Below are 288,358 nucleotides of genomic sequence, written 5' to 3' on the forward strand. Positions count from 1 at the left end.
GAAGCTTAAGTATGTGCATGTCACAATTGACACCTATTCTCATTTCATATGGGCCACTGCACAAACCGGTGAAAAGGCATTACATGTGGAGAGACACTTAATGTCTTGTTTTGCTGTCATGGGAGTACCTGTAGAAATTAAGACAGACAATGCTCCAGCATATAGTAGTCAACGAGTCGCTAGGTTTATGACAACTTGGGGAATTAAACACGTCAAAGGGATTCCTCACTCCCCAACGGGGCAAGCAGTTGTTGAAAGGGCAAACCGTACCCTGAAGGATTATCTTCAGAGACAGAAAGTATCGCAGGACATAGATGGAACTAAACTGTTGACTAAGGTGTTGTTTACCTTAAACTATCTCTCCCTTACGGAGGATAGAGAGGGACCACCTGTTGTTATACATCACCAAACAGCACGAGGGAACCAAACAACTACAGTTCCTGGTTTGAATGTTTTGTATAAAAATATGGCTTCAGGCGTATGGGAAGGACCTAACCCGGTGTTATTTATCGATAGAGGTTATTTTTGTATCTCCACAGATAAAGGACCTATATGGGTCCCTAGCAAGTTTGTGCGACCTGTATGTCAAGATCAGAAGACAGAAGAGAAGACTCAGAGCGAGCAGACAGAATAAACTGTCTATGTTGTAAGGGATGTAACCCGCGGGTATTATGCCAATGTATGCTATGTGGGGTAAAACGGTTCTGTAAGCCAAAGCTTAAATGTAAATGGTGTAAAGAGTGTATGTGTTTGATTAGTAACCGGGCATGAAGCAAGAGAAAGCATACGGCTAGTGTAATACCATGCTGATTGGAGACAGTATACATCATCAGAATCCGTGAAAGCACAGATTTGTGGGGTGGAATGTAGGGAAAAAAAAATGTGGAAATCATAGGAGTAAACATGTTTGAGTGGTGGACTTGGTTTATGGTCTTGATGAACTTTTTACCCATTGGCCAAAGTATTTTTGACATCTTGCCTAGGACAAACATATGGGTGACATGGGCAAATATCACGGGAGTAACAGACTTTTGTTTAAGCCTGCAACAGGCAGACAACCCCTTTAGAACTTGTTTAATTGGTATTCCCCTGCAAGAGGATGAAACAAATTTTGATGGTTTTTGGAATGTTAAAGCAGTGGATCTGACTTCCAATCAGAATGGTACATGTATGAGTCCGAATGGGCAATATGTTTGGCCTTCTATGTGTAAAGCAGCGTGGCAGAAGACGGTTATTGAGAATTTAAATCAGCCACGTCATTTACCTTTGCAGGAGTTAGACCTATTGGCTAGCGTTGTACCTGTCGAATATATTAATGTTACTGCAACTGATATGGCGGACTGTACCCACATGTCATCACCACTTCAACCCATGAATGGCACTGGAGTAATTTGGTTTGGTGACCCGTGGCAGTTATGGCTAACACGTCAAGGTGAACGGGGATTTTATACAGGGTTTCAAAATCTAACCGGTTCACCTATTTGGGGTGAATTGAAAACTGGGGGTTTCCATATAGATGTATCAGGGGGTTATCAGCTGCCACCGGGAGTCTTTTTGATATGTGGGGACAGAGCGTGGCCAGGGATTCCTTTGTATCCTGTTGGTGGACCATGTTATTTAGGGCGTTTGACTTTGTTTGCTCCACATATGAAAGACTTATTAAAAAATACTCAACAATTTCATAGATCACGGAGGGCACTGCGCACCTTTGATGAAACATGTAATGATCAAGTCGATCTTCATTCCGTAACAGCAAATGTCCTAGCCTCCATATTTATGCCAGGGGCAATGGCAACATTAAATGCTAAGAATATCTGAAGGTTAGCGTGCTGGGGAGAGAAACAATTTAATCTTACGTCACAGATTTTAAGTTTGATATTGCTTGATGTAGATAGTTTTAGGCATGCTACGTTACAAAATAGAGCTGCAATAGATTTTTTGTTATTAGCACATGGACACGGTTGTGAGGATTTTGAAGGGATGTGTTGTATGAACCTTTCCGATCATTCCATATCGATGCACAAGAAGTTGTCACAACTGCAGGGATACATGAAGCATATTCTTGCTGATGATAATCCCTTCAATGAATGGTTGAGAGGATTGGGGATAACAGGTTGGTTAAAGACTTTATTGATGGAAGGAATACGCTTTTTATAATCATGTTGTAATGTTTTTAATTTTTGGCTGTTTATTTTCTTGTTTGAAGAAAGGTTTAACATCTATTGTGAAACAGACATGGGTTGTCCAAAAAGAAAAAGGGGGATATGTAGAGGGATTTTTAAAGGACCGAGGACATATGTTATCATTGTCCAGGTTGGACAACCCAGGCCTGTTAGTTGAAGCTGCAGAGCAACTTTAAATTGTCCTTGGAACAAGCAGTGTGAGAAAGAAAACAAGCTATGCACAAACAAGAAGCCAGGTCAGAGCAAGTCCTGGGAACCACGAAATTAACACACTCTCATTGGCACACTCTGATCAGGCGTCTGCAGCATGCCCACCAATTAGCGACACAGACGCCCACGTGACCAGAGACTTTTATCCAATCACCTGTGTGTAAAGTCGGGTGAGCGGTCGGTTTAAGTTATAAATATGACCTGTTTGTTTAATAAAGGGAGGGTGACATGTAGCCATATTGGTGTGATTGTTGTGACTTGGCCAACTCTCCACGGGGGACCCTCTTCGAGGCAGGTATGAAATGACACTTCTGGCAGGTTTTTTTAGCCTTCCCCATCAATGGAAATCTGATGGGTGAGTGGAAGTGAGAAGAGAGAAGCTTGATCATCTTTGTTCAGTCCTCCAGAGGACAGCTCCCTGAAGCACTGATGTGTTTTTTTTCTCCCTAGAAGCATCAGAAACAGAATGTTAACAAGCTTCATTTTCCATTCCCAAAAACCAGGAATTGACCTTTGACGTCTTCCCTGGCTGTTTGTGTTCTTGATGCTGATAGAGCCAGATTTTCATAAGACAGACCTGGATAATTTTCATGGCAGCCACACTGTTGCAAACCATTTAGCAAGCCAGCTTTATAGGGTAAGGTTGCGGAGATGCCCATGGCTACTTTAATAAAGTTTCTTGTGTATCAGTATGATACTATTGATTTTTCTCCCTTTGGACCAAAAGACTAAAGTTCAGGCTCTGTAGCAGATAAAGTGAAAACCGTGGAGATTCCATACCATGTATACTAATTTTAACCTTTTGGAAGAAAAAAAAAAAAAAAAGGAAGGTATTATGTGCAGGCTTCCTTTTGCTTTTGTACATACTATATAACATTAATGCAAATAAAACTGTGGCTGCACTGATGATTCTGCTGGCCTAAAGGTCACCATGTACTCCACACTGAGTCACCAGCAAAGAGCTAGGCACTTTGTGGAGACACATAGGAAAACACTATTCCCACACACAGAGGTACACAGGGCAGGCATCAGAGGCAAAGGGATGTTGGAAGCACAAAAGCAATGAAGCTGAGGGCCCCTGTGCAAGTTACCACTGCTTAATGAGTTACTGCCCATCAGTTAAGCCAGAATAGATGTTGTGTGGGCTTTTAGCCCACTGAGAGGTGGGTTGAAGCCACTTTGCCACCTTGTTGGCTTAAATCTCTTCCTTGGAGATACTCAGCACTTGGCTGCAAGAACGGTATTACAAGGAGAGTGATCACAGCTGGACAGGGCGGAGATACTGCATCATACTGTTGTCATTTAATGTAATTAATTGTCTGTTTTTGCTGGAAAACAACTGGAAGTTGGCACCGGCTGAGCAGGGGAGGAGAGAGCATGAGATTCAAGAGGCCTCTCCTCCGTGTGAGCCAGCAGCACCCTGAAGCACCGACAGGGTTGGCCCTTGTTTCTGGTTCTGGATTTCAGTGTCAGCTCTGTGTAGACACACTTGCTGCCTGTTCACACGCTATTCAGTCCCACCGACCGCAAACATTAAATAAGTCATGAGCCAGGCTCCACAGGTTTTGAGAAAAGGGCAGAGAACAATAATAAGGGCTTTTATTTTCTTTGCCTTCTGTGGAATTGGAGGTTTTAAGACAGCTCTTTGTCTTCATCTTTACTCTCCTTTCATGAAAATGAAATCTCTAATATAGTTTAAAGAGAGAAAGAAAGAAGAGACGGGAGCTTTGCTGTGATGTAGTATTTTCATGACAGTTTGTGGGCTCCTTCCCAAAAAAGGCTGAACCCCAAACCACATTTTCCTTCACTTTTCAGTCACAGGAATCCAAAGGAATCTAAAAAGATGATTGCTTTGGACAAACAGGAACATTTTGTTTAATGCAATCCATTTATTTTTTATCCTGCTGTCTGAAAACTCACTTGCCTGACCTCTTTTCCAAGGAAGTGAATTAATCCTGTGTTCTAATAAGTGTTCCAGTAGGTAACTGGGTGGCAAAGCACCAGCTTTACAATTTGCAATGTGCAGTATGCAATGCTTAACGCCATTAATAACAATCATGAACTCTGTGGATTTGGGTAATTCCTGTAAGATATTGGTTCCATAAACAAAAGTCAAATTGACAGCTGGTGAGTAATATTTCATTCTATTTTTTGGATGTTTGCTGTGGACTACCTTCTCAAATTTTGAGTACGAAATGCCTCTCAGTGTGAGTGAATAAACTCATGAATTTGTGTTAAACATAGTCTTGCATTTGCTTCTGCTGCTTTAAGTTCAGGACAGTCGAAAGGAATATATTGGCTTAGTTGACTTCATTTTACCTGTGTTGAGAAATACAAAGTGAGAAGCATTTTCTGGCCTGTCTCCAGTCTCTGCAGTTGATGGGAGGCTGCCATTTACAAAAGGCAGCGGAGGCCTCTTTCATTTCTTGTAGGAGACAGAGAGAAGGATTTCATAGCCTGTGGGGTTTTGGTGAAAGGATTGTGTACTGCTTGTGACATGCCACAGAGCTGTCTCTGCAACAAGGCATGCTACTCTGGGAATTCAGGAAAAAGACAGGCATCATTTATTCCACCTCCATTACTTCCATGCAGTATGAGAACTGTTTGTCCAGCTCTAATTCCTGGGAAATACAGTATTCAGCTTCTACTTATGAAACAGCAAGCCATATGCCATCTGTATGTAAATCTACATAGGCAGCACACTTTTGTACTGCACTCCTCCACTAGTACATGAACTAGGACAAAGGTAGCTTCTTTTACATTTTACTGACCACACTGGCAAGGTAGTATATGAAATGAAAAAGTATATGATTTAGCTGCATCACAAGGCAAATACTGTCTGGGCTGGCTCATTTCTCCTTGTTCTGCTACAAACATCAGCAGGTCTTTCAGAAAACATAAGAGAATGGTTTTTTATATTCCTGGATTCTCCTCTTCCATCACTATCAAATGATGGGGCAAGATAGGTAAAAAAAAAAGTCTTCCAGTAATAGGGAGAATAGGGAGTTGCTTGTGGAATCCACTAGAGATGGTGAACTTCAACATACTGGTTCCATTTATATTGTTGCCTTTTATTTTTTCAAATTTCACCAAGGCAAATAATCAAGACAGAAAGCAGTTTAACATTCCAAGTCATAAAAAGAGCATAGACATATAGATAGCTTAGTCATTTTGCCAAGGCATGAAGCCTTCTCAGTCTGAATTGAAGAGAATAATCGCTCAACATATGGACTCACGCCAGGAGGCTGAGGCTACCAGAGCTGCAATTATGTGTGGCACAGAAAGGCAGACGATGTATGAAGTTAACAGAGGTGGTCCTGGTGCTCTGCTCTGCAAGATTTAGTACAGGATGCATAGGGTTGTCCTCAGGACTTTGGGTAACCCAGCACATTGAGATCACAGTGAATGGGTTTAAACAAAAAGGCAACAGGAAGGAAAAAGTAAGAGCACCCCTTCCCTTCTCTATCCCAAAATCTGTCAAATGCCTGAGCATTTCTGGGATGGAATCATTCTGCAGATCTCAAATGTAAATTTCTTGGTGTGTCCTGGAGAACCTTTGTTCCAAGCCAAGTTTGCAGGCTACCTTTGAATTCTCCTGATTGTTCCTATGACTGAGTATGTTGGATGTGTGGACATAGGAATGACAAAGGTATCACACTGCATGGAGCAAGACAGGGCTGGTAACCCAGAAACCTCAGTTTCTTCCTTTGAAAATGCATGAGCTGAGTAAACCACTTCCTCTGTGTCTTCCTAAAATTTCCATTTTTTGTCCAGAACATGTTGAAAGTTTTTAGCGTTGTGTGCTATTGCTCACAAGATCTTCCTTGTGAATTCCCTCCTCTTCCCTTGTACACCTTAGCAGACAAGTTTCCTTGCCCCTACCAAGAGCTGATTTTACCTGTGCCCATTAATGCTGCTCAACCAGCCAGAGGAGGGTCCAGCAAATCTTTGAGAAGACATGTTCTTTCATCATATTTTGTGTTCACAGGACACCTACCTGCTGGCCCTTTTGATATAAGAATAGCAATAGTGTATTGATCTATTTTAGCATCTGCATCATGCTTTGCAATTGTACACGCTACACAGAAGGAAGCAATCCGTAGACAGGCATTACAGCCTGATGAATGGAGGAAGCACAGGCTGTTTTGTATTGAGAGCTGGAGCATGTACAAATCGTGGGTACCCGTATGAAATTAAACATCTGACCTCTGTACAGTTCAGAGACACAGTTTCCAGGCCCTGCCAATTCACCAAGATGGATTTCTGAGCCGTCACTCGAGTCCTTTGAAAGCAACCTATTTGACGGTTAAAACAAATTGGCAGAAGAGACATATAGAGAGTGTAGCTTCCAGATTGATGAGGTATTTGAAAGAGAGCAAGTTACACATATAGGTTACTTATAATGCCTTGTAACCCCATGGCTGACTCATATTTCTTCAGCTTCACAGGGTGCACAAGATTTGGGGGTTTGCTTTTTCACTTTGGAAAACCCCAAACCGAAGCATTAATTATGCAGACATGGTAATGAAGGGATGTAAGTCTGAGCTCCATAAGGGCATATTGAGGGAGAAAGCAAGTTCCCCTTTTCCCCAGAGACACTTTGCCTCATTTTGCTGTCAATGCAAATTCTATCAACTGCCTCTAAGGTGTCATTGACTCAACAAGACAAGTTTGTTGGTTTTGTTTTGTCGGGGATTTTTTTATTATTATTCTAAAGTAAAATGGGTCACTTCATACCTCCAGCAGGTTGAAACAGCTCTCAGAACTGCACATCAGGAAAAACGACCCACAATCTATAAGGATGGCAATCCTTGTATCAGCTCTGCCTTCACACATAGATTGACATGAGATTATAGCTTGTCTTCCCAGAGCTCTAAGGCAGTTTCCATTCTGATTTTGACGCTTGTAAGATTTGGAGCAGTGGGCAACCATACCCCACAGGAGAAGCAGGACCCAGTCCTGCCTCCTGCAACATACCGACAGTATGAATTTCTATTAACACTTTGGACTTCAGAAATTCTATCTCGTTGCATGCAGGAAATATAAAACTAGTCATATAAAGCCCTTCTGGGGTCAGAACAGAGCAAATGGTCTGCATAGCAACATGGCCCTGAAGTGTTCGTTGTCCTGGGGCTTTTCTCTCTTCAGGACAATTTCAAGGTAGCTCTGGTAATTTCCAAAGCCCTGCATGGGTTCAGCTCAAGCTGCTTGAGTGAAAACCTCAGCTTGAGTGATCATATCTGTGAAAAATGCAGCTGTCAACTTGAAGTATACAGCTGCATGGAAAACAATTTTCCTCTCCCATGAAAATGTGAATATAAAGCATTTTTTTCCTGAAAAAATGAAGATTAAAAGTCAATCTATGGATAGTTTCATGGAATGAAAATGTCAAAATTAGATTTTAGCGCAGGTCAGCTCAAACATTACCTTGTATTGATTTAGTTTTACCTTTTTCATTTTTGTTAATGTTGCCCCTTCTAAAAAAGTAATTATACTAATGTTCTTTCCACAAGAGAGAGAGGGAAAAAAAGCCTGAAAAAATATTGCTATCTTGAGTTGAAAGATCTTTGTGGGCTAAGGAGAAAGCATTCCTGGCAAATGCCTAAGCCCGAACTCACTTCCAGAAGGGAAGGTCAACCACAGTGTTTGGAAACTAAAGAGCAAAAAAGTTTCCTTTTGTGTGGAAACTAAAGAGCAAAAGTTCTTCTTTTCCTCTGGTTTTCCTCTGGCTATGTCTGGTCAGACATTTAATTAGTATAGCATATTGGATCTATTCTCAGTTGCTTTCTGCCGTGGCTAGCCACTTACATCTGTACACAGTGGATGTTAAACGGTGCAGCTCTGATGTGCTGTATTTTTAGTGACCTTTCACAGGTGCGAAAGATTATACAAGGTACTAGAGCAGGGGTCCTCAAACTACGGTCCGCGGGCCGGATACGGCCCCCCAGGGTCCTCAATCCGGCCCCTGGTATTTACAGAACCCCCCCGCCCCACCCCCCACCCCCCACCTCCCCCACCAGGGGTTGGGGGGAGGAAACCAAGCAGCCGCAGATGTCTTCCTGCTACTTCATCCGCGCGCCGGCCCCCTGTTTAAAAAGTTTGAGTACCCCTGTACTAGAGACTGGTAAATTGGCCCATCTTTGGACAGTAGGCAGGTTAGCAGCTGGTATGTGCTTGAGTGGCCTCCTAAAGGAAAATGTCAGTACAGCATGAAACAGGATGGAATGGAACATGGTTGTTTTGGTGTAGATACTAGCTTGATCTGGTGGCAGTTCAGGAGGTTCATTATGAGTCTCACATTGTGGTCCCAGTGCTTGTCTCCCATGACTACCTTGCATGCCACTGGGGCTTAGCAAGCTTGGAAGGGGGAGGCGTTAGTACCAGGACCAGACAATATACTTAACCATAAAGAAGCCACTTTGTATAAGCAGAGAAATCCTGCTTAAATAATTCCAGGGGGGTAATCTTGTATTTCCAAGTTATGCTAAGCTATTCCCAGCTTTTTCAGTGCTTAAACATAGACTTTGCTGCTGTAGTTGAGGATATAGATATCTGGTTTGCTCTGGTCTGTCAGGGAATGAGTCCACCTCCTGTTGGATATGCCCTGAGCTCATAGTGCCTTTCTCATCTTAGTGTTGCCAGCTACTACACCAGCTGTTCGTGGCATCTACCGTATCAAAAATATAACTGTTCATCACAACAGGTGAGCTTACAGTAGAGAGAGCTCAGAGATGGCCAGGTAAGGATGATCATAAATGAAGATTGTCTGACCATTGCCACATGCCTACAAAACTAGTAAGTGTATGATTGCCCTTGCCTCAAAGAATGGAGGTTATCCATAGGAGGGAGGGTTTTGCACATGGCTTTTTTTTTTTTTTTTTTCAGATTATGAGTTCTGCCAGAGGAAGGAATTTTCCTCCTAACAGTTCCTTAAAAGATTTCTTGACATACTGATCTCAAGCTTCAGTTTTGGGGAGAAAGCCAGAAATATGTTGCTCAGTTTGGAGTTTTCATGGAAATGTTTATATGCTCCTACTCAGCCTAACTAAGCTGATTGAAAAGATTGTTAGTAGAAAAGGCAGTAATAGAGGAATAAACTAGGAATGCTCTCTAATATCAGCTGTTTGCATCTGTAATTCAAAGTAGAAAAATACCACCAAGATTCACAAGATGCTTCTCTTCTGCTTCCTAAGCAGCTGGTCCATTTCAATAACAACTTCAAATCCATTTGGGGGGTGGTGGTGCCCTGCTTTCTATCTTTATGCTTTTCTTGTTATCACTCTTAATTGTCTTTTCTTATTTGTCCTACTTTCAGACTTACTGCTGTTGATGCAACAAGTTTGTTTTGTCAAGTCACATTCACCCTTTCCAGAATGTCCCCCTACTATTTTAGTTTTGGGTGGGTTTTTTGTTTTTTTAATCTGTTGCTTATAGATGTCATCTGGAAATGGATCAGTCATCTCTTTCTTAAATCCCTTACTGCATTAAGTAGACTGCCTCATTTTGTCATTCAGGGCACAGCTGTCACTTGTTGCTCAAAATGGTTGCCACACCTTTAATTTCTGAAGCGGTTTATAAACAGTAAGGGCTGGAAGCTGTATTCAGGTTTTGCTCTTTGTTCCTTCATGTAATGGGGGAAAGCATTGTTTGGTTTACAGAATTCTCATTTAATTTTTGTACTGATAGAAAATACTACTTAATTAATGTAACATTTCCAAATGAACTTAGAAGCATCTACCCTTGCTTGATTTCATTTTATCTGAATGAATCAATAAAAAACCCCCAGCCAAAGTAGTCTTGCAGCTGAATATGGCTTGCTTAGGCTGTTGGGGGAGATTTTTGTCACCTTCCTTTGTTTTGGTTTTTTTTGGGGGGTGTGTGGTGGTTTGTGTTTTTTGGGGGGGCATGGTGGTTTGGTGTTTGTTTTTTTTTTAGGGTGTGGTGGTTTGGTTTTTGGGCTTGGGGGGAGGGGGTTATGGGGCGTGTTATTTCAGAGGGAGGGGGGTTATTTTTTTAGGGTTTTGCCCCCAGTACCAATCATGTTTTCAGCCAGCAGATATATTTTCCAGGGTTAAACTCTTGTTTTTTTAATGACAATAACAGCTATGCTTATCCTTAGTATATGAGCTCTGAATCTTCATTCACACCATTTATCCTGGGTTTTTTAATGGCTCTTGCTTCCAGGAGGCATGTTCTGTGTGAGTCAGTCAGAGCTTATTTTACTTAGCTACTGTCAGCTATCACCAACATTATGAAAACTGTGGTTTCATTTGTATCTCACCATGGGAGGCAGAATCTTTGAAGTCCTGAAATTGTATATATTATTTACTTCTTGATTAGGTGAATAAATAACTTGATTGAAGCACTAGTTGTAAAAGAGACTGAGACTCTGGCAGGCCTCCAGGCTGAGGATGAGTCTGGGTTTCATGGCCATATTGTGGTTCCAGTAAGAGATAACCAGATACAGACTTATAGCGAGAAAAGTCTGAATGTGATTTTTTTGGGGGAGCAGGGTAAAGGCTGTGTGAAAACAGTAATTCTTTGGGAACTCTCTGAGCTGAGACATGAACAAGGTCTCACCACAAATTGTCTTCCCCATCACTACAAAGCAGTATGTGTGCCCATACAGGGGCATTTTAAAGAAAAGATATTTGAATGAATGAAACAGCATGGAAAATACTTTCCCCATTTATCAGTTTATTGTGCTTTCTTCTATCTTTGGTTTCTTCTGTACATCTGCTGTAAGGACAGACACGGCTGTGCTGTTTCCAAGCACTTATCACAAACCGTGTGCTCCCCACCTGGGCAAGTCTAGATCTCTCTTCATCCTTTTGCTGCTGATCTTATTTATGCCCAAGGGGAGGCTGTTGCAGAAGCCAGATAAGAGATATAAGGGCACTGCAAGGCTGCACTGGGCTCTTGCTCCCTAGCAGTTTCAGGGGAACTCATAGCCACAAGATGTTACGGAGGTTGAAAGAAATTGGACAAAATTCAAGGAGGAGGTTTCTCTACTGCTTGTTATCCAGCTGATAAGACTATCACTAGAAAAAATTGCACTACCCATGCTCTGTTCTTACACTGTCTCTTAAGTGCTTCTTACTGGCTCCTTATAGCAAAGGGAAGATGGATTTCAGATCTGTTCCCTCTTCAGCAGGGATGCAGAGCAGAGAAGCAGTGGAGTTTCCCTGTAAGCAGCTCTGCAGCCCTGAAGCAGCACTAAGTAGCCCTGAGGGCAGTAACTCTTTGTGACTGAGACAAAATGTTCTCTCTCCCTCTTTGCTGTCTTCAGGTCTCGCAAGAAATTGTGATTGAGAAAGTTTAATAAGTTGCTATTCGCTAACATATGGGATGCCAAGTATTTCCTATGCACTCGGAGTGGTAAATAAAGGTGTTAAGAGCTGTTTTATGAATGACATTTTAATGGAAACCATCATCATTATAGATGGTATCATAAGCTGTCAGTGTCTTTAGTTTCATAATGCAATTCATCCGTACTGATGTTACTAATGCTTCGTCTCATTCGCAGTCAAGTGTGTGAAGAAACCTCTGCTAACTGCAGGCGAGGTAGAGCTGTACTGAAGTACTGACCCAGGCTGGTCAGAGATGCTCTTGTCTGTATGTGTGCATGGGATACCAGAGAGGCAATGTCCTGAGTAACTTGCAGGTGTTAAATTCCCTCCATAGGAAGTGAGAAGATTAGTGGAAGGAGTTTGCTACTTATCCAAACACATGGGATTTAGAAGCGGACATGTCAGGTACATCCAAAGACTTAACTAGCCTACTTTGGCTAAAATATTTTGGCTGTCTGGTAGGAAACACACGCAGTCACAGAACAGCTGAGGTTGAAAAGGACCTTTGGAGATCATCTAGTCCAGCCTCCTGCTCAGGCATTGTCAGCCACAGCAGGTTGCTCAGGGCTATGTCCAGTCAGGTTTTGAGCATCTCCAAGGATGGAGTGCCTGGGGCTGTTCCTTCCCAGGGACAGTAATTGTCATTTCTCTTTGCTAAGCTTCATTGGGTTCCTGTGGACCCATTTCTCCAGCTTGTCCATGCCCTCTGAGTAGGAGCACACCCATCCGGTGTACCAGCCTCCCAGTTTTGTACCTGCTCCAGACTTGCTACGTCCCATTGTCCACTTCATCAATGAAAACACTAAATAGTATTGGCCGCAGTATAGGTACCCCTGTACTCCAGGGATGCACCAGTACTGACTGGCCTCCAGCCGGCCTCTGCTGCAACAAGCCACAGCAAAGACCTGCAGAAGGTAATTCAGAGCTGTCATCTTGCAGGACCATTTTCTGGAGCAGCAAAGCTTTCCTTGCCAAAGGGTGGCAACCTCAGCAAGGCTTCCACTTGCTGAGATTGCCATAATTTTTACCTACTTTAAGCACTATTCCATTGCAGCAAAAAGAAAACCCAAACGGTGGAAGTACCCACTTGTGAATTGGTAGCTCCTTCTCCCAGCGACTGATCCTGCAAGTGGCAGGGACCATGAGGCTGAGGGTAGGTGGTATGTCCTAAGGCAAGACCCCACACTGCGTTCCATTGACAGCAAGACCAAGAGTGAAAAATCTCGTTCTTTTCCAGCTTTTGTAAAATGTATAAGTCATACTGCATCACCTAGAAACCCAGCAAAAAACAACAGATGAAATGGTTTTGCTGCTTTAAAAACAAACAAAGAAAGAAATTAAGTAAACTTTTCATGCTAACTTGGAAACATTAGGAAAACCCCTGGTTTTTTTCATCAAAAATGTTTTATTTCTATTATTTTTTAATCAAAGGAGGTTCTTTTATTTTTAGGACATTCATTATTGCTCTCCAGGTGTCAAAAAAAAATGGAAAATAAAGTCTGGTAAAGAACCTTCCAGAACTTTTGCAGGAGGGAACAATCACAATGAGGAAAAAAGCAATTGGTGAGATTTTGGTGAAGTCATTTGTCCCGCTGCCCCTTGGGCTGTGGTGCTGAGCCCTCATCAGCAGAGGGCCAGAATGGCCAGCCACGCAGCAGCGTCTCTGTGGGCTCCCTGCATCTGCCCAGAAGGTGCGGGCTCCGTGCTGCGATGCACACTGGGACCCCTCGCTTTTCCTTCACTGCACTCAGCCAAATATAAATATTCATATGTTGCAGAATGGATGAAAGAGAACGGCCACAGTTCCATAGAAGGACTGTGTGATACAGCTTTTGACATAAGTCTGGAGTGAACCAAGCTAGGCCGCAGCGAGAAATTACCAGACTTGCTAGAAATGGAAAATTACCAGGCTTGCTAAAAATGGAAAATTACCAGGCTTGCTAATAAGGGAAGAGAGATAAGGTCATGCTGACCTTGTGCCTAATGTTGTAAATAACTTTGAGGAATTCGCGTAGACAAGAGAGGAAAAAAAATATATGTAGTTAGCTATCCGCAGAAACCGCAAGTAGGAGGACGTATGAAAGTGTAATCCTTTAGAGCTTAGCCAATCAGCAGATGATTTGTAGGCATAATTAACTGGAACTGTATATAAGACATAATTGCGCCGTAATAAATCGAAGCTTGCTTTATCACTCATATTGAGTCGGCTGCTTGCTTCCCCTCGCTCGTCATTCATATTTCATTTTTGCCTCATCTTCATTCCCCCCAGGAAGTAAATATCCCTTCCCTTATTCTCCCATGACTCATCCACCAACCCTCCCACTTCTAAACTATTTTATTTTGTCTTGTCTCAGACTTGTTTATCTTGGGTGAAATCCTAACCTCACTGAAGTAAGTCAGTGGCAAAACTCCCATCATCTCAAACAGAGCCAGGATTTCTTCTTTTGTCTTGATAAGATTGTGGGTGTGTTTGCCTTGAATATACTTAATCTTGTCCTGGTTTGATTGTAGCTTTTGGATAAGAGCCATGCTGCATCTCTGTGCATTAAGCAGCGTGTAAGCCTTTGCTGTTCTCGAAGTCTTAAAGGATAATAATGATTATGAAGGATTTACTGCAGCAGTTCAGGAAGGTGTGGACAGAGGCAAATAAAGGAAATCAAACATATGTTTCCATGTTTCAGACCTAATACTTATTTACAATGAAGGCAGAGACCACAGAGAAGAAAACATTGCTCCTGTTGTTCGAGGCTCAGGGTTTATAAAGCACAGATCCAGAGGGTTATAGTGGGCTGCGACAGCTATTGCAGGGAAATGCTGATGCCACAGAAAGCAAAAGGGACTGGGTGACTGCAATGCAATAATAACTCAGGCTTAATACGAGGGAAAAGCAGCTCCCGTGCCAACGAGCCAGCGCTTCTACTGTTCCAACAGCAGAGGAAAAAGCCTTGGTTAGCAACCACAACACAAAACAAAACTGCCCATTAAAAAGTGTGGAGACCGAGGCAGAGGGCAGGAGCTCTGTGTTCAGATCTGCCTGTGCAGCATGCCCGCCTGGAGCTGAGCAGCCTGGCAGAGGCAGCCCTGGCAGGCACCGCAGCATTGGAGGCAAGTGTGGCCAGCCCAGTGCCACATGCCATCAGTAGCCTCATCTTCCCTCCTGGCACCCTCTGCCCCTGCAATCGGGAAAGCAGCGTCTTCTCCCCATACTTTGTTTGTTTGGGATCAGGACTGCTTTTTGTAAAGTTCCTCTCTTTCAGCGTAAGGTGTGACTTCCCAAAAGATAAGTACCTCTTCCATTGCCAAGACCATCCTCGAGGAAAATGGTAGAAATTTCTTTTCTTGAGGCCTCAGAAACTTGACCAAAGAGCACATGAGGGGGAGTCCTGGGTTGGGTGGAATAGCTAAAAATATCTATTTTGTTTCTCTGTGTACAGACCTGTAAACTTCATAAAGTGACAAAGCACAAAGGGTGCTGCTGCCAACAGCTGATAATGTCTTCTGGAGTAGGTAACATCTCTAACATGTTTACCCTCTGCATGCTCCAAGGTTGCTAGAAGTGAGCAAAGCCTGTCTTGGGACTTTTTGCCCAACAGTGTCTTATGAAGAAAATCTGTTATTTATCTCCTGGGACATGGCCGTGGATTTGTGATGTGTTAAGCACGTCCTCTTGCCACAGGAATAGACTGAGTATACTTAGAGGAGTCACCACCTCAGAGTTTTGTTCTGCTTTGTGGCCAGCCTGACAGATATTTTTTTTGAAAGGTTTGTGTTTGAATTTATAATGGAATAAATGGGTGATACAGACATCTGGTGAGGTATGAAAGTGAAATTCTTCATTTATTTCTGTGAGCAAAATTACTAGTCAGTCTGGGCTGTAGTCTGTGCTTTCAAGGTGTTGCCAAAAATACCAAGACACAAGAAGGCTCTATATTAAAAAAAGCAAATCTACTGCATAGCTCACTAAGATCACTGGCCACATCGAAGTCCTCAACTGTATTCCAGCAGATGGCAAGTCCTAGAGCTGTGAAAATAAGTAATCAGTAGTAACTTATTTGATACTTTCAGATTTTAATGTTTTGCTTTGACTTTCATTGGGAAACTAACATTATTTAACTGACTTAACATAATTAATTTTTTTTTTTCATCAAAAAACTCTTGGTATTCTATAGTCTTCAAAAATCCATTATCCACTGTGAATATTTCTATTTCACAGGGCTATTTATATATATGTACACACACACACACACAGAGATATATACACACACACATATACTGCTTGGTGGCATTTCCAATCCTTATTAGATGGCTTCAGCAAATAACTACCATACAGGGAGAATTTATAACTGCATATTTGAGTGTAAAGTTTGCAAATGAAAGTTTGATCTTAAAATCCAGTAAAGCTGATTTCCAGCAATATTTATGGAAACTGAGCACAAAGACAAAAGAGATTCCACCAAGGGGTAGCCATGAAATATTTCCTGTTGAATATGCATGGAAAATCTTTTTGAGATGCACAGTCCATGCTACTCAGTGCTCTCAGTTGCTAACAGCTATGCAGCCTTCAAACCTCTCTATCAAATCTCACATCGACTTCTATTTACCTGGTAGGAAAAAACCCAAACACCAAAACAAACAAAAAACAGTTAAAAATTCCATGTAGTCTATCTAAGTGAAAATCTTTGAATAATGTTTAAAATTTAGTAAGAAAAGATATGCTTTTTAAAGAAGAATTATCAAATGTTGAACATGAAGGGAGAAGATAAGAAAAAATAAAAGATGATCTTTTGATTGAGATACCCAGGGTCGTATGTTTCTACACAGTAACTTGATATATATTTACTAAATTGTTTGGCACATTCAGCATGTCCCCAGGGAACTGTTGGAGGGAACTAGCAGTACATTTTTCACTCCTTCCCTGTGCATTAGCAGACATAAGGTCACACTAGTATAGCAAAGATGGGTGCAGCCTCAGGCTCATTAGCTCTCAGCAAGCTAGCCAGATGAGGCAGCGTGGTGTTTTCCTTTCATCATTCAAGCTTGAAAGGAAACTGTCGGCAGCCACTTGCTCTTAAAACAATGAAAATTTAGGTGACCGCAATCTCATTAGCTGAAAGGTAGCATTCAGAGGAGGTAAAGATTTCTAGGTAAAGATTTCCTTCATCTGCAACACACATGCACAAATTTATTAGCACACCATCTCCTTTGAATGCAAAAATCCGTGTATGAGAAGAGCAAATAGTGCTTGTTAAATTAGAGCAACTGTGCATCAGTGAACTATATTTTTCCAGGAAAATCAATGTCTGGATGTCTGGCTTTCTTTCAGAATAATGTATACATCTTAGATGTATATACATATTTACAGAGCAGCAGTTTAATCCGTAACCTTTGCCACAGAACTGATACTTTCCCTGCAGATGTTTCCTTTGTCTTGCACAGAACTAAAATGCACAAAATGCAAAGGGATCTAAGTGCTGTTATTTTCAGAGTTTTCCAGGCTTCAGCCATGTTGTATGGTACGCTTGAAGATTAAATACCTTTTGCATTCCAATTACTGTATGTGAAAGTCTATTGATGATGTTTTATTGGTAATATTTCATTACTGTAAGCTTTTAAGCTGAGTGAAGCTGTATGCTTACGCGAATTTCCTAAAATCCAAGAGATCTGGTACTGAAGACATATTTACTCTCTGGTTTTTATTTTTTCTGTGCTTTGGTTCAAAACTGACCTAACACAGAGATGTTTTCCTGCTTATGTTATATGAACAGTGGGAACCTGATGGTCTTAATGATCATTTCTGATTTCCCTGGTGGCTACAAGAGGTTGGTTTGAGTTTTTCTTAGTGATGGTGTTGTTCCAAGGTGTTAGCAAACACTGGGAGAAGAGTACTTGCTCTGAGTCCAGCTGTCAGATATGAAGAGGTTGATTACCAGAGGTGTAAAAAGCTACTATGTGTCAAGCCTCCTGTAAAAATCTGTAGCACTTCACTCCCTCGTGAAGTGAAAATCTTGAAAATCGTAGATGTAAAGGGTTAGATTTGCCCTTCAAGTTTACATTTCAGTTTCTAATATATTTTCTTAGACTGCCTCCCACTCACAGTATTAACTTCCCTCTAATGACTCCCCACCTCAACTGTTGCCTTCCCATCTTTTATGATATTCCTGATTGCTATCTCTCCCAGTCTCTGTAGGGCATGTTCTCTCTCCAGGAAGGAGGAATCCAGTCATCTCTGTTATTGCTATTGCAATACTGAGCTGATGAGCCCAAACTGCTTGTCAGTGTAACCAGGAGAGGGTCTCTAGAAAATACCCCCATGGCCCAGCTGCTGGTAATCTACTGCCTGGGATCTGGCAGGGAACTGCCAGGTGATGGTCTCCAAACCTCTCATAGATGACCTTCCTTCATCTCCTGGCCTTCTCTCAACATTTCAAGTTGTGGCTTGCCACAGGGCACAGAGAACTTGATTTTGTGCTCTGAGCCATCTTCTTTTCTTCAGCCCACAATGAATTCTCTCCCAGTTACTTCTTCATGTCCTATCTTATAAAATGCTGAGGACCAAACCTGCTGGTGTCACTCTCTCAATGCTCTTCTTTGCATTGGGACTTTTGGCAGAGTTCAGACAAAGTGCTGCATCCTATGGTACACTCCGTTTTTTACCTGAAATGTGTTTTTCCTATTTTTTTTGTTGCTTTGGATGCTTTTTTTCTTAGCTTATGAAATTTATCAGAAATAATATACAAGTGTATAAATTAGCCTTCACAGTCCTTTTGTATAAACAATAACCAGCTTGGATGGAGTTTGCAACTAGGGAAAGTAGGTTAAAACAATGTGGCTAAATCATTCCAAAACAATCATTGGAAAGAATCAAATTCACACCCACAGGCTTTATGTGAACAGATTCAAACCTGCCAGGGCTTTGGCATCTATCACCATCTCTGGTACTTAAGGGCAGGTTTCACCAAAGCTTTATGAGTCAAGGAAACAAAACAAAAAGTCCAAGGCTTAGAAGACAGTTTTCATCTACTCCTTAAAAAAAAAGTTTATTTGATCTCTAGAACAATTTATATTCCATTCTGCTTACCAGGTTGAACTCAGTAGCCACATCAGCTTTCTAGTGTGGATAAGCTTCAGCTCCTCGGGAGAGTGACCAGAAAAGCAGAAGAGAAATGAGAACGTGTCTTGGTCATGGATACTTTCAGTTTTTTGCAAACTAAGCAGAAGCTCAGTGGAGTTATCTGTTGAAAACCCCTGTGAGACACTCTTCCCCAGTTTATAAGTTCCTCCAGGGAAGGACTAAGCCCAGAGCTGTCAGGTCATGGTCTGGTGGCCCATGGTGGCCACACAAGGTCCAGGGCAACCAACACTGGGTCTGACGGCTGGTCCTCCACAGGGCAAGTTTCTTTCCTCATTTTCTTTTGATTAAGCCTCAAATGCAAAACAATCTCATGTTCCTAAAACTAAAGTGTCTGCAGACCAGGTAGTTGCTAGTTGTGCAAAGGCTGGTGTTTGCCTTCTCACCTGCTCCTCCTGCCACTGTGCCCACAGGCCTGCCTGTGTGTCAGCATTCTGAAAATATTAGCCAGTGCACAACACAATTTTAGCCATTTTACTTTTGATTTGCTTTCTAGTTTGAGGCCTCAAGAAGTGCAAAGTTGTCCATCTTTCAGTTATAAGTTTTTTTGTATTTATACTAGGCATGAGTCTGAACCCAAAACAAAACAAAATACAACACAAAAAAAAAAAAAAGAAAAAAGGAGAAAAAAAAGAAAAGAAAAAGAAAAGAAGCCCTAGTCCCCAATTCCTTCCACCAACTTTGAGCCATTTGTATCATCATTTGGAACCAAACTTTGTGGTTGGCACCATTTTCTGCAAAGAGACAAAATAAAATCTTGGATACAAATACTCCTACATGTAGGAAAGTCTGAATCTGGCAGTGTGTGACTTGTCCTAAATTACACAGCACCTTTCCTCAGATCTCTTTTGTTTTACTGATGGCAACTCTACAGCACCACAGTGTGGCAGCAGCCTGCAGGCAGGGAAACTGAGGCAAGATATCAGAAAACAGAATAAGGCAGGAAAAGGAGACTTTTTTTATTTGTGACCCAGATCCTACCTCACTGGAGAAGACAGAGAGAAACCAAGATCTGCTTCATTTCTTCATCAAGCTCACTGGGTTCATGGAGTTCATGCTAACAATTGACTTATGCCAATCATCATTTTCACCTTTAATAGAGCCGATGAAGACACCACTTTATAAAAAGCACTTCCCCAGACTATTCACTTTTCCCAGGTGAAATATTTTCCAACATGAAGTAACAAAAAGAAGGAAAAAAATTAAAGAAAAAGTGTATTTTTTTAAAAAGAGGAAAAAAAAAAAGCTACAAACCTTTTGTGAATCCCACGCTGTATTTCCTATTTCTCCAGTGAGTCTTGCATTCCTTTATTCAGATTCCAAAAGTAGAGATAATTTGTTCCAAATGTTTTCAAAGGCAATCAGCAGCATCGACTTACATTCTTTCCAGGGTATGGAGAAAACTCTGAAATCTAAACAGTAATGGAGGAGCAAGTGAAGGGGAGGGATGGGGAAGAAGGGGAGATGGAAGAAAGTGAGAGTGGAAAATGAGGGGAAAGAAGGAGGAGAGGAAAGGAAAAGAGGGGAAAATAAAACACAGAAAGGAATATACTGATGATCTATTTGCTTATATTGTTACAGTTATGACTCCTTGAGCAGATCTGGAGAGACTTACTACTTGCCAGAAACATATTCCATTGGCAAGGTAGCTAGCAGTTCTTAGCATGATATTATGTAGCAGAATATGATTGAGAAATCAGCCATAAAATTATATATTTATTGCAAGACTGTCAATGAGATTTTTGCAGAGAAGCTATATATCTCCCTGCATGTTGCATGTCTATTTTGTCTGCTAGAGATCTGTACTGAACTACTCATCAGTCATTGTGCAGTCTTAGAAGTCTGGACAGATGTTACTTGTGCAAATAAAGACACAAATGCTGCAATTTGTCTTCCATTTAAACATATATACAAGCCACGGGGTTGTTGAATGGCTGCCTTTAAGATGATGGTATGGTCTGCGAGCTGCCTCAGGGAGCAGAGAGGGCTCCCGGCATCCCACCTGCTTTGCTACTGACTCTCTGTGTGGCCTTTGACAACTCATTTAATCCCCAGCTTCCCAAACATATAAATTAGGAACAATAATTCTTGCCGTGTTTCCTGCACACAGACAACCGTAGGGCTTCATCCTGTGCAGCTCTGATCCTGGCCAGGTTCAAGTCACTGTCATGCTGTTGACTTACTGAGCTGAAAAGCTGGCCAGAAAAGCAGCAAGCAGCGCTGGTCCTCTGGTGGCCACTCAGAGCCATTGCCTCTCTCCACCTGCCTCCAAGCTCAAACTCAACGGAGAGGCAAGCTTACCCTCCTGGTGTTTCTCAGCTGGAGAACTTTCTCTAAGCTTCTGAAAGGTCAAACATATGCGCCTTCTTTCCCTGGCCTCTGCCTGCCACCCCCCCACCCCAGCTGGGCATGGTGCCATGCACGTGATCCTTCCTCCTAAAACAGTCCCCACTCATGCAGCCCCCATCCCACCTCGGCACCCAATGGCCGGAGCACTTGCACAGCTCCTTACAGCAAGCAAACCTACAGTAAATGATTGGTGGTTAGTGTTTAATGGGCACATATTAACTCTTAAGGTTTCAAAAGCTCTAATTAAGCCTGGCTTTCATTTGAAATCCACCTGAAGTGGAGAGTAGGCCATTTGTTTTTACACAGCTGAGGAATGTGCATTTATCTATCTCAGGAAGGAAAAAGAAATGAAAACCTCTTGGTAAGCTGGTAAACTCAACTACCTGTACTCCTTCAGCCTACTGGAAAGTTCCTCTCCCCACCATAGACCAGGGCTTTTGAACAGCTACACGAGGTAGCTGGTGTAAAACTTGAATTTCGTGCAATGCCCATGTCAAAAAGCATCAGGGTTCCGGGAGTTTTAACCACCCTTTTGTCACTGTCCACCCAGCGCCAACAAATTTCTCCCCTCTGTACCTGCATACCATAACACATCTTTGCCTCTGCATTCCTGCTTCCCAGAGGTCCAGATCCTAAATAAGACAAGAGATCTAGACAAAGCTGTGCAAACTCAGTTCCATCTGACTAACTGTTTGGACAGGTTTGCTTTAATCATAAACAGTACCATAAATTAATGCTAGCCATGCTGAATTGTTTTAATGCCTACATGTTTTCTGCTCTGTGCTCAAAACAGTGCTGTTTCATCTTCTGCCAATTATACTGACCTCTAAGACATTCTTCTACAGCCTGGAGAAATGTGTGTTTTGAGAGGTTCTAAAGGGACCCTAATTTTAGGGATCTGGAAAAGATGGGATTCTGCCTTTAGTTGCTGGACAAACCTGGGCAATTGGTGCATGTGAATGAGGCACAAGTTTGTAAGGCTTTTCTAGCACCCACACCAAAACTGTGTAATTACGTAGGAAAGTTTTAAAGTGAAAATCCAATAAAGCCTGGCAATGATATGAAAATGAAGAGATTTTCATTAAAAAAATGGATTGAAAACCAGAAGAAACTGCTTGGTTTTCAGCAGCAAGTGGAAAGATAATGTTTGGTTAAAACAAAAAAAAAAGAGTAAAGAAATTTTAAAAAATGTTTATGGCTTATTGTTGAAAAAAAACCCAGTTAAATTAAAGGAGAACAAATACTTTCAATAAAAAGAGGTCATTTAATCATGTTACAAAACAAAGTCTTGAGATTTGAAACTCCAAGCTGAAAAACATCCTTTACAGGAAGGAATTGGGAACTGGAAGGAAGAACAAAATGGATACTGAAAAGAAACTCTCCCTCACTCTGAGATGCCTCCACCTTGGCAAGAATTTGATAAGTAATTAAATGCTAGATGTACAACCTGGGGACAAAAAAAAATAAAATAAAAAGTTTGCAGATGGGAGCCTCTATACCTGTTCCAGAGCCAAACTGCACATGCAAATTTTGCCTGAACAGATTCATTTCTCACTCCTTACACCCAGCCAGGTATAAAGCATGTAAGGAAATTAATATACACTGCTGCATTTTGTCTGCTGCTTGCACACCCTGCATAGAGATATACCACAGCACTCACAAGTTATCGCTGTCATCTGGTTCTGAGGTTGTCCAGCATGTTCCAGCACAAGTCCCACCTGTGGGCAGACTGCAGGGTGTCCTAGGGAGAAATCAGAGATGATTTGGATGGGATGCAGGGGTCTTTAGGGCATCCACCCACCTGCCAGTGACTTCTTGGTAATCCAGAAAGCTGTCCTGGATTCTAGTTTTCACACACGGTTCTCCAGTGTGTTCCTTTTTGAGTGTCTCGTTTTCTGGACCTTCAGACCAGGGTGAGAGCTTGTACAAGCAAGGAGTGGCAACATGCAGGGAATACTGTGGTTCTGAATGGTCAATTCCTTCCAAATTATTTTCTAGCCACTCCATTTTGATACCAAGTTATGTTTCTGGAAGTTGTTTCCTGGAGCCCTTTCCTACAACCTTACTGTACTTTCTGAAACTAGTCAGAAAAGTAAAAAGAAGTTAAAAAATAGAAAAAAAAAAAAAGCAGCAGCATTCGACTTTTCCCAAGCAGGTGCCTTCTCTGGAGCAACTAGTTCCTCCAGCTCCTGCCTGAGACAATGTTTGCAATTAGCTTCCCAATAGCACCACCTGGAAGAGCATCAGCCTTACTATGTTTTTGCGGCGAATGAAGAGACGGGACGCAGCTTGATGCAAGCAAATGTCAATTTATTGTACAGAAGCACGAGTTTATATACACTTTCAGAAGGTGCGCGTTTTAAACAGATTGGTTCTTGAAGCTAAGCATTGCATACTAGGCAATCCCTGATTGGTGGTTAACTACCATCAATTAACAGCAAGGTGTTACCTTTCCTTGGTGCCATCCTTGGCGCCATCCGTCTCCCACTCCCCTGTGCTCTGTAAACATGTCTCATCATGTTAATTGTTGTCTAGACAAGCTCGAGCACATTCCCCTCAGCTGATTGCCACACATGGTCCTAGTTTCCAGCCCGCTCCTGCATCTCCCCCTTCCTGTTGCACAAAAAGAACCTTTGAAACCGAACGAGTAAAAACAAGGTATAAGTAATAGTGATATGGAGAAATAGTGTGAAATGGGGACAATGGACATCGATCGTGATTGTATGTGTCTGCTCAAGGAATGTGGGTATGGTGACTAGTCATGGGTGCGGTCATCGTTAGTGCCCTCCCCTCTCTCAGAGAGGAAATCAGTGGAGAGCTCTGCTGCGTTTTATTCATCGCGGTCTTACCTCCTGTGGGGGTGTGATCTGCAACTCTACACTGAACTCTGGACTCCGCTTTTTGCCTTCCAGGTTCCACCCGCCTCCAACCTCCAGCTCCCTAATCAGACAACTTCCCTTTGGGTCCAATGCACGGAGACTTCCGCATTTAAGCGAAAAGCATTTAAGCTAAACCGCATTTAAGCGAACTGCATTTAAGCAAATAAATGGGTCCCTGTTCGGGCACCAGATGAAGAGGGTCCCCCGTGGAGAGTTGGCCAAGTCACAACAATCACACCAATATGGCTACACGCCGTGCTCACTTTGTTAAACAAACAGGTCATATTTATAACTTAAACCAACCGCTCACACGACTTTACACACAGGTGATTGGATAAAAGTTTCTGGTCATGTGGAGGTCCCTGTCGCTGATTGGTGAGCATGCTGCAGGCGCCTGACCAGAGTGTGTCGATGAGAGTGTGCTGATTTCGCGGTCGCCAGGACTTGCTCTGCACCTGGCTTCTTGTTTGTGCATAGCTTGTTTTCTTTCTCACCCTGCTTGTTCCAAGGACAATTTGAAGTTGCTCTGCAGCTTCAACTAACAGGCCTGGGTTGTCCAACCCGGACAATGGTAACATAACCTCACCCTTTGTCTCTCCTTCCTCCTCTTCCCAACAGCAGATGCTCCCTTAACATGAACACATATCTTTATTCTGAGAACAATTAATAGAAAAGTAAAGTTTAGCAGCAAAATGAGAAATGTTTTTTTGGGGGGTAGAACTGCACAACAGTTTAGAGATAACTAAGCTAGTTAAAAAAAAGATTTATCTTGGGTAGTAGAAGTGACTTAGTTTTGGCAGTGCTGAACTCCAGGCATGATAATTTATTTTGCTTTTTAGACTTTATAGAGCTTGGAGCCTCTAGTAACCAAGCTAGGATGTTTACAGTAAAAGAAAGCATCTCTGCATCATGACTATGCTGAAGGTGGCTTGATTGCTTCAGCAACTGGAAGCTGGTCTCTAAACCAGAAACCAAATGCCACAAGCTCCATCCCCTGGTACCACTACCCTGTCTTCTGAGAATGATGCTGCATATATTTGCTGGCAGCCTTTCTTCCTCTTCAACTATCCACTCATACTGGAACCCAGAAGTTCATGCCAGAACTCTTGCAAAGCCACCAACGCTGTTTATTGTTAGTTTAGGCACCTACACCTTTTCTCCAACCATTAAATCTACAGGGCAAATAATGGGGTTTCTTCTTTTTTTTATTTTTTATTTTTTATTCTCAAGTGTCATAAGGAAAGATGGTATTTATACTGTTCTGAACTGACAAAAGGTTGATATAGTTGAATCCAATATGAAGTAGCTGAAAAAATTTCACACTTTTTTTTCCTGTTTTCACAATGTTTTAAGAATGTTTTGACAAATTTGACAAAAATCACTCAGAAGTCTGAAATGTTTTATTAAATGTTTTCTTATTTCAGTTTAAAGTATTTTTTCATTTCAACATTTCCATAACATTTTTTCAATTCAAAAAGATAACAATTCAAAACCTCATATGCTAACAATTTTTTTTTCCCTAAACAAATCACTGCAGACATTTTGAGAAATTGAGCTTATTTTGGTTTGTTGCTTGTTTGTTTTTTTGGTTGGTTTTTAATAATTTTAAGTTCTTAAAAACTTCTTTTTCAACTCCAAGTAGAGGAGAAAGAAAAAGAAATGAGACTGATAGGCTGTGCTGACAAATCACCTCCTTCCCAACGCATCAGTCAATTCAAAAAGAATATTGATAAAGAAGTGAAGATCTTAGAGATGCTCTCCTACAGTTTTCTAAGAAAACATGCACTTGGTTAGAGGGCTTAAGCCGAAACTACTGACTCTCTGAGAGAAAAATATCGTTGTGAGCAAATGTGTACTATTAGACATCAGAGAATTCAAATTTAGGAAACAGGGCTTTTGTAATTGGCATTCCTTGCTGAACTGCAAAAATATTTATGGTGACAAATAGCTGAATTCTTTTTTTGTTTTCTCATCCTTCCACCTCTATAAGCGATGCAGTGGGATACCAAGAGCAGAATTCTCCTCCCTGAGTCACCCTATTGTTAACCTAGGCAAGGAGGCTAAAATACACTGATTGATTTAGCAATAGAATTCATGTGACCCTGGAGTCACCACCCTGAAATCAGTGCAGTGTGTTGGTGTGAATAAGGGACAGACACCCTCTCCTGCAGCCTTGCACACTTAGCTGAGGACAAACCAGCACAATTGCAACCAACGGGTATCTGTCTGCATGAGCTGAAGATTTAGCTCCTGAAACACCCTAGGTGAAAGAGAACCACTTTCCTAAAGTGTCTTGGGATTAACATGTAGGTCAGTGTGAAAGAAAAACAGGATGGCAAAACCGAATGCTACTGTCCATCTCTTTTGGTGTTTAAAAATTCAGTTAAACCTGAGGTTATGGGCAGGTCTGGGACTGCAGAGGCATCTGCGGGTGTGTGGTGCAAGGAGAGAAAACTGGCATGACATGAAAGCAGGCAGAGCTGGCCACTCTTATTTCCTTCACTGGGCAGGGTGAAGCATAAACTGGGAGCCAGCTGCTGCGATGTCACGTGGGTTTCAAAATCCCTGCCTTCTTTTAGCAACTGGAAGATTTCAGGCAGATAGGAAGGGATGCATTTTCTTAAAATGCTTTAGATGCTGAGTGCTATCTTTATCTTGACAATGTTCTTTTAAAGTTTGAGATCTAGCATTGTGGATGTGCAAAGGAATGCATTTCAGACTTCTGCATTTCAGATTATCTCTAAACAAAAAAAGAAATCTTCCCGTCTGAATATGCATTTGTCTTACTGTGCCTCAGACACAGGGTATTAGCAGTAGCGCCAGTGATTCTGTTATCCCCTTTGGTGATGGGACATTTTTTTCTTTTTCTTTTTTTACTCTCCCCACAACTGTTTCCCAAAAAGGACGAGGGGGAGAGGGTGTATTTCCAAAACCCATGACGCAGCTTCTTTATTTTATACAGTCTCCCCTCCCCACCCAAAATACCTTGAATAGCTCTTTATGTAACTTCAATTAAATAAAAAAGAAAAAACACAGCTGCTCCTCTGAGGCCATCCAAATCTAATTAACTACAGAAGCCAAAGTTATATTAAGCTTCTCACTTTCTTCGTCTTAGCATCTCCATTCATACCTTCATTCAATGTGTTCACAAAAAAAGGAATTTCTAATAATTGTATCTATAGTTTTGGAAAAAGAAAGCCACTAATCAGGAGGCCTGTGAAAGAGGAGAGATCGGAGCCTTGCTTGAACTCGGCAGTCTGGCCCCAAAAAAACTTGCAGAAAAGGGGACGAAGGGAACTGAGGAGCTTAGCCCTACGTCTAAGGAAGCTGGTGAGAATTTGTTCACCCTCTGAATAGAGACCTGTTTCAGTCCTAAATTGTGCCCGCACCGATTCATTGAAATGCCTTCTCTGAAGGAAGAGGGGGTGGGAGGCAAGGGAGAGGGAAGGCAAGGAAAGTTTGTTGAATGTAAATGAGGTTATGTGTGGCTGAAGAGCGAGATAGAAGCTCTGCAGAGATTTATTCCTGACTGACATACAGTAACACAAAGGCAGTAAAACTTGTCCTTGGCAAGTGGCATTAACAAGCAGTAAACCTTAATCTTCAGAGAGCTGAGGTGATGCAAGCCACCCTGGTGGAAAATGCTTTCTCATTTGTGGAGGGCATTATTTAAAATATGTTTTGCCAGTTTTAAAGATGTAACTGGCTATCCTACCATGCCATGACTTTGTAACTCAGGCAGTCTGCAGAGCCGCAAGACCAGCTAGAGTGAGAACTCCTGACCATCTCTCACTGGGGAGCTCTGCGGTCTTCTTGTACGTTTTGTCTCATCTAGGGAAAAATTCCAAGTCTGGCTCTCCCTGTGGCAGGATTTGGTGGAAATGAAGGGAATTGCACCTCAGATGAGTTTTCTTCAAGAGCCTTTTATATTTTCTTAGCTAGCAAAAGATGTATTTTCAGTCCAGCAGTCTCAGGGACATGTTCTGGTGTGGTTATTCACATCAATGTCTTCACTTATATTCATATCTTCTGCTGCAAGGAGTCCTCCTGAAACTGCAACATTACTCAATAAAAGTAAAGGAACAGAAGCCTGGTCATTAAAACAATTACTACTGCACAGCAGAAAGAAGCAGCATTTGGTACATTAAAATAAGTGTAGCTAAGATACAAAAAGATGTGGATGGTGCATAAAGTCCCTTAGGGAAACACCATCAGCCCTGACTCAGGCAAAAGGAGATTCATCCAAAATTACAGAGAATTATTTTGTTTGCAGTCTTGACTGAATTTATTGTTAATTTTCTACTTGTCCACTTAATTATTAGGAAATGGGATGACCTGTTCCCACCTTCCTGGGCTTTTGCTCTAAGGCTCTGTAAAAAGGCTGAGAGTTGATTTCCAAAGGTGGGACAGGAAACATTCATTAACAAGTGCTGGTTTCTAAGGAGGAGTGAAGTCACTTCCCCACTCCCCACTGCTCTCCTGGGGCTGGGTAAGCATTATCTTGGCAAAATGAAGAGTGGTCTTGTGTTAGGTCTTCACAAGGAGTGTTTGCTGACCGAAGATCCTCTTTCCCTGCTTTTGAACTCAAAAATATCACATTTCTTGAGGCTGAGAGCAGCCTCCTACTTGGCCTCATACTGTACCGGCCCTCACATGATGAATGAAAAGTTATTCTTACTCTGCAGCTTAAAAAAAAAGTAAATATTTCATGAGGTTTATATACTGTCTGCTATCTCTTTCTCCATAAATTAAAAAGAAATTGCAACCTTCCCTCACCACTCATTTTGGAGCTGTTTTTAGCTCATCTGTATCTGGGTTTTCCACTAAGTAGCTAAGGACATTTACAACAGATCCAAATTTCATTATTGGAGTGTAAATGGTTTTGTTTTGCCCTGCTTTGACGTTAAATATAAAGAACCCCCAGGCTACTTTATCTAACGTACAATTGTTAGTGATGACTCCTGCTAAGGGAGGGCAGGGTGCTGTGTTTAGCCCAATCTGGAGTGGCGATGTTTATCAGACAGCTGGATGAGTTCCTGAAGGAATGAAGGCACCGTTCGTGGGGTTCTATATGGAACCAAATACCACGTACACCCTGCTCAGGCCCTAGGATCTCTAAGCTCTTCAAACAACTTTGCATAGGGGAAAATGAGTGCATTTCATTTCTGCAAAGGTAAATTAAATGGAAAAGCACAGCTACTATTTCTTATGATTTTAAGGGCCTTGCCCATGGAGGCAGCAAGAAAATTTTGATCTTTCCCTGTGCCATCACCTTTCTCTAGGACAATTCTGAACTTCTTGATTATGAATGTTAAATGTTCCAAATCTATATAAACATGCAAATAAGGAAAATCGTTAACCCTGTCCTCTTAAATTATAAAACAAGAAGTTTTTTCCCCTTCAAACTTACAAATAACTGGGTTATTCCCCTACGTGGGAAACAAAAAAGACTTGAATACACCTTTCAGAAGAAACACACATACAAATGCGCATCTCAAGTATCAAAGTGCCAAGGAGGGAGAAAGTATTTTTATAAGGTGTTGAAAGTAGAACAGAAGGAGCGTGAACATCAACAAAGACTTGCATAGGCCACAGAGAGGACACAGCCTCCATCTTCCTTTTCCCAGGGAGCTGGACTGGAATCAAACCTGCAGTAGTGCAGAGTAAATAAAATTATGCTCATTTTTTCCTGTTTAAAGTTTGCATGATACATTGAATTTTATGAACACTGTTCATGTAATCACAAGGACTTCCTAATCTCTAAGCACTTGATATATCTGGGCCAGACTTGTTAAATCAAATTAGGTCTGGTGATAAAATATAGTAGTGAAAACAGTGTTCTCTGTGTATTAGGTCTGGTGATAAAATATAGTAGTGAAAACAGTGTTCTCTGTGTGGGGTGTGTCTTGTTACAAGGCAGCAGAGGAAAATCGCATTATTGGGAAACACCATTAGTTCAGGGACCTTGTAGCTTCACATAAAAATGGCACAAATAAAAATTTGTGGCCATGCCGCAACAGCGCCCAGCAGTGAAGCAGTTAAAGCAGGTACCCTCTCTCTACTTCCATCCTCTTCTCCAGCATAACCACCAGACACTCTTCTTCTGTGTTTAACTAAAGCAGCTGTTTTATTATGCCCCCAGATTCCACCACATGTTTTAATGCATATACCAATAAGTATTGTGTACATCAAAAATGCTTTTTATTAGTATTACTTCCCAGTACAGAGTTTACTACCAAGCTAGTAAATATTTTGTCTCTGACCACACTATACTCGAGCCTAACTTTTGGTTTTACCACTTCAGGTGTGTGGTCTCTCCTTACTGACTCATGGAGAGAAGGGGGAATGCCCCCTGGATAGCAAAGGCATCACTGCAGCCAGAAATGTCCAGTGGCTTCATGGCCAGGTCAGCTTTGTTCCCTTTTTGCCTACATTCATGCACAAAAGCACCATGAGCACAAAAAGCACCAAATCTCCAGGTGAGAGGGGGATTCCAGTTCATGGGAGCCTTGGGGGCACAGCCTGCCCCTTACACTGGTGGTGGGTGGCAGGGCCAGGCAGTGGCACACACGATCTCCATGGCCAAGAGGCTGAGCATGCCTCTGCTCTTGCCACCTACCTTCACATCCCTCCTCTGCTACCAGACACTGCTGTTAACCCCGTTTTATAGATAAGGAAGTGAAGAGCACAGCACTTAAAGCTACATTAAGCTTCCTGCTATAGGTGCCTGGCTTAAGCATCCAGACTTCTACGGGTTCCCAGTTATTGTCTTATAATGAGCAACTGAGAGTGGCCACTGCCCACCCACCTGATTCCTGATCTGTATGCCATCAGCAGAGCAAGGCCATCACAATGCCCATCGGGATGCTTGCACGCTCCGTGATTTGCCTGATCCAAGTGTTGTGGCTGCTGTTTTCCTTGGACCATGTGACAGCAGTGGATAGTGCATCATCTGAATCACTCTTGGCTTTCTGTGAGTTAGGCACAGGGACTGCGGTGCCACCCAGCAACCTTGCCAGGCCACACAGGAGTTCTGCAGTGGCCACAGGACCTGCTGGCAGCCTGTAGGACCTGCCCTGCTGCAGCATTTCTTCTCCCTCTCTGCAAGGAGAGATTGGGTTCTGCAGCTCATTTCTGTTACCTTTCACATGCTGATAAGTTGAATAAAATATAATTTCCTCAACCAGTCGGCACGTGTTTGTCACTCTGATTTCTGAGAGGAAGTGAAAGGCTCCTGTCACCCCAGAGCAATCCTCGCTGAGGAGGAGTGTGACTCCTGTGACTGATTGTGTACAAGGTCATTTCAATCACAACCTCTGCCCAGGGACCCAGGCTCTGGGAGCACCAAGTGGTAAACTTCATTTCTGCTTCAAATGCAAGACCAGTCTGATTCTCAGCAGTGCTTAATTAGGATGTATCATTATAGCCTGAGCATGTGCTTTGGGGCTGAAATACTCAAAGCACTGGAAAAAGAGTTGTGCAAATGTTTTCCAGTTCTGACTTTTAGGATGCTTTTCTGTAGTCCTCTTAAGAAAGCACTCTCTAGGCCCCCAGTCACCATCTGATTTTACATCCCTCCATATGCAAAAGCTTTTCCTCAGGCCTCAGTACCTGGAATCAGGTTACCTGAGATTCCCAGAAGCAATTTTAAAAAGCTTAGAGTGAGGGGAAGTTTGAGACTCCAGCAGATGCAACCAGCAAAAGATAAACAGGAGCCAAATAAACTGAGTTTTTCAAGTCAGTCTCCTGATGCATTCCCCTTGGAGCGGGAGGATTTGAGCCATGACCCCTAGAAATGATCACTCAGCACTGGGAATTTGACTGTCCAAGATGATGAGAAATGCACAGCTGAGCACAGGAAGATCTGTCAGTGCTGTTTCCCTGTCTAGATACAAACCAAAGAACTGGCTAAGGCCACTGAGCACCACAGAATTGCCTTGGTGTCCCCAGGGCAGCCAGGCAGACACCAAAGCTGAAATACAGCCCAAGATGAACCCCAGGAGCTGCTCAGCACCCCCCTGCCCTTCCCAGCAATGAACATTTCAGGAGCTAACACCTCCTAAGGGGGTACACATATTATTTCCCGGGTCATTTGTAAAATACAAAGGCTTGTGTCATTGCTTTGCTTTGGGCTTCCTAGGTGACCTTGCTGAGCATCAAAGAGCCGTATTTATCTCAGCTGATTGCAGCTGTACAGGATTACATGTGTAATCCTATAAGACATCAACGACCTACCTTTATAAGACGTAGGGAGGGACAGGTATATTCAAAAGATAACTCACCTGGCCTGCCTTAGATATGTTCTGTGCCTCAGTTCCCCAATCCCCACCTGTAAGATGGGGATGGCAGCAGTGTCCCACCCTCTTGGAGGTGCTATGAGAGAGGGTGGAAATACTTGGATAATACAGTTCTGATGTTACCAAAGCATCTTCAATAGCCTGAAGTCACTGGGGAAAGAGGATATTCAGCTGTTTAGCACATCCAGAGAGAGAAATTTTTGTTGTGGTTAATTATGGTGATACTAAATTTCTGAGCACAGCATCTGGAATTTTGAAATATTCCTCCCTGAAAAACAGTGGCTGGGGTTTTTGGGGCAGTTGTTTTGTTTTTCCCCAGTGTAGCTAGAGCAATGAAGGCTTTAGATAAATTAGACATTTGGAAATAGTTGAGACAATTTGGGACTGATAGAGGTAAAGTAAATCAAGTCACCAAGATCCTCTGCTCTGTGGGAGAGGAGGCTGGGGACATCTTCCTCTCTTTTCAGTTAACAGATGCAAGAGATGGTGAAAAGGTCAAAGACAGATGTAGTGCTCGCTTCGTACCGCATATTCACAAGGGCTGGACTAAAAAGAGGCCAGAAAAACATGTGTGTACTTTTAGCCTTTCACTGCAGGCAGTAAAGAGTGTTACAGAGATGGAAACAACAGACTATTTTTGTGCTACAGAGTGGGACAAAAATAATAAAACCCCAACCAAAAAATAATTTCCCTCTCTGCTTTCATCCTCCCTGCCTCTCCCACAGCCTTTCCCCTCTCACGCCTTGCAGAAGTTATAAATCATGGCCATCAGATAGAAGCTGGAGCAGCAGTGTATTATCTTGAGAAATCACTCCCAGAAGGGAGCAGAAAGTTCACAAGTAGAGTGCCAAAAAAGGAGAAATCAAAATACTGTCATTGGATCTGGCTGCAGTTGGAAGGCGTCCAAGCTCCTTGTGCTGCTGACATCCCTGTGCATAATCAGAAATTCCTTTCAATTACGTGGGAAAAAGGAGCTTCACAATGTCAGCCCAAATGCCCCCGTGAAGAAATAGGCTGCCACAGCACCACCGTAGAAGGTCATGATGGAGCAGCATCCCTGCGCGGCAGCTCGCCGGGGAAGGGAGGGGAAGCACATGGCGGCACTCGCACCGTGTGCTTTTATAACACTTTGTTCTTCCATTAGCACATTTAATCTGAGGGCCTCTGAGTGCTTTGCAAGCACCAGTTGACTAAAGCTGATAGGAAACAAGTAGATACTGTTAGACCAGTGTTATGGATGGCGGACAAGAAAACTCAGTTGTGATGCTCAAGCTGCCCTTGGGTGCTGGGAGGTGGTTCCTGCAGCTCCAAGTGCCGGTGGCTTCTTCTAACCACAGTGGGCAAGAGGTACTGCCTTCCTCGAAGGTGTGTATGACATGGGAGAGCAGGGACTCAGCATACAGCCAGGGAAGTTCTCTGCGTGGGCATCTGCCCCACAGCCAGGGCAAAGGCACAGATCAGCTTCAAACCTAAACAGTCTAGCACTGCGGTGGTTGGGGTTTCACAGTGTCCTGCTTTAAATGTAAAGCACAGAGGTGTCTGAGAGATGTCAACTTTATTGCTGTGTGTTTTTCATTGCTGTTCTTAAGTGTGCTTAGCTGAGATGGGGAAAAATGTTCATTTTTCCTGTAAATGGATTCTCTCCTCTTTCCCTCAATTTTTTGGCCAATTTATATCCATTAATAAATTTAGTGGGCAACCTGACAAAGTTAGGCATCTGCATGCTGCTTTTCCTGCTAGGGTGTTACGAGAGGTTATTTTAGCCTAATGAACTTACTGTCCCCAGACTCCCTACTCTGTTGTCAGTAGAGAGAAATGGTTTCCATCAGGAGAGTGTGAAGCCTTTCTTCTGCTGTTGGCAATGGAGGGAGCTTAGGGAGAGTGGTCCATTGGGCAAAAGGTGGTTATTCTCCCTTTCTTTGCTCCACGTACTGACTGAGGATATTAATACTATATGACTTTTTGCCATCTACCTTAGGTGCTGAGTCACTCCCTGGAAGCATCTATTTCTTGGCCTATACAGAAGACTTAGGCTATGACTCACACCTCAAATGGAGACACCAAATAGTCTATAATAGGTGGTGTGAATGGCTGCTATTGTCTGCAGAATATCCGTGGTGAGATCCCCACGCCAGGGACCATTGTTTCAGTGTTTGCACAGCCCTTAGCACAATGGAACATTTTAATTGCCTCCCTGCTACACCCGTTTGTCTCTGAGAGCACATTTTTCATAATGTTATTGATCTATCATGATGCTTCTTTCTTACAAAAGGCTGGGAGGGAAAGGACTGAGAGAAGAGTGAGCAGTGTTCTCTGGGTGCTGGGCCAAATGGTTTAGAGGCCTCAAATCTACCCCAATGGTAATCTGGAGCTGTGAATTACATGGCCAGGTCACTCCTGAAAACTAGTCCTAGGGTGCTAAATTGTTTGGAGGTTGGAGTTTTATGCATGTTTGCCCTAGTGATTCAAGAAACAGAGCCACCTGATGAGCGTGGTTGTGCCAAGGAACCCTTTAAAAGCCTAGGAATGATGAAAGACCACTGACAGCGAGAGCAGAAATTGCACCGTTGTTGCCCATCTCATCAAAAACTAACTAGTCCTTGTGAATGCTCTGCCTTGTACTTTAACTCCGCAAGGTGCAGGCAGCCTTCAGATTAGGACCAAGGAGGGTACTGGAGGGGATGGCGTGCATTGGCTCTGCCGTTCCTATTGCACAGCTTAGTGAGGGACCTCTTCACTCCACGGAGCTGTCACTCCGGCATCTTTCACCAGCCCTGTCATTATTTTGAATGAATAAATACAGAGGAGACTAGCTGCATGCTGGAATGCTTGGAATGCCAATGCAGAACTCGGCTAATAATGGTTCTATAGTGTAAATCAGCAGCATAGCGGCACTTGGCTGTGCTCCATGAATAGCAGAAGTGACATTGAGTAACAGTGAATTGAATTGAAAATCAGTTTAAAAACAGGAAGAAGATAAACCCTGAAAATACTCTCTGTTACGGTGTAAACTATTTTTATAAGCTGAGAATTAAATCTTTAAATGATTAACCCAGGGAAAGTATCTTGTTCTGTGAAGCAGTTGCTTAATTCTGGCAAGGAATATCCCTGGAGTGAGTTGTTCCCAAGAAAAGAAGTTAGTGAAAGCGCTTTCTCTTCACTATTATGTGACCTAGGATTGACCCAAAAGAATCATATTCATTAGGGGGAACACTGGGTGCTGCTAAAAATTAATTTACATCATGACCTCTGATTGGAGTTTCTACTAGCACAAAGAGACAGCTGTTGACTCACATTAAGTGGCTGGCAGATTGATTCATTTATTTTTAACTTTGCTACATATCTGTGGCCAACAAGAACTTAGCAGAGAACGGGGGAACATCTTTTTTAATGACCATTCTGCATGCCTCTGTGAGTGCATTTATGATGGGCTACTTGCCGTGAAGACTACGCTATGAGATGCTGCTGGCATAGCTTCTTTGGCTAAAAGCACACAAAAAATCGGATGTACCCAGCCAATGTATCTTTGCCAATAAAATCCTACTGTAGACACAGCTATGCTGTTTGAGGAGTTTTTCACAACTATGTTGGCAGGATGCTGGCTTCTGAGGGCTTTCACATTGTCTCTGCTAGGAGAGGGCCCTGTAACACAGCTGCAGTTGAACAAAGCTACCCTAGTAGGATCCTTCCCAAGGCTGGCATTGTTTCACCCAACCTCAACTAGTGAGCATAGGTCTCTGTGTCAGGAGTGTATCAGTCTTGGTTTCCTTCCTAGGTAATGGACAAAGGGGAGGAATATGGCTCCTCTGTAGTGTGGGTGAGATCTAAGATGGACTGAGTTACATTTTACAAGTGTCCTTTTCTCTCCTGGGACTGTAGAGGATATGACATTGGCTAGAAGCAATTAACACGTATCCTAAAGCACCCAAGTAATTGGATCAAATTCGAGATGAAAGAAGACATACATGCTAACATAATTTGAGAGCATCCCAAAAACCATATGAATATGTCAGGGCTATCTCCATAAGGTATTCAGCCCTTTTGCCTGGAGCTAGTTATTTGGTCTTTTTTTATTATTATTTTTATTTGGGGTTATTCTATATGGGGATAGGTTTGGCCCAGACTGAGAAACTAGGATTTGTAAGAGATTTTTTAACTATGATTTAAAGAGGGGGAGGGAAATACACTGAGATAAAATTGAAGGCTGTAGCAGGAAGGTTGTAACATAGTCTCAAGGAAAACTGGGTCCCAAATCTAATATCTGACCACCTATAGGCATGAAGGGTTGTAAAATCTTATGTGCACGTTATTGTATATATACTGTCTTAATGGGTTGTGTACCTGCTTGCAAGTAAGTGCTGTTGTGCATGGAAGGTGTTCCTCCAGTGCCACTGGCTATGAAATGGCAAAAACTGAGACTACTAGGTCTGCTGGAAGGTGCTTGGGGTGGAAAGCATGAGGCAGTGAACACAAGCAGTACTACCAATTGAAAAAATAAATACGAGCTGGATCAGTCATTTCCATCTCAAAGAGGATGGGAGGGAAAAGTCTGTCTCTTGAAGTAGCTGCAAGCAAGAGGGTGGAAAGAGTCTCAGAAGAGGGAATCTTCCACAGAGATCACAGCAAACCCTATGGCTCTTGCACTGCTCTGTCCCTCAGAAATTCATTCAGCCAGGAAAAATACCTCAAATGAGGGGTAACTGAATAGTGTCAGGTAATCCTAGGAATCACCCTGGCAGGTCTTGTCTGCCCAGCAGGGATCCCCACGTTAGGAGGTCTTCCTGGGACACCAGGGAGCTGGGCTCTCTTATATTTTGGGCTGGTACTCTGTGGTAGGCAAAGCAAGTAAAATGCTGCTTATATAGATGACCAATACATTCATACATAGGAATTCTCGTCAGTTATTAGCTCGAAGAGTAAGATTTTACTACTGCTTATAAAACTGCATGGGAGGCACATCTCAAAGTGGCAAAAATGGATCGCTGCCTGGATACTCAATGTGGGCAAGGTCATAGGCTCCTGGACAGCTTTTTCCAGCTCTTACCAGAGACATTAGTCTGCCAATGAAAGACTACAGGGAGTGAAGTTGTGTATGTCCCTGGCAGCAAAAGCTCCTCACTTATAGACTTCCATCCATTTCCTTTCATTTATTAGTCAACATTGCGTGTGAACTGTGAGATGCTGGGGCAGTCGATTCAACACACAGGACCAGAATGCTCCCCACACTTCAGTGCAAAGAAACAATAAAATCTGATTCCAAATTTAAATGTTCCTAAGACTGTGGGTCAAAGGCCTCTTTTAATTTGGGTGCTAAATGAGTTGCTAGTGCTCATTTGCTCAGAATTTTGCCAAAGCTTTTATGTGACCTGAATTCTGAGTGTTTAATGTGAATCGATGACCTGCAACCACAGGAGACGTCACATTCTTTCCAGTGTGCCCTTTCCTACATCAGGTCTTCTCTAAAACTATTGTGCTGGCTCTATCCATAACAGTAGCAGACATGACACAAGGTGCCGAGCTGCCAAGAAACTATATTTTAACTTCTCTGTCCCCTAGGCTCCCTCTGACCAGGTGGTTGCAATGTCATTTTCCACCAGAAAATGAGAAGTGGGATAGCCCAGTAGTGCTGGCCCAAGACCCTCCAAACTGGGTCCTGTTCCAGGCTCCCTCCAAGAGCAGCTGTCCCAGCAGCTGCGCCAGTCACTCCACATTTATTTTCTCTCCCACCCTTTATCTGTCTCTCCTATTTAGACTATAAGCCCTTTAGGGCAGGGACTGTCTGTAAGTACATGTTTATGCCATTGTGAGCACAATGGAGCTTTGATCTCAGCTGGGGACCCCAGAAATTATTTGGACTTCAGTAATAACTGAAGTCTCCTCTATCTGGGGCTGCATCCATGCAATGGGAAACTCTGGCAGGGGGACAGGACAGTGTGGACATAGCCAAAGAGCCCCATGTCTCTAGGGGTCAGGGAATAAAACATATTCAACAATCCTGTAAGCATCCATGGCTCCTAACCCTCTGGAAGGTGCCAGACATCTTCAGCACATACAAATTGCCATTACATCCCAGAACCCACTGCCTCTTTGTTAGCAGATGTGGGAACAAAATACTGGAGCTGTGTTTTCTGTGTTGCACATGTTTAACTAGCTGACAATCACAGTGTCAGTAGAAATAAACATACATACACATTACCATTGGCTATGTTTTAAATTAGCACCATATGATTTTCAATGGTTTAAAGGCATGATGGACTTTCCATATGAGAAGCTGCAAAGACTTGGATTATTTTACTTGGAAAGAAGGATAATTACACAAGCTTAATCTTAATTGGCCTATTTAAGATGATGAATGGTATAAGAAAAGATGATCGTTCTTTCTCTTTACACTCTGCAGTAATATGAGAACTGGGGCTCATATGTTAAAATAAATGGTAGGTAAATTTAAAACAAATAAAGGAAATACCCTACAGTGCAGTCTGCCTGTGGAATTCATTGCTGCGGAGCATTAGACTTGAGGATGGATCTGAAACCAGGTGAAAAATTTAACATTTTCAGAACAAGATCAAAATCTTGTGCTTACAGGAGCACACATGCTGTCTTTAGTAGCCCTGTCCAAGCTAGGGCTGATGGCACTGCATCAGATATTTTTAGACAGTTCATAGAATCATAGGATCATAGAATGGTTTGGGTTGGAAGGGACCTTAAAGGTCACCTAGTTCCAATTCCCTGCCACAGGGACACCTCCCACTAGACCAGGTGGCTCCAAGCCCCATCCAGCCTGGCCTTGAACACTGAGCTTGCTGTGCGCCCTCCTTGCTGCCCTAAGGATCTTGAAATCCACCATTTCATGGTCAGCGCAGCCAAGGCTGCCCTTGAGCCTCACATTCCCCACCAGCCCCTCCTCATTGGTGAGAACAAAGTCCAGCACAACATCGCTCCTCTTTGGCTCCTCCAGTGTTCCATTTGTATAGCACTGCCTGAAGATGCATGGCTCAGGTTCAAGCCAGGTCTCCCAGTCAGGTTCTCCCAGTACAAATAGTCAGGGAGAAATAGTTCATGTATTTAGTCTCCCCAGCCTAATGGGGCAGGTGGTCGTGCAGTGTCTGATCAACATGGAGCCCAGGAGCTCCCTTTCCTGAGTTAAGAAGGGGGATGCTCAAATGAATCTTGCTCCATAATGCTCCTCTGTGACTCTGGCAGGATTTCCAAAAGATGCACAGGCTCATCAGTGGGGCTGTGGTAGAAGTGTGCCTTGTTGCTGTGAGAGGATATGGGCATGTGAGAGAACAGACCCCTGCAAGTTCTACTCTTGCCTCACTATTGCACTTCTCCAGTGGAGTGATATCTACCAGCACCAATGAAACACCTGCCAAAGACCGAGGAGTGAAGAGAATGGTCTGATTTCTCCTCCAGCAGAGGTAGCCTCCACTTCTGGCTGTGAGTCTTAACAAATCAGTGATTTCATCAGCTGTTTCACAATCTGCTTTCTTGACCCCAATGAAGCCTCATGCTTAGGTTCTGGTCAGCCCTGTGTTAGTTCAGGAAAACTCCGGTCATTGCCACCAAAGTCCTAAATGCTTGGTGAAAAATCAACTCCCCATATTTCATCCAGATCTTCTCCAGCCCATGTTATCAGTAAATCCCAGGGCCAAAGCAAAGCAGAAGTAATTGGATGGCAGGAACACGAGCGCATTGTAATTGTTTCTCTTTGAGATGAAAAGAGAAGCTGCAAAATATCTGCACTGCGAAATCTTTTCAGACATGTTAAACTTGCAGCATATGGGGGTGCTTGGGATAATTTATTCTTCTAATCATAAAGATCCATCCTGAAATGAGACATTATAGTATCTTTAAACTTCATTTGCATTCAAATAGTTCACCATAAAAGCTTGATTAGTGCCAACAAAATTCAAGCCATGCAGAAAAAGGATTGCTGTGTCAGGCAAGAACAGATTTTCACAGGTGAATAGACAGAACTTTTCTAACTGATAGAAATGATCTGTTTTGTTCTGTTAGTTTTGTAGACCTTATAGCCAAACAGGATTATTTGGTCACTTAGTCTTTCCTTCTGTGTATCTCAAACCGTTACATTTCTCCTCAATATTTCTGAAGTGAACCTATTAAGCTGGGCTAGACAAAAAGCATTTCATCCATCAAGAGACAAAATTATTGTGTGTGAGGAGCAGAGATCTCGAGACTAAAGCACCATTAACATTCACAACTTCAAAAGTGAATAATTCATTTGGTAGAACATGTTCAAGTGACTCGAAGTTGATCCAGTAAAGTGAGGAAATGCTATTTTTAAACATACAACTTTTGCAAACTCGAGACAAGACAGAAGCAAATACCTCTGTGATGCTGATGGCTTTGCTAGGAAATGCTGCAAAGTGATGCACAGCTGCGCCTGGCGATGTGCAGGCCACGTAAGGCAGGGCTGGAGGAGGAAGTTCGGACCTTTGGACCCGTCCCCTCTAAATTCATCCCTGTAAAGCCCCTGAATGTTATACATATTTTAGAAATGGAAATATGCGTATCTCTTTCTCCATGCGATTAGGATGGAATTTCTTATCACATGTTGGATGGATTCTGCAGATTCAAAAGACATCCTTGTCCCAATGGGGAAAAGGAGTAAAATACACAGGTGATGAAAACAGATATAAAAGCTGTGTCTGGGGTTCTCCTTTGCCTTTTACTTCATGTCTGGGCAAGATGTTTTTTAAACATGTGTTCTTAAGTGTTACTATTGTTTTTATTTGAATTGCCTGTATTTTGCCACAAACATTTGGTACTAGATTGTAGGAACAGCCAAATGTCTGATAGTGAGAATTTTGTGACACTTTAAGGTTAGTTAAGCCAAACATCTGCATTGTTAAAGAAAGCAAAATCCATAAAATAAGGGTTTGCAAGCTCAGTGACAGAGTTATTAGACTGAGTAGAATTTATTACAGATACATTTTTACCATAATTTAGTGGGGTTATAGGAGACATAAAAATTGAGGAAGATGGAGTTAGGAAAAGTTCTGTATGTTTCATAGCAGAAGATAGTGAACAAACTGCCCAGTATCCCTTCCATGGACTGGAGAACTGGGTTGTGTTTGGAGACTATTTCTTTGCCCCAGAGATGCTGAATCCCATCTCCCTTCTCTCAAAGATTTTTTGTTTCTCAATGGCTTTCCGTTTTCTGATTCACTGTGTATGTGATCTCAGAGACATGGTACCATTTCTAACGCCATTGCCTTCTAACCCCGGCATCACTTTCTCTCCTTAGTGATGGAGTTCATTCATAACCCTTTCTCCTCACGTGACCATAGCTGACTACCTGAAACCAGCAAGTCATTTGTTATGAGAACATCACAAAACACTGAATTTGGACAAGCCACTCTGTTGCTTTGTTTCTGCAGCACAGCTGGCTGATTACACCCAGGGTCCAAATACAGTATTGACCACACTACCACCTGGATGTCCCTGTCAAGACTGATTACATTCTGTGTGAGGCACAGGGAACATGGAAGAAGGAGGTGGAAATGACAAGCTCAACTTATGCAGCTGACAAGCATTGGGGGGGCAAACCCATCCCTGTTCACTGAAATCTCATGACCAATGCTCTAGCAATGGGAAAATCCAAGTTTTATCCATTTATTCCCCTTCTTCCCTCACACAAAACTGGAACTTTCTTCTTATCTCAGGTCATGCTTTAGGATGACAGAAGAGGCAGATACTATACATCCCCTTTTGTGAACAAGGTAATAGTCTGTGGGAGACAAGCCAGTGGGCTGGGCTGGGGCTGTCAGTGTAATGATTGGGGAGCAGGAGTCTATGGGATCGTGTGATTAAATATACCTGCGTCTGCAATCACCCTCCCATAACTAGCACTGTAAAACATGTCAGCATTTGATTCACCATCTATAAAGCATTTAATGATAGTTTTAAAAATAAGTTTAATCTGGGAAAAGATGTGAAAAAATTTCACAATTATCATCCTCATTTCACCGATAATTATGTTGACTTTATATGGGTTTCTCTGTTATGGGGTAACAAAATGACACTATGTATTAAAAAATATTGGTTCATTTCCATCACTATACTCTCTTTTAAACATCCTCACTTACAGTAAAAGTGTGACTTTTTCCTCTGTCTGAAAGTTTGATTTCCTACTTGTCATTCATTAGGCTTCTGAAAGATGGTGTCTTATTTGACCTTAAATCCTTTCAAAACTCTCTGCACACTTCTTTCTTGGCTTGTTTTGCTTCCCTCTTGAAGAAAATCCATTAGACTCAAAGAATTACTCATTTTGATCACTTCCATAAAGTGAGTTTCTGGTAACAATTAGTTCTGGCAGACAGAGTTACTTTTTCACACTGACAAATGAAAAAAAAATGGCAAAATTTGATGTATTTTACACACTGTGCTTCATGTTTCTTATACAGATTGAACTTGAAAAACACAAGCACTTGTAGTAGGCAATCCAAGGTCTTTGATTTAGAGATTAGCACTTTCTTTTTTTCAGGGATAAAGATAGAATGGTTAATTCACTATTTCCTCTGAAAAGCTGCTATCTTGAGTTTCAGATGGTAATCCCATAATAGTGACTGACTGATCTGACACAGATACTCTGACTTAAAGTTAGACTCTCTTTTTTATTTTTTTCAAAAGAAAGGTCATGCAAACTACTTTGGGGTTGGTGTGTTGGCATATACATACAAAACACAAAAGTAGAGTAGTTTCACCGAAGCTAGGCTGAGTTTAGACTGAGACACCTAATAAATTATGTACTATGCTTAAAAACAGGGAGGAAAAAAACAGAAAAAACAAAGTTTGGAACAAACTTAACATCTGGATAAGACTTATGGTCCAAGGTCAAGCCAAAGTCCAGAAAACAAGAAAGTCAGAAGGGATCAAAACCCATGCAGTATAGCCAGTCAGGCATCAGAGGAGGGACAAAGTCCGTCCTACAGGGAAAGATTGCTTTCCAAAGGTAACAGGGTTTATTTGCAGATAGCAGACCTCAAAGTTTGCTTACCAAGATAGACACCAAAGCCCAGTTAGATCCTGCTCCCATGGTAAATGTTAGAGCAACAGTGTCCTCTCAACTCCATTGTATCCAGAATGGTAAAACAGGATGGAGAAGGATGAATTTGGGACAGAAAAGATTAAGATTGCCTTTGGAAACAGTAATTTAAGAAGCAATGTTGCCATTGGTATCGTTGGCTGAATGAATTGCACAGTCAAATGTCCATTAGTGGACAAATGTCCAGTCTCAGGAGTGGACTGAGACCCCTACCTGCTTATAGCCTGGAAGTCCAGGTTTTATGTTGGATAAACAACCTAAATGTAATCATATTTTTCCCAAGCAAACAGTTTTTTCCACTTCAAAATTTAGGCAAGACATCTGGGCTCATATTTCCAACTTCTGTTAAGGTCCCAAATCCCACACAATCTGCTATCCTCAAGGCATCTCAGACCATTATTTTCCTGTTGCACCTGGGAAGGAAAAAGTTGCAAAAGTAAAAATGATAATATGATGGAGGAAGGGAACAAACCAAAATTTTTTACCATTCCAGAAGCCTGCATTTAATTTGCATCTTACTAACAGTCTCTGGAAATGGCTGCAATACAGGGTGTTTCATCCATAAAAGTATGCACCCCTTTAATTATAATAATGCATACTATAAAAATACTAAACTATTACAGCAGCCAACAAGAAAAAAATGAGGCATACAGGAGGGCAGTGAATAACATGGTTTCAAAATAAATATAATTTTATATCTTTCCTCATCTGATCTATATTTCTAATCTATCTTTGGGTTTTCTTATGAATTAAAACTATGTTAAGAAACAGCGGGCTACTTTAAGATACGAAAACAAATACGATCTGAAAACCACGTCTTTTCAAGCAATTGGTTTTCATTAATCGTTCCCTTCTTTAAGTTTCCAAGCAAGGAGTGAAAAAATATATATCTAGGCAGAAAGTAAAAATTCCTTTAAAATGTGGGATGGATTTTTTTAATATTTTGTTTTAATTTATTGCAAGCTAAGTCCAGGAGGTAATTACAGCCAGGTTTTTGTATTCTTTTTTACATGGAGCCGAAAGTTTAAACTGAGTCCTGTGAAGGATTTGACATCTGTACAGCACAGTCAAAATGATAGTCTTTTCCTGCAGTAGGTTATGATGCTGGAAGCTCTGTGAGAAACAAATTTTCTAAGAGAGTTTGCTGTTCAACTGAGCTGAGAATGAGACAGGACTCAGACCACAGGGCAACAGTGTTGTCCTGGAATTAGGGCAGGTGGCTGGAGGGAAATATTGGTGGGTTAAATGTTTCCGTGTGGCCATGAACTAATTTAAGAAACAATATTGACTCTGATCTTGAGTGTCTGTATGTTCAGATGTGCAGGTTGACACAGCCCAGATTAAACATTCAATAGCACAGGCCCCTCCAAAAAACCAAAAAAAACCCGTTCCCCAGATCTGTTCAGCTGAAGCTGTAAAAGGGTTCTTTTCATTAAGCTGTAAAATGGGTATATTTGCGATCAAATAATGATGATGGGTAAACAAATCTTGAAAAGGAAAGTATTATAAGAACTGTGTTGTTAATAATGATTGCTTTTCCAGATTCAGAAACTCCCTTACTCTTAGGAATACCACTAAGTCAAAAACACCTTACCCAGAGGATCATCTTTCCTCTCAAATAAATCCCACTTATAACATTTTAAAATTCAGTTAATATTAAGATTGCGATTGAGATTACACAGGAGAAAAGACTGCTAAAAGGTCGAGAAAAGCCACAGTTCCTTCCCATCGCCTGCTGGAACACGTCTTCCAGGGAAGTAATTATGGTCCCCCCAACAGGGCGCTTGGAGAGTTTGTTGCGAAAGAGTTCTGTCCACCATAGCCAGCAGGAGAGCCAGCTAGCCTGCTCCTCTCTGGCAGCTCAGCAGGAGCAAAGAGGCAAAAATATTGGTGGCTGTTTGGATCTGTGTAGTATGAAATATAGGTTACCGTTCTCAAGCCATCTGTCTGCTGACACCCTCACCACCACCTCCTGCAAGGGTGCTTGTAAGATGTGGGCTGAGCTGTAGCAGCTTATGAGCATGGGAGAATGATTCATATGCCCAATGTCAGGTGGTGAAATGTGTCCCCCCTGCCTTCAAAATACTAATTTTTCTTTATTGACTATAGGTAGAAACATGCTCAAATATCTTCAAGGTAGAGGAATGAGTTCCACCCTTTCTGTTCTCTTGTACACTTCCCTCTCTCTGCCCTACATGTTGCCACAAGCTTCAGCTTGCAATGTGGACTAGATTACCCGTCATTACTTTAAAGACTCAACTTGGATGCAACTCATTCCATAGAATTTGTTTCTAATGGTATAAAGCTTGAATGTATCCCTACTTCATCTGCTCATAGATCACATCCAGTTCATCCTAGCCTGACAGATATCTGCCTGTGCAAGGGAACTTAGCTGGGACAAAGCAAGAGACAACCAAAAATAGTCTTCACCTCACATCAGCAGGCAGTTTCATGCATCGGCTTCTCCACACTCGGCTCTTGAACATTTTCCTGCAAGTGTCTTGGCTTCTCTCCCTCTCTGATCTGTATCCCCATGCAGATTTGGGGTCTGATCCGTGGCCACAGAGAAGGTGAGAAGCTATAAAGTGCTGCTGCAATGGAAAGCGCCATCTCATCATGGGTAACCTCAAAGCAGTCTTGCTCTGCTCTTGTCCTATGCCCTCCATATGGTGCAACATACAGCCTAACAGAGAGGGACGGATCAAGAGCTCTGGTTGCCTGGGAAATCTCAGTAGGGAGGTATGGCCCTTTTAAATCAGAACAGTTTGCAGCATTTTCAGCTTCTTATATAACACACAGGAAATTGTCTGGAAATGTGTCATCAGAACAAAACACTGTGCTCAATGAGTCTTGATCTTCAATCATAGGTCACCCAGGTGAGGCTTTTAAATGATGGTTAACTATTAAAAATAAATAATTCAGCGAATTCGGGAGCTCTCTTTGTGCTGTAGCACTGAATGCATTAGATTTCTACAGTCTTGGGAGGTAAAGGGGAGGGGGGGAAGAAATCTATATTCAGTTCCCTGAGAAAAAAATGTTCCTCTTCAAAACCATCTATAAAAGATTATTGTCTTCATTTTATTTAATTATTCCATATGAAGTAATTAAAAGAGAATAATCAGCTAGTTCAGCAAAAATAAATGTTTCAAGCGAGAACACAAAGGAGACTAATAGAGGCACCACCAGTCCATATCATTGTTATTAGGATCCCTACATCATTAATTTTTCTTCTATTTTTATTGCTTGTTGAAAATCATTTGTTTCTCTTCTCAAGAAGCTTTATTGCAACTTTGTCAGTTCTTGAGACTTTGCAGCACACACCAGGCTACCACTTGAATGCTGTGAACATAAGCAATTACTGTAAAGAGGTCTGTGGAGAAGCTGAGTCAGGAGACTAATATATTAGTAACACCCATAGCAAATTCACAAGGAACTTCGCTAGGAATGTTACCGAAATCTCGGACTGAAGAACTTATCGACACCAATGTGATGTAGATAAGCAGACACTTCTTTATTGATGGCCGGGTGTGTGAGTGAGTCCTCTCACGATCAACGCACACCAGGTCCCAAAATCAGATTCCATATATAGAACTTATTCATACATATTCATTAATTATTCATACATAATCATAACATTTCCCGTAAATCATTTACATACTCTCCTCCTATATCCGATTATGCGCAGCAAAGCTTAGAAAGGTCTAGAAATGGGTCTAGGGTACGATTTGGGTAGGTGGTATATGAGTCGGTGGTCGCGATCTCCCCCTGCCGGAATTACCTTTTACTAAAGTTCACAGTTTCTTGGCAGGCACCTACAAGCTGTTCCAGTCGACTCTCCCCAGTTCCCATTAATCTCATATTCTGACATTTCAATACACCTCTGCGTACAGAAGACTGGTTAAATACAATGGAACCTTCCAACCCTAGAGTTATTACAATAGTTCCAGGCCCTTCTTCTAGCCTTGGTACAAGACGTACAAAAGATTCCATAACGTCTCTTATTGCGTAGATGCAAGTTTCCTATAATTTTTTCCTTAGCCTTCTACATTTTAATTCTATTAAATGATTTTATAAAATCAATTAATTAATCAAATAGAATCAATCGATTTTAACTTATTAACTAATCGGTAACAGGAACACATCGTTCTCCCTGTAAATGGCAACCTTGAGAAGCTACTTGATAGTGGATAGATTTGGCCTTCAGAATGGCATTTGGATGGATAAGTTGATTGGTGCTTGCTCTTTTTTATCATCAGTCCACGTTGCCAATACACTGGCCTTGCATTAGACTCTTCTTAATACTACTGTCCAACTCTGTCCATTGCCATATTAAAGCATTCAAATGCAGGAAATGAAACAAGGCCAAAACATCAACTTTGCCATGCTGTCCTTACATCTTGCAATATATATATAGCTGTCAGGGAAGGCAGGAAATATTAAGATTTACTGGTATTTAAATATATCCTTCCATTTCTTATTGTCAGTACACACAATCTACAAGGCTGGCTGGAATTTTTTAAGCATCACCAGAGAAGTCTGTAGAATAATTCAAATTTGGGTAGCTTCGTAAGGGAAAGATACGTATGGTGTGTGGTTTATACATTCTAGATGCAAGAGTCCTGGTCTGGGAGCCAGGGAGCCAAGTTGTAGCAGAGTTTGACATCTAGCGTGTGGAATGATTCTGAGCAAGCAGCTCTCCACATTGCAAATCCATTTCCTCATTTGCAAATACTAATGAATAATAGCACTGAAAATTAATTTCTAATGGCTGATGTCATTATGTAGGAGATTAGGTCTTGTTATTTGTGAATATACTGAAGGACCTTGAATCAATTTAGTTCATAAGTTGTCATAACATCCAACAAAGGCAGATAGTGTTACTATTATCCAGAAAATAGACTATCAAGGAGGAGTCATTCAGAAAAGCTGATGTTTTCCAAAAGTGGTACCTACTGCATGAGAACCCAAATGCCCAAAATCCAGTTCTTTCACGATAATTCTTGGTCTATACTGCCCCATGCAGGTCCTGCAGCACCAAGTGAGCATACAATTCATTTTTAAATCAATGGGTCCCTTGTATTCCAAGGCAGCTGCACCTGCTTCATATGCATTCCTTCCCAACTGCACTTTCTGAAAATCCGTCTTCCACCTCAAAGCCCCATTTCATTGCATTTCCATGTCATTCCATCTCGTGTTTGCTTAATAATTACAGGACACAATTTTCCAGTCATCAAATCAAACTGCATTAATATGTGCCTGTGTGCAGCTCAGTGTGAAAGAACCTTCTTTCCACCCTTTGGGAGCTCATTATTATATACACAATCTTTGTGTTTTTATTAGTCAGCCTTATGATTTGTGTGGTAAGGGGGACTGGCAATATTATTTCACATACATCAAAGGCTGAAATGCAGTTTAACAAGAGCCAGTAGGTTACGTACAAGCCCCCAAACACTTGTTATAGGCGTGACTTGCCCAAACCAAACTAGGCAGTGAGTGTTGGCAGAAATTATTCCAACTTTCTGCAGCACTCAGATCAGCAGCTGTAAAATGGGAATTATTCATATCTTTTTTTTTAAAAAAAGTACATTTCTAAAATAACACTTAATGCAAGATCTGAGTCTAACACAGTTCTTTTTTGGCTCTGCCTTATTGAGAGAAACGAGGCATGCATGATGACTTATATAGTCCCCCCACAAATTTAAATCATTTAGTCTCTTCTAGGATTAGTCTGCTCATAAAAATTCTTCCAATTTTCAAATTTGTTTTCCTAATTATTTTCAGAATATAGGAGGAAAAAGGAAAGAGGAAATGCTCTGTATGCAATTAAAAAGGAAGGGAAGGAAAAGGGAAGCTTTTCTTTTTTTCTGAGGAAGCCAGGCTTCTAAGCCCTGTTAAGCACACTAATTATAAACATTTTTATTGGGATCTCTTTCTTTTTTTTTTTTTACTTATTTGCTTTCTTAGCACCACAGAAAAAATCTCTCCCTCTTTATTCAAAGGGCAATTCACATGTAGTCTTCTTCGAAGCCTATCCCAATGGAATCCAGTTTTAAGAAAATGTGTTGTAAGTTTCCCATAATTACTAGTGAGGTCATTTTTTTCTCTGCTTTGGATAATTTATGGGGAGCAAAGACATTTGATCTGATGATTTTGCCATCCAGTGAATCAATACTGGGTTGCACAGAAGTAAAACTCCCATTGACTTCATTGCAAACAGATTCTGCAGACTGCATCTATACAGAGCACGATCTAGCACCACCACAATCTAACCCCATGGCTATGGCTGCTTTGTTAAAAAAATCATGTGAGTCTCTTAATTAATCCATTTGTACCTTCATTGGGTTCTTGATAGAGGAGCAAGGTGGCTGTGCAGCCGCAACAAGCTGGTGAAGGATGGGAGAGCCTGCGCTGGCCCTGGCCACTGGGAAGGGTAACGCTCCCTGACACCTCATCGCTGTAATTCTGCATTTGGGAGGAAGGCAGCCAAAAACATTGCTCAAGGTCAATTACTGCAATATTTGCTCAGCTTCTTCAGAAGTTAAAAAGGCGGATATTCACATATATAGGTTTTATGATGTTCAAAGAATGGCCAAAATGACCACATTTGTGTACAAAAAAGAAATATGGTATCCCAATGAAAGGAGAAAATAAATGATAATTCCTTAAAAATAACTATTTGACTCTCTTATGTCCCCTTTTAAACCCTTATTTTCCTTTCTCCCTGTTTTTTCATAAGATAAAGTCTCTCCAGGGAACTTTTTGCCCTAGATGATGATGGTGCATAGGAAGGAGAAAAAAGGTTTTCCAAAGCTTCTGCCAGCCTTCCTCAGAGCTACTGCTCCAAGCATCCTTGACTGGTGATACCAGTTCCTGATGAGTGCCAAAAGAATCAAAGCAGTGGACCACAGGTCTTGCTAGTCATACTTAATGCTATTGCCCTTGCCAGCCCACACTTCTTGAACGTGGATCAAAAGTTTGAGGACCAGGTTGCAATCCTGTTGCAACAGTGCTAACAGCATGTGCCTGAGATTGCTGACCTTCATAACTAAGGACCACCCCAAAAAACATGCAGATCAGCCTTCTCATTTGGCTTTTTAAAAAGACATTGAGAAGTTAATTTTGTACTTTTTGTAGTCTATGGTACCTTAGTCACTCTAATCAGACAATATTCCTCTGCCACAAAACTCGTCTTTGCTGAACTGTGATTCTTGCTGCTGTTCAGCTCCTCTGGAGATGCTGCAAGTCATGCTACATGGTGTGATGGCTTTAGCTAAACCACAGACGATTGGGCTTGATGCAAGAATTTCTGGGTGACATTTTATGACTCATGTTATGCAGGAGGTCAGATTAGATGATCATAATGGCTTTAAAATTCACTAATCTGTGTGCAGAAATATCTGTGAAAGGATTAAATAGAAATCTCAACATTTATTCTACATGACAAGTAAATTGGATTCAGAAAAAGGTCTTTAAAGCTGAAATGTAAACACCAAGCTGACAACTCCAAAGTTTGAAAGGTCACACTAGCAAAACTTGCCACTGAATGAGACTGACTTTAGCTAAATTGTTCTTCTTTTCCTCAAAAATGCAAGGCATTTCCTTTAGAATTTAAAACCTGAAAATATTTGCATTTGAAAGAAACTTACCTTGTAAAAATTGAATTAGGTTATAATAGATTAAGATGGCAAAATATTTCATATTTATCTAAAAGAAAATTTTTGACTGAACCAGAGAGTGATATATTTTTTTCATTTTGAAGATTTTTTTTAAGGTTTCCAAGTTTTTGTCTCTGTTCCGGATTTTTTTTTTCAATAACTTAAAAATATTCATGGGATAAGGAAATCACTTCCTTTTGAGCACTACCAACCATCCAAACTTGGCCTTGTGATTTCAAATTTCAAAATATCCATGCTGTTTGTTGTATACTGAGCTCCAGACACAGAGAAATCAATCTGTGTAACTCTGTCTACCTTGGTAGATGCAGCCAGCATACTGTAAAGTCTTTGTTAAATATTTAATAATTAGCTGTGGTTTAATAACATCTGAAGAAATGCTGAAGGCTGTGAGTGGATAATGAAAGAATGCTGTGTCCTGAAACAAATGTCTTGAGATATTATATATTGTGCTGTAGTGGTTTCCTCACTCAGCAAATTGAGTAACTTTGCCACTTGGGGGGAAATAGGCAATTGTGTCTAGCAGACATCTGCTTTTGCAACCTCCTGTTTCCCAGGGAGAATCCATTTAGAGATCTGAGCAAAACCCTGTATGGTAATCCCAGGCCCAAAAATACTTCAGTGGAAAGAGTTTCCTTTCGGCTACTCATGTTTCCACGGAATAAAAGCATCTTTTATTCTATCCAGTAACAGAATCGAGGAAGAGTTGTGTGCCATGCAGACCATCCCATTAACATACAAAAATGTGTCTTGTAGACTATGGAGGTCCAGGTAGACCCTATAGACTCTTTAGCCCAATATGTGTTTTTCTGCAGTTATAAAAGTAGTGCAGATACCTGACCTGTTTAAAACAGTGTCGCTAGTGATGGTGAAGACCTCCTCTTTGCACAACAGCACCTATTAATTTTTCTCCAGCGGGAGTGTTTCAAAGTCAGAGCCTGGATTCTGCTCCTGACTAAGGGTACAATCTCAAAATTAGAGGAGTCAGGATACACGGGGGTCTAACATCACGACTGCTATAGCTTTATAGAAAACTTTTCTCTGTGCCTGATGCTGTTACACGTAAAGCAAACCTAGCAGCTCCTCATTGTCCAAAGGGGACTGACTACGAAGCTTTCTTTGATCTTTATGAAATACTGTGTGCATCTGACATGAAAGACCTTAAGGGGATGCAAGAGATGATAAACAAATAAATAAAAACAGCTGAAACAAACACAGTGTGGGAAGTTTCCTCTGCAAATCAGCTCTGTGCTAGCTGCGGGTTGTACAGAGCTTTGTCATGAGAGAGGATATCAGAAAAGAAAACAAGGAAAAGGCAGTTGCAGGTGTCTAGGTGTTGTAATCCCTGCTTTTGTTGCAGGACTGAAATGCCTCTGGTGAGCACAGAACATTCTTTTGCTTGGTTGAATCACATGTTCAAAAGAATTCAGTCCCTTCCCCAAAGAGCTTTCAGTCTTTACAGGACAGACTCTTATTCATAAAGTTCCATAGCCCTTGTAATTTCTAAAGGGACTACAGAGTGAAAGGTATTTTTAATTGCTACTTTGCACTGTGACATATCTGCCTGCCCTTGCAGGAGTGCTCTGAAAGGTGAAGGTGCCTTTCCTTCAGTGGAAACTCTCTTTACAGGCCACAGAGGAAAGCATTTATCTGTGGGAGAGGACACAATGGTTTTCCTCAAAAGGCTGTCTGTGCAGGGGTAAAGAGGATACACAGCATCGTTCACCGCTGTGTGAACCAGATCCTGCATTGCTCTTCCCCTGCTGATTAGCTGAACCATACAGTCTTTGCTTCAGTATGGCTGGATACATTTCTTTGGTTTCTCTCTTGGAGTATTGCCCATTGTGGCTCTATTGCTTGATTAATTTCTTTAAAAAGAATGACAAGTTGATGTTTCAAATGGGCATTTTGTAATCAGGCACAGGCAAATTTGACCTTAGAAAAATAAGTTTTGCATAGGATGGAGGCATTCATTTTGTAAAGGTAGATTTATTCTAACTTTGTATTGACCAGCAAATATCTTTTGAATAGATCTGCTTTTTTTACTACTTAGTATAATGTGAATAACCTCCCTTAATTCTGTGGGACAAAGACCCTGCTCTAACCTCCACTGCGATAAGGGAATGGTGTCCTTTGACTCCACAGTGTGACCTTCTGGGTGCAGCAGGAGGGTCTGCAACTTTGCAAACCCCACAGCCTGCTCACAAAAATGCTACAGATGCAATAACAGAGCAGGGTTCTCCAACATAGGTCTAGAGAGGAGTATTTGGAAGAGTAACAAAGCCAAGGACACTTTTAACCTTCCCTTGGAAGTGAAGTCTGGTGAAACTGCTCAACAACTGAGGGCATCACAATATGAGCCTGTGTGTCCTAATGAGCATGCAGCTCCAAAAAGAAATCTCCAAGTGAATCAGTAAAAAAGAACTGGAACTGTGCACACATTCATACCCATCTAAGATATAAAGAAAATCTGTACCAATAGATATAAAAAGGTAAAATTGTAAATATGTTTATCATAAACATTAAAGACATATGCATATAAAAATAGAAATAAAGGTGTGCATCATACAGTTATTATAGATCATATAGAATTACCTAGTGCAATATATCTAAAACAAACATAAAAAACATATATCTAATACATTATAGCATTTTTTAATGGCTAGAGAAAACCTGATCACCTTTACACAGGCACAAATATGGAAAAGTCACTTCGCATCTCCATTTACACCTGTGCAGCTGGGTTCCAAATCTAATTCAGGATGCGCAAGTCCTCCTGTCCCTTGACCTCTCTCTAACACCCTCCTACACTTGCTGGGATGTGACTCCCATGAATGTTACTGGCAGCCACAGGCACGTGCACAGGGTAGAGCACATCTCTAAAAAAGCATCATCACGTAGGTGAACATATTGCTCCTATTTTACAATTTTTACACCAACTCCCTGTAAAATTCTCTATTGATTTCAAGGTTTTACTACTTATTTTTAAGGTGTTCAGCGACTATGGCCCAATATATCTGACAGATCTTTTGTGTGTGTTCCTGAGGGTCAGAATCAGCAGAGTTATTAAGTCTGTCCAAGGAACAATCTTAAGCCTTTTTGGAGCCAAGGTTTTCCAGCAACAATACGGCGTTACTGGATGAGTCATGTCAGAGCTGTTTCTGAACTGCTCTTTCTTTCATGGTATGGAAGAATAAAGCAAAGTAAATGCCTTTTGGTAGGTTTTATCCCCGTTATACACAAGTATCCTGTGATTTCAGGCTGGAATACGATTGAAAGAGGCATCATTGAGGTGGTGTTGAAATTATAGATGCTAAAAATTCATAAAGTTATTCAAGGCCAGTAATCTACAGGTTGTTTAAATATTATTCCTTTTACTGCTTTTCCCAGTGCTTTATCTAACCTAGCTTGAAGAAGGACCAATAAATGTTACCCAACTTCATGCCTGTAAGGAAAAACTGCACCCCAGGATGAACTTCTTACCCCTATGAAATTTCCCCTGATACCCGTCATATATTTTCAATTGTTTATTTCCATCCATTAAGGAATATCATTCAAACTTTTCCAACTTGCATTTGGTAGAATGGTAATAACCACACCCGAGTGAATAATTTATCGGAAATGAATTTAACCTTTCTGTTTATAGAGACACATTCACTGAGAACTGAAGCTCAGTGAGATGAATCCAGGCTAGGATGTCCAGAGGCAGACCGATTCCTTCAAAATCAAGATTCAACACAATATTATTTCAATTTTTTAATGCTTTTGAACTGGTAAGTGGCTCTGAGTGTTTAGAAATCAAGCTGAGTTGTTTAGCTTTAATGGCCCTGGAAGTTTTATGCTCCTATTTCGTTTCCCCAACTAGCTGAGGATGGCTCATTGGGATTTGGGACTTATCTAACAAACACAGATTTTAATATTTCAGAGCCAGAAATAATTTAGGAAAGACAGAAGATAAGGTGGATTATAGAAATTTTTTTTAAAAAAAATAATTCTAAAAATTCCTTTTTCTTTCTGGACTACTCATCCTTGCCCAAGGAATCATTATTTAAATAAATAAATAAATGGATACATAGATAAATTAAGCTCCTTTAAGATTTATTAGCTGGGTGCAGTTTAATTTTATTGTTACCGAAATCTCGGACTGAAGAACTTATCGACACCAATGTGATGTAGATAAGCAGACACTTCTTTATTGATGGCCGGGTGCGTGAGCGAGTCCTCTCACGATCAACGCACACCAGGTCCCAAAATCAGATTCCATATATAGAACTTATTCATACATATTCATTAATTATTCATACATAATCATAACATTTCCCGTAAATCATTTACATACTCTCCTCCTATATCCGATTATGCGCAGCAAAGCTTAGAAAGGTCTAGAAATGGGTCTAGGGTACGATTTGGGTAGGTGGTATATGAGTCGGTGGTCGCGATCTCCCCCTGCCGGAATTACCTTTTACTAAAGTTCACAGTTTCTTGGCAGGCACCTACAAGCTGTTCCAGTCGACTCTCCCCAGTTCCCATTAATCTCATATTCTGACATTTCAATACACCTCTGCGTACAGAAGACTGGTTAAATACAATGGAACCTTCCAACCCTAGAGTTATTACAATAGTTCCAGGCCCTTCTTCTAGCCTTGGTACAAGACGTACAAAAGATTCCATAACGTCTCTTATTGCGTAGATGCAAGTTTCCTATAATTTTTTTTTCCTTAGCCTTCTACATTTTAATTCTATTAAATGATTTTATAAAATCAATTAATTAATCAAATAGAATCAATCGATTTTAACTTATTAACTAATCGGTAACATTATCTTGTCAGATTCAATCTAAACAAGTGCCCTTGCTATGAAGGTGGCAGTCAGATTCATGTCTGTCTTGTTTGACCGTCACTTTGACAGAGCTTTGGTTGAGGGTTTTCCTGGTGATCCCATTCCCCTGCTGTGCTAAGCAGTGTGATCCCATGCAGCTTCCAGTGCAAAGACCAGAGTTAGCATGAGCTTAACTCTTGCTTTCTTCCTCATCTCATGCAAGAACTGGTTTGCTCATGGGAAATAGCTGTTCAAAAAGGCGCACACCCCACAGAAGCAAATGCAAATTTCAGTGGGAGTAAAGGGGCATGGAGCACTTCTGCTGGATCCTGTGTGATGGAGTGAACACTTGGGGTGAACGCAACTGCTGTTTCATGAGCTGCCCTCTGCAAAGCTCTCTCATTTTGTTTCAGTCTTATTTATGGACTTCAATTCTCTGTTGTTTTCCTGAAGAAACGCATGCACCTCATCAATCAGTCAATAGATTTTCAGTTTTACTTTGCTTGTTTGTTTTCCATTTCATGACTTTCCCTGTTGTGCCTGTAGCCTTTTTCACTTAGATAATAATCACTATCTCACAAACTGGACCTGGTTATTATATAGATGGGTAACATCAAAAAGCTGCCAAAAAAAATTAAATTACCCATATGATTCAATATTTGGATTTTTTCACCATGATGATACTGTTCAACAGGATAATGGTAACGAGTCTTGTTTTGACAGCAGTGGCATCACTCAGAAAACTCTCCTAGTTATGATCACTGATGAGCCCATGGCACTTTGTATAATGCCTCTTTTCTGCACCATTCACATAAAAATTCAATGAATGGCTGGACAAAATAATATTTTCCTGTATTTTCTGTTGCTTTTTGCTTTTTTTGTGTGTGTGTGTGCAATACTCTAATCCAACCCAGGGAAGGATGCAGTTCAGTCACAGTCAAAGCAATCCTTGAGGTTACGGACACATGAGCAGAGAGGCAAAGCTCAAGGCACAAACCTGGAGCGTGTTGCACGGTGGCAGCTGGGCGTAAACCTGTGTCTGTGTGTCCAGGAGTGTGAGAAACCAGCAGCCAGTGCGTTAAAAGTCAGGCAGCAAAAGGCATGGGAAAATTGCCCCTGACTCATCCAGGGGATAAATTGCCATTCCTGGGGCTGAGCCAAAGCTCTTCTGGAGATTGTGACATCTGTTTGCAGCTTTTTTAAGTCAGGATGTTACCGAAATCTCGGAATGAAAAACTTATCGACACCAATGTGATGTAGATAAGCAGACACTTCTTTATTGACGGCTGGGTGCGTGAGTGAGTCCTCTTATGATCAACGCACGCCAGGTCTCAAAATCAGACACCATATATAAAACTTGTTCATACATATTCATTAAATATTCATGAATAACCATGATTTTTCCCATAAATCATTAACATATTCTCCTCCTATATCCGATTCTGCGCAGTAGAGCTTAGAAAGGTCTAGAAATGGGTCTGGGGTACGATTTGGGTAGGTGGTATATGAGTTGGTGGTCGCAATCTCCCCCTGCCGGAATTACCTTTTACTAAAGTTCACGATTTCTTGGCAGGTACCTACAAGCTGTTCCAGTCGACTCTCCCCAGTTCCCATTAATCTCATATTCTGACATTTCAATACACTTCTACATACAGAAGACTGGTCAAATACAAAAAAACCTTTCAACCCTAAAGTTATTACCTAAGTTTTAACAATGGTTCCAGCCCCTTCTTCCAGCCTTGGTACAAGACATACAGATGATCTCATAGCAGCTTTTACTGTGCAACTATAAGTTTCATTAAAAATATTTCTTATCCTTCTATTTTACAATTTTATAAAATGATTTTATAAAATCAATTAATCAATCAAATAAAGTCAATCATTCTTAACTTATTAACAAATCGATAACAAGGACAGCTTGACTTGGGAGAGGTTAATCCATCCATGTGCCTGATGCTGGTGTTGAATTTGCAGAACATGCAGTGGGAGGCTTTTCAGATTAGAGGAAACATACCCAAACATAAAAAAGTAAAATAACTGGTCCTACTGAAAGTAATTCCATTTATTTGACTTCAGTACCACTAGGATATCAACCAAGATACAGCTATCCCCCCTAATAGAAAGGATTACATGGAGATGCCTGGCCTCCCGTGGGCTTCTCTTTAAGCTCACCTTTCATTTCTGCAGCTCCAGCAGAGAGAAGAAATTCAGCAAACACCAGCATCCTTGGTCATTGGGGTTTAAAGCATGAGATCTCTGCACTGAGTCTGGGGAGTGGAGCCTGACCACAGCAACTCCACTCTCAGCCCCTGTGACATGAAACAGGATCACTGGCTTGAAAACCTCCTTTCAGCTGCCTGGCAGTTTCACAGCAGAGCTGTTTTCGAAACAAATTCCCTCTGGTCACACAACTGGGTTGTTCCTCCCTTTTGCCATGCAGAAATAAAAGATGTGAGAAACCACAGAGCTTCCTTCTTGCTTCCCCTTGCTTCAAGGGTCCCCATTGCCACATACTAAGCATTTATTTTTCCCTCAAGAGGCAGGAGAAGACAGAATAATAAAATAGCCACTACTTGTTTCAGCAGAAACCCTTCAGAAGATGCAGCAGCCCAAGTCCTATCGGTTCTGGGCAGGAAGCATGGCCCCACACTATGTCTTTTCAGCTTCTCAGGAAAGAAAAAAACAGAAGAGCTTGACCACTGTACTCTGATCCTGCATTCCGCATAAAACCTATCTGGAAGTGAGCAAGTGCTGTGTCATTAGTCTATAAGGACAGACACAAATCATGTTCATCTTCCATGAGGTTGCTATAGCACTCTATGCATCAAAGCTATTGTCTCTGTGTCTGCCACGTAGGTGTTTACTTCTGCATTAGTCACTCTGGCCTCCCTATAGAGATCTTTCAGGACATGATTCATTTCATCCTGAAATAGAGCTAAAGTCAGTCAGATGAATCGTACCCCAAAAGTGTTCCCCCCCACTTCCCTCCTCCTCCCATCAACTACAAAGGGAGCGCCCAGGATGGCCAGCTTGGGTTTTGCCATTTTATGTGGTGGATGTATGAAGTTAACCAAAGCTGGATTGCACTCCTGGGGACACATTTTATTACACTCTGTGAGACCACACACACTGAGATTTTGTGGCTCTTTCCCTAAAAGCGGTTGGTAGTGGCAAAGTAGCAGTTTTTCTCAGTATAAGCTGACAGTCCCTGTGGGAACACCCTGTTTCACTAAAAACATGGTACCACAGCAGCTTGGCATTTTAATGGGTAATGTTGCAAAATGAGGTTTTTTTGAAGAAGAAATCCTTGAGAAAGGAGATACCTGGAGGAAAGAATATGGGAGGCACAGATGTCACCGAGGCTTCAATGCTGGGTGAGAAAAGAAAGGATTTCCATGAGAGGTCAATTTTACCTCACTTTAGGGATCCACATTGAAGGGGACTACACATGAACTAGCAATCTAGGCTACTATTATCAACAAAAATCTAGTCAAAGCAGTAAATGGAAATTAGGAAGTGATTCATCAGACTGAAAGATGAGAGTCAACTAAAGGTTGAAATGGATTTTGCCCTAATGTTCATTAACTGCCTTGCCTAAGTCTCCCTGAGCATAGTGTGGTACTGGATATCTAGCTCACATATAGCTATCTGCACTGTAGACACCTATGGTTAGCTTACGCTACTCATCTTTAGATCTTTCGATATCTAAATTTGAGGTAGTCATCCCAGCAACCCTGTGTGCCAACAGACAGAAATATGCTTTTCCAGACAGTGATCTTCTGACTGTGTCAAGCACCCCTATGAGGCTGGGATATGTCTGTGTCAGGACACCCTGTTTCTCACCAGGAAGATTGTGCTTTTATTTCCTCCTTTTGTAATTTACACTATACAATTGAGTTTCTCTATATACGTAGATAGTTATTTCTACAAGGAGAACTCATAGAACAGCAGTTCTAGATTAAAATAGTTGCAGTCTTCCCTGGAAGATAAATGACATGTTATGTCATGTCATCCTTACATGCTAGAAAACTTTGGGGAAGTCTTTTGCGTATTTAGAAGTATCTCCTGTCTTTACTGAAGTCGTTCCTTGCAAAAGGCCTGGCCATTGGAGCAGGCAGGTGATCCTGAAAAGTATGCCTTCTTGTTCTGCGCCTGGGAATGTCTTGGTTTGGTTATGCCCAGGACCCTTGACTCATTAAAATTGATGCATCTGAAAGTAATAATAAATATCTGCATCCTCCCAGAGGAGAGTCCCAAATGCTTTGGAGGCATTTGGCACTAATCACACCCCATTACACACGTGTGTAGTTTGCAGCAGTGTAGGTGTAGATGCAAGATGAAGTTGCTGTTGCTGCGTGGCACCCATGTATTTCATGTAGGTGCAGCCTTGTATGGGTTAGAAGGGCATGAGCAGCAGAGGGTTTCCACCAGGGCTCTCTCCAGTGCTGCTGGGGATGGTCCAGAGCTCCTCACTTACTCTTTGCAAGTGGATTTATGTTGGGGTCTGCAGCAGGTCTGCAGATAAGTTAGTTGACCTCAAAGACTTAGCCGTGTACCTTTAAGACAGCCACAAATTGTCAGGTATGTAAACAGGATGTGATGTGAAGAATCGGAACTTAGAACCGCAGCATACGGGCACCTACAGCAACAGCAAATAGCAAGCAAGAAGAAAGACACAAAAACCTATCGGGGTCTAATAGCTGCACTGTCTAAGATATATAAATAGTTTGTATAAACAATAAAGGCCATTTTGTTCGAACCCAGCCATGCCGACATAGTGTTTCTTTTAAGTCCACCTCGACTTGCATCACCACATTTGGTGACCCCGACTTGCCTATATGATCCCAGTAAAGGGTTTCAAAAAGAGATTCTGAGACTGTGCCGATCTGACCCCGGTAAGGGGTGTCAGGAGCGATCCTGAAACTGTGACCAGCGGGTTGCTGTGGAGGTGGAGCCTGGTGAAGCGGAGTAGCGCAGCAAACGGCTGCCAGATCCCGGGAGAACGTAACACCAGTAAGGTGAGCCACCAGGGACAACATGGGGAGTAAGTTATCTAAAGAAGATACCATGGTGCTATCTATGTGGAAATTAGTATTAAAGAAGCGTGGAATTACTTTACGTGGGCTTCAGTTAAAAGATATATTATTGTGGGCCAAAACACATGGAGTGGAAATGTCCCCCGCGACTGCTTTTAGTGTGTCGACCTGGGACAATTTAGGATCAACACTGTCAGAAGCCCTGGAAAAAGGGGACAAAGAGGTGTCCGGGTTTTTGCCTACATGGGGACTGCTTAGACATGTTGTAGGGGGCTTCAAGAATCCGCAAGACGCAAATGGGGGCTTGCAAAATCAGCAAAATGCGATTGGGGGCTTGCCAAATCAGCAAAATGCGAGTGGAGATTTGCAGAGTTCACAAGACATGAGTGGGAGCTTAAAAAGTCAGCAAAATATGAGTGGGGGCTTGCAAAGTCCGCAAGAAGCAAGTGGGGGATTAAAAAGTCAGCAAAATGCGAATGAGGGTACATCGTTCAAATCTCCTCTGTATCCCCCTCCAGAATACAGACAAGAGGATGAGGGGGTGGGGGAGGGGGAGAGTCTGTGTCCCTTACCAGATGCCACTCGCCAATGCCCTGAATCCCCTAAATCTCTCCAACTGCATCGACTTATACTTGATACCGATTCCGATTCCGAGGACGACAAGCAGAAGCCTCGGTGGACCGATCCCAGCCCCCCTGACTCCCCCCAGCAAGCACGCCTTCCCCCCTTGGCTCCGCCCCCCCCGCTCGCGTCCTCGGCACCGCCCGTCCCGCCCACCCCCTCGGCTCCAGCCCTTCCTGTGCAGGATGGAAATGCCGAAAGCCCGGCTTCGGGTCCAGCTACGACAACGTTATCAGTCACAGGCAATGAAGAAGGTGGAGGTGGTAAAAATCCAGTTTCCAGTGGTACAGTAATAACGCGCGACCCTCGGCAATTTTGGCAGGCTATAAGAGATGGGGCATTAAAAGACAGGAACTGGAATTTAGTAGAACTGATAGGCGGACCGCTCATTGATCTTCCTACTCCTTCCACCGATGCACCGCACGCATATCCTATTGTATTGGGAGATGCAGCTGCTGGTAATCCTCACATTTACACACCATTTGCTTGGAAAGTAGTACAGGACTTGCAAAAAACTGTTTTGCAGTACAGGGTGACTGTGTTCTGTCATGCAGAAAAGCTGTCTATAATCTACTGTATTACAGTGCTTGAAATGTATTTTGCTGTTAAAAAAAAAAAAGGAATTGTAGAATTGTACGGAACAGAGACAGTGGATTGTTTTGACATTGATAATGTGCAGGTTTGGCCTTGCTTTGAATGATGTGCAGCTGAGATCCTGCAGTAAAGAGTTAAATAACTTTAAGGGAGTATGAGTAGAAACTAGGATGACATAGAAGCATGTGAATGAGTAGTTTTAACCTATCACCTTTTAAATAACAAAGTCTGTGTAGCGTGTGTATTTTTAGCTGGGGGTACACATTGGTGTGAGTCTATTAATAAAGTGGCACTAACTTAAAAAAAAAACAAAACAAAACCAAAAAGGGGGAATGAAGGGAATGACCCCAGAGGCACGATTACAGAAAGCATGAGGGTGTCTTAGTAAGCATGAAAGACCCTCATACCGGGCATTGGTCAGGACCGCATGAATTGTTAACTTGGGGGAGAGGTTATGCTTGTGTTTCTACAGATGAAGGTCTGCAATGGATACCTGCTCGCTGTGTGCGGCCTGAGCTTAGCGTGCCGAATCGTCGGAGCGCTGCTGCCGGCAGTCAACCCAACAACTACTGTGTGGCCTCCTTACTGAACCAGTCCTTGTTTGGTGTGCCCTTCCTTGAAACTGACTTGCAGACATTGTTGCAAAAAAGTGAATGTATGCAGGGAATGAAGAATCTTACTGAAAGTCTTGATATTTTTGATAATTGACTACCTCTGTATAATGTTAACCCAAAAGAAGTCAATATTGTTTGCACTTTGAATGTTGATACCTTGTTTGTTAGGCAGTTAAGAATGTGAGTCAAATTTGCCACCATTATATACAAAACAGAGCAACTATTGGTTTTTGTTGTTGGATCAAGAACATGGCTGTGAGGATTTTGATGGTATGTGCTGCATGGATTTTAGGCCCCCCATTGCAGCAACATGTTACCAAAATCTGAGAAAATGTCAGCCTTTTTGGCATCCATTCACTCAATTGGCAGTACTGTTTGTTTGCTATTACCTTGGTTGCCATCATGTTTGCAAGGGCCCTGCAGAACATGACAAACCTGGTACTAGCTGTTCAAAAAACAAAAAGGGGGAATTGTTGGGATCTGCAGTGGGTCTGCAGATAAGTTAGTTGACCTCAAAGACTTAGCCATGTACCTTTAAGACAGCCACAGATTGTCAGGTATGTAAACAGGATGTGAAGAATCGGAACTTAGAACCGCAGCATACGGGCACCTACAGCAACAGCAAATAGCAAGCAAGAAGAAAGACACAAAAACCTATCAGGGTCTAACACCTGCACTGTCTAAGATATATAAATAGTTTGTATAAACAATAAAGGCCATTTTGTCCGAACCCAGCCACGCAGACATAGTGTTTCTTTTAAGTCCGCCTCGACTTGCGTCACCACAGATTTACTATAAAATATTCATTCTTCCAGACACTATTTCTTTCTAAAGGGGGGGTGATAAGTTATTCCTGAGAATGGAAAAAAGGCATCCTTGCTATACAGATAGGGAGACCAAGGTACATAATTTAAGCAACTTGGCCAAACAGGATTTGATGAGTTGGTTCCTAAAAATCCCTGGTCTCCTGCTTCTTCATCTACTGTCTTTATCATCTCCAAACAACCTTTTTTACCCATCAGAAATGAATGGTATTTTTACCTTTCTCTTTTTTTTTATCTTGCACTTGAATGAGACAGAACTGTAGAGAAAGATGCTTCTATGCTGGTGTCATTTTATAGAAAGGAGGGCATTTTGTCATGGCCTACTTGACAGGTGATTCAAGGTTTCTTCTCATCATTTCTGGAAAACAAAAGCAAAATTAAAAAGAGGGTGTTTGGGTTTTTTTTTCCATTTACAGTCAGCTGTTTGCGTGAGTAACAGAAAACAATCAATACACTTGAGCAGAGATTTTCAAGAGAGCTCTTTTTTTTCTTTCTCAGTATTAATGATGACCTGCACTTCCTACCATAATGATTATCTTAAAAGTCTTTTTGGCTTTGAAGAGGTTGTCTCAGCTCTTGGAGTACTCACCTTGTGAAGGAATATAATCCAGGGAAGTCTATTACTTTTTTTTGCATATGCAGCAAGGATAACTACACATCAGATTTATGGGCATCATGCACGGGTTGCTATGACAACTCCTCTAGCCGCTGTACACCAAATAACCCTGTCATGTGAACATTTATCACAAGCACATCAAGTACAGGATTGCTCAGTACGGTCTTTGGCTAAACAGCAGGCCTTTTTTCTGCCCTTTTATACTATGAGTCAAAGTTAATAAACTTCTTGAATTGAAATTAACCATCGATACGACATAATCCAAGCACCATTCTTCATGGCTGCAGTGCTCGGTGAGAGGAAACTTTGCAAGGAGCACTGCTCCCTTTTCAGAAAAACTGTGGGTTTTTTCTTTATTGCCATTGTAACCTCACAAAACCCATATGTAAAATGACAAGCTGTGTCTGTGTGTGCATATAACATATTGTGCTGTAAATGAAATGTGAATTTTAACTATCAAGTCATTTGTGGGAAATAAAGCTGACTTTTCTTTTTTTTTTAAAAAAAAAAAAAAAAACCAACACAAAAAACTTCTAAAGCCAGGGCCACATTCTAATTCTTAACACTCACTTTTAGCTATATTTTTAGGAGAAATTTGCAGGCTGCACACCTGGTCCTTCAATAGACCGGTTGAAAGGCTTTCTTATGCATTTAAACTCCTCCCTGTGCACTCACATTTCAAAGAAAATACTATGTTTCTAATTTATAGTTTCAGAGGGAAAGATTAGTATGTGTGAGGGATTAGTGATCTGTGTAAATTACTCCAGTAATTTTTATACAATAGTTACATCATAGGTAAACTCCAGCTCATATATATGAGTAGGAATATTATTATTTTTGTTCCAGAAGAAATAATATATTAGGCTGTAGGTATAGGAATTTTCAGAAAGCTTCCATCTCTACTGTAGCCCTCAGATTTAATGCTACTATAGGGCTTTTTTAAGCACACTGACTTAAATACCCAAATCACCAAAATGCTTTTTAAGTGGGTTTATAAAATAGAAACAGCAGAGTAAGCAAATACTGGCAATGTTCTATCTTTCTCTCTCTAATAGATAGGATTAGTCAAAATAATGTATGGTCTTGCCCTTACCTGTTTTTTTAAAATGATGGTTCATTGTACTATAGGTTCTTATAACCACCACACCCAAATCAAAACTTGCTTGACTTGTTAGAAAGACTCTGTTGGCTTGAAACAGGCACTGTTAGGAAACAGGCACCATTTCTTTAATCTGTTCCAAACATCTGCTGTAGGATGAGATGCAGTTTTCCCCATAAATACCTATTTTATCCTTAACATTCAAGGGAGAACAGGGGGCAGGCAGTAAACATACGCATGGCAGATGGCAATATTCAGTCAGAGGTATTCTCGCTGGATGACTTCAAATCTAGATCAAATGCTTTGCAGAAAATGCTTTGGTCAAGCACAAGTTATTTGTCTTAATCTAGGCATAACGAGGTGGTATTTTCCAACTTTCATTATGCAAAATGTCAGATTAGATTATTTAATCTCACAGATTTACTGCATAGGCTTCTTTATATTTTACATCTCCTGAGATGTGGGTTTCTGGATATAATTTGTGAATGTGAAATGCTAACTTTGTGATTTCCTTATGAAGAGTGCCTTGCTCTTCACCACTACTCACAAAGCACTGGCTGAATAAATAGACTGGCATTCATGCACAAAGGCATGGATCTTTTGGAGTAGTTTTATTTTGTTTCTACAACCTACATGAGTTTCTGCTAATTTTTTCAGTTTATGATTTGCACAGACCTTAGGGGAATTAGATACACAAACACAACTTATTTTATTTTGGGACCTTCACCCTTCATTCCTTCCTTTGCAATACTGAAAATTGTCTTTATTAGTAACCAGATTTGGAGGAAGAACAAGTATCAGCTAATGTCACTGAAGATAAGCTCTATTTATTAAGCAAATCAATAAGTGTAGGGAAAAAATGACAATTTTTTTCCCCCAACCCTTAGGAATCCTTTGTGCCTGGAACAAAAATGGCCATTTACTGTCAGAAGCTTTCCTAGTGGAAAGCATTCACACTTTCTTCATCTAATTATTTGATTTCATAAGGATGCTGATTTCTGAGTTCCCACTCCTATATTGTGTGTAGCAGTCATATAGATACAATTAACATACACAACACTCGATGTTGAAGATGAATCCACCTGGGGTCAGCTATGCCTCAGACACCTTTGGTTTGTTGTACTGTTGTAGCTTCTGGTAGAAGAGATGAATCACCTGCAGTAGGTTTGCATTTTTCTTTGCCTTTTCATCACCCTTTGGTTCTAACAACAGGCAAAGGAGCTTGTAGGAAGTACACAGGAGTGAAGTTCTTTATCTGTTGAATGCATTCACCAGAGATGATGGAGGAGTGTTTCTGATGCAGCAGTCATTGCTCATGCATCTTGTTTCTTCAGAAACTGTGTCTAAGAGGACTGCAAGGTACAGGTGGCTTAAACAGCTGGGAAAGAGGGTGTCTGCTGTGTGGAAAACTGAAGGGAAAACTACATTTTATATGATTCAGCTATAAAATGCTCATATGGAACTTCAGGCTGTATCATATGGGAATGACAGCAGAATGCAGTTCTACTTCTCTGCCTCCTCAGTTATGCCTATAGCAGTTACTGCAATTCCAAAACCAGTAAATCATACAATAATATATTTTTCCTAAAGATATTTTTTTTCTTTAAATATTAGGAAACAACCCTAACAATTTTATCTGGCAACAGAATTCCTACCTATCCCCTCTGATCAAGTATATTTCAGAAAGAAATAAGGAAAGTGTACATTTTGTGCACAAGTGGCAAGACAAACTACTAGCAGCAATCTTGTCCCTGTGGCCTTTTGGATGAGAATAGCAATTAGGCTAATTCTGATGATATTTTTCTGATAGTGATGAATCTCATCTGGACGTGAAAGATATCCACTTTCTATTCCCAGTACAAATGAAAGAAATGTCATATCAGGCAGCTGCAATGCTTCCCTCTATTGTCAGATTAAAAACTCCTAAAATGCATGTGTGAAATTCCAATACTACCAAATCCAGGCCCTAGTCTAAGTGTGGAAAGTCAGTTCTTTCTGAAGGAGATGGTTTGAGGTATTTTTTAGACTCAGATGACTCATTACTTTGCTGATATTACTGAGGTGATTTTCAGATAGCGACAAGACTCTTGGGTTAACTACAGAATGATACTGGTTTTATGACTGGTCGATGCATGTCAGGTACAGGTTTTTCTATGGTACTTTCGCAAAGGCTTTGAAACTTCTTGAGCATCATGAGCCAAGATTGGACTCTGTAGGTCAACCTGTTGAAACATACTCTTTGGGCCTCCTACATGACCTACCTGGCATGACCCATCACCAGCCCACAGGGTTACAAAGATGTCAGCAGCCTTTGGAGAGTTGTGCAGAACTTCAGAGCTCAAAAACTCCCAGAATTTTCAAATTTTTCTACAGTTGTCACTGCAAAGATTATTAAAAGTGCTGACCACAGGAGTGTGAATAGAGAGGAAATTATATCTATTTTCTTCTGTAATGGGAAAAGCATTTATATTTTTCCAGGAAAAATTATGCTGCAATTCTTAACTATGTTTAAAAATTACTGGATTTTTACCATGTAACTTTTTTCTGGATTATTTTACAGTTCATGTGTTCCCTCATCACATCCTTCTTGAAAAGCAGTTGCTTGCATTGATGACTGAAACTCTAAAGGAAATGTATGAAAAATAGTTCTCTGCAGTTTCTGACAGTTTCTCTTTAGAAAATGGATTTGAATAGATGCTATGACTGGAAGAAAAGCTAAAAATGAATAGTTAAAATTGTACAGATGGCTCAAAATCAAGAAATGTTAATAAGTAGAATGCACCATATTGAAATGCTTAGACAGTGACTGAATGTTAAGGAAAAGTTTTATATTGAGAAAGCAAGCTGAGATTTAGGAGCAAGAAGTATTTATTTGAAGTTATTCCTCTGCACTGAAGTAATTTATCCTATGCCTTATTTCTAGAATTTTGGTTTATGGTAAGATTTATCAATAACTATGAGTTTCTAGTTAAATTAACAAATTTAATTAAGAGACTTTAAAAAAGCATATTACTTTCCAATCTGAGCTAATAGCTGGACTTAGACTTTCTCAAATAACCCCAAATCCTTGGAAGACACAAACATTTTCTAGTTTATTACTAGATTCTTTCTCCATCTGCTCTTGTGAAGGGATAGCTTAGTTAGGAGCTATTTCAGATAGGAAAGATGCCACATGGAGTTGAAGGGAGATAATGAAGAAGAAATCACAGCTCTGACATGAGCTTATGCTGAACTTTAAAAAAAGCATTATGGTCACCCTGTGATACTAGTTATGTTGGTATAAATCTGGTGTCATCTCACCGACTAGAGAAGAACCTGGCCCTTTCATGACTAAGTGAAAGTACTGCAGAAACAGATAATCGCCTAGAAAAGCATGTAGAAGAGAACAACAGGGGGAAAAAAAATCAAAACACCAGGGCTGGGGAAAGAAGGATAGGGAGAAAAGAAGGATGCTGAGCCTGAGCTGGTGACTTTATCTTCAGAGTTCAGTTGCTTGATGGAAAACTGATTTTACAGGAGGTCACACTGTGCGTATTCTCAATTTAAGCATGTAAAAGAGTCATTAGTTCTTCTGCCAAAATTATCAAAGAATCTATGTAAAGTATTGGAATTTTCCTTGTGTTAGATGCAAGATGTTTTCCAGTAAAAAGGACAAGGCTGGAAGCAAAAGCCTCTGGAAAAGTACGTACTAGAGTCTGAACTGAGAAAATATCCGTCTGGGTATTGCAAGGGCAAAGCATAGCTGATGGGGAGATAACTGATATATTGCTGCTCTTCTGCTGAGCAGTAGCAGATGTGAGAGCCTTGCAGGTCAGCTTCCTAGCCATGGAGAAGTCAGTGCTGCAAAAGCTTGCTATATGGATGCATCATGTTGGGCGAGCTTGGTTGTTTATTTTCTGTCCAACAGCCTAGTATAGAGGTGGGTAAGTGGAATGTGGGAAATCCTCTCTCTAAAGATCCTCAATCCAAGCAACAAGATTTAGTTCTCAATTATGTCTCAAATCCAGCTATCATTAGAGTAATTAAGGTAGAAAACAAACTCTTTTGCTGCTTTCCCCATAAAGCGCCATATGATGATACTGAAACCAAACAAGTTCTTCAGCCCAAACTGTGTTTCTGCAATGAAAGTTGTAGGACTAGCTAAGAGCATAAGTGGTTAGGTCACTTTATATCCTAGCATTCACCATACCCCATGGCCACCAGGTCCACAATCTGTTGGCATGCTCTGTAAAATCTCCTTCCTTATGTTTCATTTTAGTATCTGACAGATTGTCATCTGGTATTTCCCACAGTGTGCAACACATATATATGCATGGACACATCCAGATTTTATAGTATAAACGATCTCTTTCCTCCCCTTAATGACTACAATTTTCTCTCTGACATTCCTAACCTCATCAACGAATCAGCTTCCTAGTTTCCCCTCATAAACAAGAAAGAATAATCATGTCCACAAGCATCTCAAAGACCAGGGAAAATTTCAAAAGGATGAATAAAAATTAGTGTCTGGCTTCCATCAGATTTCAGTGGAAATTTGTCACTTCACCATCTGCTGCGGGCATTTCGGGCGAGCGGGAGTCAGATTCAAATACTCACAGAGTTCAAGATCTGATCCATTTATTGTACAAACCAGGTAGACTTTTATAAGGCATTCTATAAGCGTGCAATAATGTGATTGGCTATTTTACAAGCGTATAATAATATGATTGGTTAACAATTGTTTACTGGGAAGATTTCTGTTTCTGCTTGTTCTGGCATGTAGGCTCCTTTCTGCGGTTTCCCAGCTCCTCTTATCACGTCCCGTTGGCCTTGGTTTTGTGCCAACATCTGCAATTTGCTCCTTTTTCTTCATCCCACTGTTCTGGCCGTAACCTCGTCTTATTTCTTCAGTATTTTTCCACTTGCTTCAGAGTTCAGTATAATCATTCAATACAGCAAGAGCCCCAACACCTCCCCCTTTCTTTTTAAATACAGCATTAATACTGCGTTCCACACAGCTCTGAAAACATTGTAAAAGGCAAGGCACTAAAAGTAACAAAAGAATAACAAACGACAATATAGACAGACCTTGTTTCAATAAATCCCTCAACCACCCTCAATTCTTGTTGAGGTAAATAAATTGATACATTTAAACGGTAAATCAACTGCTGCAAAAAATACGTATTTTTAACAAGTGTAGTACTCCACCAGGTACAGTTATCTCCAAGGCCATGATTCGTGTCATTATACTGCCGATCTCACCAACCCCAATATGATTGATTTATAGCCGTATAGTTTACTCCCAAAGGCTCAAAAGCTAGTTCAAAGCAGAAACGCATTTCTTGTAGGTGACATCTGAAGCACTTTTTTTTCCTTTTTTTTTTTCCTTTTTTTTTTCTTTTTTCTTTTTTTTTCTTTTTTTTCTTTTTTCTTTTTTTCTTTCTTTTTTTTTTCTTTTTTCTTTTTTTTTCTTTCTTTTTTTTCTTTTTTCTTTTTTCTTTTTTTTCTTTCTTTTTTTTTTCTTTTTTCTTTTTTCTTTTTTCTTTTTTTTCTTTTTTTTTCTTTTTTCTTTTTTCTTTTTTTTCTTTTTTCTTTTTTCTTTTTTTTTCTTTTTTTTTCTTTCTTTTTTTTTTTCTTTCTTTTTTTTTTCTTTTTTTTTTTCTTTTTTTTTTTCTTTTTTTTTTTCTTTCTTTTTTTTTTTTTTTTCTTTTTTTTTTTGGGGGGGGGGGGGTTGTAATCAAGTCCGTATTTTTCCTTGAGAAGCTTAAGCTGTTCCTCTTGTTTCAGGAGAGTTTCCAACTCTGATTTGTCGAATAGGTCCGTATTTCCCAAAAATATCATACATTTCCTCCGCTGTGATTTTATACGGCAGGTTCCGAATATAAAGGATCCGATTGACCTCTGGGGGCAGCCAGATGTTAGCTCGCTTGGCCGCTTGCATCGCCATGGCGCCGATCGGAGGGGGGGGGGTGGAGGGGGGGGGTGTGTGAAGGCGGGGGGGTGCCGCCTTGGAGAGAAACCGCGGCCGGGACGGGGCCTGCCGGGCCGCACGCCGCCGCTCTCCGCTTGTTCCTTTTCAGGACACCAGGGTGGTAATTCATCATCTAATCCCCACGCTATTCGTTCAGCAGTGGTCAGTACTGGATAAGCTTTGGATGTATAATCGGGGGGATTTTCACACGGAGGTTGTCCCTCTAGCTCTTCCTCCGACTGAGCAGTAGGATCGCCGGGAGACCGCACTGCAGCTTTAACAGCTGCAGCGACTTGCGCCTCACCGTGTAACTGCGCGACCATACCCCGTACAGCTCGATACGTGCGAGCCAAAGTCTTTACCCCCTTAGTCCCAACTTGCACAGATTCCCATAAGTCCTCTCCTACTTTCTTCCATGTTTCATTATTATATACATCTTGCGTAGAAGCAAGGTAACCACGGCGGCGACTCCAACATAGCAGATCAACTACTGCCTGCCGTGAGACTGGCGTTTCAGTTTTTTCTGCCAGTTTCATCAAACTGTCTACGATTGCTTTTTCCACCACTGATGCAGTGATTCCCATCCTGCTTAAATTTCCTGACTCACCGGTCAGCCGTGCACGTTCCGCCTTTCTTCGGGCGCCCAGCTCTCTCTCCGCTGGCAGCAGGATCCTCGCCAGCTCCGCAGCTCGTAACACGATCCTTAATGAATCCTCCTGACCTTTTAACCGATCCTGTCGACCCTCATCGGATCACGTCGGGGTCACCAGATGCTGCGGGCATTTCGGGTGAGCGGGAGTCAGATTCAAATACTCACAGAGTTCAAGATCTGATCCATTTATTGTACAAACCAGGTAGACTTTTATAAGGCATTCTATAAGCGTGCAATAATGTGATTGGCTATTTTACAAGCGTATAATAATATGATTGGTTAACAATTGTTTACTGGGAAGATTTCTGTTTCTGCTTGTTCTGGCACGTAGGCTCCTTTCTGCGGTTTCCCAGCTCCTCTTATCACGTCCCGTTGGCCTTGGTTTTGTGCCAACATCTGCAATTTGCTCCTTTTTCTTCATCCCACTGTTCTGGCCGTAACCTCGTCTTATTTCTTCAGTATTTTTCCACTTGCTTCAGAGTTCAGTATAATCATTCAATACAGCAAGAGCCCCAACAACCATCCTTTCTGCCTTTGAGAAACTTGGTAACTATTTCTGGGGTTGCACCTGTTAATCTTGACCATCGTTAACTACATTACTGGAACAGACTGTGTCATCCTGTACCTACATGGATACACTGCATAGCACAAGAATGAGCTGATTTTGTGGTGGTTCCTTATGAAAGAAACCAGGCTGATGGATGTGTTCACTGTGTGACTCACTTCCTTGCTAATTTCCTTGCATCCCTTACAGATGCCTCTTAGGTGAAGTTTAGTTTTTACTCCTGGCAGCTACAGATCAGCTGCAAAATGTCTAACTCAGGCCAGGGGCTTTGTCTTCCAAGACCTTGGCCTCAGAGCAGGGCAAGGGAAGGAAGAGAAAGTCCAAAACTGATGAAAAGACCTCAGATCTCCTTCCCTCTTCAAACTCCATGAGAAATTTCTCACTGCCTTTCCCAGCTCAGGCAGGTGTTTCCTTAGGGGAGGTTTTGATGTCAGCAGGTGGAAGAACGACTGGAAGGCAAGAATAGGCATCCAGAGATACCTCAGTGGAAGGGGAAATGCTTTAACAGAAAGCAAGTTTTCATCATATTGTGACCTTTTCCAGTTCTTGTTAGAACTAGTTGGGAACTTGTCAAGTAACCAATTTATTTCCCATTGGAAGTACTGATTTATCAAGACTGAATCATGTGGACTGGAAGACTGGTTTCCTTGAGGGTTTGTGGGTTGGGGGTGGAGGGAGGGAGAATATAATCTATTTTTTTACATTATCTTGAAAATGAAAGACTTTCTCAGAGGAGCTGTACCAGAAGAACGTGAAAAGGGCTGACATTAAGGAGGGCAAATAACAGTGTTACCATAAAGCTTCAAGCTGTAGGTTGGTTTCACTCCTGGATAAGGAGATCTATTGTCATCTGAGGATGGTTTAGGTTTATATGCCTCTATCCTACCAACCTTACAGAGGGCAGAGTATGAGACTCACATCTCAGAGCCAGAGGATACCTCCGGAGTCTATGGGTCACCCATAACTCTTTTGGCCAGCTGTAGTTTTGTGACTGAGTTACTCAATTTAGGATGATTACCTGTCTTAGGAAAATCAAGTGTGGTTTATTTGCTCTCAGTTGCCCAATGGGGATCAAGAACATGTCACAGTTTTTTCAAAGACCTCAAGGGAATCTGTTTTTGATACACTCATGGGGAAAAAAGTTGTCTTCACCCCAAGTACAGTGATAAGCAGAGCTTTGGGTACTGAGTCATTTAGCCACACAAGCCCCAAAAGGTTTGGCACGTTGGTTTTGTGGCACATTGACTCTGTTCCAGACAGAAGTTCAACCCACTGCAGGAGGTCAAAAGCACAATTAAAACAAACAGCTCAGAGACAATGGTTTGTAAAGCTGCCTAGGGGGAAAAAAAGAATGCCTGCATATTATTTTAGAGATCAAACTACCTAAAGCAAATCCCCTAAACCAAGGGAAATTATAAACTACATGAATCTGAAAGCACCAGATTGTTTCCACTGTGGTGTAGAGACGTTCTCCCTAAGGCTTCTCTTTATGAAACACAAACTTTATAAGTGTATTTCACCTTCTAAAGCAAAAACCACATTGAACATATCAGCCTTCCTTTCATCATTGTTTTCTTCATTTGTCTGCTTCTCATCCCACTTCTTAACTGCTCACAATTGGAGCATGCAGGTTGATTTTAAAATATTGCTGACCCAAACAGCTTCACTTTTAGTACAGGGAATCTGGTTTTTGGATCTGTAATAACCTTTTCAAAGTCTGTACATTTCTGTATATAGATTCCTTCATTTTCTTAAAACACATTATCTCACTTTAATTCAATATTTTTTTGATAGTTCCAAATAATTTCAGCAGGTTTGAAAGCAGCTTGTCACACTTGTCTTTTCACACAGACCTTTCAGGTTTCACAGTCTGCTGTGAGTTCTGCGTTATAATCATTTGACACATGTTGGGGTTGCGATTGTGAAAGTTGCCCGTTTACAATTTTCATTGACATTATCACAGCTAGTTGTTTTAAAAGCAACCCTTGAGCTTCCTCATGCTCGACTTGTTGCAAAATACTCTGAAGCCAATCAACAAAGTTAGTATATAGTCCCTGCAAGACTGTGGCAAGACTCCCACATCCTGACTGCCTTAATAGCCATCTCCTTCATTTGCAAATAGTTGTCCCTGGGATACCTTGCCTGAGTCACAGAATCGGCACAATTATTTTCTCCAGCCAACTGCTCATAGTTAACAGCAATTCCCCAATTAAGGTTTTCAATCAAGGCCACTACACATAGCTCACAAAAATCAGATAACCACATCATATACTGCGTCAGAGTTAGTACCATACAAAGCAATGACTTCCAATCATGCAGTGTGAGTGTATAAGGCTCTGCCATCACTTCAAGAAGGGACATAGCAAATGTATTATGAATCCTCCCTTCCCGCACTGCTTTTCTTAACTCTTTAACAGCCTCGTATTGCACAGGCTACCACTTTCAAGGTTGATTTGTCTGACAAAATACTGAACATGTCATAGCAACTCCCAAATCCCCTTGCTTAAGCACTTCCCACTTGCATTCCTGCCACCAATCCCTCAGACCCCCTTTCACCCTCCCTGAAAATACAGTCAATGCATCGGGGGAGGCAGGGGGAGGGGGGGGGAAGGTCTTGCTCCTTTTCCAGATCTATAGGACCTGGATCAAAAGGTTTATCAGTGTCAATGGAAACATTGTCCGAGGTGTCCTGTTCCTGCGCTTGGTCCTGTGTTGTGAGGGTTGCTGCAAGCAGTGACAGAAGCTTTGGGGGTAGAGGAGGTGTGGACGGAATCACCATCGTTGACAGTGTGTTGAGAAGAGTCGCGCTGTCAGTGGATTTTACAGCCTCCTCTGGTTTAGCACTCGTGCTGTTGATGGAATTTACAGCTTAATCTGGTTTAGCACCATTAGTAGAATTAGTTCATACTTGGTGAAGAGTAGTCAGAATTTGCCACCAAGGTGCTAAATGCATTCCCGACGCAGAGTCCCCCTCTGCGGCAGCATCATACAATTGTCTGCTGACCACTTTCATTACTTTCAAAGTCTCTAAAATCAACCTCCACATTGTGGAGAATTTTGCACTTTCTTTAGAGCCTGAACTAATGTCCTCCCACAGTGCCGTGCCGATCTTATCCCAAGTCATTAACTCAAAAGCCGCGCTCACTGAGGAGATCAGTCCTCACTGCCGAGTCCATGACAGCAACTTTCTCAGGCTTCCCTCATCGTAAGATAACCCTCTCTTAGAGAGGATATGTTGGAGGAGCTTCACCACTGCCACTTCTTTGCTTAGTGTGGACCCCATCTCCTCCCCGACTGCTCACCTGATCAGGGCGAGATTCCGACGGTTGCGCACGTGCGTCTTCCAGGCACTGGGGCAGCGCCTGCTATGGCTGGCTTCTTCCACCCCGTCTGAGCCATCTCTGTGCTCCTGGAAGCATGGACAAGAGGGTCCCTGTTTTGGCGCCACTTGTTGACGTGGAAGGTTCTAACACAATTTATACGATCAATATGATCAAGTTAGTGCCACTTTATTAAGGGATACACAGCAATGTATACACTAGCACAAAGCACACACATTGCTTCTAGATTGCTAATAGGCTAAAGCTGCTTGTCTATTCACTCTCCTGTACTCTATGATAGGTCATGGCATGGTATCCATGCTCCTCGCCTACATTTTGTTTCGACATTCTATTTTCTTATTTTTCAGTCCAACTCCTTTATCTCTTTCCCACGTGCAGTTCCTTAATAGTCCAACTCTCTTATCTCTCTGCCAGTACACAGTTTCTTTGTCTCCCTTGGCCTTGCATATGTCCTTCACAACAGCTGCAGCTTGTTACAGCTTTGGCCTGCTCGACCTGCTATTGCAACAAATAATATGTCCATTGTCTTCCAGCCACTCCACATCCTTATATCCTTACCATCCAGGATACAGTTATCCTAGTACAAATTTCACAGAAAATTTGCAGAAACATGCAATCAAATGCACCCTGAGGAATTCTCTCTTCTTTCTCCATGTTGGGGGCTCTCTACCAGGGAAGCCAGCAATGCCCTGAGCCACATCATCCTGACACATTTCTCAGTCAGTGGCTCTAGAGTCTCGGCCAGGCTCCGGGGCAGGCTCGAGGGTTTGCAAATCCTGATCTCCCATCCTTTGAGGCCACCTCTCATCTCCAGCACTGCTACAAGGAGTGTGCCTACAGAGCACACCACAGTGCTGTGTTACTCTACCTAGTTTTCAAAACCTTCCAATTCACTGCAGACGCTGATTGTAAAGCAGCAGTAGGAGGTAAATTCAGTAACATAAATTTACCTTCTGATTTCTTCTTTCTCTCCCTGAAGAGATTATTCTCGCCGAGAAAAGTACTTTGTGAGAGCTAAGTATTTACTGCTCTTTCAAGATCCAATTCTACTTTGGCTGACCCTGTTTACATGTCCCCCCTCACCCCCATTTATCTGGAAAATTTCCCAAATTCTGTTGCAGGAGAATAAAAGCACCTGTTCCTCTTGAATGAACAATTGTTGAAATTCTGCAAAAAATGCAAGAAGCAGTGGACAAAAGAAAGGGTGAGAAAAGAGCTGAGGTTCAGAACATTTCATGAAAGTCTTCTACTATTTAGTGTCATTACTAACTCTACAACCTGAGGCAATTTATTAAGAGTTTGAATAAGTGGTTTAAAGAGGAGGATGTGAAGATTTCCATTGGAAATAGATGACTACTTTAAAGGTTGCAATTGGTTTTTAAAGAACAGGCGAGATGAAAATTGTGAGAGGTGAATAGCTTCTGAAATCTGTGGGCTGGGGAAGGGGAAGAAAATTGCCACCTACTTGAAATAAATAGCTCTTCTAAAATAATGGGGTTTAAACTTTAAAATTGTTTTGTTCTGTGACATATAGGGTGTATTTAGAATTGTTTTCAACTTCTCCAAGCAGGTGACATTTGCCTGGAAAATAATTTCCATATAAAAATATGGTAATGTAATTATTCTAACTGGTATTTTCTGTCATTTGATGCCTTATTCTTAATAATCTTTCCTATTTTGCAGCAATGTTAGCTACCCATATGAACTCCATCTGTGCTACAAGACAAAGAGGACTTTAATAGAAACTGAGCCATTGCTCTACCTTTCCACTAATTTCTGCTTTAAATTGATACAATGTACCCTTGCCAGAAATACCAGAAATCAAAAAGGTTATGGTTGCTAATATTACTAATAGCAATTCAGTTGATATTGATTCATCCCAACAGCAGGATTTTTGAAGTGTCCTATCTGGAGATGGTACAGTGGTTTTTGCTCTCTTGTAGACCATTATATGGTATTTAGTCCTGTTGGGTGTAGAGGACATTTTTGCTGTACCTTATACCTGGGACTAACAGACCTCGGTTGCTTGCAGGGTCAGTGACTTAGTAATTCCCTGGAGCCCACATTTCCCCTTCAGTCCCCTCTGATGCAAGTGAAAATGCCCAGTGAAAGCAAAACCTTGTCAAGGCCCATTTCATGATCTTAAATCAACATTTTCCAGTAGAGAACTCTTCTTCTAAAAAATACTTCAAAGCTTAAGTACACAGCTTTTCCTCCTGTTTCATATCTGTGGTGACGCAGGTCGAGGCGGACTGAAAAAAACACTATGTCTGCGTAGCTGGGTTCGGACAAAATGGCCTTTATTGTTTATACAAATTATTTATATATCTTAGACAGTACAGGTGTCAGACCCTGATAGGTTTTTGTGTTCTTCTTGCTTGCTATTTGCTGTTGCTGTAGGTGACCGTATGCTGTGGTTCTAAGTTCAGGTTCTTCACATCCTGTTTACATATCTGACAATTTGTGGCTGTCTTAAAGATACACGACTAAGTCTTTGAAGTCAACTAACTTGTCTGCAGACCCACTGCAGGCCCCAACACATATCCTGCCCCCTCTGGGTTGGGAAAATCTCCCCAGGTTACTGAGTAGTTCCCAAGTCTCTTTCCTTTTCAAGTGGCATAAATCCTATCAGCCCAGACCTATGGTTTCAGCAGTGAAATATTAATATCCTAATTACTGAAAGTATGCAGGTCTGTGTCAAAGTGGTTGAACATGAGATTTTGGGCTGTGAGATACAAGTGCAGGAGACAGTCTCCCCCTGGGAGGCAGATAATTGCTTAGAAAGAATAAGGGATGGGCTAAAGGAAGGGTATTTGGTATAGGCCAATTTTTTTTTTTTCACATCTTTGAGCAAAACCTCACCCTCAATATCGATTTCCAGTCAGTTTGAAGGCTGAGGACATGGTGTAATTAGCTCTGTGTTACCTATTGGAGTTCCTAATGACAATGATGTTTGACAGGACTCTTACTATGTCCCTGTTACACCCCATTTTCAGCACATTTAAGTCATTCGTGCTCCTGCTTGTACAGTTGCAGGAGCTATGTTCATTTAAGTACAAAAGGAAGAAAATGGAAAAGAGAACATAATCTGGGATGACTTCCAGGCAGCTGTAGCCACTAAGCTGAGGAGCCAAAACTAGGCGTGTAGCCACTGTAGGCTCCTCTTAGTCAATGGAGACAGGGAGAGAACAGGCACTCCAGCTCTGATGATGATTCAGAAATTAGATGGGCTGCCTCACTCTTCTTACTTCTCCCACTCAGAAAGTGAATTCTGGCTAAACACCTTCAAATAGCTGCTATTCAAAACAAAGAAATACCAGAGAAAGCAGCTGGTGGCATGCACTTGGAAGTATTCTCTCATGAAAAATATGGTTCCTGACTTTTCTCTGATCCTTCCTCATACCCCAACAATTCCTCCAAAACAGTTTAATCCACACGTTCATGTTTTCACTTTTCCTTTCCTTCTGTCACCCTAGAACAGATCCATCAAACATAAGGCACAATTTTAACAGCAAAACAAATAAAAATATCATGCAAATCCAGACATTCTGGTGGATGTACTATTAATTTAGCTAAATCAATAGACAAGGAGGCCAAAAAAAGCACTACTCAGAAGGATACATCCAGCTGAAGACAGAGACAGGCAGTGAAGAAGTCAAAGCAAGCCAAAATATCATTGATTGGTGACAACAGAGCCTTATACCTCCATAAAGCATTCTTGTTTTTCTGAGGTTTATTTTCCCGGAAGGCTTAGCAAAATATAATCCTCCGCCCTAAGCATATGAACAGTGCCATGCAATCATTGTTGCCTTTCTTTTTCCACACAGTCCTACCAAAATAGATTGAACGTCATGAGTGGAAAGTACAATTTTTAAACCTCTTTTTCTTTTTTAACATGCTCAGCGATACAAGGATGCTGGGGAGGTAATCTGTGTGTCTGAAGTTATAAAAAGTGGAAATAATATCTATAGCAGGACTTGCATGATCTGGATATTGCAGAAGGAAAAGGATAAAGCTGTAGAGCTGCAGTGGGAGAAGGAGAAAGAGCAAACCCTACCTCTGTTACCACGTGCCCTTTACAATGTGGACTGCCTTTTTGTGTTTGAGCTAAATAGTTGATCCCCACTTTAACCACCCATCTTATTAGTCATGATTTTCATCAAACTATTTCTTTTCCTAACTGAAGCTATAAGGAGAATCATTGCTGGCTGAAATATGAAAGCCACAGCTTCGGAGTTTGCTTTCTGAAAACCCAAACTCTTGGTCTGCTTTTGCAACTTTTCCTTTAGAAAGAAAGAAGGAACAGTGAGTACCATGCTTGCAGTGCCAAGCTTAGCTCCTGCTGGCCCTGGCAGCCTGACTGTATATTGAAAACTGGTTGGGTATTTTGTGACTTCCAAAGAAAAAGGGTACTTTCTAAAACTGAGGCTATTCAGTTTTCAAAATTTCTTCAGCCCCCAAATGGATTTTCTGTTGTGAAAGGAAAAACCTGATCAAGACCACTAGACAGGAACTATGTGATCAACTGGAAGAAGCCACTGCTTCAACATCTGGAGTCTGTTTCTGGTCCACAAAATAAGTATTGAATCAAAAGTGAAGCAAGGGAAGCAAAAAAATTTGGACAACTGGGGAGTGATGGAGAACTGGGAGTAAACATCATCTCTCCAGCTGTGTCACTCTGAAAGTTGCTGACCTTGACAGGGCTGTTCCCAGTCTTTGCTGCTCCATTTTCAGAATGTCCTCCATCAAAAACTGGAGAACTGGAGAGGACAGTGATGTTACACCCAGGTCCTATCTCCAAAATCACTCTGCAAAGTGGAGATATATCCTCATTTACTGCAGGCATGAGCCTGTTCTGCAGTGGTCTTAGCATAGCTTTTGCTTTTGTCTTCCTTAAAAAAACTTGGAAGGTCCCTGTATGAAAAAAAAAACAGGAATTATCTGATTTCTAGTGAAAGAAATGATTTTTTTCCCCATTTTGGTCTGTTTGAAAACTGATTATACCCCATGAGGTATTACTCACCACATCTGAACTTTTCCCAAAGTAGGAGGTTCATCTCCCCAGATTCTATGTAAACTCTGAGCGAAAAGTGAGAGAAGGGAATTCCTCAGAAGGGAATTCAGAGCAGAAGTCTATAATCAGACCAGATAAATGTTCATTAGAGGTGTATTCCCCTCAGAGCCTAGAAACCAGGAGGAATAGTGAGAAGGGAAGAAGCTAAGTAGGTAGGTGGCAAGTTCTGGTTTTGCCATACAGATTTAATACTGGTGGTGGCATATCACAGAGAAAGGTCTAAGTAGGACGTGCCACCAGGGAATGAACAGGGTTGAAAAGGCCAGAGGACAAGGATTAATCCTAGGAGTTCAACTCTCCATGGCAATTGAGGCCCTTAAGATCAAAAAGGGTAATAAGACAGGTCAAGGAAAAGAAAGCCAAAGTAGGTGTGGAGAGGCAACAAGCAGGAAAATAAATCCTGCTGATTTCTGCAGTGCGCAATTCACAGCCTGATGTAAACACATGCTAACAACTCCTGCCCCTCAGAGAATGTTAAGCAGACAGTAAAGAAAAAAAATATATGGTCAGCTGCGACGAGCAAGGGGAAGCACACGGCCGACTCAATATGAGTGATAAAGCAAGCTTCGATTTATTACGGCGCAATTATGTCTTATATACAGTTCCAGTTAATTATGCCTACAAATCATCTGCTGATTGGCTAAGCTCTAAAGGATTACACTTTCATACGTCCTCCTATTTGCGGTTTCTGCGGATAGCTAGCTACATATTTTTTTTTCCTCTCTTGTCTATGCGAATTCCTCAAAGTTATTTACAACATTAGGCACAAGGTCAGTGTTTTTCTCAGCTTCCTTATCAGCATGCCTCAGCATAGCTGCAAGGCCTGCTTCAGCTAACTTACGCTAACTTTGTTTCACAAAGATCTTTAAGGGAGTCATGGCCATGATCACACAGCCATTCTGCAACATTTCCCCCTTTTTCTCTTTGCGCAAGCAAAACTTGTGCAGTTACACGCTCGAGTAATTTTTGAATACAAGAGAGAGCACAGCTTAAACATGTGAGTGCAATGATAACAATTATTACTATAAGCAACACACTTTACAACAGCCCTTTCAAACTACCAGAAGACCGCCCTAATAATAGAGCACCATAACTTTGTCCATTAATTATCAGAGGTCCTCGGACACGAGTTGCGATTTTTTGTGGTCGGTTGTCAATTAATGTTGTATCTACTGCTGTTGCCAGGTCCAGGCCGAGGCTCCTTCGGGTGGCGGGTTGTAACACGGTGTCTGCCGATAAGTGTTGGTCATGTCTCCTGGAGGGGGTGTCATGAAGGTGACAGGAGTCGCGATTGGGGTCGACGCGCTGCGGCTCCTCGCGCTTGGTTTCTCGTTTCCCGTCTGCCGACAGACGTTGGTGCTGTGGGTCCCTCGCTGACAATTTTGGCACCACACTTGACGTTGTCGACATCGGTCACGGGTATGTCCTGGCTTCCCGCATCGATAGCAGGGGAAGTCTCGGCGCGTGGTGGTCGCTGGCTTTGGGGGTGCGGTAGCCCCAGGGGGGCGCAGAGGCGCAAGCGCTGCAAAAGCCTGACTTTGGGCTTGCACTAAATCTCTCCCTACTGCTTGGATTGCTTCCACTAGCAAGGCTTGCTGACCTACTGGCACCCAACTCATTCGCTCTAGCATTGTTTCTACAGAAGAATCTAAGGGCAGGGTTACTAAAATGCCTTTGGTGTAACTGTTACTATTCTCCAGAATACACTGGCACAATAACGGCCCTTTCATAAAGTTAGGTATATCTGGTGGGCTCACTGTGGAGGCCTGACTCATTCACTGTACTACGTAACTGACTTAATATTTTCCAATCAAAGCCTCCCAGGTTCCCTGTCTTTGGTTAGCGGCATTCATCTGATACGTTACAGGGAAAGCTTGTGGGGGGTTGACTTGCTCAGCAATATCAAATATTCCCTGAGCAGCTGCTTCTTGTGCTATTTTTTGCCAATTAATGTATTAATGTGCGTAGAACGCACCAGTTTGTTTACTGTATTTTTTTGTTCCTTTTTTTTTTTTTTTTTTTTTTTTTAGAATTTTGTAATGACTGCCCACTGCTATTTTCTTCCTCAGCAGCACATTCGTCAGATGTGTCCCTGCCCTCTGGCCCCCCCGAGGCTACTTCGCTGGAGGGGGTGGCGGAGGACACGAAGGGTCTGGAGGTGGTGCAGTGGGCTCTATAGGTGGTACAGAGGGCACTGTTTGTGATAAAGGGGGTATTGGAATGTAATTTTCACATGGCATAATTTTTCCTGCATTAGGATCTGCGCTTGCAAGTCGGCTTGTTACTGCTGCAGCAAGGCGCTTTTCTGCTTGATATCTTTTTATACAATTAATAACTTCATGCCATGATTTCATCAATTTTTTTGCTGCCTTATCATCATCTATTACTAAATCCCATAAACAATCCCCATAATTACGCCATTCTTCTACTTCAAACATATGCTCAGGATCTGCAAAATATCCTTTTGCTTTACCTAATGCAATTAATCTGGCCAGATCTTTTAAAGGGCCTACTCCCCGCTTTTCTAAAAAGCATTGTAAAAGTGCTAGCGCTACCTCTTTTTCCATTGTGCACTCGTTAAAGTCCTCTTTGTTGCAGCCTTTTCCCTTGGGTAGCAGCTCACGGACGGCGAACCCCTTCTTGAATTATCCTGGGCTCAAGCACGGATCGGGTACAATGCCAGCATCAGCCGATCTTCTGCTCCCTGGTCGCTGCTACCAGTGCTTCTCTGTCCTCGCTGTCCGGTGAAGAACAAGGTTAGGGGTCCCTTGTTCGGGCACCACTTGCGACGAGCGAGGGGAATCAAGCAGCCGACTCAATGTGAGTGATAAAGCAAGCTTCGATTTATTACGGCGCGATTATGTCTTATATACAGTTCCACTTAATTATGCCTACAAATCATCTGCTGATTGGCTAAGCTCTAAAGGATTACACTTTCATACGTCCTCCTATTTGCGGTTTCTGCGGATAGCTAGCTACATTTTTTTTTTTTTTCCTCTCTTGTCTATGCGAATTCCTCAAAGTTATTTACAACATTAGGCACAAGGTCAGTGTTTTTCTCAGCTTCCTTATCAGCATGCCTCAGCATAGCTGCAAGGCCTGCTTCAGCTAACTTACGCTAACTTTGTTTCACAAAGATCTTTAAGGGAGTCATGGCCATGATCACACAGCCATTCTGCAACAGTCAGCAGTATTTTAAAGATAGAAAGTCCTTACTCAGAGGTACATAGTAAATGTGTGGAAGAACAATTTGAATCCACAGCTTTGAACAGAAGCATGTCTAAGGTATGTAACATCTCTAAAAAGCACATTTCAGTCAGACTTAAAGTCAGGCATTAGGAGGATCCTTTTACCAGTGCTCAAGACCTGCTACTAAAGACCTCATTTATTACAGATCTGCAAAACCAAGCTGGTTAGCTATTAAAATTCAGTAATTCAAGAAACTAGGATGCTGAGAAAAGGATCGTTCTCCTTAAAACCAAAGAGATCATTGTGGCTTTTGAATAGACATAAAAGTTTATCTGGATGATGTGATAAATACTGTACATTTTTTTCAAGACAGAAAAATTGACTACAGATTCCTGTATGAAGCTGTTACTGTCAGCCACATAACCTGCCATCCAATTCTTAAACCAACACCACTCCAAACCTGATTCTTTTCTCTTTAATAGTAAAACCACTGTTGTAGAAAAGGAATCCACTGTGGGGCAATTTGTTCTCTCGCCACACATATTTCAGCTACAAAATAGTCAGCAGCACTTAGACATTAGAAGAACTCCAGAGAAAGCTAACACAGATGATTAGCCCTAAAGGAGCTGTAAGATGATGAGAAGCTGAGTGAATTAAATTTATTTCCCATAGTGTGAATCAGTGGAGTTATGTTGAGGTTTACAATATTAGTGTTTGGAGATCTCACTGCATCTGTATAATGGAGGGATGTAGGGGGATTATTTTGGATGGACAGCAAAATGCGGGTGGGGGACACAAGAGGATATATGAGGCCTTTTTATTCCATTTTTCTTTTTCTCTTCTAGCTGATTAAGGAAAAAAGGGCATCTAGGATTCTGCATTTGAAAGGCTGCTAGATGACTGCAAGAAACATTAGGCTGCTTGAAAATGTCAGCATTTTACACTTTATGTAGGACTGAGCTGATTGCTACGGTGAAGAGAACATAAGTGATTCAAAGGTGAACCAGAGGTCTCCATGTTAGAGATGTGAATACAAGAAGGATGGAGAAAGGGAGCCTGGCTCCATAAAATGATGAATTCATTCTTATCTCAAAGCAGGGTTTATAGAGATTTGATATATATTGTATTTTTGTATGAATTAGTGAATAACTTGTCAATGAAGATACCTTTAAATTGGAATGAGATCTGGAAAGGGAGATAACAGAGTCTGTCAGCTTCTTTCTGCAGTCTCCAAATCTGGGACAAAAAAAAAAAATCTGACTAAAGAGCAAAAGAGGTCTTGCTTCTTGAGAAGAGAAGGGGAGCTGCATCTTAGCTAACTCATGGCAACTAACACAGGGTAAAATGCTAATGTAGGACAAGATGGTTTTCTGTCCTGGACATTAACAGGTTAATAATCATCCTGATGCTTTCCCATCATTTGCCTTGATCTGGTAAAGCACAACAAGCTACTATATATATATATATATATATATATATAATTGCTTGGATTTTACAATGGACAGGACTTATGCTGGTTAACTTCAGATGCTCCACTGTAAAGTGCTGGGGTCCCTCTACAGACCTTGGTCACTGCAATGGGAAAACTATCCTCCTTGTCCCAGCTATACACCTTAGGAAACATTGCATTGCCTTTTGGAGGTGCTTTTCTTTACTGACCACAGACAAATAAAACCCAAAACTTTTCCACTTGACATTTGGTGGGAAAAATCCCACCTGACCTCTTAGTTAGCCTATGGGAAACTACATGCTTTCCTTGTGTGGATTTACTCAATACAGAGTAGCATCTTTAAAATAATGTGCTTCCAATTGGGATGCATTAGGTTATTTTATTTTTCAGAAATCTTACTTCCAAATGCCTGGCAGTTGAAAGAACCTGTGCTTAGCCTGTACTGGCAGCTAGATAAAGAAAAGGCAAGAGACACACTCTGAAGAAAAAAAGTCTTTTCACCTGGCACGTTGCTAAAAGGTGCCTGTGGTCAATTTAATATTTCGCTTCACTTCTGTCTTTCTGGAGACTACCTGTTTTTTTTAAGCACCTTAAAAGCAGAGGGCTAAAGCAAAGCATTATGTTGAGAATATCCATTAAAAAAACTATGCTTGAGACTATAGACTTGTAGGAGAGGAAACATGGTCATAATTTAATACTTGTGATTAGTATCTCATTTTTGGATCATTGGCTCTCCCAGGACTCAAAGCTTTTTGACGACCTGTATGCAGGCTAGATTTCCATCATCCAGAGCAGCAGACCAGTTAATGAAAACTCTAGCTTCAGGGGTTGGAAGGGGTGCTCAATGCCTTTGTTTATCCCAGGGATGGATTGTGCTCTCTACTTTTGCCTATGTTCCTCATTGCTCACCACGTGCTTGGGTGGTGTTACCTGCACTGATTACATGTCTGGCTGACATCTAAGCATTGGTCGTGGCATTACACTATGAAATGGAATCTCTGAAAAGAAAACATCTCTGTGCGGGATCAGGCCAGGGTTTTCCTGCAAAATGGGCCAGTCCCAGAGTATACACATATCCCAGGTCCCAGCAGTCAGGCCTTAGAAGGGTCCATGGGTGAAGGACTGATGGACCAAGACCTGCAGAATTCAGCCTGTGAATCGGTGGTGATTATTGCTCAGCTACCACCAGATTGCCAGCTCTGCTCCAGGACCATATTGCAGGAAAAGGGCTTATTCATGGGATAGGTCTTCCCAGTTGTGAGCAGGTAATCTTCACAGCACTGAACCAGTTCCTCTGGACTCACTAATCTGGATAATTTCTGCTTTAAGGATTTCTGTGAAGAAGAATAAGACAGACTGAGAAAGAGGGGGGGAAGAAAAAAAGAGAATCTGCTATAGTTTCTCTCACTGAAAGTCAGTGGGATGTCCCTCCCTAGCAAGTCCCTCCTCACCTTGCCAGGGAGGTTAGGGCAGGTACATGAGGACGGCGTTGCAAACGCTTTATATTAGTGTTGAGAGTTGTTCAAGACAGAAAAAAAATCTTCCACCTGGGGAATTGAGCCCTGCCGAAAAAAATGGCTAACTCCCAGAGGCTCTTCTGTGTAGCAGGCAAGGATAGCAGTGAGTACAGGGTAGCTCAGCGCATGGGAGACCATCAAAGAGAGGGCTTTTAAAAAATCTTTTTGAGATGAATTTACTATGCAGACCTCTAGGGCATTAATCAGTTCCACTTTTACTATTTCCCATCAACTAACCATTTGCGGGCAACACCTTTTAAAAATGTGCTGTAATACATTTACTGGACATTTTGTCATTGTAGTATATTTGAGATATCAAAAAACAGCTGTTAGAAGGCCATAAACAAAGATTTTATTATATATTGTTTATTGTCGCTTTAGTTATGGAAGGCTAACCAAGACCATTAATGCACAGCAACATTGAGATGCATCTTTATTGTTGCTAGGAAGGATAAACGTTACTTCAATAATAATATGCAAATGGAGCCTTTACTGCACATAAAGAATAATCACTTTAGATTAAAGGCAAAAATTTCCTTTAGTAGTACTTGCAATAAAACCTTTTGCATGAATGTAATGAAAAATTTAAAGAATTACCACTTCACTGAGCATGAATAAATTATTTATTAAATGTAATTGAAGTATTTATTAGGCAAGTAATAAATGATGGACAAATGCAATGGGTGGTCTCGCTGTTTTATAAAATAACCTCAGCCTGTATTTATAAGATGGATGGTAGCCTTCCTGTATGATTATAACAGATTAATTGTAGAGAAATGAAGCTGGGTTAATTAACATTGATAGTATACAGCTGTGGGATGGCTTCAGGTGCAGTGGGTTGGCTGATTTAGATAAGGAGCTGTAAAGTTGTTAAATAGCTCTAAAGGGGAGTAGCAAATGAAGAGAGCCCTGGAAAGGGAGGAGAGTAAGTGAGAACCCTGGAAAGGGAGGAGAGAGAGTGCAAGAGCCCCTGGAAAAGGGGGGAAAGGGAGGGCATGGGCCCATGGAAAAGGATGGAGAGGGGGGGGTGAGGGTGTGGGCACCTGGATTGGGAGGGAGGTTGAGCACCCAAGCCCCGGAAAAGGGAGAGGGGGTGAGTGCCCGAGCCCTGGAAAAGGGATGGGGGGGTGAGTGCCCGGGGAAAGGGAGGGGGGTCGTGAGCGCCCCGGGAAAGGGAGGAGGGTGAGAACCGGGGCGAGCGCCCTGGGAAAGAGAAGGAGCCTGAGCACCCTGGAAAAGGAAAGAGGGCGAGAACCTGGGCCCTGGCAAAGGGAGGGGGGCGAGAGCCCAAGCCCTAACATGAGAGTGTAGTGAGGGCGAGTGCCCTGGAAAGGGAGGAGGGCGAGAGCCCGAGCCCTAACATGAGAGAGTAGTGAGAGCCCGAGCCCTGGAAAGGGAGGAGAGCGAGAGTTCTTAAAAGGGAGGAGAGCGAGAGATCTTAAAAGGGAGAAGAGTGAAAGCCCAAGCCCTAACACGGGAGTGTAGGTGTTACCGAAATCTCAGAATGAAGAACTTATCGACACCAATGTGATGTAGATAAGCAGACACTTCTTTATTAACGGCCGGGTGCGTGAGCGAGTCCTCTCACGATCAACGCACACCAGGTCTCAAAATTAGACACCATATATAGAACTTATTCATACATATTCATTAAGTATTCATACATATCCATGATATTTCCCATAAATCATTAACATATTCTCCTCCTATATCCGATTCTGCGCAGTAGAGCTTAGAAAGGTCTAGAAATGGGTCTGGGGTACGATTTGGGTAGGTGGTATATGAGTCAGTGGTCGCGATCTCCCCCTGCCGGAATTACCTTTTACTAAAGTTCACGATTTCTTGGCAGGTAACTACAAGCTGTTCCAGTCAATTCTCCCCGGTTTCCATTAATCTCATATTCTGACATTTCAATACACTTCTACATACAGAAGACTGGTCAAATACAAAGAAACCTTTCAAACCCTAAAGTTATTACCTAAGTTTTAACAATGGTTCTAGCCCCTTCTTCTAGCCTTGGTACAGGATGTACAGATGATCTCATAACAGCTTTTATTGTGCAGCTACAAGTTTCATTTAAAATATTTCTTATCCTTCTATATTTCAATTTTATAAAACGATTTTATAAAATCAATTAATCAATCAAATAAAGTCAATCATTCTTAACTTATTAACAAATCAATAACTTAGGGAGAGCCTGAGCCTGGAACGGGAGGAGGGCGAGTGCGGTGAATGAAGAGACGGGACGCAGCTTGATGCAAGCAAATATCAATTTATTGTACAGAAGCATGAGTTTATATACACTTTCAGAAGCTGCGCGTTTTAAACAGATTGGTTCTTGAAGCTAAGCATTGCATACTAGGCAATCCCTGATTGGTGGTTAACTACCATCAATTAACCGCAAGATGTTACCTTTCCTTGGCGCCATCCTTGGCGCCATCCGTCTCCCACTCCCCTGTGCTCTGTAAACATGCCTCATCATGTTAATTGTTGTCTAGACAAGCTCGAGCACATTCCCCTCAGCAAACTGATTGCCACGCATGGTCCTAGTTTCCAGCCCGCTCCTGCAGGCGAGGGTGAGTGCCCTGCAAAAGAGAGGAGGGCGAGGGACCTGGAACGAGAAAGAGCGAGACCCCGAGCGCCCTGGAAGAGAGAGGAGGGCAAGAGCGCGCGCGCCCTGGAAGAGGGAGGAGGACGAGAGCACGAGCGCCCTGGAAGAGGGAGGAGGTCGAGAGAGCGAGCTCTTGAAAAAAAGAGGAGAGCTCCAGCCTGAGGCCTGCAATGGGAGGAGAGCTCGAGACCGAGGCCTGGAAAAGGTAAACAGCGAGAGATCTTAAAAGGGAGGAGGGCGAGAGCCCGAGCCCTGGAAGGGGAGGAGGGCGAGAGCCCGAGCCCTGGAAAAGGGAGAACTCGAGTCCGCGCCCTTGAAAAAAGAGGAAAGCTCAAGCCTGAGGCCAGGAATGGGAGGAGAGCTCAAGACAAAGGACTGGAAAGGGAGAAGGGCGTGAGCCCCAGCCACGGAAAGGGAGGAGTGCGAGAGCGAGAGCCCTGGAAAGGGAGGAGGGCGATGGTGAGGACCCTGCAAAAGGGAGGAGGGCGAGGGCCCTGCAAAAGGGAAGAGAACTCGAGCCGGAGGCCTGGAAAAGGTAGTAAGCGAGAGCTAGAGAACTTAAAACGGAGGAGAGGGAGAGCCCGAGCCCTGGAAAGGGAGGAAAGGGAGGAATGCTCTCTCTCTCTCTCTCTCTCTCTCTCTCTCGCTCTCGCTTACTCTCTCTCTCGCTTACTCTCTCTCTCGCTTACTTTCTCTCTCGCTTTCTCTCTCTCTCGCTTACTCTCTCTCTCGCTTTCTCTCTCTTTCTCGCTTACTCTCTCTCGCTTACTCTCTCGATCTCTCTCGCATTCTCTCTCTCGCTTTCTCTCTCGCTTTCTCGCTCTCTCTCGCTCTCTCTCGCTCTCTCTCGCTTTCTCTCTCTCTCACTTTCTCTCTCTCCTGCTCTCTCTCGCTTTCTCTCTCTCTCACGCTCTCTCTCGCTTTCTCTCTCTCTCGCTCCTGCTTGCTTTCTCTCTCTCGCTCGCTTACTCTCTCTCTTGCTCACTCACACTTTCGCTCGCTTACGCGCTCTCTCGCTCGCTTACTCTCTCTCTCGCTCTCTCTCCCTCGCTCTCTCTCTTGCTCTCTCGCGCTCTCTCGCTCTCTCGCTCACGCTGTCTCTCTCGCTCGCTCGCTTACTCTCTCGCTCGCTCGCTCACACTCTCTCTCGCTCTCTCGCTCTCTCTCCCTCGCTCTCTCTCCCTCGCTCTCTCTCTCGCTCTCTCTCGCTCTCTCGCTCACGCTCTCTCTCTCGCTCTCTCACTCACGCTCTTGCTCTCGCTCTCCCTCTCGCTCACGCTCTCTCTCGCTCTCGCTCACGCTCTCTCGCTCTCACTCTCGCTCTCGCTCTCTCGCTCACGTGCTCTCGCCCTCGCTCACGCTCACGCTCTCGCTCTCGCTCTCTCGCTCATGCTCTCTCGCTCTCTCTCACTCTCCCACTCTCTCGCCCTCTCGCTCTCTTGCTCTCTCGCTCTCTCGCCCTCGCTCTCTCACTCTCTTGTTCTCGCTCTCACTCACACACGCTCTCTCACTCTCTCGCTCTCTCGCTCTCTCGCTCTCTTGCTCTCGCTCTCACGATCTCTCGCTCATGCTCTCTCGCTCTCGCTCACGCTCTCTCACTCTCGCTCTTGTTCACGCTCTCTCGCTCTTGCTCACGCACTGTCACTCTCGCTCTCGCTCATGCCCTCTCAATGTCGCTCTCTCTCTCGTGCGCGCTTTTTCACTCTCTCTCTCGCTGGCTCGCTCTCTCTCTCGCTCACTCTCTCTCTCGCTTGCTCTCTCTCTAGCTCGCACTCTCTCTGACTCGCACTCTCTCTCTCGTTTGCTCGCACTCTCTCTCTCTCTTGCACTCTCTCTCTATCGCTCGCACTCTCTCTCTTTCTCGCTCGCACTCTCTCTTTCTCTCTCGCTCGCACTCTCTCTCTCTCGCTCGTGCTCTCTCTCTCTCGCTTGCGCTCTCTCTCTCTTGCTTGCGCGCTCCCTCTCTCTCTCGCTCGCGCGATCTCTCTCGCTCGCGCGCTCTTTCTATCTCTCATTCGCGCGCTCTCTCTCTCGCTCGCGCGCTCGCTCTCTCATTTGCGCGCTCTCTCTCGCTCGCTCGCGCTCTCTCTCACGCTCTCTGTCTCGCTCTCGCGCGCTCTCTCTCTCTCGCTCACGCTGTCTCTATCTCTCTATCACGCTCTATCTCTCTCGAGTGCGCTTTTTCTCTCTCGCTCAAGCGCGCTCTCTCTCTATCGCTCTCTCACTCGCGCTCTCTCTCGCACTCTCTCTCGCATACTCTCTCTCTATCTATCTCGCTTACACTCTCTCTCGCATACTCTCTCTCTTTTTCTCCTACTCTCTCTTTTCTCTCACTTACTCTATCTCTCTCTCTCGCTTACTCTCTGTCTCATTTTGCTTTCTCTCTCTCTCTCCCTTACTCTCGCTCTCTGGCTTTCTCTCTCTCTGGCTTACTCTCTCTCTCGCTTACTCTCTCTCTCTCGCTTGCTTACTCTCTCTCTCGCTTACTCTCTCTCTCTCGCTTACTTTCTCTCTCGCTTACTCTCTCTCTCGCTCGCTTACTCTCTCTCTCGCTTTCTCTCTCTCTCTCGCTTACTTTCTCTCTCTCTCTCTTACTCTCTCTCTCTTTCTCTCTCTCTCTGGCTAACTCTCTCTCTATCGCTTACTCTCTCTCTCTCGCTTGCTCTCTGTCTCTCTCGCTTACTCTCTCTCTCCTCGTGCGCTTTCTCTCTCTCGCTTACTCTCTCTATCTTGCTTACTCTCTCTCGCACGTGCTTACTCTCGTACGCGCTCTCTATCTCTCTCGCGTGCGATCCTCTCGCACGTGCTCTTACTCTCTGGCACTCGCTCTCTCTCACTTACTCTCTCTCTCACTCTCTCTCTTACTCTCTCTCTCTCTCGCTTACACTCTCTCTCTCACTGTCTCGTTTACACTCTTTCTCTCTCTGTCTCGCTTACTCTCTCTCTCTGTCTCGCTTACTCTCTCTCTCTGTCTCGTTTACTCTGTCTCTCTCTCGCTTACTCTCTCTCTATCTCTCTCGCTTTCTCTCTCTCACTTACTCTCTCTCTCTCGCTTACTCTCTCTGTCTCTCGCTTACTCTTTCCCTCTCGCTTACCCTCTCTCTCACTTACTTTCTCTCTCTCTCGCTTACTCTCTCTCTCTCTCGCTTACTTTCTCTCTCTCTCTTGCTTTCTCTCGCTGATGCTCTCTCTCGCTTACTCTCTCTGTCTCGCTTTCTCTCTCTCTGTCTCGCTTTCTCTCTCTGTCTCGTTTACTCTGTCTCTCTCTCGCTTACTCTCTATCTCTCTCGCTTACTCTCTCTCTTTCTCTCTCTCGCTTACTCTCTCGCTCTCTCGCACGTTTACTCTCTCTCTCTCGCTTACTCTCTCTCTCTCTGGCTTACTTTCTCTCTCTCGCTTACTCTCTCTCTCTCGCTTACTCTCTCTGTCTATCGCTTACTCTTTCCCTCTCGCTTACCCTCTCTCTCACTTACTTTCTCTCTCTCTGGCTTACTCTCTCTCTCTCGCTTACTCTCTCTCTCTCGCTTTCTCGCTTACGCTCTCTCTCCCCCTTACTTTCTCCCTCTGGCTTACTATCTCTCTCTCTGGCTTAATCTCTCTCTCTCTCGCTTACTCTCTCTCTCGCTTACTCTCTCTCTCGCTTACTCTCTCTCTCGCTCACTCTCTCTCTCATTTGCCCTCTCTCGCTCGCTTACTCTCTCTCGCTTATTCTCTCTCTATCGCTTACTCTCTCTCTCTTGCTTTCTCTCTCTTTATCGCGCGTACTCCTCTCTCGCTTACTCTCTCTCTCTTGCTTACTCTTGCTTACGCTCTCTCTCGCTTACTCTCTCTCTGTCTCGCTTACTATCTCTCTCTCTTTCTCGCGTACGCTCTCTCTCCCCCTTACTCTCTCTCTCTGGCTTACTCTCTCTCTCTCTGGCTTAATCTCTCTCTCTCGCTTACTCTCTCTCACTCACTCTCTCTCTCACTTACTCTCTCTCTCTCGCTCTCTTTCTCGCTTACTTTCTCTCTCTCGCTTACTCTCTCTCTCTCTCCCCCCTTTCTCTCTTTCTCTCTCTTTCTGGCTTACTCTCTCTCTCTCTCGCTTACTTTCTCTCGCTCGCTTTCTCTCTCGCTCGCTTACTCTCTCTCTCGCTTACTCTCTCTATCTGTCTCTCTCAATTACTCTCTCTCTCTCGCTTACTCTCTCTCTCTTTATCTCTCTCTCTCTCTCGCTCTTGCTCTCTCTCTCGCTTACTCTCTCTCACTTACTCTCTCTGTTTCTCCCTTACTCTTTCCCTCTCTTGCTTTCTCTCTCCCTCTTTGGCTTCCTCTCTCTCTCTCTCGCTTACTCTCTCTCTCTCACTTACTCTCTCAAACTCTCTCTCGCTTACTCTCTGTCTCGCTTACTCTCTTTCTCTCTCGCTTACTCTCTCTCTCTTGCTTACTTTCTCTCTCGCTCTCTTGCTTTCTCTCTCTCTCTCGCTTACTGTCACTCTCTTGCTTACTCTCGCTTATGCTCTCTCTCGCTTACTCTCTCACTCTCACTTGCTCTCTCTCGCTTACTCTCTCTCTCGGTTTCTCGCTTACGCTCTCTCTCCCCCTTACTTTCTCCCTCTGGCTTACTATCTCTCTCTCTGGCTTAATCTCTCTCTCTCTCGCTTACACTCTCTCTCTCACTGTCTCGTTTACACTCTTTCTCTCTCTCTCTTGCTTTCTCTCTCTCTGTCTCGCTGAATCTCTCTGTCTCGTTTACTCTGTCTCTCTCTCGCTTACTCTCTCTCTATCTCTCTCGCTTACTCTCTCTCTCTTACTCTCTCTCGCTTACTCTCTCGCTCTCTCGCACGTTTACTCTCTCTCTCTATGGCTTACATTCTCTCTCTCGCTTACTCTCTCTCGCTTACTCTCTCTGTCTCTCGCTTACTCTTTCCCTCTCTTGCTTTCTCTCTCTCTCTTTGGCTTTCTCTCTCTCGCTTACTCTCTCTCTCTCACTCTCTCAAACTCTCTCTCGCTTACTCTCTCTCTCTCGCTTACTCCCTCTCGCTTACTCTCTCTCTCGCTTACTCTCTCTCTAGCTTGCTTTATCACATACTCTCACTCTCTCTCGCTTTATCTCTCTCGCGTGCGCTTACACTCTCTCACGCGCTTACTCTCTCTCGCTTACTCTCTCTCTCTCTCGCTTACTCTCTCTCTCTATGGCTTACATTCTCTCTCTCGCTTACTCTCTCTCTCGCGCTTACTCTTTCCCTCTCTTGCTTTCTCTCTCTCTCTTTGGCTTTCTCTCTCTCGCTTACTCTCTCTCTCTCACTTACTCTCTCAAACTCTCTCTCGCTTACTCTCTCTCTCTCGCTTACTCCCTCTTGCTTACTCTCTCTCTCGCTTACTCTCTCTCTAGCTTGCTTTATCACATACTCTCACTCTCTCTCGCTTTATCTCTCTCGCGTGCGCTTACACTCTCACGCGCTTACTCTCTCTCTCTCGCTTACTCTCTCTCTCGCTTACTCTCTCTCTCTCGCTTACTCTCTCTATCTATCTCTCTCACTCACTCTCTCGCTTGCTCTCTCTCTCTCGCTTGCTCTCTCTCTCATGATTTCTCTCTCTCTATCTGGCTTACTCTCTCTCTCGCTTACGCTCTCTCTCTTGCTTTATCTCTTTCTCTCGCTTGCTCTCTCTCTCTGTGTCACGCTTTCTCTCTCTCTCTCACTTTCTCTCTCGCTTACTCTCTCTCTGTCTCGCTTTCTCTCTGTCTCTATTACTCTCTCTCTTTCTCTCTCTCTCTTACTCTTTAACTCTATCGCCTGCTCTCTGTCTCGCTTACTCTCTCTCTCTCTCGCTTGCTCTCTCGCTCTCTCTTATTCTCTCTCTCTCGCTTACTCTCTCTCTCTCACTTACTATCTCTGTCTCTCACTTGCTCTCTCCCTCTCTCTTGCTTTCTCTCTCTCTCTCTTGCTTTCTCTCTCTCTCTCTGGCTTTCTCTCTCTCTCTCGCTTACTCTCTCTCTCTCTCTCGCTTACTCTCTCAAACTCTCTCTTGCTTACTCTCTCTCTGTCTCGCTTACTCTCTTTCTCTCTCGCTTACTCTCTCTCTATCTCGTTTAAACTCTCTCTCCCTCTCGCTTACTCTCCCTGGTCTACTTTCTCTCTCAATCTCTCTTGCTTTCTCTCTTTCTCTCTCTCGCTTACTCTCTCTCGCTTATTCTCTCTCTCTCGCTTACTCTCTCACTTTCTCTCTCTCGCAGGCTTACTCTCTCTCTCTCGCTGACTCTCTCTCTCTTGCTTTCTCTGTCTCTCTCGCTTGCTCTCTCTCTCGCTCACTCTCTCACTTTCTCTCTCTCGCTCGCTTACTCTTTCTCTCACTCGCTTACTCCCACTCTCTCGCTTACACTCTCTCTCCATCTATCTCTCTCAGTTACTCTCTCTCTCTCGCTTACTCTCTCTCTTTATCTCTCGCTTCTCTCTCTCTCTTACTCTCTCTCTCTTTCTCTCTCTCTCTGGCTTACTCTCTCTCTCTATCGCTTACTCTCTCGCTTGCTCTCTGTCTCTCTCGCTTTCTCTCTCTCTCGCTTCCTCTTTCTCGCTTACTCTCTCTCTCGCTTACTCTCTCTCTCTTGCTTTCTCTCTCTCTCTCTCGCTTACCCTCTCTCTTGCGCGCGCGATTACTACTCTCTCTTTCTCGCTTTCTCTCTCTCTCTGTCTCGCTTACTCTCTCTCTCTGTCTCGCTTTCTCTCTCTCTCTGTCTCGTTTACTCTGTCTCTCTCTCGCTTACTCTCTCTCTATCTCTCTCGTTTACTCTCTCTCGCTTTCTCTCTCTCTCGCTTACTCTATCTCACTTACTTTCTCTCTCTCTCTTTCTTGCTTTCTCTCGCTTACTTTCTCTCGCTCGCTCGCTTACTCTCTCGCTCTCTCTTACTCTCTCGCTTACTATCTCTCTCTCTCGCACGTTTACTCTCTCTCTCTCGCTTTCTCTCTCTCTGGCTTACTTTCGCTCGCTTACTCTCTCTCTCTAGCATACTCTCTCTCTCTGACTTACTTTCGCTTAATCACTCTCTCGCTTACTCTCTCTCTCTCTCGCTTACTCTCTCACATTCTCTCTCTCTCTCTCTGGCTTACTTTCTCTCGCTTTCTCTCTCTCTCTGGCTTACTCTCTCTCTCTCTCGCTTTCTCTCTCCCTTCTCTCTCACTTGCTTACTCTCTCTCTGTCTCGCTTTCTCTCTCTCCCTTTGTCTCGCTTACTCTCTCTCTCTCTCGTCTACACTCTCTCTCCCTCTCGCTTAGTCTCTGTCTCGCATACAGTTTCTTTCTCTCGCTTACTCTCTCTCTCGCTTACTCTCTCTCTCTTGCTTACTCTCTCTCGCGCTTACTCTCTCTTTCTTTCTCTCTCCCTTTCGCGTATTCTCTCACTCTCTCTCTCTCACTTTCTCTCTCTGTCTCGCTTAGTCTCTCTCTCTCTCTAGCATACTCTCTCTCTCGCTCGCTTACTCTCTCTCTCGCTTACTCTTTCTCTCTTTCTCGCTTACGCTCTCTCTCTCGCTTACTCTCGGTCTCGCTTACTGTCTCTCGCACTCTTAATCTCATACTCTGCCGCGCTTACTCTCTCTTTCTCTCGCACGCTTACTCTCTGTCTCTCTTTATAGCGCTTACTCTCTTTCTCTCTCTGTCTCTCTCTCTCGCTTACTCTCTCTCTCTTGCTTTCTCTCTCTTTCTCACTTACTCTCTATAACTCTCTCTCTCTCTTACTCCCTGTCCCTCTCTCTGTCTCGCTTTATCTCTCTCATTCTCTTACTATCTCTCTCTTGCTTGCTTTCTCTCTCTCTCTCGCTTACTCTCGCTCTCTCTCGCTTACTCTCTCTATCCATCTCTCTCACTCACTCTCTCGCTTGCTCTCTCTCTCTCGCTTACTCTCTCTCTCATGATTTCTCTCTCTCTATCTGGCTTACTCTCTCTCTCTCGCTTACTCTCTCTCTCTTACTTTCTCTCTCTCACTCCCTCTGGCTTACTATCTCTCTCGCTTACTCTCTCTCTCTCTCGCTTACTTTATCGCTTACTCTCACTCTCTCTCGCTTTCTCTCTCGTGCATGCACTTTCTCTCTGTCTCTCTCTCGCTTACTCTCTCTCCCGCTTTCTTTCTCTCGCTTACTCTTTCTCTCTTGCTTACTCTCTCTCTTTCTCGCTTGCGCTCTCGCTCGCTCGCTTACTCTCTCCCTTTGCTTTCTCTCTCTCTCTCCCCCTTACTCTCTCTCTCTGGCTTACTCTCTCTCTCGCTTAATCTCTCTCTCTCTCTGGCTTACTCTCTCTCTCACTCTCTTTCTCTCTCTCGATTTCTCTCTCTCTCGCTTACACTCTCTCACTCTCTTGTTTATACTCTTTCTCTTTCTCTCTCTTTCTTTCTCTCTTTCTCTCTCCCTTTCGCTTACTCTCTCTGTCTCGCTTACTCTCTCTCTCTCGCTTTCTCTCTCTCTCTTACTCTCTCTCTCGCTTACTCTCTCTCTCTCGCTTACACTCTATCACTCTCTCGTTTACACTCTCTCTCTCACTCTCTCGTTTACACACTTTCTCTCTCTCTCGCTTTCTCTCTTTCTCTCTCTCGCTTACTCTCTCTCTCTTACTTTGTCTCTCTCACTCCCTCTGGCTTACTATCTCTCTCGCTTACTCTCTCTCTCTCTCGCTTACTTTATCGCTTACTCTCGCTCTCTCTCACTCTCTCTCTCGCTTACTCTCTCGCGCGCGCTTCCTCTCTCTCGCGCGCTCTCTCTCACTCGCGTGCGCTTACTCTCTCTCGCACACGTGCACTTACTCTCTCTCTCTCTCGCTTTCTCTGTCTCGCTTTCTCTCTCGCTTACTCTCTCTCTCTCTTTCTCTCTCTCTTACTCTTTCTCTCTCTCGCCTACTCTCTCTCTCTCTCGCTTACTCTCTCTCTTGCTTACTCTCTTTCTCTTACTCTCTCTCTCTCTTGCTTTCTCTTTCTCTCTGGCTTACTCTCTCTCTGTCTCTCGCTTCTTCTCTCTCTTCTCTCTCGATTACTCTCTCTCTCTGTCCCGCTTTCTCTCTCTCTTTCGCTTACTCTCTCTCTCTCACGCTTACTTTCTCGCTTACTCTCACACTCTCTCGCTTACTCTCTCTCTCTTTCTCGCTTACGCTCTCTCTCTCACTTACTCTCTCTCTATCTTTTTCTCCTACTCTATCTCTTTCCTCTCTTACTCTATCTCTCTCTCGCTTACTCTCTCTCTCTTTTGCTTTCTCTCTCTCTCCCCTTACTCTCTCACTCGCTTACTCTCTCTCTATCTCTCTCGCTTACTGTATCCCTCTTACTGTCTCCCTCTTACTATCTCTCTGTCTTGCTTACTTTCTCTCTCTTGCTTACTCTGTCTCTCTCACTTTCTCTCTCTATCTTTCTCGCTTAGGCTCTTGCTCTCTCGCTTACTCTTTCTCTCTCACTTTCTCTCGCTCGCTTACTCTGTCTCTCGCTCGCTTACTCTGTCTCTCTCGCTTACTCTCTCTCTCTCGCTTACTCTCTCTGTCTTTTTTGCTTACGCTCTCTCTCTCGCTTACTCTTTCTCTGTCTCTCTATCTTTCTCTCCTACTCTCTATCTCTCTTTCTCTCTCTCTAGCTTACTCTCTCTCTCTGTCTGGCTTACTCTCTCTCTCTCTCCCCCTTACTCTCTCTCTCGCTTACTCTCTCTCTCTCGCTTACTCTCTCTGTCTTTTTTGCTTACGCTCTCTCTCTCGCTTACTCTTTCTCTGTCTCTCTATCTTTCTCTCCTACTCTCTATCTCTCTTTCTCTCTCTCTAGCTTACTCTCTCTCTCTGTCTGGCTTACTCTCTCTCTCTCTCCCCCTTACTCTCTCTCTCGCTTACTCTCTCTCTCTTACTCTCTCTCTCTTGCTCTATTTCTCTCTCACTTTCTCTCTCTCTCACTTACTATCTCTCTCTCTCGCACGTTTACTCTCTCTCTCGCTTACTCTCTCTCTCTCTATCTTTTTCTCCTACTCTCTCTCTTTCTCTCTCTTACTCTCTCTCTCTCGCTTACTCTCTCTCTTTTCCTCTCTCTCTCCCTTTCTCTCTCTCTCTCTGGCTTGCTCTCTCTCTCTTACTTACTCTCTCACTCTCGCTTACTCTCTCGCTGTCTCTCTCTCTGGCTTACTCTCTCTCTCTCTTACTCTCTCTCTCGCTTACTTTCTTTCTCTCTCGCTTACTCTCTCTCTCACGCTCGCTTACTCTCTTTCTCTCTCTCTGGCTTACTCTCTCTCTCTCTCACTTACTCTCTCTCTCTCTCACTTACTCTCTCTCGCTTACTCTCTCTTGCTTTCTCTCTCTCTCTTGCTTACTCTCTCTCTCGCTTACTCTCTCTCTCACTCTCGTTTACACTCTCTCTCACTCTCTTGCTTTCTCTCCCTCTCTCTCTCACTTACTCTCTCTCTCACTCTCTCTCTGTGTCTCGCTTTCTCTCTCTCTCTGTCTCGTTTACTCTGTCTTTCTCTCGCTTACTCTCTCTCTCTCTTACTCTCTCTCTCTAGCTTACTCTCTTGCTCTCTCTCTCACTCTCTCGCTTACTCTCTCTCTCTCACGCGCGCTTACTCTCGTGCGCGCTTACTCTCTCTCTCTCGCGCGCGCTTACTCTCTCTCGCACGTGCTTACTCTCGCACACTTTCTCTCTCGTGCGCTTACTCTCTCTCGCTTTCTCTCTCTCGCTTACTCTCTCTCTCTAGCTTACTCTCTGTTTTACTTACTCTGTCTCGCTTACACTATCTTGCTCGCTTACTCTCTCTCTGTCTTGCTTACTCTCACTCTCTCGCTTATTTTCTCTCTCTCTTGCTTACTATCTCTCTCTTTCTCGTTTACTATCTCTCTCTCGCTCTCGCTTACTCTCTCTCTCTCTCGCTTACTCTCTGTCGCGACGGAGGGAAGACACAGTCACTCAATATGAGTGATCAGCAGACTTCGTTTATTGTACCTTACAGTCACCTTTTATGCCTTCTTATAATTAGCTCATACATATTACAAAAGTTAAGCTCATTATTGGTTAGTTGCCTAAATATCAATCCTGCCCACCCACCGCCACGGATCCCCCCAGCTGCTGGCGAAAAGTGGAGTCCAGAGTTCAGTGTAGAGCTCCAGATCGCAGATGTTATTTAGGGCGTTTAACTTTGTTTGCTCCACGTATGAAAGGCTTACTGAAAACGACTCTACAGTTTCATAGATCACGGAGGGCACTGCGCACCTTTGATGAAACATGTAATGACTGAGTCAATCTGCAGTCTGTAACAACAAATGTCTTAGCCTCCATATTTATGCCAGGAGCAATGACTGCATTAAACGCTAAGAATATACGAAAGTTAGCGTGTTGGGGAGAGAAACAATTTAATCTTACATCACAGATTTTAAATTCGTTATCGCTTGACGTAGATAGTGTTAGGCATGCTACATTACAAAATAGAGCTGCAGTAGTTTTTTTGTTATTAGCACACGGACACGGTTGTGAGGATTTTGAAGGGATGTGTTGTGTGAACCTTTCCGATCATTCCATATCTATGCACAAGAAGTTGTCACAACTGCAGGGAAACACGAAGCATATTCTTGCTGACGATAATCCCTTTGATGAATGGTTGAGAGGATTGGGGATAACAGGTGGGTTAAAGATGTTATTGATGGAAGGAATACGCTTTGTTATAATTGTTATTGTAATGCTTTTAGTTTTTAGCTGTGCTTTTTCTTGTTTAAAGAGAGTAGTTTTTAACATAACCAATCAGGCCTGGCTTGTGCAAAAGAAAAAAGGGGGAATTGTAGAAGAATGGCTGCAGAAGCGTGGCCTTAGAATCTCTGAAGATCTGCACAATGCAGGCCCGGTATTAGAATAGGCCTGTAATTAGAATTGTGCTGAAGTTGCTGTGCTGAAGATAACAAGAAAGGTAGCCTTGAGCTATTCTTGAATCCTGAGACCAAGTAATTATGTTGTGCCAACAGGCCGTGGCTGTAACAAGCTACAGCTGCTGGGAAAGCAGGTGCAGGGCCAAGAAAGATAGGGAGCGGTATGGGACTATAGCGAGTAAGAAACTACAAGGCTGAAGCACAGCAACACAATTAGCTACATGGATAGAATGCTTATTTTAGTCATGATAATTAGGGGTGTGAGAACCGCGTGTGCTTAGAGACTACTAACCAATTATATTTTTGCTTTACGAATATGCATGTGTATCTATTCTATATAAGTAGTGTTAGAAACTAATAAAGTGGAGCAAGATGCATAACTCATATTGAGCGATTTCTTGACTCCGGCAAACCCTTCTCCCCAGCAATCACCCTCACATCTGGATGTAGGAGCCTACATCTGGGCTGGAGGTGAATTTATCAGATCTTTCTGCACAGGATCACTGAGCTATGGGCTTCTCTTGCTGCCCTGACAATAAAGTATGGGTGCACCCAACGACGCCTGCTGCGACAGCCTGCTCTTTGGCCTTGCAGAAAGCAATGCTGCCCCACACTTCAATTCAAAACACCACTGCAAAGGTCATTTCCCTAGCAGGCCCTCTCCCACCACTACTCTATGCACACAGAGCTAGCTTCTGTACTCCGACAAAACATCACAGCCATGGAGATATCCTGCCTCCACCACCCACGGGGCCAAGTCCCATCTTTCAGCCCTGCAGTGCCATTCATACTTCCCATAGGCTTTTGAAGGATCACTGCTTTCCTTCAAATTACTTCTTAAAAATGCATATTGCACTAATTCTTATTAAAAAAAATATGATACATGCATCAATGATGTAGGTGGGCTAGGATGAAGGTTGACTCACTCTACCTCATTCTCTCCTCATACCCATGCCTGGAAGCACCTTAGGATAAAAAGTAGATTTTTGCCCTATGACTGTTGAGGATTTACCACCCTGGAGACCTGGATCAAGAGCAGGGCTCCTACATGCTGTGTTAATACAAAGAGATGCTCTGACCCTGAGCTCTCCTCTGGAAGAAGCCCGAGGCAGATGCAGGGAGCTGAGCAGAAGGTGCTACCTGTTGTCTTCTGCAAAGAGGACCAGTCAGTGTTGCACAGAACAGCACAAATGGGAGCAAAAAGTATAGGGAAAAAGGCTGCAGAAAGGAAGCAATGGTAGGAGAAGATATGAAACTCGGGAAAAGGAAGCAAAAGCAACAAACAGTTATTAAGAAGCTTGAAGAGGAATAATGGCAGGACAGAGATATTCAATAAATAGTCTGAAGCCAGTATAAGAGTACACAGAGAACTGGCATGACAGCATGGGCAGCAAAAGGGGGGGGGGGGGGATTTCTCAGGAGTTCATACCTGCTGCAAGAAATAAGTAATAACAGGGCTGGTATTTGTGATAAATGAAGGATTTAATGATTTGGATTTCCCTAAGGAGTCAAGGACTTGAATGTCAGTGGCCAAAAAGCAAGAAGTGAAAGGGATGTGTGGTGGAGCAGGACCTGCAGGAAATCCCCGTTATCCTGGATCAGCTTTACTCCATCTATGGCATGCACAAGAAGAGAGGACTGTGGAGCAGGACCTAAGCAAAAAACAAAACCATTTCTGTTTCCTTACAAAGCACAAGTGTCCCTCCAAAATGGGTTTCTTACTGATAAACCCACAACCAGTTCTCAGTTTGCGTCAGATCTTTGCTAATCTGTGAAAAAGGAAACATGCTTGCACTGAAGTCACTCTTCATGGTAATTGCAAAATACAGGAACATCCTAACTTGACTTCGTACCCCCAGTTTCAAAGGAAATAAAATGGATGCAGAGAACAACTGTTGGTCGCTGCAAGCCCAGGCAGGATGGAGCGGTCAGACCCACATCGCTGCATGTCGGGGGCACCTGAAGGCTCCCGCATCCTGCTCTGCCACCTGGCACACTTGGGCTCACTGCACCAGGTAGAAAAGGCAGGGGAAAAATTGGGAGCATCCATCAAAAACGTGCACTAAGCTATTTTGTCACTTTTCCTCCTCCAGTAAAAGGATTTAATTCCAGCACGTACATATTTCCTAAGTGCCCAAGGCTGGACCAGACCTGACAGTGCAAGGTGTTACATGAAACAGGGGAGGTAGCAGGTGATGGAGGTTTCCAAAAGAGCTGCTTCCAGGCAGGAGGAGCTCCTGGCCCAGAAGGAACTGGGCAGGTTTGTATGCCATGAAACCAACCTCTGCAGCACCCTTCTGGACAGGTGTTGACACAGAAAGAATAAAAAGAACCAGCACAACTGCCTGTGGGATGTCCCAAAGGCAGGGAGCAATGAAAGAAGAAGGGCAACATGGTAAGCACAGAACCATGGGCACAAAAAATGAGATTTAAAGACAACAAAGTCAGCCAAAGACAGTTATGAAGGATGGGGAGTTGCACCAAGCCCTCCCTGACCAGAGGGGTGCAGGAGGATGACTGTCCCTCCTCCCACCCCTGAAGCATGTGGCTGTCCTGGTCCTCCCCACTGGGCAGAGCTCTGAGCCCACATGCTATTTAGAGCACAGCCCATGGAAACTACAAACATATGATTTCAAGGTGACAAAGCAGCAGCTGATGTTTCCCAAGCCTGCAGGGCTCAGCAGGACATGCCCTTCCTTCCCAGTCTGCTGCCTGGGTTTGTACCATCCTCCCAATGGACTTGAGGAGGAGAAGGAATTTGTGTGCTTGTTGTGATGTTTTGGGTTTTGTTTACACTGTGAGCCAAAAGATGGGCTAAAATGCTCTAGTGGGGATCTGAAGTCGTGTTATGGCTGTGTGTGAGTAACAGCGAAAAGGCAAGCTGCTGAGCTTGACGTTTCCCTCTTCTATCCCACTTTACATGAAAAAAACCCTCCAGGCACCCACCCTATGAAGGCAACAACATAGGAGAATCACAGAATAATTCAGATTGGAAAAGACCTTTAAGATTATAGAGTCTAGCTGTTAACCCAGCACTGCCAAGGCCACCACTAACCTATGGCCCTGAGCACCACATCTACACATCTTAAATCCCCCCAGAGCTGGTGACTCCAGCCCCCCCGGGCAGCCTGTGCCAGGGCTTGGCCACCCTTTCCGTGATGGGATTTTCCCTCATTCCCAACCGAAACCTCCCCCGGCACAACGTGAGGCCGTACCCTCTCATCCTGTCGCTTGTTCCCTGAGAGAAAAGCCCGACCCCCCTGGCTCCAGCCCCTCTCAGGGGGTTGTAGGGAGCCAGAAGGTCTCCCCTCAGCCCCCCCCTCTCCAGGCTGACCCCCCCAGCTCCCCCAGCTGCTCCCCACAGCACTTGGGCCCCAGCCCCTTCCCCAGCCCCCTGCCCGGCTCTGGACACGCTCCAGCCCCTCAGGGTCTGTTTGGAAGCGAGGGGCCCAGAGCCCACTGCACCATTCCAGGGGCGGCCTCACCAGTGCCGAGGGCAGGGGGAGGGGCACTGCCCTGGTCCCGCTGGCCACACCACTGCTGACACCAGCCAGGATGCTGCTGGCCTCCTTGGCCACCTGGGCACACAGGGGGCTCATGCCCAGCCAGCTGCTGCCCAGCCCCCTCAGGCCTTTTCCCCCCAGGCAGTTCCCAGCCCCCTGCCCCCAGCCCGCAGCGCTGCAGGGGGCTGGTGTGACCCACGAGCAGGACCCGGCACTGAGCCTGGTTGAACCCCATACAACTGGCCTTGGCCCATTGGTCCAGGCTGCCCAGATCTCCCTGCAGAGCCTCCTGCCCTCTGGCAGTCTGTTCCAACCTTCCCAAAACTGAAAGGTTTGGGGCAGCACACTGCTCATGGACCATTGCTTGAAAGATCTTTATTGATGCAGAGCTCTTAGTATCTCTCCTCAGCCTTATCTGCATAGAGAAACACAGCAGAAGCTGGATGACTGAGTAATCAGAAACACTGTGCAACAGTAAATGGCTGTGCTATTCTTGCTTACAGGTAGTACAGCCTCAGAATCACTCAGGGTCCTGCAGAGGTTGCTGAGACCAAGAAAAACGCTTCCACTGGTACCTGCAGGGAGCAGAGGGAGGAGAGCAGGAGATGCTGTAAGAGGCTGCAATTCCTCCCCATCCCATAACCAGGTGGGTACAACAGGGCAGACACAACTCATCGCAGGGAGGAAAAGGACTCACTGCAAATCCACTAACGTGAGAGCAGCATCCTGCAAAAAGCAGCTTTATGATTAATAATTTTCCATTTGATGTCTCCTTCCCCTGCATCAACACACCTACCCTGCTCCTCTCAGAAACACGGAAAGCCACAGACCATCCCACCTCAACGCAATGACTGATTCCCACAAACCCCACCTTGTTCCTTTCAAATGACAATCTGAGGATTTCATAACATTGCCAACAAACTCCGCCACGCTAGTCCCTGTTTAGAGAAGAACAAGCAGGGGTAAAAGGAAGTGAAATAGCCCTGCCAGCATCACATCGTGAGTCAGCAGCTGGGGAATGAACCCAGGAGCCCAAGGCTGGCAGCCCCTGCCATCCCCTGACAGCGGGGATTCAGGGAAGAGGAGTTTATCCCCGGCCAGCTACATGAGGTTAAAAAAAATCATGGCAATAAAGAAGTACAGCCAGGCACAGCACTGACAAAATAGCATCCATAAACCATGGCAGAGTGGGGGAATCGATGGTTCCTTTGCAGACACCAGCTCTCCCTTGCTCCTTTTCCCCACACTTTGTTTGTGCCACTGCAACAAGAGATGCAGCACCTCTTTCCTATGCATTGAGGAGGAGGAAATAATTGTTTTCAGACACTTTGCAACATGCTTTGTTAGAAAACTGAACATGCCAGTGCAGCTTTTACTGCATATGTCTTGCCTGAGCCATGGATTGTTTTAGCAGCATTGCTTTTCCTTGGCATGGCAAAGAAATATTTGAGAGTGCCTGAAAGACTGAGATACTGAAGTCTGATTTTCAAAAATCGCTTGAGCAGGCCAAGCTCATTGAGAGTCAGCAGGTCTCAGTCTTCAGCATTATTTGCTTGGTTTTTTAATGCTTTACCAAATGCTTCTTTTTAATGTACCCTGCAATACACTGCAGGGAGAAGAGCATTGGTTTTGTCTCATTAAAAGCAAAATGACCGAAAATCCAGTCTCCAAGTTGCAAGCTCCTAACAAATAGATCAGACTTAAAGTGTTTTTTAGCATTATCATCATTTCTATTTTTCCCACATAGTTTTACAGGACCAAAGTACTCTCATGATGCCCAAAGCTTTGCCGTTGGGTTACTCTGCAAGAACAGGCTTGGGGAGAACCAGGCACATACCAAAAAAATGAGTACAGTGAAAAAAGAGCCCTCATACAGTGAAAGAGCAACAGCAGGTTGCAAAAACAAATGAAAACAAAACCTCACACTTGCCTAACTTGTGACAATTGCTATAGCCAGGGCCAGATGAAACAAACACAATCTTTGCTGTATTTTATTTTTGCACAGCTCTTTTGCAGGCAGCTGCAGGCAGCGCAGGCTGCGGAAGGGAGCGTCATACTAGTGGGGGCATTCAGGGCCAACACACGTGAAGCTGCAGGCATCTCTGAACTTTGGCTCCTGGGTGAGCAGGAGCTGAAGTAGAATGCAAAAGAGCAAACCCCTTTATTTAAAGAAGTTTATCATCTTTGGCCAAGACCTAAAAGCATGAGTGAAGTCATGGTGTGCGTCCCTGATGCAGCGCATCACGAGCATCACACCATGAACTTCAGCAGGGACCAGGTTCCAGCACAGAAAAAGACAGATATATACCCCCCACCAAGGAAACCAGAACTATTCGGGTTTGAGGCTAAATCAGTCCCCACATGAGGCTTGAGGTACAGCCCCACCATCCCATGGGGCTGCAGCTTGTCCCCACAAAGAAATTTGGTAGTCACCATTTGTGGCCAGCTGCATGTCAAAGCTGGAAGGTGCAATACCAAAAACGGGTCAGCTTTTGGGGGGGTTGGTTATTTTTTTAGATTTTATCCCACCAATTGGAGCATACTTCCTCTGGATTCCTGCCAAAATCCCCCCTTTGCCATGGGGCAGTCCTGACCTCTGTGAAATTGTTTGCTTCAGCAAAGAAGGGTTCTTCCCTTTTTGGCTTGAGTAATTTAAGATGAAAAATTGCAGGAGGAAGTTTGCACTCTCTCACAGCACTTAACAGCAAACTGAAGCCGTATGAGCAGCTCTCCACACTTCCTCTAAATCTGCTTTTTTCTGCCCATCTGTGGTCCCCATCCCCCACCCCCCCCAGTCCACACAGCTGATGCACAGTCACCAGTACGTGGCATGGAGACTGACCGCTTGGTGTGGTACCTGCCTTTTCCATGGGCCAAACAACTGCAGCAGAGTCTCCATCTCTCCACTGAGTCACATCCATCATGTTCCCCTCCACCCCAGCTGCCTGCCCCGGACGTGTTTCTTTAGTCAGGGGGGGTTTGAAGCACACAGGCTTTGGACAGGAAAAAGCCAAGGAAATCCCCTGGGAGCACCGATAGTTTTAGGCTCAGCAAGAACTGGGGATTATTGTAAATGGCTGTGTTTGCAATATGGGGGGTCGAGAAGGAGGGAGCACCCCATGCAATGCCTCAGCTCCTTGTCAGCTTGGGGCTTCTGCCCCAGTATCTTCCCTGCACCCTCCTCCAAGATCCTCCATCAAAAAGCACCACGGCACAGCGGGAGAGGAACAAACCAGGCAGTGCTAAGTGAAGCCAGCCCCACAGCAAGGACCTCTTCTTCAGTGCAACGCACTGCTGAAGCACAACAAACCACATCTGCTCAGCTCCCCTGGCATCACAGTTATCCCCCCTGCCAGCCCAGGGGATGCTGCTACCACCCTTGCATCCCTCCCTTCCTGCACATTTGCAAAGCAAAAAGAGCACCGTGGAAACTTCTTGGCAACAAACAGTTGAAAAATGGTTGCCAGATGCAAAGCTGGCTTTCTTTTCCAAGCCAGGTTTGATACCTATGTGGCATTTACATATCTAACGGCGCTATGCCAGATAACGCACTAATGATGCTGGATGAGCCCATGGCTCTGCGCTTACCCCTCTCATTCCGCCACCAACCCCTCTCATTCCACCACACACAGGAACCCCAAAGCCGGCACCCGCTCCTCCTGGGACACACACACCTTTCCCCCATCCTGCAAGATGGGAACTGCTTCCCAGGCATCACCTGGGAAACCCTGAGCACCACTTACAGACAGGGGTTTTCAGCCCCCAAAGCCAAAACGTTGTAATTTATTTTCTGGTTGCTAGTACCTGGAAAAAGGCCCACACACCAAGAGGAACTGAGCAGGCACAGCGCTGAAGCTCTGCAGCAGTTAAGTGGCAGCTCAGCACTTCTCCATTCCCAAAAGCACAGTTCAGACTCAAAATAGTAAATACCGGCTTCCCCGAACCATGGCTTTTCCTCGGCAGCTCAGCAGTAGCACACCAAGGACTCGCTCCTAGTCTGGGATTAGCTCACCATTGAAGGACCCTTTTTGACCATGGTGTCTCCAAGTAGTTCACCAGCAGCCAATTAATATTATCAAACCCTCAGCCCAGCACCGACCTCCTCCAGTGTGGCAGCAGCATCTCGTTGAGGTGTATTTTGGCTGCATGGGGCAGGTGGCAAAGCCACAGCTCTCAGGGCACACACAGATGGTCAGTGCCTGCCTGGGGATACTCGGAGCCACTGAGGACCACAGAGGTGGCTTTGGAGATGACCCTGACCAGAGAGGGGTGACCGCCCCCAAGCTAGCTGTGACCCCCACGGCTCCAGCTGGCTCCAACCCGCTGCCCCCAGTCCCACTATGTCCCCACTTACCCAGAAGCGGTCCCTGAACTGTGCTTCCCACATGCTGCTGCTGCCACCACCTCGCTCTGCTGCTCCTGGTGCCACCACAGCTGCCCCACGCAGCTGGTCCCTCCCCACGACAGTGTCACCACCCAGCCCCATCCCCCCCTCCCAAACCGCACGGTTACATCCACCAAACATCCACCAAACTCGTTGTGTGCGTGGCTCGCCGGTGGATGGGGGAGCCCTGGGGCATGCTGCTGCAGATGGGCGAGAGCAGTGGGGATGCCAGGCGCGGCATCGGCGTGCCACAGGGAGAAACCCACGAGTGATGGCCAGACTTGATTCACCCACACAGTTTCATGATGGAAACGGGGAGCAGAGGGTGAAACAGGAGCATCGGGGCTGCCAGCAGCACATGCAACCTGCAGCACCCTTCCTGCCTCCTCAGCCAGGGGTTGCTGAAGTATTTGGGAAGGTTTCCACGTGCTGTTCTCATCCTCAGTTTCATAGAATCGCTGAATTGTAGAATGGTTTGGGTTGGAAGGGACCTTAAAGCCCACCCAGTCCCACCCCCCTGCCACGAGCAGGGACACCTACCCCCAGCCCAGGTGGCTCCAAGCCCCATCCAGCCTGGCCTTGGGCACTGCCAGGGATGGGGCACCCACAGCTGCTCTGGGCAGCCTGGGCCAGTGCCTCCCACCCTCACGGGGAAACAATTTCTTCCTTACAGCTGACCTAAATCTCCCCTCTCTCAGTGTGAAGCCATTCCCCCTTGTCCTATCACTACAGGCCCTGGTACAAAGCCCCCCTCCAGCTTCCCTGTCAGCCCCTTTAGGCACTGGAAGATCTCCTTGGACCCTTCTCTTCTCCAGGCTGAACCACCCCAGCTCCCAGCCTCTCCCAGGAGAGATGCTCCAGCCTCTCATCACCTCCACAGTTTTTTCTGGACTCACTCCAACAGGTCCATGTCCTCCTTCTGTTGGGGGTCCAGAGCTAGGGCCACTGGCAGAGGCAAGACACCAGGTGAGTGACCACCAAGTGGTTCTTCAGAAAGACAAAAGCAGATGAGACAGGACGCTGTGTGCTAGAAAGCCTGAATCATCACCACTGCCCAAACCTGCTATCTCTGCTGTAATGTAGGGACAGCTAAAGCAGTCCGGTAACGTAAAAAAAAAAGTGTCTTTTTCCACTTACTGAAATAAATCTGCTCAGTTGTGACCCGAGGCCACGGCCACTTGGTAAACATTTCTGAGGTTTATACTGATGGTTGCATGGATTTTGCTTTCAGTGTTCAGAGCTGCAGTTCCTGCTCCAGCAGCAGAGGCAGTGTCACATCTGTGTTTCAGCTCCAAAAGGTTTCAGTCAAAGCTTTGAAGTTTTAGCAACTTCATCTGAACACTGATCAGCTGAGGTGCAGTCTACCCCGATGCCCAGAAAACTCCATAGATAGTGCCAGTTCTGGAATAAATTTCCAAGTTTTCTCTGCCTGATCTGACTGCGCTGGAAGGGCACACTAAGACAGGCAAGTAAGCCTGAGTGGGGCTGAGACAGCACTGTGGGGCACAGCAGCTCAGGGCAGCACATGCAACCATCATCCTCCCTGCAGCAACAGCCGCTCATCAGCTTTGCCATCACAGCAGAGAGCAGGCATTACTGCAGCTGACCACTACACATCACCAAAGAGCATGTTTGTGGGACCTGACTCGTTCTTGTAAGGGGACTTTAATCCACCCAGTAGTTGTGCCTGTTGCTCAAGCAGCCCACCAGAAAGGCAATAATTTAGAACAGAATATACAAGTGGTTTTACATGGAAACCTTTATTCTCATTGAGACTGTACATTCAAGTCGCACATACTTTTAAGTCTTTGATGGAGCTGGAGCACGGGATCACAACAGCCTGGTCTGTTTCAACAGTTCTAAGAGTTTATGCCTCAAAAGTAGCCAGGAAACTTGTGACTATTTCCTTCAACTTCGCTTCTGTCTGGTCAGAGATCTTCCCTTCGGTCCTGTTGAAAGAGTTTAGTTACACTTTTGATACAGGAATAGATACATAGTCAACCCCTAAGACAAAAAAAAAAGCCATCTTAACAATGAACCTTCCGATTTCTAACAAAATTAGCAGATGAATTAACATGTTTCCATTTGATGCATAAAGCCATACACCTGATACTAACATAGCATCCCTTCTCCTAAAAAATTTCATCCTGTTTGAGAACAAAAGTTTGTCAACAAATACTTTAAGAACAGCTGTACGGATTTCAGCAACACTCTGCCTTCTACAGAGCTGTGCCTCAGGGGTGAAAGGCACATAATGTGATTCCTGACAGAAGTCAGGAGCAGTTTACAGGACTACAGAAATACTCAATCCCCAAAAGTCCATTCAGCAGCTGGGAAGGCAGTGAGCAGCACTTAATCCACATTACTGCGACAGCTTTAAGCTGTCAAAAATACAGGAACTGAGTAGATTAAGTGATTTCAGTATCAGATTAGAGGGAAGGTATGCAAGGAAGTTCATTATAAGCATCAGCTGGATTTCCTAAGTAAAAACTGGAAACATGAAGCTGAGCTCTGGATGGCAGTGCAAGGACAGCAGGAATGGCGATTTAGCCCTCAGTCCTGGTACAGGCATCTTAAGGCCTGATGTTCTAGGTCACACTAACAGTTCAGTGACCATTACCTGCACTCCAGCCATCAAGTCAATACCCTTGGGATGAAGTAAGATTGTACCTGATTGTGGAGAGGAGGGCCTGGTGCTGGCTCAGTACATGAGCTAGGAAAGCACTCTCAAATTTAGTGATTTTGCTGGGCTCCAGCTTGTCCAAGTGACCTCTTACACCAGCATAGATGACTGCAACCTGTTCCTCAATAGCCATGGGAACTGCAGGAAAGAAAGCATTCATGTCACTGGTAACTCTTGCAACAGGACACATTACTGCAGAGCCCTGCAAAGATCAATTGCACATCTGCAACACAGCTCAACTAAGTCTGCATTTACCATGTCCACAGAACAGGCATGAGAAATGCTGCCACAAACACCAGCCTCATTAGCACAAGAGACTGATGGGAAACACAGACCTGTTGCATCCGAGATACTTACCATACTGTCCTTGTTTGAGAAGCTCTGTCAGACGCACACCGCGGTTCAGCAGCTGTTGCGTGGCAGCATCCAGATCAGACCCAAACTGAGCAAAGGCAGCTACTTCACGATACTGAGCCAATTCCAGCTTCATGGTACCTGCCACCTACAACACAAGATACAGGTCTGACCAAATCCAACCACCTTTTAAATGAGTGTAGTAGTCTGCAGGTTATCTTCAGCTGACAGTTGTCACTATTCCGCTTTGCCTTGCATACCAGTCAAGCAAATCTCAAGAATGAGACAGATGAATATATGAATTTCAGCTTTTGCCTTTTAACATAGGCATGCTATTTCTCCCTCAAAATGGTGACAGTTGATAGTAAACCTCTCTAAATCCATATCTGAACTAAGAACTAAGAGCAAGTGGCTAACAATATTCTCTATTTCTAGTTAGACTAGCACCCACTTCAACAAACCTGAAACCTAACAGCCCTGCATCTTTTCCCTTCTTCCCTGCCTCTCTCAGCAGGCAATGGCATTATCAGAGATCCCCAAAGTCTGTACTAATTTTTAAGGAATCCAAAGCTTTATTCCCTCTATTTCACTCTTTAGAGTGAAACAGGTTAAAAAGCCTCAACACCACTCATCTCTAGTAAGAGAAGGAGCAGCACCTTCATGCTTACCTGCTTCATAGCCCTGGTCTGAGCAGCAGAACCTACACGGGACACAGACAGACCAACATTGATGGCTGGACGGATACCTTTGTAGAACAACTCAGTTTCCAAGAAAATCTGTGGGAGAAAATTATGTGTTATTATCTTGGTCAGAAGCCTGGAAGCCTCCTCAGAAACCTGCCAGTTAGTTACACAGAAGTACTGGCATGTGAAGAACTCCCACCTGTCCATCAGTGATGGAGATTACATTAGTTGGAATGTAAGCAGACACATCACCAGCCTGAGTTTCAATGACAGGCAAGGCGGTCAGAGAGCCACCTCCAAAGGTATCATTCATTTTGGCCGCTCTCTCCAGCAGGCGAGAATGCAGGTAGAACACATCACCTGGGTAGGCTTCACGACCAGGTGGGCGACGCAGCAACAGAGACATCTGACGATAAGCAACAGCCTGCATGGTATAAAGAAAGGTTTCAGAATTCAGTAGCTCATTTGAAATTCTGAATTTCTAAACTTGAGGTGATCTTACAACTACAAACACCAATGTTAGGTTATAAGGCCTATAAACAGTGTTTTCTGACCTGTTTGGATAAGTCATCATAGATTATTAATGCATGTTTTCCATTGTCTCTGAAGTATTCCCCCATGGAGCAGCCTGAATAGGGAGCCAGATACTGAAGGGGTGCTGCATCAGATGCTGTGGCAGACACCACAATAGTGTACTTCATGGCATCTGGAAAGAATTGGGAGACAAACACCACTGAGTACACTACCTCATCATGCCTGTAATCAACAAATACAATGCACACGTGAAGTACTAGTTGCTGGTACAAGCCCAGGCAGCATCACTACATTGTTACAGGAAATGACCCCTGTACTAGATTAACATGTCCAGTAGCTCAATTAACTCAAGAAGTTTCAAAAACAAGTTCACAGCAGCTAACGTGTAACACTTGTAGACTATTCTACCATTTAAAATTAAGTTTAAACTTCCACTAAGACACAGTCTGGTTCTGGAAGTAACTCAGCCTGGAAGTCCATAGCTTCCTGGCTGCTGCAAGGCAGTGTTGTTTTATAGCCCCAAATTATTGTAATTAAAATGTGGGGGTATATTCCTGCTAGGTATGACTCTGCTTGACCAGCAGGCAAGAGGTAAGGTGCCTTCTCCAGCAAGCTCTGCTGGATATGCAGCCTTGGTCAATGAGATCACTTTCTGAAAAGGTGCTATCATTTAATCCCTTATGTTTGGGCAGTAAAGTCTCTCCACTCAATCTGCAACTGCCATTCACACTGACTTGCATACATATGAAAGGAATGCCAAGTCCATAAATACTTGTAGATCACAGCTTGTCATCAGGCCTGCCTGACTGCCAAGAGGAAGCTCTCAACTCTGCTGAAAAAAAAAAAAAAAGAACCAAAAACACACAGGCTGACTTTTCCAGAAAAAAAATCAGCCATTTTGGGACCTCATACTAGTCTTCTAATGTGACATAGCAAAAAGAATGGGTTTTTTCCCCCCAGATACCTGAAAGATTTCTTGTCCACAAAAGCAAGTAGTTCATTCATTTAATAATAGTTCTGTCTATACTCGCAGCTAGAGAGGTCACAGTAGTATTCAGCATTATCAGAAGAACAGGATGTCACTAGTTGCCAGGCTCAACCATCTCCAGAAATCTGTACCTGCATCAGTGAGCCTCTTCACCAGCTGAGCAACAGTAGATCTCTTCTGGCCAATTGCAACATAGATACAGTACAGCTTCTTTTTCTCATCTGTTCCATCATTAAATCGTTTCTGATTGATAATTGTGTCAATTGCAATTGACGTTTTCCTGCATAACACAAGTTGGTAAGTTAAGCTGCCTGCTGTTCTCCCAACATCTACACAGTTTTGTGTTCAGCTTTGTGCATCAGCACATGCTGTGCGCAACTCTTTAAGGAAAGATGTTTAGCTTGGGCATTTAACTCACCCAGTCTGCCTGTCACCAATGATGAGCTCACGCTGGCCACGACCAATTGGCACCAAGCTGTCCACAGCCTTAATACCAGTCTGCATAGGTTCACGCACAGAGATTCTGGGAATGATCCCAGGGGCCTTTAAGCCAACTCTCCTACGCATCTTAGATGTAACAGGACCCTTCAAAGAGGGGAAAACAACTGTTGCATTCTGTATCACATAGCTATGAGCAGAGGCAGTAAACACCTAAGCTACACTTACCTTTCCATCAATCGGATTGCCCAGGGCATCTACAACACGGCCCAGCAGCTCTTCCCCAACTGGAACATCCACAATGGCACCAGTCCTCTTCACAACATCCCCTTCCTTGATCAGTCTGTCATTACCAAACACAACAACACCAACATTGTCGGGCTCCAAATTCAAGGACATACCCTAGGACAAAGATCACATTACCCTGAGAAAACCCAAACCAACATTTATGAAATTTTTGACAGTTTAATGCCAATGTGATTATGTTAAATGTTCTACACTGTAGAATAATGTACTGCAATCTTATTTGTAAGAACAGTCAACATTCTGCTTTTAGGCACACTGAGTGTATACTTTTCCATACTAGTTAGAGCACCTGCCTAAGCCTTCAGCTTAGTACAGAGACTGCAGTCTACCATTTCAGTCATTTATCTCTCTAAAAAGAATGGAAAAGATAAGCAGGGTTCAGATGCAACACTTCTCCTTTGCCTAGGAGTTGGACAAGGGAAAAGCACTGGCTTCTTCTCTGTCTAAAGCCAGTTAGATTATTAAAAATACTGGAAGAGTTGTTGCAGTACTCAGAATAGTCAGACGTTTTTTTAACTCTAGCCTACTCTTAGGGCTGTATGAAGTCAGCTAACTGCACACAGTATTGAAGCACAGAGGCTATTACTCAACAGTAATCAGAAAAGCCAGCCTGAAACCAAAGAAAACAAAATCCAATGCCAGATCAGTTCTTACACAAATAAGCTCAATGTTGGCCAAGAATCAGATACAGATACTGAAAGTGTTGTGTTACAAATTCAAAGAATATTTGCTTTTTGCAGTATTACTTCAACCAGCTGATGCATATTAAAGTTGCAATGAATCCTGTAGAAGGTACCATACAGGTACCCCCAAGCAGTCTCATGCTCTCCTTAAAAACAGTCATCTTTATTTCCAAGCTAACCAAGCTGTTTTAATGAAAGCTTACCTTCAGTCCAGAAGAGAATTCAACCATCTCTTCTGCTTGGACATTTCTTAGGCCGTACACACGGGCAATACCATCACCAATTGAGAGCACGCGGCCAGTCTCCTCAAGTTCAGCAGAGGTGTCAGCTCCCAAAATACGTTCCTCAAGAATAGAGGACACTTCAGCAGTACCTGGAAAGACAGGTTTCAAACCAGATCTAGCACATTAAGGCACAGAATTAATTTGGTAAGCTTGTCTTGAATTCACAAGCCAAGGTACCCTTTCTCAGGTATGCCACAAGGTCTAGGCAGCAACACTCTTCCTTACATAGGATGCATCAGATAAATAACAGCTTCTGTATTCAGACAGTAAAAGCAGCTTCAACTCATCATTATGAGCCAGCATCAATCAAAACACTGATGCCTGTTTAGTTACCAATTTTCTTCATTATGTCCTGTGCTATTAGCAATCTCTACCTCTAGAAAGCAATCAGATTAAGTAATTAGCCTTAGCTCAGAAAGAACAGACTTGCTAGCTCTGCTTGCTGAGCATTTACTTTACTGGAGGCATCAAAACACCCTGTCAACTGATTTGTAATCCAAAATCCAAATATGTTTAAAGGAACTCCATACACTTAAGGAACAAGTTGTTCAATATAAGCTGTAAAAGTACATTCACCATCTTCCTCAAATTTGTTTGGCAGCGTACCTCCAACAAATTTTTCTTTCCTCAGCTAGGTAACAGTAAATACTGTGAAACTATTATTTCCCAATAGTAACTTTAATCACCCTAAACCACTTCAAATTGTATGTGAACCACTACCAAAAATACAGCTGTGCAGTGCCACTGCCTCCCCTGAACACCAAGATACTGGCAGCAAAAAAGTTATCCTCAAGGACACAAGGTCAAACCCCACCAGGCCTGGCGAAGTCATCTGCTCCCTCATACTCATACAAACAAGAAAGGGAAACTGGAATTTGAGGTCTGGTTTTTCAAATAATTCTGCAGGAGTTGAAGAGGTAATCAAATCCTCATGAAGCATGTAAACTGTGTAAGCCAACTAATGTGACCACTCCTTTCTTTTGGGCATAATCAGAATATTTATTAGAGTGACATCTCCTGGATGTGACTATGTAACATATAGTTCAGTTAAATACTATCAGTAATGTCCTCAAGCATTTTGTTAACTGACACACTCACCCCCTCACACACCAAATTCCTTTTTGTCTCATGGAGCAAGTTCTTAAACCACACTTTTACATGAAGACCTTTCTCAGACTCACCAGTTTTCTGAAAGCATGTTTTGGAGGCATGGATGTTTCTTGTAGCAACAAAAGCTGCACCCAGGGTGTTTCTGGAATTCTAAAATAATTTTTTCAGTAACAGTGAGATTTTTTCAATCATTCATAAAAAAAAAGTTGAGATAACACACAAGGTTTTCATCATGAGCTTATACATTTAATGCATCTCAGTTTTGAGGCGCCTCATGCACAAGTTGTAGTTATGGACCCACATCCAGCACAACCAAAGACAGAAGGTAAAAGAGATTGCTTTACATTTACTTGCTGCATTTTTCTGCATTGCACTGATGTCACCATCACAGCACTGCAGCAGCTCCCAAAGCAGCACCTCCACTCCTTTGCCACTTTTGTACTGAACACCAAAAGCTTAAGGCATGGAAGAAATCAGTGCACCCCTCACGGTTCTGCACAAGGGAGAAATAAGATTGTGTTTTCTAAAGACTGTCCTTTCTAAGAAAAATCTAACTCCAAAATGTCTTTAGCTATGACTAGAACACACGCTTACAGAAACAAATAAAAAATCTGTGATAATGAAAGCGTTAAAGTATTATAATCCTATATCCCAAGCAAAACTGCCAGTGCAGTCTTATGCAGCGTTAACGCTACTTCTCTATCAGCCTAGGCAGGCCTCTGCTCCGTTCACCTTCACAAGGGACACCGGCCAGGAACGGATCCTGACAGAACTTTTTGCACCCTCGCTCTCCCCACAAACACAGGGGGAAAAGCGTCTCGCAGCTCAAATCCCTAACCCTAACTGAGATCTAGCGGCTTTCAGGCATTAACCTGAACCCCAACACTGCCAATCTACATCCCCGGGGAAAGACACATCGTCCCCGAGACCACCACCCAGGAGGGAGGTGACGGGACTCTCGCCCTCTCTCCAGGAGCCGGGCCCACAGTCACCCAGCGCTGAGCGAGCTCCCCTCACACACGCCGCCCCAGTCTCCCGAAAGCGGGAGGCCGCGGCCCCTCAATGTCACCGCGGCCACCAAGATGGCGGCGGCGCCCGCCCGTCCGCCCACCCCTCCCCGTTCGACCTAGGGAGGGAAAAGCACGCTCACCAGGCCAGCCTGCTGCGGCAGGGAGCGGGCGAGGGCGGCAACCACACGGGCGGAGAGCATAGCGGCAGCAGTGACGGACGGCTCCTCCAGAGAAGACTTTAAACTGAAGGGTGGCGGCTGCCAGTACCACACTCTCTCCACAAAATGGCAGCAGCGCACTCCGCCCCTTTTGGCGGCGAGAACCACGCCCGCGGGGCGGGGCGAGACCCGGAAGTGCTTCTCCCTGCTCCCCTCAGATGTTGTACCGCCTTTCCCTGCCCTACGCCCCTGAGCGAGTATGTTTCTATACATATGTACATATAATATAGTTAAAAAAAAAAACAAACTTGAAATGCGGCTTTTAGAAAAATACTCCGTTGTGGTGGGTGCCCTTGAAATGGCCCTCGCGGGCGGAAGGGGCGGAGAGCGGTGACGGGGCGTGAGGTGGAGGAAGGCAGGTGTGAGAGCCGTGGGGCAGCTTGAGGCTGGCGGGCAGGGGTTAGGGGAGCAGGGCAGGAGCGTGAGGGGCTGTGAGGCAGAGGGCAGTGGTGTGGGGCAGGTGGTGGTTGGGGGGTGTCCCTGCGGTTGTGGGAGCTGTGGGTGCTCATGCTCCGGTCTGTTAGCTGCTGCTGGTGGCAGAAGGGGGGCGCGGCGGAGAGGTGCTGGCATTTCCCCTGTGCTCTGGAAATGGGTAAAAGAGATGCTATGTGCAGCGCCTTGTTGGTTTCTGTTACTGTAGAGGAGCTTAAATTTTTTAGCCAATCTGCTGATGGTATGTGAAACTCAGGCCTCGCAGGTGCTGTCAGGTGTGACAGTGACAGGACAGCAGCACCGCAAGCTGAGGACAACCTCACTGCAAGAGGCAGTCGTGCTTAGAGGGGTCTCTCTCTTGTCATGATCTGTCTGCTAAGCCCTAACCCTGCGGGGACAGTGTGCTTTGCAACAAGACCCATACGTGAGATATAGGATTTAGTCTGTGAGAGAGACAGTGCTGCAACTCAGGCAGGCACAGTGTGATCATGTCCCCATGGTAATCCAGAGAGGTTAGTAAAGCATACAGCCCAGCAGACCCTTCTGGGAATTGAAAAGGTTACATGAAAAATCCTCAACCCTTTTGGCATGTGTTGCATCCAACATGATGCTTCAGCAACTTTTTGATACCAGTGATATCAGAAGTTCAATGTATAACCTTAGTATACATGTAACCTTAGTATAATTATTAGACTGTAATCAAGAAGCCCTTGCATCAGTGTAGAAGAATGGCTGCAGAAGCGTGGCCTTAGAATCTCTGAAGATCTGCACAATCCAGGCCTGGTATTAGAATAGGCCTGTAATCAGAATTGTGCTGAAGTTGCTGTGCTGAAGTAAACAAGAAAGGTAGCCTTGAGCTATTCTTGAATCCTGAGACCAAGTAATTATGTTGTGCCAACAGGCCGTGGCTGTAACAAGCTACAGCTGCTGGGAAAGCAGGTGCAGGGCCAAGAAAGATAGGGAGCAGTATGGGAAAATAGGGAGTAACAAACTACAAGGCTGAAGCATAGCAACACAATTAGCTACGTGGATAGAATGCTTTAGTCATGATAATTAGGGGTGTGAGAACTGCGCGCGTTTAGAGACTAATAGCCAATCATATTTCTGCTTTACGAATATGCATGTGTATCGGTTCTATATAAGTAGTGTTAGAAACTAATAAAGTGGAGCAAGATGCATAACTCATATTGAGCGTCTTCTTGACTCTGGCGAACCCTTCTTCCAACATTTGGCACCCGAACCATGGGAAAGCTGGAAATAGCTGGAAAAACTCTGCCTTTGCATTGTAACGGTGGGCTTTGCGAATTGAGAGTCGCCGAGAGGAGTTCGAGCAGGAAGGCGTCCGTAAGGAGTAAAGACGTCTGAATCCGGCAGTGAGCTCCTGCACGGACCTGCACCGGTAAGACCGTTTTTGCCTCGATAATGGAAAGGGAGGCGGCACTCATGCTATTAACTGATATTCTTGCTAAGCGAGAGGCTAGCGTGAGCACAAAGAAGCTCCATGAGCTCTGTAGGTGGGCGAATGAAAAAGGACACTTAAAAGACCTGCAATTGATGTTTAGTGTGACTGAGTGGCGAGAGATCGGGGATTCCCTTTGCGATGCGATCCTTAGCGGCAGCAAGTTGGCCAAGGACTTGGGGACTACCTGGCGGGAGGTCATGAACCATTTACGATCAATGGTTGTGGAGAAAAAAATGGCTATGGCTGCCTCAGACCTCCTCGGTTGGGAAACCGAGTCGGAGTCTACCCGATTATTTGGTCTAGGCGCTCCGTCTGCAAAAGGCATAATTGTGCCTATTAAAAAGTCTGCGACAGAGCTCTTACAGCCGACACCGTCTCCGGAGGGTGCCGCTGCAATGGGTGCTCCACGCCGACCTGAAAGCTACCGAGAGCCACCCCCCCTGCTAGATGAGGACGAGGGTACTAGAGTGGGTCCGAGCACGCATCTGAATGAGAGCGCAGAGTCCGATAAAGAAAATGAGCCCACCCCAGCTGCACCTGCCCCGATACCCCATCCCCGAACAAAACCGTCCAACCGGACTCTAAATCACTTGCAGCAGCAATTGAACAAATGTCATCTGCCAACTGCCGGTCGTGATCTTCAGATCCTGACCCAGGAAAGCGTTTTCCTCCACCCTGCCGCTCCCCAAAGTCATCGGTCTGGGGTTATAAGAGACGCTATATTGGAGAGAGAGTGGCAGGCTGCTTCTGCTGTTGCATGTCCAGTGCGGACCACCTCTTTACCAGATGGTTCAGCAGCCGCAGCGTGGAAACCTTTTGATTGGAAGTTTATGCAGCAGCTACGACAAGCCGTTACACCATATGGATTACAATCTGAACCAGCCAAGCACCTGCTGAATTATTTGTTTGACTCTGAAATCATGACACCCAGTGACTGTACTTCGCTAGCCAGATTGCTTCTTACACCAGTACGGTTCCCCGTGCCCCGCCAGCATGCTGTGCCATACCCCGCAGCTCCCCCCGCTCGCCCACCCACCCACCGCCACGGATCCCCCCAGCTGCTGGCGAAAAGTGGAGTCCAGAGTTCGGTGTAGAGCTGCAGATCGCACCCCCGCCGGTGGTAACACCGCGTGGAGTAAATCGCGGCAGGGCTCTCCGCTAAATTCCTCTCTGTGAGGGCGGGGGGGGGGGGCACTACGGAAGGCCGCGACGAGTAAATCGCGGCAGGGCTTCTCCGCGCTGATATCCTTTCTGTGAAAGGGGAGAGCTCTGAGAAGACCGCGATGGAATTAGATGCGGCAATTAAACTGTTAACTGACATCCTCCTTGGGAGAGGGGAGGGCGTTAAAGAGACAGAAGTGGAGACCTTAGTTCGCTGGGCACGGAAAAAAAAAAAAAAACAAAACAAAAAAAAAACCAGTAGCGGCGGCACCCATAGAAGCGTTGGGGAGAGATGTGGTAGAAAAGCCAGTAGAGCAGAAGGGTGATTCACCTAAGCCTTCTCTCTTGGCTACACTTTTCGGAGTTGGGCATACTCGTCCTATGAAGGGTATGTCCGCCCCTGCGTGTTCAACAGTGCCGGAGCTTTCAGGTAAGACAGCGGACAAACCGAAAGTTACTCCTCGAGAGCCTGCGGTACTGAGCCGAACCCGGAAAAGGCGGCCGAGCCCCCCCAGGAGGGCGGGGCAGCGAGTCCTGCTGCACCAATCACGTCAGGGCTGGCAGAAGCGCCGTGCGGTGACGTATCCTCCTCATCCTGAAACGTCATCGGACGGGTTTGAGGAAGAAGGCGGGGAGAAACCTTGTGATAACAATACAGAGAAATCCTTACAGGAGGTAATAGATAAATTAAGAAAACTGGAAAAGCGAGTTATAATGAACCTGCCTACTACTTCAATACCTGTAATTCCTCCAGTTAGCCCAACTACCCCACCGACGCTGAACTCGAGAAAAGATCCAATTCTACAGTGTTGGTCTGGTGTTATTCATAATGCTATTTTGGAGGGTGATTGGCAGCTGACCAGCTCGTTAGCTTGTCCAGTACTGATTAATAGCCTTGATGCACATAATTGGGACATGATTTATGGAAGGTTAATGTTCAGATGTTAGCAATGGCAGTGTTGCAACCTGCTCTTCCACCTTTTATGATGATCCCTCAGATTTGGCAAATTGTTGTGATAGACTTGAAAGACTGGTTTTTTTTCACGATTCCATTACACCCTGATGACACACAAAGAGACTCACTAACGATGATTTGCATCCGTTCCGATCCTGGTTGCATGGCACCGAAGCCAACAGTCCTCGAACTTGTTCACCAGAACAGCGGGCTGCCCTAGAAGTTGTGTCCCGCAAGATTCAGACTGGCTGGTGTGGTCGCTGTATGGCGAATTATCCGTTATCTTTTTTGGTTTGTAATGTTGCCACTTCACCTTTTGCCCTTATTTTACAATGACAAAACAAAAAGGGGGAAAATACGGTGATCGTTTTAGAGTGGTTGTTTTTGCCATTGCAACCCAGACATCGTATTTTAAGTCACCCTGAAGCAGTAGCGGCCTTGGTGAGAAAAGGAAGAGACAGGATTCTTGAAATTGATGGGACTGAACCGGCAGATATCAGTATTCCAGTCCGTGGTGATGATTATGAATGGCTTCTGAGACATTCAACAGCCATACAGGAAGCCTTGATGGGTTATACAGGTGTTGTACACAACAACCGGCCAAAAGGACCTCTCTGGAAGATGTTGGAACATTATCAGTGGATTGTGAGACTGTTACGCTCAAAAAGACCAGTTGACAGGGCAATGGTGTTTACAGATGCAGGACAAAAGATGAAGAAGGCTGCGTGTGTTTGGCAATCCAATAATCAGTGGCAGAAACAAGTGATCACCGGTGAACCACCGGACAACCTTCAAACCTTAGAACCGAAAGCAGTTGTTGAAAGGGCAAACCGTACCCTGAAGGATTATCTTCAGAGACAGAAAGTATCGCAGGACATCGATGTAACTAAACGGTTGACTAAGGTGTTGTTTACATTAAACTATCTCTCCCTTACGGAGGATAGAGAGGGACCACCTGTTGTTGTACATCACCAAACAGCGCGAGGGAACCAAACAACTACAGTTCCTGGTTTGAATGTTTTGTATAAAAATATGGCTTCAGGCGTATGGGAAGGACCTAACCCGGTGTTATTTATCGATAGAGGTTATTTTTGTATCTCCACAGATAAAGGACCTATATGGGTCCCTAGCAAGTTTGTGCGACCTGTATGTCAAGATCAGAAGACGGAAGAGAAGACTCAGAGCGAGCAGACAGAATAAACTGTCTATGTTGTAAGGGATGTAACCCGCGGGTATTGTGCCAATGTATGCTATGTGGGGTAAAACGGTTCTGTAAGCCAAAGCTTAAATGTTAATGGTGTAAAGAGTGTATGTGTTTGATTAGTAACCGGGCATGAAGCAAGAGAAAACATACGACTAGTGTAATACCATGCTGATTGGAGACAGCATACATCATCAGAATCTGTGAAAGCACAGATTTGTGGGGTGGAATGAAAAAAAAAAAAACAAAGGTGGAAATTGTAAGACTAAACATGTTTAAGTGGTGGTCTTGGTTTACGGTCTTGATGAATTTTTTACCCATTGGCCAAAGTATTTTTGACATATTGCCTAGAACAAACATATGGGTGACATGGGCAAATATCAGGGGGGTAACAGACTTTTGTTTAAGTCTGCAACAGGCAGACAACCTTTTTAGAACTTGTTTAATTGGTATTCCCCTGCAAGAGAATGAAACAAATTTTGATGGTTTTTGGAATGTTAAAGCAGTGGATCTGACTTCCAATCAGAATGGTACATGTATGACTCCAAATGGGCAATTTGTTTGGCCTTCTATGCGTAATGCAGCGTGGCAGAAGACGGTTATTGAGAATTTGAATCGACTATATCATTTGCCATTGCAGGAGTTAGAGCTGTAAGAAACTATGGACTAGGGTATTGTTTATTAAGATTTATGTTAAGCCCAATGTAAAGATTAGGCAACAAAAGATAAGATCACCGCCAGGTGTCCAGGATGCCGCTTGTGCATATGAATGAAGGGCCAACACCTCCACTACTTCATGAACACGAAAGTAAAAAAAAAGTATAAAAAGGGACTGTTTGAACTGCTCAGTACGGCAGTTGGCGGAGCGCAGACTCCCCTGTCGTCCAGCGCTGTTTTTGCTCATATTCTACTTGCTATAATTAATAAAAATTTTAATTGGATTATGTTCTATTGTGGTCTCAATTTATAACAATTCTGGTGCCGTGACTCGGATAAGGAACGGTGGGCTTTGGTCCTCCGGGGAGGCGCCCCGCGACATTTCGCGGCCCCGCGACCAACAGCTTACTCCAACCTTACCGACGAACCTAAATTCTAGAATAATGAGCAAAGGAGAAACCGGTAAAATCCCATAAAAATTCTGTGCACGGGAGTCCGGACGAAGACGCAGGACGCGTAAGTATATTGCGAATTTGTTCGCGGGTTTGCCGTTCGGGCGGGATTGGGTTTCCTGGAATATAACGAGTGAGTGTATGTTTGTGGATATTCCAGAAGATGGGGGCGAAGGGCAGCAAGCCTTCGACTCCCATGGGAAGGGTACCCACTGTACCTAAGAATACCCCTCTGGCATATATCTTAGACAATTGGAGATATTTCCCTGGAACTCTAGGGAAAGATAAGCAGAAGATGATAGAATATTGTACTAAGATATGGGGAGGGAAGAAAATTTCTAAAAATGTCTTTTGGCCAGTCTATGGGTCAGAAGAAGATTGGGTAAGACAGCAATTAAACCTCTGGGTTAATAATAAAAAAACCCCTTAACCCGGAGGAGAGTCGATATGCGGAAGTGTGGCTAGAAAGACCGGGAGCTAGACTTTACCCACTGAATGAAATAAAAACTAAACAAAAGAAAAAGCAGGAAGAGTTGGACGAAACCCTTCTAACCCCCCCTCCTTACATTCCTCCTCCTGCTCCTGCAGAGGTCCCCAGAGCGCCCACTCCCCCACCAGAGTCGGAACAAGGGTCTCCCCCTCTTCCTAGACGCGTAACTAGAAGTCAAAAAGGGGCAGCTCAGATGTACCCCCTAAAGGGAAATACCCATGGGGGGACCTCAACCTGTGATCGGATATATTTCCGTACCCCTAAACTCGGCTGACCTACGAGATTTTAAAAGAATTGAGATGGGAAACTTAATTGAGGACCCACTCGGAGTGGCAGAAAGATTAAATCAGTTTTTTTGGACCAAACCTTTATACTTGGGATGAGATGTAATCTATCCTTGGTCAATTATTTACTACCGAGGAAAGAGATATGACGAGCAGGAATGAGACTGTGGGATGCTCAGCATGCCTAGGAACCCCAAGCAGATATTAAATGGCCACTCCAAAGACCTAATTGGGATAATCAGGATCCAGTGCATAGAACTCATATGCAGGACCTGAGAACTATAGTAATTCAGGGGATTAGGGAAGCAGTACCCCGTGGCCAGAATATCAATAAAGCATTTAATGAAATGCAAAAGAAAGATGAAAGCCCTACTGAGGGGCTGGAACGACTGAGGAAAGCCCTTCAGCTGTACTCTGGGGTAAATCCAGACGACCCTTTAGGGTAAGCGCTCCTAAAAACTCAGTTTGTGGCAAATAGGAGAGTCAGGGGCTCTATATCTTAGGGGACCGGAGTCATCATGAGCCCTTGATAAAATTAAAAATAGGTCCCCATAAACAAGAGTTCACCTTTTTAGTAGACACTGGGGCTGAAAAATCAACTATTAAGCAAATACCTGAGGGATGTAAAGTTTCCCCTGAAAAAGTACAAGTAATTGGGGCAAAAGGAGAACCCTTTAAAGTAAGCAAAATCAAAAATGTGGTATTCGAAACTGAAAATAAATTTGGAATGGGTGAACTCTTGCTCGTCCCTGAAGCAGAATTTAATCTGTTAGGACGAGATTTAATTGTTGAATTGCAATTAGAAATTAAAATAAAAAAATCAAGAGCTAACAGTGATATGGAGAAATAGTGTGAAATGGCGACAATGGACATCGATTGTGATTGTATATGTCTGCTCAAGGAATGTGGGTATGGTGACTGGTCATGGGTGCGATGTCTGGTCACATAGGCACACAGCTCTGAGGAGACAACTACAGTTTTGAGGAGAAGCCTGCCCTTCTTTCTCTAACAAAGGGGCTATTTAAAAGAGAATGAGAAAAGGATGAGAGATATTCCAATGCTATCTAGAGGGAGGGAGTGCTAAGTCTCCTTGCTGGAGAAGATCGGATGGTCACAAGGACATGAATCACCTACAAACCTGCAAGACCACCACATTCCAGGCAAAGGACTGATAAGCTAATTAACATACAAAAAAAAAAAAAAGAGGAAGCTAAAAACTTCCTTTAGGTTGTTTTAAGAATTGGGGAGTTCCTGGAATGTAACAACTGAAATAGCGCTCTGTGTCTTGTTTGTTCTATGTGTTGTCTTGTTATATGTTCAAAACTCGGAGTTCTGAAATGTATGTTGAAAAATATTAATATTCTGGTAATTCGTGGCAAATAGCGGAAAACTTAACACTCTGCTTAAGACCAGGAAAAATTGGTTTTTGTTTATTGTTTGGTTTTTGACAATTGTTCATTGAAATGCATACTTTGTGAACTGTTAGTGTTCCTAAGAGTTTGTACATAAGTGCACGGTACCGTATAACATACTGCTTGTGTGACTGCGGGCTGCCCGGAGAGTGTGAATGGTGTGATTGAGATGCGCATTTTGATTTTCCATGTATAGCTTAATTATTTTGACTGAGTATGAGTGCAAGAGTGCTTGAGACAGGCGTTTGAGTGCAAAACGAGTAAGAAGCTCTATCCGCGTTTCTGACCTTGGGTGGCTAAGGCGGCCGGAAAAAAAAAAAAAAAAAAACAAAAAACAAAAAAAACCCAAAGTAATTAAAATTGCAAAATGGGAAATGGAAGGAGTAAGCCCTGTGAAAAATCGCCCTTGGGTTGTATATTAAAACATTGGAGTGATATTTTAGGACATGGTAGTACCGAAAATAGAAGGAAATTGGTTAAATATTGTAATCAGTGGTGGCCTTTGTATAAATTGGAGAGTGATGCGAAATGGCCTCAGGAGGGAGGAACGTTAGATTATAACACTCTCCTGCAATTAATGTTGTTTCTGAGGACAGAGGGAAAATGGGATGAAGTATCATATGCAGACATGTTCTTTGTCCTCCAGGACAAACCTGAGTGGCAAAAGGACTGTGGATTAGTACCCCCTCGGGATCCTATGGTACTAGCACTAGAAAGAGTGTGGGATTAACATCACCTGATCTTTGATTGTGGCTCTAGAAAAGGATAGGAAAAAACTGAGACCTAAACTAGAAAGATATTCTTGTTGAAATTTTTGTGTTAAAAAGTTCAGGTTGCGGTTCCTTCTGTGGAGCAACCAGAATGAAACACGTTGTAAGATATAAAAACTTGTACTGATGTATGTAAAACCTGAGGCGTGTGTGTGTAAGTGTTGGGGTGAGTTTGTACAAACCCCCGTACCCCCTCGAAGGTGCGACTGAATCATGCTGGGATGCATGGCAGGGTGTTTTCTGTTTGCCTGCGAAGGCCTGATATGTAATAACACAGACTTAAAGCAACAAGTAGCAGATTTGCATTCAGGGTAAGAAAGAGTTAAAACAGAAGTGCTGCTGCAGAGGCAGGTTTGTGTAACCTGCAGAGCAGGAAGAGCATCTCCTGCCCCGAACCCTTCTGCTGGGGAGGAGGAGGGGGTTGCTGTTGCTGACGATTGAGCAGAAGGACCTGAATGTCACCCCAATTGCTGCAGCATTTGCAGTACAACAGGACCGGTAACGGCCCCTCTAGGGCAGGGAATGGGTATGAGGTGGAATTTCAGTGAATACAAAACCAACTTACTTGTTAAACTTCAGTAATAAATAAATAAATAAATAAATTTGTTACAGTTGTGGGAGCTGCTGGCCACCAGGAAAACATCCTGAAACCTTTAAAGTACAAAGTAAAAAAAAAAAAAACAAACCAAAAAAAAAAAAAACAAATAAGAATGCCAAATTCACTAAAATCTTTGTTGGCATGAGATTTATTAGAACATCTAGACGTTTAAAGAAGGGGAAATGAAATTAAAAGTTAAATACGATCAAGTAATTGAAATATTGAGCTTATCTTTAATTCAACAGAAAAGAGGAAAAGAGGACCTCCCTGAAGTAAAAGAAATTTTTAACCAGGTGTATCTGAAAATAAATTCCAGGAAAGGTGAAAAATGCTTTACCTGTTACAGTAAAAATGATAAGGGGGAGGCTTGCCCAGTTCAGATAAAAACAATATCCCTTGGTCAGCAAGGCTGTGGGGATATTGGCAGAAAAAGTGAAGTGAAATAAAATACACTCTGTAGTAGTTCTACTAATGTAAATCTGTGTGTTTTGCCATGACAGTGACTTGTTATGGGATGTGCAGATGAAACTCTGCATTGACAACGAAGTACAAGGAATAAGGTTGGTCAGGTGCCTCCTACCATAGTCAAGGGCAAGACTGGGTTGGCCTCGGTGTTTGCCACCAAGAAGAATCTTGAGCTCCGCTGCTGGCTGCAACCCAGTAGGCGTTGAGCGGTGGGAACATATGCCATGCCAGACCTTGATGTGAGGAATGGCCCCCTCTGTTATAAGAGGGTCATCCAGGAAGGAAGAACATAAGGTGGCCCATAGAGGCACTGATTTGGAAATTGGAAACTGCCTGGCCGACCATGAGGCCAGACGAGTAACAGAGGAGGTAGGAAAGGAGGAATTATCCTTAATACCAGACAGTAAAATCCAAACTGTAAGTACAGATCAAGAGCCAAACTATTCTAAAGAAAACTTAAAGGTAATTCAGGACATGAATTATAAAATAAAATTAAGTAAATGGACTTATTTAAGGGATGGTTGTATAGTGGTACCATCCAATTTAATATGGACCACAGCCCTATTATTAATAAGACGCATTGGGGAGCTGATACTTTATATAAAAGTCTAAATCAGAAATTGAAAGGGCGAAACTTGTATACTGTAATAAAACAGGTGACTCAGCAATGTGAAATGTGTTTACGCAATAATCCCAATACAGCAAATAAAATAAAACTAGGGAACATTAGCAGAGGGAATGTTCTAGGGCAACATTGGCAGATCGATTTCTCGGAACTTCCTTGAAAAGGGGGGTATCGATATTTGTTGGTACTAGCAGATACCTTTTCAGGTTGGCCAGAAGCCTTCCCGTGCAGAACTGCTAAAGCCCGGGAAGTGACCAAAATACTACTCCAAGAGATAATACCTAGGTTTGGAGTCCCAGCAGTAATGTCCTTGGATAGAGGACCACATTTTGTGTCCAGAATAGTACAACAGATCAGCCACCATCTAGGAATAGATTGGCAATTACATACCCCATACCGACCACAATCGAGTGGCCAGGTGGAAAAGATGAATCATCTAATCAAACAACAGATTGTCAAGTTAGGCCAAGAAACAAATCTAACTTGGCCCCAGTCTTTGCCATTAGCTCTTACACGAATTCGAACTAGACCAGAGCAAAAGAGGGGCTTAGCCCATTTGAAATTTTATATGGACGACCCTATGGGGTACAAAAGGGGATGTCTTCACAGATTGGTGAAGAAACAATGACTTCCTATATGGTGGCACTAAACAAACAACTAATAAGAATTGAGAAGCATGTGATGGGAACACGCAGTAGGGGTCTGGATGGACCTGTTCACGATATACAACCAGGAGACTATGTATACGTTAAGTGTTTTGCAGATAAAACCCTGGAACCACAGTGGACCGGACCTTTTCAAGTCCTACTCACCACCTACATTGCAATCAAGGTTGAGGGACAGAATTCTTGGATTCACCATACCCGGATTAAGAAAGCCCCTGCAACTTCGTGGAAAGTAACCCCAGATAAAAAAGAACTGAAACTCAAATTTACTCGGACAAATGGGAACAATGTGGGTGGCAATTAAAGCTGCAAAGTGGGAAGCCTATGTAAACAGGCAGAAAGCCCGAAGCAGCCGTTCTCCTGAAGAATTCCCTTGCTGCCGAGAAGATGGTACACCCCGTGGCTCGAAGCAACCGAGTCGACAGGCAAGGCAGAGGAGGAACAAACTGTGGAGAAAAGAACCAGAACAATGGGGCACTAAAGCAACAATGGCCGAACTTCCCCAGGACTGGAGTAGTCCAGGACACCATGTCTGAACTCCGGAAAAGGTTAGATCAACGTAAGAAAGATCGTGAGGCGGGCAGGTCATGGTATGAAAACTGGTTTAATATCTCACCTTGGCTAACCACTTTGTTGTCTGCTTTAGCAGGACCACTTATTATGTTGATTCTGGGACTTATATTTGGGCCTTGTATATTACGCTACACTTTATTAGAGAACGGTTTGACATAGCTAAATTGCTTATTTTAACTACGAGGTCTAGGGCAAAATATAAGAGTGTATCTATTAATGAGGATGAAGATTGTTGCGAATGCGTTATGCCACGTGAAAACTGCCTATTGTAATTGTGAGGTATTACCTTGTGAGTGTTATGATAAATGTTGGGATTGTGGAAAAAGGTTTGTTCACAGTGCCGAGAATGAAAGCAGCGTCTAATAAACAATAATAGGATAAAAAGAAAAAGGGGGAATTGTAAGAAACTATGGACTAGGGTATTGTTTATTAAGATTTATGTTAAGCCCAATGTAAAGATTAGGCAACAAAAGATAAGATCACCGCCAGGTGTCCAGGATGCTTGTGAAAGATAAGATCACCGCCAGGTGTCCAGGATGCCGCTTGTGCATATGAATGAAGGGCCAACACCTCCACTACTTCATGAACACGAAAGTAAAAAAAAAGTATAAAAAGGGACTGTTTGAACTGCTCAGTACGGCAGTTGGCGGAGCGCAGACTCCCCTGTCGTCCAGCGCTGTTTTTGCTCATATTCTACTTGCTATAATTAATAAAAATTTTAATTGGATTATGATCTATTGTGGTCTCAATTTATAACAGAGCTATTAGGTAGCATTACGCCCGTTAAATACGTTAACGTGACTACAACAGGAATGCCAGAATGCGAGGTCACGGTACCACCACTTCAACCTGTAAATGGCACTGGAGTAATTTGGTTTGGTGAACCATGGCGACTGTGGCTAGCACGACAAGGTGAATGGGAGTTTGATACAAGGTTTCAAAATTTAACCGGTTCACCTAATTGGGGTGAACTGAAAGCTGGAGGCTTACATGTAAATGTATCAGGGGGCTATCAGTTGCCACTGGGAGTCTTTTTGATATGTGGAGATAGAGCATGGTCAGGGATTCCTTTGAATCCTGTCGGTGGACCATGTTATTTAGGGTGTTTAACTTTGTTTGCTCCACGTATGAAAGACTTATTGAAAATGACTCCACAATTTCATAGATCACGGAGGGCACTGCGCACCTTTGATGAAACATGTAATGACCGAGTTGATCTGCAGTCTGTAACAACAAATGTCTTAGCCTCCATATTTATGCCAGGAGCAATGACTGCATTAAACGCTAAGAATATACAAAGGTTAGCGTGTTGGGGAGAGAAGCAATTTAATATTGCATTGCAGATTTTAAGTTCGTTATCGCTTGACGTAGACAGTGTTAGGCATGCTACATTACAAAATAGAGCTGCAGTAGATTTTTTGTTATTAGCACATGGACACGGTTGTGAGGATTTTGAAGGGATGTGTTGTGTGAACCTTTCCGATCATTCCATATCTATGCACAAGAAGTTGTCACAACTGCAGGGAAACATGAAGCATATTCTTGCTGATGATAATCCCTTTGATGAATGGTTGAGAGGATTGGGGATAACAGGTTGGTTAAAGACATTATTGACAGAAGGAATACGCTTTGTTATAATCATTATTGTAATACTTTTAGTTTTTAGCTGTGTTTTTTCTTGTTTAAAGAGAGTAGTTTTTAACATAACCAATCAGGCCTGACTTGTGCAAAAGGAAAAAGGGGGGATTGTAGAAGAATGGCTGCAGAAGTGGCTTTAGAATCTCTGAAGATCTGCACAATCCAGGCCTGGTATTAGAATAGGCCTGTAATCAGAATTGTGCTGAAGTTGCTGTGCTGAAGTTAACAAGAAAGGTAGCCTTGAGCTATTCTTGAATCCTGAGACTGAGTAATTATGTTGTGCCAACAGGCCGTGGCTGTAACAAGCTACAGCTGCTGGGAAAGCAGGTGCAGGGCCAAGAAAGATAGGGAGCAGTATGGGAAAATAGGGAGTAACAAACTACAAGGCTGAAGCACAGCAACACAATTAGCTACATGGATAGAATGCTTATTTTAGTCATGATAATTAGGGGTGTGAGAACCGCACGTGTTTAGAGACTACTAACCAATTATATTTCTGCTTTACGAATATGCATGTGTATCGGTTCTATATAAGTAGTGTTAGAAACTAATAAAGTGGAGCAAGATGCATAACTCATATTGAGCGTCTTCTTGACTCTGGTGAACCCTTCTTCCAACATCTTCTGACCTTTTCAGTGGTAGAAATTGTGCTTTGCAAGGCTCATGCCTGTACATTGTGGTAACTCTTTCCCTCCTGCTAGCCTGTAGAGACTGTTCCCAATGGTCAGGGTTTGGGCAGTTTTATCCCATGCTGGGTTAATGCAGTTTTTATCAGCTGCCCAAATAGCCATTAACATTTCTTGGATCGTTACTGTGTCTGTAGCAAACAGGTCATATGAATAAAAAGATAAAATTTTATCACCTGGTGATAAGCAGGTGTTCAGAGAAATGTGTGGGATTAAAAGGGAAATGTTTTCCTAAACTATAGAAGGTGTTTGAAGAAGAGACAAAGGAAGTTGTCTCCCTTTTTTCTGCCCATGCTTCAACTGATGTAGTAGGAGTTACTCTTCAGGAATGCAGAGCTTGCAGTGCTTTACATTTTTCACACCTATCAGCTGTTCTGTGTCATTTCATTTGAGCGTTTACTTTTTTTTCCCTTCGCTGGCAGGTTACTGTATGGCTAAAGAAAATATATGGGAGTGAGCCTATTCCACAATACAAAGTGAATGAAAGGACAGTCAATATCTTGTACAAGCTTGTGGAATACAATGAAGCCAGAGACAGGGATGTTTCTTTGCTGATAGAGGACATGAAGCAGAAGGCTGCAGAATATGAAGCTGAAGGTGAGTTCAAAGCTCCAGTTCTCAGTTCAAAGTCAGTGTTTCTTAATGACCCTCAAGATTGTCTTTGTTAAAATCTTAAACATACCTATATATACACACACGTATATAATTGGAACGAACTCGGCTTTTGTTCTGGTACAGCTTTTACTACAATACATCCTATGCCTTCCTGTCAGCAAAGTTTACAGAGACATAAGGTTGGTCAAGAGCAATTTTGTAAGCCCTCTTGAGCAGGCTGTAAATACAGACAAGCAGATTGATTGCTGAAACCTCCTAGCCTGCTGGGCTGAATAGCACAGCATTGAAATATTGGCTGGATAGACAGGGAAGCATTAAGAGTCTAAGCTGGTGCTAAAGCACTGTTAAGAAAAGCACTTGAGGAGTCTGAAACAGTGAGGTGATTAAGTTATGCTCAAGCTGCCTGGAGTGAGTGTTTGATGTGTATTTTTTGGAGCAAGTGAGTGGTTCAGGGGACCATAATACATAACAGGTGTGCTAAAGGATTGTCCTTTCACTGACTTTTTTCAGGAAGGAATTTTACTTTTCTGTGAAAACACTGACATTGTATACATGAGGACGTTTTTTGTAAAAACCCTATGTGTTTTTTTTTCCTTTGAGTCTTCTAGCACCTTGCCATCAAACAAATAATAATGAAGATCAGATGGTTGTTTTAGCCTGTCAGAGAACGTAGGCACTACCAGGCAGGTCTGCATGTGAGCTCTGCTGCAAATCCAGACTTCCTGGGTCTGCCATGACAAGTGTGTGCTCAGGAACAGGCTTAGGCTGAGCTCTGCAGGGAGAACCTATGTGTGCTCATCACCATAGCACAAGGGTGAACTTTTGTTTGTATGAGTTCAGAGAGGCTGGTCAGGGGAGTGGAGCAGCGCTCCCTTCCTCAACATGCTGAATTTGGTTAACACGTGGGGATGTGGCAGCAGTTTGGCATGTTTCAGACTTCCTTTAAGATGTCTTTCTGTAACAGTGGGGAGATAGCCAAAGTTTCTGGAGTAGGATTGGGTTCTAGCTTTGGAGAATCCCTTAAAAGAACAGTAATATAAAAAAAGAAATTACTCTTTTGGGTTGTATTTGTTTTCCAGCTAACTATCTACAGGGCCTTCTCGCAGAAAGCCTGGGTCTTTCCCTATCCAGTCTGTCCAGCAAAGGCATCAAGTACCTTGATGTCCTGGTAAACACTGCAATAACACTTGAAACGAAGGACACTTCTCTTGCCAGGTAATTCTTTCCACTGTGCTTCAGGGGTGATGGTCTGTGCTGTTTCCCTCTGGTTTGTCAATTCAGCAGTTTCAAACTTGAATTTCACACCAGGAACCTTACTTGTCCAGCTCATTTTGCACCCCTTAGGCAGCTTTGCAGGACACAGGAACCGAGCACAAAACTAACTCTTAATTGTTCCAGCAAAGGAAGTCTCTGAAGCCTGAGAAGCAAGGCGTTAAATGCCTCCTCCTTTTTAGCACAAGCTAGACCAGCACTCATGCTGCTTAGGCAAGGACTGGAGAACTGTAACAGGTCTTTCAGCTCCTCGTTTTTCCCTCTCTTATCTGGCTTCACTTAATGTAAGGAGACTAGCTTACCCATAGAGAAATAGCAGCTGTTAGTCTGGTCTTCCTGGGCACCTCTCTATAGCTGGACTTTGACCCAGCAGGTTTCTGCAGAGCACCGGTGGTAAGGAAGGGCCAAAATCTGCCTTAGAATCCAATTTTTGCATGATGTTCAGGAGCTTGGCTCTCACAGCTCTTCTGAGCTGGAGGGGAGAGCAGCTTTGAACCATTTGGGAAGAGGAAGAGACTGAAATACTGTCGGGCATGTCTTGGGAACATGCATTTTCAGGGACTGAATACAATTTCCCTCAAAGGCAATTTGGCAAGCCAGGAGTGGAGCATCTGATGATTTCAAACCCAGTGGTTATGTTTGGTAGAGTGCCAGGTCTTGTTCACTTACTCCTACTCAGATTGCTGGGCCATTTCTGTTTCCAGATGAAATCTTTGTTAGTTAAGGGAAGCAAATACCCTTAGTGACTTACTTTAATGTCCTCCTATCATATTATGAGAACAAAACCAAGTCATTTGTGTAAAGTGGGGAGAAAATAATTCTGAGTTTCAGAAGAGCTGACTCCTGAGCATTCCCATTGAATCTCTCTCTTCACCAGCTTCTTCAGTGCCATCAATGATATGACGTCAGAGCTGTATGAAACAGAATCAAATAACAGAGAAATGGAACTGGAATTGAGCAACATCAGGGAAAATCTAACTGCAGTGCTGATGCTGGAAAAGCAGTTAGAGGAGTGAGTAATGGATGACAGAGGGGGGAGATGTAAGCGATACTGCTGATCTCTGCAGTGTGGACTTTGGTTGTAATAACTAACAAGGATAATGAATTTTCAGGGTTTCGACACATCTCTAATTCACAATATTTGGAAGTATTTCTCAAAAAGTATGTGTTATGGATGCATTCAGTAATCAAGAGAGATTTGGGGGTACCATCAAACCTGTGATTTTAAACCAAAAATGGTCTACAAGCCGTTTTCAGGTATGGGCTGTCATCTTCCACCAGTTGCCTTCCTCTGAAGGCAAACCTGATTTTCTTACCACATTTAGCGTGGGCTCTGTAGTCAGAGTCAGAAGGAGCCAGGCAAAACAAAAAAATGTTTCCAGATAAGAATTTCCTTTAACCAGTGTGTGGAAGACTTGAAAAAATAATAATAAAAAAGAAAATCAGTCTCTAGTCCATTCCCTAGAGGATGTAATCTGTAGTGCTTTGCCAAGCATAGCAGGATCAATGCCTGCCTTGAGTGAGGATTGGCTCAGATGATCTCCACAGCCTCTTTCCGGTCTAATTATTTTCTGGGTTTTGTCTTTTAACGTAGTGCTGCTTGTAGTAAAGATACCAGACCTGTGTACTTTGTGCAGGTTTGCCATGGCTTCTCTCTGTGGTCTTAAGTTTAGCTTGCTTAACAGGTCTTTAACTGAATTATGGAATTATGCAGAAGACTGTTACTCTTTGCTTTTATGCGTATGGCTTTCCCCTTGGCCTGTTTTGTTTTGGTTTTTTTTTTTTTCCCCTGGCCTTTGGGACTCTGGATGTAACAGCTGTGGATGTTTCCACTAGGAAATCTCACAGTGAAATGCAGGTTTTTCTCCATCCTCTCCCTTCTTGTGTTGGTTATATTACAGGGTTTATCTTGAGCATAGATAATTCAGCAGTATTTGTATACTGATATTTCTTTGAATGTAAAAGTTTGTTTCTTTCTGTATTTTTCTTTTTTTAAAGGATCTTAAAAAAACAGAACATCTGGAAATAGAAAAGGCCAAAGATGAAAGCAGATCCCAGTACATGGAGTTCCTGAAAAATAAATATGAGGATACAGAAGTCAAGATCAAGGCTGCTGAGGTAGATGGAAGGAATTTTCTAACAAGATGTTGTAATGGGATGACACAGTCATGGCTGGTCAGGCCCAAAATTCTAGTTACAGAAACATCCCAGGAGCTTCTTAAACTCCAGGACCGAGGACTCTTGGGCTAACAGGATAATGTGTTACTACACTTCAGTTGTTCCGGCTGTATTCCTGGTCTCTTCTCAGGATATTGTATGATAAATGCAAGGGCACTTTTGCTTCTTTCACTGAGAACTACTAGCTCAGACTGCCTTGTGCTTATTGCAAGGTGCTGTCATAAGAGTATAGAGGCAGTTAACAGTATAGCAGCTGATTCCCTGAAGTAAATTGTGTGTTAAAATTCTGAATATAGCCATTTTTTGAAATTATTGATTGAACACAGAAGACAGAAGTTGTACTATCTTCTTCTTCACCTCTCCTACATGATGAAGGATGTGTGAATGCTTTATTCAACACTTGGGTGCTGTCTGATACCTTGACAAATGTGAGATGGAAAACATTGTGTTAGAGTTGATGAGGTTTTACTGAGAAGCCTCTTCTCAGCCTGCCATGTGCTGTTCTCCCAGTAGTTCCCTGGAAAGACTTGTTAGTGATACAGATTTTAGTAGCAACTGATTTCATATACCAGCTGTAGCTGTGATTCATATAGCACGTTTCTGTTGATAAACTGCATTCCTCTTTTGTTGCAGAATGGCTGTGTGATCATGGCCATGACTCCCTTAAAGATCTTTGTGAAACAAAGTTAGCGTAAGTTAGCTGAAGCAGGCCTTGCAGCTATGCTGAGGCATGCTGATAAGGAAGCTGAGAAAAACACTGACCTTGTGCCTAATGTTGTAAATAACTTTGAGGAATTCACGTAGACAAGAGAGGAAAAAAAAATATGTAGCTAGCTATCCGCAGAAACCGCAAATAGGAGGACGTATGAAAATGTAACCCTTTAGAGCTTAGCCAATCAGCAGATGACTAGTAGGCATAATTAACTGGAACTGTATATAAGACATAATCGCGCCGTAATAAATCGAAGCTTGCTTTATCACTCACATTGAGTCGGCTGCTTGCTTTCCCTCGCTCGTCGCACTCTTTTCCTGTTTAGGACAAAACCCAAGGAAATGGTAACATTTTTTCCTCCCTGTTATATTTTTCTGGTCAGTTATGAATAAACTCTTTCCTGTTTGTAGGAGCAGCTTGCTGCCACGGGGTTGGAACAATAACTGACACACAAGTCACTCATGAGCCTGTCTGAGGTAGGTCTTCTGGTACAAGATGGTTGTTTCTACGGTGGTGTAGACCAAGCTCTTTTGTTGGGTGGTTTCAGGAAATGTAGGTTGCTATTTGGTTACCTGAACAAATGTTAATGGTAAAAAGAAGCACAAATAAAAATCTCATAGATGGATACCTCTAAACTGGGGTGTGTTGGATGGATTTGTCCATCTTGGAAACTGAGAAGCTTTTATGGGTGCTGAATTGGTACCTTCAGGATTAGATGTGGGCTTATTTTGGACTTGGGAAGAAGCTTTCCTTCTGGACTGATTGAGGGGAACAGCTGGAATCTTTATTTTTGTTGCCTTTTGGTTTTCTCTGTCTTCTCTTTCTGCCTCTGTCTGTAATTGGGAATATGTCGCGACGGAGGGAAGACACAGTCACTCAATATGAGAGATCAGCAGACTTCATTTATTGTGCCTTACAGTCATCTTTTATACCTTGTTATAATTAGCTCATACATATTACAAAAGTTAAGCTCATTATTGGTTAGTTGCCTAAATACCAAGCCCGCCCCTAGTTTCTCTTCTGTAGTTTTCTGTTCCCACCTGCAACATTCTTTTCCCACCAAAATCTTCCTGTTATTGTGTAACAAGAACAGCCAAAGACAGTGTATTTTTGCTTTACTTCAGATAAGCTGAGAGCAATGTGCATTTTTGTCCAGCCAGCTGGACTATGTCTATGTGACCCTTTTCAGCTAGCCAGTTATCCACAGGAATATAGCCTGCTAGAGAACATCCATGGAATAAATTCCCTGCCGCTGAAAGAACATTGGCAGCTCGTGAACTGCCTCTTCTCTTTGTGATCTGTGTTGCAAGCAGAGTGGATATTCTGTGGATGATATCCTGTTACATGGGTACCTGTGTATTGCAGTGACTTGATAAAATGACCCAGGTGATTCTTTCTACTTTGTGTGAAATAAACCTGCTTTCAAGGGGAGGAGATCAAGTGAAACCCAAATTCTGAACCCCTATGCTTTTTTTAAATACAGCATTTTTCAGCTGTATTGTAAGCTCAGCAGGATAATGTGTCAAAGGAAAAAGCACATTTCTTGAATTACTAGCTATAGATTCTCCAGGTTTGTTCTGAAGCATTTGTACCCATGTAACACTGTCATGGTTTAACCCCAGCTGGTAACTAAGCACCACGCAGCCATTTGCTCATTTCTACACCCTCCTGGCAGAGTGGGGAGGAGAGTTGGGGGGGGGGGGGGGAAGGTAAAACTCATGGGTTGAGATAAGAACAATTTAATAACTGAGATAAATTAAAATATAATAATAATAGTAATGAAAAGGAGAGAGAGAAAGAGAGAGGAATAAAACCTGAGGGGAAAAAAGCCACCCAAACAATAAATGATGCACAACGCAATTGCTGCCCACCCACTGACTGATGCCCAGCCAGTCCCTGAGCAGCGATCAGCTTCCCTGACCAACTCCCCCTAGTTTATACACTGAGCGTGACATTGTGTGGTATGGAATATCCCTTTGGCTAGTTTGGGTCAGCTGTCCTGGCTGTGTCCCTTCCTGGCCTCTTGTGCCCTTCCTTACTGGCAGAGCATGGGAAACTGAAAAGTTTTTGCTGCTGTGTATGCAAAACTGTTTTCACGCAGAAGCCATAGGTATGACAATGTATATCCTTGGGGCTCAGTTCCTGCTCTGGCCTACAGTGAAATTAATAGTGAAAGTTCTCTGTGGTGGATTCTCATTTGAAATCCACTCTCCTTTCAGGGAGGTGAGATCAGGTGGTAATACTGTAAGAAAAGACAGCTGAAGATGTCTTCAGAACCAAGAAAAATTAATTAATACCTCTGCATAGAAATTTGAACAGGGTTTGACTGACTGGTAACTGAATGAATAGCAGATCTTTAGTTTTTTATGGGTTTAAAGAAGGCTCGTGAAAGCGCTCAACATCTGTGAAATCTTAAATGCTGTAGATAATTGTGGATCTATTTGACTGATTTACATCACTTCTACAAGTAAGAGTATAGAATATAATCTGCCTTGCTCTCTTCACAGGAACTGGTTGGACTGCAGGAGGGAACTGTGCCTTTGAAGAAGAAACTGGAGTCCTACCTAGATTTAAATCCTGTAATTATTCCCCCCCCCCCGCTGTTCTAATGTATTTGCCATCAGATTAATTTTAATGGACTTGAGAATGTAAGCGGTATTGTGGTGGTGGTTTCAGTGGACAGGTAGATGTCCTACAGGTCTATTCATGATGTTAACAGAAGACTTTCTGTTTATTAATAAAAGCCAAGAAATTAAGTATGTTTACCAGGCAAACTTTTTTCTAACAAAATGCATAGATTTGCTGGGCGAGCTCAGTATCAAGGTGAATTAGCTAGTAATTAGACAAAGAAATGTGGAAGGAAATATCATTCCTTAGTATAGCAAAGTTTTTGAGATTTACCAATATATTAGCTATAAATGTCATTGGGCTGTCAATATGGTGGATGCACCACGTTGTGCAGAGGTTGGAGCTGTGAGTAAGACTTTAACAATTGTGAAGAAATAGTCAAAGGTAGGTGTTTTCCCCTAAACAAGTACTCTAGCTTGTGCGAGTACTAGTTGCTCCATCATTTTCTTTGATTTCTCTTGAGGGTGCTGGGTACTCAGTGCTTGGAAAATGCAGGTTTCTCATTTAGGTGACTAAATTGCAGTTGTGAAAGCCCTTGTCTGTGTATCTCTTCTTCAGTTTATCTTTTGGCTATTGTTGCTCTTGGTCCCTGTACTAGGAGTTACTGTCAGACTGCTGTGGGAAGCATCTTTTATAAAAAAGATTTTACTCTTTTTCAAACTGGAACACTTGTTACAAAAGACACTTTCAGTTAAGGGTAATTTTGTGACAACTTTATAGTGTCTTAAAAACTCGGGGGTAAAAAAGGCTTCAGTCCATGAAACAGAAGGCCTTGGCCTTGTGTGATGTCTGTACATCCCACCTGTGATATCCGGGACTACTAAAGCCAAGTATTCCCAGTATCCTTTGAAAGATTGCCATTGCTTTTACAGATGAGTATTAAGGACTTTTGACTTTGTCATTCAGGGGAGAAGTGGTAAGAACAAGTGTGAATGGTTGAATGGGTTTTGGTTTTATGAAATACAGTTTTAACTATCTAGTTTACAGTTTTGTATTTGAGTTAGCCTCATATAGCCCTTGTTACCTCCTCATCTGAGCACCCCACAGCCTTTAATAGAGCTAATGTCAGACCTTTGTAAGAGATAAGAACTGGAACAAACCTTTTTTATAAATGGGGCACAGAGGTCCAGAGAAAGAGACTTGTCCAAAATCACACAGAAACTGCAATTAATCATGACTCTTGTGTAATGAACTACGGACCTGTTGGCTGGGCCACACTTCTCTGCCTCTCAACTACTGCTGTCTCACTCCTAGAAGGAAAGGATGAAGGGAGAGGGTGGTACTGCTTCTCTTTTAAATCCATCTTAGCCCAAGAGGCAGCTGCTTCCTTAAGTGAAACAGGACATTAAATGGGATTAGGTTCTCCAATTCCCCCCTCCTGCCTGTCTTGCTGTTAGTGGAGAGAGGGAGAGCCTCAATGCCTTGCTCCTGTGGGCAGGAGGAGGGAGGAAGGTTTATCCTGGCAAGCTTATTGTGCTTTGGAAAATTCATGCATAGACATGTTTAAAATCTAGTTTCTCAACTGGTAGGTTTGCAAAATTGCTAAAAATGGGGTTTTCACAGAAGACTTTCTAAAGACTATATAGACTTTAGACCATACCAGACTTCTGAAAAATGTGTAATTGCCCAAACCAAACTAGGCTTTTAATGTCAGTACCTTTTACAAGTGAAGGCTGTACACAAAACTGATTTCATTATCCCTGAATGCCCTGAGGCACGTCATTAGACTCTTGCAATCAGGTGGGGACTCTGTTTCCAGCTGAAACGGTGATTTATTTTTTTTCATGCCATTTTCTCTCATTAGAATCCTTCACTTGTGCAAGTGAAGACTGAAGAAGTAAAATGAGAACTGGTAAGAGATTTTACCTTTCACAGATATTTAAATGAGTGCCATCTTTCCAAAACAAGCTATATCTATGTGGTGACGCAAGTCGAGGCGGACTTAAAAGAAACACTATGTCTGCATGGCTGGGTTCAGACAAAATGGCCTTTATTGTTTATACAAACTATTTATATATCTTAGACAGCACAGGTGTTAGACCCTGATAGGTTTTTGTGTCCTTCTTCTTGCTTGCTCTTTGCTGTTGCTGTAGGTGCCTGTATGCTGCGGTTCTAAGTTCCGGTTCTTCACACCCTGTTTACATACCTGACAATTTGTGACTGTCTTAAAGGTACACGGCTAAGTCTTTGAAGTCAACTAACTTGTCTGCAGACCCGCTGCAGACCTCAACATATCTATTAATTGGTTGTGGATTTATCTACCTCAGATTGTAGTCTTAATGATATCTGGAAGGAAATAATACTCTGGTAAGGTAGAAGCTGTGCATATTGGTAGGAGGAACTGGTGTAGGAATATCTAAGTGACAAAGGCAGTTGTGTATAATGGTATCAGTGGGAATTAGGTATCTGTGTCCCTCTGGATTTTGTCTGCTTCACCTGTCAGAATGTTTATTCACTCAGCTGTGTTGCAGTTTATTGGTCTCACAACCTTCCTTGCTGCTCCTGAACTGTGAGGGCTCTAGGGCTCATTTTATTTAACAGCTGCCTTGCAGATTGCAATAGGGACCTTCCCCTATAAAATATAATGCCTGTTCGTGTAATCTGCAGGTATGGTTGTTGGGAAACACATAAAGCTGTGTGGGAAATTGATATGTAGCTTTCCTGAATGAGCTGGGCTACATTTGAGCATAAAACTTGTCTTTATTTCTTTGGGCTACAGTCTGTTTGCTTATTGATAAAGCACAAGTGATAAGCCTTAAAGCTGTGATTTTTGAGCACAGATAGTTGAGAGTATTTTGTATGTTCTCAGATGGGACTGCTCAGGTTGTTAAACTACATGGTTTTGATTCAGAAGTACAAGCTCACCTTCCCAGCCTGAGGCTTTTACCAGGTCAGAATACTCACCTCTGGAGAGTACCTGTTCAGCCTGAAGGTGTCCAGTATCACACTGGGGCACAACATGAAGGCAGCTGAGCTTGTGTAGCCCTTTGTTTGGAGATCTCTCTGTAGCTGCCTATAGAGACTGCTGGCCGTTTGCAGTAATGAGACCTTCCTGCTCAATACTTGGGTTAATCAGTGCTAATAATATCTCAGGATTTGATCATTGTAGCTATGTTTATCTAACAAGAATGTAAGAAAGCTGTTTTGTGAACACTAATTCCTCTTGGTTTTCTCTCCTGCTAGGATGCCTTGGAGGCAGAGTTCTCAAAACAAATTGATGTGCTGACTCTTGAGATGCCAGCACCCAGCAAACTCCAGTTCCCCTGAAGTGGCCTGCATGGAAGATGATTTCCCTTCTATTGCATATTTATTTGCACTAATAAAACATTTTGGAATTCTCACTGTACTTCTTTAGCTTTCTGCCTTAATGTTCTTGCTGTTGGATGGCACGCTTGTGACCTTCCAGCAAGCATGCTCATTTTTAGGGGTTCATGTAGCCTTGCATTGGTAAACATCACCTATTTTTCATAAAATAAAGAAAACCAACTTTGAGTGTTATCAGCTCTTTTTCCTTATGTGATACACACCTGTAACTGGCACCTTCACCAGGACATGTTCCCGTCAGGATTTGGTTGACCATTATCACTTAGAATTGAGCTGATCAGGGAGTCTGGTTTTCTTCTTTTTCCCTGTCCAGGTTCTAGATTGTGCGTTTTCCTGGAGTCCTCTCTTTGGTGGTGCAAGTATGGTGATGACAGACTCTTTTTATGTCTACTAGATCATTGCCTTTTGCTCCTTTGTTTTCTCTTGTCACTTTGGCTGGGGAGACACAATTTTTTTTTTCTACTCGTGGCCTGTCTGATGTTTACCAAGTTTGTGAAGATGACTTCTAGGCTCGTGCCTGGTATGCTTCTTCTTTTGAGCATTTTCATCAAACAGACGTGGACAGCTAAATATCTTCAGCAGAGATTTGATATGTTAATCAAAGCGAATGATATGGAAATTGTGATCTAGGGCTCAGAACGGTGGTTCCCATTGCCTTCTAAAGCCCTACAGCATCTGAGATAACACACAAACGACATTTTCTTGCATGCGTGATGGCTGTCTCCTTCCATGGAAGCAGTCTGAGCTCTGTCTTGTTTCATGTGGGTCATAGTATTGGTTTCACAGATCAGGAAATTGTTCTGCTGATACAGGTGAGAGCTGAGCTTAGATGTAGCAGCATCAGCCTCTAGAGGTTCTGTAGTTTCATTGTCATCTGAGAAAGTGGAAGCCCATGGCACTAACCTGTAAAGTTTGCCCATGTTCAGCACTTTGAGAGATCCCAGTCTACCACTGACTACTTGTTATTTCTCCTTATGTTACAAATAGAGCTGAGCAAATGAAAGTAGATAAACAGTTTTATGGATAGTGAAGTGACAGCTTTAAAAACAAAAAAGAGCTTTATAGTAAGACCTTTCTAAGTCAGAAAATACATGAGTTTCTTAGCAGAACTACTGTGGAATGTGATAATTTTAAAGTTAGATTGTCCTTTCCAATTCTACCTCAAATGTCATCTTACAAAAGGGGTCGCTGGAGCCGCCCTCTTATTTTCATGCTACCACTGCACCAGTGTTAAACATCCCAGCTTTTACAAGTTGGTTTGTACTAAAGCCAAAAATATGAAAAATCTCCTATGAATGAGAAAAAATCAAAATCTAGAGAGGGTGGCTGAAGAGGGTCCCCCGTGGAGAGTCGGCCAAGTCACGACAATCACACCAATATGGCTACATGCCGTGCTCACTTTATTAAACAAACAGGTCATATTTATAACTTAAACCGACCGCTCACACGACTTTACACACAGGTAATTGGATAAAAGTCTCTGGCCACGTGGGGGTCCGTGTCGCTGATTGGTGGGCATGCTGCAGGTGCCTGATCAGAGTGTGCCGATGAGAGTGTGCTGATTTCGCAATTCCTAGGACTTGCTCTGCACCTGGCTTCTTGTTTGTGCATAGCTTGTCTTCTTTCTCCCACTGCTTGTTCCCAGGACAATTTAAAGTTGCTCTGCAGTTTCAACTAACAGGCCTGGGTTGTCCAACCCAGACAATGGTAACATATGTCCTCGGTCCTTTAAAAATCCCTCTACATATCCCCCTTTTTCTTTTCGGACAACCCATGTCTGTTTCACAATAGATGTTAAACCTTTCTTCAAACAAGAAAATAAACAGTTAAAAATTAAAAACATTACAACAATGATTATAACAAAGCATATTCCTTCTGTCAATAATGTCTTTAACCAACCTGTTATCCCCAAACCTCTCAATTGTTCATCGAAGGGATTATCAACGGAAGAATATGCTTCATGTTTCCCTGCAGTTGTGACAACTTCTTGTGCATCGATATGGAATGATCGGAAAGGTTCACACAACACATCCCTTCAAAATCCTCACAACCGTGTCCATGTGCTAATAACAAAAAATCTATTGCAGCTCTAATTTGTAACGTAGCATGCCTGACACTGTCTACATCAAGCAATAACAAACTTAAAATCTGTGATGTAAGATTAAATTGTTTCTCTCCCCAACATGCTAACCTTCATATATTCTTAGCATTTAATGCTGCCATTTGGACTCATACATGTACCATTCTTATTGGAAGTCAGATCCACTGCTTTAACATTCAAAAAAACCATCAAAATTTGTTTCATTCTCTTGCAGGGGAATACCAATTAAACAAGTTCTAAAGGGGTTGTTTGCCTGTTGCAGACTTAAACAAAAGTCTGTTACCCCCTGATATTTGCCCATGTCACCCATATGTTTGTCCTAGGCAAGATGTCAAAATACTTTGGCCAATGGGTAAAAAATTCATCAAGACCGTAAACCAAGTCCACCACTTAAACATGTTTACTCCTGCAATTTCCACAATTTTTTTTATTTTTTTTTTTATTTTTTTTTATTTTTTAAATTCCACCCCACAAATCTGTGCTTTCACAGATTCTGATGATGTATACTGTCTCCAATCAGCATGGTATTACACTAGTCGTATGTTTTCTCTTGCTTCATGCCCGGTTACTAATCAAACACATACACTCTTTACACCATTAACATTTAAGCTTTGGCTTACAGAACCGTTTTACCCCACATAGCATACATTGGCATAATACCCGCGGGTTACATCCCTTACAACATAGACAGTTTATTCTGTCTGCTCGCTCTGAGTCTTCTCTTCCGTCTTCTGATCTTGACATACAGGTCACACAAACTTGCTAGGGACCCATATAGGTCCTTTATCTGTGGAGATACAAAAATAACCTCTATCGATAAATAACACCGGGTTAGGTCCTTCCCATACGCCTGAAGCCATATTTTTATACAAAACATTCAAACCAGGAACTGTAGTTGTTTGGTTCCCTCGCGCTGTTTGGTGATGTATAACAACAGGTGGTCCCTCTCTGTCCTCCGTAAGGGAGAGATAGTTTAAGGTAAACAACACCTTAGTCAACCGTTTAGTTCCATCTATGTCCTGCGATACTTTCTGTCTCTGAAGATAATCCTTCAGGGTACGGTTTGCCCTTTCAACAACTGCTTGCCCCGTTGGGGAGTGAGGAATCCCTTTGATGTGTTTAATTCCCCAAGTTGTCATAAACCTAGCGACTCGTTGACTACTATATGCTGGAGCATTGTCTGTCTTTATTTCTACAGGTACTCCCATGACAGCAAAACAAGACATTAAGTGTCTCTCCACATGTAATGCCTTTTCACCGGTTTGTGCAGTGGCCCATATAAAATGAGAATAGGCGTCAATTGTGACATGCACATACTTAAGCTTCCCAAAGTCAGGTACATGTGTTACATCCATTTGCCAAACCTGAAGTGCCTTCAGACCTTTTGGGTTAGTGCCCACCCCTAAACCAGGTCCATGATGACTACACTGGGGACAGGAGCGGACAATACCATTTGCATCTGCTATGGGTATTTGATACTGTCGATGTAAAGACTTTGCATTCTGATGAAACATCTCGTGGCTGTTACGAGCTTCTTCAAACTTATTTGTTGGAGGATTTATTGCCAGACAGCTGACTGCTTCATCAGCTCTAGCATTACCTTCGCCCAACCCAATGGTCCACTGATGACTTCTAATATGCATAATACAAAATTCATGTTTTCTCTGTCGAAGAGTACTACACAGTTGTATAAACATTTCACCAAGATGTTGGTTCTTTGTCTCTCTCAACAAGGCATCTTCAATGCGCTGTACGACACCAACTACGTACAATGAGTCTGATACTATGTTTACAGGTGTATTGTTCCAGCTTCCCAATGCCCAACACACTGCTTTCAGTTCCAAGGTCTGAAGGTTGTCCCGTGGTTCACCAGTGATCACTTGTTTCTGCCACTGATTATCAGATTGCCAAACACACACAGCCTTCTTCATCTTTCGTCCTGCATCTGTAAACACCGTTGCCCTGTCAACTGGTCTTTTTGTGCATAGCAGTCTTGCAATCCACTGGTAATGTTCTAACATCTTCCAGAGTGTTCCTTTTGGCTGGTTGTTGTGTACAACACCTGTATAACCCATCAAGGCTTCCTGTATGGCTGTTGAATGTCTCAGAAGCCATTCATAATCATCACCACGGACTGGAATACTGATATCTGCCGGTTCAGTCCCATCAATTTCAAGAATCCTGTCTCTTCCTTTTCTCACCAAGGCCGCTACTGCTTCAGGGTGACTTAAAATACGATGTCTGGGTTGCAATGGCAAAAACAACCACTCTAAAACGATCACCGTATTTTCCCCCTTTTTGTTTTGTCATTGTAAAATAAGGGCAAAAGATAAAGTGGCAACACCGCAAACCAAAAACATAACGGATGATTCGCCATTTTGCGACCACACCAGCCAGTCTGAATCTTGCGGGACACAACTTCTAGGGCAGCCCGCTGTTCTGGTGAACAAGTTCAAGGACTGTTGGCTTTGGTGCCATGCAACTTGGATCGGAATGGTTGCAAATCATCGTTAGTGAGGCCAACTATGTTACGAACCCATTGTAGGTCTCCTAAAAGCCTTTGAGCATCATGCAGATTAGTTATTTGTGTAGTAAGGGTCACCTTCTGTGGTCGGATCTGAGCATTCGAGATGAGCCAGCCTAGATATTTCTATGGGGCCAAATGTTGAACCTTCTCTGGCGCCACAACCAAACCATATGATAAAAGGTGGTCAACAAGCCATTTCAGTTGATCGTCTGAAAACCTTTGTTCAGCAGCCAATAAAATATCATCCATATAACGATAGATTAGGACGTGAGGCCAACGTTGTCATATCGGAACAAGTGCCCAATCTACAAAAGTCTGACACATCGTAGGAGAGTTCTTCATTCCTTGTGGTAAGACATTCAAATTCATACAGTTTGGCTGGAGCGGCACGGTTTATTGATGGCAGAGTGAATGCAAATCTTTTCGTGTCATCAGGGTGTAAGGGAATCGTGAAGAAACAGTCTTTCAAGTCTATCACGACAATTTTGCCATTTCTGAGGGATCATTGTAGGAGTTGGAAGACCAGGTTGCAATGCTCCCATCACTAACATCTGATCATTAACCTTCCTTAAGTCATGTAAGTGTCGCCATTTCCCAGTTTTCTTTGGTATCACAAAAATAGGAGTATTCCAAGGACTTGTAGAAGGTCAAATATGACCTATTTTCAGTTGTTCCTGCACCAATTCCTCAGCAATGCGCAGCCATTCTTCTGTTATCGGCCACTGGTCTACCCAAATTGGCTTTTCTGTTAACCATGTAATCTTCAGTATGGGTGGCTGTCGGTCAGTGGCCGTAGCACAAAATGCTGATCAGTTGTCATAACTAGTCCCAATTGTGACAAAACATCCCGTCCAGTCAACCCAGATAATGTGTGTGGGAGTTGCACTACGTATGGCCGAACTACAATAGCCTGGCCATCTTCGAACTGCAATGTAATCAAGTCTTTACTCTGTTTTGGGACTTTTGCACCTCCTACTCCTACCACCTGGGTGATTGGAGATTGCAGTTCCCAATTCTGGGGCCATAGATGTTGATTAATGATGGTGACATCTGCCCCGGAGTCTAATAGAGGTTCCAGAGTAATTTGCTGACTGCCTTACTTCAATTGAATCTTCTGATATGGTCTTTGATTAAGATCTAATGTGAAACACACCTCATGTTCGGTAGATCCAAAACCGTCTTCTCCTCCCATCTTAGATGGCTGGCCTTGTTGTCTGAGTTGCTCATAAGATTGTCGATGCGCAACAAGGCTTTCATAGGGAAGTATTTGAGCAATTTTACTTCCTTTTGGAATAGTAACAGGTGGTTGTAAGGCATAGGCCATAACTTGCACGTGTCCCATAAAAACTGCATCAATTATCCCAGGTAAAACAATTCCTCCTTGCCTTCCTATTGAAGATCTCCCCAATAAAAGTCCTCCAAATGGAGAATTCACATTACACAAAGGTCCTTTTACTTCAGTTGGAATTAAAGTCACTTCTTTATTATTCAAAGTTACTTCTACTGTGGTTGCCACGTCCACCCTGAGGCTCCCCTGGGTGGGTGGGACGCGCTGGTATAAGAAACCACATTTCTCATCTGCATTGTTGGGGCCTGTACTTGTGTCTTCGCGCGTAGACCCGTCGCGCTGCGCTGCATGTTTCCCGACCTGTTATATTTACAAACAGCAGTAGCATGTGTACCTAAGTTACATTTGTGAGCCCAAACAGTCTTTGAACAAGTACGCCTCATGTGCCCAGATTCACCACATCGATAACAAATACCAAATCCTGATTTACCATCGTTCCCTTTTCGATGTCCACCTATATGATTTGTTAAGGCTGCTGCGATTATATGCCCTTGCTCCCTCAACGCAGCAGTAAAGGCAGCCGCTTGGTTATTTTGTTCGGCTCGAGTAGCTCTAATCAACATTTCATCTACGGGACTTCCTTGGGGTAGTGTTGCTAAGATCGCCCTTGTTCTTGGGTTAGCCCCTTCAAAAGCGAGGGTGCAGAACAAATGTTCCTGCAGGTCCACAGGTAAATCAGAATTGTCCTTTAATGCTGCAGACAAACGGTCTACAAATTGTCCATAGGACTCCGTTGTCCCTTGACGAACAGTGGTATAAGAAGCAGGTTTCTTCTTGTCTGGCACAGACAAAAGGGCTCAATGTGCTAAAGTTTGAGCAAGTTGATGCATTTGTATGGGATACTGCAATTGAACCTGCGTAGTAAAGTCCCTGCCCAGTTAACATATCTGCCCATAGACCATAAAGCGGACCTCCTATATCTGGATCTTGATGTCTATTTGCTTCCTCTACAGCTAGTCTCTTCCACTCCCTCTCAAACATTAAATATTGAGAAGGAGTCAAAAATAGGGAAGCAAGTCCCACACAATCAGCAGGTGAAAGAATGTCTGCTGTGAAAATAAACTGTATGATCTGTTGTGCAGCCTCTGAACGCAGGCCATGAGTAGTAACCGTTTGCTTTGCTTGTTGCAATATTTTCCAATCATGCGGCTCCCATTGTGCACCAAGGCTATTAATCAGTACTGGACAAGCTAATGAGCTGGTCACCTGCCAATCACCCTCCAAAATAGCAACACGAATAACACCAGACCAACACTGTAGAATTGGATCTTTTCTCAAGTTCTGCATCGGAGGGGTAGTTGGGCTAACTGGAGGAACTACAGGTATTGAAGTAGTAGGCAGGTTCATTTCAACTTGCTTTTCCAGATTTGTTAATTTATCTATTACCTCCTGTAAGGATTTCTCTGTATTGTTATCACAAAGCTTCTCCCCGCCTTCCTCCTCAAATTCGTCCAATGATGTTTCAGGAAGAGGAGGATACGACATTGGATGGCCCTTTTGCGCCCCCCCCCCCCCCCCCCCCCCCCCCGATTTGACCTACGAGCTGTCGCCACCCTCCGTTTTGGTCTTGCTCCACCCACAGCTCCAATTGGTGCAGCATGACTCGCTGCTCCTCCTTCCTGGGGAGGCTCAACAGCCTCTTCTGGTTTCGGCTCAGTTACAACAGACCCCCGAGGAGTAACTTCCGGTTTGTCCGCTGTCTTATCTAAAAACTCCTGCACTGTTGAACACGCAGAGGCTGACATACCCTTCATAGGACGAGTATGCCCAACGCCAAAAAATGTAGCCAAGAGAGAAGGCTTAGGTGAATCACCCTTCTGCTCTATTGGCTTTTCTACCACATCTCCTCCCAACTCTTCTATAGCTGCTGCCGCTACTTTTTTTTCTGCCTTCATAGTTTCCAGAGTGTTAATTATAGACTGCCATGTAGCTCCTAACGCTTTAGCTTCTTTTCCTTCTTTACCTCCCTCGATCGTAGTATCCCAGAGGCAATTTCCCACTTATCTCCATTCCGTAATACTAAAAACAATAACGCGGGCTCGGGAATCTTATCCATTTTTCGTGCCCAGCAAACTAAAGCCTCCACTTCTGTTTCTTTAGTGCTCTCCCCTCTCTTAAAGAGGATATTAGTTAAAAGTTTAATTGCTGTATCTAATTCCATCGCGGTCTTCCTGAGAGCTCCCCCCTCTCACAGAAAGGATATCAGCAGAGAGCCCTGCCACATTCATTGCGGTCTTCGTTAGTGCCCTCCCCTCTCTCAGAGAGGAAATCAGCGGAGAGCCCTGCCGCGTTTTATTCATCGCAGTCTTACCTCCGGTGGAGGTGCGATCTGCAGCTCTGCACCGAACTCTGGACTCCGCTTTTCGCCTTCCAGATTCCGCCCGCCTCCGACCTCCAGCTCCCTAATCGGACAACTTCCCTTCGGGTCCGATGCACGGAGACTTCCGCATTTAAGAAAACAGCATTTAAACTAAACCGCATTGAAGCGAACCGTATTTAAGTGAATAAATGGGTCCCTGTTCGGGCGCCAGACGAAGAGGGTCCCCCGTGGAGAGTCGGCCAAGTCACGACAATCACACCAATATGGCTACATGCCGTGCTCACTTTATTAAACAAACAGGTCATATTTATAACTTAAACCGACCGCTCACACGACTTTACACACAGGTGATTGGATAAAAGTTTCTGTTCATGCGGGCGTCCATGTCGCTGATTGGTGAGCATGCTGCAGGCGCCTGATCAGAGTGTGCCGATGAGAGTGTGCTGATTCCGTGGTTCCCAGGACTTGCTCTGCACCTGGCTTCTTGTTTGTGCATAGCTTGTCTTCTTTCTCCCACTGCTTGTTCCAAGGACAATTTGAAGTTGCTCTGCAGTTTCAACTAACAGGCCTGGGTTGTCCAACCCGGACAATGGTAACATATGTCCTCGGTCCTTTAAAAATCCCTCTACAGGTGGCAGCACCTGAAAACATCAAGCAGGGACTAGGGCCTGTTAGTACCATGCAGCATGCAGACAAATAGCAGTTGTGCTCTAGATGGCAATTTGTAGCTACGTCTGTTTGCAATTAAGAGTTACAAAAGATTATGGTCATATTTTAGCGTGGTGTGCCTTTCCCCAGGAGCTGTTACATCATTGCAGAAATGGATTTCAGTGGTCCACAGGAAAAGAGATTCTTTTTTTTGCTTCATGTTCCCCCCCCCTTGAAGCAATAGGATTATGAGATCTGTGATTCTGCTTAGGGAGTAGCTGTGATTTCTAAAAGCTGCAAGCTCAGGATGATACTGACATTGGTAAAGTCCACAGCCTCCTCACCTTGTGACCTTCTTCACCATTTCTTCTGATGGGGAAGAATGGAAGGATGTTCAGACAGCCATGCTCATGACAATCTTCAGCCTCATCTTCCATACAGAATCACAGAACGGTCAGGGTTGGAAGAGCCCTCTGGAGATCATCTAGTCCATCCCCCTTCTAAGGCAGGTTCTCCTAGAGCAGGTTGCCAGTTGCGTCCAGGTGGGGTTTGGGTGTCTCCATAGAAGGAGACTCCACAGCCTCTCTGGGCAGCCTGTTCCAGGTTCCAGCTCTGCTGCCCTCAAAGTAAAAAAGTTCTTGTATTAGAAGGAACTTCATGTGTTTCAGTTTGTACCTGTTGCTTCTTATCCTGTCGCTGGGCACCACTGAACAGAGCTCGGCCCTGTCCTCTTGGCACTTGCCCTTAAGATATTTGTACATATTGATGAGATCCCCTCTCAGTCTTCTGCTCTCCAGAATAAACAGTCCCAGATCCCTCAGCCTTTCCTCATCAGGGAGATGCCCCAGTCCCCTCATCTTGGTAGCCTCTATTGGCCCCTCTCCAGTAGTTCCCCATCTCTCTTGAACTGGGGAGCTCAGAGGAAGGAGCCCGTATGCAAGAGGGAGTTGCTGTTTAGTTTCTAGTTTTTAAATCAAGACTCTAGGAAAGGGTTAGTTGCCTTAGTTTCATGGTTTTTTTATCTTCAGTTCCTTCTGGGCTAGAAATCAAGATGGCAAAAGTGAGTAGACAAGCCATCTTTGGTACATGTGGGCTGAACTGGCTAAGGGGAAAATACCACAGAGGTAACAGATGTGAAATCTGGAAGAGGTGTAGTAGTGCAAGGATGACTACAGGTAGAGCTACTGCTTACCACAAAAAGCACGGAAAGAAGGCAAGGGAGTGATCTTTGAATCTGGAAGGGGCAAGAGCATAACCTGATCTTTCCTGTTGTAGAAAGGGGAGAGAAGTCATGATCTTGGAAGGCGTCAGAACATAGCTGGGTAGACATCAGAGAATGATTTAACAAAGCCATTGTAAGGCACTGGAGGTCATAGCCTGACAATTAAGGAATCTTAATCACTAAAGGCTTTTAAGAGCAGATCAAAAATGCTTTGCTTAAGTGTTTATAATGCAAGGGAGTGGTGATCATGCTTTGGAATAGAAGGATGGATTAGATGCGGTGCTTGAGGATGCTACCAGCCCTGCTTTTCAATGAGAGCCTCAAGACTCAGCTAACATTAGCTGAAGGCTTTCTATTGCACACATGTAACCGTGACTCAAGGCTTGGGAGGATTTCCCAGGACTATGGCACTCCCTTAGCACTGCTTCACCACATAATGCTGCACCAGTTGTGAAACCTGGAGGTTGTTCTCCTGTGCCTGCAGGGCAGCTGCACCACTTCCTAGCAGCTGCTATTTCACAGTGTGTGCTGTGTTCCATTCATGGGCAAAGAGCCTGAATATCCACAGCGGCAGCACCAGGCTCTGACTGAAGAGCTGTCCAAAGATAGCCACACATTGCTTCCTAGCTTTGGAAACATAAGGAGAAAAAAATAGCCAGCAGCTGCATTCAAGCTGTGTGCCACAGCTGAGCTATCTGCAGCACATGCAACATAAATCAGCAGCTGGTTGTCAGATCCAGCAGTTCAGTTTTTGATGGAAATGGGGAAAGTCAAGTAAATGAAATTTATGCAGCCAGCAGACTGTCAGTAAGATTTCTCTGCTCTCCAGTTACACGTTTGCACAAGCAGAGTGCCTTGCAGGGCAAGAAGAGGTGTCCTTCTGTGCTGTTGGTGTTTTGGGGTGGCACAGCTTTTCTGTGGTGAAGGGATGCCAGCACAGGAACACCTCACAGAGGTCCTGCTGAGACAGCAGCATGCTAACCCGAGTGCTCAGTTGAGAAAATGTTTGCTGTTGGGCTTCACCCCCTGCCCTGGCAGCTGCTGAGTTTCCATGGAGGTCACAGCAGGAGGTGAGGAGCTGTGGCAGCCTGGAGGGAGGCTGCCAGCTGGACCCCTCGGCTGTTGTATATTATGAAATAATCACCCAACTGAGAATGGCTCAAATGCCTGGAGAGGCCTTTGCTGCTTCAGCCTCACTTCAGATTACATCAGCTGCTCAGCTCTGAACTCCCAGCCTGATTTTTGGAGGCACCAGTCAATTAACACCTGCAAGCTGAGAGCAGTTGTGCTCACTGGGAGCTTCATGTGGGGCTCTCACAGCTCCGGGGCCAGAGCTGGAGCCAGGCTGAGCTGCAGACCCCTCAGTTTTACAGACAAAATGCAAAAGATGTGTGCACTTGATCAATGTGCACTCAATTCCTCCTCCTGGAAAATGCAAGGATCCAAATCCACCTGGGAAAAAAAAAAAAGAATTAAAATTATGCACTAGACCTGAAAACCAGTGGTCAGCCTCAAGTGTAAACTTGTGTATATTTTACTGCAAAGTGACATACATGCAAAATAATCATTGCTTTAGAAAAAAAAATATGGAAATTCATCCGCAAACTATCTAAGTGATAATGATTTATTTAAAAGAAAACATTTAGGTACTAAAACCAGAATAATAAAAATAAAATGCTAGAGAAATGCAAAATGTACAAGGTAAATTTATGGCTACTGAGCTGAAATATGTACCTATTTACTCAAAATGCATTGAATCAAAAGATGTGGATGGAATCTCTTTTGGCTATACATTTTTGGCTAGTACTATAGAAATACTCTGTTGCAAACATTTCATTGTGGTTGCTTTTCAATCTTCCTTAGACTGAAATTATTCAGAATTTTTTTTTTCATTCCTATCAATCCTTTAGTAGATACATAATAATAATATGGTACTTTGTAATTAAATACAGTTTTTAAAAATAGCTTCAAGATTTATTTTAAAAGGAAGTTGGTAGCATTTTGTAACATCTCCAGTAAAACACTCAAGACGTTCTTTGATACTCAATTCTGTTTTAGGTACTTCCAAGCAAAAACTGTGATGTGCTAAATTATAAGCGTTCTTAAGATTTTTTTAATTACACCTAGTACTGAATAGGTCTTGCAGGTCTGGGAAAAAATTTGTATTTCTGAGCTATTCTTTGAATTTTTAAATTACAGGGTCATCTGTGAAACAATAGCAGTCCTGCTCTGTGCAGCCTTGCATGCTGCAGGAAATACTTCACTTTGTCTCTGAGTATGCAGTTGCTGTTAGTAACTTCAAGCAGCTTTAGAAACATTTTTCATTTTCTTATATGTTCACTTCATTAAAAAAAATTCAGTACTAGGCTGGATAGATTTCTGCTTCTCTAATTGAGAAATATTACTTCTCTAAAAAAACCCCAAACAACCCACAAGCAAGTAAGCAGAGGCTTTACCAATAAGCATGTGTTTGAAGTAAAACTTGCAGTTCCTTCTTTCTTCGCTGGGTACCACCTATATGGGAGGATACAGCACTACCTCCATCTGCCTTGAAATCATTCAGCATTACACCATCCTTCCTGAAGCATGTAATCTCCAGTTAAAAAACAAACACCAACCAACAACTCCAAAAACTACAACCAAATCTAATAAATGCTTGCCCTAGCCCCTTGCTAAATATGCCTTTAATGCTAATTAAGTAGCACAGCACAGGTGATTAATTGGCCAAGATTGGCTGGTAAAACCCAGCAGCAAGGAAAGGTTTTATCTCTTTTCCTTCCCCAGGAGATGTGGGTGGTAACTTGGGGATGGGTGAACTTCTCAGTGTCCTGGGCACTTTTCCTGTGGTCCCCATCTGGCCACCGCAGGTGGCTGCAGAGGAGCCTGGGTGACTTTGCGAAGGAGCAGGAGTGCAGCGAGGGGATGGCTTGGCTGTGTTTCAGTGGTGCATTTGTGATTTCAGATGCTTGGCAGCCTGCAGCCCAGCTTGGAAAATGGGCGTTGTTTAAATGTTACTCGGAAGGTGAAGTTTCTATATATTCCCTCTGCAGAGGATGCTTAGTAATGTGCCTATGGATGCTGCCGTCAGATGCATGAGGATGGGCTCTTGAAAAGTCATTCTCCTAGTCTGGAACTGGAGGGAACCTTTTGGCCTGGGGCTGAGGAAGGGATGGGAGCCTGGCCAGAGGAGCTGCGCTCCCCCTGTCAAAAGCTGGGTGAGGGAAGCCAGCCTGGAAGGCCTGATGAGCCAAAGTCCTCTCACAACCAGCTTTTACTTTGACGTGGGAGTGTGGCTCGCCATTGCTCCTGCAGTCTGCTCCAGCACTGAGCTAATTTCCTCCCATTGTCTTTGGGGAAGCACAAGTGCCCAGAGGGGAGGTGGCAGTGGTGGTGATGGTCCCCTGGAAGCTGAGGCATAGGGCTGCACCATCGGGCCCCTCCACAGCTGAAGGAACCTCTGCTGCTCCCTTCCCAGGTGATCCTTTCTAGAGATGTTCCACCGAGACTCCCGTTTCTCAACTGCATTTCTTCATGGTAGAGGAGTTCCTACCGCTTCCTCGTGGAGGTAACATACTGAAATCATTGCACTCTTGGTAGAGGTGGTCAAAGAACAATAAAACAAAGCCAGAGGAGACTAGAAGAGGTGCTGGGCTGTACACCCTAAATTCCTGGAGCCAGCACCACCTCCTGCTTTTCCTCTTCCCTTCCTAATCTTTCATCCCATCTCCCTGAAAACTCAGAGTAAATAGCCTGGTATTTCTCCTAATCTGGCATTTAAAATCTTAGACAATAAAGCTTTCACCACTTCCCTTAGGGAGACAATTTTCCAGGCTGTCCTGCATTCAAAAGCTTTCCACCCTGATTCTCAGCTTAAACATGCCCTTCCTTCATTTCACCTCATTAAAATCATTAAAGTATCACCAGTCTTCTCCCTTCATGCCACTTACTTCATTCAAATATTTACAGATCCCTAATGTCTCCCTGCTTAGTTTACTAATTCCATGGTACCTATGATAGTCCGTAATTCTTTTTTTTTTTTTTTTTTTTGTAATGCCTCCAGCCTGCCGATTCCTTCAGTTGTGGCTCTTTGAGCTCCTTTCCATTTATCACTCTTCTTGCAAATGCGAGGCAGATGCTCACTGCCCTCGCCTGTGTCATGCTTTTCTGTACGCTGTCCAAAACTACATTGCCTGTGCCTCACTGCTGTGTCCTAACGCCTGTGCAACAGTGTGCCGTCCTCCGGGTGTCTTTCAGGAGTCATGCCTCCAAAGCAGATCCTTCCCTGTAAATACAGATTCCAGATTTTTTTCCCAGAAGTAGCCAGCCAGGTTGTGGAGGTTGATTTTAGTTGGTGGCAGGGCATGGCTAGAGCTGCGTAGGAAATCAGAGCATCCTACAGATTAGAGCCCACAGCAGCCCCATGCAGAGGAGGTTTTATCCTTTCCTGAGTGTGGATTTTGTTAACACCCTACTTGTTCCTTCTTATGCTGACACCGTCGATATTGAATGCACCGATGAGGCTGGTGCTCTTGCAAAGGAAGTTTTTTACCTGTTTGGTGAGAAGCATCTTGCAAAGTAGTTCTAAAAGGGAATTGTGAATTCCTGAATACGTATCTCTGCTTCTACCTGAATCTCTCTCTTATCCTTATTTCTCCTCAATGTGGTACATTCTTCTGAGGTGGTATGTGATGTCTTTGTTTCTCAAGTCCATGTACTTGATTTGGGTGGTGGTGCGGGTAGATGCATACACACAATTCTATACCATCAACCCTAAAACTGATTCTGTGCCGTAAGCAGTGGCTGTGGAGGAGTGGGATCCTCCAGGAGTGCCTCTGCTGCACGCTGCATGTTTGACACGAATTTCCCAGGCGTTTGTAGGCCCCCATTGGGATTCAGGGACTATGCTGAAATGATTGCTGCCACATGTTTTCAAACTGCAGAGCACCGCCTACAATGTATTGTGCAGTTGTGCAGCATATATACCCCAGGGCTGCAAAGCTGAAGACTCTGATTAAGAAACATCAGAACGATGTTTAATGTACTCATTACAATGTTTCCCTAATTGCACACCATGCTTCCCCCACCCAGCCCCCAGGTCTCTGATCTCAGGGAGCGCAGGGGCAGGATCACCAGGATCCGGTTGGAGGGAGAACAAGTGCTGGCTGACAGGGCTGGTGAGAGGTGTTTGCTGGGCTCCTGCCGCCTTCACCTGCATCCCCCCTGGCTCGGCCCTCCTCATTGCCCAGCCCCTGCGCTGGGGGAAGACGTTTCGTTCTCCTCCTTTCCTTCTTCCTCCTCTGCTCTTTTCCTCTGGTGAGTCAGCTCCAGCCACCGTGCTTTGCACACTTGGGCTTCGTCGCCAGGGAAGCGCACCAGCGGTGTGCTGGCAGCCCGCAGCAGGCCCCCCTCCTGGCTAACCCACCGGCCATCGGCTGCCCCCGCTTTCCCCTGCGGTGGGCGACCGCAGTGCGACCAACCCTCGCCACGGCTGCCTGCCTCTCACGCGGGCGCAGCCCCTCACACCTCGGCCCAGGCACCTCGGCGGGGGCCCAGCCTCAGGCCGCGGCCCCTCAGGCGACGCCCACTGGGGCCGGGGGGGGCTCTGCCTGTGTGTGTCAGGGAAGGCACACCGCGGGGAGGTGCGACAGTCAGTGGGCGGGTGCGAGCCCGAGCTCGCCGCTCCCTCAGGCGGGGGGAGAGCAGCGGGTCGGGTCGGGGCCTGGCGGGCGCGGTTCTGCGCCGCGCGGGGGCGCTGGCGGGCGGTAACCGCTCTGCGCGGCGCTCGGCTGCTCCGGCGGCGGCGGAGGGAGGAAGTGACGCCGCGCAGCGGAGTCCCGTGGCCTTCGGTGACATTCTCTCTGGCGGCGGGGGCGCGGAGCAGCGGCGGGGGGGGCGGTGGCGAGGCTGAGACAAAGCTCCTTCCGGTTGCCTGTGCTCCAGCTCCTGCTCCTTGGGGGGGAGGGAGGCCAGGAGGGGCCCTGCGTTGCCCAGGTGAGTGGGGCCGAGGCTGACCCGCTGCGGTAGGGCCGGCCCGGGCAGCCGCGGGGGCGGCGGGAGTGTTGCCGTTAGCCGCCGCTGTTCGCGGGAGGGAGGGGTACCGGCCTCACCGCCCTTCTACTGGTCGTGCTGGGAGCGGGCGGCCCGGTGCTGCCCCGGTGCGGGCGAGCCCGGCCCGGTGGGGGTCTGGTCTCACCAGGGCCGGTGTGTGTGTGTGGGCAGGCCTGCCTGCCCGCCCGCCCCCGGTGGCTGAGGGGAGCGTCGGGTGGCTGGTGGGTGGCTGAGCGCTGCCCGGCTCGGCGTGGCGGCAGTGACCTCTACCACGGCCAGACAAGGTGCTCGGCAGGCGGGAGCCGCCGTTGTGTGTCCCCCGTCCCGTCCGTCCCCGTACCCACCCCCCCCCCCCCCCCCCCCCCGCCCGGGATCGGCGGAGGAAAGCCTTGTTACAGCTCCTGGGGGCAACCTCGGACCCTTTTGGTGTTTTCTAACACTCCTGCAACGTGCTGTGGGATCGTATTTGCTGTTGGGAGAAAACCCCTTTGAAAAACGAGGCGTGTAACTCCTCCGGGTTTATGCTTCTCGAGGTTTTTTTGCCCGTTTACCTTGGATGATGTGCTAATACGTATTTGATGTCGAAAAAAAGTTCAAGTTGTTCGCTGCTTATCTAGCCTGAGTTCCCCTTGAGCTCCTAAAGGCTTGCAGATGTGGCTTTGAGCAGCACAGCCATCCGAGGAGAATATAAAATTGAACTGCGCTACTTGTTCTTTTTAAAAAGAAAAAAGGCAGCCTGAGCAGACTTGTAATGTTTTAACTATTTCCCCAATTCCTGTATTGTAACTTTCTTTGCACTGAGGTTATTGGACAACTACTAAGAGGCCACGTTTTGAAAGGCTTGCGTTGTGGATTTTTGTAGGTTTAGGTTGTGTGGCTGGTAGGGAGAGCTTCCACCCTTGTTAAGCAGCATCTGATTGTATTTATGTCTTAGTTTGTTAATAGTGGAACAAGGCAACTTGTCTTAAAGTTTGTAGGTACCTTTGTGAAACTATAACAGCACTTAGTAGAACAAGGTATTGGTTGTAACTAGTTATGCACTTTAAACCAGCACAAAGTACCCAACAGCACTTCAAAAGCTGAAAAAAAAAAAATCTGATGTGTAGAGATGTTATGGTATAAGTCAATCCTGTTTCTTTTTTTTTTTTCTTGGGCAAGTAAGTTTAGCTTATAAAAATGAATGAGCAGTAAATCTTGGAACCCTTTAGCATCTCTTTAAAAATGTAAAATTTCTCTTAATCCCCCCCCCAATTTTTATTTGGTTTTAAATCTTGTCTGGTACTTGCCAAGTATAAGACCAAATAATAGTTTTACTTATAGGCAAGTGCTGGCCTATTTCCAGTTTTCAAGCTAAAACTTTAAGAACAAACGGTAATAGCTCTCCCCTTAAAACAGCAAACAAATTTAAAATGTTTCTCTTAAAGTCTCTTATGTTGCTCAAGACCTTGAGGTGGAAAACTGGATATAGTGTGCCCTTTTGAGGTCTTCATCTTGTGGTTCTCCTGCCCTAGTTAACACCTGTAATTGCTGTTTCTGTGATATAAGAGCTGAAAGTTGGGCAGTTACAACAGTGCAGCTTCCCCTGTTGCCCTGGAGGAGGGAAATATCGCCTTTGGAGAGCAAATAGGTTTGTAACAAGCTCTAAGGAGGACAGCAGGTTGCTTGTCTCGTGTTTGCTAAACTCAAACACTCCCCACTCCCCCGTTATACATGTATGATACAAAAGCAGTGAGATGAAGTACAGAGGACTCGGCTGTTCAACAGCAATCATTTATAAGCATCATTTTCTGAGTATTTCTCACATCTAGTGATGTAGAGCAGTCTGGTGCTGGCAAAAGAAGCTCCAAAGGGGGTGGTTATGTTGCTACTTAAAGCCGGTAAAATACTCCTTTCTGTGGTTCTGGTGTACCAATAACATTAGTGTTTTGTCTGAGGGGTTAGGAGGAACAGTGGGGGTGATGGAAGGTAGTACGTGAGTTTGGGCAGCTGGTATTATGGTCAAGTATGAGGATAACAGTTGTGACTCATTTTTAAACACTTGATTTTCTAATTGTGTGGACTATTTCTGTTTGCTCTTCAGCCTAATTGCTAGTCGGCATCATGAAGAGGTACGATGAGAAATTCCTGAGATATTCAGGAAGAGGAAAGGTCTGTGGTCTTACACATGCAAGTGTGTGGTGTGTATTGCTGCGCAGCCTGGCCATCTATGCTTGCACTCGTGCACGAAGGCTGCTTGCTTGGTAGAAATTGAAGTGCACAAACAAGTTGGGAACGGAGTGGATACATTAAACAGGGGACTGTGAAGGGAGGGGAAAAAGAAAGGAACCTTAAGTCAACCACAAGGCAGTTGAGAACGGTCGATACAGAGTGGTCACAGCATACAAACGAAGCAACGCTCTAACTGATAAAGGGGAGGTTGGAAGGATGTTTGTAAGCATTTGACAAATGGGCAGATGAAGCTGGCCGCTGACTGTGGAGGAGGTGGGGATTAATGAGGTAAGATAAGATCGAATGAACAAAGAGTAAATATAGGGAGTCATGAGGGTCTTTGAACACTAAACATTGGGGAGATAAGTTGGTGTAACTTGATCAGAGAAAAATTGCCTTGGTTGTCCTGACACACACACCTACCCCATCTACTTGCTGTTTATTTACCTTTGAAATGCAGGCTTCTTTGCCTTGCCTTGATTTGGTTCACTTTCTTCAGTTTCTCTTGTATATTATCACCTTTACTCCCTGCTCCACCAAGGATGTATATGCCATCTGTGACCCACCTGTATATCAACATCTCACTTAAACATCTGTTAATGAGATGGGAGTCTCCATCTACCACATGGTGAAAGTGGCTGCAGACCAAGCATTCACAACTGTGTCTGCCCTCCGACCAAAATGTCACCAGGAGATATGTTAAAGCTTTGAAAGCTTTTCAAATGAGTAAATAGTTTCAAGCAACCTGTATTTAATTTTCTATAACGTTTCAAAGTTAGTGTGTTGATGGTACTTTTTGACAGAATTGGGTCTATGGTCAATCTCAGCTTCTGTGTTTTTATCTGCAGTTGACTAAATGATTTAGAAAACTGTAAACATTGACAGAAACTGAGCAGCAGATTTAATAACACATTTACTAGCTCAGAGTGAAAGATTTAAATACCATACTTGCAAGCATATAACTTGCACCTCAGGATAAGCATTCTTGAAAAGAAGTACTAAAACTTGGAAGTCTTTGTGGGCTTCAACATTTCCGGTACCAATGGGGAACTGAAAATGAAGCACCAGTGGGAGAGGGGAACAGACAGTGCTGGGAAAGAGCTCTGGGATAAAGTTGTGTGGTACGGTTTGTGTTGCTGCAGTTATAGCTCTGAGATAACCTGAGGCTTACGTGACAAGGAAACCACTTTTGTCTTGGTTTGCCAGTATATGAATTGAAGCTAAGCAGAGAACCGACACTCGCAGCTGAACTGTTACAACACCGAGATCCGTGGCAGCAAATATTATTGCAGGGAACTTAGTATGATTTTCATTGTGATTTGTGTTGTCTGTCTTTTGCATCTTTGTTCCAGGTTTTTAATGCATAATGCAATTCTCAAGCTGCAACTTCAGGTCTAGAATGCAATGTCTACAAATGTGCAATTCAGAGCAAAAAGAAAACTGGATGCAAGAGACTAAATGAAAATGTGCATGTAGTGTAAATATTAGCCTCTGCTGTTGCTTTCTCATAACATAACTCATTTCTGTGAGCTAGACTGGAGACACTGATGCTTTGTCACTCAGTGTTACTGCTAAGGGTTAGAATTTAAATTTGTGGTTGCTCATTCCAACTTGTTAATGTTTCCTCTTCACCTGTCTGGTCAGCATGAATAGAGCCTGTACAGTATAGCAATTTCTCCACAGATATGACTGACTTTCTGGAGTTCAGGCACACATTGATTACTCATTCAGGACTGAAAATGATGTGGCTCACTCACTGAGGTGTTGCCATTACACTGTTGCAGATGCATTACTGAATGTGCAGGGAGGTCAAGTAACATCCCTGTGGTCACGTGATGAGTCAGCTTTAGATTCAGAATGATCCAACCTAATATCCCTTTTTATTTAAGAAGGCATTTAGGGTTTTATATCAATTAGACCATGTAGTCTGTCTCTTGAATGCTCAGAAATTGATTGTAATAGCAGAATAGTGTACAGGCTTCAGCTGTATCACACCTTGCGATACTGGTCTCCGAGAAGACAGTTTTAAAGCTGTTAGGACTCAGTCTGACAGCTTTTTAATCATAAGCAGAACAGGTAAATGTAAGTATTTAAGACTCTGTCAAGCTAACATTTTTGTTTCAGTGTACATGGATTTGCCTTTATAGTGAGACTTCTGCAGCATCCTGCACAGAGCTTTTCTGCTCTGATGCTTCAGAATTTCCTGGAAATGAGCAGGAAGAGCCAGGCCATGACTGGATAACTGCTTGTCTTGCTAAGTTTCTGCTGTAGTGTCTTGCTTTGTTGTGCTTGGTCATCAGCCTTTCAAGACTTAGTTTAGAGAAGGCAGATTTCACTTCCATTCTTCCAAAACAGGTAGAGACTAAGTGACTCAGAGTAGCAGAGCTGGGAGTAGCTAAGATCCAGACTTCATAATACCAGTTGTCTATGGGATGGTGCAGTTATTTCAGCAATTTGTTTTCCATTAAGAATATTACATTTGCCTGATACCAGTTTGAGGTTAGTGCTGTATGCTCCAATAGCATTGTCAAACTTTCTGAAGTAAAAGAAACAACATGCTAGCCAGGTATGGTTAAGACAGTACTGTTCTCTTGTACCGTGGCTTTCTTGTTAGCTGGTAATCTCCTGACTCCTGCGCTTTTTTTTTTTCCTCCCAATTCTTGCTAGAGAAACAGTTCTAAATAATCTGGCAAAAGAAAAATTTTAGGGAAAAGGTTGGTAAAGAGTAGGTCAGGAAGCTGTCTGCTAGTTCCCTGTGCTTGTGGTTGGAAATACCATGTAAGATAGGGGGGAGGTTTAGAGGCTGGCTGCTAATGAAGTTGGATGAAATGCTGGTAGCCTCAGGCCTCATTGTGTTTAATAAGATGTCTTTTGGAAATGAAATTGTCATTGTGGGGAAAAATGGGCTTGCGGGTAGCAGTGCCCATGAGCTGCATTACCAATAAATACCATTTCAGTTGTCAGTAGCTATGGTTCCTCCAGAGCTTATATTTACCTTTTGATCTGCACTACACTGAATCTGTGAGGAGTTATAAAAATAAACATTTCATTGAGTATTGTTTTTTAAAGAGCCTTTAAGGTGAAGTTTTATTTTCCATGGTTCCAGTTACTCATATTAATAAGTCACTTTAAAAGCAATTCACAGGCTTTGGATCCACTCACTGTAATAAAGAAAATCCAGAAATTGTTGAATAATGTAAAACTAAGCTAGGGAAATTTAGTGAGTATCTTGCCAGAGTTAGCCAATTATTGAGGGCTTCTGAAGTTATAGAACTCACCCCAATTTAAAGTTAGTTTGATAACAGCCACTTGATCTCCCTTTTTTGTTTTACAAGATCAATATGTTTTTTCTGCTTTTTAACACCTGTAGTGCATTTCACTGTATGGAACTCGGCAAGGTGCAGCAGTAATAAGACTGTGTTGAATTAACAGAATGGGATTGAATTAATGCTCCAGACTTGATGCTCTTTTTTTCTTCTATCTCCTCTTTTGCTGGGAAGTTGTATATATTGTTTGTCTCCTGTTGCTAACCATTAGCTTTATTCTTCAAAAAGCTCTGTCAGTTGAGCTTCTTTTTCTTAAATCAAGAACAGTAATGCAACAAATCATTTTGGATTAAATGGTGCTTTTATTTAAAAGGTGGTTTTTTTGGTGTGTTTTTTTGTTTAATTCCTGTCAGGACTTACTTGCATGGTACTGATGAATACTACCTTTTAATTTTCTTTTGTTCCTTTTATAGCTGGTAACTTGGTATCTTCTTACATGCTGTTACTTAATTTCTGTAGTCAAATATATGCAAAGTCTCCTGTACATTGTGAGAAAGAAATGTGTTTCCTGGTCTGTCTGTTATCCTCTGAAAGTAGAGGTCAAATTTCTTCACCTCTGCCAACTGGGAGTAAATACTGTAGGAAGTATCCGATAGTAAAGCCCATGTTAGAGGCATTATTCATAGCGCAGATATAACTGGCTTTTGACCCAGTCAGTTCTGGTTTTTGAAATACCCAAAGTAGCTTTTACTCATTTGCAGAACCAACCTGTGCTTACTTCATACTGTTTTTTTCTTCTGTTCTTTGTCAAAAGTTTATTCTAAATTAACCCTCTCCTGCACTGTTCTTTTTCCTTACCACCCTTCATTCTCCTTCCATAACAGACCATGTCACAGTCCCTCTAATTCTGCCAGTGCCCACAGATGTTTGTCTATGGCTGGTGGCATCCTACAAGGATTTAACTTTTGTTGCATTAGTTTCTTGGGAAAGCTCAACTAAGGATTTGTAAAGATACAGACTCAGAGGTTAGCTGCCTTGAGTTAACTGTGCTCTTGAGTATGGTTCAGTGGCATGGGTGAGCTTTCTTGATGAGAAGGTAGTGGGCTGTTTCCAGTGAAGCTGTACCTGCTGCTTACTGAGTCCTAATTAGGTTATGACAGACCAGTGTCACGAGTGCTTTCTTCTTTAAGAGCACTTTGGACATGTGAAGACTATGGTATTGATTGTTAGCAATCTGGTGGATGCAGAAATCAATTGGTACCTCTTATTACTGGTCTAAAAACCATCAAGGGTTTGGTGTCAAGAACAGCACAAGAGCAGCTAGTATCCTACTGCTAGTAAAATTTCCATAATGTGAATGTGATGTGGCTTTGCCTTTAGTGTATTGATACAGTTTTTCAGGAATATACCTACTGCAAATTCATGTTGCAATATTTAGATTTTATACTACTAGCTTAATAATTAAAGAAACAAATGAATAATTTTAGTGGGTTGTGTATGAGAAAATGACTTGATCAGGGTTTGGTTGGCTTACAGCTTCTTTCCAGCCTTTCTGTAGAATTTGGGGATATAGCCTGATCTCTTTTCTTCACTTGGCCAGACCATAAAATGGGCATGTTACTGACCTATGCTGGGAAGATACTGACCTAAAACCAACTCTTCAAATGCCTTGACAGCAGTACTGCATCTTTGCTCTATTTCCTGTAGGAAAGATGTGTAAAAAGATCTGATCATAAAATACTTACAGACTGTAGAGACACTTAATATCTCTTGACTCATCTTTGTTAAATGGCTGTCATAAACCTGTACCACTTGTGGTGGTACGCTCGGTGTACCAGGAGGTACTCCACTCAGTGACTTGAGCTCTTCGATAGCTGTAAGAGATGGGGAGATGCTGGTGAGTTGCTGCGTGGGCTACCGAAGTACCCTCAAGAACAGCCCAGGCGGTTGTGGCATCGGTTAGGTAGGCAGCACTGTTACTGGAAAGGAATGTTACACAGAACTTGACAAAACAGCTCTTATATCTGCTGAGAGTATCTCTCCTCCTGATTTCAAAGGTTGTGCAATTTTGGAGTGGTGTTTTGCAAGATCGGATGAGTTGTCCAATGCTCTCCCTTGCTTCAGGCCTGTTGCTGCTGTCTGTTGTGTAAGATGCTCGCCTTGCTGTTATTCTGGACCCTGACTCTCATCTCATTCAGCTTAGTAGCCTGATGGTAAGGTGCACAGCTTTCCTCTGGGAAGTTAATTACAAAAGGACTTGATGGGTGCTATCTGGCCAAGCCAGTAGGCACTTCTGCCTCTTTACAATGGCAGTGGGTTGCGGGGTGGACTTCAGGGCTCCTGGAACTGTGACCCCTGTCCCATGGCACACACTGCTGCTTCAAGATTTCCAAAACATGACAATAGCAAGGTATGTTTGTGCCTGTCCATGCTGGACTGGCTCTGATTTTTGCAGGTGACGGCACAAGCCCTTCTCAAATTAATACTGCAGTGCTGAGATAACTTTACTACTTCAAAGCTATGTTGCAGTTGTCCTGATCTGCCAGTTCTAGCTATTAGCGAGTAACACAATGATTGATTACTTTCAGGATATTTCAGATAAATGGCCTTAATAGGAAGAAAATCAGTGCTCTGAAAATCATGATTAATTTGTTATGGTTATGCTCTAGCAATTTAAAGTGATGTGAGCATTACTTTATTGACCATGGTAGAACAACAGACCAATGCTGCTTGAGAAGAGGCTGTCTGTTTATATAGAATGGCATGAACCAGCAGAGGAAGCACAAAATAAAATTCCTTTGACTAACAGAAATAGATAGGTAAAGTGAGAAATTTTTTTAAACTCAAAATCTTAGAAAAAGATGGTACATCTGTGTGACTGCCCTCAGTAGGGTGATCTTCTGAAAGCTAATATATGGCAGAGAGAAAAAGAAATGAAGCATGGCTATCCTAGCATTGATTTCTGTCACTAGTTTTGTTGAAAGAATAATGAAAAATCTTAGAGCAAGTTCCTTTAATTTTTAGGAACAGATAGTAATAAAAATATGCCCCCTCTAATTTTTAGAGTAGAGAGCATTGTAGTCTTTAAATCACTGCATGCTTGAGAAAAATGGTTTCACTGTGAGAAAGAAATGAGAATTTTAGAAGGCTAAGTGCAGCCAACCCTGTGTGCCTTTATTTGTATGCTAATGATTTAAAGAATCAGTCACCAATATTCGAGTGAGCGGAGGTTATCTTTATTCAGAGGTTATCTTTATTTGGCAGCACTGGGTGCATGGGGGATCGCTCCACCAAAGTCATGCACACCAAGGGAACCTTTCAGCCCCCTCTTTATACAAGTCACTCGTGTCTATTCATTAACTTTCCGGGAACTTATTAACATATCTCGCACCTGGACAACTAGCACACTCCCATTCAAGGATTTAGTATATCTTCAAGTTAATAATAAGGGTCTCCTCAGATAAACATGAGCACACTGTTCTTTAAATCATATATGGCCCCTTATTCATTCCCCCCTTTTCTAACAACTATTGTAATTTTTTACAACTATAAAAAATCACTATGCCCTATGATCATTCTTTGACAGCACCAAACAAAACATTGAAGTAATGCACATATTAATACTCATTGTAATAGTTTTAGGAATACTATAACAAAAGCATGGTTTAACAGTTACAGGTTAGGTAACCACAAAGTTAATTTGTCCCATATAGCCTTAAAATTCCATGATAAATCATCTTTAGTAATTTCATGTAAAATCTGAAACCTGTTCCATATCTTCTGAAAATCTCTTTCAATTTGATTACTTTGGTCTACATATACATCCAGTAATCATTCCATCCATCAGATTGGGAACAAGTGTTTTGCCCTGGGTTGCCAGGACATGCTCCCCCTGTCTTGCTTCGAGCTTTCCAACGACAGTTATTATCACTTTTCATAAATATTGTGGTGGTTAGGCTTAATATTTGTAAATCAAATCTGGAACCCAACTCATATGTTTTATTATCAAATAGGCAATATCCTCCACCATTGTCTGACTTGTTCCAAAAGTCTGGCCAGGTAGGCCATTTGTCATCAAGATATTTCCAGTTTTGAGAGGCCACACCATACAGGGGTGTTACCAAGCCTCCTTTAGGAAGAGAGGTACATATCCAGCATTCCTTAGCTTTCATAGCATTAACAATTATTTGCAATGTTTGAAGACTGGTATTGTCTACCCATGCTTCAGTTCCTAAAATCCTTACAACTGTTACAATCAAGATCAGAGTAACTTTACACAAATATCCCTTGATCCTTTTGACAGTCCATTGTGTCTCCAGAGATTTCTTTACCCGTCAATATCAGGTTCCTCCTTTATCTTAATTGGAGTAAAGATGACCAACAATACTCAATAGGGTCCATTCCACTTCTCTTGTAGAGGATCACCCTATTATAATTAGGGTCTAAAGAACTGTAGTCCCATGGGTCCTGCCAGGGTGATGGCCCATGATTTCTCAGGAGCCTTCTTTATCCTAGAGTAGTGAATCTAGGCTGGTTGTTCTCTTAACAGCAGTGAAGGTTGTCAGCAGCACCTGATAGGGTCCTTCCCACTTCTCTTTTAAAGGTTTCCCTGAAAAAGTCTTTATATATGCATAGTCACCAGATTTAAAGGAGTGGATTGGTTGATCTAATCCTCTGGCCCTTGTTCCCAATACTTGCTTATTTATAATTTTTAATTGTCCCTGGAGGGCCTTCACACATTCACACAAATATCCCTCCCCTAACTGCCTTAAATCTTCTCCAGCAAATTGTAACTGGTGCGGTCTCCTGTATAATATTTCAAAAGGGCTCAAATTCTCCTTTGTTCTTGGTTTAGTTTGTATTCTTAATAATGCCAAGGGAAGAGATTGGGCCAAGTTAGACTTGTCTCTTGTCCTATTTTTGCTATCTGTTGTTTAATTAAATGGTTCATTTTTTTCACTTGCCCACTTGCTTGAGGCCTATAAGGAGTGTGTAATTGCCAGTCTATTCCTAATACTGTACTCGCTTGTATTATTTTGGCACAAAAGTGTGAACCTCTATCAGAAGAGATTGTTGCCGGAACCCCAAAGCAGGGGATAATTTCATTTAACAATCCCTTCGTTACCTCTCTTGCTTTATTTGTTTGACAAGGGAAAGTTTCTGGCCAACCTGAAAATGTATCAGTCATAACTAATAAATATCGGTACACACACCACACACCCCCCCCCCCTTTTCTTGGGATTTTGGAAAAATCAACTTGCCACTGTTGTCCTGGATAATTTCCTCTACTAATGTTCCCTAGTTTTATTCTATTTGCTACATTGGGATTATTACGCTGTTTTATTACAGTATATAAGTTTTGCCCTATCAATTTCTGATTTAGACTTTTATATAACTTATCAGCTCCCCATTGAGTCTTATTATGTTCTGTTAGGGCTGTGGTCCATATTAAATTGGATGGTACCACTATACGGCCATCTGCCAAATAAGCCCACTTATTTAATTTTATTTTACCATTCATGTCCTGAATTAGCTTTAGGTCTTCTTTAGAATAGTTTGGCTCCTGATCTGTACTTACAGTTTGGATTTTATCGTCTGGCATTAAGGATAATTCCTCCTTTCCTACCTCCTCTGCTACTCGTCTGGCCTCATGGTTGGCCAGGCGGTTTCCAATTTCCAAATCAGTGCCCCAGTGTGTCATCTTATGTTCTTCCTTCCTGGATGACCCTCTTATAACAGAGGGGCCATTCCTCACATCAAGGTCTGGCATGGCATTTGTTCCCACTGCTCAACGCCTACTGGGTTGCAGCCAACAGCTCAAGATTCTTCTTGGTGGCAAACACAGAGGCCAACCCAGTCTTGCCCTTGACTATGGTAGGAGGCACCTGACCAACCTTATTCCTTGTACTTCGTTGTCAATGCAGAGTTTCATCTGCACATCCCATAACAAGTCACTGTCATGGCAAAACACACAGATTTACATTAGTAGATCTACTACAGAGTGTATTTTATTTCACTTTTTCTGCCAATATCCCCACAGCCTTGCTGACCAAGGGATATTGTTTTACCTGAACTAGGCAGGCCTCCCCCTTATCATTTTTACTGTAACAGGTAAAGCATTTTTCGCCTTTCCTGGAATTTATTCCCAGATATACCTGGTTAAAGATTTCTTCAGGGAGGTCCTCTTTTCCTCTTTTCTGTTTAATTAAATATAAGCTCAGTATTTCAATTAATTGATTATTTTTGACTTTTGGTTTCATTTCCCCTTCTTTAAACATCTAGGTGTTCTAATAAATCTCATCCCAACAAAGATTTTGGTGATCTTGGCATTCTTATTTGTTTTCTTAGTTTGTACTTTAAAGGTTTCAGGATGTTTTCCTGGTGGCCCGCAGCTCCCACAACTGTAACAAATTATTTTTTTTTTTACTGAAGTTTAACACCAAATAAGTTGGGTTTGTATTCACTAAAATTCCACCTCATTTTTCCTAGTCCCTAGTTCACCAGAACCCCTTGCTGGTTCTTTAGCTTAGGGCAATCTCGCTTCCAGTGCCCACTTCCCCTACAATATGCGCAGTGATCCGGTCCCATAGGAGAGGGATTCACTCTTTCACTTCTGCCTGACATTCCTCCTGTCTCTGCCTCATCTCCTCTACCAGTTTAGCACGACCCAGCTCTTCTTCTCTTACCTTCTGTACACGTTCCCTGTTCCTTCTATCAACTTTTCTGTATCATGCTTACCTAGTAACTCGAACCTTTATCTAGTCCTATTAGATCATCCTGACAAGTCTTTCATAACCAACTTTCAAACATCTAAATTTCCCATCAAAGATTCACCTTTATTCTCCTCAGACCCATTGCCTGCCCTAAAGGGGCCGTTACCGGTCCTGTTGTACTGCAAATGCTGCAGCAATCGGGGTGACATTGTCAGGTCCTTCTGCTCAATTGTCAGCAACAGCAACCCCCTCCTCCTTACCAGCAGAAGGGTTGGGGCAGGAGATGCTGTTCCTGCTCTGCAGGTTACACAAGCCTGCCTCTGCAACAGCACTTCTGTTTTGACTCTTTCTTACCCTGAATGCAAATCTGCTCCTTGTTGCTTTAAGTCTGTGTTCTTACATATCATGCCTTCGCAGGCAAACAGCAAACACCCTGCCATGCATCCCAGCATGACTCAGTTGCACCTTCGAGGGGGTACGGGGGTTTGTACAAACTCACCCCAATACTTTAACACTTTCACAAGGTCTTTGATTCTCCACCCCCACCCACCCCTGCCGCCTCAGGTTTTACATACATCAGTACAAATTTTTATCTTACGACGTGTTTCATTCTGGTTGCTCCACAGAAGGAACCACAACCTGAGCTTTTTAACACAAAAATTTCAACAAGATCATCCTTCTAGTTTAGGTCTCAGTTTTTTTTTCCCTATCCTTTTCTAGAGCCATAATCAAAGATCAGGTGATGTTAATCCCGCACTCTTTCTGCCACACAAACATATCTGCACACATGCACACATTATTTCATCCCACTTTTGTTTTCTATGAAGAAACAACATAAGCTGTAAAATTGTGTTGTAATATAAGACTTCCTTCAGGTGGCCATCTTTCACCATCACCTAATGTATACAAAGGCCACCAATTCTGACTATTTTAAAAATGTCGTCTTTGTTCAAATTTCCTCCGGGAATTCTGCCAAATTTCTGCCAAATTCTTTCCAATGCTTCAAAATACATCCCAGGGGTATTTTGGTATTTATTTCTTGGCTCGGTTTGCCCCCCATCTTCCTAATAAGTCTGATATATTTGCCTACAATGTATTAGTTATTTAGCCTTATTTCTTGGTCTCTTTTTTTTTTTTTTCTTTTGAAAGGAGATAATATATTTTAGACACTTGCCACCCTTTGTTCGAGTATACAGACAGCACCTATGACACTAAGGGCAGAGGTTAATTCGTGCTTTTTCCACATGATGTTAGCTCTAATGTTTTGCCCACAGCCTCCCGCTCTAATTCTAATTACGCATTCCAACACTTCATAAATTGATTTTTCAATCGCTCCGTCCCTCTCTGGCCGGCCCCTCGTGGGGAACACGGACACACAGATTGGGACTCCCCACTTGCTTCGCAGTGACACTCACACACTTCACACTCTCCGGGCAGCCCTCAGTCACACAGGCAGTATGTTACAAGGTACCGTGCGCTTACGTACAGCTCTAGTAACGCTGACAGTTCGCGTTATCACACAAAGTATGCATTTCAATGAACAATTGCCAAAAAAACAGATTCTAATTTTTTTCTGGCCTTAAGCAGAGTGTTAAGTTTTCAGTTATTTGCCTAGAATTACCAGAATATTTTTCATAGAACAAACAAGACACAGAGCGCTATTTCAGTTGTTACATTCTAGGAATTCCCCAATTCGTAAGACAACCTAAAGGAAGTTTTTAGCTTTCCAGGTCTTTATGAAGTATTTAAGGTTTTGTTACTCCCATGGTTTCCTCCCCCCCCCCCCCCCCCCCCCCCCAACACACACACACACACACACACACACACACACACAAGTTTCCCTTTTGCTGTGAGGTCCCTCTTGTTCCTGTGAGATTCCGCCTTATTCCGTCCCGCCCCCCGCTTTCCGTCACGAGGCCTCTGGGCTTTTAGGAATGGCAGTCACCTCGGGTTTGCTCGATCTGCCCTCAAGATCGCTAGCGGCCACCCCTTGGTCAGCAAACCCCCTCCCAAGGTACCTTTCCTCCTGGGGACTACGCTGCGCGCCGGACGTCTCCGTGCGTCTCACCAGCCGCCCCGTTACTAAACATACCGTTTTATCCGTGGATCCAGGGGTTTCTCTTCTGCTCCCGGGTGAACAGCTGAGAAGAGGAGGCTCCTCCGAGGAAATCTCCCGGGGCGCGCCTAGGAGCGTCCGCTCCGCAGCTGGTCCCTCGGCCGAGCAGAAATCCTCCTGCCTGGCTCGCCAAACTGACGTACGGAATTAAACTCTATAACTCGAAAGTTATAAAGTAGGTATGTTTATTGCGCGCAGATGCACGGGGATCGCTCCTCCACAAGCCTGCATGCCCGAAGTTATGAACCATCTCACATTTGTACAATAAAACAAATGAATATTCAATTAACGCCTATACATATTCGTTACCTAAACCTGCTTACTCTCGCTTTGTATGTTAATTAGCTTATCAGTCCTTTGCCTGCAATGTGGTGGTCTTGCAGGTTTGTAGGTGATTCATGTCCTTGTGACCATCTGATCTTCTCCAGCAAGACTTAGCACTCCCTTCCTCTAGATAACACTGGAATGTCTCTCATCCTTTTCTCATCCTTTTTATAAATAGCCCCTTTGTTAGAGGAAGAAGGGTAGGTGTCTCCTCAAAGCTGTGTGCCTATGTGACCAGACACCACACCCATGACCAGTCACCATACCCACATTCCTTGAGCAGACATATACAATCTCGATCGATGTCCATTGTCCCCATTTCACACTATTTCTCCATATCATAGGAACGCTGACAGTTCTCGTTATCACACAAAGTACGCATTTCAATGAACAATTGCCAAAAAACAGATTCTAATTTTTTTCTGGCCTTAAGCAGAGTGTTAAGTTTTCAGCTATTTGCCTAGAATTTCCAGAATATTTTTTTTTTTAACATACGTTTCATAACTCCAATTTTGAACGTGTAACAAGACAACACATAGAACAAACAAGACACAGAGCGCTATTTCAGTTGTTATATTCTAGGAATTCTTCAAATCTTAAGACAACCTAAAGGAAGTTTTTAGCTTCCTAAATCTTAAGACAATTATATAGGGCTATTACCCTTTTCAGAAGGTGTCACTTCTCAACCCTGCGAGACGGCATCCCGTCTTTCGTCTCATGGGGTAAAATCAAATCTTAAGACAATCAAATATTCAAAACAAAGAATAAATATAAATACCTTTTATGTTGTGCAGAAGTCCTTGTTCACCTGTGTGAGAAGCCAAGGGGTAGGGGAGTCTTGCCGACAGAAGATGCAGTTGGGGGCCCTGAGGGTCCCCAGGCCCCTGGATTCTAGCACTGGTGGAGAGTTCTCCTGGCTGGCTTGCCAAATTGATGCCAAAACAGCACAGAGTAACTGCTCAGAGATTAATTTTGTTTTTAAGCAGCAACCCCCACCATATACTCAATAATTCTTTATACTATATGCACTTTAAAACATATAGAGGTTTACACTCACCCCTCGGATGCTCAAGACAGTACTCACACACCGACATTCACACCTTATACAGAAATGTTCTTATATTTACAACATAAAGTACAACAATTAATATTAGTCCTATAATTATCAATCCTATGTATATGGATTGACTCCAAATCACTGAATGTTTTTAGTCTCCAGACTGATATTACCTTAATATTGAAACAAATAGTAAAACAGAATCAGAGTTCCAATATTACCTTAATATCGAAACAAATACCAGAACAGAATCAAATATCAATCCTATGTATATGGATTGACTCCAAATTACCCGACGTTTTAGTCTTCAGACTAAAACATAAATTACCAGATCAAAATCAGCTGTATGCCTGCGGTGCTAGCTACCCAGCATATGCCATCCTGCATAAGCACACAGAAATCTTATGACTTACGGATAGCTTTACAGATGGACCGGTCCCCAGAACCAGAAATATCCAGAACAAAACAGTACTGTTCTAAATATAAATAAATATAATATTTTAAATTAATATAATATTTGAATAAAGATAGTACCTTTGCTCCGCAAGATGGAGTCCTTGTCTGCTCCTGCGGTGATCCAGATGAGACGAGGAGCCCCTCCAGGAAAATCCCCGGGGGTACCCTAGGGACTCCCCACTCTCAATGGGTCCTGCAGCGGAGCAGAGGAGCTCCCATCTGCGTCGCCAAATTGATTTAAAGAATCAGTCACCAATATTGGAGTGAGCGGAGGTTATCTTTATTCAGCAGCGCTGGGTGCATGGGGGATCACTCCACCAAAGTCATGCACACCAAGGGAACCTTTCAGCCCCCTCTTTATACAAGTCACTCATGTCTATTCATTAACTTTCCGGGAACTTATTAACATATCTCGCACCTGGACAACTAGCACACTCCCATTCAAGGATTTAGTATATCTTCAAGTTAACAACATTAACATATCTTGTGCCTGGACAATTAGCACACTCCCTATGTCACCCATTCAAATATTTAGTACATCCTCAAGTCAACAATAAGGGTCTCCTCAGGTAAACATGAGCACACGTTCTTTAAATGAATCATATATGGCCCATTATTCACTAACGAATTTATTTTTATGAGGACTCTGATTTATTTTTTTTTTTTTGTGGGATTCCAGTGGAGCTGGTGAATGTTTCTGGAAGCCTGTGTGCAGGCTTGTTAGCTAACCCGTAGCTGGTAGTTACTTTTCATTTGAAAGAGGTGGAATATGTGCATTAATCATTACAACGAAAAAAACTGTATTTAAATGTAAAGTCTTGTTTCTTAGCTATGGTGAAGAACCCTTGCTTTTAAGGGTTGTAAAGGATGCTCTGCAAACCTTTGTTTTAACACTTGTAATTTTTATTCAGTCTTTGATAATTTGTATATCCAGCCTGTTGAGCACTCAGTAGGAGCAGCCTGTTTTTAACCTTTGCTTGTTTATGCAAAACCAGTTGAAACACAGCATTAGTTTAATCCTTTCTTTTGTTTTGCACCGAAATTATCTTACCATGTTGGTTGTGAAGGGTCCTATTCTTTAGGATTGCTACATTGCTACCGGGCCTGATTTATGAATCATCTGATAAAGAGCCAGCTCCACTCCCAGAAACGTGCCTTAGGTAGAACTGTATGCCAGTAGAGTCAGCTTTAGGGCAGCGTTTTCAAAGGAACACTATATAAATTGCATGGTATCTGTGTGTGGGTGGCTTAGTGTTATGAAAAATCTGCTCTAGAGCATCGTGCACACACATCCACACAGAGCTGAGTCAACCGTCTTGAGTTAAATTGAGTGCTGGCCACACTTCTGTTGTTCTAAGTGCATGGATGTGTGTGACACTTACAGGAAAATAAAAAAGAATGTATGGTGTCTTGGGGAGGTGATGAGTCCAAAAGACAGCAGTTGGAAAGCCCAGAAAGCATCAGTACTTCTGTATTTGTCTGGGTGCAGAATAATCTTTTCTGATAGAGGTCTAATTATTTGGGTTGATAAGTTTTTAAGTTACTTAGACATTTTGCTCTTGGGCATATCTGTAAGTGTTATTCGTACTAGAATGCCACTGGTGTGTTTGCTGAATTAACTGTGTTGGCTTTTAATGGAAAGGAAGGCAATTTGAGTAGAAAAAAAGTGCAACCAACACGCAGATACAGCTACAAAGGGTTTTGGTGAAGCTTCAGAAGTGGACAATCATTGAGACTTCACATGCTCAGAGGTATGTGGCGCTCCATCAGAAGAGGGCATAACTTTGGTCTTTGCCAAAAGTTTCTCCTGTATTATGAAGTGGACTTGTGCATTATTATCAACTCTTCAGTATCTAGTTCATGTGCTGCTTCTGTCCTTTCCCAACCCACCATCCTTAGACACATAGTCTATCAAGTGTTTGAATCAGTGTTCTTGATGAGCTTTGCCTGAGGGTTTACATTTTTTAAAAAAATCAGTAGTTTTACCTAATTTTATTAGCCTCTCACACCTCTTGATTTATTCCATCTGTGCTCAGTTATGTTAGTAAATGTGAGATAATTTAATCCACTGGTGATGGAAATAATTGTTTATGTAAGTATGAGCCACTATAGTCTTTAGTTCTGTATAAATACGAAAACATTCAGATTTAGATGAAAATACTGACTTCTGTGATGCTGGAGCAGTAAGGTAGTAGATGCTCTGGAAGGATCTTGGGAGTTAGCTGTGTATTCTGAACAGCTAACTGCTGTGCAGCAGTGCAGTTTGACTTAATCTTTTCATTTTCATAGTCACAAAAGCTTAAGGAATGTACTTGATATTATTTTCTGAAGAGGGTCCCTCGTGGAGAGTCGGCCAAGTCACGACAATCACACCAATATGGCTACATGCCGTGCTCACTTTATTAAACAAACAGGTCATATTTATAACTTAAACCGACCGCTCACACGACTTTACACACAGGTGATTGGATAAAAGTCTCTGGCCACGTGGGCGTCCGTGTCGCTGATTGGTGAGCATGCTGCAGGCGCCTGATCAGAGTGTGCCGATGAGAGTGTGCTGATTCCGTGGTTCCCAGGACTTGCTCTGCACCTGGCTTCTTGTTTGTGCATAGCTTGTCTTCCTTCTCCCACTGCTTGTTCCCAGGACAATTTAAAGTTGCTCTGCAGTTTCAACTAACAGGCCTGGGTTGTCCAACCCGGACAATGGTAACATATGTCCTCAGTTCTTTTAAAAATCCCTCTACAATTTTCTGCAAAAATGTAGGTGCCACTTCTCTCTCTTATTTTTTTTTTTTTTTTTAAATTACAGCTTGTGAATGAATGGCTAGTGATGTGTGGAAGTAAGTGGTTCAAAATTTTCTTTCAGCGCTAGCTAAAATGGCATTGTAAGTTCTGCTAGATAATTTTTTTCATTTAAACAGTTGCTAGAACTGGCATAAGAATGTGTTACAGTTGAAAGCAAGGAAAAAAGTGGTCTCTCGGACTCTGAATAAGAGGAAATGTGTCAGTAATAAACTAAAGTAACTTTTAACAGCAAGCTGCTGTGAAAAAGTTAGCACTTCTGAAGTAAGAATCTGTCATATCCACAGCTGCTGAAAAGAGCAACTGGTTTGCTTCATATAAGCTAGGCATTCTTTATCATTAATCAGTTCAATAACACCTAAAAGGACAACATACAATTAAGGTTAGGGTGTCATGGTGTTTATTAAGTAATTCAGGCCTTTTCATGTGTTTGGGTGAAACTCATTTCCTTCTGACGTTGCAAAATATATGGGTATAAAGAAGAACATCTACGGAGAACAAACCAAACAAAAATATTATGAAGGATGAGGTATGAGGGGCCAGTTATTGACTGATAAAGAGCATGCATGCCACTTTTGATATAACTCTGTGCAGTAGTATATTAGTAGCATATGTTCTATGATAGTTGTTCTCTAGGAAACTGTTAACGCCTCTGCATTTAATTTTTTTTAGTAACTTTTTTATCTTCAAAAGTTTCTTCTCAGAGCAAACAGTGCTGTCAAAAGAAACACTCTGTACCCTCTCCTGTGGCTAGTCAGAGCCTGTGAGTTCAGGGTGTGATAAGACCAAACAGCAGGTAGTTTTTAATCAGATTTGGTTTTTTTTCTAAAGAGATGGTTTGCGCTTGCCCTCCTTTTCCTCCTTCCTGCCAGCACTGGCAGAAAATTTTACTTTTTTTCTGGGTTTTTTTTCTGCTGGCTTAGTGAAGTAAATCTACCCAAGAAAGGATGAGCCAGTTTTGGTGCAAAGGAGGGAATATGATTGTGCACTCACCATTAGGTGGTAAAAAAGTAGGGGGTAAACCCCATTCCTGTTAGTGGCAGCAAACTCTTAGACTGGCTGGGCTGCCTATGCTAATCTGACCTTCAAAAGCCTTCTGGATTTCTTCACTAAAGCGTGGGTTTCATAGTGTGCAAATTCTGTGCCTTTACAAATGAGTCCACAATTTGAAAATATTTTCCAGGTAATGGTACAGTTAGATATTTAATAGCTTCTGCATACTGGTGTATTCTGTGTGTGACTGGAAAATAAAATAATTTCTGTTGAAAAAATCTAGCACAGAAGTTTTTACAGAACTTCCTTTTAAAATCATCAGTGCAGTATCTGTGCTTCAGAAAAAGGAGAATGATGTTTCTGAGCAATGTCTAATTAAGTATCCATCTGTGTCTTGTAAGCATCACAACTTATTTTTCAGTACCATGTTATCATTTAAGTAAAAAACTAGTCTTTCTATAGCATCACCTTGAGAGTGCCTTTTCTAGTATTGTTACTAGAAAAATGAGTGGCAAGAGAGGAATGGGAGTTTTTCAGCACAGTCTCTTCTTCCCTCTGATGTATACTATACATTTCTCAAGTAAAACTGAATAAGTAAATTTTTTCTTTCTTTGAGACAAGGCTTTCCTGATGTCGATATTTCCCCCTGAACTGTTTGTGTTCTTCCCTGCAGTGAAGTCTGAGTAACAATAAACTTTTTTTTCCACTAAGATAAATATGAAGTTTTTTTAATATACATACTAATACTGGAATTGTTGACATTTAAATAGCCAGTTCAAGGGACCTGGAGAGTACAAACCTTTCAGAGCAATTATTTTTTCCACACACGCAGAAACACATTTCAATGTTGACCAGATCACTTCTGTGAAGTTACTAGTCCCTGTGCTGCCTTCTCACTGCAAATACAATTCACTGATCACTGTGTGGGAGATCAAACCAGCATGGTTTGAGTAGTAAAAGTAAGATCCTACTTAATAATAAAAAAAATAATCTTAAGTCATTGTAATTAGACTGTTAGCAAGGTGGCAACATGTAGATGAAACATTTTTTTCTGGATGATAGACTAGGGCAGGGGTCCTCAAACTTTTTAACCAGGGGGCCGGCGCGCGGATGCAGTGGCAGGCAGTCATCTGCAGCTGCTTGGTTTCTCCCCCCAACCCCCGGCGGGGGGGGTCTGTAAATACCGGGGGCCAGATTGAGGACCCTGGGGGGCCGTATCCGGCCCGCGAGCTGTAGTTTGAGGACCCCTGGACTAGAGGGATGGAAAGGTAAAGTACAGGTGTTCTTAATCCCTTTGGAAGCTGTGAAGTAGATGATGTTCCCAAGTAGAATGTTTGTGGAAAAAAAATAATAATCCCTAGTTCACTTTGGCAGCCCTTTAGCTTTGTTTTGAGCTGTGTTCTTTGTGTTCCCCAGGCTAAAATGATGAATAGTGCAGAAGCTGTTCTGCAGTTATTAGTGTGAATACTTAAATACATTTCTTCCGGCCCAGCTAATGTTCTTTTGGTATGTGAGCGGCCAAATATTTTCTTGCATGTACATTTCAAAACTCTTAGAAAATTTATTTTTCTTTTCAAAGTGCGTGACCCAAGTGAAGCTGGGAGCTGCATTAGCAGGTACAATACATATCCCACTGTGTAAAACTCTTGGCCAGTCATTCAGTAGTCAAAGCTGTGTTTTACTTACCTGTGTAATAGGAGAGTTATTTGATACTGTAAATTTGCAGATGAAATATGTAGAAATACTGATTTTATTACAGTATTGAGATGCATTTATGTCTCAGAACTTGTGTATTCATCTAGGTTTGATGCTGTGCTATGGCCTTGGAAAAAAATTGGTTCTTACATGTTATTTATTGCCTACATTAAATTGCCATCTCCAGAAATTCTTCTTTTAAGTTACTTTCAAGAGGGTTTTACCCAGTATTGGCAAACATTTTTCTTTATATGTTCCTGTATTTTTCAATATGTATCTTATTCTTTCTTTCTTTTTTTTTTTTTTTGGAAGTAAAATACTGGGCTTATTGCTTTGGGGTTTGGGGTTTTGATTTGGTGTGGGTTTTTTTTTCATGTTTAGCAGACCTAGAGTTGTCATCTCAGTCTTTCTTGTGTTGTCTGGTACTAACTAAGCTTTTTTCCTTAACTGGTGTTTCTCTCCCATAAATATTTGTACCTTGTACCATACAGCATTTCATTCATTAGCCTGAAAGAAGCATGAACTCTATTTTAGTATTCTTTAAAAATGAAGTTTCAAAGTGGGTTAGGGCAGACAGAACAACACTGAGCCTTTCACAGCACTTTTTAGAAGGAGGGAGGTAACCTTCTGTGCTGTAGCTGGAGCTGGGGGAAGCAGCATATGATTACATATATATAATTACAGGCAGATTGGGGGTGGTTCAGGAGACTGAGGAAGGTTTATCAGAGTACAGAAAAATCTTTGAACCATCTTTGCTTTCTCGTGCTGCTCAAGTACTAATTGCCCTTGTCTGCAGAAATGCATTTTTTTAAACAGTAGATTAAATCTCACTACTGCTTCTTGTTTACGCTTTTTTTGAAGTGCCATAAATTTGTTTACAATACTTCTCAACCCATAAACTATTTGTTCCATATCATTCACCTATAAGCGACTGTGGTAATGAAAGATCTTTATTCTATGTGGAATTTGAGGTGAAAATTGAGATGGAAGGCAAAGTGTGAATAATGAAGATAAAATGATAAATATTGATCTCAAACAAAATTTCCCTGAAGTTCATTCTGGTAGTTCTGGGTTGATAACGTACAAGTTATCAATCAGATAAATAGCTTGGGTTTTGTATTTGCACTGAAGCAATGCAATTTATTAAATTATAACTTGAAGTAAAATGTAGGATACTGGTGTGGGTGGATACTGTTTCTTGCTTGCAGCCCATACTATTTGGTGCTGTTTTCCTGGCAGATTTGAGAGAAACTAGGTCAGCCTGTAGGTTCTCATGTAACCAGGACTTGTATGGGAGACACTCGGGGAGCACTTGAATGGTGAATTAGATGCTCCTAAAAAGACTTTACATGACTCACCAGCATAGTGGTTCTCTGCTGAGAACAAATCTGTGTTACATGTAGCTAATGCATCTAAAGACATTGCCCATAGATGTCGTAAACCCCCTCTCTACAACAATTTAGTATTGCTTCATGGCATTTCTTGTAAATACGTCTTTGGTACATAAAAGCTACTGGCAGAGGTGTTCCACTGGCAAAGGAAGGTATGTGTAGTCTTGCTCTATAATGTTCAGCAGCTGCTCGGTGTCTGCTCAAAGTGACTGTATTTCTCCTGTGTCATGTTGGTACTGTGAGTCTGCAAATACCATAAATCCATTGTAATTTTATAAGGTTGAGGTCCTGTTCAACTGAAAGTAGATTTCTCATAGATATGGAAACTGAACTATATTCTGGTCTGTTCAGGTGGATGACTACGAAGTCTGGGAATTTTCAGGCTGGCATTGTTCATGCAGACTACAATTCTCCATTAAAATAGGTTTTAAAGTTCTAGGTAAAGAAGTGTAGCGTATGTTGCTTAAATGTATTGATTTACATTTTATAAAGTAAGAGTTTAGAAAGATTTTTCTTATTTTCTGATCTGGTTTGATTATTCTAGTGAGGTGAACCATGTTTAACGTGATTCCAGTACTGTCTTTCATGGGTGTGTAAAAGGAAGAGTAGTTTGGTGTAACTGGATGAGTTCACCAGGAAAAAGTAAATGAAGAAAACCAGTATGATACTGAACCATACTGTCTGTAATTGAAAGCAGTGAGTTGTTTAGGTAATACTGTGAAGAACAGGATTGAGTTATCTGGGTAAATTATTCTTGCTGTTTTGTTCTCGTGCAGGCTGCTGTATTGTTGAAGTCCATATCTGTTTCACCCGGTCTTCCAGACCACGTGCTCCATGCTTTGAGACCAGGAGGACTTTAGTGTTCTGAAATGAAGATGGAGGCAGTGGGAAAAGCAGAAGAACTTGTTGATTCAGAAGTTCCACCAAAGACTTCTGAAAAGCAAGAGACTGCTCCTGATGAAGATGGACTTATAGAACTGGAGACGCAAACTCAGAAAGATAACGTGCCCACTGCAGCAGACTCTGCAGTGGTCTCTTCGATGCCTTGCTTACTGATGGAACTGAGGCGAGACTCCTCTGAGTCTCAGCTAGCATCTACGGAGAGTGATAAGCCACCGGGTGGTCGAGTTTACGAGAGTGACTCTTCTAATCATTGTATGCTTTCCCCTTCTTCCAGTGGGCATTTGGCTGACTCAGATACATTGTCTTCCACAGAAGACAATGAGCCCTGTCACGCTGAAGCTGCTGTAGAGGGAGACCCTTCTGCGGTGTCTGGGGCTGCAGCTGGGAGGAAATCCAGGCGATCCAGGTCCGAAAGTGAAACTTCAACAATGGCTGCCAAGAAAAACCGACAGTCTAGTGATAAGCAGAATGGTCGAGTTACCAAGGCAAAAGGTCATCGAAGCCAAAAGCACAAAGAAAGAATCCGGCTCTTAAGACAGAAACGGGAAGCAGCTGCTCGCAAGAAGTACAACCTGCTGCAGGACAGCAGTACCAGTGATAGTGACCTGACGTGTGACTCAAGCACGAGTTCCTCAGATGATGATGAAGAGGTTTCAGGGAGCAGCAAGACAATCACTGCAGAGATACCAGGTAGAGGATGTTTTTTAAACTGAACTGTAACGCATCTGACATCGTTTCTCAGCTGTCATGCTAAATTAGATGAGTGACGCTTGAGAAAAACCAGGAGAACTGCAGCTCTGTGTAAATTTGAAGACTGCAGTATATTAACAAGACATGGGCAAATTTAAAAATCAGTTCTGTGGTTTCAGTGCACTTTTGCACACCAACAAAACATAGAAATGGTAAATTGGAGGAAGGACCATCTTTGAATTCTGGAATTTTCAGATCTTTTCCTTTGTAAGCCTATATTAACTCCTATCAGTGCTGTCAAATCCCATTAGATGGTGATGATTCTTAAGATAAGTGGCCATCTTTGCTTTAATATATTAAGACCACAGCTTGGCAGCTGTGTTGGAAATAACGTGGCATACCTCTTGCCTGTGTTACAGTAAGGCCCTGTTCATTATTGCACTTCTGCTGTGCTTTCAGCTCTCTGTTTCAGTGCATGACAAACCTACTTAGCCTTATTGTAAATCCTTGCAGATTGCAGCTGGTTACCTATTTTAGGACATAAATATGAATTTGTTTACACAGGTGCCCTGGCTATATCCACGCCTAAATTTTCAGCATTTCAGACAAAGCTGTTACCATTTTCTTATGTCGTAAGGATCTATAATTTCTATATTTTTAATTTTCTGACACATCCATGTTAAGATTGGAGGCAGCAAATTATAGGGGTCTTGTCATGATTTTATTAGCAAAAGAAAGACGAATTCTTCAAGTTCTTTGTCTGCTGAGTCTTTGTTACTTTATCAGCCCAAGTGCCGCGGACAGGATTTTGTGTGAATTATTTTTGCAGCATATTATACCATAGAACCATCATCATATGGCAATCAAAAATAAACTCGCATCAAAATAAAGGTTTTGGCTTGCCAATTTTTACTGGGTTACATGCCTTTTTGCCTTCTGTGCTAGAAGTCTTTTTGAGGATTTTTTTTGATAAATCTCAGTTTACACAGGGCAAGAACATTTAAAGGAAAACTGCAATAATTAGTCTGAAGTTGCTGAACTAATGTTTGCTTGATGAATTATTTAAAATATTTGCAGCAGATTTTACAAATAACTGTTTTAACTGACTTGATTATGGTGAATGATTCTGTCACCATGAGAACTGGCTTTTTTCCCCCCACATATTGCCAGGAAGCAGGTTGCACAAAGGAAGTTTATGTTTACTATTGGAAGGTCTGGGAAAGGTATAGTTCTCCTATAATTATTGTGTATTAAACTTTTAATAGAGATCTAAAATTATTTTTACCCATTTTGTAGTTAGTCAAACTTCTAGCTTTCATAAATTTGTGCCTTTTTATTTACTATATTTACACTTTGCTGGGCAATTAAAGCCTGGTTTAGAGCCTGTCAAAGAAGGCTGTTTCATTGAGTTTTGGGACAGGTTCCTCCCCACCCCCCAAAAAACCCCAAAACACACATAATCAATCCCCCAGGTTATATTCTTTTTTTAAGTCATAAAAGTACCTTGTGACCCAGAAAGGCACCACAGGGTATTTTCAGATCTGCTTAGATTTCTGACTTCCATTGCAGAGACCTGAAACCGCTCTAGGGTACTTTTTCTGTGTCACTAGACTCTTCTGCATTTGAGCTCTCTGTCTTAACTGTGAGATGCCTGCAGTGAAAACATCCCATTGCAGTGCACAAAATAACTTGATTATTTAGTGATGATCACACCAAGGCCAAATTTTACCTGCAATGCAAGATATGGGAGTGCAAAAACCGTTCTGAGGAACAATGACTTTTATTCTTATTTCATAGCTCATGTATCATCTGCTTGATACTAAATTACATTTAAGACATTAAAAATTCTTATCTGTCCTTTTGGAATTAGATGCAATGCGTACCTGCCACATTGCGGTTTTCCTTTAAATAGAAACAACTTGGTTTGTGGGAAATGGTCTTCAAGTACAAGAGAAAAATATTCTCTAGAGAGGTAAGGACGAGGTTGGCCAAAAATGTATCCTGTGCTACTTGTGGGTTAATGAAGAAGCATTGTGGTCTTAACAGATGCAGCGGATCTGTGAGTCTGAGCAGGACTCCCAGCTCTCCATCACAGCAGTAGGTTCACATGCCATCTGCAATCCCTCTTCTTGGAACTGGCAAAGTACTTAGTTTATTTTTTTGGACTAGAAAGCCATTTTAGTGCACTTAGCATTACACTGTGAATATCCTAAAAACTTAGGGAACATGTGGGTAGCAAGTAATACAGGGTATCAAAAAGCATTACTGGAAACTCAGGCTGTGAGTGTCCTCTGTGCACGGTTAAAAGCTAAGAGGCTTAACTTGAATGTGAACATCAAGAAACTACAGTGCATCTGTCAGGAAGACAAAAGCATGAAAAAAACCTCTTGCCTTTACTTTTGAAAAGAGTCTGTACACATTGATGCAGAAGAATTTTACAGGTAGCCTGTAGTTCCCCCTGGTCTTACTGTATTTGGGCGCTTCAACTGTGTTGTTGGTAAACTGTCTCAACGCCGCCTATTATTGGGACTGATTTTCAAATGTCTGTTGCCTGAAAAGTAGCTTTGCCAACAGAGATACTCTAAAATTTTTAGTGACAAGTTAATGTGGCTTTCATGTATGAAGGTTATACCTAGTCTGGCCCTTAACCTTCTGTCGACGTGTGCAGCGTTACAGGAGGCAGTTCACTTGCACATGGTCTGCAAATTGAGGTGCCACGTTTGAGAACACAGTAGTTTTTCATGTTGTGTAACTAAACCTTTTCCATTTTAATAGTGCAGTTACTTTTTTTAAAGCATCCACATCACTGGCTCTGAAATGTTTGGCTAAATTAGTAAGGTAAGGAAAATCTTCAGTGAAATACATAATGCCATGAAGTTGGGAACTGAGCAGTTGTGCAGTAGTCAGGTCTCTCTGCTGAACACAAATGTAATGTGGATTAAAATACTGGCAGGCTTGTTTTTCTTCTCAAGGAATATTGAAGAGCAAAGAATTGAGGTCTTACAGGTGATACTTCAATACAAATATTGTGAGCTTAGTAGGAGCTAAGCACAATATATGTTAAGTTATTCTGAATGTATTATATGGTGTTAATTTACACCTGAAAATACAGGTTCAGTCTAAACTTCATGGGTGCTACTGAGAATCTTTTCAATGACCTAAGCAGCCATAATCTTGGGCTCCTTAATTCAGGGAATGCCATGATTTTTTAAATTATTGCAGATGAAGACCAATTTCTTATCTTTTAATGATTGAGCCTCTCTGTTGGCATTTAGGATTTTACCATTCTTAAATACCAGGTAGCATTCATGGCATAAGAGGATGGTCTTTGAGTCCTGAAATAGGTTCTACTAGACCTGCTGCTGTTGAAAGTTTTTCCTTTATAAACAATCTGAAATTTGACCATGCAAATTACTCTGAATGAAACTGGCATGAGAGCAAGGCTGGAAATCAATATTTATTTCTGTCTAAACACTTCCTTGTAAGGAAGAGTTTTTACAAATTCAAATATAATATGAAAATACTGGCATTTCACTGCCATTGTGCTTTCTGCAACTCAGAAAAATCTGAATTGAAATAGGGGGTTTTAGACTTTCCAAAAATCTGTTTAAAAATTTGAGTACTGATGTTGAAAAGGTGTTGTAGCACACTTTGTTAAAAGAAAAAAATAAATGTTAATATGCAGAAATCCAAAGAGTGTGTGTGAGGGACTCTCAGCCAGGTTACTTCCTCCGAAGAATTATGCATAGATCTTGGATGAAGCATCTTGCAAGGAATTAATTTACTTGAAATAATTCAGGATGACAATAATACAGGGGTCCTCAAACTTTTTAAACAGGGGGCTGGCGCGGATGAAGTGGCAGGAATTCATCTGTGGCTGCTTGGTTTCCCCCCCCAACCCCTGGCAGGGGGGGCGGGGGAGTCTGTAAATACTGGGGCTGGATTGAGGACCCTGGGGGGCCGTATCCGGCCCGCGGGCCATAGCTTGAGGACCCCTGCAATAATATAACGGGGTGGGGGGAAATACTAGGAGCAATTTGCAGAAAGATACTAATTTGGAAATGACATAACTCAGAGGACTCCACCGTTGCTAATTAGAATGTAGATACACCGTATTGTCTTAAATTGTTAAGCTGTCAGACTTCCTAAATCAAATAACTTTGGATTTGGTTATTATTTAGATACTACTTAATAGTTCCCATGAAGAGATGGTGTTGGAGCACTTCTTAGGTGCTGTTTTGCAGGAGGTATTGTCTTGAAAATAAGTCTTGGATTTTGATGCCTTTGTGATTGCAAATTTTTTTACTTTTTAACTTGGTGTAACTTCAAAAACTATAGAGCTGTAAGCTTACAGATAGCAAAGGGGCCAATCAGATAAATGATAGCATTTTGAATATAATAAAAATGTGGGTTTAGGCTTGTTGTTCTTTAACCCTGAAGGCCACCAGTAAAGAAAAGATTGAGTAAGGCTTATTTTAAGGACTGCGAGGGAAGCACTTGAAACATTGATTTGCTGCAACTGTAAATTGTACTTATACTATGAATGATGCCTTTTAAAAATAGTGTTTCAGGGTAATATATGTTTCAATAAATAGTTTCTTCAGTTTACAAAACAATTTTGTCAGCTTTCACCATGCTAGTTCATTCTTGACTTTCAAAGCCTAATTAGGTTGTCTCGTGTATCACCATCGATAGTTTTTATTTAAATTGCAATTAAAACTTACTCAACATGTCTTAAAGCTGTCTAGGCTGTGGAAATCAGAAAGACTGCCATTTAGTGACTTGAACTTAGGATAAGATCCCTGACTAAAGACAAATAAACAGTATCATACTGGATGTTCAACATCAGGAGTATATGAACAGAAGAAATATTTTTTTCAGGGAGGAAAAAGATTGACTATACAAAAGGAACCACATTTTAGGAAAAAGGTATCATTTTACTTAATTACTTTTAGTTAAAGTGCAGTTGGAGGGATGTAAATTTGTTGCTGTAAAGGAATTTATTTTTGAGCAGAGGACCTGAATGCTGAATTTCCAGTCTGTCTGATAGGTAAAGAGATGGGAGAGAAGACTTTAAAAAGTAGAGGTTTATAGAACATTTTTGACCCCTGATGTATTGCTACTGCACAGAAATAAGAGAATAATCCTGGGCTTTGTTTAGCTGTCACTGAAGGATTTATGTATACCTCATTTAAATATCTCCTAAAAAGAACGTAGTGTTCAAGTAATACTGTAATTTCATGTACCCAGTGAAATCCCAATACAGATTTAGTGCCTTATGTTTTTGTTAGTAAATATTTGCTTAGGTTGTGCAATGATTTCACTTATTCTTAGGATATTTTCTATTATTCTTAAGCTAGAGGATGCCACAGGTTTCACATTTACATATTGTAAGGTTCTGTAGCTGTTTTGTGTAGTTTAATGTGTTGCTTGTCTTGTTTTGGAATTACCTTAGGTAACCTTTATGTGTTTGGACAGCAATGCACATATTGTTTATTATTCCTCAAACAGGTATGGTGCCTCATTTTCTTGGGGTTTTATTGCTTCCTAGAGGATTCCTGAGTGAACTCTAAACTTAAAAATATAGATATCACTGCCTTTTCTTATTGATATGTAGAGTAAGATAATGAGGATGGCCTTCTCTTGCTGCTAAAGTTCTTCCTGATAATCCCAAAGCTAGTCATTTTAACCACCTTTTTGATGGATAGAAGGAAAGAGAAAATTTCCTTCCAATTTACACCCTATTTTCTGCCTTGCCTAGAATTAATGCTAGAAATACTGCCCAGCCGGTGGATCACGCGATGAAGGGCAGGCTTCTAGTTGGTGTGAGGTTGATCATTCCTGCATGTCCTGTGGATGACCATTGTGATGTAGCTGTGTCTGTCAGACCCAACAGAGGTTGCTTTCGCCCCCTGTATTAGCATAGCAGTCACCTATCTCTTCCCACGTTTGCGTGTCTGTGATGAGTATTCTCTTCATTGGTGTTCAGTGTATTTTCCAAAATTAGACAAAGAGCTTTGGGCTTGGCTACTTTAAATGCTGCAGTCACTGTATTAGCCTTTATCTCTGTTACCTTGTGTACAATTTTGTGTTTAACAGTCCATTATAAAAGGGTTCAAGTTTGTAAAATAACGCATAATTATTCAGGTTTATCAGTTAATAGTATTCTGAATCGCAGCTTAACAGAACTAAACATGTTATTGTATAATGTTTTGACACCTTCAATTGAATTTGAAACAAATTACAAGGGAACTGGTCTAATTTGGTTTATTTATCAAAAAAAGACCTATGTGACAGAACTGTTCTGAGAATTCTAGAATAAAAATAATTTTGAAGCCAAAATTTCTACTATAACCTCCAGCAAGTGTAAAATGTTTTGGTTGTTGTTGTTTTTTTGATGGTAATACTGTTGATTAATATTTGCTAATTACTCCCCCATTGTCATATCCAAGAGACACAATTAGAAAAGTTGTTTTCCTGAGTTAACATGCCTTAATAAACAGTGTTATGTGCTTACTTAATGATGTCTTATCAAATGGCCTCAATGTCTTTAAAGCTGGCTTCAGTCGTGCTGGGGGATCTGGAGGAGCGACCAGGGAAATTCCAGGATTGCTTGACAGGGGCACCGTGTGGGATAGGAACTACATAGGCAATATCCTGGAAGAGGCCATGAACTGCTTTGCCGAGATGCAGAGGCAGACAGAGGAGAAATTTCGCATGTGGATAGAAAAGCTAACCCGTCTTGACACGGATGAAGAAAGCAAGCAACAACTGGAGCCCAGGGAACCTAAAATTCAACTACTTGGCCAAAGAATCCCCCCTACCACACAGTCAGGGGCTTTCATACAGATGCCTGATAGCCAAATACTTTCACAGCAGTCGTTTAATTCTTACGTGGGCTATCAAAATATCGATGCTACGCTAGAGTTTCCAGCGACTTTTAATAACAATTTTCCACCTATCTTTCCAGAGAATGGGAATATTGCAGAACCTGATCTGAATCAATCATAAAGAAATCCATTCTTTGCAATCTTGATGTTACTTTGGATTATGCTAAAAACAAGGTTTGCTTTTCTCTTCGTATATGTTTGTTTTGTTATCTTCTTTTGGGTTTTATTACCATGGTATCATTTTTTTTTAAATTTATAGAGAATATATATGTAGTTTAAAAAACCCCACAGTATACCCACATGCATGTGCCAGCACACACATACAAACACCTTTAAAGGTGCAGGGGGAAAGCACCCTAAGCTTTCATCACCAAACTTTGGAAAATATAACTTAGAATCCTTGTTTAGCTACCCCAAAATCAGTAGAGCTATGTTTGTTACAATAGGAGCATTCAGAGTATTCATCCAAATGCTCTTTTTGCATGTTAAAACATTTATATAAGGAAGTAAGTTTTTTATTTAAACATGTAAAGTACCCTAGAGAACCAGTCTAAATACAGAGCCGTAACATTTCCTTAACTATCTGTTTACTCCCAAGTTTTGCAGCTTGAATGTGTCGCACATTAGTTTTTTCTTCTTCCTTTTCAGGCAGAAGTAATAAATAAGCTTACCCTAAAGATTTATCTATATGTAACAAATGTGCACAGCTGATTATTTTGTCTCCCATTTAATAGTTCATTTCTGTCCCGAGTTTTTATTAATGTCACTGCTGTGTTGCACATGGCGTATTTATGGAAGCATCTGTCTTACACTGTGTGCTCAAATACGCCCATGTATACATATATATGTGTTGGGTTTGGGTGGAAGTCATCTCCTCTAATTTTAGGTGTCTAGTTTGCTGTTGTGTGGGCCTCCTCTGAGTCAAATGGAAAGAGATAAGCACCTACAGAGGGTACCTCCTGGGCAATGTCTTTCTCTTCCATTAGTTGTCTAAACCTCCCTTATATACAGTTTAGAATAGCCAGATTTTGGCTGAAGTTAGGTGAGATGAAGCACACCCAACTGCGTGTGCATGCATGACCTGCGCACACAAAGCACTGCTGCTTCCTTTTCTGTATATACAATCCAACTGCATCCTTCGTGCTGGAATAAAAATAGTTGTGTCAGTCCTAAGATAAGCAGCTGTCAGCAGATGGACGGAGCCTTGGCACAGGAATTAAAAGGAAGGCTTGACAGTCAGATTACTAAACACTGGGGTGGTCTGAGGGTGTGGGTTTCTGGTCTGGGTCAGACAGCAAGAGCTTCTTCTGAACCGTGTTTGAATACCACTGAAATCGTTATTGTGGGGGGGAATGCCAGTACATTAATTTCATTTAAATAATACAATAACTTGCTATTGTGTGGATTTGTTTATACTGATAGCTATCCTGAATAGGCAGGCTTGAAACTGTGATGTTTAAAGTAGGATTAATTTAAACTATATATTAGAAATCTCTATTTAATTCTTACTATTATTACTACACACAGGGATTTTTTGGTCACCTTTCCATTAAGGCCTTTCTTCATGTGAAGTAACTTCTCTGTAGCTACCAAAAATGTATATTTATCATCAGTTAGAACTTACTAAAAGTTTCTAATGTAAATGAAATCAGAATTCTAATGATGGAAATTGGAAATCTGCATAGACATAGTTTAAGTAAAGAGAACACTATAGGTCTCCTTTAGTGCTGTTATTTTGCTTTTTAAACCACAGTCCCTTTTTTTCCAATTATTTTAATGTAATTCCTTTTCTTCCTGTTGGAGGTAACCACTGTATCTTCTGTAGGTCTGATGTTTTTTTGGTTTTTTTTCTTCTCCCTGACGTCAGTGGGAGTTTTTCCATCAATTTACATGGCAGTTTGGATCAAACCTGTAACAGGAACTCAAGAAATGCTTTTTGTTATCAGTATAATACTAACACTTGTGTGCTAATGTTATTCTTGGCCCAGTCCTACTTTTTTTTTTTAAAGTACGTGATGCCTTCATTTAAAAAATTAGGTTAGAGAGCTGTGTTATTTTCAGAGTAACTGTTTGAAAGACTATGCAGGAGATAATTTTTAAGTACTGGAATTAATTCTTTACAGATCACCTTCATGCATAATTTTTATACAAAGTTTTTGATATGAACTTTTAAGAAAACTCCCTCGTCTGAATTTGTGTGCATTTCAGGTAAAAATGCAATGAGTTACTTTGATTGCAGTTTAATAAACTTCTTTATTAAATCTAAGATCCTTCAGGGAAGATTATTTGCTGATATAAAAAAGATCTGATCCTTCTGGTGTTCATAGATTTGATATATATATCCACACACACCTTTATGGCAATGATAGAGCAGCATATTTTAAAGCATGACAACGTTACAAGTCTTCCCATGCATGCAGAAGCGGCATTTTTCTGTGACTGGTTTCTTTTAATGTGTTGAGTCACTTAACTCAGTATGTCTGTAAGCATGCCCTTAACCTTTTTTATAAAATAGTATATATGGAGCAATTAGTTATTTTGAAACAAATTGTGCAAGGAGATCAGTTGAACTTATTTATCTCTCAGGCTTAAACACATTTATGTATGGATCTTGTAAATGGATACTAGCTTTAAGAATGTAGTCAGTAAAATTTCTGCCAATCTTCAATGTCTTGGTTAGGTAATATTTAAAAAATATTTTAAAATACTGAAATCATTCAATGTATTAATGGATAAAAATTTGGATTTGGTTACTACAGGCAAAAATTAAAAACTTTCAAACATTTTTATCCATTATTGTTAACTGTTATTTTCAATGCAAGCAGCTGTGAAAGAACAAGCAGAGGGTTACAGCAGTTGAGAGCATACAGAGTTTAAAGCTGTACTCTTTCTAGGATAAAATTATTCCAAGGCACCCAGAAGATTGAGGGGGAATAGTTCATATTAGATATAATTTTAACTTAAATTCCCCATAAAAGCTACCTAGTGTTAAGAACACCTGTGCAAGACCAATGGTTGTAAATGGTTTTGTAAATGGTAAACTTTTATTTTCTTTGGTTGCTTTTTTCACTTGCCTCAGCTGGAACCAGATCTTCAGCTGTCATGGATCAGCTGCTTTAAAATGAATAGCATTTGTTGATTTACACAGTTGAATACCTGGGTCCACTAGCTTGTTTTCCATGTGAAGTAGTATCTTTCTCCTTCTAGGAACTGAGAGGGGAATCCCACCTTTCTGTTGTTCAGGTGTAGTATAACCTACCTGATGAAGGATTTTGCAGGCTGTGCAATTAAACAGGAACATCTCTCTTCCTGCTTTGTATTGTGAATTTGAAAGATGCAGAGCACTGAAGAAATCAACCTTCAGACACTGATAATGGTAATGTGTCTGTATTTCAAACTGGTGTGCAGCAGCCTTTAGCATCTCTTTGAGAAAACAGATTCCCGGTATATAATTTCAGATTTATTTTAAATTTTTTTTTCCTCCTGGAAATATTTTTGCTATATTATGTAGCTGCATTGAAGTTTGTTGTGATTTCCATTATAAGCTCTTATTTTCAAAGGGCTTTGACTAGAAACTTTTCAGGGAGTTAAAATTTCTTCAGCTGAAATTTTAACATAAATTTTAATCTCATGCATTCCGTATTTCATTTAAGCAGTCTGGCCTTATGTAAGACTATTTTAAGATTATCAGAAGGAAACCCTTCTACTTTCCAACCTGAAGATACATTTTTGAATGTACATTTATGCTCACATCTCAACAAATTACTTCAAAAGCACCAAAATTAACAAGTAGAGGAGAGATCAATAGTTTTGCACAGACATGGAGAATCACAGATGATAAAGTTTCTCTAATTGCCCTAGGTCTTATACTTCAGAATGAAGTAAATAAGTGTTCTAGTTTCTTTAAAGAATTTTACATTATGCTTTGAAAGATTAAATGTATGAAGTCTAATCAGCTGATGTAGACTGGTGTAATTCCAGGGAAGATGGTGCCAGTTGAAACCCAACTGGCCTGTTCAAAATTTCCTATATTGCCATTTTTAATATTGAATTATATGTTTTTAATGTGGCAGCTGTTTCTGCACAGGAGTAATTGAACACCCATATGACTGCAGAATTGGGATTTAGTAGCAGGTGAAACACAGCTACTTTGTAAGCATTTTCCATGCCAGTGCAAAAGAAATAAGTCTTTATACAAAGGCTGAATTTAAATGTCACTAAATGTCAAACTGACAGTTCAGTAAATGAAAAATTAAAGGATCTGCTCTTCGAATTTGACCCTATGTAGCAGTCCTTGGAAGTCCAGGGGCTTCAGTGTGCGGTGTTTTTGCAAACCTGGCTGCAGGTTCTTCCCCAGGCATTTGTGCTGCTTCCCTCCCTCAAGTGGGCTTTGGAGAGAAAGGTCTTTAGGAAATCCCACCCTTTGCACATTTTATCCGAGGGTTTGGGGGTTTGCTTCACGTGCTTCTGATACATTTGAATTTTCAAGTTTTATTTAGAAAAAAAAAATTAAGGTAACATACAGCATAAATCAAATTCAAGTAAAGGTAGTGAAACTTTATTCAGTGTTTCTACTGCAAAACAAACCTGAGCAGGGATTAAAAAAAAGAATGAATCATAAACCTTTCAGATATACTGCTCTTCAGTGTTATTTTTAACAGTATTAGGACAAAATAATTCAGGCAGAAATATACATATCTATTTTTTTAAGTTCACAGTGTCTTTTAGTATTTTTGCTGGTTTGCTAGGTTATTTTATCTGAGCTGCTAGGGTTAAGGCTGGAGGACCAATCTTAACTTCAATGAAATAGAATTATATTTGGTGGTTGTTTTACAAATTGAAAGGTATTTATTATCACTGATTTCTCTCATTAATATATTTTTGTCTCTTCCTATGTCCACATACTGTAAATCTTTTAAGTAATATTTCAAGGGCATTAAGAAATTAAATCTAGCCCTGTTAAAACCAGTAGAAAATTTCTGCTAATCTCAATGGAGCTACCATTTCACCTGATTTGAAATTGAACTTATTCTGCAGTTTTTAGTCAGAGGATGCTTCAGCTGACCTTAAGGAGAGTCTTTGTCTGATGAGTGTGTGTAAATCAGGCGAGTTGAGTAGACGTTTTTAAAATAATCGGGGTCTGCACTGTGACCGCTGCAGTTACATTTGGAAGCATTAGAACAAATGCGCTGTGTAATTTGTACTGTAGAAGCTAAAATATTCAGGCTGACTGAGAGAGATGGACAACATTACCTTGCAAAACATGAAGCCAGAAATCAGTCTTTCTCACAAATTTTATTAGTCTCGTAGTGTTAGGTCAGCAAAATGAAGGCACGTGGAAAATGGGCTGATTAAATTAGAAGCGATTTTAAGCGCTCTGTTAAATCTCGCAGGCTGATTGAGCCAGGGGTCTGGTCTGGGTCTGGACCATCAAAAGTTCTGCATCAATGCTGTATCACTCCTCCCATGGGAAGATGCAGTTTGTACTTGCAAAAATGTGATGTTTTCTGGAGGGGTGCATATGGGGTGTGTGTTTGCCTGCCTTTTCCTAATGTAAGTTGTATTTATGTCAAGATCTTTTCTTCTTTTAACTGTCATAGCTATGTAAGAGTTGGGTGTGATGGTTTCCAAAGCCCTCCTGATATGCTTTTGCAAGTAAAACTGGCGGAGAGATCTGGCTAATATATCTGCTTCCATAATCAATGAATCATTAGGTGGCATCAGGGAAGATAAATCCTATCTGAGATACAAAGTGCATGCTGCTTCCTGATGTTTTCAGTACACAGCCACGATCCATGTGCCTTTGCTTAACGCACAATGAAAAAGACTTTATTTAGTTCTTTTATATAATTTGGTAAAACAAATCCAAGATATTTTCCATCTAGTCATCAAAAAGCCTGAAAGAATGAATGTTGATCAGCAAGACTTGAATTTTTGAGATCTTTTTGATGCGATATATTAAAAATGATCCAGTCTGAGAACTAATTTGATGATGTTGTTTTGATTGTATTATTTTATTATGGTAAAACAAACAAACACAAAAGCTTTACTGTGTGAAATGAAGGAAAATGTGAGGAAAGTGGATTCATTGATAACATTTTGTTCACTTTATGGGTTTAGAGAGAATGTTGTTACACTACTATTGTGGGGGTTTTTTTATTGTATTTACAATGTATTCTTTGCCTAACCCTGTAAATTTTGAAATCTAACTACTGTAACCTGGAATAAATAAATATAAATAGTAATTGTTTCATGTTGCTAAACAACATAAAAAAGCACAGATCTTCTGCCCCCCATCCTTCTTTGGGAATTGTTTTAGGGTTCAGCTAGTTTACACCATTTTGAACTGCACATACTTTATGAAACCACATCTCTGGATCATGTATTAAATAATACCAGGTTTGTATGGTTTATCTAAAAAAACCCCAAAGTGTTGCTTCAGCCTGTAGTCTTGTATGTGAAGCCTTTCTGTTTGGATCAAAGTTACTGACGAGTCTACTGTAAAAATATTTTGGAAAGTCACTTAAGATGAACATTCTAGTTTTTGGCACACAAAGTAAGATTATTTCAATGACTGTAATGACGTGCTGCTCTTAAAATTTATATGGGTATTGAAGTCTGTTCTATGTTTTGCTTGAAGTAAATGGGAGTTATCTCTTAAATTTAAGTGTCAAGTGTAAATGAGGGCATTCTTTGATCTTTTATTATTTTTAAATGTCTCTGTATTCTCTTGTACTGGGACTGAGAGAAAGCAGTGCCTGCATTCACAGTAGAGGTGTCAAGGTGAGGCTGGAAGAAGCCGTGTCTCCTTGGGCTTGCAATTACCTGGGAGCCTCTGTGTGTTGCCTTTTTAGTTTTTGCACGTTTCACAAAAGTATTCCTAAACACTATTTATAAATTTATTAATAATTTACTACTTATATATGGCTTAGTAATTTGAGGGGAGTGTGTTGGGTTTCTGTTTTGGGTGTGGGGTTTTTTTTGGTTTTTTTTAGCAAAGCAGAGCTCCTCTGCTTGTTAGCTTTGAGCCATCTGCAAATCTCTGCTTGCCTCAGTTTCCCCCGTAGGCAAAAGGGAGGTTAATGACCACCTGAGAGCACTTGGAGATCCACTAATGGAAAGCTTTTTGTAAGAATAAAGCACTGTAATTATTATTGCTATTATTATTATTGTACCTGTTCTGTGTGTTTTAAAGCTTAGGGTGACTAACACCTAAATAAGGCTGTGTCTCCTCATTGCAAAGACACTGATGACTCCAGAGGGCAATTCAGACCACCAAAATTAGGCTTTTAATTTTGAAATTATTTCAGTCAGGATAGTTCTCTGGAGATTACAGTCTTTTTCCACTACTTGGAGAGAAAATATAGTGAAGTTTAAATCCTATCCTTGAGGCTAGAATTCATCTTACTGAACTTCAGCAGTGTCAAAGTTAGGTGCCTTGGCTAAGGTAGTTGTCGAAGCCCTTTGTTTCGTGGGGAAGGAGGGGAGATAATGATGCTCCAGTCTGAGATTACATGACCCTGAAGTTCCCCTCTCTGGCTACAGTGGGAGGGAGTTTAGGTGATGAGTTTGGCACTACATGCCTGGATTTAAGAAAGCTAAAGAGAAATAATTACTTTAAAGGACTAAATTCCCATTCAGGTTCTGCTATATAATATTTTTTGTATTTCCTATGATAAAGTACTACTGTGTGTTTATACACGGCTGTTGCAGTGTAAAGGTATGGTGCTTCTTACAGGATTATTGCTTTTAACCTACAGCTGAAATTTTACAGTTGATTCCCCCTTTTTGCTTATCTTGCCATTATAATGAATTAAGGGATAATAGGAGCGTGGATCTTACAGCACAGTTTAGACCGCTGAATGTTGAGATGTGGCTCTATGAAAAGCATGGGAGCGACATTATTGAATTTTCTACTACACTGCAAGCTTCAAATGAAAGTTGATATGTGTAGACATGGATTTTTGTGCATGTGGTTTCTGTTCTCCTGAGGTCTCCTGAACTCAGGAGAATTCAGTTCTGAGCGGAATTAGTTTTGCTGAGCTGTGTAAATTAAGGGAGAATTGGACACTTGGAAGTGCTGTCCCCATGATGACCTCTGCCTCTGAATTCTTTTCTTAAAAAAAAAAAAAAAAAAAAAAGGCAGTCTTTCCCTCCCCTTGTTAACATTAAATGTGGACAGCTGTATTTTGCTGCTGGTACTTATTAACTTTCAGCCTTGTCTTTTTCAAGCATTTATTGCTTTAGAAATGAATTAAAGCTTATCACCAGGGAAATGTAAGTCTTCCAGCTACCTTGCCTTCTCAAAAGATGCAATTTTTCTTAAATAGATTGTTTAAATTACTGACCAGGGAACCTCCTAATTGTCCTACATTAAATTTTGATTCTGGCATGGTTTGTTTTGATGTCTGTTTTTCTATCTGTTGAAATCCTGTTACAGTCAGTAATTAGGAGTGGTTCTATTGTAATTTATCATCTTTTCTTTACAACTATGGTTGTAGTTAATCCTTTTAATTTTTCAACCTGAAAGCATTTTTTTCACTTATTCCCTAGCTGAAGCCAGTTGTCTTTATTTCTTGGTACTACGCATTCACTTTGCATCACATCATTGGATGATCATGTCGTTGGCTAGGGAAGTAGTATTATATCCAAATTTAACCCCTCCAGTCCCATCCTCCTAGCACTGAAAAGGAAACAGGCTTTTGGGAATGGGGGATTTGTTAATATGTCTTTGCTGCAACTGTCATCTACTTGTAGTTGTTTACAATTTATTTATTGGTTTATTTATTGTTTGATATTTTTATTTAACACACACAGGCATTTATTGCTTATTTCTTGTATACAAGCTGAGCATCCTAGAATTTGTTACAGTGTCATGGCTGTTGTTTTGGCCTCGTTGGTCATTTACTGGTGATAGGTATGGGTGACCCTGGTGTCAGGGGCCTTTAATTTCCAAATCTGATCCTGAAAGGCAAGGCTGAGAAAAGGAAAAATAGATCTCTGCTGTTATTGCTTTGTAAATAGGCAGCTTTTTTTTTTCCAGATTGTTAAATTGGTGGCTATTACACTGAGAAATATAATTACAGTATGTTAACTATATTGAAAATATTTTTGTCTGATGTATACTAAATTTAAGCTAAGTTATAAGGTGTGCTGTTTGGAAGTGTGGAAGATACAAGAGTGGAGCTACAGATAACAAGTTTATGCTTGTATTTCCTACTGATGAAGACTTTCACACAAGTTATTTCTATGGGTAGGTGATGAGAATATCACTCTGCATGTATATACAATTATTATCCATTTTGCATGATTATACATGTAGGAGTGGTACAATTTTGACTTGAGACTTGGTACCTTTTGTCCTAATACAATTTTATTTGTGTAGACACGTCTAAAATCAAAAATTGCTTCTGCTTTTGGAGATCTTAGTAAAAAGCGAGAGAAACAAAGAGCTGAAGGAACAGCACCTAGCTCCTGAAATTTTAGATAACACTGAAAAAATGGTCAAATAGTCAATATTGTACTTGACCCTCGTATCTTCTGCACTCGACTGTTTATTTTTATAGATCACATTATATGTGTTCATGCTGAACTCTGATGATAAGACTGAAAGAAAATATACCTCTCCTGATTCAGTCCAGTTGTAACCTCTGCATGTAATTTAATCATCGGCTTTCACAGATAATTAACTGAACATCAGCCAGCTTAATTTTGAACTGGTTTTCCATTATTTTGTAATCACCTTTTACAAAGACAAAGATTGCCTTTCAGTTAATTATCAGGACTTCTTTTCCAGTCACAATCATCATTCCATGTTGTGAACAGTTTGGTCTTTAATACATTGGCATTTAACTACCCATTTATTTTTGTCAGGTCTGTTTTAAGTTTGTAATATAACATTGTTTTATGAAATTGTTGTTTTGGAAGCAGGTCTGATCAGAAATATTTTGTGAATTTCTTCATACCTTGTTGCAAACCTGCTCTTTAGTATGACTTAAGCAATATGGTCATGCTTTAATAAAGTGTGTTGCTAATCACAGAATAGGTGTTTCTTAAAATAGTGGGTTGAATTATGTATCAGAGACCAAGTGAAAAAAAATATCCCAAACCCACCCTAAAAACCTCAGTATAAACAGCTTTTCAGAGAACTAAATTTGAAACTTCTAGTTCATCATGTTATTTTTCTTTAACACTCCTAAAAGAAACCTGTCTTTCCTGAAAAGGCTTTTCATTTTTTTCTTTGTGACTTTTAAAGGTTTCTTTAGTCATTTTGTAACTCTGAAGGTCCTATCTTCCTAAACATAATATTAGTTTATGATTTATTTTATATTATCCCATACAAATTACACCCTCTATGTATCATATCCCTAACAGAAAAGTCCTGTGACCACTCACCTGCCAGAACTTCCTTGGAGTTAAAGAATAAAGCTGCTGAGCTTTGGCCCAACTTTTTCTATTTCGTGTTTGTTTTTGTGGATGAAGTCTTGGCCCAAAGAAAGTTTTGATTTTCTCATTTGGGAAGTGGGAACTCCAGCCACTTTGATCCACTCTGAGTCAATAAGCTGTGGCTGAGAGGAGGCACTTGAGTTAAAATGTGCATCCTTTCAGAATTGCAATATTTACCCGTTCTCTCTGCTTCTACATTAATCTTTGTCTTGAATTTGATTTTTTTTCTGAGCCTCTTCTGTTTCTAGCATGATTTCCAATCATTCCTCACAAAGAAAATAGTCTGTTCTAACAAAATAGACCAAAAATAGCTTTTTCTTATTCCTCAAGAACAGATACCAGAATCTTGTAAGCAACTTTCTTTCCCTCTTCCCCCCCCTTTGCTTTGGTGGCCAAAAATGCATATGGTAATCATAGTGAATTAGAAGTATATTTATCACTGGACATTATAGTTTTGTTTCTTGTCGATTATAAAAAAGAAAAAAAACAAACCAAAAACATTGCTATTTTGAAAATCTCCCCTGCCCTTGACAGTTAAATGTTATGAAAGGAAAGTTGCCTAATGTTAAATTTATTGTCATTGGATCATTTATATAAAAAAGTTAGTTTTAATCATTCAACCCTAAAGTAATGTAAGCTGCCACTTGACTTTTGTAAAATTCTCTAGATAAGTATCTTGTCTTGCCAAATTTAATGTCCTGTAATGTTTTTTATTTTATTTTAAACTGAAGGCTTTATCCTTTTAAGATTGTAAATGTAATGTTGTCAGATATGGAGATGTTTGTGTTAATGTAAAAGATAATACACGAATAACTGATACTTTGATAAATGTGTTTTTCTTACATTTGTGTTTTCTGTGTATGCAAAGGTTAAAATGTCTCTGTAATCTCAGACTTTGTTCGTTAACTGAAGTTTAATCATATAATTTATAGTTCTTTAAGAGAGATTGCATTAACCCTTAAACAAATTAGTTGTACTTTTAAGTCTCTTTCACAGTATGTTGACTTTTAATCCACATTGCTTTTCTCTCCTGCAGATGGACCTCCAGTTGTAGCTCATTATGATATATCAGACACAAATTCAGACCCAGAGGTGGTAAACGTCGACAATCTGTTGGCGGCTGCAGTAGTTCAAGAGCACAGTAATTCTTTAGGAAATCAAGATTTGGGATCTACCTGGAGAACCAGAGGGCTGCTAGATGAACTGAGTGCTGATACAGGTTTGTTTAAATTCTCTTCCTCTGACATTTGTTCCAGCGTCTCAGTTGGTGTCTCTCCCTTTCTTGCTTTCAGTATTTTTGTAGTTTATACAGCTTTAAAAGCTCCCTGTGTAGATTTTGCAATAAAACAGTACAGGTGCGTATTAAAAAGGTCTGACATTTATTCCAAAAGATGACTGATAAAAATTGACAAAGATTCCTGCAGTATATTTCTGACACTAATTTTCTTAATTATTTTTCTTCTTCCTTTTCCTTTAATTGTTACTCAGAACTTAGGTCTGGAGTTTTGGTGGTAGTGTTCTTAAAAATAAAATGAGCTAAGCTTGTTACTGAATGGTTGATTATGATGACCTGTGCCACCAGCTAGTAAACTGATTGTAATCGCATTTCAGTAATTGTAATTGTATGTGCATGTCTTTTTTTGTTTGTCTCTTTATTTCTTTAAAATACAAGTATTAATTATTCCTGTACTCTTATCTACATTTCTAACATACTTTAGAAAATTGGACAGACCAGCATCAGATAAAGATGAAGGGTGAAAAGGTGCTGGTAAGTGGGCTTAGCATCAAGGTACAACAAAGAGATTTCCTTCAAGGAAGCAGGAGCAGGAATACTTGGAAGAATTTAGAGAGGATCACGTAGATCATAAAAATTGTTCAGCTTCACTAAGTGCTTGCAAGTCTTCGCTAACGGAAGAGTTAAAATGTGAAATGCTACTGTGTTTTGGATACAGAGAGCTAACAGAATATTTTCTATTTTCTTCATCCCATAGCCTTATATGCTAACATATTGCCTTCCTTTCCACTCATTTCTTTAATACCCATGTTAAGACTTTTAGCTGCGTAAGACACAAGAGCCTTGCCTGCAGTGGTGGAACACAGCAGTTTTTTGTTTTGTGCTGTTTCCTAAACATAAGCCTGCCAAAGGGCACCTACATTGGAAGTATCCAGGTCACTCTGAGCTACTTTTCAGTGTCTATAAGGCTTAAAGAAACACAAGTATGTGGCTGATTTTGAAACAGGTGTTCCATTATTACAGAGTGGACAAGTCCGTTATTTCAATATGAGAATCTCTGTTGCATTATTTGCACTGTGCTCTCTGGCTGGCTGATGTTCCAGCCTTTTTGCAGCTAGCCAGTGTTTTCCAAGCTCACTGGTATTGCTTGCAGGATAGCAGCTGGCTCATAGCTATTTGACCCCTAACAAGCCCACTCCTTTATTAAGTGATTTATTGAACGATTAGAATAGCTGAAATTATCTTTATTATATAGCACTAATGGATTGACACTTCAAAGGAGTGTAAGGAGACAAAAAGTAATAATTCAAGCTTTCTTCTACTCTTCGTTTATGGAAATGCTGCAGTGCAGGCAGAAATTTGTCCTCCTCCACCTATATCCAAGGGGACTTGCAAGGAAGAGATTGCCAGGTAAAAGAAAACTAGAAAACTTCAGGAAACTTCTTCATCTCTGACCCTATGGGAATGTGTCCATATGCATCTCCTCCTGGTGCTGCAGCCACGTCAGTGCTAAAAAGATGAATCTTTTTCACTTCATACATACACCTTGCCCCAGAGCCCTGTAGCCTCAGTACACTTCTGACTGCGCATTTGTCAGTACTGGCTTCTCCTTACCATGTCTAGGATTGCACATTTGGAAAGCTGAATTTTCACATCTTGCGCCGTGTTCACAAATGTAATCTTCAGCCAGTATCTAGTTTAACAGATGTTAAATGATGTGTTCCCATGGGAAAACAGCACCATAAGCTTTATCTAAATGAAAAATCTTATTAGAACACACTATCACATCTTTGTGCATGGGCAAATATTTTGGGCTGTTTTGCAAACCCTGATGTTGTAGGGCAAACAAAACATTTTCTTTGGGAGTCATCCTAGTGTTTGTGCAAAGAAATTAGCAGCATAGGCATGTTATTAGGCATTAAATTTGTATGGCCCGAGGCTGTAAATCTATCTGTATGCTATAATCCTGATTTACACTCAGCTACTCTTGCAATATTTACTCTGCTGATCATGGTTTCTTTACTTCTTTTTTTTTTGGTCTAAACTTAAAGCTGTGGTAATACAGAGTAGCTCTTTTGGGGCTCCCATTTATACCTCTAGGGGTTCATTTTGGGGCTGTTTAAGAGCTGGGCTGCTTTACCTCTCTGCCAGATGTTACCCTGTGTAGCAAAGGGTGCAGAATAATGGTATGTCATGAATACATTAATACAACATACTAAGGCAGGTTGATGTGCATACCAGTTTGCGTGAATCGATAACCGAGGATTGTGTTACTCTTCCCCTGCCTGTGCCGTAGCAGCAGCGATGGTCAGGAGCGGGGCGATGCAAATCACAGGGGTGGTGATCATGTAAAGCTCCCAGTTTGCATCACCAGCACATGAACCGAAGCCCCTGGGCACTTCAATTTCATGTTTCACAGTGTGCCCAGCCACTTCTATTAAGAAATATGCATGACCCATTTTGGGACTTTCTGGCAGTCAGTGATATTTGCCAAGATATGTTCAGCTGAACTGTAACGTTAGGAAAAGTCTAACTGGGCTGTTAATTCGTTTTAAGTCCAGCTGACAAATCTTTTTTGTCTTGTGAGGTGGAAACCTCTCCTTCGGGTACATGTCAGCACACAGATTTCCTTCCTTTGCTGACTCTGATCAGATGTTGCACCAAGGGTCTTCACTTTCCAAAAGCTGAATGTACAGTATGGTCTCTTGTCCCTCCATTTGCTTGCATCTTTTCCAAGTCCTTTAAGCAGTTATGAGAAGGTTTCCCTGGTGCTTGTTGATTTCATCTCTCTGTGTCCTCTTGATCCACCTGGAGGTATAATCAATTCTGCATGTTCAAACACCTTTGAAATTCTATGGATTGTTATTGCATCCTCCTCCTCCTCTCATCTTTGAAGAGGTGTCCAGTCAAACTAGATATGCATAATATATTCAACTAATCTCAATTTTCCTGCTCAACAAGTGGTTCTTCCCCTGTGTAACAGAGCTGAGTGAGTGGTTTCCAAGAAGTAGGTAGTGTCATCTGCTTCAGGGCTGCCCCGTGTCCCCCACATTACTGCTAAAGAGAGACGCTAGAGTGAATTATTTTTTTTTAAAGGAAAAAAAGAAGTTACCTCTTTTTATTGAAGTCTTATTTTTAATTTTTTTAAAATTTATTTTCTGTAAAACAAATAATAATTTTGGCTGGTTTGTGTTTTCCATGCAAGTATTATTTAGTATGTCACAACACAGCTTCACTAATTGTGGGGAAGAACCTTCTTATCTGTACTTGACAGAAAAGACAAAACCTGCCACGCTCATTGTGAGTGTTTAGAGAGGACTTGTTTGACAGACTGAGGAACTGGATAGCATTGAGGAACAGTAATAAAAAAACATCTCTGCTGTAGATGGAATTTATGAAAAACAGGGTTGTTCTCCCCCCCCCAAGTATTTGTAATAATGTTAGAACAGATGTTTGAAGCAGCATGACCAGAAACTGATGGGTTTGTTGGTTTTTTTTTTTTTATTTACCAGCTTCACCTATTTAAAAAACAAAAAAAGAAAGGAAAATTAATTTTCCTTGGTGCGTGTGATGTTTCTGTCCAGCCTATAGGTTTTGTTTGCCACAGTATCGTTGAGTTTGATTTATTGACAATAGATTATCTTGTTTCTTTATTTTGAAGAGGTTTGGGCACAGTCTTAACTTGTAGCATTGCCATAAAATAACAGCTGGAAAGCCTAATTACATAGTGTTCTTGATGCAGTAGTTGGGCTTTGTTCACATTTGTGTAGGAACACCATCCCTAGAGCTGTTGAGACTGGATAAATCCAGTGGTCATCCAGTATCAAGTGATGAACTGAAAGTTGGGTAACTTAATCTAATAAGATTTTCCACTCTCAGTGTTTTGTTCTTTTTTTTTTTATTAGCTTGGGAAATTCCTTTTCCAGCTGATTTCTGAGTTGTGTGAGCTGTTAAACATCAGCTGTGTTTGCATCTTCCCCACCTGTAGGTCATTTGGATCGAGGCTTCCTTGCAAGTGACAAAACCTCTTCTGGTAATGTCCAGATCAATGAAGAAATTAATATCGCCTCTTCTGATAGCGAAGTAGAGATTGTTGGAGTTCAGGAACATGCCAGGTATGAATTCCTTTTTTCTTGCTCTAATATTTCATTGATTTTTATCAGAATATCTCTATTGCCAAAATCAATAAGAAAAAACCTGCTGACTTCCACTTCTGTAGTTATCCATCCATGACTGATGCCCAAAAGGTATCTGATGACTGATGCCCAAGGTTGCACTTGTTTTCTCTATTCCGCTGATTATGATGCTGTCTCGATGTGTTTTTCTTTAGAATGTTATCAAATTGATAAGTATCTGGCTTGAGCTTGTGTTTTGATATCAAACATTAACAGTCTAAACATACGTAGTATTAAAACACCCAATATTGAGATACCAGATTCATATACATCAGGGATTTGGATTTTAAAGGCATAGTGTTAATATGCAAATCTATAAATGAAAATATTTATGTGGTTTCTTGTTTCCTTTCAATGTTTCACATTAAAGACCCCAGTAAATTCTTGTCATCGCTTTGTTATACAATAAAATTAGTGTATCTTTCGTGGGTTTTTTCTAATTATTATTATTATTCAGTTGTTACATATCTATTATGAATATAATAGGTAAAAATAGTGTGCAAATAAATAGATGCGTACCTCACTTCAGCAAGGCACTTGTTTGTGTGCTTATCTTTAAATATATGATTTGGTCTCATCGACTATAATCACTGAAAGCTTAAATGTTTTGCTGAAGTGGGGCTGTACTGTTAGCAGTGAGCATTTCCCAGCGTGTTTGTAGTTTTTAGTTAAGACCACCAAAGAAAAATCAAATGTAATGGCGGTAATAATGTAATTACATCTCTTTTGTAAGTATTGTAATGAAAGTATCATTATGTCCTTACTTTAACATGGTTTCAATCTCATGTAGAAAGATAGCTTTTCTCTTTGTCTCATCAAGCCTTACTTAAAATTTTTCTCTTTTTAAAAGTCCAGTGGGTAAAACTGCTAGTAGGAAACTACAGTTCTGAATAATGTGTGGTACTACACGTGATGGGGCAGACCTCTTCAGGATCCTTGGGACCCATGCACATATTTTGTAAGGAATATCACTTTACACCCACTGGCAGAATTCAGTTCTTAAAAATAATTTAATCACCACCACCCCCTCCCAAGTTTAAGTTTAGTCTCAGCTTTGTTTACATATTTAAATGGACTTAGATGTCATATTAAGATGTCATGGACTCTACAAATGGAAAATCCACAAGGACATTTTGGAGAGAGTCATGTTAACAAGATGCTAAGTGATAAAACACTGCAGCTGAGAATCTTGTGTGTGAATTCAATAGTAGCTTTAATCCTTTGTGGTTTTTGCCTTGCTACAGGTGTGTGCATCCCAGGGGAGGCGTGATTCAGAGTGTGTCTTCCTGGAAGCATGGCTCAGGCTCACAGTACATAAACACTCAGCAAACACAGTCATGGACAGCTGTGACTCCCCAGCAGAATTGGTCTTCACCCCCAGAAGTAGTAGACCTCACTTTGGATGAGGATACCAGACACAAATATCTACTGTAATGCAGTGTCACTGTGTTTCTGTCCCCACCCCTTCTCCCCTTTGTGGCACAGAAGTTCATTGTTAAAGCTTCAGCAGCCCTGTTCCTGGCATTATAAAATTCAAACTCGTGAAGCTTTTCATTTCTGTAAGAATGTAGTATAATTTCAGGATCATTTAAAACGGTATTGCCTTCTCGAAGGGGGATTCCTCCCAGAATTCAAACCCAATAGCACCCAATTTAAAACACATCTACAGTTACTAACCTGTGTGTGGTCATCTGAAGAAATAACTGTGTGCAAACTTACATCCTCCCACGCTTTCCCACCTCCAGCTTCAGAACATTTTTAATTTATTGGTATATTGAGTTTGTTAGTAAAGTTAGTGTTTGCTGTGTGAGCATCAATGATTTTGAGAAATGCTGTGTCCTCACTGATTTCAGTGGAACTGGGGGTATTGAACACTTCCGAAAATTGGGCCAAGAGTATTTATACCCAAGCTGATTTGGTTATGTTACCAGCAGGAGGGACTGTCTTTAATACAAACGGCCCATAACATGCACTGAACAGCTTTAAATTAAAGGATTTTTATTTTCAATGTAATATATAGTTTACACTCTTTTCAGTGCTGAGTCTTCTGTCTACTTGACTACTGCTGTGTTTCACTGATCATTTCCCACAGCTTGTTACGGTTTAACATAGGAATAGTAGTGACTTAGTAGCAGCTGATTATTGCAAAAGCACAGGGAAAAGAAAAGTAATAAAAAGGCCCAGCATCCCTCCCCTTCTTAAATATAGCTGAATTTTTTTACCTATATCAGAGTCTTGCCTGGAGTAGGAGAGTAATGGAACATTTTGTAGTCCTCATTTCTACTGTTGCTTATTTGCTTTGGTGACCATCTAAAAAAAACCCCCAAAACCCCAACAACAACAAAAAAAACCCACAAAAAAACCCCAATTTCCAAAGCTCCAGTCTGGCAAAGCACTTTAGTAGCTGCCTGGTGTTTAGCTTGGCCAGTTTGCTGAAATTTGTGGGGCCATTCGAGTGCTTAAAGCTCTGTCCTAAAAGATGTTGCAGGATCAGGTCTTAAGGTTGTGATTTTTTTCCTTTTTAAAACTGGATCTGCACAGTTTTCCTGGCTTTAGGACATATCCTTTATCCTGGTTTTAGAAGTGGTTTTAGGGTATGATCCAGGAAACACTTTCTACCAGAATATTCACCAAAATCCATGGAACTACTTTAGCAGGCTGTAGTTTCTGTAGCGTATATGGAAATTCCTGCTCCTCATCTCTCATTTTGAGCCTTTCTCAAGGCAAAAAACAAAGATTAGACTTTAACAAGATGATATTCACTTTAAAATCTATTGTGCAATTAAAATGTTCCTTTGTATTCCAATTGTTTCTAGTGGGAATTTTGTACAACAGTATTGTCAGATGTTTTTTGCCGTGTAAGGCTGAACAGGCAGTAGTCAGGACATGGGAAGTTCTGTTTTCTTTTTGCATTGGCTGGTTTCTAAATTTATTTGGCTTCCAATAATTTTATCTGCGGGGGAAAAAAAAATACTTATCTTGTCATATAACTTAAAGAAAAAAAAAACAAACCAAAAACCACAACAACCCAGCAGTGTTAACAAACAGCTTTTTCTTTAATAAGCAGAATGGTTCTAACTGCACTTTAGAGAACAGCTAGGTAAAGGATTGATACTCCAGTTTCAGGCTTTCTAAAACATTGAACTTAAGTGTGTTTTATGGCCAGAAAAATGTATGTGGTGCTTCTAGTGACCGATTTCTTTCTCTGAGGGTGGGAGGGAGGGAGCAAAGTGTGGATGGAGCCCATTTGCATTGTGGTAGGGAAAAGCCCTGTACTGTTGGGGTACTCTATCAGTAGTGGCTGTCCATCTTTTTCTCCTTGTATTTTAGTCATGCGACTCGGCCGTCATTTTAGTGGGCTAGCACACATGCTGTGTAAAGGTAACTTTGGAACAGTGACTTCATGTGGCTGCTTTTTCCTGTTTCACAGTCTTTAAAATATCAGTTTTGAAGAAAGATGCAGGGACCCATTTGTAGTTCTTCCATGAAAAATGCAAACTCAGTCTCTTGTTTTTCAGTTTGTATATGATGTGACTTCCATGTATATATAAAAATGACTGCGTCCTAACCAAACTTCTTCCAATTGTGCACTGTGTTTGTTTAAACAATTCATGTATTATAGTCTGATGCAGGTTTTTATTTAAAACACTACATGTTTTCTCTTATTCCTAACAAATTTGAAAGGGTAGTGATCTCAAAACCACAATCACTGGATAGTTAGGAAGCGGTTATGTTTTGGGGTTGGGTTTTTTTTGTTTGTTTTTTAAGAGAGCAAAAGGTGCCTGGATGGTTTTGCTCTTCTCAGCAGGAAAGAGAAACATTAGCCCGTTGTATGGCTAAGAACCAATGCACTTGAGGCCTGATCCAGAACCCATTGGAGTTGGTGCGGGGCTTTCCGTCGACTTTAGTGTGCATTGGCTCAAGCCCTTCATGGTTTAGCAGTTACTGAATTGCTGAAACTTGGAATCTTCTGTAGTGAAGACAAATCATTGCTTAGAATATAAATGTTTAAAACGTGCGACTCTAGTTAAAAAATTTGATTCTTCTCGACACTCATTATTTAGTTCTCATTTTCCATCTAGTATTTAATGGTCTTTGGAGAAAATAATAATAATAAAACAGAGTGTTATATATATATAAATATATATATTTTTGGTGCAAGATGAGACCTTCTGTTTTTTGAAACAAGTCTGTAGCATAAAGGTTAAACTATTTTAAGATAAAATAAAATAGAATGCATTATTTAAGCAATATAAATTTGTTTGGGATTTCTTTTCCACTTTCATTAATTGTGCTGCTGTTTGTCACATTTCCAAAGTAAAACCTTAAGCTCTGTGAATGAGATACAGTTGCCTGAATTCAGCAGTTTTCCCTGCTGTAACGTGTTTCATTTTGAACATCCAGAATGTAAACGTGATTTCCTGACTGCAAAAGCTTGCTTTTATCTCCTGGACCAGGGCAGGACCACTTCTGCTACCTGCTGCTGGTGGGGGATGCCAGGGGATGCACAGGTAGCAGTAATGATGAGGTGCTGCCCGTTGTGCTCCACAGAATCCCTTCTAGGGATGCAGTTTCTGCACAGCTTCCATCTCCCTAACACGCCACTGTCCTTTAGGTGTCTGAGCAACCTTCATACCAGTATTTCTCCAACTGACATCCTCACAGCTGTCTTCTGCTGGTCAGTGAGGCCAGTGTTATACTCAGATGTTCTCACACAGATGGAAAAAAGCTGACAAGCTCATATTTGCTGCTGTTTGAGATGGTCTGCACATCAGACCACCTATGAAGTAATGGGCAGGTCCTCGTAGAGCACGAGAGATGGTGCCAGGCTGAACAGCGTTCAAAGAACCACTAAAGTCTGCTGGGGAATTGGCAGCCGCAAGGCAAGAGAGGGATGGTGAGCGTAAGTACGCACTGTGCTAAACTTAGGGACCCACTGCCAGTCTTCTCCATAGCCAATATGAAAATAGGAATAATCATAAAATCCTTTACATTTCCAGCCAAATATAAGGGAGTTGGCTTTAGTTCTGATGGTTTTTATCATGTGAGAAGGCTCTCAGTGGTGCGAATAAGGAGAGCTATTTATCAGTGTAATTTAAATGTCAGGATGGATACCAAGAGTGAAGTGAGTCTGTTCTTCAGCCCCACTGAGTTCTTGGCTTTTGTGAAGCTTGAAAATACAAATTCTGGGTCTGGTGGTGGCTGTGGAAGTGGACTCTAGACTTGGATTTTTTCATGTATTATCTACCAGCTGAGGGAGAACAGTGCTGTGGAATTTGGTGTAGGTGTAGGAAGAGGAGAGCTGAGGTATGCCCTGAATCTTTTTTTTCCCCTCCCTTCCATCAGCAAGAGATGCCCAGAGTCTTTAGACTTTAGGATACACCACATGGAAAGTCTGAAATTCCTTCTGCAGCACTCGGCACATCCCTCATGGCTCGGGATGCTTTGCTTTTATGTAGGAGCCACTTGGCTTTGTGGGAATTGTCATTTCCGGGGTGATACATGAACTGACAAGAAGTAGCCAAACAGGTTAGATTTTGTATTGCTTTCCCCAGTGAATTTGTTGCAACGCAGAGTAATTTTGTGGCTGAAAATTTAGTTTGTCTGCCTTGAAATGAGGAATGCAAGGGTTTTGCTAAGTGGATTAGTTCCCCGGTTCCCTGGAGAATCTGTAAGTGGTGTCCTTCACTGAGTGTATCACCTCCATTTGCTGAAATACTACTTGTTTTTCCCTCTCCTTTTTAGGGCCATCATCTGTGCACGTCAACTGCTGTGGCTTTCTCTCCAGAGCATCACAGGGATACAGTTTCCCTTCTGTCTGCAGAGGAAAGGAGAAGCACGCCTGCAAAAGGCAAACTCCCAACAGACAAACCCTGCATTTATTTTTGTCTTTGGTGCAAGTAAGGTGAGCATCCTCCTTTTACTGAAACTGAACAGCCGATGAGGATCCAACCGCCCCCGCCAACAGGTCTTTATCTTGATACCAGGGAATTTATGAAAAATAAATGTGTTTCTGAAAGTCCTTACACCTACTGATTCATAAATGCCCCTTAAAAGTTTTCTCCTGGAGCTGGTTAGTCATCTGGATTTGCAATTCAGTTTAAAATTAGAATTGAGTGCCAACTACTGAGAAGGAAGGATCTTTCAGACAGTAAATCTTGGGGCAAAGCTGGAGTGGGCAGGGGAAAACTCTCTGAAAGTTTAATTTCAGATAATTTTCTACATTTACTAGCTGCATCAGCAGTTTGGGGTGAATCCAGGGCAACCACTTCAGAGCTGGAAAAAGAAGCAAGAGTCCCCTGTCAAATCCAGTTTTCATTGTTGTAGGTGATGCAAATTGGTTGCAGAACTCCTGGAGCCTGACTTGCTTTTCCAGGGGGGTTCCTAAGTGTGTGTGCCTCTGACAAAATGCCACCTCGCACAGCTGAGGATCGCATTTGCTTTGTCCATGGTTTCATAGCATTGACAGCTTTTGGCTGGCCCGTGACCAAGGACATCCAAACCCTTCCCGTTTTCTTTCTGCCAGGCCCTTGTGTGTCTACCTTAAACTTGACATTGCTGAACTCCAATGTCACATCCATCACTCTGGCTCATCTGACCTCATCCACGCCTTCCAGTATTGACAGTGCTGCTGCACAACTCTGTGATCAGCAGGTTTTAGTCAAAATCTCCAACCTGACATGTCAAAGTCACTCATAAAAATGACTGTCCGTTGCTTCCTTGGAAATGCATTTTTTCTAATGTTTCCACCAGCAGATTTAATTATCTGCATCCTAAAATACACTTGTTTTTTCCTCCATCGTTACGATAGCCCTCTGGATGCCTCAGCGTTTGGCAGCGTGGACCTCCAGGGGAGGCTGTCATTTTGAAGCAGGGCATGTTCAAATCCCCCGCTCTGGGGTTGTAGATGCATAGGAGATGTTTATCTATGGTGTTATGAGCTGGCAGTGGTCCTGTAAACCCAAAGAGGAGCTTTCAAGTCAGAGATGGTTGGGCTGAAGTGATTCTTTTAAGATTCTAATGGGAAACGTGTCACTCATGTTATGTGTTCTCACTCAAAGCTCATCTCACCTGACACAGGATATGACAGAGATTCACGAAAGAGTAATTTTCTTGCTTTCCCCCATGGTTATGCTTCCCATTTGGGTCCATTTATTCACACTCTGCCTGGACTGTGTGTGACAAAACCACCAAATAAAAATACCCCTCACAAGAGCTCTGCCAGTTGCTGGCCAAGCACCTCAGATCTATTTTCTGACATCTCACTAACATCTCCCTTCTGCTAACGTTTTACAGCTCTAATGGGATCCATCATCTGCACGAAGAGCCAAGGCGAAGCTCTCTGCGACGTGGCAACATGCTGGAAACCACCTCTTGGCTGGGCTTCCCTTCTCCTGGTCAGCAGCACATTCCCGAGAGGAGGATACCCCTACGCATCTCTCTTGCTCAGAGCAGCAAGAGGGAAGGACACCCTAAGGAAGTCATTTTGCACTTAAATAAAGTGGTGATGTGGGTTAATGAATAGATTTGAGCAAAGCAGTGTTTTTTTCTGAGCATTTGGGGTTAACTCTTGCAGGGGAGGGACTGCACTTGCTCAGCTTCCCATCTCCGTTGCATGGGAGTGGGGAATGATGGAGGCATCCTCACAACATGGGGTACCAACAAGGATGGGACCCATGGGAGTGGGATGTCATCAATGGCGGCGGGTGGGTGACTCCTGAACTGCTCCTCCAGCTTTGCCTCTTGCTTCTGCAGGAGATCCCCAACCCCTGGGCAGGAGGGTCAGCACGGTAAAGTGATGTGGCCAAAACCTTGGCTTGTAAACCCATCCCTGGTAGGGATAGTCTCTGATTTCCTCAGCAAAGGTGGGAGATGGGTCCTACCTGTCTGAGATGCATCCCAAGGAGGAAAAAACGCAGGTTTTGGGTATTTTGTCAACTCATTTTTGTTTTTAATGGTTCTTTATGCGTGCTGGGTCTTTTCTTGGATTGTTAGTGTCATGTTTCCAATCCCATGCTGGACAGGCAGTGACGGGAGCTCACCCCCGGTCTGTGGAAGGACCAGAGCTCATCAGAGAACTGAGTTTAGCTCCTGACAGGTAAGAGAGATTATCTGGACAAAATCCTGGTGGACAAACAGATGTGGGAGCAGCAGCTTGCAGAAACACCCTCATTTCTGTGCTTGGCCCAACCAGCCACCCTAATACTTCTCATTAAAAAAATGTTCCTGAAACAATGAAAAATCCAATCATTGGGAGTTGCTGTGTGTCCACAGAGCAGGTCTGGCCTAGGAAAAGCCAGACGTGGGAGCCAGGAGCATGTCAGGGTGGCGGTGTACGTACAGTGCAACCTTCCCCAGGGACTCGGGTCCAGGTGGAGGTTTGCACCAACAACCCCAGGATGTACTAACCAGACACTCAACCCGTCCCTCAACACTTTACACAATCTTGGGGCTTTTTGGTGTCTGTCGGCTGCAGGGGAGGTGAGAAGCTGCTGAAATGACCATGCATTACTTAGGCTGGAGCAAGTAAGCAGATGCCTTCCCTTGAATAATTGAAGACTCGGTGTTTACCTGTGCTAATGTACTCACCATGGGTGTGTTGTAGATGTATTCTTGACAGCAAGCATCAGACAGCCCCAATACAGCCCTTGGACTCCTCTTGTGCACCCAAGCCCATGCCACCACCTCAGACCCTGACATATGATGCTTGGGACATGAGTAAGAGACCAGAGAGCAGCATGCTGCCCTTCTGCTGCCGCAGGGACATACAGAACTGGTCTCAATATTATTCTTCATTCAGTTAGGTTTTTTTTTTTCCATCTTATTTCCATCAGTCAGGGTGGGTTCCCCCATGGTTTGAAGACCACTGTCCCCTGCAGAGGTGGGGAGATGGGTGCAGGTGGCCTTGGAGGTAACCCAGGGCAGACTCAAGCCATTCAGTCAACAGCAGGAAGGTGAAGAGCAGGCTGGAGGATTAAGACACCCGCAGCAGAAGACAAAAGGGTGAGTAAATCCTAATGAAAAGAGGGATAACTTCAAAAGGCAGCTCACAGCATGCCTCAACATGCCTTGGCGAGTTGAAAAATTCTTAATTCAACTCCTCCATTGCAAAAAGAGGATGAGCCCCTGGTGCACACCTGACAGTCCTTCCACACCACCTGAGAGCATGTGAGGACCTCTTCTGTGGCTGGGATACTACTAAAACATAGTCTCAGGCCATTAAAAACCCCAACCCACTTGGAGCTGCAGAACCACTGGCTCCTTCTGTGATATCTCCTTCCTCCAGCTGCTTGATAAGAGGAAGAATTAGGGCAATTTTTAAAGCAGTCCCACCTGGGCATGGCAAAAGGTAGGGAGCATGCTTTCCAGGATGGTATGAGCTCTCTGCCAGCCAAAGAAGTGGTGTTGCAATGCTTTTTATAGCCTGGTAACCAGCAGCATTGCATGCTACAGCTGAGTTTTTGGAGGGGCGATGCTGAGCTCCCCCATCTTTTGATGGCCAGTGTGAGGTATTGCCCTGGACCAGCACTCTCAGCTTGTGCAGGGTATAGCAAAACTCAAAAATGCTCAGAAAAGTTATCCAAAATACTTCAAAATTAGCTTTACACTCTCATCTTCCCCTTCCTCGTGTCCCAGGGAAGAATCTCATTGATTCCTGATGCTCCAGGCTCGGCCTGACCTGCCCCTACCCCCATGGATAGGCTTGCAGGGGGGCTGTGTGGGTGGAGGTGAGGGCTTTCAGCAGCATCCAGTCTGCAAAAGAGATAATATTAATGATTTTTAAGGCAATTCCCGACATTTTAGCTCAGAAAGGCTGGGCTGGAAGCAGCCCGTGGGAAGGCACTAGATGGCACCAAAGCCGGAGGATACAGGCTCCGGGCTGCCATCGCATCCTCCCCTGTGTCCCCCAGAACGGGGGAAAGTGCCCCCCAAAAAAGGCAAAAAGGCTTGTGGATGTGAAAAGACCGATCTTTTTTGTTTTCCTAAGCATGCCAGACTCGGTCGACTTGCCCAGACCCTGCCCACGCAGCCAGCATCCATCCCATGGCAGGGAAACGGGCCCTGGGAAGAGTAAAAGAAATCAAATCATCTGGACGTAATGCTGAAATTAAATTGCCCAGCTGTGATTTCAAGGTAATTAACTACTGATGAGTCTGACTGAGGGTTGTTTCTCCAGGTGTTGAGCCTTGGAGCTGGGAATGTGGACAGGGACTGTCGACCTTGCCTTATTTTCGGTTAGTGCAAAGCCACCTTGAGAGCAAGGAGTGGATTTCATAAATAAAATATTGCAAAATCCTTGATTAGTGACAGAAATTGGGTTTGGCAGCAAGGCTGCTGCTGAGCATGTTGCCAGAAGGGGGCTTTCCTTCCACCCTGACTCTTATACCGGCCAGGGTTGCATCCCAAAGCCACTGCTGTGGGGAGCTGACGGGATGCCGGGATGGCAAGAGCATCCGGGATCACCAAGGAAATTACACCAAAACCTCTGCTCCCCAAAAATATGGGTAGGACAGAAGAGAAAGGATAAATGTAGGGCCATTCTTGAAATAGGGTGATGTGAAATAGCCTAAAGCCCAATCTCTGCCCTCTCTGTAGGGGGTCAGAGGGTCGATGTCAAGGATGTGTGCTTAAAAGTGTAATTCGAAGGAAGTATTTCATCAGCCCCAATATCTTGCTCTGAACTCAATGCAGCAAAACATCACAGCTCATGTTTTGCAACAACTATCACACGTCAGGAGAATGACTTTGTTTTGTAGGCTGCCATACCCCAGCAAATGGAGAATGAAATTCCTCGAAGCAAATTCTATTTTAACAAAATGATGAGACATAAATGGGGGCATCATAGAATCGTTTAGGTTGGAAAAGACCTTTAAGATAATAAAATCCAACTGTTAACCCAGCACTGCCAAGCCCACCACTAAACCATGTCCCTGAGCTTCGCATCTACACATCTTTTAAATCCCCCCAGGGCTGGTGCCTCCAGCCCCACCGGGCAGCCTGTGCCAGGCCTTGGCCACCCTTTCCGTGATGGGATTTTCCCTCATTCCCAACCAAAACCTCCCCCGGCACAATGTGAGGCCATTCCCTCTCATCCTGTTGCTTGTTCCCTGGGAGAAGAGCCCGACCCCCCTGGCTCCAGCCCCTCTCAGGGGGTTGTAGGGAGCCAGAAGGTCTCCCCTCAGCCCCCCCCCCCCTCGGATAAAACAAGGTATTAGACAAAGGAGAAAGAGCAACCTGGTAACTGCACACAGCAAGAAGAAACCCACCTTCTTCCACCAAGCCATTCCTATCAAGTTGTCCCACCAGTTTGCATCTAACATGGATTTCCATTTCTGTACAGGGACATGTGCTATTTTCCTTATTTCTTGGGCTATGTCCAGGACTGCCTCTCCGTTATCATCGATTTTTAGACAGCAATCTGATGTATTCCATTTTCCACATACTCCTCCTTCTTCAGCTAATAGATAATCCAGGGCTAATCTGTTTTGGTATACAGAGGCCCTGGTTTGTTTCTGTTGTTTAACGATCAATTCTAAAGCGGCTGAGGTTTTGTTAGTTATAACTTCTACTACAGCCTGTAGTCTGATAATCCGGTTCAACATATAATTAGGGGTTCGATATCCCCAACTTCCATCTTGTGCCCAAGTGGCTGGCCCATAGACCTGTATAATCATTTCAGGGGGCCATTCGTCTTCATCCCACCATTGGGTTCCCCCTATTTAATTTCTTTTTTATCGTCTCAGTTCATCATATACCGGGACTCCAAGTTCTTCCCCCTTTTTATCAGGTAGAAGAAAGAACCCAGGTTGTATTATTCCCAATGAACAACTACCCTTCCAATCAGGAGGCAATCCTGAATATGCCCTTTTTCCACATATCCAAAATAATCCTTCAGGAGCCTTCCAGAACTCCTGAGCTGTATTATTTAAGTTTTCCCAATATCAGGAGATCTCCGATACCCCTTTGTAGGGCCCTTCCTCTCCTGTGTAATTATACATTTTGGTGAGATTATTATATTCACATGAGTCACCTGTTTTATTCCAGTACCACATAGGCTTATCTGGGAACCACCATTCATGAATTCCATTATGGACCTTATATCTTGTGCAAGGTGAATCACCCACTCGTGTTTTCCACTGTTTTCCTTTTCGCCACAAACATTTATCCCCGATGGTCTCAGTGCTTAATATCCATCCTTCCGGTTTATCTCCCTTGTTTATTTTAGTATGATTCCAGAATAATAATACCTCGGGTCCTAAGAAACTCCCTTTCCATGGCCACTCCTCTGTTGTTAACGGCCCTCCACAAACCCAACATCTGGTTACATTCAGTTTCTGACTTATCTGCTCCCCTAAGTCTACAAATAAGTTCTTTCCAAATTTTGGTAATTCTATTACATTCTCTAGTTGCTTCATGAGATTCTCATACAATTGCCCTGGCTGAAACTTTGATACTGGGGCAGGTTTCATTAGCATCTTAATTTTGTTCTGCACTAACTCCCTCTTTACCTGGTCTTGAAGCCCTCCTCCATCTGATATGTCCCAATGTCCAGCCTTGGAAAAACATATCCATTTCTTCCCTTTTGGGCATGTTAACCCATTTTTGTATCCTGATCTTCCCAAATTCTTAGCTACCCAATATTGCTGGTTCCCCACCGTACAGGTGTCGGCCTGATTCGACTTGTAACATACACCATTTACAAAGGTATGAGTCGCAAGAACCAGCTTGTCTTCTCCCACGGAGAAACACATCTTGCATGCATCGACTACATGAACTTTCTCCAAGCATAAGTATATTCGGGAGAAGAATCACTATTAGAAATTCAAAGCAAAACATAACTCCACTCACTTTCCCTGGCTTGTGAGGTTGCTTCTCACAGCCGGTATGCAGTATCTTCGTGGCGGCAAGTATAGTGATCGCTTAAATTTCTATTTTGCACCTGTTTCAGTCTTGCGGTCTCCAAGCAAAATGCTGGTGGCATTCGCTTATTACTGTGTTCCAGTTTTCCTCAGTCACCTCCCATAACTGAGGAACCAGCAATTCCCACCCACAGAGGAGAGTCTCTATTCTACACTCATCCCATCTCACTCCTCCTAGTTTGAGTCGGTGGTTAAAGCGCCAACACTTAGGGCAAAACCAACTTCTTTTGGTAGCGTGGCAATACCAGCATTGACTACAATCTATACAGATACATCTTGTCCATGCCCAGCGTTTGGATGTAACAGGCAGGGTATAAAAGCAGGATGTGGAAAAGGGGCCAGTTCTTCCCGCAAATGAGGATACAGTGGGTGATGCACCTTATACAAGTCACAAGCAAGTGCAAACGTTTGATTTCCTACTGCATATAGTCCAGACCTCCCTGACTGTAAAGGTATCCTCCCCTCCCACAGGGAATGCCACAGCCTGGAAAGCTGTTCCACTTCTTTTTGAAACCAGTGGCAAATTCAAAACTCTTTTTCCTTAGGTTCGTCAATTCGTAAGTTTCCTGGATTGTTTTGATTCATCAATTGATCCTTCATTTGAGGGTCACCTTGGTGTCACCAGGCGGGGAAGTCACAACCCAATGATCGGGTGCAGCCATCAGTCCTTTTATCCGGCTAATGTGTGTCCATCCTTTTTCTCTTGTTCGCGCTGCAACTTCAGTGGTCAGTAGAACCTGGAAAGGACCCTCCCATTAAGGGGTTAATGAATGTTCTTTCCAAATTTTGACTAATACCTGTGGATAACTGGCTAGCTGAAAAGGGTCACATAGACATAGTCCAGCTGGCTGGACAAAAATGCACATCGCTCTCAGCTTATCTGAAGTAAAGCAAAATACACTGTCTTTGGCTGTTCTTGTTACACAGTAACAGGAAGATTTTGGTGGGAAAAGAATGTTGCAGGTGGGAACAGATAACTACAGAAGAGAAACTAGGGGCGGGCTTGGTATTTAGGCAACTAACCAATAATGAGCTTAACTTTTGTAATATGTATGAGCTAATTATAAGAAGGCATAAAAGGTGACTGTAAGAGACAATAAACGAAGTCTGCTGATCACTCATATTGAGTGACTGCGTCTTCCCTCCGTCGCGACAAATGGCGCCCGAACAGGGACCCTAGAGAGGGCTGAACCTGCGAGCCACGGTTCGACGGAGATTCGGGTACCGGTCCTGAAAGCAGCGCAGGAGGCGGAAGGGCACAGTCCCCGCGCCCGGGAGCACCTACAGAGGGTCCCGCCGGCCACGCGTCGCCGAAGTCTCGCAAAGGCTGCAACAGCGCTGACGAAGGTATGGAGGGACAAGCGACGTACGATTCGCTCATATGCTTTTTAGAAAAGCGGAGCGTTCGGGACATAGATTGTAAAAAGGAATTACCCGGGTTATTAGCGTATGGGATAGCATCGGGGTCCCCCGCGGCAGCGGCGAGCGGCGGCGCGCGGCCCGGCAGGCCCCTTCCCGGCCGCGGTTTCTCTCCGAGGCGGCACCCCCCCCTCCACCCCCCCCCCGCTCCGATCGGCGCCATGGCGATGCAAGCGGCCAAGCGAGCTGACATCCGGCTGCCCCCAGAGGTCAATCGGACCCTTTATATTCGGAACCTGCCGTATGAAATCACAGCGGAGGAAATGTATGATATCTTTGGGAAATACGGGCCTATTCGACAAATCAGAGTTGGAAACACTCCTGAAACAAGAGGAACAGCTTAAGCTTCTCAAGGAAAAATACGGAATTGATTACAAACCCACCAAAAAAAAAAAAAAAAAAGTGCTTCAGATGTCCCCTACAAGAAATGGGTTTCTGCCTTGAACTAGCAAACATCTCTGTGTTTAAAAAGAAGCCTTTTTGCCTTGATGGAGATAATTTATTCTGTATTCTGTATTTATGCTGTATTCTGAATGTGGAAATTGGTTGGGACTAGGAGGCTGGCTTAAAGGCATTTTGCAAACGGGATTATTATTTTTGATCATTATTGTAATAAGTTTTTTTGATCAAAACCAGCCAAAATTATTTGTAAGCATTAGGCATATCTGAAGAGAATGCCTTTATTTGAATCAGCAGTTAAGGTGTAGTTTAGTCTGAGGCTGTGGTTTTATCTGCTTCTGGTGAATTTTTGAAGTGATGAAACCAGAGATACTAAGAGTTATGAGGTAATAAGGTAATAATCTAAGTAAGGGTGCTGTCTTTTATATCTACAAGTGCAATATGCTTTTATGTAGCAGAGAGAAACTTTGACAATAATGTTGCTTGAGCGAGATGTGCATGTGACAACTTGGGGAAAGGGATATCACAACTGGAGTGCAACAGTGTTTCTACGTCTGGCAGAGTGAAATCTTTCAAGACCTGAGTTTAGACAGTCTAAAATAAATTGTTAGTATTCAGAAAACCCATCTTAAGCCTCTTTTGCTTACATAGTGTTATGGAAGTCAACTGCTATTGTAGAGAATTAATGATTTTTTAATACATATTAACAAATACTACTATTTTAACTTGAGGCAGTTGAGTGAGAAATACTCACGTGTAGCATTTGAGGGAATGTCAGCATAAATCGCACTTACATTAAGACTGCATTTTTAATTACTGTACTCGTTAAGATTCGATGATGCCATAAGGCTAAGGCCTTTTATCACAGATCGGTTCTGAACTAAAAGGTGTGTGCACATGTAGATATGCACATTTGTGTTATTTTCCTTAATTGGCTACAAAATAATATAATTAGGTTGGGGACTAGATCTTGGGAATTTGTCTATTATACTTCTGTTTGTTAAGGAACGTGCATAACACACAGCACCCATGTAGGCTTGGCTTGTGGCATAGTTGTCAAATTTAGCATAGACATTCAGACAGATAAGCAACGTACTCTTCTTGTGTGTATCACCTACAAGCCATTATGGCTTAGTGTGTAAATCTGTATGTAACTATTGAAAAAAAACACTTATGAATGTATATAGCTTAGAACTAATTTTTCCCCTTTGTTAATTCTTTGATATCAATGAGGTATTCTTCAGAAAATGTATGGACTGGTTGGTTGCATAAGGGCAGTTGTTATTTGGACAGAAAATTGTTAATGGTCAGGGATTTTCCACTAAAATATTTGCAAATATTTCTAGTCAAACATCAGTTTGGTTTCTTTTTGGGTTTTGAGCTTGCATTAGTCCATGTTCAGAACTTTAAAATTACCTTTGAATTTTTTAAACTTTTCATATCACTGGAACAGAAAGAGCATCTAAATTAAAGCTTCAAGCTAACTTTATTTTTCAAGTATTTCAGGAATTATACTTCTGAACTGACATTTTATAAGTTGGCTGTGTATTTTCCTGTGTTAAAATGCTGTTATTGAAAATGGTCAACCAAGCCTATGTCGCCCAAAATAAAAACGGGGGAATTGTGGATAACTGGCTAGCTGAAAAGGGTCACATAGACATAGTCCAGCTGGCTGGACAAAAATGCACATCGCTCTCAGCTTATCTGAAGTAAAGCAAAATACACTGTCTTTGGCTGTTCTTGTTACACAATAACAGGAAGATTTTGGTGGGAAAAGAATGTTGCAGGTGGGAACAGATAACTACAGAAGAGAAACTAGGGGCGGGCTTGGTATTTAGGCAACTAACCAATAATGAGCTTAACTTTTGTAATATGTATGAGCTAATTATAAGAAGGCATAAAAGGTGACTGTAAGGTACAATAAACGAAGTCTGCTGATCACTCATATTGAGCGACTGTGTCTTCCCTCCGTCGCAACAAATACCTAGTCCCCCGAATTTATTTTGTGGATTTTAAAATCTAACGGCATGGATTGCGATATCAGCCCCTTTTCCCTCAAGTTTTCCAGACTCTTTGATATGCTTTCAATATATTTGTGAATTTCTAAACTTCCTCCTTCATAACTGGCCATCTCTTGCTGTGAGATCAGGAAGGGAAGCCCAAACATCATTTCATAAGGGGAGACCCCTATATCAGTCCTGGGTTGTGTTCTGACCCTCAACAAGGCCAAGGGTAAACATTTCACCCAAGACAGTTGTGTCTCCACCATTAATTTAGTGAGTGCTCGTTTTAATGTCTGGTTCATTCTCTCTACTCCTCCTGAACTTTGAGGATGCCATGGGGTGTGCAGTTCCCACTTGATGCCTAAGGCCTGAGTCACTTGTAATATTACCTTGGAAGTAAAGTGTGTTCCCCTATCTGAATCAATTCGTTGTATTATCTCATATCTAGGAACTATTTGCTCTAATAAAATCTTTGATACTGCATTTGCAGTAGCCCTTACACTTGGAACTGCTTCCACCCAATGGGTTAAATGGTCCACTATCACTAACAAATACCTCCACCTCTGGACTTGGGGAAGCTCAGTAAAATCTACTTGGATACTTTGAAAAGGACGTAATGCCAAACTTCTTCCCCCTGTTGGGGTTCTCCTCATGGCCTTCTTATTGATTTTCTGCCAGGTTATGCATCCTTCAGTTATTTGTTTGGCTATCATGGAAACCACTATACACCCAAAATGTCTTAGAAAGTGATCACATAAGGCTTGAGTTCCCCAGTGAGTTTGTTGCTGTAATTCCCTTATCATTTCTCGTGTTATTTCTTTGTTTAGTATCTGTCTTCCATTGGGAAGGAACCACTTTCCGCAGGGGTCCTTTGCTCCCCCAATTTTTATCAATTCCTTTTCTTCCTCCCGTCCAAACCCAGGAATTCGGGTGAGTTGGGTAGGTTCATGGGTTACTGCAAGCACTTTGATGTTTCTGTGATTGGCAGCATCTCTAGCTCCCCGGTCAGCTAGATTATTCCCCTTTATCTCAGGAGTATTTCCCTTTTGGTAACCCTTAATGTGGACTACTGAAGTTTTGGCAGGTAACTTTAGAGCCTCTAATACTTCTAAAATCAGGCTCTCATGTATCAACCCTTTTCCCTTTGCATTTAATAATCCTCATTCTTCCCAATTTTTCCCAAATGTGTGTACCACCCTGTAAGCATAGTGAGAATCAATATACATTGTTCCTATTTTCCCGGTCAAGAGCCTAAGTGCTCGGTTTAGAGCATAAAGTTCACAACACTGGGTGGACCAGGATCTGGGGAGCTTCCCTTTTTCCATTGTTCTCATCAATTTCCCGTCAATTACTGCATACCCCGATATCCTTTTTCCCTGGATACATCAAGAAGATCCATCTACATATATTTGCTCTCCCTCAGGGAGTGCATAATCTGCTAGGTCCTCTCGGACTCTAGTCTGATAGTTAATCAGTTCCATACAATCATGTATTAACTCCTCCTTTGGTTCCCCATATAAGAACTGAGCAGGGTTTAAAATCTTGCTGGTCGCTAATGTCAAATCCTCCTGATTGAGCAAGATGGCTTCATATTTTAACATCCTACTATTAGTAAGCCATTTCTCCACCTTTTGATTAAGTATATTTCTGATAGAATGCGGGGTATGTACCATCAATTTTCCCCCGAATGTGACTTTACTAAAACTGAGGTGGCAGCTACTGCTTGAATGTATGTTGGCCAACCTCTACTGATGGGATACATTTTGGATAAGAAGGCCACAGGTTTTTTAATCCCTCCCCAATCCTGAGCCAGCACCCCATGTGCCACACCACCTTCCATATTTACATATAAATAGAAAGGCTTATCCAAGGAAGGGAGGCTCAACACAGGTACTTGTGTCAATTTGGTCTTTAGTTGTTCCAAACTAGCCTTGTCTTCCTTTGTCCATGTGGGATTTTCCTCAATGAATTTGTCATACAAGAATCTTACTACCTGTGTGTATCCCTCAATCCACAATTTACAGTATCCCAATAGCCCCAAAAGCTTCCTTATCTCAGTCTTATTTCGGAGGGGGAGGGGGGGGGCAGGGAAAGTATGCCATTTATTCTTTCTGGGTTCAGTCTGCGGCTTCCCTGGCTAATGATGTGCCATAAATATTTGACCTCAGGTTCCACAAACTGAAGTTTCTGCTTGGATACTCTCAGTCCCTCCTGTCCTAAAAAGTTCAACAGTCGTATGGTCATTTCCCGTACTTTTTCCTCCTCCATCCCTGAGACTAATAGGTCATCCGCATATTGTATTATCTGTGTTCCTTCGGGGGTTTGGAATTGCTGGAGGACTTGCTCCAAAGCTTGTCCAAATAAGATTGGGGATTCGGTAAACCCCTGGGGTAATTTTGTCTATCTATATTGTTGTCTATATCCGTTGTAGGGATTTTCCCATTCAAAGGCAAAGACTTCTCTGCTCTGCTCATCCAGTGGGCAAGCCCAAAATGCATCCTTGAGATCATAAACCACTTCTGTTGGGGTGATACTTTGCTTAAAAGGGTATATGGGTTGGGTACTACAGGATATCGAGTTATGGTTCTTTTATTTACTTCTCAAAGGTCCTGGACCAGCCGATATGTCCCGTCAGATTTCTTAACAGAATGGGAGTATTGTGAGGAGACATACAGTGTTCTAGAGTGCCCTCTTTTACCAGAGCATCAATTATTGGTTGGAGCCCTTTTCGTCCTTCTAGTGATATGGGATATTGCCAAACCTGTATCGGACGCCTTTCATCCTGGATAGAAATGACGATGGGTTCCTCGGTTTCCATCCCCAGTCCACACTTTAGGGTCTATTCTCAACTCATCCTTCCAAGTCAACCTCAAAATTTTTACCACCATCCTTCCTTCATCAGGAACAACTCCTATCCCTAGTTGAACATGCAGGTCTCTTCCTAGTAAATTGCATCCTGCCCCTGGGACAAATAAAATGTCTCCTTTCCCCCTTCTGTTATTCCTTTTCATCTCTATTTGTCTAATTATTGGAGCTCTAAACCCCTCCCCTTTTACTCTGATTATTTTTATGGTATCTTTGCTTCACACCCTAGAGGTACTTGACACACACATGTTCGTTCTGCTCCAGTGTCCACTACAAATTCTAATGTTTCCTCCTGAGGTCCTACTTGCAGATTTATCAAGGGCTCTAGGTGGGATCCTTCCCCCAGAAGGAAGAGCCCCTGACACCCCTAATCCTCCACATTGTCTTCCTGTGTTATTTTAAAGACCTTAAGATCTTTATTTCATTTTGGACATTCTCTTTTAAAATGTCCTTCCTTCACACAGTAAAAGCATTCACTCCTCTCTGCTCCCCCCTTTTTGGGAATCCCTCTATTTCTCTGAAGATCCCCATTCCTCATGGTGGCAATCATTATTTTTGCTTTAGCTTTAGCCTTTTCCTCATCCCGTCTCACATACACTTTTTGTGCTTCCCTTAGTAGTTCATTTAATCCCTTTTCTTGCCAGTCTTATAACTTTTCCAACTTCCTGCAGATGTCTGGCCAGGCATGGGTAACAAAGTATACCTTCAAAAGGGTCTGCCCCACTGTATCCTCGGGATCTACTCCCAAATATTGTTGCATGTTTTTCTGGAGCCTGGCTAACCATTCGGTGGGCGTTTCGTCCTTGTCCTGTCACCCATTGAAAGCCTTTGCAACATTCTGTCCCTGGGGAGTAGCCTCCTTAATATCTTTAACAATCAGGCTACAGTAATCCAACATATTCTGTCAGCCATATTATTATGATCCCAGTTGAGATTTGTTAGGGGCATCTTCTGATCTCCAGGTGGTCCTTGTTGATTTTCCCTCTCCCAAACTCACATGCCTGCTACCCTAATCATTTGCCTTTCTTCTGGGGAAAAGATAATGCTCAGTATGGACTGCATTTCTTCCCACATGTAGATACTGGGCCCTAGAAACTGATCAAATTGTTTGGCAAGCCCCAGAGGATCCTCTAATAAGCCCTTGATCTCCTTTTTAAAGTTTCTCACTTTGGTAGAAGTCAAAGGAGCGTTCACAAACCAAATACCTTCCTGTGCCCCTCCCAATGGTACTTCTCCAAGTGGAAAAACTCCAACTGCCTGCTCTTCGCCTAGCGCTACTGCTTTAAAAGTTTGTCTCCGTCTTGTTCTGGGAGTCCTGTCGGGTCAGGGTATACTTCCTCTTTCATCAGGCCCTCCGGTGCTCTCACTCGGAGGGGCATTAGAAACTACCAGGTATGGAGAGGGCAAGGACTCAAGGGGGTCCCATTTACGAGGTGATTGCCTTGAAAACTCCCACTAAGCAAGGTCAAATTTCCCCTTTCCAACAAGCAGCGTATTCATTCTGTTCTGGATTAGGGGATTCTTGGGCATTCACATAGAGGTTTAATGCTTGACAAAGCCAACCCTCAAATAACCCATAACGGGACCGATGTAAAAGAAGAGACTCGAACTCTTATGGGTTACTCTAGGTTTGCATGTTTTAATCGGTCCAGCAGCGTTGGGTCACCTCTGCAGAGAGTGACAAGCTTACAAGATTTTCAGTCACATATTTATAGTATCTACCTAAACATTACATAATCTCTTGATTCCACAATAAATCTTCTATCAGTTCCTATCTTGACAGTCGGCTTCACAAGTTGTTCCGTATCTTGATCACCTTGCTATTTTGCTTCTTCTTTCAAGGATGATTGCTTCAGGTTCCGTACGTCCCAGTTCTGAGTAATCACAATAGACAATCTCCATAGTTTCAGCCTTCTAAAGGTCAGGGTCTCCTGTTCTAAAAAGCTCCTTTGAACTGTCAGGCATAATCTTATTAATATCAAACTTTTATTGTCTAGCATCTATCAGCTGACTGCGCTTGCAGTCCTGGTTTGGGCTATACAGGGGACAAAGCTGAGGTGTACAGCCTACAGTAGCACTGATCTGGCATTTTCCTCCAACACGGATACAAATGATCTGGTCTTATCTCTTCCTTGGTCCACTCTAACATACAATATTTTATCATTTTAATTTTATCTTTATTCTTAGTTTTCTCAGTTCTTTCCCAATTTGCTAACATCAACCCCAGTGGACTGTCTGGGGGTATTTCATTCGGTGTTCTCTGGCTCCCCTTTTCCCTGGGACTCGTTTTACTACTTTCCTGTCCCATATTTTCCCTAGGGCTGTCTCCCACATGGCTTTTCAATCGCTTCATCTCTTCACTGGCCAAGTCCCTCACGGGATATTGGAACCATGGTTTAGAAAGACTCCACAATCACTTACTGGAACGGGGCTACCCCATCAGGTCTCACTCAGTCATGCAGTCAAGCCCCCACTTCCCGCCCAACCGAGTAATACTTACAGTCCTTCTTACTTGGGTCTTTGTGCATGTGAATTACAGGCAACTGCGGCTTTACCTCCTGGGGAGCTCCAAGTAGTTTTTGCTCTAAGAGCTTCTCTCTCTCTCTCTCCCGGGTGTTTGGCCAACAGTCCCAGTAGTCAGAGGTGTGCCATCAGAGAGTTCACCGAAATCAGCGGGGCACACCTCCTATCTGACAGTTGCCAAAGATCCTGTGGCTGGGCGAGCTAGTATCCCAGATGAGCCCTCAAATTTATTATAAATACCCGACCCACAAAAGGCTGGTTCAGAAATCTTTATTGTGAGGCAAAGTCAAAGAGCAAAAACCACAGCGCTGGGTGCGTGACTCTAGTCAGAGGCGTGCCAAACAAGTTCAAATATGATCTATTTAAACCATCAAGGTTGCATCAGCCATATACATATTCATTATTTTCTCATAACTATTTACAATATTCCTTGAAGTGATTTAAATAACTCCACCCCTGTTGCGCTTGCACCTTTCGGTCGTTGGGGTCTTCTGGTGGTCGTTCAGGGATGAAGTCAGATGTCTTCCTCGTGGTGAACTTTTGACCCGAGGAGGACAGCTTGTTATCTGTCCAGCACAGCACTTAGCGAAAAGCCAATATCTATTCGTTCGTTTCTTACATGCCGATGCCCATGCATCGTGCCCACGTGCGTGCGCGTGCACCCGCACCTGCATGCCGACGCGTGCCTGCGCGCCGACGCGCACACGTCCCTCCGTGCACGTGCGCCAGCGCCCATGCACCGTGTCCCCATGTGCCCGCGCGCGCGCACGCAGACGTGTGCCCGCGCCTGCGTGCCAGCGTGCGCACGTGCTGCGGGGCACGCGTGCGCCCGTCCATGCACGCGTGTAGCTGCGCGTGCACATACGCCCCTGCGCGCCCGCGCGGCCGCCCCGCCCCCTCGGCCCTCTCGTCGTTTCCTATTGGCCGGCAGGGTGGCTGAAGGGGCGGGGCCGAGAGGCGAAGGGGCGGGGCTTAGGGCCGTCGGCGCTCTGCCATTGGCAGCGGGCGCTTTCGTGTGCCGGCGGAGTGGGCGGTCGCTACTCGCCGCCGCGTCGGAGGGGCCGGCGGGACCGGGGCGGGCCGTGCTACGCTACGCCACGCCACGCCACGCCACAAAGGCCGCAGCATGGTCCTGGTGCATGTCGGCTACCTGGTGCTGCCCGTCTTCGGTTCTGTGCGCAACAGAGGTACCGCGTCGTGCGCGGGGACTGCGGTTTCGTGTCTCGGGGCCGCTCCGCGCTGAGGGAGGGGAGGTGGCGGAGGTGCTGCGTGGGCGGGTGGAGGGCTCGGCCCGGGCCGCGGGTGCCCCGTTTGGGGTGAGGAGGGGCGCCGACTCCAGGGCCCTCCCCGTCTCGTGGTCTCGCCGTGCGCTCAGGTGGGTGGTTGGGGCGAGCCTGCCTCGCTCCGCGGGCGCGCAGGGCTCCGCCCCCCGCCCCCCCCCCTTCAGTGCCCGCTGTGGGGGTCCTGGTCTCCCCTTGCCGAGCTCCCGCCCGCACCCCCAGCTCGTGCTTCGGTAGACCCATTTGCCTTTTTTTATTTTTTATTTTTTATTTCTTAATTCCTCCCCCGTCTCGCCGTGTAGCCTAGCCACCAGGCCATTTCAGCGTAGCTGTAGACGATAACAGCCTTTTTTGTACCTTCATCCTATTTAGCTGAGTACATTGCACTGTAAATTCCTGTTAAGTGGATTCATTTTGCTGTGGTCGTTGGGCGCAATGTTTCCTGGGGGGCTTCGAGTGGGCCAAACGCCCTCAAATTACGACACCCCCCCCCCCCCCCCCCCCCCAAAAAAAATATCAAATTGAGGAGGGGAAATCCAGTAATTGGCTTTAATTCCAATTATATAATTGGAAAAGAGGTGGAGACTAAGAGCTGTGGTTAAACAAGGGCTGAAATACTACACCACCACCCCCTTAAAATTTCATTGCAAAAAAACCGACTGGCAAAATGGTTTTCCATTAAACAGGGATAACGGTTTTTCTGCTGTGCTAAATTATTTCCTGTTCTTATTTTGTGGGTAATTTTCTGTATCGAATATCCTTTGGTTGTGTATCTTCACCTTTTTCTTGTACTAAAACTAAAGCATGGTCTGTATTTTTTTACATTACCTAGTTTCTGATGTAAATATCTCTGTAGAGACATACCCTGCTGAAATGTAATGTGCTGTAGCCTATACATCTGCTCAGTGTACGCTGCTTTTGTTCTGTTGCCCTTCCATAGCATGGTGGGCCTTGCCTTTTTGTATTGTGTGCATGATGACATTGTTACACACGATTCCACTAATACTAATATACGATCTCTCAATAAAGAAACTAGTTTTCCTATATTAACCTAGTGTGCTTTTTCTATTGCTGTTTTCCCATTTATTGTCGTATCCTGCTGTTTAGTTTTTTTCTTGTTTTCCCCCATCGTGAGGTTTGAGTGAGTGGATTTTTTTTTTTCCCCATAGTGCAGATATGGGGGCTTTTTAATACATATCTTTTTCTTTTTTCCTCCTGTCTCATATCTACCCTCAGCATTAGTCTGTGTGTCCATACTCCCTAGACGCACAGTCTGTATTACTGTTGTGCCGATGCAGAATTCTGTTTTACTGCAGAACAGCAAAAAAAAAAAGTGTATAAATCCAAGCCCTTGTTATTAACAACAACAAAAAAAGATATTTGATGAAGGGTCTGCTGCTTATTTCATTCTAGTTACAACATACACTCCTTATCAGACAGATACCAAAATGAGAGGGGCAACCTCCGGATGGATGGGGGAATTATCAATTATTATTATTATTATTATTTTTTTAAAAAACCCTTCTGATTTACAAGAGGCAAATGAACCTGGAGGAAAAAAAAATCCCTCTAATCTATTAGCTGTATATTTAAACATGCATATATGTGAGTACCTCTCCCACCATCTGCTAGGCGAGAAGTTGCTGTGCCTCAGTCCCAGGGCAACTGGCACGCTATAAATATCTTCACTAGCCTCCCTACAAGGCAGGGCTCATAAAACTGTCCCAGCTGCTAATGTTGTAACTACATTTTCATGCTTGAAGCCTCCAGGCCCACCATCTTCTGAATAACCCGATTTGGTCAAAAGAGCAAACTGGGGGATTGGGAGCCTTAAAATATTGGGAGCAGGGAGAGCTGGACAACCCGATTGCGATCAGTGAGTAGTTTTGCTCTGGCTGCAAGGCAGTAATAATACCAGTCACCTCTCCTTGTTCCTGTGCCAGACCTCCTTTCCCAGGTCTGCAAAATGGTCCTATAAAACCTCCCCAATTTTGGCTTGGGATGCCAGGAGAAACAGGAAAGTCAGGGCTCCCAAAAACGGAAGGTGGGGGTGGGGAGGGGGGGAGCATCTTGTCTTTAATTGCATTTCCACAGGAGCAGGGGAGGCACAGGATTGGTTATTTGTCTTTACTGAGAGGAAGACAAATTCAGCAGGTTGGTGGTTCCCCACTACTAAAATTTCAAGAGTAGCTGCTAGCAAACAAAACAAAAGCAAGTGGCTCCAGCAACCCGTCCTGCCTTAGCCCAGCATCCCTTGAAGAGAGGCATCATTTTGTAAGGCTGTGCCTTTCTACCTCCCTCCTAGCTTGATCCTGAGTTTGGTTGGTTTTTTGAAACATTTATTTATGATTTCCTTCTCCATATTTCCTTTTCTGTGTAGCTCGATGACTGTTTGGCCATCCTGTCCCGTTCCCCCCCCCCTTGTATGAGCACAAGTAGGTTGCCCCCCCTGCTCCCCCCTGGATGTAGTGTATGCTGTGGCCCTTTGTTCTTGCTCCATCCTCGTCCCGGGCCAGCGCTGAGCTCCATGCGTGACACATGTCCCCGTACGCATCCTGAGGAGGGAGGCTGTGCTTCTCACTTGCATGAAGGGAGACATGCATGCCTTTTGGGGCTGATCATTTTCCAATGTGATGATTTTTTTTATTATTTCCCCCACTTCCTTTTTTTAAAATTTTTTTTTAATTTTATTTTTTTTTAATTCAACCCCCCCACACACACGTGAGACAATGAGATTTGGGTTATGGCGTGGGAAAAAATGAAATCCCCCCCTCTCCATTCCCAGAAACCCTACCCTGAAACCCTGACATGGATAAACCCAGTCCCCTCCAAAACATACCTCATGCTACAGACACCTGCTGGCAGCTGCCCCTTTGTTTGGAGTGGTGGATTCACTGCAGTGAGCGTGATAAACCCCCCCATCTTATTCTGCAAATTAGCACTAATACAGAGCAAAACTGTTTGTTCAATATACTCTGAGGATACCCTGGTAATCTAATAATACAGAAAACTGCTGGGTTAATGGCAGCTCGCACTAAGCGATTTATTATCTGCATCATATTTTGACTTGTCTTGTTAAGAACACATTCTTACAAGAGGAAACATTCCCCCTACCCCCACCCCCCCCCTACCCCTGTCCACCTCCCAGCTTTTATTAGCTAGTAACCACCAGGCTTTCATAGCTCATAATCCATCAAAACACATCCACAATTTAATGACTTAATTCCTTTGACACTCCCAAGTCTTGAAAATCCACCTGGTACAAAGAAAATAATCTTTTTTTATTTTAGCATTGCGGGCTGAGGAAATCCAAGACGAGTCACGTGCTGGTGGTGCTGCTGCGGGTGTGGAGGCACATGCAGTGGTTTCTATAAAGCCTATACGTCTCTCCAGCACCAACATGTCTTTTAAATATCTTCTTTCAATAACAGGGAGGCAGATAATCCCAAACACTGACAAAATGGGCTCTGAGATTCATTTATATAAACGTTGTGTAAAGGTCTTATACATATCTGTGTGCATTTAACAGTGCCGAATGGGAGCTGGACTGATCTGTCTCACACGGGGGTTTTGGGGCGGTGTCACAATTTCCATCGTTTTAAAGAAAAAGATAAACAAATAGCGGTCACATTTTGCTCATATTGGGAATTATCAGCAAAGTCTAATGAGAGCTGATCTGGATTTGCCTTTCTGTGTGCGGACCTGGCCCTGTGGAAGTGTTATTTAAGAACCGGTGAGTTGGTGCCTGAGTGAGAAAGAAAACGCAGCTGCAAAGCTGGGGCGGGGGGTTTGGGGGGTGTTTGCCACAAAACCCAGGAGCTGCTCCAGCTGGGGGGGGGACAAGGTGGTGGGGACACAGCAGGGACACAGTCTGGCATCGCTTGGTGAGTCCTGAACAGAGTGTGGGGTGCCAAAGCCGGGGGGTGAGATCCATAGGTGCCGGGATGCTGCCATAACCGCCTCTGGCTTTGGTCCTTGCCGAGTCGCCGGTCTTGTGCAGAGTCCTCCTCCGTGAACCTCCTGGAAGGACTGTCCTAGAGTAAGTCTGAGCTTCCTTATTTTGTTGTTGTTGTTGTTTTAAACCCTGCCTATAATTTGGGGAGCACCTTGTTAGCTGAAAGGGGAGGATGGAGCACTGCTGGGGCAGGCGTGGGAGCCATGTCCTCCCAAACCTGTAGGAGAACCCCCCACCCACCAAGTGCCACGGGGAGCATGTGTGACATGCAAGACTGGCTCATCCCTCTCCACTGACCAGATGGAGGATGGTTGCAACCGCTGGAGGTGCGGGGCTGGAAGGAGAGGTGGGTGGCTTTCTCGGGGGCTCTGTGGGGCATGATGCTGGGTAGCGAGGGCACGGGCATCCCCTCCAGCCCATTTACATTCTGGTTCAAACCCAAACCGTGCACTGGGGCTGCCCTGTGTCAGAGCTGGAAGGTCCCTGTCTCTAGGGATGTTCAAAAGGGGATAGATACATTCTGCAGCAGCTCAGCAGAGAAAAGCCTTTCCCATACTTAGCATGGGAGCACCCATTTTGGGAAGCATTAAAAAAACATGTCAGAAATGCGAGGGGAGGCTTTGCAAAAGGTCTTCGATGTCTAGATCATCTCCAATACCCACAACCTCCAAGACCAGAGTTGGTTTGGCGATGGGGAGAGGTGTGATGGCACCACCAGATTTTGTGACTCTTGGGCATCTCATGGCATTTAGGTGTTTCTACATAAAACCTACAGCTCCTGGAGTCGGGTGCAAAGACAAGGCTTTTTGATCAAAGGGTAGTACATAAAATAGAGCTTCACACTGCTGCTTACGGCAAACTTGGTGCTCAAAACTCTGAAGTCGGCTACAACACTCGGGAGGTTTTCCAGCTGACACGCTGGATTGGGAAGGAGAAGGGCGATGTGTGGCTGCAGCGCAGCCAGGGCAGGGACCTGCAGGTGGGTACTGAGAGCAGGGCTGAGATCCAGTGGGGAAAATGATAAATTTCCAACCTTTTTGGGTTCAATTCTGGGAGACAGAGTTGGTCGGTCTGCAGTTAGGGCTGGCAGAGGGATTGTGGTTTCCCAAGTGGCTCAGCACAGGACCCCATGGGAGATCCCCCCAGTTAATCCTTGCGTGGTCCTAAACCTTCTTGGGGAGAAAACCGGCTCTTTTGGGAATGACTAAATTCTCCCTGTAAAATAAAAAAGCCTCGAATCACTTTTCAAGCTAAAGCGAGAGTAGCAGGGACTGGAAAGCTGGCAGCAGCCAGAAGGAAGGGAAAGCAAACCCATGCCTGCTCCATGCCTCCCTACCACCTTTGCTTAACCCTTTCTGCTCCTCCTCTTGCTCACTCCTGGGACCTTTTCTCACCCATTTTCCTGCCTGCTGGTCCTTTACATTTCCCAGCCCTGGCTGGGCTGGGCTGGGCTGGCACGTGCTGTTGTGGATCCCTCTTGGTAAGTGTCCTTAACTGCTGCTGTTTTCTCTCCCTCCATTTAAAGGCTGTAAAATGTGCCTGCAGGAAAGTTGCATGTGTATGGCTTGTAGCTCTTTAATGAATATTATTGCTTTGGTTTGAGTGACTCAACCCAGCAGGGTCAGGAGCAAAGCAGGTGCTGGAAGCAGTGAAGATGCAGGTTATGGGGAGAGGCAATAAGGGGCAGCTTGGTACCCACGGGCTGGGACCTTTCCAAGGGAGGACATGCCTGCAGGGAGATGTTTGGATGGGGATTTCGGTAGCTTGGAGAAGGACCTGGATGTCTCTGTGTCTTGCACCACATCCCTCCGCTCCTGGCTGCTTGCAGTGGCTGCCCTGCCTAGAGATGACACCCTGAAGTCTGGGTCAGCTTAGATGGAGCCACCAGCCATTGCTGGTTTTCCCTGGGGGGCTCAAGTGGTGCTGCGGAGCTGTTACTGTGCATCGCTCCTCCATCTCCTTCCCCAAATGGTACAAGGAGCAGCCATTTCCCCTAAATGAGGAGAAAGCCAGGCCATGGATACCTTCTGGGAATTCTTTGCAGGGACCTTGAGCAGGTCTCTGGTGGAACTGGACAGCCCACCAGGCCACATAGCCAGGTGCCCAACCCTGGAGCTGAGTTAGGAGCAGCTCTGAAAACCTTCTCTCGTCTTTTTCTTCAGGCTTGGGAGGGTCTCTGAAAGATGTTCAGAAACACGAGGTCCCTTGGGCATCTGTCACGCTGTGGCTGCTCCCCACGTCAGGCTCCTCCAGTTGGAGGGTGGGATTGGGAAACGTCCCTGTAGCAAATGAGCCCTCCCCAGCAGTGCTTAGTGCTGTGTCTCTGGGATTTCTCATTCTCCTGGTGGCATCTCACTTTTCCTTCGGTCACACTGCTAAGTACTGACATATCCAAAGGGATCTTGGTTTTTTTCGAAGCTGTGGATGCGTGAAGAGGCACCACTCATGAGCACTTGCCCAACCAACCTGTTTCCATAACGTCTGCTTGAAAACTGGGGATCTACAGGCAAAAGGAAGCTTTCTCCTCCTTTTTTTTTTTTTTATAGCAGAGGAGGTGCCTGTTCTCACGCAGCCCTGCAACATTGGGTAAGGTCTCATTTGCTTGTGCTACCTGGGGCAGTGGAGGGTGTTTTTTGGGTCCACACAAGGCCCATCATCATGATCATCATCATTTGGTGGGAGCTGAGATGTAAATAGACTCTCCTGTGAGCCCCAAACTTCAGTGAGGAGCAGCTGGAGTCAGAAATGAGTTGTGGGTTCATGGTGAAGCTGCCTGGACGTGGGATGAGGCACCAAGCTGCAAAGGTCTGAACTTGTTTATCTGTACATAAATCCAAAATAAGTTCTCAGCTTTTAAAGAAGTTCCTTGGCATTTATACTGGGATGAGTAAGATAAGAATCTAGTTTGAGGTGAGGGTGGGTTTTTTTCCAAAAAAAAAAAGTAATTGTCAGCAAACTGACCACAGACTGAAGGTATTTTGTCTGCGTGTGGGCTCGGTGCTGCAGTTATCTTTGCAAGACCATCGGCGTGTTTTCAGCCCTGGTGTGGCATTTGCTGGCAAACTCAAACAGGAGCTTTTTAAATCTCAGGTAGCATCTGAAAGTAGTGGAGGTGCTAATGCTTCAGGAGAGGTGTCTGTCAAGCCTGGCAGTTTCTACAACCTCCAGATGAAAAATAGCACATCTCTGATTTACCCAGCAGGAAAGAAGCTGCAAATCTCATGCAGATTACCGGGCTTCTTGTTGTGGTTTGCTAAATCCACATTTCTCTTTCTTGTAGCTTGGCCTTTAATATTAATATCTTTAATTTCATTTATAAATTCACTTATCAGCTTTCATTAGTCATCCCGTTAATGATCCCAGGCAAGAAATTTATCATTTGACGTCAAAAGGCAGATTAAGGGACTTCTAGAGCCTTGGGAAACGGCTTCATGCTGTACCGGAATTATAGCGGTTGGCATATGAGGCTAGTACTATGTATAATTTGCATCTGCTGCTCAGGGGATGAGTGATTATTTTATATATTTACCAGAAAACAAGAGCATTTCTTAATCACGAATGGTGTTACATTTCCTGCAAACTCTGCAGTATTATGAATCATTGGGCTATAAACATCTTGTTGCCGGCATGCCTGGTTTCGCATCACCACGGTGGGAAGCCCTGGAGGGTCGGATCCTGACAGGTCGCCTCCTTCTTGGGGGTTTTACTGCATGAATGACTAATTGAAATTAAGAAGTTCCCTCAACACTAGGACCTGGAAGGGACTGGGAGTGGTTGAAGCTTTGCTTCACCAAAATTGAGCGTCTTTGGTCTGTGATGTCCCTGATGGGAGGTGAGGGTGTTGGTAGGGTTTGGAGATGGGTGTCTAAGGCATGAAAATGGGGGAAAAAAACTCACAATATTTGCTCAAAACATCTGGAAAAGAGCAGGGTTGAACTGAAAATGGATGGATGTAGCATCCCCAGGCACTGGTCCATTCAGGTCCGTCACGGTGAGGCTTTATAGATGTTGGGAGCAATCAGTGTGGTGGGAGAAGCCTTATTTTGTCCAGGCGCTGTTTGTGATATCCCACAAATTTCCAGGGACTGAGATAAGGACTGAGGAGGTTTCCTGCACCAAGAAAGCATGACATGAGTGGGCTTGGGGTTATGAGCCTTTTTTTTTAATAGTGAATGTCTCAGTTGCATGTAACCTTATAAAAAAGGGTCCCCCTCCCACACTGGTCACCTGCAAAGCCCATTGACAGCCCCAAACTCCCTACATAAACTGCTCCTCCAGGCACAGCCTCCTTCAAGACTGATGGGCTGCAGGCAGCTCTTTTTGAGGTGGAATGGAGAAAATCTTATCTGTCTTGTACCAAAAGCACTAATGAGCTGGTTTTGCTCAGCCCTTGTTGGCCTGAGTGGGAAACTTCTGTATGAACCTGTAGCAGGTTGACCTTGGCTGGCTGCCAGGTGCCCACCAAGCCACTCGGTCACTCCCCTTATCAGCTGGGCAGAGGGGGAGAAAAATAAGATGGAAAAGCACTCATGAGTCAAGATAAAGGCAGGTTAATAAAGCAAAGGCCACGTGTGGAAGCAAAGGAAAATAAAAGATGTATTCTCTACTTCCCATCAGTAGGTGATGTCCAGCTGGTTCCTGCGAAGCAGGGATTCCGTACCTGTAGTGGTTGCTCCAGAAAACAAACGTCATAATGCATGCACCCTCCTCCTTTCTCTTAGCTTTTATTGCTGAGCAGACTTCATACGGTATGGAATATCCCTTGGGTCAGTTTGGGTTGAACATGAACCAGCCGTGTGCCCAGGTGGCCAAGGAGGCCAGCAGCATCCTGGCTGGTGTCAGCAGTGGTGTGGCCAGGGGGACCAGGGCAGTGCCCGTTCCCCTGCCCTCGGCACTGGTGAGGCTGCCCCTGGAATGGCGCGGTGGGCTCTGGGCCCCTCGCTCCCAGACAGACCCTGAGGGGCTGGAGCGTATCCAGAGCCGGGCAGGGGGCTGGGGAAGGGGCTGGGGCACAAGTGCTGTGGGGAGCAGCTGGGGGAGCTGGGGGGGGGGGGCAGCCTGGAGAGGGGGGGCTGAGGGGAGACCTTCTGGCTCCCTACAACCCCCTGAGAGGGGCTGGAGCCAGGGGGGTCGGGCTTTTCTCCCAGGGAACAAGCGACAGGATGAGTGGAAACAGCCTCACGTTGTGCCAGGGGAGGTTTTGGTTGGGTGTGAGGAAAAATGTCTTCACTGAAAGGGTGGCCAAGCGCTGGCACAGGCTGCCCAGGGAGGTGGTGGAGTCACCAGCCCTGGAGGGATTTAAGATGTAGATGCTTAGGGTCATGGTTTAGTGATGGGCTTGGCAGTACTGGTTTAATGGTTGGACTTGATGACCTTAAAGGCCTTTTCCAACCTCATGATTCTGTATTTCCCTGCTCTTATGAAAGCAGCAGTAAAACCCATCGTCCATCCTCAATCTCTTGTTCAGCTCTCTGCATGACTCCTTCTTGCATTAAATTAACTGGTCATGGCCAGAGTCTTGTCTCTCAGGCTGTTCCTTGAAGCTGTGAGCTGAACATACGCTATTGCCCAGGAATTGGGCCCCGCAGCAAGGGCTGTCGTGTCCCAGTGGCCGTGGGGGGTGTGCGTGGCCGAGCGATGGGTGGTGGACCAGCAGCTCAGCTGGTGGCACTTCTACTGATCTTAGCTGCTAGGGACAAGAGCTATGTGAAAACACAGATATCTGGTTTTGATGGTGATGACTATTTTCCAGTTCACTGGCTGAAAATTTATTTTCCTGGTTTTATATTGTCTTTGACTTTTTCAGCAAAACGGGGGTTGGTGGGGGAAATGGCTTTTAAGTGGCTCATTTGAAGTGAAATGAAATAGGCCACAACCTCGGAGTGAATGCTGTCTTATGGCAGAAAATGAAACAGCATCAACTGGATGCAGGGAATAAAACCAATTCATCATAATCTTTCAGATGGGTTTTTCATACAGAAACATTTCACCTAGACATATTTTTTTTTTTTTTCATATCTGAGAGATGGTTTTGGTGTTTCATACTCATTTGGAAAGCATGAAATGATCAGGAATAGACTGCCCCAGTCCTCTGTGTTCTTGTACTGTGAAACCATGTTGTGACTAGTGTGTGCAGAAGTCAGATTTATTTAATCAACATAAAGTGCTTTCATGCCCAAGATGAGTCTTGGAGAAGCAAAGGCTGTGTTCCTGGGGCGGGAGGTCGCAAAATATAGTTGACCCTTTACAAAATGAAGGAGGTCATGTCAACCCCTGCCTCTCCTCTTCACCTCTATTGGCAACAAGGGTGGGTTTCCAGGATTGTGAGGACCAAAGGTGGTTTCCCAAATGAAAATGAGAGCCGAGGTCTTGAACAGGACTTGCAACCACTGCTTTGCTCCTCACTGGGCTCACCTACCTGAGTTTACTTCAGTCTGCGGAAACAAATAGCATCTTCTCCACGGCCTTGTTCAATTTGTGTAGGAAAATCTGTCTGGCACATGTGATTACAAACTTGCTGGTGGAAATCCTAGGTGTTTTGCCAAAGGAGACCATAGAAGCACCCTGGAGATAAGGACATATCATCTGCAAGGAGAGTCCTGTAGTACCGGATCCAGATGGCATGTGATGCTGTCCAGGTGCTCCTTCTATAGGGTGAAGGGGTGCCCTCGGGAAGGAAAATATTACCAGGAGGTAGTTAGAAGCTTAGAAAAATAGGACATGGACCAAGGGGAAGGGAGGCAAGGTAGCTCCCCTCCCTGTCCCTTGGGCAGAAAGCAGTTCCTCCTGAAAGGAGTTGGGCTGCTGCTAGGGAAGCCAAAGCATGTTTGTTAGGTATCTGGCATGACTCTGGTCTTCCCGTAACAAGCAGTTTTGAGTCCCGTTAATGAAATCAAGTGCCAGACCTCAGAAACATCCAGGAAGCTGATAGCAGGTTTGGGGATATGTTACGCTGGCTTACATGCACCCAAACTATGTGGGAACCCCTGTCCTTGTCCTAGGATTCCTTATCCACAGCCCAGCATCTCTCATTGAACCTTTTCCTACCAGAAACCAAGCAATGAGAGTTTTTTTTCCACCTGGGCTGACTTTGATGCTGGCAGACCCAGGCTTAGACCCATCCTCTGGCTCCCTGGACCTCCTGCGGCTCTCCCCACCTCCCGGTTTTGGTGCATTGGCACAACCGGTCCCAGCTTTCTGGCCCCACGATGGGAATGGGGAGGCAGCAAGGGCCCCTTCCCAATCTCCTGCAATTCAAATGGGAAACGGGAGGATGGATGTGCTTTGCAGAAACCCAACTCACTGGCAGCATCCCTTGGGGGGGGGAGATGACATCCAGGCCAATGTGAGAGCCAAAGGGCATCAAAGGGGTGCTGGGACCCTCCTGTGAGCTGGGGTCTTGCAGGTGGATGGTGGGGGGAGGAGAGATGGATCAGGGCACCCAACAATAACCCTGCTTGGAGTTGCCACCTCTGCAGAGGGCTTTGGGGAGTCCTCTTTGAGTGCAGCCTATTGGAGGCAGGTTTAATGTAGTGAGTGGGTGTGCAGAGCTGGCACCCTGTTCCCAATCTGAAACACTCCTCTCCAGCCCATGAATAGACCCAACCTCTGCTTGCTTTTGGGGTTTGGGTATTTTTTTCAGCATAAACAACAAGCCCATTTCTAGTGATGCTGTGACATGAGCGCTTTTGTATCACGCCGGGGAGCTGGAGCTTTGAGAAAGCTAACAAATATAATGAGACTTTTGATTAAAAAAAAAAAAAAAGGGATAAAAGCCCAGATCACAACAGTACCATGAAAATGCAAAGTGTTTGCCAAAGTTCAGACACCAAAAAGCCAATGAAAAGGTCCTTTGTTCTTATTGATGCCTGCCATGAGGGGCCTGTTCCTCACATCTCCTGGGGTTTGGGGTTGGCTGTGGTGCAATCCTTAAGTTGTAGGAGTTGCTTTCTCTGCATGTCCATGTGCACACTGCATGCCGGTGAGAAAGGTGGCTTTCACCTCTGGTGCCCTGCTTTCTCCAAAGAGCAGGGCTTAAAATTCCTGGCAAATTTACATCTGTGGGAGAGCTTTTAGCTGAGTTCTGGTGTGGAAGTTCTGGGTGATGGTGGAGAAGGGAGGGCAACACGCAGCGGGAAGCTCAGGAAGATCTCAGGGCAGCAGATGATGGACCAGAAAGTCAAGAAAAAGCAGTGACGCATGCAAAGAGATCCCACACCATGGGCTGGGGATGCTTGTCAGTGTGGCTTGATAATGGTTAGGAGAACTGAGGGTCTCCACCACACCCAAGCTGGGCAGGGGCTGGGGGTGGTTCTTGACTGATTTTCACAATATTAAGAGAAAAGAGACCTTTGTCAAGCAAGCTAAGCTGCTATGAAGGGCTGGACACTTTGGTTGAATGAGCCACCAAGTGCCACAAGAAAATGGAGCGTTCAGGAGTGTGGTAACCCAAGCTGCACCTGTAATACTGGGGCAGCTCTGCTCTTAAAACCATGAGCAGGTTAATGCTAGTGGGGCTTTATACCACTGTGCTGCTACCCTGAAACACAGAGAGCAGGAATCCATGTACTCCATCAGAGCAGAAAAGTAAATGACCTCAGCCCAGGGGTCCCGGGAGGGAGTTTGCCACCCATACAGCTGTTGTTTCTCTAAGAAGTAAGAATGATCCCACTGTAAAATGTCAGGGATTGGGATTTTGCCCATCCATCTTTATGTGTGAGGGTCTTCAGGGCTTGGGGGGCTGCCTGCAGGCATCTCTTTCGGGCTAGATGTTTGCAGATCTGCCGAATCTTGGACAACTACTAAGCCAGCCAGCACCTCCTAATGCAGCTCAGTTAGGTTTGCTTGGTCAAAATGCTTCTTCCAAATGGAGGAAAGCGATCAGATGCTTTGTAGACCATTTTTCTCAAAAGCATGAGAGAAATCTTAGAAATGTCACGTGTGGATCTGCTGGTGTTCCAGAGGTGCCAGGCTTTAATTAACATCACTGAGAAGTTCAGATCTCAACTCTAATTCCTTTCTGTTTGTAACTGGGAGCTCTGAGGAGTCAACAGATTTTGTGGCTTGAACAGATGTGGTTGTTTTTTGGGGTTGCCCCCGCCCCCCCCCCCCCTCCCCAAGAGCTGGGTTGAATCTGAAATACACCTTTGTAATTGCTGCTTTTCTCTCTTCTACTTGATATCTGCCAGAGCCACCATCCAACAAACGTTACATGGGTTAGTGTTATTCCTGCTGTGTTATTTCAACTCAGGCAGAAGTATTCTCCTGGATTCAGCAGTTAGTGCTGTGAAAAATCGTGTAATCTTTCTCTGCTTTCTCTAAAGGTTCAGTTACACTGTGAATTGACAATATAAATGGAAAACACACATCTAGGATTATTTTCATTCAGGTCTTTGAATGAAATCTGCGTTCCTTGTGATGCAGAAGTGCTGTGCACCGCACCACTCTGTGCGTGCGTGTGTGCACTTACAAGCACACCCTTTGCAAGGGTAGGGGAGACTTTTTCCATGTTGGTGGTGCTTTCGGAGTTGTAATGTGGAGGCATGTACCTAGCTGTGCCAGAAGATGCTCTTGGGGGGGGGGGGGAGGGGGGAACAGAAGGGAAAAAGAGCATCTTCCACTGGCTAATAGTGTCGCAGAGTAATTCAGCTGGGAATGGACCTCTGGAGGTCTCCAGTCCAGCCTCCTGCTCAGGGCAGAGATTACCTGCATGGTTATTGCGTGTCTCAGGGTCTTGCCCAGCCAAGTCTGGGATATATTCAAGGATGGAGATGACAGCCAGTGGTGCTTGCTCTCTGGCCAGCAATCCCTGAGGATCCACCCACTCCTAGGGCTGGATGGGCAGTCAGATGGTGTGGACAGGGGTGCAGATGTGCTCTCCCCTGCCAGAAAATTTGGTGTTGAGTACTTCCATTCTGCACTGGGGTTGTCCCCTCCAAACAAGGAGACTTTCCATGGGCAGGAAGATCCACCTCCATAGCCACATCTGTATGGGGAAGATCTCAAACCACCATGGGGCTAGTCCAAGGCCAAGCAGCTGGGCTGTGTCCAACACCTGGAGCAGAAACCAGCTCTTCCCAAAGTGCTGGACATCTGCTTACCCAAATGGTACTTGTGGGTCCAGGTGGGCAGTGGGCACAACATGCTGACCCCCAGCTCCACAATTCCCCGCTTGGACCCTCTGGTCTTCCCTAAGGTTGAGTAAGTTCTTTTGGTCTCCCACCTTCATTTCTCCATCTGCATAATGCACCAGTGCCCATCTCACAGACCACTGGGGATAAAATTCAGGGAACAAGGAAAATGCAGATGATCCTGCTCCTTTGTAGGTAAAATCCTGGTAAAATGTGAATGTGGGTGGGGAAAAGTGTATTGCTGTTTTTCATCCTCCTTTCTGTGGTTACTGTTGAGGAAATGTGTTACAGGAGATGTCTGAAGAGTTGTATTTAGTCTAAAAAACTTGCTCAGATCTCTCTGCTTTCTTCAGGAAATAGATTTAGAAATTAAATAGAAATGACAAAGCTGAGATTTTTGGATGAAAAATAAAAACCTCACTTCTTTGTGTCATAAACATATATATATATTAAAAAAAAGTGTTTTTTTTAAGAGCGGTTTTAACATTACTTGGTTCTAATCCAAGGGGAAGCACTTTCCCAAGGTCACCCACCACAATAGTGAGACGAGTGACTCGGGTTCCATCTCCTCTATGAAATCTGCTTAAAAATAATGGTCTGGAGGACTACCTGGCTGCTGACACTAACTGTATGATTTCCTTATTTAGCTGCTCTGATCAATAGGTGTGGTTTCCCTGTGTAGCTGCTAAATCTTGACTTTTTGAGTCCAACAGCGACTTTTTGCAAAGCCAGCTTGATACAGGGCCATGGAGACTTGTGGACACTTCTCAATAGCAGGGGATTTGTCGAAGCAAATCAGATCTGGAGTCACTGAGAGGGAATTAATGTGAAATGCCTTGATGTTGGTTTTACAGTCACTTTAACAGGCATAACTATGCTATTAAACTGATCTGCCTGTATTTAACTCTTATTTGTACTTGAGTGGAATAAATGTTTTCCTTTAGGAAGGATGAATTTTACAGAGTAGAAGAGCTATTATAAACCTCCCAAATGCCTCATCAATAACAATATAACAGCTTACAGCCTGAAACCTTGGCTACTTATGCTGTGGTAGTGCCTTTAAAAAGTCCTATTTCATCCTCTTCATCCTCTCCTCCTCTTTTTCCTCACCCCAATTACTCTTTCAAAATGTCTCTGAAATGATAGTGTTGGGCACACAGCTGGTTAGACCTTGGGTAGTCACACACAACTAAAACTGTCACCTTGCTTCAGTAGAGCAGCTCCTGACTTCAGCCCAAGTCAGCTTCTTCTCCACGTTGTTGTGTTACATGGTGGAAAATATCCTCACCTTGATACCCAAGTGGGGCTTGGGTAAATTAAGGCTCTATAAGAAGTTGCAGCTTGTACTGGTCTTGTATAGACATGAGCTGGCTGCACCCTTGGGTTTGAATTAGTTGTGCTAAAGGATAGGAAAAGTGTTTTCTGATGTTTTTGTAGGTCTTCTTTTGCCCATGGGTGAGAGTAGCTGTATCACTTTAATGCAGAAGCAGGCAGGTGTGGTGGGCCATGGGTCCATGCTGGAAGAGGTTGGGAAGGTGATGGGGTGGGCACCTTCATTGCTCTGCTGTGCAATCGCCAGCTCCTCAAAGCTGCTTCCTGGCCAAGGGGTGGGAGGTGGGTGTCCCAGCACTGGTGGATGTTGGGCTATGAAAAGCAGATGGGGGCTAGTGCCCAATAGGTCTGACTGGGGTGGACTTATCCTGACCCAATGTCCATGAGTCCAGCAATAGGGAACATCTTGTAGCATCTTCACATCCTCTGTACCCTCTTTGTGGCAGGCAGTGGGATAAAAACCCCTTTTAACCTTGCTCATAAAGTGAGGGGTAGAAATACATAGCTGGAGTTGAGGGCTGGAAACTGAGACAGAACCCTGCTGAAGTCTTTTTTTTTTTTTGCTTGGGGGTTTTCTGCAGGGTTTTTTTGTGTGGATTTTTTTTCTTTCTTTCCTCTTCTTGGCTCTATCTTTCAATTGCAGCTTGCGCAGATTTGTCACAGGTCAGGAAAACTTAAGCCATGATTTGTAGAAGATGAATGGACTTTTAAAATCAATTTTGTGGTCCCTGGTGTCAGTGGGGTGCCAATCACTGTGTGCTGGTGCTGCCCAGTTCCTCTGCAGCTATCATTAGGAGGCGCGGGCAGCATTCATTACAGGGAGGCTGAGTCTTGCCACCTGTTAATGGAATCGAGCTGCCTGACCTTAATGTGTGACTGATATTTAATTTGAAGTTTCTGTGGACACCAGCAGGTTGTAATGGAAACAATACAGGCCCAGCAATGCAAAGCCCTAGCCCTGAGAACAGCAAAATAAATTAAATTTAGTAATTAGCAAAAATCCTTGGGGCCTAGTGGTCAAATGTGGAACTAAAAAAAAAAAAAGGAGTATTTCCTTCCAGTTTGCAACCTCACGGGTTCCTGGCAGGGTTCCTGGCAGGCTCTCGTGTCCTGTGGGGAGGAGCGTGGTACAGTCTGTTTGCTCTGGATTGGTGGGAAATTTTGAGATGCTCCTTGTCCTGCTCAGGTGGATGCATCTCCAGCCCCATAGCCATCCCCATCACCCTCCTGGTCTTAGATTTGCTGAGATGTACAGACCCTGTACCCCTGAGACCCTCATCCACGGGGTCTCTCCTGATGCACCCATCACCCCAAGGGGTCCCTCCTTACCTGCTGTGATTGGGCTCCCTATGGTCCCCATCTCACCTGGGGGATGGTCACCTGCTAAAAATCTGTGGGTGCCCCAGAGTGGATGTGGTCATCCCTGGTGCTCAGTTGCAGTCCTTGCTTCACAGGGAAGTGCAGGCAGCAAGTTGATTTGATAGGATATACCTGGGGATTGGGGAGCGCGCACTGATTTGGGATGCTCCCTTGGTGAGGTTGTCCACTGTTGAGAACATCTGTGCAGCTGAGTCACTAGCTGGGCTGGGCAAGGGGTGTTTTCCTCCCTTCCCATGGGATTTTGGAGAATGTGGGAAGAAACAAACCTCTGCCTGTGCCTCAGAGCTTTAGGCTCTGCTTGGGACCCAGCACTGTCCAGTTCCTGCCCTGTGAGTACCAAAGATAAGAGGTACAAGTAGGTGTCTGGGCTGGGACCATCAACCAGGTTTATTGCCTGTTTCCCTCTCCCCATGAGCCCCACTTGGCCCTTGATGCAGCAGGGCAGGCAGGCGAGGTATGGGCAGGGGGTCCCCAGCATGGGGTTCTTCCAGGAAAAAATAAAATTGGAAAACGAGCCCACCACCCCAGCTGTTTGGCAGGGAAAAAATGTGGTCCCTCCTCAGTCTGGAGCAGATGAAGATGTCACTCTGGAGCCAGGAGGAAGCTCTGGGCTGGCACAGAGCAAGCTAAAAGACTGAATTATAATTTCCTAAATGCCTCCTGAATGTCTAGGGCCATGACATTTTAAAAGGTGCTCTGTCCTTCTTTGGGAAGGACAGGTCTCCACTCCCTAAGATGCAGGAGTGATACACATAGACAAAGCTTCACTATCAGCAGTGTGCCCAGGTGGCCAAGGAGGCCAGCAGCATCCTGGCTGGTGTCAGCAGTGGTGTGGCCAGGGGGACCAGGGCAGTGCCCGTCCCCCTGCCCTCGGCACTGGTGAGGCTGCCCCTGGAATGGCACGGTGGGCTCTGGGCCCCCAGCTCCCAGACAGACCCTGAGGGGCTGGAGCGTATCCAGAGCCGGGCAGGGGGCTGGGGAAGGGGCTGGGGCACAAGTGCTGTGGGGAGCAGCTGGGGGAGCTGGGGGGGTCAGCCTGGAGAGGGGGGGCTGAGGGGAGACCTTCTGGCTCCCTACAACCCCCTGAGAGGGGCTGGAGCCAGGGGGGGCGGGCTCTTCTCCCAGGGAACAAGCGACAGGATGAGTGGAAACAGCCTCACGTTGTGCCAGGGGAGGTTTTGGTTGGGTGTGAGGAAAGATGTCTTCACTGAAAGGGTGGCCAAGCCCTGGCACAGGCTGCCCAGGGAGGTGGTGGAGTCACCAGCCCTGGAGGGATTTAAAAGACTGTAGATGCGATGCTCAGGGACATGGTTTAGTGGTGGGCTTGGCAGTGCTGAGTTAACGGTTGGACTTGAGGATCTCAAAGGTCTTTTCCAGCCTAAATGATTCTGAGTCTATCTTACAGTCTGTAAATCTGCTGTCCACCTGCCCTCCAGGATGCATATTCCCACTCCTTGTCATGTGTGTCCATGGTTTGCAGGACAGAAAACCGCCTGATGCTGGGAAAAATGGTGGATGAAAGGCAAAAAAGGGATTGCTAGGCTGGTACTGGTAGAAACTCAGCCCTGTCTTCCTTGGTTCCTCTTACTAGCAATGGTAACACTAACTGGTGGGAGCTCTGGGTGGAGTGATACCTGTAAATGCCCCACAAGTGTGGGGTGACATAGGAGACCTTGGCTGGTCATAGGAGAAAAGGTGGCTTTGGTCCCTGAAGCATCACCAAAAGGGGAGGGAACAGCACGGCAGCAACCTGCAGTTGTACAAACACCTTTTCACAGGAGATATGCAGAGGGAGGAGAGGGTCTGGCCCTGGGTCCACCACCCACCACTTCTGCTGCCCAGGCAAGCTCTGCCCTCTGCCCAGTTCCCATCTCCTCTGTAAAACAGGGTACATCCACCAGCCTGCTTCTTGCTGCACTGTCTATATGCTTTGCCATCCTCCCCCCATGCCATTTAAGTACAGAAACAGCTAATTTGGGTATGCCACAATTTGCCACAGCACAAAAAGTCTGCTTGAAGGCCCTGCAAAAGAACCAAAATCAAACAAATTTCAGATGGTTTCACAAATGAAGCTGAAAGGTCATAGCAATATCAAGCAGGAGGTCATATGCAGCGCTGCAAGCCTCTGCTAAATATCAGCCGAAGATTAGTCCATCCTCTCCAAAAGGCCAAGAGCTATAAAGGCTCTGAGTTCCTTCTGCCACGTGTTCAAACTCAGGGCATCTAAAAATGGCACAAGCCCCCTATGAAAGAGAGACACAACTTTGGGAACGGTAAATTCAAGGGAAAATGTCAGGCTGGTGAGGTATACAAAAATGAATTTAGGAAATTCTTAGATTTCTTTAAATCTGAAAGGGACTTGTAGATCGTGTGGCTAGTGCTAATTAATTTGGTGTCTTGCCAAGCATAGTCATCGCAGTTTAATCAGCAGCTGTGAAACAGCGTTGTCCATCTGCCAGCCTCCCATCCCGGCTCCTGGGGATGGCAAGGGATATCTCTCTGTTAGATAGATCACCACATCCTGCATTTGTTTGAAGATCTGGTCCTTGAAAGGCTTCACCTGACATAAAAGTTGCCGGTGCAGGAACTGTACTGGACAGGAATTTCATTTGGGGAAAGCAAACTGGAGGGTTAGACTCTTGTGGAAAGAGTTCAACAAGGCTGCAGGCTTCTCCCCAAGGCCACCAACCTTCTCCTAATAGTATTGTGCTAATTAACTGGCCAATTCCTTGGTTCTCGTGCTGATGTGTGGATGGCTGGTCTAATTGGGCTCACTAACTCTCCCCTAGTCCAATTTCTGGTGTCTGACACTGGGTGTCCCACAACTTCCAGAGGTCCAAGACTAGGAGTTTAAGCAGCAGCTGAACCTCACACCCATTAAAACTGCTAAAACACCATATGAGGCACCCTGCAAACATGAAATAACACATTGGCATGAGACAAATCTTACCTCCTATGTGGTGGGTCCTGAAAACACGTGGGTGGATGTATCAGTTAAGTTACAAGTGCCTGGTGTACGGAAAGCCCTGGGGACATGCACTTTCCCTGCCATAGCATCTCACCTTCACACACACCCACCCCCCCCACCCCCCCCCACCCCCCCCACCCCCCCACCCCCCACCCCCCGAGCAACAGCTCACTGCACTCCAGTCATTGCTTCACTCCAGTCATTGCCACTTTTTGTACTTACAGGGCACTTAACCAGCCCCATAAACAACAATTTACAGGTTATTCTGCAACCTGTAACGAAACCCCTTTTATTTATTTTTTTATTTCTGTTAAGAGCAACACCCACAGCCCTGGGAGCCAAATTCTCTCTGAATGCCGGTTTTGTTTCTCAACAGCAAGGCTGTTTTGAGAAAGCAAGGTAACTGTGGCAACCTGGTGCTGTTAATGGGCTTCTCCAAGGGGGTTTGCTGGTCCAACCAAGGGGTTGGTGTGAGGATTGTGGACCCAGACCAGTTTTCCACCCTGTGATGCTCAGATTAGCTCTGCCTTAACTAATTTGATGGGGAGTAGACTGCCAGAGGTTGTGTTTTGCTCAAAAGAGGGAGCAGGCTTTGCTGCTGGGGTCCCTCTCTTCCTCCCCTGCATCCTTCTCACCCCACGGTAGCTGGAGAAGACATGAAACTGGGGATGCAGGTTTGTGTATGGGCCTCCCTTGTCACCTAGCTTGGCTCATTCTGGATTTGTCTATGGTTTCTGTGTCTTTAATATTCACATGGATTAATCTTTTGGCTCTGCAACAGCTTTTCTGTTTGAGGTGGCTGGGTCTGCTTCTTTAGACTAGTTTAATTACTGGTACTCTATTGCATTTAAATTTAAAAGAAAAAAAAGCATTAATTGACACTGCACAGGGAGCGCAGACCCACCGCTGCCATCTTTCCTGCAGACAGATTGAAGATGACATGCCTGGATTTGCAGCAGACACTCCTGGCACCAGCCTGATGTTAGAGCAAATGCTTCCCAGCCATGGATCATGCCTGGTGTTTTCCCCGACACCTGGCTGTGGGACTTGGGTTACACCTTATCTGCATGGGAAGTGGGAGGACCTTGCTGTGGTTGGAAGTAGCTTTGGATGTAGTGCTGCAATTTTTCCACCTAAAAATTCCTGCAATGGCCTCATTGTGGCAGGAGGACGCTTCTTCCTCGGGTGCAATTGCTATGCCATGTCAGAGTAGTTTCACAGGTGACTTCTTGCAGTGACATCTCCTACATGCTTTGTAGTGTGGCTTATGGCTAGTGTTGCTCAAGGACAGATGGCCCAAAGTGTACCTGTATATTTCGGAGTTTTTCTTCTGATTCACTGCTCCCTCATTCAGTGAGTCACCTGGATGCTGTGTAAATCCATACCATATGTGGGCTCCCCCATTCCTCCTGGAGATGACACATGCAGGGCTGATGGCAGGCTGGGACCTTCTGGGACAAGGGGTGGGCTCTCAGCATGAACTGCCTGCCTTGCTTCCAGCCAGAAAATTCCCCATACCTCTCTTGCAAGTAATTCTTTCCTGGGTCTTCTGGGATTGGGGGAGGCTGAAATGTGGAACAAGTGTGTGGGGAGGCTCTGTGCACGCTGCTGGGTTGCAAGCTTGGTGTTGAGATGGAGAACGTGATTGGAGGCCGTTTAGGGGAAACTTTCCAACACTGTAGGTTTGCCTTCAGTTCTCCCTCCCAGCAAATAGGGTTGTGGCTTAGAGTGGACGATGGGTGGATCTGCACTCCATGGAAAGCACATTTTCCTAAGGTAACATTTGCACAGTTCTCCTCGGGCTGTGTTGCATAACCCTGACCCCAACATCAGCCCAACAACGTTCCCGTACCTGGTATCTCCCCACTGCCTCCTGCAAAAAATCCCAGCCCTGCAGATAGCAAAGCATTTGGATAATGGCACCAGCTGGACGGTAGCCTGGAGTCCCACTGGGGACCCTCTGATGTCTGGAGCTGACCATATGAGCAAAATCACTATTTCTCTTTGCTCCAGCTGAGGTGGACTTTTGAAGGGCAGCCAAGCTCTCGGGCTGGGGGCTTGGGGCATCTCCTTGGCTTTTGGCCACTGGAAAGCAGAAAGGGCCTCGGTAGAGCAAAGTCTGAGTTTGGGGTAAATCTGAGTGCTGAAATCCAGGCGGATAGCTGACAAAACCCAGTGCTCAGCCAGGGGCAGGTTAGGTAGTGATGGGCTGCAGTAACTACCTGAACTCTAGAGAAGTGGGATGTCACAGGGGTGCAATTAAAACAGCAATCTGTCCTCAAAACGTCACTGACATTGATTAAAGGGCTTGGGGAGTTTTGCCACGTTTTAACTCTTCCTGAACATCAGGCTTAATGTGCCAAAGATCAAGTAATCCGATGTTGTGAGTCATCCCTGGAAAGCTTGGGCTGCTGGCACCGCGCTGGGCAAAGGACATTGATCCTGTTAAAGAGCAGATACTAAAAAGGCAAGGCATTTGAGAAAAGGCATTGTGTATATCTGAAAAAAGCTTGACATTATTCAGTATAAGCTGCTTTTCCAAAATTATTGGAAGGTAGAAAAAAAAATCCCACATTTTTCTTTTCCCATTTTTCATGTTTAAGCCAAAATAAAATAATTAAAATAAAAGGCTTATGAGATTTAAGCTATTTATTACCAAATAAAACTGCATCTGGGCCGTGTGCTTCTGTGCCAAGTTTTGGCATCACGAGAGCACAAACATCAAGAGTTACGAGCCCCTTGAACGTGAGGTTGATGACGGAAACATTGACTTAGTCTTAACTTTCTCAGGGATGTAAGATGCTTACTGGGATATTTCAGAAGCTGGTTGCAGGGAAATAAGACAATGTCCATGACATGGAGTCATACCTGCAGCATCCTACCTAGTTGCTGCCAGGCCACCTGCAGCCCTGTGGGATATTCTTGATGGAATAAATTAGGAACTTGATTTCCTATTCCCATTGTGGTGGAAAAGAGATGCATTCAGCCTCCTTTAACTTCAGCAGGAGGGGAAATTCCCCACAAGCAGGTGGATTTTCATGCTGGAAGGGACAGCTGTTGTCACCTTCTCTATCCCACATCCTAAAATTAATTCCTGCCCAAGTGAGGTGACATCCTTAGGAAACTATCCAGCCTGGGCTTTATCAGCCCTGGTGCTGAGGAGAGGGTTCAGCTGTGGGTACGTGGTGCCCAGTGTTTCAGCCTGTGTTGGCTGCAGGTCAGCCCAGACCGCTGGGTTTTGTCGGGCTTATTACCGGGCTGATGAGCCTCAGCTCATGTCAGGCACTGCTTTAAGCTGTGCTCAGCTGTGGTTTGTTTCATCTTTGCTCTTTCTGGTGTGGAGTCACAGGTCTCCTGCGGTGCCTCCCTCCAGGCTGTGTGCATGGCACCCTTGGGCTCCTCCCCAGACCTCCTTCCTGGCTTTGGCACCGACATAAGGGGCTTACTGCTCCCAAGGGACCCCCCTCCTGCTTTCCGTATAGCAAACACTTCTGCCTTCAGATGCTGCTGGGGCTCTGGGAGCTCATGGTTTGCTGATGACCAAAACCCATTTTTCCTCAGATATTCTGCCACCTGCGAATAGGACCTGTGTGGTTTTTCTTAGATAGATGACTTTACATTTAGCCCTATCAAATACATATTTCTTGCTGTCTGGGTAGAGTTTTCCTTTATGTGTTATTACAGCAGGGCTTAGCAGCGCTAACTCATGCCAGGACCTCATGCAGAAATGTGAAGTAAAAACTATTTCTGCATCGAGAAACTGATGTTTTACTTGTACTTTAAACATAGCTCTCTCTCTCTCCTGGAGTGACACATACCTATAAAATCTGAGATATTAAGTTTAATAGGCAACAGGCTTCCAGGATCTTGGACTTTTAGCTACAGACTTCTTATTCATGGAGTGTAAAAGGGGAATTGCCAGGCTGTGGTATGGCAGGACTCACACTTGCTGGGGTTTTCTCAAACCTGAGTTCAAGTGAGTTCAGCATAAAGAGCCACTGAGCTGCCCTAATGTGTGCCCACTCACTGCCAGTACCCACCACATCTTGCGCACCTTCTCTTCAGCCTCGGTCCTTGGGCTGGACGGTGGCCCTGGCTGCTGGCGCAATGCTGGGGGTGCAAACGGGTCCCTGCATGGCACCTCCAACCAGTGCACCGTGATGGTCAAGCCTCCAAAGTCCTTTAGGTTAGTTCAGGGGTCCTCAAACTACGGCCTGTGGGCCGGATACGGCCCCCCAGGGTCCTCAATCCAGCCCCCAGTATTTACAGACCCCCCCCCGCCCCCCCCCCCCCGCCGGGGATTGGGGGGGGGGGAACCAAGCAGCCACAGATGACTGCCTGCCACTTCATCCACACCGGCCCTCTCTTTAAAAAGTTTGAGGACCCCTGGGTTAGTTAAATGAAGAGGTCCAGTGGGGATTGGGAGCTTGCAGGAGCTCCACAGGTGCAAGCCCTCATGCTGAGGGCTGCCCCTGGGCTGGGGGGGTGAGCTCGTGGGCTCAGGATAGGACCTTATAGCCTTGGTTAGTAAATCCCCTGTACTTGTTCATTCACTGCATCCCATGGACCCACCTACTGAGAACATTTCTGCTCTCTTTTAAGAGATAATCTTCATTTTTTTGTACCTTAGCAATTGTGAAATGCTCCTGTCTTCTGTATATTGTCACTTTTGAGAAATGCCTTCTGCTGAACAGCTCCTGCTTTCTGCCTTGTGGGGTGAGGAGGGGCATATTTTGGTGTGGTTTTTGGAAGGTCTCTAAAAAAACTCAAGGGGTGCTGTACAGTATATTGGCTTCCCTGGGTGGCAGGTACCGCACATGCTGCCCTCCTGGCCCTACTGAGGGAATCACACACCCTGGTACATGCTTTGCACCCTACCTGGCATGTGTCTGCAGGGTTTAAGATAAAATCCAGGTGACCTGCAACATGGGACCAACCAGTCCATTTGCAAGGGGATGTCCCATGTCCTGACTCCCATCCTTTCACCACTACAAACTTCATTAGCCCTCAGCATTAATAGCAGCACTAACAACACACCCAGTGCTTGCCACCTCCCTTTCTTTAATAGGCAGCCTGACTTCCTGCTGCTCCCCAGCGCTGTGCTCTGTCCACGAGGTCAGACAGCTGGTTTTGATGGCACGTTTCTGCAGATGCTAAGAAACAAAACTCAGTGCTGTGCTCCAAAAAGGTCTGGCTTTGGGGCTGATTTGCCAGAGAGCCAGCAAAGAAGAAAGGCTGGACTGCAAAACGTTCCCCATCCAACTTGACGTGCTGTTCCCAGAGATGGTGAAACACTATCGGTTTCCCAAACTCGCCCCCCAGATCACTGCTACTCACTCTGAAGCTGTGCAGACATGTTGGGTGGGATCTCCTACCTCCAGGCTTAAGCTGCAGATAAATAAATCCACCAGGAAAACACAGCTGGTTATTACAGTCCCATTTAAAACACAGGATGGGGAGAAAAATCAATGCATGCAAAATGGAGACAGATGGGACTGATGTGGAATAACCTGCCCAAACCAGCCTCCTCTATGTTTTTAGGACAGGTTTCAAATACTGCTCCCATCCTAGCAGGGAGGTTTAAAGCAGGTCAGGCAAACTGTGCCCCAAAAAGCATCTTTCCCCTCTTTGATGATAAGGGGAGAGCAGGATGGAAATCTTTAGTGGAAATCCCTATGAACAGGGGATATAAAACGTGTGTAGAGGAGAGGGCTGGCACCAGTGCCACTGGTCCTCACCCAAAAGCTGCTGAGGAGGGAGGGGATGCTGGGCCCAGCACAGGATTGGGGTGCTGTGGCTGCATCCCCACAACCTGGCAGGGCAGCCTGTGCCAGGACTGTGGATAAGCCCTGGTTCCCGAGTGCCCATGCGGTACAGGCGTACCAACAGACTCTGCTCCCCTCTGAGCCACTGTGGTGTGGCATGGGTTAATGCTGAGCAGATGCAGGTTTGAGACCATGAGGCATTTTGCTTAAACAGGGACAAGAGACAGCTGAGGGCACATTGGCTCTTTCCTAACACCTTCTCTGGGGAAGGGTTAAAGTTGTGTTTGGATTTCAGACCCACCAGGTTTGTCAGCATTTGGGTGGGGGGTTTTGGTTTGAGCTATCACAGAATTGAGAGTCTGTGCACAATGCAGCGTAACACCCAAGATCCTGCCAGGTCCTTGCAATGTTTAGCTACTGGTGGTTTGGTTTGGGGTTTTTTTGTCATGGTTTTGGTTTTTTCCCTCTTTCTGGATGTCCTGCCTATCATTACTGCTAGGAGGGAGCTGCTGCAAGCCCCCCAGGCTGGTCATTAAGAGTGTTTTAAGGCAGGTGTTGAAAGCAAGGAAACATTGGAAACCCGAGTATTGAATTTCCCTTTCCAAACAACTGGCTGCAGCATATCGCTGCCCGTCAAAGTCAAGGCTCCTGCGTGCACAAGTCAGCACGTTTTACATTCCCAAGGGCAGGGACAGGGCTTGTTCCAAGTGCTTCCTCACTGCTCTCTACAGGCAGAGCCAAGTCATAGACGGCTGTCATGTCAGGTTTATTTTTAAAATGAGGATGAATTCCTTCCCCTGTTTAATTTTCTCATTTCCAGGTTGGGGATTAATTGATGTAGCTATAAGACCCTGCTAGCAATGTATAACCATGAGAAGTTGAGCTCTCTTCCCTGTTTTTAACCAAAGGGGCCCCTGGCCCCCTCCAACTCCATTTTGTACTTTTTTTTTTTAATCCAGCTAACAATCCAAACCCTGGAGAAGAGCTGTTGAGCCCAGGCACCTACCAATAAACTGGGAAAAGCTCTAATTTTGTTTGCCTTCCCCACTGTATGGCACATAAAATGGGCTTGGGTTACACATAGAGGCTGGCCGGGGTGATGGTGGGGGAGAAGGGACGGGTGAGCACATTGGGTGGCATGGCTGCTGGGCAAAGCTCCAAGAGTTGCTTTGAAGTTCAGGTACCAGCCAAAACCCTCTCTGCCCAGGTTTTGCTCAGGCATAAGCCCTGCAAAGGGGCAAACACCCAAAAATGTTGTTTAGACCTTGATGTGACCCCTGCTTTTCAACATGGGCGTTGAGAGTGAGCGATTCCTGTTGGCCATTCGTTCTCCATCCTTCCTGATGCCTTCAGACCAAACAGAAACAAGAAGGGTTATAAAAAAGTCGCAGAGGGGTTTTGCAACATCTCCAAAGCCACGTTTTCTCTGGTGCCTTTTCCTGGCAGACGTGTGGAGCTGGGCTCAGAACCATGAGAAACGGGACAGTTTGGGGAGGAAGAGCTGTGCTGGGTGGGAAACATCATGTCAAGCTGCCAGGGCCACCCGTCCCTCCAGGCATGCGAGAGCCTGGGAAGGGAGGAGTGAAACTGGGGCCATTAAATCTCAGAAAACATTTTCTTTCAGTGCGATTTGGCTTTTTTTTTTTTTTTGTGTGTGTGTGTGATGATCCAAAAATCATAAATACACCCTCGAATGCCATACATGAGAACAAAGTTATAATTAAAACATAGTGCAAAGTATAAAAGTAAAAAGATGGATTTAAGTGTAGCAACGCTGCTGAAGTGTTTCTCCTTCCTCCTCGGAAAATATTGCTGAATTCAACACATTCCTGTGAAACATCATCTTCAACAAAACTTCCCCCCCCCCCCCCCCCCCCCCGAAGCTAGTGGAAAAGGATTGCAGGAAAAAAACCCTCATCCAGTGCTGTATAAACAGCCATCCCTCTCCTGTGATGGGTCCGGGCTGCCTGGCCCTATCCCGTCACCAGCTCTTGCTGCTCCCCATCCCCACCACTCAGCATCACTTCACCCCTGATGTAAATACGCTGATAAATTCTGATTATTGCCAGTTGTATGGATTTTGTTGTTGAATGCTGAATCTAGGCTCTGGAAGGAGTCCCACCTTGGCTTTTTTTTGGGTGCATCAGGGCTGCACATGGTTTCCCCTGTGGCGTGCGGGAGAGGAGATGCTCTGCTCAGCGTTAGGGGCCACGGGTGTGTGTACGAGCCTCTTCTCCAGCCACGCCAGCTCACGGCACTCAGCAATTCATGAGAGGCTTCTTTAGGGTGGGAGGATGTTGAATGGGGATTGTACAAGCAGGCAAGGGCGATCTCCAGTCTCTGAGGTCTGTGTTTATGTGTTTTTCAGGACAAGCTGAGCTGTGTTTCGCTGTGCCTGCACAGAGGTCCATAGAGGTGGGGGACAATAAGGGCTGTTGGGTGGCACTGACCATCAAGCCATTAATTTGCCATGGAGCCCATCTCAGCCCTGTTCCCCTAAACTCCTTTGCAGCCCTTTTCCATCAAACGTGCAAAACTGAGCAGGAGGATGATAAACCTCCCAAACCTCATGTTTACACCCAGGACCCAACCGTGCTCCACCAACCACCACAGACCAGCCCTTTGCCCACTGCAAGGGCTCAATCCTGACTCGGTCCCTGGTGCTGCATGGTCTGGCCAAGCAAATAAGGCAAATGGAAATGTTCCTTATCCATTGCTAATGTGTGTCAGGGCTGCTCCTTGCCTGGCTATGGGCTGGTGCTGGGTCTGCTACCCACCGCACAGCACTAGATGTGTGGGATGGCAGGCTGCACCCTGGGCTGGATTTGAGCTGGCTGCCTATTATTTTTGGCACGATTCTTGCCATTTGCTAAATGAAATGAGAAAGCTGTTGGCGAAGGTGCTGAAAGTTAGACAGATTCCTTCCCCTCATCTGATAAATTTTTCTCAAATTCTTTCTTCCTCCTCTGCCATTCTCCCTGCCCCGATCTCCTCTGCAGTTTGTTGTCCTATAAGTGAGATGTTGTGATATCTTCCTCTGTACAAGACTGGTAAATTTTTATGCAGCTGAATATATGGTGGATTTGCCCTGGGAGTTTATTATTTTTTAATTTTTTTGTTTTCCATGTGCATTGCCACCCCTCATTTCCTATTAGTAAGTCAGTGTAACTCGTTTAATAAGGATATGTTCACAAACAATTTGCAAACGGTTAACACGTGGCTGGTGGCACCAAGTGATTAGTAACTTGTTTGTAAACACAGTATGAGTCTCCCCCATGGCAGTCCTTCTTGGTGTGCCGACTGAAGCTAGAGCTGCTCCCATGATTTTAACCTTTACTCGCTGCATACTGTTGGACCGATGCTAACTTCCCACTGCGTTGCTGTCTCCGAGGGGAATTTTAATGCACGTCCAGGGCTCCCAGGCTATTAAAAGCCTGGCAGGCTCTCTGCAGAGCTCGGTGCTTGGAAAGGCACCATGGATGGCTCCTGTTGATGGGGTTTATCTGCCTACCCAGAGGAGGCGGAGGGGTTGTGGGGGCTCTAATCGGGGCGAAACAGCTGAGACGCCATGGCTCTGGCCCCCAGCTCAGCCAATTGCGACAGGCAGATCTTCCGCGGCTGCAAAATCTGTCAGTGAATGAAGCCAGGGCTCTCCAGGAGTCGCCATCTCCCTCTCCGCCACGATGGGATCAAGATGTATAAACAGCCCCAGCCTTCCCACCGCTCCCCTGGCTCCCACATGCTCGCATACAGAACATGAATGCCTCAACAAGCCGGCCAGGTTGCCTTACCCAAGGGAAAAATTCACATGCATTGCAGGCAGCTTAACAGCATAAGACAGATTTTGTTTTCCTTTCGAAGGCAGCTGGGCTCCCTGGGCTGCAGCTGTCTGCTTGAGATACCTACCCCCAGCGCCAGCTCTGGGCCTGATCCTGCATCCCTTACCAGTAGCCTGACTGCATCAAAAATACTGTTGCCACAAGGAAAGGAGGTGGAAATTAATTGTTCTGCTTTCTGGGTTTTTCTTTTCATAAAGCCCGCAGCATCCCCTGTCTCTCTGCAGGGATTACCCAGGGACTTTGCATCTCTGAGATGGGTCAGTGTTTAATGAGCACGTGGATCCCTTGAGCCTTCCTGGGTGAAATGTTGCTGGATGGATAAATTTGCATGTGCACATGCATAGTCAAATCTTGACTGACACTAAAGGAGAATCCCCAGTGCCAGAAACACCCAGTATCAGACTAGTACATTTCTGTGACTCGTTGTCACATACCAACCTGCAAAAATAAATTAATTTATCATTTGTAGGGTTTACCTGGGGGTGCAAAGGAAGCAGGAGCATTTCTTTTAATGAGAAAAAGTCCAGGCTGCTTCAGATAATGTATAGAAACAGTAAATATAACTGTAGAACTGAGGGGGGGGAAAAAAAAAAAGAAAGAAAAAGCTGTGGAAGCGAGAAAGCGTCGGCGAGGAGGATGTGATGAGTTTCCCCATGGGTTTCCACTGTGTTCGAAGCCTGTGTGAGCAAAGGATGGAAACGGCGTGGTGGCGAGCAGCCCAACAGGTTCAGCTATCCACATGCCAGCATCATCTGTTGGCTTGCTAAAAACTAATTCATACCTCCTCGGTTTGAGACTGCAGCCTGTAACACCATCTTCCACCTAAGCGTTTTGAGTGCTTTGTAAATAGCTGTTAAGCAATCCTCCCAGTGGGATTTTTAGTTGAAGATCATCTTCACAGAGCTAAAAGGGATATGGGGCCACAGCGTCGCCAAGCTGGGTAGCTGTGGGGAATACAGAAGACCCAGCTCCATGGTGGGTCCTTGGCATTACGGCGTGAAGCCACAGTGCCTGTCACAGTAGTGGAGGTGAGTCAGACTGGTGGGGACAGCTACTGATCTGCACTCATGTTCTGGCAGCGGCAGGGATTAATGAAGCACCAATTCTTCTACCCCTTGATCCCTGGTGCTGACCTTGGCTTTGGGATGTGATAGAAGAAGCTGAAGGGGAGTGGGTGCCATGGCTATCAGAACATCACACAAGGCAGGGAGGTGTTGCTGGTGCCCACCCAAAGGCACAAGGTGGACAGGGCATCAGTGGCCACAAGGTCTTACACCATCAGAAGCCATGTCATATCTTCTTTTGGACCAGGCTTGGCCCCAGGCATGTCAGAGAGCCACGTAGCTCCTCTTTCCCACCCCACAGATAGCTTGGCTTGCCCAAGACTTGATTCACTTCTCCACCAGATCCCATCTTTGCCTCCATGTGTTAGGGCAAAATTTAGATTTGCAAGGCACTTCTTAGACCTGGATTATCCTAGCTAGGCTCAGGCATTAGCGTCCTTTGTGGCTTAGCTGAGGCCAGGTGGGGGTAAGGCAGCAAGGGTTGTTCAAGCTGGGGTGTGTGGGTGGGCAGGCTGAGGAAGACAGCAGACCTGGAAAATGTATACGGTCAACAGAAGAGCATGAGGATATAATATGCAGCAGGAGAGGAAACACAAAGAAGGGGAGGGGGGAAACACCCCCCTGCTCTGCTGAGAAATAACTCAGTTTAGACGCTTGCACTGAGACAGAGGTCTCTGATCTCAATGGCACTTGGACTCAACCAGTTAATGGGAGACTGCACAGAACTGGAGTAAGTTGTTTGCATTGCTGACACAGATGTGATGCATTGCTCATCTCAGAGCTGCTGATCTGATGATGCTCTGAGCTATCATCATCTGCCACAGCAACAGTGTTTAAATGAAAGGAAGAAACAACAGGACGAGGAAAGAAGGATTTCTGGCTGGTAGGCAGCCTGACAGTAAGCCCAGAGAAATCAGTCCTCCATGGCTGGAGATACTCGTGCCACCAGGAGGAGCACATCAATGAGCCTCATGCAGCGAGGTGGACCCTCTCCGCCTGACCAGCAGGCTGGACATGGGGACATGTGTTTCCAAATTGGCCCCTGGTCAAAAGTCTTTCAGGGCTGGTGAGGACTGCATTGCCTCTACAGCAAGGACACTGGGCTTCCCCCTCCCTCTTCAGCTGGAGAAGACAAGTGTTTGCAGCAAAGGCCACCGAAGCTGATGAACCTGCTAGGTGCCCTTGGGGTAATCCATAAAAAAATATCCAAGAGCTAGCAGACCCCTCTTCCTGCAGAATCAAAGTATCCCAATGGAGAAGGAGAATCCTTCTGTAGGATGAGGACCAAAACTCGAGCTCATTGAGCTGGGAGAAGGTCTCTGCCTTGCAGATCCCAAAGCAACATCACCTTCCTGCAGCCACCATTGGAGCAGGTGGTGGGAATGTGGCTCGTGGAGGATGCAATTAGCAGCTCAGGAGCTTGATAGGCACACTTTCCAACCTCATTGTCTTTGCTGCAGAAATGTCCTCAAAGCTTAGCTAATGAAAATGTCAGCCCTGCCCTTGTTCTGGGGAGTGAAACTATAAGCTGGAATGCGGTATTGGGACTCGTTTTCAGTCATGGATTTCTCTCTACTGTGGCAGACATTACTGTCCAGGCAAAAAGCAGATTAAATCCATGAATCAAATTTTCTTGAAGCATTTATAGTCAATGCTTGTCAGTTCCAATGCAAATGTGATCTAGGACCAAAAAAAGAAGGAAAGAGAAGGAAGATGTCCTAGCAGAGCAATCATTTATAGACACTGCTAACATGAGATCCTCCATTGTGTTGAATAGGGGTGAGCGCCTGAGAGACATATATTGGTGTTGCTCATGGTGATTGACCTGGAGTAAGGCTGCTCAGCTGGTGTCAGCAGGGTGACACTGGAATTACCTTGTGTATGCAAGACCCACATGGACTTGGAAAGCAGGCTCCAGCAAGGCCCTTTGCAGCTAGATACAATTAGCAGAGGAGGGTAAATTTGACAGTAGGTAACTCGGAAACGTCATGCTCTGTTTTGCGCTGTTATTTGTTTGCCAGGGCTCTCTGAGGTTCACCAGTACCATCCTTGGCAGGGATTGGCTTTTTGTTGTGCAGGCTGGTTCGGTTATGCCAGCTGTATAATTTGATGGCTGCTAATAAGCATAGATTTGCTGAAGTATTCCCCAAAGTCTTTGCTTTGCTGTCAAAATCCTCATCAGCAACTGGATTAGTTGTAGGGAATGAACAATTACAACCCCAGACAGTGTATTATGTTAAGACAGATTGACGGGGTTTATTTAATCATATGGTCCCGGTCACATCTCGATAGTGTTTTTCCTATGGAGGGAAATGCATCATTGCACCCATAGGTACCAGGAAAAATACTAAAAAATGCTTGATTTAATTGACTAGTGCCTAAAAATACAGCAAATTAACTCTTTGTACCCCAAAAAAAAAAAATGGGCTAGGCTTTTACTTTAGGTTATCCTAGCTCTGCATGTCTTTCTGCCCAAATATCGGAGAAGTTTGCACTTTCTGGGCTGCAGGGAAGTATATGACCAAATTTCTCACAAGGACTGTCTTGGTATGGGAGGAAAATTTTAAAGTCAAAAGCCCTGACAATATGATGTGCCCACCCTGTGCTCTCTAATTCATCATGGCTCTGGCAGCAAAGGTCCTGCAGACATTTCGCTAAATCAGACTAAGGCCTCCCAGGACAGAGCAAAAGGCTGTAAGACCTTGGCTAAAGGTTGTGCCAGGCATCAAGAGATGAGAGTAGAACAGAAGATGAGAGACTGGCATTTTCTGCTTTTCTTAGGTGCTACAAAACGTATCCCAGTAAATGTGGGGGAATATCTCTGATCTTCACTGTCCTGTGTTGCCCAAAGCCATCTTTGTCTGAAATACAACTAAACTGCTGCCTGGTGGCACAGGCTGGTGTGCTTGGGTGTGCAGAGGGATTAGCACTTGAACCTGCTCTCCCACCTTGTCTTCAGGCCCCAAGAAGACCTGGAGGTGTAAAACGGCTCACTGGTGACTTGCTGTAGCAGTTTTCCCTTGGGAGGACCCATGGCCATTAGAGGTTGAGCAATTCACCATGAGTTACTTTGCAAGTACACAGCAAACACAGCAGTTATGAGGCATCTCCCCGTGATTACGGGGTTGCTCAGCTTTAGCAATGGGCCAGGGCAGCACAGGATCCCCATTTCATTACTCATCCTTTACCTGTCAGTGGGGTACGGTGAATTGTGGCCACACTGACAGCAGCAAGTGTAATCTGCCATACCGGGGGAATGGGGTAAGTGGATGGCTCTTGGCTCTGGGTTTGCAGCTCTGTTACTGAGGAACAGCGGGTCTGATCCCACCTCCTCTGGCTTTAATTAATAGCACAGTTGAATCATGCTGTTATCTGACAGCATGGGAAATTAGCACCTTAAGAAGTTCTGCTGCTGGTGGCACATGTATTTGTTACCCACTGCCTCTCTCAGAGGGGCGTTACAGAGGAATATTTTGTATTTAAGAGGTGCTGTGTGTAATTACTTATGCACAGTTTTGCAAATAATTCGTTTCTGTTAGGTCCCCTCCCGTTGTTTCTCTTGCTGGCATCTGGCTTGCATTGTGCATCTTCTGTTTCCATATGGGCATGAACAGAAAGTGCTCAAGGCTCCCCGAGCTGCTGTGATGGGCTGGTAGAAGGGAAGTGTAAGCAGAAGGGACCTGGGTAAAGAAGGCATGATGTATCTTGGGATGACACTTGGTGTCTCTTGGTGCTGTTGATCCTGGGTATCTTGTGCCATTCCCAAGGACTAAAAAAGAAAGAGGAGTGTTTTAGGAAGAAGAGATCTTCAACAGACTGTGTAAAGGGGTAGGTGTCCTATCCTGGGGCTGATCCTCAGAAAAGAGGCATCTTTAATAGCCTCACTGAAGCCTCATCCTTCACCTCTGAGTTTACTCTTTCCCTAGTTTAAGAGCCAAAAGTTTTGCCACAATGCCTGTAAATTCTCCAGGAATGTAGGAATTAATGTGCTGGATCCGGCCAAGGGCCCATCCAAGGTGTTTTGCAAAAAGCCTCCACTACGGATATCTTTCACACCTCATTTCTTCCTCATTCCCATCAGTTTCATGGCTGGTCTCATAGCAGTCTGTGTTGCTTCCTGCAGCTGTTCTCTCCCTGCGTGCAGCTCATGAGGACGGGCTATTGAAGGGTCTCGGCAAAGACACGTGGTCTTAATCCTGGCTCTCAGAAGTGGAAGGTGTCACATTCATGTCCAGCAGTCAGCGAGAGACAATTTCTTAGAGCAGAGATTATTTCCTTGCCTATGAGACATTTTTAGAGAGGCAAAGAAATACCTTGAATTGCATGGAAAGTCAGCAAGCTTTGAAAACTTTGGTGAGATCATAACCCATGAAAGCAGATTTTAGAAAACAGATTTATCGTTTCTCTCTGTTTTCTAAAACGTTGAGGCTTTTCCATAGAATCATGAACAGTTTGCGTTGGAAGGGACCTTCAAAGGCCATCTAGTCCAACCCCCTGCCATGAGCAGGGACATCTTCAACTGGATCAGGTTGCTCAGAGCCTCGTCCAATCCAGCCTTGGATGTTGCCAGGGATGGGGCATCGGGAACCTCTCTGGGCAACCCATGCCAGTGTCTCACCACCCTTAGCGTAAAAAAAATTCTTTCTTATATCTAGTCTGAATCTTCCTTCTTTTAGTTTAAAACTATTTCCCCTTGTCCTATTGCTACAGGCTCTACTAAATTTTTTGTTCTTTTTCTCTTTAAAACAGGCAAAACCAAACAAGCTGAAGTAGTTTTCATCATTATACACTTCAATTTGGAGCCAAAAAGTCACTTTGAATCTAAACCTAGGTTTTCATTCCAATGGTTTTTGGAGGAGAAAAACTATTAGTCAAAATGAGCATTTTTCCATGTAATCGGCATTAAGTGACCTGTTCTCTTTTTTCTAACCCTTTTGGCAGTGGAGAGAAACAGCTGTTTGCCCAGTTCTTGTCCTGGATGGGCAACCAGAGGGCTGGGCTGCCCTGGACACCGCTAGCCCCTGTGACGGCTGTGCTCTTCTCTTCCAGGTGCTCCTTTTCAAAGGTCTCAGCATCCCCATGCTACCTCCTGCCGGCACTTCCACCTGGGTCCCCAGCCTCAGCTCTCCACCGACTTCACCCTGCCTCACGCAGTGCAGCCCCAGCCGGGGCTGACCCCCCACATGGCCCCCATGCATCAGCACAGCGGCCCCCTGCACCAGCCCCTGGCGCCGGTGCCAGCCCTGCCCTTCCAGGACGTGGCCGGACCCTCCTTCCTACCTCAGGCGCTACATCAGCAATACCTCCTCCAGCAGCAGCTCCTCGAGGCACAGCACCGCCGGCTCATGCCCCATCCCAGGTAAGGAGGTCTTACTCTTCCTGAAGGATGCTCAGAAGCTACCTCAGCCTCACTTCAGCAAAGCGGCTCCTGCAAAATCCCAGCAATACGTGCTGGTAACATTGGGTTTTCTTCACAAGTTCGTCTGGGTAGCCCCAAAATGCAGCCACCAGAAGGGAGGCTGCAGGGCAGGTTGCACCTGCAGGTGTACCTTTCCCATAGGGATCCATACCGTGCTCAGCTAGTATTTCCCAAGGTCACCTATTGTTGTCACTCGTAGGAGAATCATGATGGTAGCACCTTGGTGTTGCAGTGAACCTGTCCTGCAATGGCAGGGAGTGCGATAGACCTCGTGCATGAGCTACCTCCTCATAGCTGCTGTTTCAAAACCATGTAAGAAGTTGTATCCATCAGGTTTTGCACATGAAGGGCTTGCTCCTCTGGGTCTAGGTGGGCTTCCCAGCTCTATGAGAGAATGATGGCGTTGACCTGCAGCACATTCAGCCATGGAAAGTAGCCTAAATTCAGACTGGGCTGGCGACTGCAGAGAGAATTACTGTAACTCAGCAGAGGTGGAAATGGATGCCTGGCCTTGTCCTGATTGTGTTTCTTGAGAGAGGGGTTTAGATAGCACATAGGAGTGCTTTTATTGGAAACATATGGAAGCTATTTGTGGGTTGTACCCATGGATCAGGAATCGGAGGGTGAGTCTTTGCAATAATGCTTCATTTGGAAAGAATGCTACAGAGGGAAAACACTTTCTTTCCATACCCTTTATGTCTGAAAATTGTGTGTTCTTCTCATCCTTGTTTTGTTTTGCATAAATTGGATTTTAGGTGGATTTAATGATTAGTTAATAATTGTGTAGCGCAGACGTGTGAGGCTGAGGCACCAATGACACAAGTGTTTCTCTCTTAGTCATAAGCTGAATTCAAATAAAAGCACAGAGCCCAATTCCACACAGAGGCTGCTTTGGTAAATGCTGTCAGTGTTACATTTGCAAGTGGGTTGTGATGTGGAAAAGGGCAGGAACCTCCTGCCCAGTCCCACAGACTGTTTCTGAAAGCACAGCTGCATTGGAGGAGGGTGTCAGAAACCTTACAGGTGTGGGGCATGAGCTCCCAGTAATGGGAATCTGTCGTGCATTTTAAAACTGAAGCCTCTGAAGTGTGGCTGCATGAAAAATCCTTTATCTGGCAGTTCCTTGCTCTGTTTGCTCTGGTGTTTTCCTGTAGATTTGCTTTGTGATGGCTCCCACTGGTAAGCGAGGACTTGGCAGGGAGCGAGGGGTGTGAGCCTGTAATGCAAATTCTGCTTGTGCATCTATCTGGTCTCCAAAAGTGGACGCTGATCACACAGCAGGTGCTCTTCCACTGAGCAGTTCAAATAAACAGTAATCATGAGAAAAGACTGAAATCCCTAGAAGAACCTTGCTATATTTTCTACCACTTTCCCTACCTGCAAAGGTGGTGGAGCTGTGTGAAAAGGAGCTGTATCCCAGCCTGGCCTGTCTGTCCATCACGCAGAGAAATGTTGGCAAAGGCCGGCAAGAATAAATTCTGCTTTCAGCTACTCCTGAGTAATCCTGTTATGAATGAGGTTCCCCAGGAGTTTATGGACTGCATGGGGAGACGAGACAACCTGCAGCTTCTTTATGATGATGGATAATGGCTGAGGCAGGGACATGTTTTATCTTGTGTGTTGTTTATGGGGCTGACAGTGGAGAAACAGAAAATAATGTGAAAGGCACAAAGCTTCTAAGGAAGAAGTTGCTTGGTTTCCTCCTTTTCTCTTCATGCTGCCACCAAATGGCATCTCCTGTAATCTGAGTATATGTAGATGCCACAGGGGGTGAGAGTGGAGGTTTTGTTATGTCCGTGGTGACCATGAGTGCATGACATAGCTCTGGGTTCCTCTTCCCATCATCCCTGACACCTGCTGGGACTCTTTCTTCTTGGACACATATTCAGAATCCCAACTGCTTGGGTTTTCCCCTGGTTTATTGACACAGGCTGGGATCAGGAGCCATATGTACCAATGCCCACCGTGTGGCTAACTGGCTTGCCGGTCTCCTTCCCGCAGGCGGGCTCAAGAGCGCATGTCTGTTCATCCTCACCGTCTGCACCCCAGCTTTGACTTCAGCCACCAACTGCAAACTCCACAACCCATGGGGCCCCAGCCCAGGTATTTAGCTGAAGGGACGGACTGGTAAGTCTTCCACATTGCACTACTGCATCGAATGAGGTGTTTAAAAAGTCCTGGGAAGTCTGTAAGGGTTGGTGGATGTCATCATGGATCAATGCTTTCATGAAAGCTAATGGTTCATCTCAATACATACAACATGGGGAGTGTGCAATGGGAAAATCATCTCTGGGAGGGCCATGAGTGTGTGCTAAAGCCTTTGTGCATGTATGTGATAACATTGAGGCATTGGTATTGCCCATAACTCTTCATCCATGGATGTAAGAGTGCAGCCAAGCAATAATCTTCCTGCTGCAGGGCACAGCCAGGGTCTTTTTCCTGTAGACCAACATCTCTGCCTGAATTAGATCTTCTGCTATCCACCAGCCACTCAAAAACCAATGGCTGCAACTTTTTCCATGGTCTAAATTAGGGAGCACCATGCTGCCCTTCCCCACCTTGCAGGATGGTGTGAATGAACTAGTAGTTCTTAATAATTTTCCCACTGCAGTGTTTGATACCCTGGAAAATCAGAGTGGGGAACCAATTGTTTCATTTTCAGAGCAGGTTTTGAGCTCTTGCACAGTGAATAAGGTATGGGGCCCTACTTGGAAGAATAAGAAAATAACAACATACTTCTGAGTAGCTGCTTGTTAGCTGAGCAAAGTCCATTCTGTGCACTGAATGGAAAAAATAGCATGCTAACATGTTATTAGAGACAGTCGCAATGTGTACGCACAAGGGGACTGAAATTAAATGGCACAGGAAATCTTAATTATGGCATTTCCTAACATCTGAGAGCTTCACTCTGCAAATGGAGAGTCCTTTTAACACAGGGGGGGATTTTTTTCCCCTCCAGGGTAATAATACACAACCTAAAATATGGCCAGATCCTTCTGCCATTTTCTTCTCAGGTGTTCCCCTTAATGGCACCACTGTGAGCTGAATTTGGCCGGGATGACATTGTTAGTTCAGTTTGTAAAGTGGTTCATGTACCATCTGGATAGAGCCATTCTTTCTGCCTCTCCTTCAGTGCAGAGTGTTTAATTATAATCATTAGAAGGATCTGATAATGCATCACTTTATGTTCCCCTCCTCCCTCTCTCCCTTTTCACCCTGTGTTTCTCCATAGCTATAAAACCTAAGGAGCCAGGATGGCAGAAATCATATACTGTGTATATATATTTGGGTGACTCATTTCCCCTCAGGGCACATGTACAGTTTTGCCCAGTGACAGATATAAAAACTTTCCTCTAATGTGTTACCACCACATGAGCAGCAGTGACGCTCGCTCGGAGGCGGTGGGTGGTAGGCACCATTGCGGGAAACGGGGATGGAAGGAAGATCTGAAGGTGATCAGTCATCTCAGACAGATCAGCCTCAATTAAAATCTTCTGGTGAAGAATAAACAAATTCCCATTTGGTTCCTTAAATCATCTTTTGCGTATGCATTTAGTGAAGACCATCCAACCTGTTATCTGGAGCCTTATCCTTCACTTTTTGGCTGTTGGCGACCCATGTGCCATAAGCAATCACAACTCTTGAACCTCACATCTAAGCACCAAGTTGTCCATGTAGCACAGGCTAGAAGGTGATGGTTGGTTTTGGTTTGCTTCAGCTAATGTGCTCTGCTTATTCACCCCCACACCCTGGGAAAACACCGTTCTATGCAGTATTCTGCTTTGCACCATTCTGCAGACACACAGCATCGCTTCAGGAGCCTCGACATCCAATTTTAAGCCTCTAAATGCACCTGTATGCAAACAGTTCAGCACTGCTGTTATCGCAATTACTTGTGCGAGTTAATAATGGCCATTCATCTTTAAGAGATCTCTTCAGTCCTTGATTTCAAAGCACTCTGTGGATTATCATGTCTATTTTGCAGACAGGGAACATGGGAAGGCAGAGAGGAAGCGGTCAGGGTCATGCATCAGGCCTGGGAATGGACCCAAAGCCTCCTGATTTTCAGTTGAGCCTTCCATCCACCTGGGAACAGTCTTCAGCAACTGGATAAATATCCAAAATTGTGACACAGGGGATGGAAAATGCCCAGCCCTGCAGATTCTTACCCTGGTTGTGTTCCTGCCAGTCGCCTGCTGTGGTTTATCCTCTGCCAGGTTTTGTCTGTCTAGCACATGGCTAGCACGGGGTCAGCAAAGACAGTCCCCTCTTTGCTTCAACTTGGTGTGGTGTGTCTTAGGGGGTACAAGAGCACTGGAGCTGCTGTCTGGTACCCAGGCTGTTCTGGGTAAAGGGTTTCTACATTTACTGTTCCCTCACATCTGTTATCTGCTGTTGAGTGAAAGTAATTTTACAGCTGCTGGAGGACACGTCTGGGTTGCTCCTAACAAGCTGTGGTGGTTGCTGCCACTGTTCTCTGCTTAGGGGAAGAGAAGTTGGAGGCTGGAATAGGAAGCCACCCCTGTGTTCTAATTAGCTTTGCTTTGGCAAATGTGAAGACAATGGTTATTAGAGCACTGGCTTTAGTAATTATGATAAAGTGAATGACATTCAAAGCACTTGTTTGCTGAGAGATTCTTTGGCTGGAGAGACAGGGATGAGCCAATTGGATTATAGATGGAGATGCAGCGTTAGGTCTCCTCCCATCCCTCCACACGGCGTGGGGATGGGGCTGCAGTTTGTCTGCGTGCTGCGCTGGGCACAGCTGTGGCATTTGCCAGGATCCTGGTCATGCCAAGTCCTGGGATTGAGCTGAGTTATTTTCGTGGACAAAAGTGTCTAAATTCACCAAGAAGAGCCCCAGCTCTGCTGGCCCAGGCCAGGCCGCATGCAGGCAAGCGGGACCTTCGGGGGTGTCCTGCTTCATTGGTGTTGGCCTGTTGGTTGTGTGACACCCTTTTCTACAGCAGTCCCATCCAGAAATCTCTTCAAACCTTTATATTTTCTGCATGAAGAGCAGCTCTGGAGCTCCCTGAGGCTGGGTTCAGGTGAGGTGTGGTCTCCCTTGTCTCCCCAAGTCCTACCATGACCTGGTCTGGGGGACCTCCAAGGAGTACAGGCATGTCAAAAAGCCCCCAGATGGTGCCTAGCTGCTTCCTAACAACTACGCAGGATGGTTCATCTGTGTGCCCCCTGTGCTGTATTCCTGCAAAATATTCAAGGCAAAATGTAATTGTCTGCAGTGATGGCAGCACAGACAGGACCTGGTCTGGCTGGGCTGAGTTACTGAGCCTGGGTATCGATTGGAGCCACCAAAACACTCTTGTTCTGAAATCAGCAGGCTGTGCCCATGCAGCTCTTGACCCCAGCTAACACAAATGCTAACTGGCATAAAAAGAACACCACACTCCTTTGTGCTGGCCCACATTGGAGGAAACTCCCTTCCGAGCAGTAGCATCACCCTAGGTTGAGGAACCCACCGCAGCCCAGAGCCCACCAGTGGAGGTTGCTGCGTGAGCGTGATCTGACTTGCTGTACGCCATACAATAGAACCGTGCAACCAAAGCCATGTCTTCATCCTCGTGCCTGCAGGGACCTCAGCGTCGATGCAGGACTGACTCACACCCAGTTCCAGGTCCAGCCGGTCCCTCAGCCCTATCAGCATTACTTAGCTACACCTCGGATGCACCATTTCCCCAGAAGCACATCCTCGACACAGATAGTAAGTGAAACGCTTTTACCGAGAAATGTTTTATGCATTGTCTGCCAGAAGGCAGTCAAAATAAAGGAAAGGCTGCTATCTTTCTATCACCTGTCTTCTGTGAATCACACTTATCTCCGGCTGTGGGAGGGAGTGTCTGAAAGGATAATATTGCATCACTGCACTCTGGATTAGGGAAAGGAAAGAAAAGCTCAGCTGCTCTGGAAAGATTCGGTCCATGGTGTGCAGCACTATGCTCACAAGCTGGTCTGCAAAACCTGGGCAGGGTGGGAGAGACTCAGCAGTTATTACTGATAATATAATACTGGAACAAACTGTGGGCTCCCCAGGACTTTTTGTATGCAGAAGGATTGGCAGTAGGTGACTCCCTTCCCTGGGCTCAGCCTCGAGGACCATACCTCATCGCATCAGCCTTGACACCATCCATAAAGGTTTTGCATAACCTCTTGCACAGCTGGAGATGGGGTCTGACAGAAAGATGGTCTGACTGGGGTCATTTGCTGGCCCTTCTCCTAGCAGGGTGCTGTATTTGGAGCTGAGCCATGCCCAGGACTCCTAAACCTTAAAGCATCCTCAGAAATCCCACGAGGGTGTTTTTCCCTTGTGCCCATAGTCAGACCCTGACACCCATGTACTGCAGTGAGGCTTAAGAAAATCAAAGCTTGGATGAAGATAAATCCACCCATTTCAAACAAAACAAAACAAAACAAAATAAAATAAAATAAAATAAAATAAAATAAAATAAAATAAAATAAAATATCTTTTTAAGCTAATCCATGTTGAGAGTTTGGAACCACAATTTTATAGATGCAACAGGAATTATTACAGCAGATAGTTTATTCAGAAGAAATGCATTTCTCAGTTATCATTTATAGGAGATCTATTTAATAAAACTTCATTTTTTGGTTATTAAAAGGCTTCCATGGGGGAAGGTGTCAGTCTGCTCTTTAATTTTGAATTTTTAAAGCACTAGATTTAAATCAGGGTACACAATGGATTTCTATGTGCAGGTATGGGTGGCTTTATTTTTTCTCCCTCACTTCTTGCAGGTTGTTCACGAAATCAGAAATTACCCTTACCCTCAGCTTCAGTTACTTGCTCTTCATGGACTGAACCCAAGCAGGCACACGTCTGCTGTGCGGGAGAGCTATGAAGTATGTATCTCGGGGACTGGAATTATTATTAAATTTTTAAATGCTGGGAATCTAAGCGAGTTCTGGTATAACCTTGTAACTCTGTTTTGTGGCATGGCAGTTGCATTGAGTCTTGCAGCAATTTTAGTAATAACTGGGAGGCAAAGGGGTTGAGTGGGTTTGGTAGAAGTTGGTTTATTCCAAGGTGCCTGGGTCTGGCTTGGATTGACTCTGTCTCCCTTCATGTCTGTGAACAAACTGCTCCAGTTCTACAGGGTTTTGTTTCCCAGCCTGTGAAATGGAGCTCAAATTCCATCCTAATTTCTGAAATATTGGATACCCAGCTCTTTGCCTGAGCCCTTAATTATTAACCCAAGTGCTAAGGCTCAGATCCATCATGAAAGGAAAGCATGACTGATTTGGGTTTGATGGCCATTTCCACTGCGGAAAGGGCAGGAGGGAGCCTTGGTCACCAGCAGGTAGGGTGGGGTGGTGGGACCTCATGCCCTGGGAGCAATGCTGATGGTGTTTGCTGCTGCTCCTGTGCTGCAGGAGCTGCTGCAGCTGGAGGATAGGCTGGGCAGTGTGAGCCGGGGCACCGTCCAGAACACCATCGAGAGGTTTACCTTCCCCCACAAGTACAAGAAGGTGAGTGCTCCAAAACCGCGGCATGGCTGCCAGCCCCTCTCAGCTGGCCAAGGGCTGTGGGCATGGAGCAGACAGAAGGAAGGACTTTGGTGGGTCGCAATCCTCAGGGTTGGCAAACTGCTGCCATCAATCAAAATATTCCCCAAAATGGGGGAGGAATGTAAAATCCAGAATTGGTGCTTTAATATCTTGTGGGGATCCTGGGCTGAAGCGGTGGTGTAGCTCAGCTGGCTGTTTCTCACTTCTAGGATAGGAAGCTGTGGGCCAAATTTTCAAAAGGGTCTCAACCTTCTCCCACCCAGCGGGTGCAATTTCCCCCCTGTCCGCACCTGGTAAGAAAGCGCACATGCCAAGGGGGCTTCTTGCATGCAAACCCACCCCGTTCTGCATGCAAGTGGTGCTGCCCACGCGCCCTGCCATGAGAGTGCTGGCTCCATGGCGTTGGGGAGGTTGTCCTCCCCTCGTTCTGCAAGAGGTGTCTCCTCTGTTGGAGCTGATCCCCTGCCCGTAAGGAAATGGGTGCCGCATTTTGGGTTGTGCTAATTAGAAAATGGGAAAAATGCTTGTCTGGGCAGTGATTTCACATGCTGGTCATTCCCGGCTGGGCAGTGACAAGTAGGGATGTTTCATTGCCCAGGTTGGAAGTGAGTCAACTCCTGCTGCGCTAATCTCTGACCGCATCTCCAGTGGATCCAGAAAAATGACATTAATAGGAATGGATTGTTGCGACGGAGGGAAGACACAGTCACTCAATATGAGTGATCAGCAGACTTCGTTTATTGTCTCTTACAGTCACCTTTTATGCCTTCTTATAATTAGCTCATACATATTACAAAAGTTAAGCTCATTATTGGTTAGTTGCCTAAATACCAAGCCCGCCCCTAGTTTCTCTTCTGTAGTTATCTGTTCCCACCTGCAACATTCTTTTCCCACCAAAATCTTCCTGTTACTGTGTAACAAGAACAGCCAAAGACAGTGTATTTTGCTTTACTTCAGATAAGCTGAGAGCGATGTGCATTTTTGTCCAGCCAGCTGGACTATGTCTATGTGACCCTTTTCAGCTAGCCAGTTATCCACAATGGATGTGTGGGAGGAAGAGAAAAGGGAAGAGCTGACAGTCTAAGCATTGCCCCATGGCGCAGTGTGGGGCTGGGCTGGTGGTCAAGCTGGAATGGGGCACAGTGGTTGCCCTTCCTGGCAGTGGTGACCCCACATGATTTAGGGTCTCCAGGAGAAGCCTCCAGCAAAGGAGACCATGGGGCCATCCCCACTGCAAGGAGTATGGAGGAGGTGGTGAGGGGCTGTGTTAGGGCAGCAGAGGACTGGCTGCTCCTTGGGACACTACCACCAGCCACACTGCCACTGGCCCCAGGAGATGTGCCGACCAGCAGCATGTTGGTGGCATCCTCCCCTCACTGGCTGTTTTGGCTGGGCTGGCTTTCCCAAGCTGGAGGATCTGACCGATAGATGAAGCTCTTGTTATTTGCCTTCCTGCAACTACCCAGGCTTGGAAGAGCATTAGAAAGGTCAAGTCCTAACCAAATCATGTCTTTAACCTTGCTGTAGAGAAGACCGCAGGAGGGCAAAGCTGAGCGAGAGGATGGAGAGGAGTCAGACACCGACGAGAAATGCACAATCTGTCTGTCCATGCTTGAAGATGGAGAAGATGTCAGGTAAGATGCTCCCATCTGCTCCTTTGCCTCTTGATGCCATCTGAATTGTGTTTATTGGGATTAAAACTGCCATGAGCCGGTGCGGTTGTCCCTGTTCTTGTCCTGACAAACTCATTTGGGCTTTTTCAGGGTCTGGGACACCAAATGCTATTTAGATGGACATTGGTGTGGGCTGTAGGTATGAAGAGTTCTGCAGCAGCAGGAGGGCCAAGTTTTTATAGTATCTCCTGGGCTTGGATCGCCTGCTTCAAGGCTGTGCCAATGGGCCAGGTGGCAAGTGTCAGAGAAGGATGGATCCCAGGTCTCAGACAGCCATCTGGAGCTCAGGGATGTCAACATTTGAGCTTGACAGATGACCAAAATATGATAAAAGGGAGTGTGGGTGTGAAGTCTAGGGGGGTTTGGCTTGTGGCCAGGACAGAGCTTCTTTATTGTAGAGTAAGTGAGATTACTCTGCCTGCACGGTCACCAAGAACCATCCTGAGCCAACAACTAAGCCCCAGTTATCCCTCACAGATGTCCCCAGGCTCTTGGCTGGGTCAAATCTCTGCTTGTGACAGGGGATGAGGACAAGCAGTTCCAAGGGGCTGACCTACCATGGCTGAAGGAGCTGCAGGTGGGCAGTGCAGCTGCACTACCCGGTCCTGCTCCTTGCCATTTCATTGCTTTAAACCATCAAGAAACACTCTGATCTTCATGCTGTGGATCCTTGTGGTTCACGGTCCCTCCGACTCATGAGGGTGAGCGAAGAGATGACAAAGGTGATGTAGGTGAAAAGTATCCACATTCCCTGGGGCACACCAGACACCCACATGGGAGCAGCAGGGACCCACCTGACTGCTAATGAGCCACAATGACAAAGAATCAAGAGGCTCTGAAGTATAACCTGATACTCCTGAAAGATTAAAAAGAGGCAGCCAGGGTAGTTAATATCTGGAACAACACAATTCAGGAGGGTGTGGGGGTTTTCTAAAAGGCTTTGAGCCAAGAAAGACACCATCTCTGACCTACTACTCTGTGTGAGCTGGTGTAGCTGGGAAAGGCTGTAGGACCTCGGCAGCACTGGTGTCACTGCATCAGTGGTTCCTCATGTCTGAAGCAGCCCTGGCTGCTGCTTTCTGGCTCTTCCTGGTCTCCTGGACCTCTTCCATCCTAACGGGGTGGTACTTCTCTCTCTGCAGGCGGTTGCCCTGTATGCATCTCTTCCACCAAGTGTGTGTGGACCAGTGGCTGGCCACCAGCAAGAAGTGCCCGATCTGCAGGGTGGACATTGAAACACAGCTCGGCTCAGACAGCTGAAAGGACTGGCTGGACACACCATTTTCCTTACCAGGTCATATGGCCATAAACCCTTGCAGCAAAATTTTTGCCTTCTGAGCCATTTGATTGAGAGGAAAAGTCTGCAGGCACGTTAGTGAGGAGGAGGTGGCAGTACAATATCTAGCGGTAGGAGATATTGCACATAACGCAGGATACGGGCCCAATGAAAGGGAGCTGGCATTCCCGGAGCTCAGAGACCCCGTGCTGCAGAAGATTTAGTGTTGAACATGAAGGAACTACTTGTGGTAGTCTGGCCTGTCAATCCTGCATTTCATGAGGATTGTATATATACCTCTCGAATACATAGAAACATGTTAGGGGTCCTTTAGCTATTCCTATGGATGGCAGCTGGAGCATGTTAGCTTAAGAAATGTTGTGTTTGATGCCCTACTCATCTTGTGGTGGACATGTTGCTGTTACCTAATTTTCACCAAATATTTTTTCATAGATTCCTTATTTTGGTGTCTGATTAATAGATTGCAGAGGGGGAAGAAAGAGGTCAACCTTTCCCACCCTTGAGGGGGGAAGAGGCGAAAAAGCAAAATCCTGTTTACAGTCAGAAGGGTTGCGCTCTTTGCCTCAGCTGTGTGTGCTTCCTTTCCTTGCGTTTACAGTGTGTTGCAAATTTAGAGAAGCTTAAAAAAATAATAAAAATTGGGAATGAAATGAATGAAGCAATAGGGAGAAGCTTCATTCCTGCTTATCTGCTGGTGCTGGACACTTTCTGTAGGGGCACAATATTGGAGTAGATGCTATTTCTTTGCTTTCCGTATCTTAATGAAGTAGCTTGGCATATCAAAATCCAAGGAAGGGCTGTATTCATGATTGCCATTGCCCATGATGCTTTCTCATGTGAGCTGTGAGGCTGGTTGGCTTCAGCAGCTGCTGCCAGCCATGGTCTAAAATGATGGTTACTAGAGTCGGCACCTATAGCTGTGCTTTGCAGTATAATAACATCAGAGAGGTGCTGAGCGATATACACTGCTGACTCCTCTCCCATGCAAAAGCATCTCTGATAACAGGACGGGGGAAAACTCAATGCTCACAAGGCACTGCTGAGGCCATGAGCACTTCAGTGTGGGAGGGGAAGGCAGGTTGGAAGGGGTTTTCTCTGCTTTTGGGAGGGGTTGGGTTGTGACCCTGTCCCAAAGCATGTGCACCTGCACCCACATGTGTTTGTATACACGTTTCAAGCTGTATCCACATGGAGAATTCAGTGGCTGTTAAAATGAAACTTAATTGCGTTAATGCTCAGAAAAGAATTAGGAGGTAGTCCCTGAAGGAGCGAGCTGTTGCAATCCAAGCTCTCCTTGAAATAAAGACCTCAGAACATCAACTGCAGGGACTGAGCTCAAAGCCCTCTGGAGAACTGACATTCACAACCAAAAACCTTTTTTTTAAAATATTTTTTTTTTTTTTTGCATGCTAGGGGAGCAGAAGAGAAATGCAGAGGAGCAAGGGGAATTAGGAACATTATATATTGAAAATGCTGATGTGGAGGGAATGATTTCTGGCTCCCCTGAGTATCTGTTTTGCTGGAGCCAAGTGATGCTCTCCAAGTAGAAACAATCATAAATTACCATCTGAGAGACTGCAGGATTCCTGCGAGTGGTAATCGCAAGTCCCAGAGGCACCCCAGAGATTATTTTTTTTTCCCAACTGGAAAGGGCAGAGAAAGAGGGGAGCCCCATGGGGAGGAGAGTACAGGAGCTCCTCTCTTGCTGTGTCCATGTAGGTAGGAGCGAGTGGAGGGGGACACATGGTGGTATGTGAGGAAGATGTAAGAAAGAAATGGTTTATGATGAGGATGGTGAGACACTGGTACAAGTTTCCCAGAGAGGTGCCCGATGCCCCATCCCTGGCAACATTCAAGGTCAGGCTGGATGGGGCTCTGAGCAACCTGATCCAGTTGAAAATCCCCTTGACCTTGGCAGGGGGTTGGACTAGATGGCCTTTGAAGGTCCCTTCCAACCCAAACCGTTCTGTGGTTCTATGATATATTTGCCACCTAGCGCAAGCGATGGCTTCCTGGGGGATGTGGTGGTCCCAGCCCTGATGTCCATGGGTCAAGGAGTGCTCCATCGATACCTATGGGGCTTGCTCCAGCAGTAGCAGATTGAAGCAGCATTAAAAATACTAATATTACTAATCATATGGACAAGCAAAGCAAGGTTTTGCTGGTAAAATACACTGTAAGCCTGTCTGGTCTGTCCAGGCGTGAGCTGGGTGTGAAGCAGGGAGAGGAACAGGGCGACTGGGACCCTGGCTGGGCAGGGAGTGAAAGAGGACTGCTTCCGAACCACGTGTTTTCTTAAAGCCTATGTGAAAGTATTACTATTTGTCTAATGAACAAGCACAGTTTTTAAACAAACAACAAAAAAAAAACCTTTGGTGAGAAAAAGTACCAAACTCCCATGGTCTCATATGAGTGACTGATCCCAAGGTGCGTGTGAATTTACAGTGTCTGGAGATGCATCGGTGTGTCAGGTTCCTTTGTGTTTAAGTAATTTGTATGAGTAGGTTGCGATAATAGGATGAGTTTAAAAACAAATCGAAACAAACAACAAAAAATCTCTAGGAACAAAATATTGATAGTTTACAGGGTTTTGTGAGTTTAAATGCCTTATATTTAACAATCATAATTTATGACTAACTTGTAGATATTGTGGCTTCTTATTTAATTATTTTTATAGTTGTTTTTTGCATTTTTAATTATAATTTATTTATTTAGAAATTAATACGAATTTTTTTATTACTCCTATTACCTCATTTTTTGCATTGTTTCTGGGAATGGAATGCTTTGCATGCATCGGTACTTTAAAAAAATAAATTAAACATGGGATGTGGGGGGTAATGCTTATCTTGTAAAAAAAAAAAAAGAGAAAAAAATCAGGGGCTGTGATTATAAACTGTATTACTGTGGTGCTGTTACCTTGGATACATTCCATAAAAATGCAAACCTTTGATTCTGTATGCTGTGACATAGTGGAAAACTGCAATATAGTGACTGTGTTTAGCACATATATATGAATATTATTTGCACTCATAATCAAACTCTGGTGATCCTTTGACTTGTGTCCTTACGCATTGAAGGTGATTAATGGCGCTCTGCAAAACCAAAATGTTTTGGTCGATTCTTGCTACCGCCCTGTCCCTGATGCTGCTGGTGATGCTATTGCTCTTGCTGCATGCATTACCCTGCAGTAACACCTGGCAGGCCCCCACTACAAGGCTGTGCTTGGGACAATGCATGCATTTAGTGCAGGACTCTGCAAGCTGGTTCAGAAACCAAGGAAGGAAGCCCAGGAGTGGTGGCTCTATTCAGTTTTTGGTTCCTGTTGGTGCTTGGTCTGGCTCTTTTCACCCTCTGTGCATGCACCCCACTGGGCACTGCGGGGAGGATGAAGGAGGTAAATGAGTCTGAACTTGGAGGCAAGAAAACTGAGGGATTCATTGCAATTTTTAAGGGTTGACCCCTGGTCTAGCTGAGCAAGGGGCTGGGATAGACACAGGAGCGATCTGGCATCCCTTTGTAATGCCTGCCATGAGCATTTGCTACAACCCAGCTGTGAAACATGCATGGAGCAGAAGCCCTCAACGCTGATCTTCTTGATCAGTTGGTTTAATCCCCCTTGTTAAGGGGAAAACCTCAACTTGGAGCTTTTTAATCTACTGTAGAGCTGGGACCTGCACCAAAGCCTTCCTGATGCCGAGGAGGAGGTCAGTCCCAAGCTGACGTCCTGCTCCTGCAGTAGTGGCCAAGCATGCCATCCACAGCCATGGCCACACCGCTCTTGCGATGCACTGCCCTTTCCTGAAAGGCTCCTGAATATCAAGCGCTCGAGCCTCACAAGAGGGTTAGAGCACCTTTGATAATATTTAAAGCTTTAAGCCATAACTGCTCTTGGTCAGCGCAGATGCTCAGCCATGTATGGACAGAAATGGGGTTCAACTCCTGTGCTCAGCCAGTAGCCATCCCCACCCAAAAGGCTTTGGGTGCAATTCTCTTTTGGGTTAGAAAGGCACAAAATGACTGTACCTTAATTTTTTTCTCTCTGTCCCTTCAGGGTGCTGCTCTGCTTTGTTGACTTTGCCTTACCCTGGGTTTAAAACCTGTCTGTGCTTTTCCTTGCTGCTCCGTGACACTCCTCCCCTGTAGCCTGGAGCTGTGCAGGGACAGGGGGTTGGTTGTTCCCTGCCCGCAAAGACACTGTAAAAGGGATAAATAAAACAAGGAGTGAGCGAACAAAAATCCTCTCCTTTAATGACCCAGGCTGGTGAAAGGATCACCCACATTTTTGTACTCCTACTGCTGTTCTGTTGTGCTGTGCAACATTTTGCTACATAGACTATTTTATAGAATAAAGCTAGAGAAATATTTATTATTAATATTAAAGCAATAGTGCATTGAAGAAATGAAAAGACATTAGAAATTGTGTAAATGCTTAGATTCACTTTTGGTGGATTTTTTTGTACTTTATTTATAACTAATAAACCAAACTGCATTGCTAACTATAAACCTGTGCCATGCAGAAGTCACCTGGCAGGGAGATAGCTTGGTCCTTATTTACCACTTGTTTCTTGTTTCTTTGGGTCAGAGTAAATTCTTCTTTCACTATTTATGACTTTGGGCTTTGAGGTGCAAAAGAGATGCTGCTGGGGTAGAAAATACTCTGCCCAGCTGGTTTGCAGAGGCTGTTGGTGCTTGAGCTCCGTGGCAGAGGCGAGGTGAGGCTCTCCACACCGGGCACATCACGGTGTGTGATGTCCTGTGGCACTAGTTTTGTGGTTAGGTACCAAAATCACTTTCTGGAACCAGGTTGGAAATTGCCTATTAAAGAGGGATTTCTCCTCTAAACACATCCCACGGAGCCTGTAGGATATCTATAGCAAGTCCTGCAGAGATATTGACAGGTCCTCCATCCTCCTGGTAGAGAAGCATCTCCCTCCCTGGGGGTCTCCTGTTTAATAACTCATGAAAGAGAAACTTATTGGAAGCCAAAAAAATAATAATCCTCCACACTAATACAAATTTGAGGGTATTTTCAATCTTTCTGTTACCTGCTGGAGAATCCAATGGGCTGTACACCCAACTTTGCATCCTGCGCAGCTCGTTTCATAGATCCTCTTGTGCTTTTATTTTTTCCCCACAATGAACAGTGCCAGTGTCTGCTCCTACCCACTCTCGATTCGGCTGTTCCTCCTTATGCATTTCATGGAGAATGGCTGAGACCAGTCCCCAGCTTTGACTATGTGATTAGACTAAATAAACCTTGGAGACAGGCAGCTGCTGATCGTAGAGATTTGGTTCCCGTAGCTGAAGGGAATTGCCAGCTCCTCCAGCATCCAGCAAAGCCTGCATAAGGGATGCACCGTACTGAGGTGATACGAAGCTCCCATTATAGGAAGCTTTTACAAATTCAGAAAACAGGTTAAAAATGACCCCACTGGTCCAGCCAAGAGGAAATCTCAGTTACTTGCTGAGATCTTGCTGATGTCCTTCGGAAGGGTAATGGCGCTGAGAGAGTTGCTTGAGATGGCAATCAGCTTTGCTTCAAAGCCACCGCAGCAAATGCCGCCGTGAAGTGATAGCAGCCCTGCTGAGTACGGCGAGCAGTAACTGGTGGCTGTGCTGGGGAGGGCTCTGGGTTGTGCCCATTAAGGTATAGCAGCACAGGCCAGGATGCAATGGCTTTGTTACGAGCAGCTGCCTGGGGTCGGGAAGCTTAGCCCTTATTTGTGTTTTGCAGTATCTAAATCCTCAGCTGGCTCACAGGTTGCAGCTCAGAGCTGTACAACTCTATCAGTAAATATCTTTTTTTATTATTATTTGTTTTAAATTGAGCTTTTTTCTATTTCAAAACGGACTTCTACACACAACGATGGGACAGGGGAGATTATAAGATGTATACTTCACAGCCTTCAGTTATTCTAACTTCATGCATGTAAGGTTGATGTAGGTATATGATGCTACCAGAAATGTTTCACAACAATTTCATAGAGATTTTCAAATAATTCTCTGCATCCTGCAGCAAGAGACAACCAGCCCCTCTTAGTATCCAAAGCAAAGGACTCCTTGGTTATACTTGTTTTTGCCTGCAGCACCCAAGTGCTTTTGTAAACTCAGCACTTCATGGGGCTTCCAAACCAATGGGGACCACAGAGACGATGCGATAGCCTGGTTTTGCAGACTCCTGCCACCATCCTTGTCCTTCGCTGTTGATTTTCAGCTACATTAATGATTTTTGGATGAAGGCATGTGCATTAGAACCCCACCAATTAAGAAATAGATTTAAAAAAAAAGTAGAGGGTGGTGGTGGGAGCAGGATCTGTGCATCTGCCCAACATACAGCTTTGGGTACTGTGCTCCAGCAGGCAGAGGTTCCCTGAGCCCTGCCAAAGGCACAGTGCTAGGACAGCTCTGGATTTTCTCCTCCCCAGTTCTCCACTTGGCCAGGAACGTGTTGGTTTTAACAGCTTAATGCAAATCCAGCCCTTGGAAAAACTCCGCTCTTGCCTTAATACTTTTGTAGCATTAGTTGTAGCAACAGAATGACTCCCCAGAGCCAGAGTGGAGTTGGGTTTTGCACAAACAAGGGGCATTTTTGAAGTCTTCAAAAGAAAAAAGCAGAGTTTTTTCATGCTTTGCCAAGGTTGCCTTCCTGGGAGGCAGTGAGGTTGCTGACCCTGTATCAGCAAACTCCCCTTCTGCTCTTTTTAGGGCATCATTGCCTGGAGGTCAGCAGAGCTTTCGTGTTGAACATGCCTGCCCAGGGATGGCAGGTGGTTTTGCTGTTAACCCAGGCATCTGCAATCCCACCTCTCACCTACGAAATGATTTGGTGACCCTGAAGATGTTCATTCCTGTTTCAACAGGACCTCAATCCATGGCCGGAGCTACTTGCTACATGTGGTTACTCCCAGATGTAAGCACATCTCATGTTCAGGATAAGGCTTTCTCTTCTCTCCTTCCTTGCCCCATGCAGGGAGGGTGCATGGATCAGGAGCTGCTGCAGAGCAGCGCAGGTCCCATGTGCATCTCAGTGAATTTTCTCAGGGGCTGGCAGGGGTTAAACTGCTGTGATGCAGCTGGCATTGCCCCACCAAGTGGGTGCTGACTGAAGCCAACTGGAAACGCTGGGACTACAGCATTTTAGTGGGAAAACCCTCCTATTTTACTGCAGCATGTTTGTCTAAACATGGGACAAATCTATTGACAGGGAGGATTTTTTTCATAGCCCTGGTTGACGGGTGGGAGGGAAAGCAGGCAGATGAAAGGCCCTGACCCTTTTTTTGTTTCAAAACACCCACTGGGGAACTGCTGCTTTGCAACAACACTGCACAAGCGCAGCAAAAGCAAACGCTCCAGACTCTGCTCGTGGGACCCCCTGGCTGTCCAGGGAGCCTGAGCCCCATCCCAGCAGGGTCCCAGGGTTGCAACATGCCTGCTGACCCCAGCACCTACCTTCAGCCCTCCTGAGGTCTGTTCTGCTCCTCCTGTGGGCTCTGTCCTTGCTTAGAGCTTGGCAGCACCAGTCTGCAGGGAGGAGGGAGAATACAGCCAGTAAAGGCTGCTATTATTATTCCCATCGGTGAGTAGTTGATCACTGATGAGGTTGATTACTGAGCTCATTTAAGCAACTTGCTCTGCCCCAAACCCATCAGTTACCATAAAGGTTTCTAAAATTAATTAGTCTGAGCTATTATTTGTGAGCTGGCACAGCCAGCCTTGAATAAGCTCAAGTCTCTTTGGCGATGCCTGCTGCAGAAAATTAAGATGCAGTGCTTCCCTGGCAGAGCTTGGGTGGGATACAGCAGCTTTCAAATATCCAGGTGCAACTGATGCCCCTAACTCCTGCCTCAGCATCACTAGCCTTTGCTGGGGCCTTCTCTGCCCGTGGCCAGGCAGGGATTCAGCAGTGGGACAGCCTGCCCTGTGGCCAGGCACATCCAGGTCATGTCCCAGGAGAAGCATCATCCCCAACCCGAAGGGACTGATGGGGTGAGTGGGCTCAGTGGATTTAACCTACTCTTGACCCATTTGATCCCCATTTCCACCAACTGCTTGTTTGAAACCAGCTGCTGGGAGGGTGAATGAGCTCTTCTTGTGGCTACTCAGACACCCCTCCTTTCTTCTCTGGAGGATGTGTCCTGCTGCTTTGCTCCTTGGGGGGCTCCCGAAGTAATGATTTATAAACAGCTTTTCTTGTTGGTACTGGTAGACCTGTGAGTAGCTGGGAAGAGCTCGTCTACAGGAGCACTGGCCCAAATTGCAGCTGGGAAATCCCTTCTCCACCACAGAAAAACTCGAAACAGCTATCCTTATTAAAAGAAAAAAAATAAAATTAATGACAGCTCCTCTGAAACAGAGTTGGTATTTAGGCCTTATAGGGTAAGATTATCCTGAGACAGCTTTGAATATAGTTAGCACAGCTTCCTTGCAGTGGAATTGATTATCTGGTAGGTCTTTTGTTCCAGCTGCTGTAACTGTAGAACTCAGCTCTGGGCAGACTTGGACAAATTCAGCCCAAGAGCTGGGAAAGCCCATGGATGGAAAACACCACCCAGATTCCACCCCCTGAGACCTGACTGGGTAAGTACCGGGTCCTTCCCCACCTGCTTTCAATGCAGTGTCTTCTGGAGGTATGCATGTGTGTGTGTGGATATGCACTCTTGCCAAAAGTGGGAAAACCTGGGCTCTCCAAGCTCAATTTTCTTAAATATATTGGCTCAATTCTCTTATCCTTTTGACTCATCTAAAAGGGGAGCTCATCAGTTGTGGAGGCCAGTGGGCTTTCCCAGCCCTGGCAGGGCAAAGCACTGAAAGCAGAAGGTGGCATCTGAGCTGGTAAAGGTTAGTTTATGGCTCTGCGTGTTGTGGCTTTTAATCATAAAGAAGTGAGAAATGTATTTATTTCATTCACAATTTTATATGCGCTCTAAAAAATTGCAGTATTACTTTTACAAAACCTTAACCCAGGAAACACATCTTGTTACTAAAAATCTTTCAATATAAAGGCAGCATTTTAAAAAGCAAAATGCAATATAAAACAGTATAATGAGAAAAATGCTCATGCAGACTGGATCAAAACCCTCCTGCAGCCCTGCCTTCCTCAGTACCTAGGAAAAAGCTCCCTCCAGATTAACCCATCACCCCGGTTTTCATCCAGCCACTTCCCGCAGGGAAATATGGTCGTCACGCCAGTTGCCGTGTTGGTGATCTCCACTCGCTCCACCAGCCAGCCTGGCCCCAGACCGCTGTTGTCATGCTCGATCTGGACTTTTTTTAGTTCCCCCCTGTCCAGCGTTTCCAGGTAAAACCTGCTGGTTTTTCTCTGCTCAAAGAGGTTCCTGAATTTATGCTTCAGCACTCGCTTTCCTGAGTCCCCATTCACCCTGAAGATGGTGATGGACACTTTGGCATCAGTCCCTGCACCCTTTTCAAAGCCTGTGACTATGATGGTCTCATATTTGACTGGTACCAAGCTCCGGGCTTTGCTGGCAAAGCTCTCAATGACCTTGGCACACTCAAAGACTTTGTAGTCCCGTCTCTTGTAATGCAGAGGGATTTTCACATTGCACCTGAAAAAGTATCTGGGGAAGGAAAATTAGCAGAATGTTAGTGGTATGGATGGTCACTTTCCTGCATAATTGTTATGCACCAGGCATGCTTCTAAATTGCCCAACATTAATGCTGTTTCAGCACTTTTCCATAGATGTGCTAACACTAGAGCTTCTCTCTAGAAAGACAGCCGCGATGATTGAACATTGCAACCACAACTGGAAAACCCAACATTTCTCTAGACAGCCACAGACACTCTGCAGGTAGGAGTGTTGGTGTGGGGCGCTTGTCACCTCTTTTGCCTATACAATGACAAGTCCATTTACAGCCCCACCAAGGAAGGACGATCAGACAGCCCAGTGCTGCGAGTGTAACTGCTCTGAGAGCAGGGAGATCAGCAATTGCCCTCACTGACGGTATGGTTAAAGTTGTGCTAGGAACTAGGAAAAATGGCATGGGAAAGATGGGAGGATGTTGCAGAATGGATGAAAGAGAACGGCCACGGTTCCATAGAAGGACTGTGTGATACAGCTTTTGACATAAGTCTGGAGTGAACCAAGCTAGGCCGCAGTGGGAAATTACCAGGCTTGCTAAAAATGGAAAATTACCAGGATTGCTAAAAAGGGAAGAGAGATAAGGTCATGCTGACCTTGTGCCTAATGTTGTAAATAACTTTGAGGAATTCGTGTAGACAAGAGAGGAAAAAAAAAATATATGTAGCTAGCTATCCACAGAAACCGCAAGTAGGAGGACGTATGAAAGTGTAACCCTTTAGAGCTTAGCCAATCAGCAGATGATTTGTAGGCATAATTAACTGGAACTGTATATAAGACATAATTGCGCCATAATAAATCGAAGCTTGCTTTATCACTCATATTGAGTCGGCTGCTTGCTTTCCCTCGCTCGTCGCAGGAGGAGGAGGTTTAAACCCCCTTCCCCGTCTTTCCTCATCTAGATCACCCACCCTATCCTTAGCAGGCAAAAAAAAGAGAAAAAAAAAATAATCGAGCACAGAAATTATAGGTACCAGATGCCGAAAGCCCTTGGTTCTGCAGTGCTGCCTCTGGTGATGTGCAGGGACCACATAGCACATCCATAAATTACCATGTACCTGGCAGCTGGCCAGAGGCTGGAGCGCTCCGCTTTTAATGATGTATTTCATTTCCAATGATGCAGATAATTTCCAAATGAGTTGTTTTTTTTCCCTCCCTCCCCTGCCTTCAACCAACTGCAGCAGGTCCTCCTGGAAGGAGCGTAGCTGGATTGCAGTGCGTGTGTGTAAAATAAACACCTGGAGGAAGGGTTACTGCGATACCAGCAGTAGTGCACTTCTTAAGCACTTCCAACACTTTTTTGACATTTTCTGCAGCTAAAGTAAAGCACTCCTTTCTCTGGAAAGAAGCTTTGTAAATGAGAAATTCTGGTGGGAGCAAAATTTTAGGCTCAGGGTCAGAAAAAACGCATGATAGTGGGGTGG

The 288,358-nt window shown here is 43.8% G+C and overlaps 6 protein-coding genes across 10 annotated transcripts in view; 4 read left to right on the top strand and 2 right to left on the bottom strand.

Moving 5' to 3' along the window:
- Positions 1 to 13,511: 13,511 nt before the first annotated feature.
- On the top strand, positions 13,512 to 123,003 carry LOC129783002 (uncharacterized). Its single transcript, XM_055792611.1, has 2 exons — positions 13,512 to 13,970; positions 120,597 to 123,003. The coding sequence occupies exon 2, from the start codon at positions 120,610 to 120,612 to the stop codon at positions 121,720 to 121,722; it is 1,113 nt and encodes a 370-aa protein (XP_055648586.1). The 5' UTR covers positions 13,512 to 13,970; positions 120,597 to 120,609; the 3' UTR covers positions 121,723 to 123,003.
- On the bottom strand, positions 111,183 to 118,831 carry ATP5F1A (ATP synthase F1 subunit alpha). Its single transcript, XM_055792599.1, has 12 exons — positions 118,657 to 118,831; positions 117,578 to 117,656; positions 116,316 to 116,485; positions 115,352 to 115,525; positions 115,104 to 115,270; positions 114,817 to 114,965; positions 113,718 to 113,869; positions 113,363 to 113,587; positions 113,149 to 113,256; positions 112,484 to 112,628; positions 112,114 to 112,264; positions 111,183 to 111,392 (listed from the first exon to the last, which is right to left on the bottom strand). The coding sequence occupies exons 1-12, from the start codon at positions 118,714 to 118,716 to the stop codon at positions 111,311 to 111,313; spliced, it is 1,662 nt and encodes a 553-aa protein (XP_055648574.1). The 5' UTR covers positions 118,717 to 118,831; the 3' UTR covers positions 111,183 to 111,310.
- An 8,745-nt stretch (positions 123,004 to 131,748) lies between the features above and the next one.
- On the top strand, positions 131,749 to 144,163 carry HAUS1 (HAUS augmin like complex subunit 1). The gene is given in 9 exon segments (XM_055792713.1): positions 131,749 to 131,769; positions 133,683 to 133,857; positions 134,955 to 135,090; positions 136,025 to 136,158; positions 137,144 to 137,265; positions 138,448 to 138,513; positions 140,545 to 140,616; positions 142,470 to 142,517; positions 143,849 to 144,163. Coding segments are annotated over 9 exon segments (858 nt in total). The 3' UTR covers positions 143,933 to 144,163.
- A 15,826-nt stretch (positions 144,164 to 159,989) lies between these two features.
- ARK2N (arkadia (RNF111) N-terminal like PKA signaling regulator 2N) lies at positions 159,990 to 215,086 on the top strand. 4 transcript variants are annotated; one of them, XM_055792610.1, is made up of 6 exons: positions 160,009 to 160,146; positions 184,001 to 184,817; positions 203,190 to 203,372; positions 207,376 to 207,502; positions 213,308 to 213,467; positions 214,859 to 215,086. In XM_055792610.1, exons 2-6 carry the CDS (start codon positions 184,094 to 184,096, stop codon positions 214,862 to 214,864), a joined length of 1,200 nt encoding a protein of 399 aa, XP_055648585.1. In that variant the 5' UTR covers positions 160,009 to 160,146; positions 184,001 to 184,093; the 3' UTR covers positions 214,865 to 215,086. The 4 variants fall into 4 exon arrangements, 3 of the variants coding, with proteins under 3 accessions (XP_055648582.1, XP_055648585.1, XP_055648584.1); XM_055792607.1 differs by having other exon boundaries at positions 160,007 to 160,146; positions 213,308 to 215,086; XM_055792609.1 differs by lacking the exons at positions 213,308 to 213,467; positions 214,859 to 215,086 and adding an exon at positions 208,807 to 211,667 and having other exon boundaries at positions 160,021 to 160,146.
- A 15,670-nt stretch (positions 215,087 to 230,756) lies between these two features.
- On the top strand, positions 230,757 to 281,838 carry ARK2C (arkadia (RNF111) C-terminal like ring finger ubiquitin ligase 2C). Of its 2 annotated transcripts, XM_055792613.1 has the most exons (8): positions 230,757 to 230,878; positions 266,454 to 266,763; positions 268,825 to 268,950; positions 272,416 to 272,545; positions 273,595 to 273,699; positions 274,231 to 274,326; positions 275,893 to 275,999; positions 277,181 to 281,838. In XM_055792613.1, the coding sequence occupies exons 1-8, from the start codon at positions 230,818 to 230,820 to the stop codon at positions 277,296 to 277,298; spliced, it is 1,053 nt and encodes a 350-aa protein (XP_055648588.1). In that variant the 5' UTR covers positions 230,757 to 230,817; the 3' UTR covers positions 277,299 to 281,838. The 2 variants fall into 2 exon arrangements, with proteins under 2 accessions (XP_055648588.1, XP_055648590.1); XM_055792615.1 differs by lacking the exon at positions 274,231 to 274,326.
- Positions 281,839 to 286,200: 4,362 nt separating this feature from the next.
- The window catches only part of LOXHD1 (lipoxygenase homology PLAT domains 1), a 148,076-nt gene continuing 145,918 nt past the window's right edge, over positions 286,201 to 288,358 (bottom strand). The window contains 1 exon segment of the mRNA XM_055792714.1: positions 286,201 to 286,913. Within this exon segment, the coding sequence (XP_055648689.1) occupies positions 286,433 to 286,913 (481 nt within the window). The 3' untranslated portion in view covers positions 286,201 to 286,432.

The sequence above is a fragment of the Falco peregrinus genome, chromosome W, assembly GCF_023634155.1.
Source record: "Falco peregrinus isolate bFalPer1 chromosome W, bFalPer1.pri, whole genome shotgun sequence".
In the NCBI taxonomy this organism is placed as follows: Eukaryota; Metazoa; Chordata; class Aves; order Falconiformes; family Falconidae; genus Falco; species Falco peregrinus.

What these genes read in the sequence shown, in the direction of transcription:
- ATP5F1A (XM_055792599.1), bottom strand. Translation starts at nt 118,716, where the DNA reads ATGCTCTCCGCCCGTGTGGTTGCCGCCCTCGCCCGCTCCCTGCCGCAG. An exon ending in GCAATCCGATTGATGGAAAG is followed by an intron (nt 115,271 to 115,351) that starts GTAAGTGTAGCT and finishes CCCTCTTTGAAG; the next exon opens with GGTCCTGTTACATCTAAGAT. An exon ending in TCTCCATCACTGATGGACAG is followed by an intron (nt 113,257 to 113,362) that starts GTGGGAGTTCTT and finishes TTTCTCCCACAG; the next exon opens with ATTTTCTTGGAAACTGAGTT.
- ARK2N (XM_055792607.1), top strand. Translation starts at nt 184,094, where the DNA reads ATGAAGATGGAGGCAGTGGGAAAAGCAGAAGAACTTGTTGATTCAGAA. An exon ending in AATCACTGCAGAGATACCAG is followed by an intron (nt 184,818 to 203,189) that starts GTAGAGGATGTT and finishes TCTCTCCTGCAG; the next exon opens with ATGGACCTCCAGTTGTAGCT. An exon ending in GGAGTTCAGGAACATGCCAG is followed by an intron (nt 207,503 to 213,307) that starts GTATGAATTCCT and finishes TCTCCTTTTTAG; the next exon opens with GGCCATCATCTGTGCACGTC.
- LOC129783002 (XM_055792611.1), top strand. Translation starts at nt 120,610, where the DNA reads ATGCTATTAACTGATATTCTTGCTAAGCGAGAGGCTAGCGTGAGCACA.
- ARK2C (XM_055792613.1), top strand. Translation starts at nt 230,818, where the DNA reads ATGGTCCTGGTGCATGTCGGCTACCTGGTGCTGCCCGTCTTCGGTTCT. An exon ending in CGGCTCATGCCCCATCCCAG is followed by an intron (nt 266,764 to 268,824) that starts GTAAGGAGGTCT and finishes TCCTTCCCGCAG; the next exon opens with GCGGGCTCAAGAGCGCATGT. An exon ending in GAAGATGGAGAAGATGTCAG is followed by an intron (nt 276,000 to 277,180) that starts GTAAGATGCTCC and finishes CTCTCTCTGCAG; the next exon opens with GCGGTTGCCCTGTATGCATC.